Genomic DNA, 243,793 nt, shown 5'->3' with positions numbered 1-243,793 from the left:
CGTTGGCTGACAATTGTGTGCCGTTTGTATGCAAGACAAGTTCCTGGCACACGCCCTTCTGACAAAAGTCTGACGCTCTGTTGGCCAACAATTTATTTATTTATTTCAGTTACTTATATAGCGCTGTCTATTTACGCAGTACTTTACATATACATTGTACAGTCCCTACACTCAAGGAGCTTACATTCTAAGGTCCCTAACACACATTCATACATACTAGGGCCAATTTAGACAGGATCTGAATAACCTACCAGCATGTCTTTAGAGTGTGGGAGGAAACCGGAGTACCCGGAGGAAACCCACGCAGGCACAGGGAGAACATGCAAACTCCAGGCAGATGTGTCATGGTCGGGATTTGAACAATCTGATCGTGTGTAAGAGGGTTTAGTATCTGCAAAATCAGACTGCTGGGTTATACACTGCAGGGATCCACTAACCCAGCTCCAAGGAAATGGACAGTAGTCCTCTGCCTGTGAAGGATGGTGACTGGAGAATGCAGGATATCCTATCCTAGGACAGTCTCTGCAAAGCACAGTGTGCACAGTACCAGCCTGCACCCTCTAGCGGCCAACAGGCAGAACCACACCCCGTGCACAGTGAAGGGGGCGCTGGGGATGCCTCGTTGAACAGAACAGCGGCATTAGCTGTCAGTCAGCGAGCTGTTTTATGCGCTTGCGCAGTGTGCCTTGGCAGGACAGTTGTGCTGTCATAATGGCCAGCATTAGTATGGGACTATGCATGAAGAAGAGGCTGTAGCATTGAAGCGGCTTTCCTTTTCTAGTCCTTATGGATGCTCTGAGCAGCAGGAAGCACCTCTGCATTGTGACATCAGGATCCTTCGTGTTGTTTTGCTGCCAAGTAGCAGGACAGTGACCCTGCAGCATGCTGACCCAGCAGCGGGCACAGCGCACTGAGATCCCAGCTGCAGATTCTACGGGTGAGTGCCCACTGACACATGCTGATAGGTACCCCCCACCACCTGGCACTGCATGGGTTACAGGCACCGAGTAAGTGTCATTGAGGGGGTGACATCAGAAGCACCCTTTCCTTGCTGCACTAAACAATCGAGCTGTCATGGTGTAGAAGTTGCTTTAGGATTCCCCATCAGATTGGTAAACAAGGAAGGATGGAAGCTTGTTGGTGATGATGATGATGATGATGATGATGGGCACCTACAGGATCCCATATAACCCTTCTCACATTCATCTATTGGGATGATTGTATAATATATATTATATAATAGAGGAGATGATCACTAATCCCAGCATCTGCATAGTGTGTTCAGGGGAGAAAGTAGGAATATACATGGTGGTGTATAGAATGATAGTAATATATATATATATATATATATATATATATATATATATATAATCTAGATGTCTGCCAATACTGTGATGGCTGACTATTACTGATTATATTACTAATGAATGTATTTATGGACATGGTGTGTGTCAGGCAGGCAGTGATCTTTATGTTTAGCGGTGATCACATGACATGAAATAAATGGTTACATTTGTCCCCAGTGAAAAACCTATCAGTGTTTAGAATCAGAGATGATTGGTGTGTAGATGAGATGTGAGTCCATGTTTTTGTCGCAGATCAGGCTGTTAGGAATCCTCAGCGTATGATCCAGTCTCTTGTAAACACATCTAAAGTGTCAGCCTGTAAGGTAAGGCCCTCTTCTCCGCTGTCACATTGGGGCTGATTTACTAAAGGCAAATCCAATTTGCACTACAAGTGCAAAATACAAGTGCACTTGAAATTGCACTTGAAATTGCACTTGAAATTGCACTGAAAGTGCAGTTGCTGTAAATCCGAGGGGGGCATGCAAGGAAAACAGTATTTTAGCTTGCACATGATTGGATGATAAAATCAGCAGAGCTTTCCCTCATTTCAGATCTACCCCTCAGATTTACAGAGACTTCACTTCCAAGTGTACTTTCAGTGCAATTTCAAGTGCACTTTGCAATTGTAGTGCAAAGTGGATTTGCCTTTCGTAAATAACCCCCTCTATCTCTTCTTTCCTGGAGTTTGTAACTCACACTCCTGATTATTTTACTGAACGCTGAATGCGGGTTCGAAATTGTGCGAGTTAATTTCAAACCCGCATTTCAGCACGGGTTCATGTACAGATGTCTATTGAAATTGCCCCCAGAAGTCACCAAAAGTAGCGCAGGAACTACTTTTGGGAATCGGTGCGGCGATTGGACGATGCCGTCACCGGCAATAGGCTCCAATTTGGCATGCAATTTGAAATGTCAAATCGGCCCGGGGCTTAGGGCTCATGCACACTGCAGCTCAAAAAGCAGCTCCCATGGGCTTTTGAGCTTTTTTAAACTCTCATTTTTTCTGCCTGGAACCCCCCCTTCATGTTAGCCTATGTGTTCATGCACCTTATAGGCTTTTTTCAGTTTACAGGCATATGCTCTTACAGGCAGAAAAACACCCCACCAAACTCACATTTTTGAGAGGAATTTTCAAGTAGAAAAGACGACTAAGTGCCCAAAAAACATGTGAAAAAAGCACTAAAGAGTATGTAAAAGCTCAAAGAAGCTTGAAAACACAAAAAATAGGAAAAATGAAATAAGTGGAGAGTTTGTAAAAAAAAAAAAAAAAAAAAAACGCTTATGCTCAAAAAAGCTCTAAGGAGCTCAATAAAAATGTGCAAAAGAGACCAGAAAAGTACAAGTTCTTCAAGCTGAAATAAAAGGTCAAATGCCTGTAAAAGCAGCTTTTTGTTTTGAGCAAAAAAAAAAAAAATTGCGATAACGATTCTTAACGATTAATCGTGCAGCTCTAATACAGTTATACACTATATTGTCAAAGGTATTAGGACACCTGCCTTCACACACACATGAACCGTAGGGTACAATATTGAGTTGGCACACCCTTTGCAGCTATAACAGCTTCAACTCTTCTGGAAAGGCTGTGCACAAGGTTTAGGAGTGTGTTTATGGGAATGTTTGACCATTCTTCCAGAAGTGTATTTGTGAAGTTAGGCACTGATGTTGGACGGGAAGGCCTGACTCGCAGTCTCTGCTCACAAATGTGCTTCTGGAAGAATGGTCAAACATTCTCATAGACACACTCCTAAACTCAATTTTGAATCCTAACGACTAAGACTGGGATGCAATTAAAGTTAATGTGCGTATAAAGGCAGGCATCACAATACTTTTGACAATATAGTGTATTTTGAGAAAAAAGTGTAAAAGAGTGACAGCCATATTGTAAGTTTACCATTATTATATCTATTTTAGTAAAATTCATATAGTACAGGCTTTTGAAATGTAATGTTGCATTTTAGAAAATGTACACTAATAAACTAACAGCCCTTTATAGGTGTGTGTAAATGAAACAGGATAAGTCAGTCATCGGTGAGGACACGCTAAGGCCACTTAGTTTTCTTCTTATAAAAAATGTTTTTCCTGGCTCAGCATACAGCAGGGTCAACTTAAAAGCAGTATTAAACCCATAAGCAAACATTTTATTATATAGCAGCTTACCAGTCATTGGATGTGATGGCTGCATTGTTTTTTTTAGGCTTTCTTTCTTTAATGTGTTACTAAACATACAACAGTAAAATCAGTCTGTATATGCAGTAAAACGTGCTTGGTATACTCACTGTGGAACCTAAGGGGTTAATACTCTGCATTGTGTAAAAAGTCTGTTTGATCCTGTCTTCTCTGATCCTCCCCTTCTTCCACAGTCCCCAATCCATTTCCTGATAGTACAGAGCCTTGGCTTGGAGGCGTTCTGTACATGCTCAGTTTGATTTGTATTGCTAGAGGTTTTTTTTGGGAGGGTTCATGTGATCAGCACAGGGTCAATCAGCCTTGTTGAGGCAGAGGGTCAGGAGTCATGCAGCCTCATAGGACAGTCAAAGGAGAATGAAGTCTCATCCTAAAGCTTTAACCAGTGTTGGGCTGAACTCTGATAGAAGTCGCAAGACTGCTATATACTGCTAATTAGGTATATAAGGTATATTTAGCAGTTTATATTTACTAAAATAATTGCATTTCCATGTTCTGTGTACTGTTAGAGACCAGATATAGTAAATGCAGGGTCCTGGGTTTAGTAACACTGATTTTCACTTGGTGACCTTTACAGTGTTTAGACAAGCCACTTACCACTGACAGGCGTGCTTACAATGATCAGCTTTTATTTATGTAAAACCTTTATCCTAAAAGGGAAAAAACATCTGTGGCTGCTTACAAAGTATTGAGCAAGTAGTGGGACATTTTCTACCTTAATTCAGGAAATGCAGTAAGGTAAAAAATGTCTTAACCTTAGAACAACTTTAAATAATTTTAAAGTTAATAAAAGTCAAATTCTATTCCCAGACCAATATTGCAATTGAAGATGTAAGGATTTACTGACAAATGCCATAGTTACCCAACTAGGGTGATCTAGTGGTAATTTGTGTGAAAAAAAAAAATTATAAAAACTTCATATGGGTACAGTGTTGGATGGCTGCGCAATTGTCATTCAAAGAGTGACAGCGCTGGGCAGGAAGGGGATAAAGGTGCCCACTAGGCAAACGGTTAAATCTCCTCTTCTTCTCCATGCCTCTTATCAGTTTGGTTGCCCTTCTCTGCACTTTCTCTAGTTCTCTGATATTATTTTTGTGAACTGATGCTCAAAACTGAACTGCATATTCTAGATGAGGCCTTACAAATGATTTGTACAGGGGCGAAATTACTGTATGTCTATGGAGTCCATGCTTCTTTTAATAAATGAAAGTATTTTGCTAGCTTTAGAAACTACAGCTTGGCATTGCATGCTATTATAACATCTATGATCTACCAGAACACCCAGATCTTTCTCCACCACTGACTCCCCCAGCTGTTCTCCTAGTGTATATGTTGTGTGCATATGTTTAGCCACTTCAATACGTAAATAAGTAAATGTATGGCCTTGTACTGAAATGGTGATAGCGGGATCACGGTTGAGGCTACAACCATGTTCCTGGTATAATTTTTTTACAGAAGGCGATTCCCTACACCAGTCCTCAAGTACCCCCAACAGGCCATTTTTGCAGGTTTTCCTTTATCTTGCACAGGTGCTTTAAATCAGAAATTCTCAAAACATGGCCTGTTGGGGGTACCTGAGGACTGAGGTTGAGAACCACTGTAAAAGTAATCCTGCGCCTATACATCCTGTCACTTTCGGTTTCAGTTTGTTTGTTTACAAGCTGTTTCCAGCTTATGAAGCAGCAGATCAAAAATCTTGGTTTGCTCTGCTGCTTTGGAGGTCAAAGAACCTGTCTTGGCCCATGCTGTCAGAAAAAAAAAATTAAATTGCTAAACAATTACAAAAAAATTAAATAATTAAAGTCCCCCTGTGCTCACGCGCTAAGGTGAATGCGCGCAACGGTTCTGCATCGCGTATGTAAACAACACATGCATCACAATTGTGGGTTGTCAGAGTGAGAGCAATAATTCTAGGACCAGACCTCCTATGTAACGCTAAACTGGTAACCTGCAAAGACTTTTAAAGTGTTGCCTATGGATAATTTGATGCACTGTAGTTTGTCACTGTTTGGTATCCATTTACTCAGCATAACATCATCATTTATTTTTACCAGAAAATTGGGTATTATATTGTGTTTGTGTTCACTAAAATTAATTAAACTGTATTTTTTCCAAAAAAATTGTGTTTGAAAATTTGGAAAACTACTGTGTGACACAAAAAATTGCAACAAACACCATTTTATTCTCTAGGGCCTCTGCTTAAAAAATAAATAAATACAAATATATGTATATGTGTATATATATATATATATATATATATATATATATATATATATATATATATATATATATATATATATATATATATATGTGTGTGTGTAGATATATCTATCTATATATATATATATATATATATATATATATATAATTTTCTACCAAAAATGCTGATTTTTACATGTATGACACAGTTGTTGGAATTGGCCCAGTGGGCAAGTGTTTAAACCTCATTTGCCACAGTTGCCCAAATAAATAGTGCATTGAGGTCAGCTTGCAAGTTGGAGACATCCTGTAAGGACATAATTATACTGCATAGCTTGGTGTCATCTGCAAACACTGAAATTGTACTTTTAATCCCAGACCCTATATTATTTATAAATCCGGTAAAAAGTAAGGGTCACTGAACCTTGGGGCACACCACTAGTAACCTTAGACCATTTAGAACAGGCATCACTAAAGCCACTGTCCCATCCGGACAATTAAGGAGCCTTCCTTCTTCTTGGCCTCCGCCACTATTGTTCTCAAGGCAGTGCGGAGAGTGGGATAGCAATGAACAGACAGCGGGATGCACAGCTGCACTGGATGCAAGGGTGGGAGCTGCATGAGCTAAATTTCCAGGTCAACTAGCAGGTGATTGGTTGCTAGGATACCGGGTGATCCTAGCAACCAATCACCAGCTTGTTAATGTGAAAAGTTAACCCTGACAGCTCCCGCCCTCAATCCAATGCTGCTATGCCTCCTGCTCGCCTCTGTGTAAAGTAGAACATGGGCAAAGGGACATGGCTGTGAAAGGCGGGGGGCAGGGGGGTTGACATGCAGGGGGCAGTGATATATGTGTGTGTGTGAGGGGGCAGATGTGAAAGGTGAGCAGTGCTGTAGGGGGGGGGGGGGATATAAAGGGGAGTAGTGCTGTGGGGGGTCATGTGAAGGGAGCAGGTGGGAAGGGGAGATGTGATGTGATTTATAATTATTTGGGAAAATTCCTTTTCAAGTTTTGTGATCTTTCTTCATTTTTATAGTTTAGTTTATGGTTTCTATATTATAGTTTCCAACTATAGTAGTAGTTATTAAATATCACCAGCAGACAGCGCCATCTGTTTCAGAATGCTTTATAAAATTCGGGTGCACATTTGGTTAGTCAAACTATTACAGCGCTGAAAACTAAAAAAAGGCCTGGTAATAGGGGTATATACAGGCTCACCGCTCAAATGGTAAATTAAATCATACATCTTAGTGAGCTGACTCTACTTAGTACTGTTTAGCTGGTAACACCATTCATTACTACAACGTCAACCAGTTTACAATTCTGTTATTGGCAGTAGTGGGGAAAGCAAATGACAACCAAAACTTACAGTTAACCTCTTGCCACCAATGTAACACATATGTACAGTGGCAAAGAGGGTGGGCATTAATACCCACACTCTACACATATACATTCATGGGCAGCAAAGCCGTCTGCGCAGAGAACACACTTACTGCGCTTCCAGCACAGGGACCGAGGTATAAAAGACAGCTCTCGGTCTCTAATAATGATCTGGAGCTGGCAGGACTGGCTCCTGATCATGTGACCAATGTAACAGCCAATCATATGGCATAGCTCCCAACTATCCCTGATTTAGAGGGACTGTCCCTGATTTGGAACAAAAGTCCCTCTGTCCCTCTTTTCGTCTCATTTGTCCATCATTTTGGTCTGATCTCTATAGTTGTATATAAATGCACTATTTATCTTTCAGGAAGTGTTTCTCAATGTTAAACCTTTCATCCAATTTCTAAATCACTGCATTTGTAAATTACAAAAGCCAATATAAAGGAATAGTAGCGTTAAAAAAGCACTTGTGGCTTTAAAGCGGAGTTCCACCCAAAAGTGGAACTTCCGCTTTAAGTACTGCTTGCCCCCTTACTTGCCACATTTGGCATGTCATTTTTTTTGTGGGGGGGAATGGGTACCTACTTTAGAGAGGGACATCCCCTTCCACTTCCTTGTTCCGTCTTCAGGCCACCTAGGCGACTCCTCCTCTCCCCCTAGGCGGCCCCTCCCTCTAGGCAATCTTCTCGGACACGTCACAGGTCCCAGAAGATTGCCTGTCCACTCGAAGAGCGCAGAGCGACTTGCTCATGCACAATGCTTGCCCGGCAGTGAAGCCACAAGCTGTCACAGCCGGGTGCCCACAGTTGCTATAATGGCACCACTGAGAGGAGGGGGAGAGGAGCGAGGCTTCGGGCGCCCGCATCGCTGGACCGTGGGACAGGTGAGTGGCTGTTTATTAAAAGTCAGCAGCTACACTTTTTGTAGCTGCTGACTTTTAATAAATGAAAAAAAGTCTGGAACTCTGCTTTAACTAACCTTTTTATTTTTTTGATAATTCTCCTTTAAGGGGGTGTGGCAGGGGGTGTGTCCTGTGTCTACATACTTTTGCTAATAGGTGTCCCTCATTCCCATCTCAAAAAGCTGAGAGGTATGCATTGGTCATGTGATTGCGCAATCCTTCCCGCCCCTTGGGCATACAGACCCTGTTAAATAGACACCGGGCTGGGTGGACAGGGGTTTGGAACCTAAGAAAACCAATCCTGGGCTCAATTTGACAGCAGTTTTTCAATTCTGGTCTTTCTGTACCTTGAAAAAAATACAAATGCAAATAACTTTATGTTTGTTGCTGGTAATTTTTTTTTTTTGTGTTTGAAATTGAATCATACATATTTAGGCGGAAGTATAGATTGGTGGACACAAGGGTGTCCTGAATGCTTGTTATTGTGTTTCTGTCATGATTCTGATGCAGTGCTGCTGCGAGAACTGGTGTGTCTGGCTGATGTGATTAAAGGTTTTCCAAGCAGGAACAACACTCATTACACTTTCAGCTTGCGTACTCTTCCTGCCTACTACCATATATCATTTGTGGAAGAGCATGCAGTATGCCCTACATACTCTTCTAGAGTTCACCGCTAATACAGTCATGCTGTATTCATAAGAGCCAAATGCATTTTCTTCCTACAGGCGTTTACAAATACTTACATTTTAGTTTTCTTTTATATAGCCGTAGGAAAGCTAGTTATAATCTTTAAATAATTCCTTTACTTTGCTGTTTAGAGAAACAGACACCATCTCTTGTATTATGTCTGCAGCCTCTGACCATCTCTTGTTTACGTCCTATAGTCTCTGATCATCTCTAGTATTATATCTGCAGTTTCTGACCATTTCTTGTATCATGTCCGCAGCCTCTGACCATCTCTTGTATCATGTCCATAGTCTATGACCATCTTTTGTTTCTTGTCCGCAGCCTCTGCCCATCTCTTGTATTATGTCTGCAGTCTCTGACCATCTCTTGTATTATGTCCATAGTCTCTGACCATCCCTTGTATTATGTCTGCAGTCCCTGACCGTCTCCTGTGTTATGTCCATAGTCTCTGACCGTCTCCTGTATTATGTCCATAGTCTCTGACCGTCTCCTGTATTATGTCCATAGTCTCTGACCATCTCTTGTATCATGTTTGCAGTCCCTGACTATCTCTTGTATCATGTTTGCAGTCTCTGACCACCTCTTTTATAATGTCTGCAGTCTCTAACCATTTCTTGTATCATGCCCATAGTTTTTGACTATATAATGTTGTGCATCTGCTGTCTCAGACACTGAATATTCAATGAATTTTGAGTGGAGCCTTTTGATGATGTTGAGGGCCACACTTGAGGCCCCCCATATCAAGAAAGTTGATCACCACTAGCCAGGGCTGTACATCGGGAGTCGGCAAGCCATCGATTGTGATCTACCCATTGGCCGCAGGCAGCCGATGGGTAGATCGTGAACACTGCCCTGCTTCCCCCACAGCCTCCGCCGCTCGCAGAGGGGCAGACAACACTACAGCGGGGGAGGGGGGAGTGATGTGAGGGGGGGCAGAGGACACTGCTATGGGGGGCAGAGGAAACTACTTTGGGGGGGGAGGACACTGTTATGGGGGGGACAATGGACACTATTGTATGAGGGGGCAGAGGACACTACTGTTGGGGGGGGACAATACTACATGGGGGGACGGAGGGACAGAGGACACTAATGTGGGAGGGGGGCAGATTATATTACTGTGGTTGGGATGAATTGAATGGGGGCAGAGAACACTACCGTGGAGGTGTGGGGATGGGACAGGACACTACTGTGGGGGGGTGATGTGAAGAGGGGCAGAGGATACTAATGTGGGGGGGAGTGATGTGAAGGAGGGCAGAGGATCCTAAGTTTCTGGTATGTTACTGGACTGCTATTTAGGTCTCGGTTCATTGGTGGTTTGTCAGTTCTCGGGCCAATGTAGCAGTATGTTTGGAGGCCACCCTGCTGGGTGTGCTCAAGGAGCTTAATAACCTGGTTTATAGGGGGCCCAAGGCTTATGCTGAGCTCCAGCATCCATCTAGGATTACCCCTAGGGCGTGGGTCTCTGCCAAGAGGTGGTTTCTTAAACCTGGTCACTGGTCACCTTACAGCCGTCACACATTCAATCTATTCCAGATGCTCAACTGTGGGTGAAATTTGGCATCACAACACTTTGTGATATTATGCCAAGGGTTTTTTTATTTGACCTTCAGAGATCTTTCAGGTAAATTTAGGTTACCTAAATGGGTGTATTTTCGTTACCTTCAACTGTGACATGCTGCCCGGGCCCAGTTTCTGCAGTCCCTTGTGTTGGCCATGAATCCTATTGAGGAACGTTTGGCACAAGAATCCCAGACCAAGCCTTGTTCTTCTCTCTACCTGGCATTACTTAGCCTTGATTCCCCTAAGATGGAGAGGTTGTGGGAGGCTTGGAAGGTAGATATTTACTCTTTGGACAGAGAAGATTGGGAGGACTGTTTTAAAAATGTTTCTAAACTAGTTATTTCTTCGAGGGAACCTGTTACAAACTAAATTTTTGCATAGGGTCTAATACACTCACCAAAGATTGCACAGAATCTACCCTCAGAAAGATCCCACTTGTGTGCGTTCCCACTCAGATATTTGGTACATACTTCCACATGTTCTGGAGCTGTCCAAGGGTGGCGACGTTTTGGGCGAAGGTCTTTGAAGTTAATAATGTCCGCCTACAGCTATCCCTTCCCATGTCTCCAGAGTTGGCGCTGCTGGGGATACAGGATGATGAACAAATCCCTAATGCACTAAACTATTGATATTGTATCTTTTGTACTATGCTAAAAAGGCAATACTCTGAAAGGGGAATGCACCACCCCCCCAAACATTGGTTTCAAGGTAAAATTAAATTAATACTGTGTTGCCTATGTATAAGCTGAAATATAGTAATAGGAATTAAGACATTTGATAGGGACAGCGTAGTGGAGACATTCTTCCTTATGGTCTGATGCCTCTATATAACTGTTTTATCTGTCTGCATTGACTGTATGCCTATGACTTTGACAATTTTTTTGTACCTGTACCATGCCTATGTACTTAATAAACTACCATTCTGATCGTTAAAAAAAAAAAAGTACAAAACAATCAGTAGAGGAAGACACTGGCTGTGTATTTAGTAAGAATGGTGCTCACTGACAATATCTGCTTGCAACTACAGAGGTGGGCGGGTGAAATCTCCTGGAGGGGGAGGCCAGATGCATGGTGTGAGTTAATGTGGTCCGCTGCTGAAGTACTTCCTTATAACAGATTTCACTTCCCAAAGGACAAATATTGGGAAGTAATGGAGGAGTTTTCCATAGAACACACTGGAAGATGAGGTTAAGCCTGCTTTAGAATATATAGAAAGCCTTTTTATTTTTGCATCCGAGGTACAGTAAAGCAATTGTATACCTTTTTTTTTACATATTTTACCCACAGGTATAATAAGGCTTACCTGTAGGTAAAATTAGTATCTCCTAAACTACACGGTTTAGGAGATATTTACCCTGCATGCAGCCGCTCACATCAGCGGTGCATGCGCAGTGAAGGTCCAGCGTATCGTGCCGGACCTTGCCAGAACCGGGGACTCCCGCGAGCATGCGCGGGAGTGATGTTATCGCAGCTCCGGCCACTCATAGCGCTGGAGCCCTGAACCCGGAAGAAACGTTCAGGGGAAAATGTCAGCTCCCTCAGCGTTGACTGGGATGCGATGCAGGGGCTTCGTTCGAAGGTAAGTATTTCATAATGAGCTAGTATGTGGTGCATACTAGTTCATTATGCCTTTGCCTTACAGGTTTTTATTTTTCCGTTTTTGCGGGTATACAACCGCTTTACTGGTATAATGGTATATAGGAAAGCTGGAATTTGGGTGAACTTAGCCTTTAAAAGAGAAGTATGGCTTTAGAAAACAAAAATGAACAGTCATACTCGCCTAGATGGCTGCAGCACTGATCCAGCTGCAGCTGTCCTTCGCAATCTCTAAGACCAAAAACTGCTGATCACTAATTTCTCGTTTTTCAGCCCAAAGAGAACTGGTGATTGTCAGTCACTGGCTCTCTGCTCTGCCCCTCCAATTCTCACAGTAGAGCTGGGCTGTGGAGGGGGTAGAAGGGGCGGTCTCAGGCTTTCAGTGGCTTACTGGGAGGCTGAGCCACCTGCTAGTCCAGGCATCTGGGTGGATCCCGACCATATGGTTGGGATCTTTTCAGAGCCTGGACCGGCTCTGTGGCATCAGTCGACAGTGGGCTTTACCCACTGAAAATGGATCACAGGAGTGCAGAATGAACTGCACTCCTGTGATCCATATGAGAAGTACAGCCAAAATAGCTTTGGCTATACTTCTCCATTAAGTTTTTTAAATTCAATAAAGGACTCCACAAATCCAGACAAAGTGTGTTTCTTGTCTGCTGATAAACATTTGCTCAGTGTATTAATCAGTATTTTGCCCCTGAGTGTGGGTGGAGAGCAATCCACTCCCAAAATAACATGCTGCACCAGGCAGGTGTGGGGGGAAACTTTACTTTAGCATCTACACTTCCCCTCTTCTTCCTCATAAATGTTCCTAGCCAGGGTCATGTTGGGGGGAGGGGTACATGGCAACTCCTTAGGGCCTTAACTCCATATGGGCCCCCACTTTCTAACATTGTGGCTGCAGTACAGTGTGGTGGAAGGGTAGCTCACCCACTGTATCTCATCAGAGTGGCAGTGGGTGTCAGGCTGGAGTTCATTGAAGTTTAGCAAATGGCAATGTACGTTGTAGAAAAATAAAGTAAAGTGGGGAGCTCTCATACCCCTACCCCTATTTCTCCCAGCAGCTCCCCCATTTCCCAGTAAAACCCCTCCTCTCCCCTATTCAGCTTACCACCAGACCTCAGATACAGTGGCGCTCAGCAACATCAGAGTTAGTCCTCCAGTAAAATAAATGAAACTAAATCAAAGATGGCCTCAGAAGTCTACGGACACACACACACACAGCCTGGCCCGACAGTGCGCCCACATGTGTGCCCCCATGGCACATGGCTTGCTATGGGGGCACATGCTAGAAAGGCAGAGCAGACAGCGCCAGGGGGGACTCCAGAAGAGGAGGTAAAGAACCACTTTATTTTAAATTTTATTTACAACCACTTTAATTTAAAATTCTGCACCCAATTTTCTTAGCATATGTCTTAGGGCAATGGTTTATACTTTATTTTACTTTATATTTTAGAATACTGTTTCCATGTGTTTTGGAACAAGCGCTGTTCAATTAAGTTATTTTTAACAGAACAAGACCCAACTGTCTAACAGAAAAGTTCCACATAGTACAACTGGCAGAGCAAGTGTTACAATGGCAAAGTGTAGAGTGCAGTTTGCTATAGTTTATAAAATTTACACTAACCAGTTCCCAAAGTGGATGGGTGCTTACTGTTTGTCTGCTACCATGACCGTTCTGGCAGGTCAGCCTCTAAACTAGTGTGAAGAACTCAGCTGCTCTTCAGTTCCTCAGACCATGTTATGAGGAAACATAGACAAGATGGAAGTTACCCGCAAAATACTGTAGGCACTCACATTAACACAGATTAGAAAGCTTTGACACCGTGGACACTAGTTGGATCTTTGCCCTGTCTTCTCCATGTTCTGCTATGATTTCTTGCCTTTAAGTTGTAATTTTTCTTTAAATAGGACTGTTCTAACATGCTGTAGCATATGTATTCTGCACGCTTGCTTCTTATTATTTAGGTGCCTCTCCTTTCTTTAGTTTCACCAATCAGGTTTGAAGGAAAGCTTATGTGGCTGACAAATATAACACCGGATCTGAAATGATGATGTATAAGATAGCAGTAAGCACATTCTAGAGAGCTCTCATCTGTTCTAGCAGTTTGACTTGGCTCCCATTGTCCATTAGTGGCCTGTTGGTCAGTGGGCAGCATGGGAGGGGTGGAAGGAACCTCAGGGCAGAAGCATTTATTTGTTCCTCATTTGAATGGAATAGTAGGGGAGGGGGGAATTTGTTTTAAATATGTTTTAAATGTTGATTATGAGTAATCTTTGGTTAAACCTTTCTGTTAAAGCTTTGTCGACTCCCACTAGTAATGTGGAGAAACTTTGCAACTTTATAGCATGCAAAATTGGAGGGCACTGCATAGTAGAATCCTATTCTGTATTTTTGGTGTAATTCTCAGTTTTAGCGATAGGTGAATTTGCCTGGGTTCAATTCGCCAATAGTTTGGAGAATCTGCTTTAAAATTTGGTGAACTTGGACTTTGTGCCAAATCCTACTGAAGTCAATGAGGCTACCTCTTGTTAAATTCTGGTAATTTTTGGGTTGATAGGCAAACTATTGTTAGAAAAAGACCAAGGGGTGGCTGTAAAAGTTTTTTAAAAATACTTTCCTGGCACAAATGTGGCAGCATACTTATGGGTAAGCCCCACCTACTCTTACCCCATAGAACAAATCACACTATAAGTTTAAGCTCACTAGCCACTGGCATTTATTTTCTGTCCTCGCTGCTCACGGGATCTGATTTGAACCTTTTTTTTTTTTTTTACCTTTACAAGACTGATTACTGCTGGTCTGCTACCCAGGTTTTGCCCCTCTACTGGCTAAAGTGCCCTTTGTTCAGCTTCTAAATGTTGCTTTATGTGAGGTGCCTCGTTCTGGTGGTCATGGAGGTCCAGCACACGATTCTCTCACAGGGTGGCAGCTATGTATTAAAGGAGGTGAGCTAGGCATCTCCGGGCAGTACATCTTCCAGACATTGTTGTGCTTTCAGTTTGATTTGTGGAGCAATTTTAGGCTTAGCTTTCCTGGTAAATTTACAGATTCCCCCCCCCCCCTATTCTTCCAGCTGGGATACATTCCCTGGGCTAGGAATTTTCTGGTATTCAGCATGAGCTGCCTCAAACAAGATGGCCATGCGACTGGGACACAGTGTCACTTCCAGGAGGTGTGGCAGGATGTGGTCATTCTCTGGGCATTTCTTCTGGGTCAGGGAGGCTGCTGGTTGCTGGGGGAATTTGAGGCAACCTGTTGGGATACCCTGTTTTATTTGTAGCAGCATCCTAGTAACTAGGGGAATGTCTGGGTGTGGATTAGCACCTGATTCAGGTTAGTTTGTGGCTGCATGCTCTGGCAGGGGGTTTGGCTTTTGCTGATGTCATTATTCAAATTCCAGGAGCCACTTCTTACAGTTGTAAGCCACCTTACTGCAGCATTGATTCAGCATTGATTAATGCTTCCCTTGTAGCCATGTCATAGGTGGGTTTTATAGGTATGGGGTCTGTATCTAGGCATCTCATTGAAATAATTTCCTCACTTACTTGCTTTGTTTTATAGCTGCCTGCCTTGCCCTCTTTCCATGCTTCATCATGGTTGAATATGACACACAGAAAAGAAAGAGGGCGCACCAACCTAGTGCATTACCACTGATAAACTTTAATGCAGCATAAAAACAGTAAAAATTATACTCACAAACGAGCTAATAAAGATAGCTTTCGAAAGGGCGCAAAAGCGCTGTTTCTGTGGATCGACACCCCAGGACCTGTTGCCGAGAGGATCAGACCAGCGCAAATGGCTTCGGGGGGAGCACCCCTTTCTTCAGAGCCTAAGCGGGCAATGGTTGACCAACCATTGCCTGCTTAGGCTCTGAAGAAAGGGGTGCTGCACTAGGTGGTAATGCACTAGGTTGGTGCGACCTCTTTCTTTTCTGTTTTTTTAGCTTGAATACCCATTGTTCAAATGAGGGCTGCAAGACGCTAGGCATTACTTCTATAGGTGGCTGCACCTCATATCCAGTTCATGGACACCTGAGCGCAGGAGAGGTCTTTTTTTCTTGTGTTTGAATATGACACACACCACCCTACATCAAATAGAAAAGGGTTCACAGGTGCGTGCAAAAGAAGTGGTTCAGTGACTGACAACAGGTTTTTCTTTTGGTTGCAGCCCACATCAGCATCAGTGCTCCCCCAGGGGTTGTGAATTGTCACATCACGCCTCATGCAGACTATCTTCTTCAAGATCAAGGGAGCACTGCGGTACTCACCATTCTCGTCACCACAGCCATTCCAGTTCCCATAGTGGTCGCATGTGGGCATGTCGACAACCAGTGGTGCCACAGAAATTGATGTGCCCAGCCTATTTTTTGTGGAGGCATGACTGGGACCAGGACAAGGTGTAAGTAATTGCCCTATACAGACAGACTGTCCAGAAGTCTATTCAGGGTCTGTCTACTACCCAGGTGCCAGCTACAGAAGAACCCCCTCCAGATCCCTCCTCCCAAGCTTCCATTTCTCCAGCCCAGCCAAGGTAAGATACATTGGAGTCATTTGGGAAAGAGTGACAAGAATTGAGTGCTTGGATTTTGCACTTGTGCAACTATTCATCAAAAGAGTTAAGGGTCCTGTTAAATGGCAGGAATGTGTAACTATTCATCAAAAGAGTTAAGGGTCCTGTTAAATGGCATGAATGTGTGGAAGCACTTAAAAAGTCTTACAAAGTCTAGAAAATACTATCCACAGTTAAAGAGAAGTTCTTCTTTATTTACTTTTTTGGCGGAGACTAGGGAGCTTATGTTGGATGAATGGAGGAAGGTGGAGAAGAAACCATTGCTTGCTACCCATTTCCAACTAAAGGAAGAAGATACTCGCTCTCTAGAGAGCATGCCCCTGGTTGATGCATTACTCATGAGTTTAGCACCACATGTAAACTTCCTGCTAAATGACACAGTCTCATTTAGGGATTCCTTAGACACGCAGATAGACATAGAGCTAAAGCAGGTCTGACTGCAGGCAGTACACGCAAGGCAGCAATTTCTCTGACATAAGGCACCAAGGCGGTGAGAGTGTGGTCAGACAATATTAAAGCAGCCCTCAAAGCCAATTTTCCCAAAGAAAGATATTGTCAAGGCTGTGAAGGAACTAAAGTTGCCCATCAACTTCCTTGGAGGGGGCTAAAGAGTCTCTGTTATGCATTGAGGATCATTCTTTACTCAGTTACTGCTAGAAGAGCACCTTGGCTCAAGTGCTGGATACTGACCCGTCATCGAAGAGTAATTGGTGCAAAACTCCCTTTTGAAGAATCTGCACTTTTGTAAGCAATATAGATTCCGCCATAGCAAAGATCACTGGAGACAAATCAGAGCTTTGAAGATCCCTCAAACAGCGACAGTTCTTCGAAAGGTGGCGAACTGGTGACAGGTTCAGTGAGCCTAGGTCATAAAGACTGGGAAGAGAACCTAGGAAGAACTGGAGGGGCACATGGTAATCATTCACAAAGTTGTCAAAAGCCAAGGCAGTTTTCAGAGAAGCCATTTTGAGGATTTGGCCACTTAGGCTTGTGCAGTAGGGGCAAGATTGGAGTACATAGTAAGTCAGGTTGGAAAAAGACACAAGTTCATCTAGTTCAACCAAAAAAAAAATGCAATCCCATATACACAATCCTTTACCCACAGTTGATCCAGAGGAAGGCGAAAAACCCCAGCAAAGCATGCTCCAATTTGCTACAGCAGGGGAAAAAATCCTTCCTGATCCCCCAAGAGGCAGTCAGATTTTCCCTGGATCAACTTTACCTATAAATGTTAGTACCCAGTTATGTACATTTAGGAAAGAATCCAGGCCTTTTTTAACCACTTGCTTACTGGGCACTTAAACCCTCCTCCTGCTCAGACCAATTTTCAGCTTTTAGCGCTGTCGCACTTTGAATGACAATTGCGCGGTCATACAACACTGTACCCAAATGAAATTTTTATCATTTTTTTCCCCACAAATAGAGCTTTCTTTTGGTGGTATTTAATCACAGCTGGGATTTTTATTTTTTGCTAAACAAACAAAAAAAGATGGAAAATTTTGAAAAAAAAAATCATGTTTCATAGTTTGTTATAAAATTTTGCAAACAGGTAATTTTTCTCCTTCATTGATATGCACTGATGAGGCGGCACTGGTGGGCACTGATAGGCTGCACTGATGGGCATGGATAGGCACAGTTAAGGCGGCATTGATAGGAACAGTTAAGGCGGCACTGATAGGCACAGATAAGGCGGCACTGATGGGGACAGATAAGGCGGTACTGATGGGCACAGATAAGGCGGCACTGATGGCCACTGATGGGCACTGATGGGTGGCACGGATGGGTACCACTGATGGGGGGCACTGATGGGTGGCACTGATGGGCAGTGATGGGGGGCACTGATGGGCACTGGTAGGTGACATTGATGGACACTGATAGGTGGCACTGATGTGCAGCACTGTTGTTGTGGCACTGATTGTGGGCGTTGATGGGTGGCACTGTGGGCGCTGATGGGTGGCACTGTGGGCACTGATGAATGGCACTGTGGGCACTGATGGGTGGCACTGTGGGCACTGAGGACACTGATGGGTGATGCTGGTGGGCACTGGTAGGCGGCACTGCTGCCTATTGCTAGGTGTCACTGGCAGGGGGCACAGATGATCGCCGTGATCGTAACTGATGTCCCTCTCACGGCCGCCGGTGATCGGCTTTTTTTTCCTCCTCACGCTGTAAGCGCGAGGAGAAAAAGTAGCCGATTACCGGCTCTGTTTACATCACATGATCAGCTGTCATTGGCTAACAGCTGATCATGTGGTAAGGGGTCGGGACCGACCCCTTACTCCGATCTGTGATCAGGCGAGTCTCATAGACTCGCTGATCACCGAGCGCGCCGTGCGTGCCCTGTAGGGGGCACGCAGGCGCTCGTGCACGGGACGATGTCAATAGACGTAGTCCCGGCAGAGCAGGTCCGCGCTGTTGCCGTCATTCGGCAATAGCGCGGATCTGAATTGGTTAAAGCAATCTACTGAGCTGGCCTGGACCACCTCGAGGGAGTCTATTCCACATTTTCACAGCTCTTACTGTGAAGAAACCTTTCCGTATTTGTAGATGAAATATTTTTTCCTCTAGACGTAAAGAGTGCCCCCTTGTCCTCTGTGTTGACCATAAAGTAAATAATTCAAACACCAAGTTCACTATATGGACCACTTATGTATTTGTACCTGTTGATCATATCCCCCCTAATCTCCTCTTCTCAAGAGGGAATAGATTCAGTTCCTCTAATCTTCCCTCATAGCTGAGCTCCTTCATGCCTCTTGTAGATTTGTATAGGTCTGGTGGAGCATTTCCAGCATCCCTGGATCCTGAGAATGGTGTCACAGGGTCACCATTGGGAGCTCCTATTGTCCCCTCCCAACATCTATGTACCAACCAAGCTTCTAAAATTTAATCGGACACTACAAGCAATGATGAAGTATGTTAGAAACCATCTGTGTCAAAATACTGTTCACCCAGTTCCTCCCAAAGATGATTTCCAGGGTTTCTACTTACACCCTTCTTGCTAAGAAAAAAATGTCTTTCTGTGTAGAGTCTCTCCAGTTGATAGTACAGGTCATTCAACATTGTGATTGGCTCCTTTTAGTCGATCTCCGGGATGCTTCTTTGTACATCCCGATAGATCCACAGTTTCACAGGTTCACCATCTTCAAAATATGTTTTCAGTTTGTTGCCCTCCTGTTTGGCCTGCCAACATTGCCACGGACATATTTAAAGATGCCCCTTCCAGTTTTAGCCCTTCTTTGTCAATAGGGATTGCATATCTGCCATTACCTGGATAACATTTTTTGGTTGTTCACAGTTACCAGTGGCTTCTGGAAGTCAGGGATCTGTTGATTTGAACCCTGTTGTCACGGTCAGGGGTCAGGCATGGAGACCAGTAGCTATAGCAGTAGAGATGTTCCCACCAACCAGCTGGATACGTACAGAAGCAGGTCATTCTGGAGGATGACGCGGGCTGACCCCAGGTACGGAGTCTAAGCACTAATCGATGTTCACCAGAGCTCCTGATAGTGGAGAGGGGGTTTTCCATGTGTTTAGTACCAGGTCGCAGTCTGCAGGATCGCCCCACCAGATGGTGAGCAAACCAGGCCATGAACATTAAATGGCGATGCAAGTGCAAGAGGAGTTTTTGTGCATTTGATAAATGTGCAAAACTGCGTGATTTTATGCACGTTCACATAACGGCAAAGTGTGAATGCAGCCTTGCAGTGTCTGAGTACCAAGTAGGCTGCAAACTTACAGGCACATCACAGGATTTACCCTGCAAGAAACTTTAGACATTTTGCAGCTAATGTCCAGCTGCAGAGACATTGTGAGGCACATTTATAGTGCCTGAGTACCAGAATAGGCCACAAACTTTAAGGTACATCATAAGTGATAGCTGGCAAGAAAACATTCAAAATTTTATAGCGGAGGTTCAGCTACAAACACACTGTGTGGCACCTTTACAGAGATGGAAAACCGGAATAGGCCAGGGGAGTTGGCATGTATAATTTTTTTTGTGGTGGTTGGACACTTAAAAGTTTAGTCTGTAGCATCAGCAGCAGATGTTTTGTAGTCATTGGTTATCAATGACTAGTTTATATTAAAAAAAAAATTAAGCCAGTCCACACTGTCGGGACAGACAGATTCACCACTCGATAACTCGATAACTAAACCTCTTGCACTGAAGGCCCTCTTGGGGAGCACACGGGCAGCAGGGCAAGCCAGAATCTCCAGCACATACTGTGCAAGTTCCATCCACTGGTCCAGCCTGGACACCCAATAGTCAATGGGGTCCTGTTTTGCTTGCCTTGTTATTGCCCACCCCTCTGTTTCATTGCTTGGGGATGTCAAAGGGTCTATGAATATCTAGCCTGTGTTCTGTACTGTACGATTAAGATAAAAAGAATTTTGATATACCTATAAATTCCATAGCTTGAAGCACAGTACAGGACACAGTCCAGCCTTCCCTCTGTTCTTGTGTTTCTCTGCATTGCTTGGTAAAAAAACGGAGGACTTGCAGAATGGGGTAGTGTTATAGAAGTAGATCTAGGTGCATGCCTAGCAAAGCTTTTAGTAGTGTCCAGTCATCTGAAGGTAGCAGCCCATAACCAGGCTATAACCAGCATCTATGAATATCCAGCTTGTGTCCTTTCCTGTACTATACTCCAAGATATGAAATTTACAGGTAAGGCAAAATTCATCTTTACCTATTCCCACAATTAAAAAAACAAACTAACGTGAAAAAAAATATCTAAAAAATAACGACCAAACACATATTTACCGGCTTTTAACACTTATTATTTACAATATTATTAATGTCCCCAGAAGTAAATTCAGTGGATCTGTCATTAAGCCTCCCAATTACAGTGACCCATTGCTTTAGATCTGAACATGACAAAATCCTGACACTAAATGACTGCACTATAGATACAGCATACTGTTGATAGATACTGTTGATCAGGCATGATAAAAATTATGTGGGAAGTTGCTGTTAGGACCGAATCTGCCTGCTGGTGGCACTGTAGTTCTGCAATCATTTTAATAAATACAAAATGGATAAATACCTTTTCTCATCAGCAGTATATAGCAGTCTTATGACTTCTATCAGTTCCTAGTAAAGCTTGTAGGAGGAGTTTTCATTCTGTCCTGATCCTCCGTCTGGACATGTCTGGACAGTCAGTGCTGATTGGCCCTGTGCTGATCACATGCACTCTCCCAAGAAAAGAAAAAACTCCCTAGCAATACACACCAAACTGAGCATGTGCAGCCCGTCCCTTGGCTCTGTAAATATCAGGTTATTTTTTGGAGACTGTGAAAGAAAAGGAGGATCAGAGAGACATCAAACAGCCTTTATACACAATGCTAAGGATTAACCCCCTAGGTTCCACAGTGAGTATAGCAAGCATGCTTTACCGCATATACAGACTGATTTTACTGTTGTAGGTTTAGTAACACTTTAAGTTCCACCTTTGCTACTGCTCCTTGTCTTAGTGTTTTAGCTGCTCCTGCTTGTACCCTGTTTGTTGTGCTGCTGCCTGACTCTGTAGCCATATCACTTCAATTCATAAATTAGAAAACTTTTCCTGGTAGTTAACATTAAACGCATGCAACTCAGTAATTTGCGCCCTGAGAGGAGCCACAGCAGCTGCTACAACGACCTCTATGTTTTGGGCCAGATTATTCTGTCATGGTCTGGAGTCAAGCTCAAAGGCCAGTAGCTATAGTTGTGGAGCAGCACCTACTGATGAGCGGGACAGGTATACAAGCAGGTCATCCTGGCTGATGACACGGATTCCCCAGAGGTGCGGGGTCTAAGTGCTAACCGGTATTCACCAGAGCTCCTGATGGTGGAGATGGGGTTTGCTGCATGTTAGTACCAGGTCACGGTCCTCAGAATCACCCCACCAGGAGGTGAGCAAGCCGGGGTCCAGTAGCAGATAAGGAGGTAGGGATCAAGCAGCAGCGTAGTCAGTAAACAAGCTAAAGGTCAGTAACTAATGGTTGCAGGTTGGAGTTAAGCAGAATTGTAGTCGAGGAACAAGCCAAAGGTTGGTAAAGAATGGTAGCAAAGATACGGGTGGCAGCAGGTGAGACCAAAGCGAGATATTGCCTGGAGAGAGACAATATTCTGGCAAACAGGAAGTGCAGAGACATGGCTTAAACCAGGAACTTCATGGGAGGAGCAAAGAGTTCAAGGTTTACAACTGTCCAGCATTCCAGGTGGCTCAGCAAGAAAAGTCATTGTCAGACATAGCAGAGGTCCCAGGTTCAAGTCCAAGCCCTGACAGTTGCAGAAAAATTCCCAACAATATATTAGTGTGAGAAAGTGTCTTGAGTTATTGCAAACAGTGTGACGTATGCAGGGTAAATTGCACAAAGGTTTTTAGCTTGCAGGACCACAATCTAGGTGCCAGTAGACTGAGAGCAATTGACACTAGGTTGAGTTAGCTGCGCAGTTAACCTGTTTCACACCAAACAGCTGCCACCATGGGTTTTATAGGAAACACATACCATTCCCAATATCTACAATAACAATTATGACATTGAAGAAATGTCTGCAATACAATGTCATGACAGACTGGAATACTTCAGAGACTTAGGCTGGGTTCACACTGGTGCGACACGACAGCCGTCCTACTTTGGATCCGACTTTGCCCTGTGACATAAAGCCGGCATGTGTCCGACTTTCAATGAACGGGGATCCGACTTGGATCCCCGCCAATGCCCGGCATTGTTTGGTATTAGGGGGAACTCCGCGCCAAATTTTAAATAAAAAACCGGCATGGGTTCCCCCTCCAAGAGCCTACCAGGCCCTTGGGTCTGGTATGGACCTTGAGGGGAACCCCCTACGCCGAAAAAACGGCATGGGGGGTCGCCCCCAATCCATACCAGACCCTTATCCGAGCACGCAGCCCGGCCGGACAGGAATGGGGGTGGGGACGAGCGAGCGCCCCCCCCCTCCTGAACCGTACCAGGCCGCATGCCCTCAACATGGGGGGTGGTGCCTTGGGGGAGGGGGCGCGCTGCGGCCCCCCCACCCCAAAGCACCTTGTCCCCATGTTGATGAGGACAAGGGCCTCTTCCCGACAACCCTGGCCGTTGGTTGTCGGGGTCTGCGGGCGGGGGCTTATCGAAATCCGGGAGCCCCCTTTAATAAGGGGGCCCCCAGATCCCGGCCCCCCACCCTATGTGAATGAGTATGGGGTACATCGTACCCCTACCCATTCACCTAGGGAAAAAGTGTCAATTAAAAAAAAACACTACACAGATTTTTAAAGTAATTTATTAGACAGCTCCGGGGGTCTTCTTCCGACTTTGGGGGTCTCTCCGGTTCTTCTCCGCGCTCTCCGGGTCTTCTGCCGGGCTCCTCCGCTATTTTCTGCTCTTTTACTATAGCGGAGGAGCCCGGTCTGCTGCCTTCTTCTCTTCGGGGGTCTCTCCGGTTCTTCTCCGCGCTCTCCGGACGTTCTGCCGGGCTCCTCCGCTCTCTTCTGCTCTTTTGCCGCTCTTTTGCTATAGCGAAGGAGCCCGGTCTTCAATCTTCTGCCTTCTGCCTTCTGCTCTCTTCTCCTGATGTTGACACGACGCTCTCTGGGGCTGGAATGCACTCTGAGCGCTCCGCTCTGACTTATATAGGTGGTGACCACGCCCCCTTATGCCGTCACAGTCCCTGGGCATGCTGGGACTGTGACGGCATAAGGGGGCGTGGTCATCGGGTGATGACCACGCCCCCTAAAACGTCACAGTCCCAGCATGCCCAGGGACTGTGACGGCATAAGGGGGCGTGGTCACCACCTATATAAGTCAGAGCGGAGCGCTCAGAGTGCATTCCAGCCCCAGAGAGCGTCGTGTCAACATCAGGAGAAGAGAGCAGAAGGCAGAAGGCAGAAGATTGAAGACCGGGCTCCTTCGCTATAGCAAAAGAGCGGCAAAAGAGCAGAAGAGAGCGGAGGAGCCCGGCAGAAGGTCCGGAGAGCGCGGAGAAGAACCGGAGAGACCCCCGAAGAGAAGAAGGCAGCAGACCGGGCTCCTCCGCTATAGCAAAAGAGCAGAAAATAGCGGAGGAGCCCGGCAGAAGACCCGGAGAGCGCGGAGAAGAACCGGAGAGACCCCCGAAGTCGGAAGAAGACCCCCGGAGCTGTCTAATAAATTACTTTAAAAATCTGTGTAGTGTTTTTTTTTAATTGACACTTTTTCCCTAGGTGAATGGGTAGGGGTACGATGTACCCCATACTCATTCACATAGGGTGGGGGGCCGGGATCTGGGGGCCCCCTTATTAAAGGGGGCTCCCAGATTCCGATAAGCCCCCGCCCGCAGACCCCGACAACCAACGGCCAGGGTTGTCGGGAAGAGGCCCTTGTCCTCATCAACATGGGGACAAGGTGCTTTGGGGTGGGGGGGCCGCAGCGCGCCCCCTCCCCCAAGGCACCACCCCCCATGTTGAGGGCGTGCGGCCTGGTACGGTTCAGGAGGGGGGGGCGCTCGCTCGTCCCCACCCCCATTCCTGTCCGGCCGGGCTGCGTGCTCGGATAAGGGTCTGGTATGGATTGGGGGCGACCCCCCACGCCGTTTTTTCGGCGTAGGGGGTTCCCCTCAAGGTCCATACCAGACCCAAGGGCCTGGTATGCTCTTGGAGGGGGAACCCATGCCGGTTTTTTATTTAAAATTTGGCGCGGAGTTCCCCTTCAAGAACATCTGAGCACAAGTCGCGTGCCGAAGTCGGATCATGCAAGACGGCAATCCGACTTTGATCCGACTTCAATGATAGTCAATAGGCTGAAGTAGGATCAAAGTCGGACCAAAGTAGTACAGGGAGCATTTCTAAAGTCGGAACGACTTGTGTCGGACCAGTTAGGACGGCTCCCATAGGGAAACATTAAATTTCACACGTCATGCGACATGAGCTCCCAATGTCGGAGCGTTTGTCGGACCAGTGTGAACCCAGCCTCACAATATAGTAGCACTCTTCAAAGAGACACTGTATTCTTTAGGTTCTGGCTTAGTGCATTCTTTTTATTTTTAATGATTTTTAATGTCAATGGTGTGAACAAAGTATTCACAGAAAAAGGTATTGCAAAAGAAAAGAGACTATAACACAGATATAACAGAAAACAAAACAGGATCAAGAATAAAAATATTTACAAAGTCCTGAGTTTTTGGGTCCTGGAAAGGTTCAGTCAACAGGCGTAAAATGCATCTGTTCTGGTTCTCATAAAAAAGTCACTTGGCTGATATTCCTCGTTTAACATTAAAGGAGAGCGCCAGGCTGTTGATGTAGTCTCATTTTGAGAACCTTAATCTAGACACAGGGGTCTTCAAACTATGGCCCTCCAGTTTTTCAGGAACTACAATTCCCATCATGCCTAGTCATGTCTGTGAATGTCAAAGTTTTACAATGCCTCATGGGATGTGTAGTTATGCAACAGCTGGAGGGCCGTAGTTTGAAGATCCCTGATCTAGAGGGTGTCATTGACCGCTCCCCTCAACCCAATCACAAGGGTAAAGGGTGGGAGCTAGGAGTAGTTTATAGTGAATGGTATGACTTTTTCATTATTAGGGCAGCTTCACACTGCTCTACTGCGGTTTGGCCACAGCACAGGTGCAGCGCAGTATACCCGTGGATTTTGGGCACTCTATTAAACTGGTCATTTTAGGGATTTTTTAAAAGTGCAGCAAAAATCCCACATGCTGCATCTTTGGTGCGCTTTTAGAAAACACCAAATTTGCCTGAGCTAATACAATAACCATAACTGACCAATCAAGGGGTGTTATTGTTATCAGGGTCCTCCTTATGACAGCCATTAGCAGTTTACAACAAAAAATGAATGTTCTTTGAGGCTGTGCAGACTGTGGGTCAACAAGTGTTTATTCAACTTGAGCTGTTTAGGAAATTACTTGCCTAACTGCTTATTTAAGTACTATGGCCGGACGGGAGCAGCGACGCTGCAGGTGGACACACCCGTATGTCCTCCCACATCGCCTGCACATACATGCTCTCAACTTTGAGAAAGTCCTGTACGGATGCAACGCTTCAGTTGGAAGGAGCTCATGATGTCATCATGGTGGCCAGAGCCATGATGCCATTTAGGATCACTGACTTGTTAATCTGTGTATGTGCTTCTGTGTGAGCTGATATTAAAAAGAAATCCTGTGAGTGTACATATTTTTTTAGTATAACAAAGGTAAAGGATTTTACACTATGAAGTTTTTTTCTCTATTATGAGCTTTTGAGTCTAGATGAAAGACTGTGTGAGGACCCATTCATGCACAGTGGTGGTGTTTATTTTTAAGAAGATTGTGAAACACTGTGAAGATGTTTTAAATAGACCGTCAGATTTTTTTACTGGGACCTTGCACATTTGGGAGCACAATATATTTATTGATAAACATTTTAGATATACATTTTTTTGTATTTGAAATACTGGCTTTGGCATATGCAGTTGAATTTTATGACATGCGTTATGCACTGAAAAAAAATGTTTTTGTGGCGATTTCTTAGCTTATATTGATCAGTGAACATTACACTTTAGTATTTATTGCATATTTATTGTATTTGTATTTAGGAATGCTTCACTATTGTTTTTGTTTTATAATTTTTTTTTGTTATACATACTGTCACCAGTGTCCCTAATCACTGCCGTGCCAGTCACAGTGTCCCTGACCACTGCCACACCAGTCATATTGTCCCTGACCACTGTCAAACCAGTTACAGTGTCACTGACCACTGCCACACCAATCATATTGTCCCTAATCAATGCCACACCAGTTACAGTATCACTAATCACCACCATACCAGTTACAATGTCCCTTATCAATGCTACACCAGTCATATTGTCCCTGATCACCGCCACACCAGTTACAGTGTCCCGGATCACTGCCACACCATTCCCACTGCCCCTGATTACTGCCACATGAGTCATATTGTCCCCTAAGCACTGCCACACCAGTTAGTGTCACTGATCGCTGACACACCAGTTACAGTGTTCCAGATCACCGCCACACCTGTCCTAGTGTATCTGATCAACGCCACACCAGTCATAATGTTCCCTAGTCACTGTCACACCAATTACAGTGTCACTGATCACTGCCACACCAGTTAGTGTCCCTGAAAACCACTACACCAGATACAGTGTCCCTGATCATGGGACCGCAGGTGTCAGGCAGACCAGCAAACATGCATAATAATTAAAAAAACAGCCCAGTTTATTGGTTTAAAACAAATTATTTAAATAAAAACATAAACTTTATTCACATAATTTCTGCCCAGCCACTAAGATCCAAACTGACTCACTATTTAGTTTAACCATTTTTTTGCATATCTCCTTTAGTTGACTAAACTAAAGCAATCCACCACATAAACCAGCCGCGACGGGAGGGGGTTTAGGGAGGGGAAGGCCTTGTGACGTCTTCTCTCTGGCATATGGCCCAAAACCCTGTCATCTGGCACTTTAAATAAGCCCTGACTGACTTTTAGAATGTTCTGAAAGGTCCTATGACCTTAAGTGACCAATCCTATGACCTTCCAGAACCTTCACTTGTCCCATGACCTAAACTGACCAATAGAAACAGTCCTATTATAAAAAAAACCCTTAAATGTGTTTAACCACTTGAGCCCCGGACCATTATGCTGCCTAAGGACCAGAGGTCTTTTTCCAATTTGGCACTGCGTCGCTTTAACTGCTAATTGTGCGGTTATGCAATGCTGTAACCAAACGAAATTTGCGTCCTTTTCTTCCCACAAATAGAGCTTTCTTTTGATGGTATTTGATCACCTCTGCAGTTTTTATTTTTTGCGCTATAAACGGAAAAAGATCGAAAATTTTGAAAAAAAATTATATTTTCTACTTTTTGTTATAAAAAAATCCAATAAACTAAATTTTAGTCATACATTTAGGCCAAAATGTATTCGGCCACATGTCTTTGGTAAAAAAAATGTCAATAAGCATATATTTATTGGTTTGCGCAAAAGTTATAGCGTCTACAAACTAGGGTACATTTTCTGTAATTTACACAGCTTTTAGTTTATGACTGCCTATGTCATTTCTTGAGGTGCTAAAATGGCAGGGCAGTACAAAACCCCCCCAAATGACCCCATTTTGGAAAGTAGACACCCCAAGGAAATTGCTGAGAGGCATGTTGAACCCATTGAATATTTATTTTTTTTGTCCCAAGTGATTGAATAATGACAAAAAAAAAAAAAATATTTACAAAAAGTTGTCACTAAATGATATATTGCTCACACAGGCCATGGGCCTATGTGGAATTGCACCCCAAAATACATTCAGCTACTTCTCCTGCGTATGGGGATACCACATGTGTGGGACTTTTTGGGAGCCTAGCCGCGTACGGGGCCCTGAAAACCAATCACCGCCTTCAGGATTTCTAAGGGTGTAAATTTTTGATTTCACTCTTCACTGCCTATCACAGTTTCGGAGGCCATGGAATGCCCAGGTGGCACAAAACCCCCCCAAATGACCCAATTTTGGAAAGTAGACACCCCAAGCTATTTGCTGAGAGGCATGGTGAGTATTTTGCAGCTCTCATTTGTTTTTGAAAATGAAGAAAGACAAGAAAAAACTTTTTTTTTTTTCTTTTTTCAATTTTCAAAACTTTGTGACAAAAAGTGAGGTCTGCAAAATACTCACTATACCTCTCAGCAAATAGCTTTGGGTGTCTACTTTCCAAAATGGGGTCATTTGGGGGGGGTTTGTGCCACCTGGGCATTCCATGGCCTCCGAAACTGTGATAGGCAGTGAAGAGTGAAATCAAAAATTCACGCCCTTAGAAAGCCTGAAGGCGGTGCTTGGTTTTCGGGGTCCCGTACGCGGCTAGGCTCCCAAAAAGTCTCACACATGTGGTATCCCCGTACTCAGGAGAAGCAGCAGAATGTATTTTGGGGTGTAATTTCACATATTCCCATGGCATGTTTGAGCAATATATCATTTAGTGACAACCTTGTGCAAAAAAAAAAAAAAAAATTTGTCTCTTTCCCGCAACTTGTGTCGCAATATAAAATATTCCATGGACTCGACATGCCTCTCAGCAAATAGCTTGGGGTGTCTACTTTCCAAAATGGGGTCATTTGGGGGGGGTTTTGAACTGTCCTGGCATTTTATGCACAACATTTAGAAGCTTATGTCACACATCACCAACTCTTCTAACCACTTGAAGACAAAGCCCTTTCTGACACTCATTGTTTACATGAAAAAGTTATTTTTTTTTTTGCAAAAAAATTACTTTGAACTCCCAAACATTATATATTTTTTTAAAGCAAATGCCCTACAGATTAAAATGGTGGGTGTTTCATTTTTTTTTTTCACACAGTATTTGCGCAGCAATTTTTCAAACGCATTTTTTGGGGAAAAAACACACTTTTTTAAATTTTAATGCACTAAAACACACTATATTGCCCAAATGTTTGATGAAATAAAAAAGATGATCTTAGGCCGAGTACATGGATACCAAACATGACATGCTTTAAAATTGCGCACAAACGTGCAGTGGCAACAAAATAAATGCATTTTTAAAAGCCTTTAAAAGCCTTTACAGGTTACCACTTTAGATTTACAGAGGAGGTCTACTGCAAAAATTACTGCCCTCGATCTGACCTTCGCGGCGATACCTCACATGCATGGTGCAATTGCTGTTTACGTTTGACGACAGACCGCCGTTTGCGTTCGCCTTAGCGCGAGAGCAGGGGGCGACAGGGGTGCTTTTTTTTTTTTTCTTTATTATTTTTTTTCTTTTTTATCTTATTTTTAAACTGTTCCTTTCATTTTTTTTTTTTTTAATCATTTTTATTGTTATCTCGGGGAATGTAAATATCCCCTATGATAGCAATAGGTAGTGACAGGTACTCTTTTTTGAAAAAATTGGGGTCTATTAGACCCTAGATCTCTCCTCTGCCCTCAAAGCATCTGATGACACCAAGATCGGTGTGATAAAATGCTTTCCCAATTTCCCAATGGCGCTGTTTACATCCGGCGAAATCTAAGTCACTAAATGCTCGTAGCTTCCGGTTTCTTAGACCATAGAGATGTTTGGAGCCACTCTGGTCTCTGATCCGCTCTATGGTCAGCTGGCTGAATCACCGGCTGCATTCTCAGGTTCCCTGTTGAGACAGGAGAGCCAGAGAAAAACACGGAAGACGGTGGGGGGGGGGCATTCCCTCCCACGGCTTGTAAAAGCAGTCTAGAGGCTAATTAGCCACTAGGATTTCTTTTACATGAAAGCCGACCGCTGGCTGAAAAGAATGATACCAAGATGATACCTAAACCTGCAGGCATCATTCTGGTATAACCATTCAAAGTCGTGAATGGTGTACCTGAAGACAAAAAAATGGTTAACAATAAAGCACAGTAAACGGTAAAGTATAAAAAATTGCATACCTGAAAAGCAAACATGATAAAACATAATAACAATAAAACATTGCAGAATAGAATACAGTAAAAAAGAGCAGAACAAGAGAGAGAGAATAGAGAGAGAGAGAACAATAAAACGACAACTATTTTTTTTTATTTTATATATATATATTTTTTTTTTACACTTTTTTTGTAACTAACTTTTATAACGGTAACCGGTTCCAGGTTCGGGTCTCTCAAAATGCGATGGCATCTTGGGAGACCCTGTGAAAGTGTGTCCTAGTCTGTGCAATGCTGTACCCTACGCTAATACTCAACTAATGAATGGTAGCGTTCAAAACATTCACCAATGCAAAGACCAGGATTGTCAGGACAGGAGGGACAATAATAGCGGGTGTCACGCCTATATTCGTGCTTGCTGCAGACACGACATCTTTTTTGGGGGTTCGTTGGGTAGGGGTACTCGGGAGGACATAAAGAAAATGCCTCTCATGCAGCCGACTGCATTTGGTTGGGGATGTGAATGGGGGAAGTACGGGCGCTGCAGAAGCGGTGGGTTCCCAATTAGGATTGGCGAATGCAGCAGGAAGGGCACTATGGGCACGACGGGCCTGTGTTTGTCTTCTTGGTGGCAGCGGGACACTACTTGTGCTTGCCACCTCACCAGCTTGAACTGCACTTATGGGACTCGCCACGTCACCAAGTGTTACTGCAGTGCTGGTTTGACTACGACCGAGGTGTACTAGGCCGCTGGCGCTTGCCAGTTCAATAAAAAGCTACCAAAAAAACTGTTAGCGATCGCAGGGATCAGGCCTGACTCTGCGAACGCTGCAGTTATGCGTTTAGTGTTTTGTAAGTGACAGTGATCGATCGATACTGCACTTGGGTGGGCTGGGCCGGGCAGAGGGGCAAAATGCAGGTGCTAGCAGGTATCTGGGCTGATCCCGCTAACACTGCGTTTTTGGGAACCCTAAACTGCTGGGGACGCCAGTATAGATCTGATCGGATCAGATATTGATCCGTTCAGATACTATACCACTAAGGGAGGTGTACGGTGCGTGCGTGGGTGTTAGCGGTACTGGCGCTAATCTGACGCTGCTTGGGGCTGGTGCTTGCCAGTTCACCAAAATACTACCAAAAAAACTGTTAGCGATCGCAGGGATCAGGCCTGACTCTGCGAACGCTGCAGTTATGCATTTAGTGTTTTGTCAGTGATCGATCGATACTGCACTTGGGTGGGCTGGGCTGGGCCGGGCGGAGGGGCAAAACGCAGGTGCTAGCAGGTATCTGGGCTGATCCCGCTAACACTGCATTTTTGGGAACCCTAAACTGCTGGGGACGCTAGTATAGATCTGATCGGATCAGATATTGATCCGATCAGATACTATACCACTAAGGGAGCTGTACGGTGCGTGCGTGGGTGTTAGCGCTACTGGCGCTAACCTGACGCTGCCTGGGGCTGGTGCTTGCCAGTTCACCAAAATGCTACCAAAAAAACTGTTAGCGATCGCAGGGATCAGGCCTGACTCTGCGAACGCTGCAGTTATGCGTTTAGTGTTTTGTAAATGACAGTGATCGATCGATACTGCACTTGGGCTGGGCCGGGCGGAAGGGCAAAACGCAGGTGCTAGCAGGTATCAGGGCTGATCCCGCTAACACTGTGTTTTTGGGAACCCTAAACTGCTGGGGACCCTAGTATAGATCTGATCGGATCAGATATTGATCCGATCAGATACTATACCACTAAGGGAGGCGTATGCTGCGTGCTTGGGTGTTAGCGGTACTGGCGCTAATCTGACGCTGCCTGGGGCGACGCATATCACCGCCGGGCGATCAGGGGGCTAAACCTTTATTCGATAATAAACGTCGGGTGCCCTGACACTATAAAAAATAAACAAACTAACCAGCGTCACCCGTAACAGTTATACGGTGATCAGTGGTGAAAGGGTTAACTAGGGGGCAATCAAGGGGTTAAAACATTTATTCGGTAGTATATGGGGGTCCCTGACGCTATAAAACGCTGACGGCGAACCTAAATATTTACCTCACTAACTAGCGTCACCAGTGACACTAATACAGCGATCAGAAAAATGATCGCTTAGTGACACTGGTGACAGGGGGTGATCAAGGGGTTAAAACTTTATTAGGGGGGGTTAGGGGGGTATCCTAGACCTAAAGGGGGGTAATACTAACTGTCCCAACACTGTAACTGTCACAAACTGACACCAATGCAGTAATCAGAAAAAAAAAACTGCTGGTGTCAGTTTGTGACGGGGGGGGGGGGGGTGATTGGGGGGGATCGGGGGGCGATCGGGGTGTTTTGTGTGCCTGGCATGTTCTACTGTGTGTGTGTAGTGTTGTGCACTCACATACCTGTCTTCTCTCCTCGGGCCGGAACGGAAATTACCGAGCCCAGGAGAGATGACATCATTTCCTTTGCTGCTGTTTAGCATACAGCAGCAAAGGAATGTTCTCATTGGCCGGCGGCGATCGCGAGGGGGGGGCCACGAACGGATGGCCGCCCCCTCATCTCCGATCGCCGTGGGACAAAAGACGACCGCCTCGGGCACCGGGGGGGGGGGGTCCGATCGGACCCCCCACCCGCGGAAGGCAAATCACGTATATGTACGTGATTTTGCCTGTCCGTGCCACCTTGCCGACGTAAATCGGCGTGAGGCGGTCGTCAAGTGGTTAAACGCCGATGCCCTGGCCACATGAGGTAAAGGGGGGCCTAAAAAGGCTTCCTCCTTTTCCCCCACATGGGGCCACTGGTGTCAGGCAGACCAGCAAACATGCATAATAATAAGAACACCAAAACAGCAGAATTGGATCAAATGAGGCCATGGCCCGGTTTATTGGTTTAAAACAAAATATTTAAATAATAACATAAACTTTATTCACATCAATTAATTGAATCCATCAAAATACTCAGAAATAAAACAACTCTCAACCCAGCCACTAAGACTCGAGCTGACTCACCATTTAGTTAAACCATTTTCTTACATATCCCAATCGACAGGAGGGTTGGCATAACCAGCCCTCCTGTCCACACAACCTCCAAGCGCTGCCGACTCTATGCATAAAAATATCCAGTCCCACGTCTGATAAATGCACACCATGGTACCGATACATACCTTGAATACCTCCTTCAAGCTCGCAATGGCGAAACGAAATACCCAAATCTGGTACTAAAATTTTTTCTAATGCTCTATTAAGGCTGAGTTCACACTGGCATTAGGAGCAGGCATTTGAGAGGCGTTAAAAAGGCCCCTCAAACGCCTATGCACAAGATACAATAGACAGCACATAGAGCTGTTCACACTAAGCGTTAGCATCACTTCAAAATTGAAGCCTCATGTCGAGTCCATTCAAGTTTATGGTAACGCCTCGCAAATGCACTGGCAGGCAGTTGCGGAGCGGTTGCGGGGTGTTAAGAATTGTTCATTTACTGTAATGGAATAGGCATTTGTGGAGCAGTTTTAACGCTTGTCAAATGCTTGAAAACTGCCCATAGGGCATTTGGGGAGCATTTTTAACTCCTCATTAATGCTTGTAAAACGCCTGTCTAATGTCCATACTAAAGCTCATTGATGCCTGTCTATAAGAGCGTTTGTTGAGCGTTAGAAATTTAGTCAAGTGTGAACTAACTCTCTTACGTACTTTCACGAGTGGCCTGAATGTAACAGATTGCAACCATCTTAATCTTGGCACAATCTCAGCGAAAACTAGAACTGTATGTGGAGAGGTTAGTTTAAGAAACCAAAACGTATCCTTCATACTAGAAATTAACTCAAATGTCTTAATTTTCCCAATATCGTTTCCGCCAGTGGCAGCTGGTGTTTTTTTGTCTGGGGGGTGTGGCAAACAACCACCCACCCCCCGTGGCACCTCAACCCCCTCCCCCAAAGTCTGCCAGTCTATAGGCACTTACCCTATCGGCGGCAGGGATCGGCGGGCACATCGGGCAGGGGATCAGGCTTCGGCGGGCATCTGGCAGTGTCTCCTGTGTCCTCTTCTCTTCTGCGATCACAGTGGCTTCCGCAGCGCATCTCCTCCCCTCCTCCTAGGCATCCAAAAGGATCGCCTGACTTTTCAGCCAATCAGGAAACAGGTATCAGACCCGCGCTTCCTGATTGGCGGAGAGGCGATTCAGTGTTAGGAAAGCGAATATTCATTTGCTTTTCTAACACACCTGGGTGGGCTCTGAGCCCAATGCTCTGTGCTCTAAGTCCACCCTATTTTGAAGCCTATTATAGCCTATGACTCTAATCCGGTGCTTCAAAAAAACCCCCCCACCGCTGTAATTCATGCGCCTGGCATCCTGAAAGGGGATGAATGCATGAATAGGGGGTGGCCGCGGCAGCCATAGATAGATTCATGTTATTCATGAATCTATCCATTGACCATATAGGAGGTGGCGTGGATAGAGTATAACGTACCTGGTAGTAGAGCCTGATAGGACAAGGAAGGCCTATCTTACACCTCTGACTCGGGGTCTCTGATAGTGTGGACAGAAGGCGCAGGAGTGCAGAGTCACAAGAGTGCCAGGAAGTCATGCAAGCAACAGGGCTGATGTCCTTGCTGGGCTGGTGAAGTCGTCAGAAGGCTTCAGCAGGAAGACTGGCAGGTAGGCAGCTGGTGCAGGTGACAGCAGACAGGATAGCAGGGTCAGGCAGGCTGGGTCATATATGGGCTTGGAGAATCGGGTACAGGACACAGGCAGGTACATAGTCAGGAGGCAGGCCGAGTCTGGAACCAGATTAGTGGAACAGGAGCCAAAGGAGCAGACAGAAGATTGGTCACAGGATAAGCCGAGGTTGGTGCAGGTGGAGTTTCAAGGAATGGTCAAGGTAAGCCGGGTAGCTAACTGGAATCAGGATACAAGTTCACAGATAGCAGGATGCACAGAAGGCTGAAGACAAAGCAGCAGTGGATCTAAGCACTGGCTGGGTTTAAATAGTCTATTTGGCACCAGCATCAATCACAGGTGCGCGCAAGCATCGGCGCTCACGGGGATGCGCAATGGCTTGTGTTTGTGCGCAAGTTCGCGCATGCGCACTTTTATTCACCAATGCCCAATTCTTACGAGCAAAGGGAACCAGTGTTAGTTTGGGCCCAGGAGTTCTTCTAGAGGGATTAACTGCTGCTGGCATGTGTATCCTGACATAGAGGGAGCGGCACCCGTGCACCCTTAATGGACGGGCCTCCCCTGGTTCCCACCTAAGTGAACTATAAGTACATCTTGTGCCGGAAAAAAAAAGCGTAAAGTCTGCCTAACTCAAAAACGAAATCACTCCAGATCATACCCCAGCAAAAGATTGAGAGCAGGTTCTCTATTTTTCCGACGGAAAAAGTTCCTATCGGAAATTTCGATTGTCTGTAGCAATTCCAACGCGCAAAATTCCTACGCATGCTCGGAAACAATTTGACGCATGCTTGGAAGCATTGAACTTCATTTTCTTGGCTCGTCGTAGTGTTGTACGTCACCGCGTTCCTGACGGTCGAAAGTTCAGAGAACTTTTGTGTGACCGTATGTATGCAAGGCAAGCTTGAGCGGAATTCCGTCGGAAAAACCATCCAAGGTTTTTCTGACGGAAATTCTGATTGTGTGTACGGGGCAATAGGAATTAAAGCAACTCGGGTTTAGCAGAAGAAGTCTGAAGGACGATTTTATATCAGCCTTAGCCATTAAGGCATTTGGACCTAACATACACAGCTTTTGCAGATGCGTATGTAACTAACAAAGAATTTGGGTCTACAGGTGATACTCGAAAAATTAGAATATGGTGCAAAAGTTCATTTATTTCACTAAAGCAACTTAAAAGGTGAAACTAATATAAGAGATAGACTTATTACATGCAAAGCAAGATAGTTCAAGCTGTGATTTGTCATAATTGTGATGATTATGGCTTATAGCTCACAAAAACCCCAAATCCACAATCTCAGAAAGTTAGAATAGAGCTCGTCTGCAGAAGGAAGCATGAAGTGCTCCAAAATCTCCTGGTAGACGGCTGCGTTGACCCTGGACTTAATGAAGCACAGTGGACCAACACCAGCAGATGACATGGCTCCCCAAATCTTGCAGTGTGTGCCTCTCCATTCTCCATACTCTGGGTCCTTGGTTTCCAAATGAGATGCAAAATTTGCTCTGATCAGAAAAGAGGACTTTGGACCACTGAGCAACAGACCAGGGCTGTTTTTCTTTAGCCCAGGTAAGACACTTCTGACGTTGTTTGTTGTTCAGGAGTGGCTTGACAAGAGGAATACGACATTTGAAACCCATGTCCAGGATCCGTCTGTGTGTGCTGGCTCTTGATGCACTGATTCCATCCTCCGTCCACTTCTTGTGAAAGTCCCCAACACTTTTGAATGCCCTTTTCTTGACAATCCTCTCCAGGTTGCAGTCATCCCTGCTGCTTGTGCACCTTTTTCTTCCACGCTTTTTTCCTTCCACATAACTTTCTATTAATGTGCTTTGATACAGCACTTTGGGAACATCCAACTTCTTTTGCAATTACTTTTTGAGGCTTTCCCTCCTTATGGAGGGTGTCAATGATGGTTTTCTGCACAACTGTCAGGTCAGCAATCTTTCCCATGATTGTAATTCCTACTGAACCAGACCGAGAGACCATTTAAAGGCTCAGGAACCCTTTGCAGGTGTTATGGCTTAATTAGCTGATTAGAGTGGAACACTTTGAGCCTAGAATATTGCACCTTTTCACAATATTCTAATTTTCTGAGATTGTGGATTTGGGGTTTTCATGAGCTGTAAGCCATAATCATCACAATTATGACAAATCATGGCTTGAACTATCTTGCTTTGCATGTAATGAGTCTATCTCATATATTAGTTTCACCTTTTAAGTTGCATTAGTGAAATAAATTAACTTTTGCATGATATTCAAATTTTTCGAGTATCACCTGTTTTTGATCATTTAACCACTTGCCGACCGCCGCACGACTATATACGTCGGCAGAATGGCACGGGCAGGCAAAAGGACTTACATGTACGTCCTTGCCTGCCCGCGGGTGGGGGGTCCGATCGGACCCCCCCCCCGGTGCCTGCGGCGGTCGGCAAATGTCCCCCGGCGATCGGAGGTGAGGGGGAGGCCATCCATTCGTGGCCCCCCCCTCGCGATCGCTCCCAGCCAATGGGATCATTTCCCTGCCTCTGTATTGTACACAGAGGCAGAGGAAATGATGTCATCTCTCCTCGGCTCGGTATTTTCCGTTCCGGGCCGAGGAGAGAAGACTGAAATGTGAGTGCACAACACACACACACACAGTAGAACATGCCAGGCACACAAATCACCCCGATCCCCCCCCCGATCGCCCCCCGATCCCCCCCCAATCACCCCCCCCCCCCCCCTGTCACAAACTGACACCAGCAGGTTTTTTTTTTTTTTTTTTTTTTTTTTTCTGATTACTGTATTGGTGTCAGTTTGTGACAGTTAGTGTCAGGGCAGTGAGTGTTAGGCCCCCTGTAGGTCTAGGGTACCCCCCTAACCCCCCCTAATAAAGTTTTAACCCCTTGATCACCCCCCGTCACCAGTGTCGCTAAGCGATCATTTTTCTGATCGCTGTATTAGTGTCGCTGGTGACGCTAGTTAGTGAGGTAAATATTTAGGTTCGCCGTCAGCGTTTTATAGCGACAGGGACCCCCATATACTACCTAATAAATGTTTTAACCCCTTGATTGCCCCCTAGTTAACCCTTTCACCACTGATCACTGTATAACCGTTACGTGTGACGCTGGTTAGTTTGTTTATTTTTTATAGTGTCAGGGCACCCGCCGTTTATTACCGAATAAAGATTTAGCCCCCTGATCGCCCGGCGGTGATATGCGTCGCCCCAGGCAGCGTCAGATTAGCGCCAGTACTGCTAACACCCACGCACGCAGCATACGCCTCCCTTAGTGGTATAGTATCTGTACGGATCAATATCTGATCCGATCAGATCTATACTAGCGTCCCCAGCAGTTTAGGGTTCCCAAAAACACAGTGTTAGCGGGATCAGCCCAGATACCTGCTAGCACCTGCGTTTTGCCCCTCCGCCCGGCTCGGCCCAGCCCACCCAAGTGCAGTATCGATCGATCACGGTCACTTACAAAACACTAAACGCATAACTGCAGCGTTCGCAGAGTCAGGCCTGATCCCTGCGATCGCTAACAGTTTTTTTGGTAGCGTTTTGGTGAACTGGCAAGCACCAGCCCCAGGCAGCGTCAGGTTAGTGCCAGTAGCGCTAACACCCACGCACGCAGCATACACCTCCCTTAGTGGTATAGTATCTGAACTGATCAATATCTGATCCGATCAGATCTATACTAGCATCCCCAGCAGTTTAGGGTTCCCAAAAACGCAGTGTTAGTGGGATCAGCCCAGATACCTGCTAGCACCTGCGTTTTGTCCCTCCGCCCAGCCCACCCAAGTGCAGTATCGATCGATCACTGTCACTTACAAAACACTAAACGCATAACTGCAGCGTTCGCAGAGTCAGGCCTGATCCCTGCGATCGTTAACAGTTTTTTTGGTAGCGTTTTGGTGAACTGGCAAGCGCCAGCGGCCTAGTACACCCCGGTCGTAGTCAAACCAGCACTGCAGTAACACTTGGTGACGTGGCGAGTCCCATAAGTGCAGTTCAAGCTGGTGAGGTGGCAAGCACAAGTAGTGTCCCGCTGCCACCAAGAAGACAAACACAGGCCCGTCGTGCCCATAGTGCCCTTCCTGCTGCATTCGCCAATTCTAATTGGGAACCCACCGCTTCTGCAGCGCCCGTACTTCCCCCATTCACATCCCCAACCAAATGCAGTCGGCTGCATGAGAGGCATTTTTATGTCCTCCCGAGTACCCCTACCCAGCGAACCCCCCAAAAAAGATGTCGTGTCTGCAGTAAGCGCGGATATAGGCGTGACACCCGCTATTATTGTCCCTCCTGTCCTGACAATCCTGGTCTTTGCATTGGTGAATGTTTTGAACGCTACCATTCACTAGCTGAGTATTAGCGTAGGGTACAGCATTGCACAGACTAGGACACACTTTCACAGGGTCTCCCAAGATGCCATCGCATTTTGAGAGACCCGAACCTGGAACCGGTTACAGTTACAAAAGGTACAGTTACAAAAAAAGTGTAAAAAAAAAAAACACAAACAAAAATATAAAATAAAAAATAATAGTTGTCGTTTTATTGTTCTCTCTCTATTCTCTCTCTCTCTATTCTCTCTATTGTTCTGCTCTTTTTTACTGTATTCTATTCTGCAATGTTTTATTGTTATTATGTTTTATCATGTTTGCTTTTCAGGTATGCAGTTTTTTATACTTTACCGTTTACTGTGCTTTATTGTTAGCCATATTTTTGTCTTCAGGTACAGCATTCATGACTTTGAGTGGTTATACCAGAATGATGCTTGCAGGTTTAGGTATCATCTTGGTATCATTCTTTTCAGCCAGCGGTCGGCTTTCATGTAAAAGCAATCCTAGCGGCTAATTAGCCTCTAGACTGCTTTTACAAGCAGAGAGAATGCCCCCCCCCCCCCCCCCATCGTCTTCCGTGTTTTTCTCTGGCTCTCCTGTCTCAACAGGGAACCTGAGAATGCAGCCGGTGATTCAGCCAGCTGACCATAGAGCTGATCAGAGACGAGAGTGGCTCCAAACATCTCTATGGCCTAAGAAACCGGAAGCTACGAGCATTTTATGACTTAGATTTCGCCGGATGTAAATAGCGCCATTGGGAAATTGGGGAAGCATTTTATCACACCGATCTTGGTGTGGTCAGATGCTTTGAGGGCAGAGGAGAAATCTAGGGTCTAATAGACCCCAATTTTTTCAAAAAAGAGTACCTGTCACTACCTATTGCTATCATAGGAGATATTTACATTCCCTGAGATAACAGTAAAAATGATTAAAAAAAAAAAAAAATGAAAGGAACAGTTTTAAAATAAGATAAAAAAGCAAAAAAATAATAAAAAAAAAAAAAAAAAAAAAAAAAAAAGCACCCCTGTCCCCCCTGCTCTCGCGCTAAGGCGAACGCAAGCGTCGGTCTGGCGTCAAATGTAAACAGCAATTGCACCATGCATGTGAGGTATCACCGCGACGGTTAGATCGAGGGCAGTAATTTTAGCAGTAGACCTCCTCTGTAAATCTAAAGTGGTAACCTGTAAAGGCTTTTAAAGGCTTTTAAAAATGTATTTATTTTGTTGCCACTGCACGTTTGTGCGCAATTGTAAAGCATGTCATGTTTGGTATCCATGTACTCGGCCTAAGATCATCTTTTTTATTTCATCAAACATTTGGGCAATATAGTGTGTTTTAGTGCATTAAAATGTAAAAAAGTGTGTTTTTTCCCCAAAAAATGCGTTTGAAAAATCGCTGCGCAAATACTGTGTGAAAAAAAAAAATTAAACACCCACCATTTTAATCTGTAGGGCATTTGCTTTAAAAAAATATATAATGTGTGGGGGTTCAAAGTAATTTTCTTGCAAAAAAAAATAATTTTTTCATGTAATCAAAAAGTGTCAGAAAGGGCTTTGTCTTCAAGTGGTTAGAAGAGTGGGTGATGTGTGACATAAGCTTCTAAATGTTGTGCATAAAATGCCAGGACAGTTCAAACCCCCCCCCAAATGACCCCATTTTGGAAAGTAGACACCCCAAGCTATTTGCTGAGAGGCATGTCGAGTCCATGGAATATTTTATATTGTGACACAAGTTGCGGGAAAGAGACAAATTTTTTTTTTTTTTTTTGCACAAAGTTGTCACTAAATGATATATTGCTCAAACATGCCATGGGAATATGTGAAATTACACCCCAAAATACATTCTGTTGCTTCTCCTGAGTACGGGGATACCACATGTGTGGGACTTTTTGGGAGCCTAGCCGCGTATGGGACCCCGAAAACCAAGCACCGCCTTCAGGCTTTCTAAGGGCGTAAATTTTTGATTTCACTCTTCACTGCCTATCACAGTCTCGGAGGCCATGGAATGCCCAGGTGGCACAAACCCCCCCCCAAATGACCCCATTTTGGAAAGTAGACACCCCAAGCTATTTGATGAGAGGTATAGTGAGTATTTTGCAGACCTCACTTTTTGTCACAAAGTTTTGAAAATTAAAAAAAGAAAAAAAAAATTTTTTTTTTTGTCTTTCTTCATTTTCAAAAACAAATGAGAGCTGCAAAATACTCACCATGCCTCTCAGCAAATAGCTTGGGGTGTCTACTTTCCAAAATGGGGTCATTTGGGGGGGGTTTGTGCCACCTGGGCATTCCATGACCTCCGAAACTGTGATAGGCAGTGAAGAGTGAAATCAAAAAAATATACACCCTTAGAAATCCTGAAGGCGGTGATTGGTTTTCGGGGTCCCGTACGCGGCTAGGCTCCTAAAAAGTCCCACACATGTGGTATCCCCATACTCAGGAGAAGCAGCAGAATGTATTTTGGGGTGCAATTCCACATATGCCCATGACCTGTGTGAGCAATATATCATTTAGTGACAACTTTGTGCAAAAAAAAAAAAAATAAATAAATAAATTGTCACATTCCCGCAACTTGTGTCAAAATATAAAATATTCCATGGACTCAACATGCCTCTCAGCAAATAGCTTGGGGTGTCTACTTTCCAAAATGGGGTCATTTGGGGGGGGGTTGTGCCATCTGGGCATTTTATGGCCTTCAAAACTGTGATAGGTAGTGAGGAGTAAAATCAAAAATGTACGCCCTTAGAAATCCTGAAGGCAGTGATTGGTTTTCGGGGCCCCGTATGCGGCTAGGCTCCCAAAAAGTCCCACACATGTGGTATCCCCATACTCAGGAGAAGCAGCTAAATGTATTTTGGGGTGCAATTCCACATATGCCCATGGCCTGTGTGAGCAATATATCATTTAGTGACAACTTTTTGTAATTTTTTTTTTTTTTTTTTGTCATTATTCAATCACTTGGGACAAAAAAAATGAATATTCAATGGGCTCAACATGCCTCTCAGCAATTTCCTTGGGGTGTCTACTTTCCAAAATGGGGTCATTTGTGGGGGTTTTGTACTGCCCTGCCATTTTAGCACCTCAAGAAACGACATAGGCAGTCATAAATTAAAGGCTGTGTAAATTCCAGAAAATGTACCCTAGATTGTAGGCGCTATAACTTTTGCGCAAACCAATAAATATACACTTATTGACATTTTTTTTACCAAAGACATGTGGCCAAATACATTTTGGCCTAAATGTATGACTAAAATTGAGTTTATTGGATTTTTTTTAGAACAAAAAGTAGAAAATATCATTTTTTTTCAAAATTTTCGGTCTTTTTCCGTGTATAGCGCAAAAAATAAAAACGGCAGAGGTGATCAAATACCATCAAAAGAAAGCTCTATTTGTGGGAAGAAAAGGACGCAAATTTTGTTTGGTTACAGCATTGCATGACCGCGCAATTAGCAGTTAAAGCGACGCAGTGCCAATTTGTAAAAAGTGCTCTGGTCAGGAAGGGGGTAAATCCTTCCGGGGCTGAAGTGGTTAAAGAGTTGCCAAAAGGGAATGATAGGTGGTGAATAAGGTGAAATGCATTTGGCTCTTTCTTGGGAACTATGCCCAATGGGGATACGTGAAAGTTCATAAATGGGGGAGAATAAAACAGACCTTCAATTCTACCAGCAACCAATTCCTTAAAGAGGAACTGCAGTCTGCTCACATAATTTGTAATAAAAACACTGTTGCCATTCTGAAGCTTCCCTCCAACCACTTTGCATAATATTTTATATATATTGTGATTCTGTACTTGCCAGATATGCTGCAGAAATCTCCCTCCACTGAGTCTGGCTGCATCCTTTTTAACTGTGGGCAGCTGAAGCTGCTGCCTGTTCACTTCCTGGATTTACATAGACACACAGAGGCACACCTCCAGCTCTGCAGCCCTGCAGCTCTGATTAGCCCTCTTGTGACTCACCCCCCCTCCCTTCCTGGCAAACTCTCACGAGAGTGAGGGAGAGAGAGCTGTGCATGAAGTCATAAGCCTAGGCTTTTTACTAGACAAGAAACAGGAAGTGGGCTGTTTGAGGTATTTACTGGCAGAAAATAAATGTTTTACTATCCAAAGTTAAAACAACAAGGGCAGAAGATTTAATAGATGGAAAGATAAAAAAATGACTGAAGGTCCGCTTTAAGCAATTTATCCTTAATAATATTAGGAAGTTCTTTAACGGATTTCAAATGACTAACCATTGTACATCCTGAACCCTCAAAAGCTGGTAAAATTAAAACCATCCAAAAAACCTTCAGTTAGCAATGAAGCCATCTGTTGGTTTGGGTAAACTCGCAACTATGGGAGCATTCCTTGGATATTCACCGGTGTTGTTGCTTTTTTTTTTTAAATATGTTTATTGAGTTTTAAAACATTTAACAGAAAAAAACATACATTGGTCATGACAAGAGTTGACTTTGGTATGTACAGAAATATGATATAAGGCAAACAGTTAGAGCCCTTGCACACTGGGGCGGGGGGCGGCGTCGGCGGTAAAACGCCGCTATTATTAGCGGCGTTTTACCGTCGGTATGCGGCCGCTAGCGGGGCGGTTTTACCCCCCGCTAGCGGACGAGAAAGGGTTAAATACCACCGCAAAGCGCCTCTGCAGAGGCGCTTTGCCGGCGGTATAGCCGCGCCGTCCCATTGATTTCAATGGGCAGGAGTGGTAAAGGAGCGGTATAAACACCGCTCCTTCACCGCTCCGAAGATGCTGCTAGCAGGACTTTTTTTACCGTCCTGCCAGCGCATCGCTCCAGTGTGCAAGCCCTCGGGGCTTGCACACTGGAATGAAAGTATCGGCACTTTTGGGGCGGTTTGCAGGCGCTATTATTAGCGCAATAGCGCCTGCAAACCGCCCCAGTGTGCAAGGGCTCTTACATGAAATACAGCAGGGAGCTCAAGTTGTTGCTTTTTTTTTAATTGTCTTTCTGCACTGCTTGCAGCTTACAAAAGCATTTTGAAATTGGATGCAACCCAGAACAAAAAGCACATTTGTGCCTATACTTGGAAGAATTTAACCATTTACACTGGCTGTCGTTAAATGCAAAACTCAACCCTTTTTTACATACAGTTGTGCTCATAAGTTTACATACCCTGGCAGAATTTATGATTTCTTGGCCATTTTCAGAGAATATGAATGATAGCACAAAACTTTTCTTTCACTCATGGTTAGTGTTTAGCTGAAGCCATTTATTATCAATCAACTTACTCTTTTTAAATCATAATGACAACAGAAACTACCCAAAAGACCCTGATCAAAAGTTTACATACCCCAGTTCTTAATACCGTGTATTGCCCCCTTTAACATCAATGACAGCTTGAAGTCTTTTGTGGTATTTGTGGATGAGGCTCTTTATTTTCTCAGATGGTAAAGCTGCCCATTCCTCTTGGCAAAAAGCCTCCAGGTCCTGTAAATTCTTGGGCTGTCTTGCATGAACTGCACGTTTTGAGATCTCCCCAGAGTGGCTCAATGATATTGAGGTCAGGAGACTGAGATGGCTACTCCAGAACCTTCAATTTTTTCTGCTGTAGCCAATGACAGGTCGACTTGGCCTTGTGTTTTGGATCATTGTCATGTTGAAATGTCGAAGTACATCCCATGCGCAGCTTCCTGGTTGATGAATGCAAATGTTCCTCCAGTATTTTTTGATAACATACTGCATTCATCTTGCCATCAATTTTGACCAACTTTTCTGTGCCTTTGTAGCTCACACATCCCCAAAACATCAGTGATCCACCTCCGTGTTTCACAGTAGGAATGGCGTACCTTTCATCATAGGCCTTGTTGACTCCTCTCCAAATGAAGCGTTTATGGTTGTGGCCAAAAGCTGAATTTTGGTCTCATCACTCCAAATGACTTTGTGCCAGAAGGTTTGAGGCTTGTCTCTGTGCTGTTTGGCGTATTGTAAGCAGGATACTTTGTGGCATTTGTGTAGTAATGGCTTTCTTCTGGCAACATATTTTCTGAGAGTCCTGTATTTCACCTGAAGTTGTTTGTGGGTTTTTCTTTGCATCCCGAACAATTTTCCTGGCAGTTGTGGCTGAAATTTCAGTTGGTCTACCTGACCGTGGTTTGGTTTCAACAGAACCCCTCATTTTCCACTTCTTTATTAGAGTTTGAACACTGCTGATTGGCATTCTCAATTCCTTGGATATTTTTTTTATATCCCTTTCCTGTTTTATACAGTTCAACTACCTTTTACCGCAGATCCTTTGACAATTCTTTTGCTTTCCCCATGACTCAGAATCCAGAAATGTCAGTGCAGAACTGGATGAAAGATACAAGGGTCTGTCAGGCGTCCAGAAACTCATTGACCTTTTATATACACACACACTAATTACAAGCAAACAGATCACAGTTGAGGATGGTTACCTATAATAGCCATTCAGACCCCTTTGTGTAAACTTGTGTGAGTTGAGTTAAGTTGAGTTGCATCTTGATATACTGTAGCGCGGTCCTTTACCCCGTAGGGTCCCGACGTGCTTACAAACACATACTAGGGCCGATTTTATAGAGAGGATCTGATTAACCTACCAGCATGTCTTTGGAGTGTGGGAAAAAAACAGAGTATCCGGAGGAAACCCACGCAGGCACAGGGAGAACATGATTTAAAAAGAGTAAACACAGTTGATTGATAATAAATGGCTTCAGCCAAAAACTAACCATGAGTGAAAGAAAAGTTTTTGTGTTATCATTCATATTCTCTGAAAAATGGCCAAGAAATCATAAATTCTGCCAGGGTATGTAAACTTATGAGCACGACTGTACATCCCTTGAAGCATTTATATTAGTTATATTGATTTGATGAACAAAAGGCTGTTTTTGTGGCAAAAAAAAATCAATCAAAGGCTGACATCCTTGGAACCCCACTAAAGTGAAGGTTGAACCGCTAATTTCGGACGAAAAGCTTCATCATACGCTAACCATGAGAAACCACTAACATTTCTGTAAGCTTCAAGGATTATATCAATATGTTGAAACAGTGCTAAGCTCCCTTCCAGAAATGTCTCACACAATACACTTGCATAAATACAAAATGCTTGTAACCATGTATAAAAGGACTTTAGTATTGGTTTACGTTTGTCATTGTCAGCTTTATCATCTTTCTTGTCATACAGTATTTGTTAGAAAAATCCCTGGAAGGATGAAGTACCATACTTAAAAAGGAGTTCCACCCAGAAAAACATTTTTACATAGTCACTGTCCTTTCATAGTATTAATAAACATTTGGGGGGAAAAACATTTTTTTACTCACCAGAAACGCCCTGTTGCTATGTAGTGGCTCCCGTGAGTCATCATTTCCCAGGAGTCAGTGAGCAAAAATTGCGTTTCCCAACAGGAAATCATGCAATTTAACCACTTGCCGCCTGCCCACCGTCAAATGACGGCTGAGCGGTTCGGCTCTCCTTCTGGGTGGACGTTCTGGGGTTACTATGATATCGCTGGTTTACTAACCTGACAGCTTATTCTAAATAGGAAACCTTAATTTTATTTGCAATTATTAAAGATTTTAACTACCAGCAAGAGTAAGTCCTTACATTTAAAGAGCACCTGTCATTTCAGATCCATCATGGAAGCGCCTGTTAGCGGGTATCCACTCACCTTCTGCCGCCATGTCCCTCATCTTTTTGTGTCACTGACGCATCTCCAGCCGTCCCATTAACCACTTCAGCCCTGGAAGGTTTTACCCTCTTAATGACCAGAGCAGGGCACTGCGTCACTTTAACTGACAAATTGATAAACATTTCATTTGGGTACAGAGTTGCATGTCTGAGTAATGGTCATTGAAAGTGTGACAATTGGCCTAGACTACAAAAAAAAACTCTTGCGCACGGGTGTGTTGGCTAGGCAGTGCAAAGTTCAGAATGGACAATAACTTTCGGCCTTGCTGCCCTCCAGGATAGGGATATCCTAGTAGTCAAACGAAAAAACAGAAAAGAGAGAGTGCACCAGCCTTGTGCATTATCCTTTGGTACATTTATTCAAAAAAACACATAAAAACTACTCACAAAGGTAGAAAGAAAGGCCTGGACTGCAAGGGGGTGAAAGGGTCTGGACTTGAGGTGGTTAATAGTGCTTGCAGAGATAGCATCCATTTGTTAACCCCAGAGGATGTTTCATTATAGGCTCTAGACATGCACTCCTGGGCTTGTATGTTTTGGGAGGGGGTCACTGGCTGGCTACTGCATCTCACAAAAGTGAGTACACCCCTCACATCTTTGTAAATATTTTATTATATCTTTTCATGTGACAACACTGAAGAAATTATAGTTTGTTACAATGTAAAGTAGTGAGTGTACAGCTTGTATAACAGTGTAAATTTGCTGTGCCCTCAAAATAACTCAACACACAGCCATTAATGTCTAAACCGCTGGCAACAAAGTGAGTACACCGCTAAGTGAAAATGTCCAAATTGGGCTCAATGTGTCAATATTTTGTGTAGCCACCATTATTTTCCAGCACTGCCTTAACCCTCTTGGAGTTCACCAGAGCTTCACAGGTTGCCACTGGAATCCTCTTCCACTCCTCCATGACAACATCACGGAGCTGGTAGATGTTAGAGACCTTGCGCTCCTCCCCCTTCCGTTTGAGGATGCCCCACAGATGCTCAATGGGGTTTAGGTCTGAAGACATGCTTGGCCAGTCCATCACCTTTACCCTCAGCTTCTTTAGCAAGGCAGTGGTCATCTTGGAGGTGTGTCTGGGGTCATTATCATGTTGGAATACTGCCCTGCGGCCCAGTTTCATAAGGGAGGGGATCATGGCTGCTTCAGTATGTCAAAGTACATATTGGCATTCATAGTTCCCTCAATGAACTGTAGCTCCCCGGCCTGGTTGCCGCCATACACGCTTGACACCTTCAGAACCAAATAAGTTTATCTTGGCCTCATCAGACCACAGGACATGGTTCTTTTTGTAGAGCAACAATTCTAAGCCATCTTTATGTAGAGCAACAATTCTTTTTTTTCAAATCCTCAGACAGTTCTTTGCCATAAGGTGCCATGTTGAACTTCCAGTGACCAGTATGAGAGAGTGGGAGCGATAACACCAAATTTAACACACCTACTCCCCATTCACACCTGAGACCTTGTAACACTAACGAGTCACATGACACCGGGGAGGGAAAATGGCTAATTGGGCCCAATTTGGACATTTTCACTTAGGGTTGTACTCACGTTTGTTGCCAGCGGTTTAGACATTAATGGCTGTGTGTTGAGTTATTTTGAGGGGACATCAAATTACACTGTTATACAAGCTGTACACTCACTACTTTACATCGTAGCAGAGTGTCATTTCTTCAGTGTTGTCACATGAAAAGATATAATAAAATATTTACAAAAATCTGAGGGGTGTACTCACTTTCGTGAGATACTGTAAGTGAATATAATCTTGCTGTGTTTTTTTTTCTAAAAATTGTCACTACGTGCTTACGAATTTTAAAACGCCCAGTCTGGCTTCTGCTCACACAGATTTGGGGGTCCCACACCTCATTATTATCACACGCAGTACCTTAAACTATTACAACTATAGTTACAAGTCTGGTGATTTTCTTATTTTTTACATTTTCAGTGGAATTTAGGGCTTGCAGAACATATACGTTATCCTTGTAGGGTCATTTGTGCTTGTTTCTGCAGACATCATACCATCAAAAATATATTTAACAAGTTAAAACTCTCTAGGATATATCAAGTTAATATTACTTTATGCTTGTCACATTTACAAGCTTCACTAGGGCAAATATTGATGTGCACTTGTACAACCCAAAGTTTTGCATATGTTGGTGATGTATATAAAAGTTTGAAGAAACAGAAACAACCACTAATTCAGTTATGCTTTCATTTAGTCTTCTGCTGATCTACAGGCTTCATTAGTGGCCATAAAGCTGGTTGCAGGGGTTGAGGACACAAATCAGTGTGTACAAGATGGGCATGCAATTGTTCATTAGTTGACCTGTGCACTCATGCGATATAAGCAGATTAAGCCACTACTGATGCAATTATTACAGGAGCATAAACCATAAACCTCATGTGACCTCATGCGGCGGCGAGGGATATTAGTGTTCAACAGGTGCCATAATTACACTGATCTGTTACAGGTCATTCACGATCTAATTTTTTTTTTGAGGATGCTGGGAGATGGGTGGGCTTTATGTAGAAGCAGAATGGTATATTTCAACAAATGACAGTCTTTACTTGAAGGCCTCATTCATACAGGACGTAGAAAACGCCACTTTTACAGGCCTTTCAATTTTTGCCTCTATTCTCCCTTCTGTTAGCCTACGTCGCCATACACACATAGGCATTTACAGGCCTATTAGAAGAGGAGCATTTAGAGCAGGGATATGCAATTAGCGGACCTCCAGCTGTTGCAAAACTACAAGTCCCATCATGCCTCTGCCTCTGGGTGTCATGCTTGTGCTGTCAGAGTCTTGCTATGCCTCGTGGAACTTGTAGTTCTGCAACAGCTGGAGGTTCGCTAATTGCATATCCCTGATTTAGAGGCTAAAAATAAAACATCGCTTGAGTGTTCAGGATTTTTGGTAGAAAAAACACTGAATGCGCCTAAATGTGTGTAAACACTAGACACATCAAGTGTTTGAGAGGTTATTCATTTCAATGGCCAAAATGAATGAATGTTCTGGCCAATGGAATGAATGAACACCCAATCGCTTGACACGCCTAAACACGTTTGCAAAACGTGGCTTTAGGGATGTTTTTAACTTCCTTTTTCTTTCCCTGGAACAGGGAGAAAAAAAAAGTGTGCATAAGGCCTAAGGTTTTATTCTATCAATGGCTTTAAGCCGGCCATACATAGATCGAAATTTTGATCCATGTATGGGTAGGCTGATGCTCCTGGCTATAGCTGGCAACACTGATCATTGTCACTGATCACCTACTGGTTGAACAAAAAATAATGATCAATGCATGGGCTGCCTTAGTCTAGTGTGCCAGCCTCACAAATACAGAACACACTATTTTGCAGTAACCCACAGCAACCAGATTACATTTTCTTTAATCCTATCAATAAAAAAAAGGATCTATAGCTGATTAGCCAGTGGGTGACTGCACGTTTCTAATCATCATTGTTCTTTGTCCAGCTTTACTGAATAGTAGTAAAAATGCCATAGCGGGCAATATGTGCAACAGAGGAGTATGGAAGGTATAATGGTGGCCAGTATGTTCAGAAGAGAAGTGTGGAGGGTATGATGGCAGGCATTGTGTGCAGGAAAGGGTTGCAGCGGGTATGACAGCTGGCTGTATGCACAGCAAAGGTTACGATTGCAAGCAGTGTGCAGGGTAGGATTGTGGAGGGTATGACAGCTGGTATTCTACACCAATCGGTCATAACTTTATGACCACTGACAGGTAAAATGAATAACATTAATTATCTTGTTACAGTGGCATCTGAAAGTTGGTGGGATATATTAGGCAGGGGAAGCATGTAGCAAGTAGGATGTGGCCAGTCTCTGCAGAAGGGGCATGCAAAGGGCATGACAGCGAGCAGTATGTGAAGGTTAGGAATGCAGAGGGTATGACAGCAGGCAGTGTGTGCAAGAGAAGAGTGCAGAGGCTATGATGGCGAGCAATGTGTGTGTCCAGAAGAAGATTGTGGAGGCAATGACAGCTGGCCACATGGGCAGGAATGAGGAGGATATGACAATGGGCAGTTTGCATATCAGAGGTGTATGAAGGGTATTTATTACATTGGGCAGTACAGAAGAGGCATGCAGAGGGCTTGAGAGTGGGCAGTATGTGCAGAAGAAAAAAAATGTACATTTCATTTAATTCTTAATACTAATATTTGTATTTTTGTTTTTATTTTCAGTTTTATTTTTATTTTATTTTTTATTTATATATATATATATATATATATATATATATATATATATATATATATATATATATATATATATATATATATATATATATTTATTTATCATTTATTATTATTATTATTATTTTTATCAGTATACCCATTATTATATATCTTTCAGAGAATGTTTCTCATTATCATTATATCAATTATAACTTCCTGTCTTCCTTGTTTGTGTTTGTTCATGTCCCTGCCTATGTTCCCACCCAAGATAGTATAAGTTTACCTGTGTGTACACTTGCAGTCATTAGGTTGAAAAAGGAACTTACTAATGTTCCGAAATGCGTCCCTTACTGATGACTACATCCTGTTTATGCTTGCTCCCGTCTCTCACTGCTGACATCGCTGCCGGGATCTTTGTCCATCTTGAACTCGGTGTGTTTTTGGTACAGCACAGGACACAATTGTGAGAGTCTTTACATGCCAGGGACCCATCCGCCTTCAGGACCATTTGCATTATCAATGACTACACGCTTTTTAATTTGCCAGATTTTGTAAGTGTTTTTAATCTTGTTTGGGGAAATAAACAGCTACTAATTCTGCACTTAGAGGCGCCTCACTCTTTTGTCTTATTTTGGTTCAGAGTTTGCTCCTCTCCTCTGAGTGCAGCCCTCATTGTTGGATATATATATCATTGGACCCTTGCCTCTCTAGAGATACTGTCTGCTTGGTCCTCATGCTCAGAGTGCCCTTATACACTGTACCAATATGAGCAGAAGAAGAGTGGGTATGATGGTGGGCAGTGTGTGCAAAAGAGCAGTTTAGAGGGCATGAAAGTGGGCATTATGTGCAGGAAAGAAATGTGGAAGTATAACAAATGGGCAGTACCCTTTGAATCACAAACAGTGGTTGCACGATTAGCAAGAAAATCACAGACAAATATGGTCATAACCATACAGGAGAATGACAGGAGCAGGGAAGTGCACGCCATAATGCTTTTGGCACTGATTCCCAAAACTGTTTAACTGTAAAGCTGCAGCATGGGAGCCATGTACAAAAAAAATGGGCCCACTGAAATTAAAACAGGTTATTCAGGGACAATGGAAGTGGCAGAGAGTATGTCAGCAGCACTAAGAAGGTGTGTGAAGGTGGTGTGGAGCATTGGTTCTCAACCTCAGTCTTCAAGTACCCCCAACAGGCTATGTTTTCAGGTTTTCCTTTACTTTGGACAGCTGCATTAAATCAATATCAATGACATAGTATTGATAAGTTATTTTATCTAAGGGAAGTTCCCCCAAAACATGGCCCATTGGGGGTACTTGAGGACTGAGGTTGAGAACCACCGGTGTGGAGGACACTGCAACACGAAGAGTATATCAGTGGAATTGGAGATAATGGAGGTTGAAAAAGGGGACACCAAAATTAATAGCAGGAACTGTGTCATGGAGTCCAGGAACAATAGAGATGGCACTGGGGATGTAGGAGTTTGGAAAGGAAGTATATATTGAAGAATCTGATCATTCATAAAGGAACCAATAAACCCATGAATGATTTTTAGTCCACCAGACAAGCAGATTCATGGATATCAAGCAATTTCATATTCGTTCTCCATGGAGGAAGCTCTTGGTTTTCTGTATTAATATATACCCTGTCAGCAGCAATGAACAGAAAATTAACTTAAAGTGATTTTGCACAGAGTGCCCTGATCCTTCATTTCTGGAGTCCCCCATGGCGCTCCTGGCTCCTCCTCTTCTCGAGTACCCCCACGGGGAGCAGCTTTCCATGGGGGCACTCATGCGGGCACGCTCCCGAGTCCTGCTGCTGCGTCCATTGACACAGACAGCAGGACTCGGCCCCACCCCCGGCTTCCGTCTCACTGGATTTGATTGACAGCAGCGGAAGCCAATGGCTCCTGCTGCTATTAATCTATCTAATGATGACCCAAGACAGCGGCTGGAGCTGCTGTGCTCGTCCCCGTCGCTGGAACAATTGGGTTCAAGTAACAAAAAAGGGGGGTCTGGGGGGGGGGGTGCTGCAGCACAAAAGGTTTTTTACCTTAATGCATAGAATGCATTAAAGGGGTTGTAAAGGTAAAATTTTTTTTTTTTTTAAATAACAAACATGTTATACTTACCTTCACTGTGCAGCTCGTTCTGCACAGAGTGGCCCCGAACCTGGTCTTCTGGGGTCCCTCGGCGGCTGTTTCAGCTCCTCCCCGCAAGCATTAACCACCTTAATGCGAGCTCCCTCGCATGGTGGTTAGTGCTTGCGGGCGCGCTCCCGTGATACAGCCGGCGGCTATAGCCGCTCACTGTATCACTCGGCCCCGCCCCCCAGCGCGCCGTGTCATTGAATGTGATTGACAGCCATTGGCTCGCGCTGCTTCCAATCCATCCACTGTAGCCAATCAGCGGCCAGGGTGATCGGAGGAATAGATGTCGGGAACGAGAAGCTGACTTTCGAGGCGTCGGGTAAGTAAAACGGGGGGGCTGGGGGCGGCGGTATTGTCAGAAGTTTTTTCACCTTAATGCATAGAATGCATTAAGGTGAAAAAATTTTTACCTTTACAACCCCTTTAAGATGAAAAACCATGAGGGTTCACAACCCCTTCAACTGCGAGTAGTCCAATGACGTTTGTGTCATGAAACAGCCTTTTCCTGTGTTTGGCCACTGTAATACATAATGCGTTTGGCCACCATATGTATAGCAATTTTGCAGAAATTTGATGAGAACAAAAAAAATTGCAAGAAATTAAATGGCTTGCAGCAATCTGCCACCTGCTCTTTGAATCATTTATAGTATACCACAGATTGCATTTGGCAGGCACTACTGCTACCAAACATTCAAGTGAATAGGATCGTACTGCAACCCTAAGCCATACGTTTGACTTGCTGTTGTGGCACAATATTTCAATACAAAATACCCATTCAACTGCAAAAAAGGGGCCTTAAAGAGGTAGCAGTTTCACCTCCTAAAATACCTGACAGCTGATTCTCTACCTCCCTCTAAAAAGTGGTTAACCTAAGATTGCTTTTCAGAGGGGCAGTATAGAGTGCATCTGGTGTCAACCAGCCCTTAGAGAATTTGCCTTTGGAAAGATCCCCGCTTCCCATTGCATCTATGGAACAGGAAGTAAAAAAGAAACCATTCCTTCAGACAAAAAAGGCAGAAAAGGCAAAAGAAACCCCAAAACTTTACACTATAGTGGTTTCAAACTTTACCTACTGTATTAAAAAAAAAATCCTTTTAGATATTCTTTAATTCATTGTAACATACTTTGAATTAAATGGTGGTGGAAAGCTTTCAAAATTGCTCTAAAAAATTGACACTCATCTGCTATTTGCTTGTTTCAAGTCTGGTTTCAAGCAAAATAAATTAATTCTCCATGTACAAAGTTGATAAGATCACAGACATGCAAATGTGGGCTGTTATTTCAATGTTGTTGTGGCAACCTGTGATATTTTCTTCAGTCCCAAACACCTGCTGCAACCTAATACATGTCCGGGATGCTTCAGGAAGTTCCATGCATCTGAAAATATCTCAATAACATATTTATGCCATGAATCATCAGATGGTTGGTGCTATTACTTTTTGAAACCATTTTATTTTTTTATCAGAATGTTTATTGATTGTATATTTGCTGTATGAAAAAATAGAATGCACAAATACAAAAGATGTATACAAAGTGACAAAAACAAGCAATTCAAGAAAATCTATGCCCAAAGCATATACTTTCAGTTTATAATATCAGCACTGCAATAACAATATTAAAAAATTGTTCTTTTTGACAATCCAATATAAGCTTGCTTGAAACATTTCCTATTATGTTGTGAGAACTGCTGGTCATCGTTTTCCACAGTTTCCTGGTTTCTCAGCATGCTGTGCAGCTTCTTCTCTGCTGTTTCCTTTCAATTTCTAAGGACTGCATACTCCATGGTACCTTGTTGCCTGCAGGTCATGATTCCTATAGTTGTGTTACAATCATGAAGGTGCCCCTGATGACGTCTGATGAAACGTGTTGGGCGGAGTGGAATGACTTGGGGGAGAGAGAGAGGCAGAGATGCTGCAGGCTGTTGGCTGGTAACTCATCTGAGTGGTGCCTTTTGCCATAGATGCAGCGGAGCTCTTGCGGCCGGCAGTCAGGCAGCTCTCTTTGCTTTGTATATCTACTGCACACAAGTAAGTGTAACTTTTACTTTTTGTATTAAGACATTTTGGCAGTGAGCACTATAGTTTGTATTTTTCTTTGAGCTGACCGGCTTCTAGTTATTTTTGGTGCTGGCTAAGTTCATTACCCTTGTTGGTGATCTGTTTGGTGCTGAATCCCTAATTCTGTGAATATTCATCCATGACCATCAATCTGCCTTGGCTGTTGTCTTCATGCTAGCGTCACTTTTATAGCAAGGGTTAAGCAGAAAGGTGAAAGTACACCTAATGGGGATGGGATGAGCTTTTTTATCATCATAACAATAAAAGAAAGCTCTATTTGTGGGGAAAAAAGGATGCCAATTTTGTTTGGGTACAGCGTCGCACCACCGCGCAATTGTCAGTTAAAGTGACGCAGCGCCGTATTGCAAAAACTGGCCCGGCCAGGAAGGGGGTAAATTCCTCCGGGGCTGAAGTGGTTAAAATGCAAATCAATTTTTAACTTTTTTGAAATGCGTTTTTCTGGATATTTTTGATGTTATTCTGTCTCTCACTGTTAAAATAAACCTACCATTAAAATGATGTACTGATCATTTCTTTGTCAGTGGCCAAATGTACGAAATCAGCAAGGGATCAAATACTTTTTTCCCTCACTGTAGTTCTACTTCAAATAAACTAAAGCTTAAAAAAATGGTGTACCAGGGTAAATGGACTTGAGCATTTTAATCTGACTCACTTACATGGGCATTGCTGTGTTTACTAAATAACATTAGTAGCTCACTTTCTAGGTATAAAAAAAGGGAGAATGGCTAAACATGGTGCTCCAAGCTCTCTCCATACATTTGGTCATATGATTTCTGCTGAAGGGGATGATCAAAGTTCAGTTTGTATACAATTGGCAAAAAGCAAATGGTTGGCAGTGTAGCCCTTTTATTTGTGAGGTGTGTGTGCTTGTGGGGGGAGTGCTGTGTTATGAAAAATGGCCCACTCCAAACAAGATATTGGACTAAACCAACAGAATCAGAGTTTGATAATAAAGTTGGCAGTGCCTCCACCCAGGACAGGGCCTCTGTGAACAGAGGGGGATTCCCTTCTTTTTCTGGCTCTAGCCTATGCTGTTTATTGAGCCCTGAGCTAAAACTAGCTATAGAATCCAAGACCAGAATGGGTAGGGTTAACTAAAATAAAAAGAGCTGCATAAAAACTCTATTGTAATAAACAGGTTCACCTACTAATATACTGGAAGGTGACCACCACACACATGATAGCACAGACCTAGCTATCTGGCACTGTGCATGTGAGATAATAACAATAGGACAGAGCTACTCTGTCACTAGGATTCAGAAACACAAGAAGCTATGGGCAGCAGCAGTTAAACTATTAAACATAGGAGCACTTGCCTATTAATCCCTTCTGGTCTGGATTTAGTAGCAGCTTTTCCATAGACAGGGAATGTGGTCTCAGACATTCTCGTTCTCTCTACTTTCTCCCAACAACCAAGGGACAGGACGTGCATGCATAATATCTTTACTGGCATTTACAAATGCAGATAGTAGAGGACAGCAGATCCCTAAAGTAGTTTTCCAGCATTAAAAGTAATTTATGCCCTGAAAAATATTACCTCTCCTCAATACCTTTTTTAATGTTAAAGCAGTATTATCATTATTATTATTTCAGGTACTTATATAGCGCCGTCAATTTACGCAGAGCTTTACATATACATTGTACATTCACATCAGTCCCTACCCTCAAGGAGCTTACAATCTAAGGTCCCTAACTCACATTCATACATACTAAGGACAATTTAGACAGGATCCAATTAACCTACCAGCATGTCTTTGGACTGTGGGAGGAAACCAGAGTACCCGGAGGAAACCCACGCAGGCACAGGGAGAACATGCAAACGCCAGGCAGGTAGTGTCGTGGTTGGGATTTGAACCAGGGACCCTTCTTACTGCTAGGCGAAAGTGCTATCCACTACACCACTGCAGTATTCAACTCTTATGCTGCGTACACACGAACGGAAATGCCGCCAGCAAAACTCCGATGAGAGCATTTTGTCGGAAAATGCGACCGTGTGTATGCTCCATCGATCTTTTGCTGGCAGAATTCCAGCCAGCAACAGATTGGGGGCATGTTCTCTATTTTTCGGTCGGAAAAAGTTCCTATCCGAAAATGCGTTCGTCTGTATGCAATTTGGACGCGCAAAAAATTGCGCATGCTCGGAAACAATTTGACGCATGCTCGGAATCATTGAACTTCATTTTCTCGGCTCTTCGTAGTGTTGTACGTCACCGCGTACTTGACGGTCGAAAGTTCCGAGAACTTTTGTGTGACCGTGTGTATGCAAGGCGAGCTTGAGCAGAATTCTGTCGGAAAAACCAGCCAAGTTTTTTCTGACGGAAATTCTGATTGTGTGTATTATAGGTATTATAGTTTTTTAGAAAAAGTGAAACACCGCTCAAGGTGAGTCTTCACCTATCTCACTTCCATTGTTCACTAATGGGTGGCAGCCCTGTTCATAGCAGAGGTCATGATGTGAAGAAAGATCTGGTTGGTCGCACTTCCATAAAATCACCTTTATTGATTCATAATCCACATAGACAGTCCACCGGAGGGGATGTAGCCCACCAGCTAACACGTTTCACAATTTCACAATATTTTACCAATAAAGGTAGTTTTATGGAAGTGCGGCCAACCAGATCTTTCTTCACATCATCTCGTTTTTTAGTTTAACACATCGGGCACAATAAAATTAACATTTCCAGGTAAACTGTTTGTTAAAATTCTTATCCCAGCACTTGCAGTGTACAGCTTTCAATAATTCTCGCTTCTGCTCCCCCAGTGCTATTTTATTACACACATTACAAGATGTGCTTTAACTGTAGACTTTCAGCTTTAATTTGAGGGTATTTAAATCCGAATCAGGTGAACGGTGTAGGAATTACAACAGTTTGTATATGTGCCTCACACTTTTTAAGGGTCTACAGTTAAAGCACATCTTGTTCGTTTAATTTCAAATCCATTGTGGTGGTGTATAGAGCCAAAAAGATTAGAATTGTGTCGATGTCCCAATATTTATGGACCTGACTGTACATTTCATCTGTCAGCGGGGGAATCCAGCTGACAGATGACAGAACCGAACCTGAAGGTATCGGTTTCAGGTATCGGCGCATTTGCATGAGTATTGATATTGATGATGCTTCACAGTGCAGATGGACAATGACCCAAAGCATACTGCCAAAGCAACCAAGGAGTTTTTTAAGAGAAAAAAGTGGAATGTTATGCAATGGCCAAGTCAATCACCTGACCTGAATCCGATTGAGAATGCATTTCACTTGCTAAAGATAAAACTGAAGGGAAAATGCCCCAAGAACAAGTAGGAACTGAAGACAGTTGCAGTAGAGGCCTGTCAGAGCATCACCAGGGATGAAACCCAGTGTCTGGTGATGTCTATGCGTTCCAGACTTTAAGCTGTAATTGACTGCAAAGGATTTGCAACCAAGTATTAAAAAGTTAAAGTTTGATGGATGATTGTTAATCTGTCCCATTACTTTTGGTCCCTTAAAAAGTGGGAGGCACATATACAAACTGTTGTAATTCCTACACCGTTTACCTGATTTGGATGTAAATACCCTCAAATTAAAGCTGAAAGTCTGCAGTTAAAGCACATCTTGTTCGTTTCATTTCAAATCCATTGTTGTGGTGTATAGAACCCAAAAGATTAGAATTGTGTCGATGTCCCAATATTTATGGACCTGACTGTATACAAAGGAATGTAGGCAATCATCAGTTGTTAAGGAGCGGGGTCGCTGCGTCCTTAACAACCGATGACGTTTTTAGTTGTCAGTGGGATTTCCCATCCCTGCAGTGGACCCGCCTCTTCTCACGCTGGCCCTGCCCCCTCTCATGCCGGCCCCGCCCCTCCCAATTAGCTGCCTTTGTTGTGTCCTCCTTGGGGGCGGCTGCCAGGGGACTGATTTGCCTGGTGAGTAATGTGTCCTGCTTCCCCCTACCTCTGATGACTTTCCCTAGGTGTCTCAGCTGCTGCAGAACTTCTTGGAGGGGGGGAAGTCTGCTGGGTGTTGTAGTGCAGTGATTGGCAGCTGTGGGGTTCCCAAATACCCACCTCCCCCCTCCCTTCCTGCATTTCCCCTCCCTTCCTGTATAGACAAACAATAACCCCCTCCCCACCTCTCCATCCTAAACAATAACACCACTTCCTACCTCTCCATCCTAAACAATAACCCTCTCCCCACCTCTCCACCCTAAACAATAACACCCCTTTCGACCTCTCCATCCTAAACAATAACACCCCTCCCCACCTCTCCATCCTAAACAATAACACCCCTCCCCACCTCTCCATCCATATCGGCGAGTACTTGAGGAAAAGTATCGGTACTCGTACGCAGTCTTAAAAAACTGGTATCGGTGAAACCCTAGATTTAATATTACTTTAATAGATTTTGTTCTGAAAAAGATTGCACACCTAGCTTAGAGGACATTTTTTGACTCCGTGCCATTGTCTGTGGTATTGATCTTCTTTATTTTGAAAGACAATCGCGTTGCATTTCTCTCTTGAATAACAAGGAGGAAAATCTAATGTTAGACTTACTGCAGAAGAAACCTGTAAGAATAGACAGTCATTATAAAAGATCAGCTGTGGGGCATGACCGGAAGCTGCCCTGTATGGAAGCTTGAGCTCTTAGCTCTTCTTCAGCCCACAGCTCCGCAGCCTTTTAGGAGGATTTCTTCCCCTCGTTTATGGGTGGCGCCAGGAGAACCCACTCCTCCAAAGCCCGAGGATTGTCCCAGCCTCCTCCCAGCTCCTCTGCGACCTTCAGAGAGAACTTTTCGCCGCCTCCCATGCTACTCGGCGGGGCGGACAAGATGGCGCTGGCCGCCTCCACCTCCATGCGGTCTCTGCAGCTGCCAAGCTCCCAGTCTCCAACCCATCCACGGAGCCCACCCGACTCTACAGGGAGAACATCCGGGCTACAACCTCTGGCACCTGGTGCGGTGAGTCTACTTCCGCTCCATGCCTCTCAGACGGCGATGCCGCATGAGCTGCAGCACTCCCCACTAGGCCTCACAGCAGCCACAGACACGCAGTGCACCGAGGCAGTCCCACGTCTGCTGTGCACGGCCTCGGATCCGGGCCTATCTGCAGGGGGCCCTGACTCCCCAACCCCTTCTAAGAGCTCAGAAGATTTCCCCCCTCTGCCAGATCCTGCACATACTTGGGCCCCGGAACCCCTGCAGGCAGAGCAACATGGAGGACACACGCCTCAGCAGACATACTACCCTGCCCCTGCTCCCTCCAACCGCAGATGCAGTCTCACCCCAGAGACCCCAGATCTAATGAATGGGGGGCAGACCACAAAATTTCCTATGCCCAGGCAGCCAGCTCCCCGGCCTTGGCTCCTATGGAGGGGCAGACAAACAGGCCCCTCTCTCCACCAAAGCCCCCGGCATGGAATGACCCGCGGGACCCCCAGATGCAGCCCTGGGTGCAGGCCCAGAACATGGCCTCCCTACACCTACAGCAGCCTCCCTCTCCATCACACCTTTCACAGCACCAATAGGGGATGGACCCTCACCTCCAGCAGAACCCCCCCTGGCAAGTTTACTTCCAAGCCATACCAACTAAAGAGGACTTTAAGCTACATATTGAGGAGGTTAAATCTGCCTGCCGAGCTGAGATTCAAGTACTTCATGCTAACTTTAAACATCTTTCAGATAGAGTGGAGATGGCGGAGGAGGAAATACAAGAAACCAAACTGGCGGTGCAACGCACTCAACTACAAGGGGCTGACCATCGCATGATACTCAGAGACATGCAGCGCCACATGGAGTACCTGGACAATAGGGGACGCAGAAACAACATCCGTGTCAGGGGTCTGCCTGAATCGGAGGGCCCTGAAGATTTGCATGACATCCTGCAAACCCTATTCAACGACCTCCTGGCCGAACCCCCGAATAAACCCACCGAGATGAATCGGGCACACCGTGCCCTACGACCCAAGGGCCCGGCCCCTAGACCTTGTGATGTCATCTGCAGGGTCCACTCCTACCCGTTGAAAGAGGACATTATGCGTAAAGCCCGCACTATCAGGAAGGTGGTCTTTGGCAATGCACAGATTCAGCTGTACCTGGACCTCTCTTGGATCACCTTGCAGAAACGCAGACTCCTCCAACCCCTCCTCCTCTCGCTGCAGGAAAACGAAATAGTTTACAGTTGGGGTTTCCCTTTCAGCCTTACAGCCCGCCGGCAAGGACAGTCAGCTGTGCTATGCTATCCTGAGGACTTGGAAGCTTTCTGTGATACCATAGAGATACCTGTCCCCCATCTTCAGGAATGGAACTCGGTGGCCACACACCACCGCCACCACCCACGGTTTGGCAGAAGGTCCCCCCGGCCAAACGCTCCCGGGGCCAGCGCTCCACCCGCTGTGCTGCTAAACCTAAACATGGCTGACAGCCGCAAGCTTTCCTTCCTTGACAGCCATGGCTATTGCGTGTACATCCACTTACCTGACTCTCCTGACCCACCCATTAGCCTCATTTGCAATCCCCTTAGGCCTCCTGTCCGTTATCTGTTTTGTTTATTGGGCGCTTCCTACTGAAGACTTGAGAGTTGTTACCCTTCCGATCACTAGTTCCCCCATAGGTTCACCCTTCTAGAGTTCCTTTGTCACTCTACTGTAGATTTTGGTTACCGATCACATTTCTCTACGTCCCCCGACCTGGTTCTTTCTTTTGGGCCCTGATCAGGTGGACTTATTGGAATTTGACGAGCCCCGTGTGGCGCAGGCTACTCTGGGCTTAATTGCACTGTTCATTTTGTCTGCTATGTGTATAATTAACATGTCCCTCTCTTTTCCCTCTGTTCCTGCTCCCTCCTTCTCTCCCCCTATTCCCCTGGCTTGGCCTCTGTTCCTGGCAACCACCCGGACCTACTTTAGGTGGCAACCTCCCCACCTTGGCACCAATGCATCTCCGCGGCTGGATCAGATAAGTACCTTTAAATTTACACATACCCATAACCATGGCTAACCATGTCACTCAATGTCCACGGCTTAAACTCCAATAGGAAAAGACATCTTGCGCTAAGGGAGTTCAGGCATTCTGGGGCGGACATTATCCTGCTTCAGGAAACACAGTTTAACAAGGGGGACTCCTTTGCCTTCACTTCCAGACAATATCCTCAGGTGTACCAGGCGTTTAACCCCCCAAAAGCGGGCCGGAGTAGCTATCCTTTTCAAACGTGGTTACCCCTTCACGTGCTCTGAGTCCTTTGTTGACCCGCGGGGACACTACATTATCTTACGAGGTCAATGGCAAACGGCTAGGCTATCACTTTATACACCCTTTATGCCCCCAATACCCATCAGATTAACTCTCTAACTAAAGTGTTTGCTCGCCTATTCCAGACGACTAATGAATATTTGATTGTTGGCGGAGATTTCAACTTATCCCATTCAGTGGTGCTAGATCGCCATGTGTTGAACCCTACGGACTCGCAAACTCGAGCCTCCAGGGACTATATTCCGTCGTATCACTAGACGCTATGCCCTATTTGATGCCTGGCGGACCCTACGCCCCAGGGATAGGCAGTACACGTTCTGTTCCGCCCCTCACCACATGCACTTCCGCATTGACTACCTTTTTGTCAACAATGCCACACTCCGCGTCACCAGGGATGCCCAGATCCTCCTGATCTCCTGGTCTGACCACGCTCCTGTACTTATGACCTTGGAGCTAGGCGCCCCTAATCACAAACCATGCCATTGGCAGTTGAATAACTTCCTTCTCCAACACCTCCCCTCCAAAACAGAATTAGAGTCCACACTGAAACTCTATTTCCTTGAGAATGACACCCCCGATGTCTCCCCTTCCACTCTCTGGGAAGCTCACAAGGCGGTCCTCCGGGGGCGTTGTAAAGCGATCTCCTCGGCCATGAAAAAAGATGGCGAAAGCCTCTAAATTGCAAGCTGAAAGAGATCTCAGGGCCCTGGAGCTCCAGCTACAAACCTCCCCGTCCCTATCCCTTCTAAAAAAAATGTCTGCGCATGACACTTAGAGACCTTGCAATGGGCCAAGTGGAGAAGGCACTCCTCAGACTGAAGCAACTTTACTATGACAAGGGAAACAAGGCACACTCCCTGTTAGCACGTAAACTGTCCGCACGCTCCCACATGACTACCCCCCACCAAATTAAAAATCGGGACGGGCTGCCTTCTCTCTCACTCTCAAGACATAGCTCAAGCCTTTCAGAAGTTCTACATGGCTCTATACAGCGACCCTAAAATCCCACACGACCCTCCCTCCCCTGACCTGACCGATCGCCTGCACCAGTATCTGGAACGCAGTGGAATTCCCAAACTTCAGGCCTCGGACCTCCTTTCCCTTAATGCATCTATCACGGTTGAGGAACTGACGGCCACCATCAAGACCCTGCCTATGCATAAATCCCCTGGACTCCCTTATGAATATTACAAATCATTCCTCCCCATTCTCCTACCACATATGTGTAAACTGTTCAACACCTTTCTTCAGCTAACCCCTATTCCCTCAGACATGCACATGTCGTTTCTCACGTTGATCCCCAAACCCGATAAGGACCCATCTCTGTGCGCTAGCTATAGGCCGATAGCACTACTAAACTCTGACCTGAAAATCTTCACCAAGCTCCTCTTGATACGTCTAAAGCTGATACTGCCCTGCTTAATACATAAGGAACAGGTGGGCTTTGTCCCCCTCCGTCAAGCGGGGAACAACACAAGACGGGTCATCGACCTAATAGACAGAGACAGCCTGGAATCTCTAGCTCTTAGTCTATATGCGGAAAAGGCCTTTGATCGCCTTGGCTGGACCTTTCCTGTTCGCCACGTTGAGACACATGGGGTTCCAGGGCCCCTTACTACGAGCCATCCATCACTTATACACTAGTCCCAGGTTAAGACTGCTTTTGCTCTGTCCCCCACCTTTCCGACAGCGAATGGGACCCGCCAGGGGTGCCCACTCTCAACGTTACTGTTTGCGCTGTGTGTTGAGCCCCTGCCGGCATCCATTCATAGAAATCCAGATATCCCAAGGGTCCCGGTGCGGGGGAGGGAGTTTAAATTAGCACTTTTCGCAGACGATATACTCACTCTGACCCAGCCTAGGACCTCACTGCCCAACCTACAAGCTGAACTCGATCTCTAACTAAACTAAATAACTAAATCGGAGGCTCTCTCAATTAACATCCCAGCAGCAGAAGTGCAACAACTGCAGTAGTGCTTCCCCTACCACTGGAAGACATCAGCCCTGAAATATCTGGGGGTTCAGATTACTCCGTCTTATGCCACTCTATACCAGGCAAACTTTCCCCCCCTGTTCCTTTCCATAAGAGACCTTCTACACAAATGGAAGGTCCACCATATATCTCTCCTGGGGAGGATGGCCTCTGTGAAGATGACCATTCTCCCGAAACTCCTCTATTTCTTCCAGACACTGCCCATCCCAGTCCCATATGCAGACTTGAGAAGACTCCAGGCGGACTTGGTGCACTTTGTCTGGAACTATAGGAGACATAGAATACCCCGCTCAGTCCTGATGGTGTCTCGTTCCAACGGGGGGGCTGGCGTATCCTGACTTAATAAAATACTACCTGGTTTCCCCAATGGTCTTACAACAAGTGGTCAGAAATTGAGAAGATATGGCTCGCACCTACACACCCACATAGTTTGCTCTGGAATGCCCATCTCAGGTCGCTCTGCCGCAGACTATCCCGTGCACATAGACTTGGCTCAGAAAAGTCACTCTTGACCTCCTTCCTCTACAACCCCAGGATGCCTGCTGATCTCACGAATCAGATGTCTTCGCCCTGGGGGATGCGGAATTTATTCCATTTTGGCCACCTGGTGGATCCTAGATCACGCAAAATGCTCTCATTTACTGAACTCCAGAATAAATACGACTTTACTCGCCAGGTGTTTTATGGGTATTTGCAAATACGTCACTATGCTCAATTTTTCGCCCTGAATCTCCAATTCTCTGCGCCAACCTCCTTTGAGAACCTGGTGATGGAGGGATCCACATGCCGAGGTTTGATTTCTGACATATACCGGCTGCTAAACTCTTACTCTATACCCACTCAGGGTAAGCATGCATATATGCTTCGCTGGGAAAAAGTACTAGGAGAAGAAATCCCAGAGGCGACATGGCAGACGATCTGGTCTCAGGCAGCAAAAAGCTCTTTCTGCACACTCTACAAAGAGAATGCTTATAAAATCCTCTATTTTTGGTACCTGACACCAGATGTGCTCCACGCTATCTATCCCTCTAGCTCAGATAGTTGTTGGTGTTGTCAGGGAGACAAGGGGACCCTCTATCACATTTACTGGAGCTGCCCCAAGATAGTGCCTTTCTGGACGGAAACACAGCTTTTATTGTCCCGCCTTCTTGGAGTACAGGTTCCCAAGACCCGAAAATCATTCCTCTTAGGGGTTTCACCCCTGCAGATCCCCTAACACTCCAAAAAACTGCTTAGACATGTCCTAACAGCTGCGAGATGCCTGGTTGCCCTCCATTGGAAACGGCACTCCCCACCCACCCAGTCAGATTTGTATACTAGAATAAAAGATATAGAGCTCATGGAAAAAATGACAGCCAGATTACAGGACAGGCTGGAAATGCATGACAAGGTTTGGGAGGAGTGGCACCGGCGAGAGGATCAGCCCTGAGCAGTTGGTCGAGCCCCCCCACCCCCCCTTCCTCACCCCCCCAATCTCTTCCTCTTCTGTAGTTTTCTTTCCCCCTTCTTTCTAATTATTCTTTCAGTTTTTTTTCCTTTTTTTGGGTTCTACTGTGGCCCATAGCAGACCCTATTTGATATCTAGCAGCTTGCATATGGAGTCAGCAATGACCCCCTACTGTCTGTTTCACTGTTTACTGTTACTTGATATATACTGATTCTACTGCCTTTATAATGAAGTTTGTGTATTACAGTGTCAACTTCTTGTCTATTTACCTGCAAGTTATGATTAATACAAATTGTTATTTGAAAAAAAAGAAAAGGTCAGCTGGCTGTATCTTTGCTTTCTATTTTAGATTCTTGCATATTAATTCCCAAATATTGCTTTCTGTATGATATAGAAATACAAAAATCAAAATCAAAAATCAAATACAAAAAAAATCATGTTGAGTAACAGGAAAACTTTATGTACAGGATTGCATTGAGAAATGATCTTCACAAAAAAAACCAAAAACCTTTTGCTAAGCCCACCAGAGCTTAATCATAGGGTATAAAGCTCTGGTGAGCAAAGCAAAACATGTCAAGGGGCGTGGCTTTGGGGAGACTCATGGGCTGAGACCATTTTTAACTCTACACTAGGGCGGCTGGACGGGAGTGCGGCGCTTCTTTGATTTTAGGTAAGGAATCACCATCATGTAGCAGGGTGGTGCCTTGGCAGCCAGCACTGCCTCCGACAAGTGGAATCAGCACTCAAGTGGGTGACAGCACAGATATTGATGTGCTATCTGCAAATTTGGAAAAGAATAGGTTTAGCCTAGGGTAAGGTTCCTGAGGCGAAGGGAGAGATTATGGGAAGTCCTGTGAACCTCTTCTGGAGAACATTTGGCATTGGGGTAAGACCTTTGTGATCCAGCCTGTTATCTGAAGCAGCGCAGTTCTGCCAGCATAGAACCACCTCCGCCAGGCCAGCAGCCTTAAGGGTACCTGCCTGAAGAAGCAATCTTCCAGCACCTTGTCTTATGTAAGTCTCACATTACTGTACACGATGCCTTACTTTCCACAGTGCAACTTTGGGAAAGCAAACACATTGTTGTAACTGCTAACTATTCATTACAACAACAAGAAAATCAAAAGAAAATGTTGTTTTGCCTGTTCCCTTTAAGTCTTTACATTGGTGCCCAGTGTATGATGTTATATATGAGGAGCAAAATGGGCTTCAACCTTGAGTGTTCAGTACAGACTCTTTGCCAGCAGTGGCATTTACCAACACTTCATCATCCATAGAAGTAACCAGTCACCCAGAATCAGGAGAAATGCCCTCTGCAATCTAAGCTCTGTTGGAATGGTATCCTTCCCTGTTCCAGGCCTTGACCACAGAGGAGGAGCCCTTGCAGAATTCCACTGCAACAGAAACCCCAGGCCAAGAAAGGCCTGATCCTCCTGATGAGGATGAACATTGCCCTTATTCTCCAATTTTCATGTTGATGTTGGCCATTCACTGGATGTTGAGTCTTGCCTAGTTTGGCATGCCACTGAAGAATTTGTACCTGTCCAATACTCTGAACCGACAAGCGGAATCACCTCTGGCGCTGTGCAAAGAACTGACTTCTGGACACTAGGCAGCTATCTTGAGGGAGTTTGTGTTTTTAGAGGTGTAATTTTTTTATTTTTTTACACAAACAAACAACAAGTACACAGGTATACATTGGAGCGAACATCGCTCCGTTTTTAATGAAATACATTTATCTGGTATCCAGTCAGTAAACACAAAGCGACATGAAAATCATATTTCTTTTCTGCTTAGTTCAACTCATATGGAGTCCAGGGACATACATACAGTCAACCTAATCCAGGATTAAAGCCCTGTTCTATAGATCAAGGAGCAGGTGGTATGGTACAATCTGAGCTGACCCAAGAATCCCAAATCTTAGAAAAAAATTTTGGGCATCCTCTGGCCTCATATGTCAACTTATACAATAGGATGGCATGATTGACAATGGTGAGCCAAAAGGCTATAGTGAGTGAGGATGGAGATTTCCAGTGCATGGTTATTGATTTTTTTGCATAAAACAGTACTATGCGTTTAAGGGTTTGTACAATTTTAGATAGGATACATAGTAGATGAAGGACTAACAGGCATCGTAGGGGATTCCAGATATTGGGTATCTGAGCTATGGAGCCAATAAAGGCCTTGACCTCCGACCAGAACTTTCTAATTGGTGGACATTCCCACATTAAATGAAAAAACGTGCCATCAGCCATGCCACATCGAGAACACAGTGTGGAGGGTATTCTATGTAGTCTATAAAGTAAACAGGGTGTGAAGTAGGACCTTAATTTAAAAAGAGAACAAATCAGCGCAAATATGTAAATAAAGACACAGCAGCTGAACACCAGGGTCAAAAATCAAATCCCTAAAAAGCAATAAAAAACAGGTGGTGCAGCACTAAAATAGAAGCAGCGATATAAAGTCCATAAATAAATCAATCAGTCTGACCAATCATGTGTGATGTGACTTCATGCTGACATCTCAGTGACTTTCTGTGATCCCTCCACCAATGTAAAGGATGGCCTCTCACCTTAGAGCAGGGACCCTTTGATTATAGAGGGTCAGAAGTACTTTCCCTTACGGGTCATATGTGGTTGATGCACCGCAGATCCAGATCGGTCAAACAGCAGGACAAGGGCAAGCATATGGCAGCATAAAACACTCTCTCACAGTTGAGCTCCTTATTAATTTGGATCTCCTTCTCTGCAGTCTTTCCAGTTCCAGGACATCTTTTTCATTAACTACCTTCAAAACTGGTTACCATTACCTGGTTACCATTACCTGGAGACAGGTAATGGTAACCAGTTTTGAAGGTAGTTAAAGTGGATGTAAACCCGAAAATTATTTATTTTTTTTATTATCATACTGTAGAGTATAAGATTTCCTATCATTTGAGCCCAGTCTTGCCACACAGAGTTAATCCATCTCTGAGCAATCCTCTTTTATTGTTCAGTGAGATAAATCTTGACAAACTGAGAAAAACTTTGTCAAATCCTCCCCCTTGCTGTGAGTGACAGCCTAAGACACAGGCATTATTTTTTAAATTCCCTCCCCCACTCCTTTCTTCAGCAGCTCTGCAAGGATTGGCTGTTCCACACCTCAGCATGATTTGGCATGCTGAAGTCATGTGGTTACTTTCCTGTCTTTTCACTGGATGTTAGAGATCATAGAAGTTCAGCATAAGTTCAGTGTTAGAAATAAACAGGAGAAAATGCATATTGACAAGGGGAGTGTAGAGGTGGGCGGGGAGTCTATTGACATCACGACTCCACCCACTGAGCTCCAGACAACAGACCCACCCACAGAATATGCAGTTTTTCGGGTCTAATAACAGACAGAGGGGAGACATTTGACAGGTAAAGATACATGCAGGAGGCATGTATATCCTTATAGATAACCCCCATGGCAGTAGTTTAGAAAGGATGACATTGGGTTTACATCCACTTTAATGAAAAAGATGTCCTGGAACTGGAAAGACTGCAGAGAAGGAGATCCAAATTAATAAGGAGCTCAACTGTGAGAGAGTGTTTTATGCTGCCATATGCTTGCCCTTGTCCTGCTGATTGACTGATCTGGATCTGCGGTGCATCATCCACATATGACCCGTAAGGGAAAGTACTTCTGACCCTCTATAATCAAAGGGTCCCTGCTCTAAGGTAAGAGGCCATCCTTTACATTGGTGGAGGGATCACAGAAAGTCACTGAGATGTCAGCATGAAGTCACATCACACATGATTTGTCGGACTGATTGATTTATTTATGGACTTTATATCGCTGCTTCTATTTTAGCGCTGCACCACCTGGTTTTTATTTTTTAGTGAAGTAGGACCTGTACAACAGTTTGTTTTGGATCACCTTGTCACGGGATGAAATGACAGAGGAAACCGGGAGGGGAAGAACTTCCTGCCAGATATCCTCTGTCAGCTCCAGTATGTCAGAATGCCATTTATTTTCAGTGGTGCAAAGCCTGCAGGTTGTGGAGTAGAGATTTATAGTATGTATAGACAAGTTTGGTGTGAGAAGAATCAGTCAAACGTTTGAGCAGAGAAGGTTGGGTATCTATATTACGAAGACCAAACTGTGTTGCAGCAGTGTGACGTATCTGCAGGTATTGGAAATAGGCTGTGTGAGGGAGACCAAAGTCTCTATGAAATTCGAGGAGATGGAGTCTGTGTTTGATTGGACACAGAATTCTCCCAAGACTTGGGCAGCCATTTTAGATTTAGAGAAGCTATATATAGCCCCTTTCATGTCATTTTGGCACACCCACACAGTAGGGAATTTGTAGATATGGACAGACACCTGTTGAGGGAATGAATAAGCTTAGCTTAGGGAAAGGTTCCTAAGGAAAAAGGATATATTAGAGGCAGTCAAGTGAACCCCTCTGAGAAGTATTTGATGTTAGAGAAGGACCTTTGTGATTCAGCCTGTTATCTAATGCCGCACATATTGTGCGCTATTGGGAGTCCCGCCAGGCCACCAGTTATCAGCCTCAAGGGCAGGGCCGGACTGGGGCCCGACTTGAAATAAAAACCAGCCCTGGAAATAATTTCATACCAGCCCCATAGCATTATTATACCTACCCAACAGCATAACATCATTATTTTCTTGTTCATAACAGGGAAAACCATGCATTTTAAAGCACATTTGAAGAGTGTATTATATATAGATAAGACAGATATGAAAGCACATTCCAGTTAAACGTGGTGTAATATGGGGGATGTCTAGCTCAGTGGTGGATGCGTTTTCAGTGAGTTCACAGCCAATGGGAACTTCAGTTTAAGGGCTTTTATTGAAAGTAACAAAAATGAAGTTCATACACACATGGATTGCCCCCACAGGGGTTCTTCTCCAGCAGAAATACACTAAATGAAAAATTCCAATTTACCTGGCTCCTAAGGCTCACTCAGCCTTGGGCGTAGTACCTTGCTGCACAGGCCCACTCCTGGCCTCTAGATAGGGGTTCCCCTGACACTGCAGGCTTTCACACTCCTCCAAGACTCACAGTTCCCTCTGGTCCCCAGGACTCTCTCTTCCAGTTGTCTCAGCTATGGTCTCCCCGACTCTGTCAGCTGGTCCAACTCTCTCAGTCCACTGACCTGGAACCTCTCCCACATGAAGTGCCGCCTCAAGGTTATTGCCTGGGTTCTTAAATGGTAGCACACCTCCCTCCTGGCTGCAGCAACTGCTCCAACACCAACTCTCCTGAGCTATGCTCAGATCTGCCTTATAATGAGTGTGTGCACCTGGACACACACACAACCTGCAGAACTTTTCCAAAAGTTTCCAGCCCCAATCCAGATTTACAAAATCCAGAGAGAACTTAAAGCATAGTTTTCTCTGCTCACCAATCTTCTGCTGGAACTTCTCAAACTGCCACTTTGAGAGTCCTGTGCCCATTTTACACTCATTTTCACAGAGACAGGGGCTCTCACTCTCAGTGGTAAAAGTGGAGCAATCATCAAGGGGGACAGCTGGGACTCTGGGAATGTGGGGGGGACTCTGGTGACCAGAGACCACCTTCCGCAGAAAGAATACACTAAGGTAAGGGGGTGGGTGGGTTACTGATATAAGGGGGAACGTTTATATCAGTTCCCCCATACATTATTGTATTCACCCCCCCCTTACACTGGCCTGCCGGCGCTGTCACTGACCTCCTCTCAGGTGCACCTTGCAGGGCTCAGTCAGTCGGCTCCAGCTTGGTGACTCTTCTTTTCCTATAGTCTCCTCTCCACAGTCCACACAAGTCTGACTTCTCCCATGACCCCCATCCCGGCAGTGCTCCCACTCTTGACTCTCTCAGAGACTGCAGACATGATATAAGACAAGAGATGGTCAGAGGTTGCGGACATGATACAAGAGATAGAGGCTGCGGGCATAGTACAGGAGATGGTCAGAGGTCGCAGACATGATACAGGAGATGTCAAGATGTCAGAGGCTGCGGGCATGGTACAGGAGAAGTCAGAGGCTGCGGGCATGGTACAGGAGATGGTTAGAGTCTGAGGACATGATACTAAAGATGGTAAGAGAATGTAGACATGATACAGGAGATGGTCAGAGACTGCAGACATGGTGCAAGAGATGGTCAGAGACTGCGGACATGATACAGGAGATCAATGCAGCCTCACTAGTGCCCATCAAATGCAGTCTCACTGTGCCAGTCCATGCAGCCTCACTGCCCATCAATGCAGCCTCACTGTGCCCGTCAGTACAGCCTCACTGTGCCCATCATTGCAGCCTCACTGTGCCCATCATTGCAGCCTCACTGCACCCATAAATGCAGCCTTACTGTACCCATCAATGCAGCCTCACTGTGCCAATCATTGCAGCCTTACTGTGCCCATCATTGCAGCCTCACTGTGCCCATCAATGCAGCCTCACTGTGCCCACCATTGCAGCCTTACTGTGCAAATTATTGCAGCCTCACTGTACCCATCATTGCAGCCTCACCGTGCCCATCATTACAGCCTTACTGTGCTCATCATTGCAGTCTCACCGTGCCCATCATTGCAGCCTCACCATGCCCATCATTGCAGCCTCACCATGCCCATCATTACAGCCTTACTGTGCTCATCATTGCAGCCTCACCATGCCCATCATTGCAGCCTCACTGTGCCCATCAATGCAGCCTCACTGCCTATCAATGCAGCCTCACTGTGCCCATCGTTGCAGCTTCACTGTGCCCATCATTGCAGCCTCACTGTGCCCATCAATGCAGCCTCACTGTGCCCATCAGTGCAGCCTCACTGTGCCCACCATTGCAGCCTCACTGTGCCCACCATTGCAGCCTCACTGTGCCCATCATTGCAGCCTCACTGTGCCCACCATTGCAGCCTCACTGTGCCCATCATTGCAACCTTACTTTGTCCATCATTGCAGCCTCACTGTGCCCATCATTGCAGCCTCACTGTGCCCATCATTGCAGCCTCACTGTGCCCATCATAGCAGCTTTACTGTGCCCATCAATGCAGCCTTATTGTGCCCATCAATGTAGCCTCACTACACTGACTGCCCGTCCATGCAGCCTCACCAGTCAGTGCCTGGATTATGCACAGCGGGCATCTCCCGCTGTGTCACAGAGCTCAGTCTGAAATGTTCGGCCACGCTGTGACAAAAGCCCCCCCCTTCTCTTAGACCAGCTCATGTGATAGACAGAACACTGCGTCTATTACACAAGCTGGTCTAGGAGGAGGGCAGGACTTTTGTCACAGCGCGGCCAAACATTGCAGACTGAGCTCCGTGACACAGAGGTCTCCCGCTGTGTGTGTGACACGTAGACAAGAGGAGGGGGAGGAGGAGGGAGGGGGAGGGGAGCGCTGCAGCCACAGCTCAGCTCAGAGCAGCCCAAGGGCAGGCAGCCTACTGGGAAATGTCCCGATATCCCGGTAGGCCAGTCCGGCCCTGGGGTACCTGCATGAAGAAGCAATCTTCCAGCACCTTGCGATATGTGAATCTTGCACTATTGTACGGGGTCATGGCAGATGTGTATAAGTGCCTTACTGTTTATAGTGCATCTTTGGGAAAGCAGCTCTGTTTTGAAAATCCGAAAATGATTGGATTATGTCACTTATTCCTTCTGGAAGACATTCTCTTTTAATTTCTAGAAAGGGTTCCTACAAAGTTCTGGGGGTTTCTCCTACCACTATGTTTAACAAGATTTGACATACTGTCCTACAGGCCTATGCCATTAGAACATAAGGAACCTCCTTTTCCTACCACTGCTCAGCCTCCGTGGGCACGTCCAGGGCCTTCTGTCATCAAGCCCTGGTATCCCATGTTTGTAAGGCTGCGACTTAGTCTCCACATTACATTCTTTGTAAACCATGGGCAGGTGAGGATGTGCCTAGCACTATGTTTTTATTGAATTCTATATCTAATTGATCAATATTTGGGCACAGTTTACTTATAGAATTCCTTGTGGTTTGCCCAATTTATATTTATGCATAGACATATAGAAACACTTAAGTATTTTGTTAAATCAGCACCTTCAAATACTTGGTTTAAAATATATTTTGTTTTGCTGAACTCAGACAGTGTGCACTTTAAACTGATGATAAATTAAAATTAATCATCACTATTATAAACTGAATGTATAGCAAGTATTTTCGATGACTTAGTGATTAACTAAATGTAGAAATGTATATTTGTGCCAGATTTTATGCTGGCATAAAAGCTCTAATACATTACATTCGTATTTGATACATTAGCCGTGTTTAATTTTTATGGGAAAATTGAATACATGTTTAGGTATTCATTATATAATTTTTAAACCATTAAAGGTGTCCGAAATGAAAAATACTCTTGTTGCCCATAGCAATCAGTTAAGTTTTTGCACAAATATGATGTACAGTACAAAAGAGATCAGTGACATCTACCCCAACACATATAACTCACGTCTTTGTATCCATGTCTTCAATGAGATCTGGACTCCAACGCACTAATTACCCAGCCTCCGCACCCCAGTCAAGTGAATCATGCCTCTCCATTACACGCAGCGTTTCATCCCTCTTTATGCAGTGCTCCATGTCTCTCATTTATATGCATTGCCTAATGCCTTTATTACACGCAGTGCCTCATTTCTCTGTATTACATGCAGTGCTTCATAACACAGTGTTATTAGGTTGCAGTGATGATATTTGGAGCGCACAGGGTGCTTAGATCATACATCCTCACAGAGGGAGATCAAAATGAACAGGTTATTTTACTGGGTATGTATGGTAATGAAAATCTTCGTGCAAATGTCATATGGTTTTGGATTGCAAACTCTCAGGTATGGTAATGACATGTCTTGTGTGGCAATGTTGTGGTATTCTTGGTGTATCCTTTAGTTCAGTGGTTCTCAACCTCAGTCCTCAAGTACCCCCAACAGGCCATGTTTGCAGGTTTTCCTTTATCTTGCACAGGTGCTTTAAAGCAGAGTCAATGGCTTGGTATTTTGGACAGCTATTTTATCTAAGAGAAATTCCCAAAACATGGCCTGTTGGGGGTACTTGAGAACTGAGGTTGAAAACCACTGCTTTAGTGAACACCATTCATGTGTTGTGTTCTCCTTATAGTGGACACATGAAGAGAAACATTGAGAAGCTGAAAATATAAGTTTTTTTTGCTGTTCTTTAGATCTGAGCTTTGTTGGATATCCATATTTAGTTATAAAAGCTTCAGTACTCTTTTATGGACTTCGGAAGCCATGGCATGTTAGCGGTAAACAACCCATTAGATGTGGTGGCTGCTCCAGTTTTCTTTTGTTAAGCCTTGTACACACGATTGGATTTTCCGCAGACAAGACCTCAGACTTTTGTCCGAAGGCGTGTGCCTGGATTTTGTCTTGCATACAAACGGCAAGGAATTGTCGGCCAACAAACACGAACGTACTGACGTACTACGTGTTTTTTCAGCTCTTTAGCGCCACCCTTTGGGCTCCTTCTGCGAATTTCGTGTTAGTAGAAGTTTGGTGAGTGTTGATTTGTGATTTTCATTTTGCGCTTTTCATTTTGCGCTTTTCATTTAGTTTCTGAACGGCCGATCGTCAACCAGCCATGTTGCGGAGATAACGTGTTATTTATTATTTGCCTTGGAGTTATTGCTTTGACCCAAGTTCAGGCCAGGAACAGGTGGAGGTGGATTTCTTGGCCCAAAATTGGTTGCTTTATTAATCGTGACCAATTTTGTCATATGCCATTGCTGCGGGAGCTCCAGGAGAATAATCCGGATGATTTTCGGAATTATCTCTGGATGACTGACCCCTGCTTTCACTAACTATTGGCATTGCTGCCCCCCTATATTAAGAAGCAGGACACATGCATGAGGCTTTTATATTATTTTTTGGTTGAATAATGATTTGATTTGGTATATTTTCTATATTTTTGGATGCAAAGAATGCACTTTTTGGTTAAGTTCTATTGGCAGATAGCATGTCTAATTTTATTTGTTTTCTTTTTTTAATGCACAGTAAAAAAATTGTAGAGAATAATACTTGGCTATGTGTTTTACTTCAAATGACAATTTGGGAGTAGGCAGTTACATTTAAAAAAATACAATGTAAAATTGACAAGGAACACCAACATAGTTGTATCTTTGATCTTAAAAACTACAGGATAATGGTGTTGTGGTAACTTGCACCAAAAACAAAAAAACAAAAAAACAAGCATAATAATATTATTCTTGATATCACTAGAAAAAAAAAGCCTTTGAAAATTTGTTTGCAATAAATCCATCAGTATCACCAGCAAAGCAGCTTCATTATTATCCCATTAAAGAAGAAGAGAATGTCCGCTGCATTTCGAGATTTCATAATTTGCCACGTCAGGAAGGTTAATTCTCCATTACGAACGCTAGTTTACAAGACCGACCGCTTCCAGCTCGTCCTTGCTTCAGAGCATGCGTGTTTGTACTTTGGACTTTTGTCCGACGGACTTGTGTACACACGTTCGGAAAATCTGACAACAGACCGCTGTCCGCGTAAAATTTTAAAGCCTGCTATCCAACATTTGTCTGTGGAAAATCCAACAACAATTGTCCGATGGAGCATACAAACTGTCTGATTTTCCGCCAACAGCCTTTCATCACACATTTCCCATCGGAAAATCTGATTGTGTGCTTTAGACTTTTTTCCCTCTGTTTTTACCTGGTGATCTGGCCAGTAACACACCTCCTGTATTGGTGCCCCATACTAGATGAAGGAGCACAGGGGGCACCTTTGGACAACAGCATTGTCAGACTGGGGGAGGGGAGTGTTAGGTGTACTAGCAGATTTAAACACACTAACAAATCAAAGCCAAACTCCACTTTTTATAATCAGTTATAAACATTTTTTTTTTCCTTTTGGGATAAAAGTTTTATATAAATAAATAAATGCTGATCACTATAAGTACCCCTGCTAGTGTTAAATGATTTGTCTCACGTCAGACTTACTGGCAGGATCACCAGATGAAAATAAAAGAAAGAAAGTCTAAAAAAGAAAATGAATGCTGCCATCCCATGTAAGAATTGGTAAGGTGTGATATAATTAATGTTTGCTCTTGGGTTTAATACCACTTCAAGCTTTAAAGAGGTACTAGGGTTAATTTACTAATGGCAAACATGCCATTCACTCTGCAAGTGAACAGTAAACAAGGTAACACTCTGCTGATGTGCATAACCCACACATATAAAACAAAGGCCTGGTTCACACCACATTCGGTCCAGTGTGGTTTTTTTCTGCATCAGAATTGCAATGCAAAGTTCACACCATTGCAGTGCGTTCCAGTACAGTCAACAAAAGTAGAACATACTGCCTTTTCTCTGCAAGGAACTGCACTAGAATGCAGCAAAATGCATTAAAAACACACTGGAATGCATCAAAAATGCATAGGAACACATAACAGAAAACACCCTCCAGAAAACCTTAAAAAAAAAACAAGAGGGGAAAACACACTGGAATGCATTGAAAATGCAACAACTTGCACTGGAACGCATCAAAAACTCAACAAAAATGCGCATGCAGAAACACATCTGGAATGCATCTGGACTGTGTTTATGTGGTGTGAACTGGTCCTAAAAATGTGCAGCACTAAACGTGCTTAATAAACATAAAATTGCATCCAAGATAATTAACCATTTTTTTAGTGAATAACATATGTACAATATACATGAAGAAAACACAATTATTGATAATATATGTAATAATCTGTGACCAATTATAAAGTGCATTCATACCTGTTGTACATAAACATAATCTGTGTTAATCGTCCATACACATGGCAATGTGCGATCAATCTCGACTGGAGCAATCTGTGACCAAAAATGTCCACAAAATTCCTCACAATCACAAGTAGCCAACCACATATGTACCTTGAATATCCAAAGGTGTCACTTCCAGTAAATAGATCTGTGTACCTTAGAAGCATCAAACAGCAACAACACAACCAAGCCAAACTAGTGACCATCTAACATTAAATGGTCATAAGCGCTTGTGAGTCTAATACCTCCAACCCTGGCAGTACTCCAGTTTTTTCAATGGAAAGAACTTCAGTTAAAATGAGAACCTTGAATGGACTGAAAAATAGAACTTTCTTGTGTAAATCTGTGCAAGGAAGCTAATTGCTGGATCAGGAGAGTTACTGGCCAGCAGTCAAGATAAGAACTCACACTAAAGCCAGCCATATACGAGGATCAAAATGAGAGACCTACTCGGTACACAAGCTTGGGCTATTCAACAGAACTCATGATGCATGCTTTGGATAATGAGTGGTGTTACATATCTGGGTTTTACTATATATAAAGAGAAAAATGTAATCCCCATATGCACAACCTGGGCTGTGGCTGGGGATGAAAAAAATGCCTTTCCTTGATCTACATCCCACACTCTGTCACTCAGTATCCAGTTAGAGCAACTCTGTGGGCATTACAATTGCTATGATTGTAAAGTTGGGCCATGGGGAGCTGGGCATATCGCAACAGTCAGCCTTGTAATCAGATTTCTGCTTTTAGTAGTTTTCTAAGCTACACAAATGCACAGATGCATGTAGTATGTACCGTATTTTCCGGTGTATAAGGCGACCAGGCGTATAAGATGACCCCCTAATTCTACTGTATTTCTACAATTTTTGCCTATACTCACTGTATAGGACGACCCCCCTTCTGAGGCTTCATATTACCTATATTTCCTTCTTCCTAATGGAAGTTGGAGCCATACCGCACTAAACCAGTCATGGCAAGCGATATATTCCATTAATAAATACAAAGCCTGCTCAGATTGGCAGAGGCTGTAACATCATCAGCCCGCGCCTCTCTGACTCTCAAAGCCAATCTGTACTGTATGTAGCCTGCACAGATTGGCAGAGGTTGTTACTCCAATCTGAGCAGGCTCTGTATTCATTATTGGAATACATCGCTCGCCGGGATTTGCTCAGCGGTGTATACTGTATGTAGCCGAAGCTACATACAGTATTACCGCACATCCGGCGGGCTGACATACAGCCGACTGCATTTGATACCTGGCGTATAAGATGACCCCCACTTTTTGCCCATTTTTTTTAAGTGTAAAAGGTCGTCTTCTACACCTGAAAATACAGTATATACAGTATATAGAATTAAGTTCATTTGTTTGATTTTCTTTACAGGTTCCTTTAACCGAAGAAGGCGAAATTCCATATTTGTCACTGTGACCCTTTTTATAGTCTCCACCTTAATTTTAACGGTGGGTCTGGCAGCAACCACTAGAACAGAAAATGTCACGGTAGGAGGCTACTATCCGGGTGTAATTGTAAGTTCAAATACAAGATCATTTTTCATTTGGATATATTTTAAATATTTATACATTGTATGAATTCTGATATAATAGCTATTTCTCTTAGTAAAGGTGGTCTTAAAAGGCCACTAATTATACTTTACTGCATGTCTAAATTATTTACATTATAAATAAAGTCTGTAATCTTTAAATGATATCTGTTTCTAACTATATTGATGCTATTAACTGTATTATAGTAACTTGTTTACATGTGGCTATACAGTTGTCATCATGTCCTAAAATAGAACTTTGGCAGGGAAGCTTCATTTTCTAATGTGAACATTCTGAAACGGAATCTTCTCCGACCCCCAGCATAAGCATAGCAGCTAAGACTCTGCTAGGAGCTGTGCTTCCTGGTTCTGCTTCTCCATACAGTGGTTTGGTAAAATTGGCTAGTAAAGCCAACCTTATGTGAAAGTATTCTGAATAGAGGTCAACCGATATATCGGCCGATATTTGGTGTTTTTTACTTAATCGACATAAGCCGATTGTGCTGATAAAAAAGGCCGATATCAGTGTCAATACAAGTTGCCTGAAAACTTCTGTGAAGAGACTTCTCCCCTCCTCTGGGCAGCCTGCCAAATCTGATAAAAAGAACCTGAAGGATACAATGTTTACACTTATGAATGAACTGAGCTCTGTGTGTAGAAGCTCTCAGTTTAACCATTTAAAGACTAAATCTTTTCTGACATTTGTTGTTTACAAGTAAAAATCCTGTATTTTCTGCTAGAAAATCACTTAGAACCCCCAAACATTATATATATATATTTTTTTAGCAGAGACCCTAGGGAATAAAATAGCGGTTGTTGCAATATTTTATGTCACACGGTATTTGCGCAGCGGTCTTTCAAACGCAATATTTTTTGAAAAAATACACTAATAAATTAAAAAAAAACTAAGCAGTAAAGTTAGCCCATTTTTTTTATCCAAAAGTTTTGATTACCTGTTTTTGTGTATTTAATATTTAAGATATAGTTTTTTTTTTAGTTTTTTTTAATCTAAATTCTACATACAAGTGAACTGATTGGAGGTTTGTTTTGTTTAATAAATATTTAAATGTAAAGAATTTTCTGTATCATTTAAGGTTGCTTTCACACTGGAGCAGGCATGCGTTGACGGTAAAACGCTGCTAGTTTTAGCGGCGCTTTACCGTCATTTTAGCGGCGCTATTCGGCTGCTAGCAGGGCGCTTATAACCCAGCTAGCAGCCGAAGAAGGGGTTAAATGCGCCGCTGCCGAAACGCTTTGCAGGCGCTTCAGCAGCGGTGCGCATTCATTTCAATGGGCAGGAGTGGTGGAGGAGCGGTATACATCGCTCCAAAGATGCCGTTTGCAGGACTTTTTTTTAACATCCTGCCAGCGCATCGCCTCAGTGTGAAAGCACTCGGGATCTCACACTGAGACTGCAGGGGAGCCGTTTTACAGGCACTTTACAGGAGCTATTTTTAGCCCAAAAGCGCCTGAAAAACACCCCAGTGTGAAAGGGGTCTAACTGTTAGATTTTATGAGATGAAGGGAAAAAAAAAAAAAATCGGCTTAATATATCGGCCCAAAAAAATCGGTATCACATATCGGCCATCGGCCACCGCGATTTCTAAATATCGGCATCGGCCAGAGAAAAACCCATATCGGTCGACCTCTAATTCTGAACTGAATTTCTGGATTTGCTGGGATGATGTATATGTGGATGAATATTGCATGTTAGGTCTCATGCCAGGTTTCTACATCTTACATATAGCAAGTGTCCTAAATGAGCATACATAATCAAAAAGAAAATGTGAAGAGGAGAAAAAATGAGATTCTTTTGGTGCTTAGACTCTCAGGAATAACATTAGAAACACCAATACTGTTAAGAAATATTACATTTTATTAAGTACAAAACTGCTTGAAACCATAAAAGTAAGGCGTATCCACTTGCTAATTCTCTAAAAAGGATCTCACATTTCACAGATTAATATCCCATTATATAGTGGTATTATTTTCATACATACGGTACATCAGAAATAATCATTCACAAAAAGAATAATATAATGGCTGTGAGGGATGAAAGAGGAGATCCTATTGGCCCTGACATAGTTTGCGATATGTCAGACCTTCAGGAGACCTTTTTGGGCTAGACGAGTATAGAAACATCAATCAAAATGTACATTTTGATATTACAAATTGAAACATACCATGCCACCAATCATATAATCACATTAGATTGAGGATATAACATTAAAATCTTGTTGCATCTTAATCCAGGCCAAGGATGGATACTCCAGAGACTCAAAGAAACAAAAATAGTGAGGTGGAAAGCAAGGGAGTGCAGAGGGAAGAGCCACCTAAATAAAAATAGCACCATACAATTACTATGCAACATAAAACACACACACACACCACACACCACACACCACACACACACACACACACACACACACACATAGAATAAAATATATATATATATATATATATATATATATATATATATATATATATATATATATATATATATATATATATTATTAGCCCCGTATCTAAGTTACTCAAACTAACTGCCCATCCCCTAATAAATACAAAGGGGAGAAGGAGGGTTATAAAGCCTACCTGGTATTTAATCAAGTGTGCTTGGATAAAGAATTTGATACTGATGGAGTAGCTCAAAAAGAAATGACCTGGCTTCATTTTAAAGTCCCCTACAAAAAATCTAAATCAAATATAGCTACAAAATACCTTAAGGTAATCAATAACACCAATAATGTGGACATAAAAAGACCAGATCCAATAGTAATAAAAAAATATTTACCCCTTTTGGGTTCAAAATGGTTCCCCGTTCATGTATCCATGAGTGGCAGATAGACTACAGTGTTTATTCCTACACTTCCTCTAAATAGTGGTCCAAAGATGGCACAGGGAGGGGCCATCTTGAACTCAAATATTTTTTCATTACTGTTGGATCTGATCTTTTTATGAGAAGAGATATTACCTTTAAGGGCGCATGCTGATATGTTTTTATCAAACGCCGCTATTCAAGCACAAGTGCATGCATTTGTTTGACATGCAATCCAAATGCATGTCAAATTCAGTAAAACAGCCATGAACATAAGCTCTTAGATTCCTCAAAGAAGTGTTAGCTGCTTTCAATTTCTAGCACCTACCAAACACTGTAATTGCAGTTTTGGATGGATTGGCTCTTTTCACTGATTCATTGCTAAATCCCAAATCTTAGAGGAAGCAAGTTTGTACACTACTTAGGTGCCTTTGTTTTCATACGATTTTACCAATATATTATAAGTTTCTGCTTTTCTTCCTTTAGCTTGGATTTGGATCCATACTTGGAATCATTGGCTCCAATTTAATAGAGAATAAAAGACAGATGGTAAGTGAAAAAGGGAAAAAAAAAGAATGACAATCCTGTAGGTATTTTGCAGGGAAATGCGGTAAATATCAAATATTGTCAGAAAGTGTGTCTCTAGTACTGTCTATAGAAAAGTAGCTAGTGTGTGATATTGATGATACCATGTAATTTAGAGCAGTGGTTCCTAAGCCATATTCCAAAAACTACTAGCTGTACATTGTTTGTAGCTCTTTGCATAGGAATTGGGTAATAATTTTGCTTGTGATTCTAACTGGTTTTATTAAAGCAATAAAGATACAGTTTGCATATTCTATGTATATCTGTGGTGCTGTTCTTGAATACGTTTATATGCCAGGCAGTCTAAATCATAAATAAAATTAAATTACAACCTAAAACTGGACTTTGCAGTTTGGTACAACTAATCCCCATTTGGTAGCCACTACCCCATCTAAGAACTTAGGGAGAAAAAAAACTTAGATCCTGACTTCTGGTGTATTTGCCAAGTGAGGGTAATGTCACTGAGTGTTCTTGGGTTTATGGGAAAGGAAAGGATCCCAAATCTCATGAGAATTTGCTCCTGTTCTGTGTGGAGTCTCTATGAGGTTTTAATGCCTGTCTGTGTCTCTGTTGGAGATGAATTCACCACACTTCCTATGAGATGATAATAGTGTATTTTCTATAGGGCTTTTAAAAGGGACCTTCTCTAAGTACCTTACAAAAATAAATAAATAAATAATACACAAGAAAAGGAACAGTTAGTCTTGTCTATAGATGAAAGTTTTTAATTTTGTTTTGAGTTTTTGAGATTTTAAATAAGGTGACTCCCTGGTGTTTTTTGGGAGAGAATCTCAAAGTTCTGAGGCATAACAGGAGAAAGCCTTGCCTCCCATAGAGGGTAGTTGGGTTTTAGGGGCACACAGAAGTTAAGGTTACAAGGTGGGGGAGTAGGGTGATAACAGTTCAGATAGATTATGGGGTGTCATGTTGTGCAGAGCTCAATGGGCCACCATGAGGATTTTAAATTCAATGCGAAACCTGACAGGTAGCCAGTGCAAAGACTCCAGGATAAGGGTAATGTACACACGAGCGGACTTTCCGGCAGAAAAGGTCCGATGTAATCATTCCGTCTGGCATTCCAATCGTGTGTGGGCTTCATCGGACCTCTTCTTTCGAAAATTCTGTTGGACCTAGAAATAGAACATGTTTCAAATCTTTCCGACGCACTCAACCCCTATCGAGAAAACCGTTCGTCTGTATGCTAGTCCGACAGACCAAAAACGACGCAAGGGCAACTATTGGCTACTGGCTATTGAACTTCCTTTTTCTAGTCCCGTCGTACGTCATTGCGTTCTAAACGATCGGACTTTGGTGTGTCCGCTCTGAAGGAAAGTCCACTTGTGTGTACGCGGCATAATACAATCACTTGGGTAGTTTTTATGCTGCAGTTAAAAAGAAGAAAAAACAGCCCAAATAGAATCTCGTTCAGTATATAATAATTGAGGCCATGTGATCTTAACAGCTGACCAAGTGGAAACATGTAAATTCTAAAAAGTAATCCTGGCCATAAAGTGTAAATAAATGAATCTTCTGCTGCGGCTAATGTATTTTGGCATACTGCACTGCCAGCTGTCAAAAAACCCAAACATTGGATGCAGCCACTGTTTTTGAGAGGGCTCCTTCAACAAAAATCATTTGAAAGGTCAAAGTACTAACTGTGCAATAAACTTCAAACGTACAATGGCAAGAAAAAATATGTAAAGCCCTTGGATTGAACTGGTTTTCTACAGTAATTTGCCATAAAATGTGATCTGATCCTCATCTAATGCCCTGTACACACGACCGGTTTTGCCGTCGGAATAAACTCCGAAGGTTTCTCCGACGGAATTCTGCTCAAGCTGTCTTGCCTACACATGGTCAAAAGTCTGACCATCCAGAACGCGGTGACGTACAACACGTACGATGAGCCTAGAAAAAGGAAGTGCAGTAGCCAGTAGCCAATAGCTTCCGCCTCGTACTTGCTTCAGAGCATGCGTCCTTTTTGGTCCGTCGGAACAGCATACAGACGAGCGGGTTTCTCGATAGGGAATTGGCTCCGTCGGAAATACTTAGAACATGTTCCATTTCTAGGTTCGTCAGAATTTTCGAAAAAAAAGGCCGATGAGGCATACACACGATCGGAATAGACGATGAAAAGCTTCCGTCTGACTTTTTCTGTCGGTCATTCTGCTTGTGTGTACGCGGCATAAGTCTCAACAATAGACAAAGACAATGTTCTTAAGCTGATAACACAAACCATTCAAATTTTTCATTTCTTTATTGAACACGCCCATTAAACATTCACAGTGTTAGAGGAAAAAGTAAGTAAACCCATAGACTAATTACTTCAGCGAAAGCTAATTGGAGTCAATGTGTATTTTGAAGTCCCCATTGATAAGAATTCTCTTGAGGCATGTAAATGAAAGAAGATATGCAGACTCACCTAAGAAGGCTTCACAAGACTTGGGTGTTCAGTAAACAGTAAGAATAATATTTCTATATCTTTGTATTTACCACCCTGATGGACTTTTGATCCTATACTTTGGTCTATTTGTAGGGTTATCACTGTGTTATTTCTAAATATTTCATACCTTTTATGTTTTTTCTTTTGATGTTTATATCTTGTAGTTGAATCTTCAAGTATTTACCTGAGTTGTCTCATCCAATGCTGAGATATTGAATACCAGTCCATTCTTTTCACTTACTTGGCATATGGATGTGGTTATATCACTGCACAAGTAATCTCACCATTGTTGAATTTGTTTATGAGAGAGTTTGGGTGGGGTGGTTAATATCTCCCTATACACGTTTTTGGATCACCACTGGTGTATTTGACATACATTTGTGGAGGTTATCATCTCCGCAGTCACCTCACAATATCAAGATCATTATTTTCTGTACACACCTCAGGATTGTGCACTTTTATTTATGCAATATTGCTATCACTATTTCTAAATGACATCACTTTTAGCGCCACACTTTATTTATTTCTTCACATATTTACACGGGTCAGGTTGTTGTGTTGGCTGCTCTACTTTGTAGGAGTTGGCGCAAATTTTTTTATACACAGTAAGAATAATAGAAGAATAGGGAACAGAGAAATTGAAAACAGGGAATTTAAAAGAAGTGAGAGAGGTGTTAACAGTGCATTAGTGTTAGAGCAAACTGTAAATAACCCTGTTTCCTCCTCATCTGCTTGATAGACATGGGAGGTCAAACAACCCTTACCCCAGAGGGATAGGTTGCTTCAAAAAGGAGACCATCGGTTGTCTATGCCAGGTTTCTGTTAGGCACAGAGAGTCCAACCTTTTTTCTGAAATAAAGTCTGGTATTATTAGTGTTAGGAGTGTTCAGGTGCGCTGATCTGACCAGCCTTGGAAGGTTCAGGCCAAGTGGAGTTGCTTCCAGATGAGGCAGTAAAATTAGGCTTTTGAGGTCAGTGCAGGTGTGGGTTGGTTTTGTAGCCTTGTGACGATGTGCACGGATAGAGACTGCGCAGATATTTGAAGGCAGGAAATTGCAGTGGTTGCAGTGTGGTGTACCTGTACAGCAAATAGAAATCCATTCAGTGATTCAGGAAAATGAATCAAGAAGCAATTCAGCAGCAAGCTGGGGCAGATTCTCAAGTAGGGGGCAGTCACCAAGCAGAGCAACAATCCAGCAATTCCAGCAAAAAATCCTGCCTGACAAACATTTTGTTTTTTACATTTAATTCCTCTTTAATTTACCAAGTGCCTATAATAATTAGATCTGGATCATTTGGTAAAAAAATACTGCAGTGCTCAGTTTTTAAAAAAACTTTACCTATTTTTTATTTCAGAAAACGTACTATTACATCATAATGTGATTATATTTACTGTATCAGAATTATTTTGAACAAATGTTTACGTGATGTGGACAGGAATCCAGTGTAAAAAAAAACTAGCAGACATCAATAACCGAAGCACAGCTTATGAAATATTAAACCACGTTCTATTTTTGTTTAATGTGATTGGAAGTGGCCACTATCTTGATCAGAGGAAACTGTAGATAAAGAGCATAAGGTTGTTTGTCATTGTAGCTGGCACTATGCATATGATACACATACAGTACCTTGAAAAATTATGCATACCCCTTGAAATTTTGCACATTTTGTCATGTTACAACTAAAAATGTAAATGTATTTTATTGGAATTTTATGAGATAGACCAACAAAGTGGCACATAATTGTGAATTGGAAGGAAAATGATAAATGGTTTTCAATTTTTTTTACAAATACCTAAAAAGTGTGGCGTGCATGTGTATAACACATGAATATGCTTTGAGCTAAACCATTCCACTGTAGCTCTGGCTGTATGTTTAGGGTCGTTGTCCTGCTGGAAGGTGAACCTCCATCCCAGCTTCAAGTCTTTTGCAGACTCTAACAGGTTTTCTTTTAAGATTGCCCTGTATTTGGCTCCATCCATCTTCCCATCCACCCTGACCAGCTTCCCTGTCCCTGCTGAAGAAAAGCGTCCCCACAACATGATGCTGCCACCACCATGTTTCACGGTGGGGATGGTGTGTTCAGGGTGATGTGCAGTGTTAGTTTTCCGCTACACATATTGTTTTGATTTTAGGACAAAAAGTTCAATTTTGGTCCCATCTAAACAGAGCACTTTCTTCCACATGGCTTCTCGCAAACTGCAAACTGGACTTCTTATGGATGTCTTTCAACAATGGCTTTCTTCTTGTCACTCTTCCATAAAGGCCAGATTTGTGGAGTGAAAGACTAATAGTTGTCCTGTGGACAGATTCTCCCACCTGAGCTGTGGACCTCTGCAGCTCCTCCAGAGTTACCATGGGCCTCTTGGCTGCTTCTCTGATTAATGCTCTCCTTGCCCGGCCTGTCAGTTTAGGTGGATGGCCATGTCTTGGTAGGTTTGCAGTTGTGCCATACTCTTTCCATTTTCGAATGATGAATTGAACAGTTCTCCGTGAGATGTTCAAAGCTTGGGATATTTTTTTATAACCTAACCCTGCTTTAAACTTCCCAGCAATTTCATCCCTGACCTGTCTAGTGTGTTCCTTGGCCTTCATGATGCTTTTTGTTTACTAAGGTTCTCTAACAAATCCCTGAGGGCTTCACAGAACATGTTGCTTTGCACGCTGCAATTTTGTCGGTGGGGTGCCAGTTATAGGATCCACCCAGGGTGCCAAATGCCCTAGGTACGCCCCTGAGGGTCATGCTTTTCAGATATTTATTTATAAAAACAATTGAAAACCATTTATCATTTTCCTTCCACTTCACAATTATGTTTCAAGGGGTCTGAATACTTTTTCAAGGCATTGTATGTCATAAATATTACACAATATAAACACAAAACAAAGGTGAATTACGTAAAAGTGGCATCTAATAAAATGTAGGAAAAAAAAATCACTGCCTGTAAAGGAAGACTTTTAATACTGTATTTACCTATCCCACTGCCCACATCAACAATCTACATTTCTTCACATTCTTGAACTACTGCTCGAAGAATCTTCTGCATCCAGCTCACTTATGTTGGATTCCTGATCCTTGGCTGCACTGCATATTGTGGATTCAGATGTTACATAGAGGACACACAGTAAGAAATTAGCCAGCAGGTAAAACCACATTGCACAGTGAAGACAAGACATCCGATACACCCAGATGCAGAGGATTGTCCCGTAGGGTGGCGGACAAGTATATATTAAAAATCTTTATTCATTGTATGACATTTATTTTAGCTGGTGAGAAGATCACCTTAAAGTGGAACAGAGATTTTTTGTTTTAGGCAGTTTAGGAGTTGGGAAGGTTTAGAACATTTGTTTGTTTTTTAATTTTGTATGAAGTGAAGTTTCCCTTCATTACTTGTGTAATCAACAGGACAGGGAATCACTCTAGTGCACAGGTGTCAAACACAAGGCCTGTGGGCCGAATCCGGCCCTCCAGGCCATTTCCTGTGGCCCTCACACCTCTCCTGCAGCTGCAGGAGAGCTCCTGCCCTCCTCAGGTCCACCTCTAGACCCATACTTTTTGCTTTCAAGCAATGCATCCAGCAGCAGCATAAGGAAAGGGGTGCACTGGGATGTTAGGGAGAGTAGGGGACTCAACTTCTGATAGTGGGGTGGCTCTTGACATCTAATGTAAGGGGAGGGGATGCGCTGGATATCTAATCTTACAGATACAACTGGCCTTTTTGAGGACAATCATAATGCTGATGCGGCCCACAATGAAATTGAGTTTGACACCCCTGCTCTAGTGGGTAAAATTTGAAAAGTGACTCTAAGCCCCTGTTCACATTGGCACAATTTGAAATGTGATTTGAAAGGTGAAATCCCATGTCAAATCGGAGCCTATTGCCGGCAATAGGAACGTCCCAATCGGTGCGGTGCTGCGCCGATTTCCAAAAATAGTTCCTGCACTACTTTTGGTGACTTAGGGGTCGATTTTAATAGACATCTGTACATGAACACACACAGATGTCTTTCAAGTCACCCCCAAAGTCAGACTGAAATGTGGCTTTGAAATCGTGCGGGTTGATTTCAAAGCTATTTTCAGTGTGAACGAGGGCTAATGCTTTTTCACTGAGTGAAATACTAAACAAAGTTTTGGCTGGAGTCCTGCTAAAGTAATCACTGCTCAAGTGGATCTAATGTTCTTGATGCCAAGAATGGCTTGCCAAAATGACAAATCCTTTGGCAGGTAATACAGTAAACACATGTATTTCAACTGTGTAATTAACCGTTTGCCTAGACTCTTAAGTATCATTTAAAGCGGAGTTCCACCCAAATTTTGAACAATATCTGTATGTATTCTCTTCCTTGTCTAGATGCTGACATGCCGTTTAAAAAAATTTAAATCGCCGTAATTACCTTTTATTTTTCTATTCTTCTTTGCACTTCCTGGTTCTCCTCCCATGGGAGTAGGCGTGTTTCTAGCCTCTCCCAGACTCCTGGGAGCTAGTCTCAGGCTTCCCAGGATGTCACTGAGCATGTGCGGGAATGAGCGGTGAATGCTGGGAGCACAGCATTCACCACATCCAGGAAATAAATGCTTGTGGGCTTCAAATGCCCACAATGAAGATGGAAACCGCCTGCAGTGAATAATATAAGTTATTCTTTCCGACGAAATCTGACACAGGCGGACATATTACACACAATATGTGAGTATGTAATGCTGAGAAGAAAAGTTTGTGAATGAACTAAAAAAAAAAAAAACGATAGATAGGTGGACCCCCGCTTTAAATATTGAATAATATAAACTATCAAGTATTTTGTATAGTTTTAGTGAACCACAATCTAGTGTTTTTATCAAGATTTTTAGATATTCTTTTTTAACATATTATGTTACAACATATACAGTGCATCCGGAAAGTATTCACAGCGCTTCACTTTTTCCACATTTTGTTAAGGTCCCACAGGTAACAGTGCATGTCAGAGCACAAACCAAGCCATGAAGTCCAAAGAATTGTCTGTAGACCTCCGAGACAGGATTGTATCGAAGCACAGATCTGGGAAAGGCTACAGAAAAATGTCTGCAGCATTGGAGGTCCCAATGAGCACAGTGGCCTCCATGGAAAACGTTTGGAACCACCAGGACTCTTCCTAGAGTGGGCTGCCTGGCCAAACTGAGTGATTGGGGCAGAAGGGCCTTAGTCAGGGATGTGACCAAGAACCCGATGGTCACTCTGACAGAGCTCCAGCATTTCTCTGTGGGGAAAGGAGAACCTTCCAGAAAAACTACCATCTCTGCAGCACCGCACCAATCAGGCCTGTATGGTAGAGTGGCCAGACGGAAGCCACTCCTCAGTAAAAGGCACATGACAGCCCGACTGCAGTTTGCCAAAAGGCACCTGAAGAACTCTCAGACCATAGGAAACAAAATTCTCAGGTCTGACGAAATAGAGATTGAACTCTTTGGCCTATATGGCAAGCATCATGTCTGGAGGAAACCAGGCACCGTTCATCACCTGGCCAATGCTATCCCTACAATGAAGCATAGTGGTGGCCGGATCATGCTGTGGGGATGTTTTTCAGCCCAGGAACTGGGAGACTAGTCAGGATCGAGGGAAAGATGAATGCAGCAATGTACAGAGACATCCTTGATGAAAACTTGCTCCAGAGTGCTTTATACCTCAGACTGGGGCAAAGGTTCATCTTCCAACATGACAACAACCTTAAGCACACAGCCAAGATAACAAAGGAGTGGCTACAGGACAACTGTTTGAATATCCTTTAGTGGCCCAGCCAGAGCCCAGACTTGAACCCAATTGAACATCTCTGGAGAGATCTGAAAATGGCTGTGCACTGATACTCCCCAACCAACCTGATGGAGCTTGAGAGGTCCTGCAAAGAAGAATGGGAGAAACTGCCCAAAAATAGGTGTGCCAAGCTTGTAGCATCATACTCAAAAAGACTTGATGCTGTAATTGGTGCCAGGAGCTTCAACAAAGTATTGAGCAAAGGCTGTGAATACTTATATCAGCCCTCAAAAATTCCACTCGCCTGCTCGCATTTTGCAAGTGGATTTTGAGAGCGGGGGCTGCCTGGGAGTGAGGGGGGACAAGCACCGCTGGCCTGCGGGTGGTATGGGAGTCCTTCTCCCATTGCTCGCGGAGGGGAAGAGAGAGCCGGCTGGATGATCAGAGAGTGAGGGACATCACTAGCGGCTTTCATTTCAATAGCCGAGTGTTCCCCGCACTTGCTGTCACACACAGCCCCACCCCCTGGTCCCGGAGAATTTGGTAGACAGAGCACCCGTCTAGTCCCGGGACGAGTGACGTGTATCAAAGTTCTAAGGCCAGGGGGCGGGGCTGTACGGGACACCAAGCGGCGGGAACACGGCAATTGAAATCAAAGCTGTTCCAGCGATGTCCCTCGACGCTCTTATCATCCGGCTGGCAATGCGCTTCCTCTCCTCTGTTCCCCTGCATGATGGACACGGGTAGGCAGCATCGTGGACACAGGTAGGCTGCATTGGTGAACACGGGCAGCCTGCATTGGTGGACATGGGCAGGCTACATTGGTGGACACGGGCAGGCTGCATTGGTGGACACGGGCAGGCTGCATTGGTGGACACGGGTGAGGCTGCATTGTTGAACGTAGGCAGGCTGCATTGGTGAACACGGGCAGGCTGCATTGGTGGACACGGGCAGGCTGCATTGGTGGACACTGGCAGGCTGCATTGGTGGACACGGGCAGGCTGCATTGGTGGACACGGGCAGGCTGCATTGGTGGACACGGGCAGGCTGCATTGGTGAACACGGGCAGGCTGCATTGGTGTACACGGGCAGGCTGCATTGGTGTACACGGGCAGGCTGCATTGGTGGACATGGGCAGGCTGCATTGGTGGACACGGGTGAGGCTGCATTGGTGGACACGGGTGAGGCTGCATTGGTGGACACAGGTGAGGCTGCATTGGTGGACATGAGTGAGACTGCATTGGTGGACACAGGTGAGGCTGCATTGATTAGCACGGGTGAGGCTGCATTGTTGGGCACGGATAAAGTTGCTTAATTCTGCATAAAACATTTTAAGTGTCATTTCATGAGATAATATATGAGGGCGTGTTTGGGGGTGGAATTAGGGGCGGGGCAGGGTAGGGGTTGGGTGGGGCAACTGGTGGTGAGTAACCCTTGAGGCCTGGCTAGTAGCTCAGGACTTGAAATTTTTGAGCCCTGCTTATATATACACATTATTTTCTTATTTTTTTTTTTACTTTTAATAAATTTGCAAAGATTTCAAACAAACTTCTTTCACGTTGTCATTATGGAGTATTGTTTGTAGAAATTTGAGGAAAATAATGAATTAAATCTATTGTGGAATAAGACTGCAACATAACAAAATGTGGAAAAAGTTAAGTGCTGTGAATACTTTCCTGATGCACTATATTGAACTACTTGTTACAAAAGTAGCATTAGTGTGAGTTATAATTTGCATATTTAGAGTATGGGAAGCCTTAAAAAAAAAGATTATTACTTAGCTGTCTGATGAGTTAAGAGTTTTATATCTTCCATTGATATTGGTGTTGTTGCCTTTCAACACTTCCAAATGTGTTGAATAGTGTGTCCTCCACCTCACACTGTGGTCCCTCCCATGGGCTGCTGTCTCTTTACAGAACACAGAAGTGACAAAGCACCTGGCTATGCTGGTATCTCTTGAGAAAAAGGGAGCTTTCACTCAGGACTTGCTGGACAGGTAAGTATACAACATAGTTTTAGGAGACTTATGTTTCAGTTTAATCAGTGAGGTCACAGGGTCACTTTGGGACTGCCAGTGCTAACCCCCTCCTGAAGATGCTTAGTTGTTTGGCTAGTACACTAAATAACTGAGTTCAGTAAGGTCCCAGTGAAGCAATTTAACTTTCTTTTGTATCAGTGGGACAGGATGTGAATTAATCTCTTCAGAGAAGTAGTTAATAGAAAGTACAGGCCGGCAACTTCACAGCTTCTCCATAGAAAATATTTATTTGAGCATTACAGCATAAACTGTGTGCTCGGAGCTCCAGCTCTTTCTACGAGGCCTGTAGAAGGAGCTGAAGCTCCAAGCACGTAGCCTATGATATCCACACAGCCTTTCCCATTCAGCCTGGTCCTCTCTCGTTCCGGTGACATCACTTCCGGACGCCCGTGCCGTGTTCCAAGCTGCCTGTTGGTTTCTGTTTCCTGGTGGCCACAGGACGCTGAATACATCAACACCCATCCACCTGCACATCCTGGAGAGTGACATCTACACCCCCATGGACGCAGAAGGCCTATATCTTTTCTACCCTTGGACTTATGAGCCTGCAATCACTTCCATCCTGTAAGTGTCATTTACCTTGCGCTAATAAAAGCTTTTTAATCTCTGCACCCAGGTGGCACTTCCCCCTTTCTTTCCCTCTTTGTGTTCTGAATAGACAAGCTCTGTCCTGAGCTCCCCCTCCCAACACAAATTTATCTTGTGCTGTTTTTGGAAAACTTCTCAGAAGTGACGCATGCTGATAACAGAGGAAGGAAGCACCAGAGAGAAACAACACTGCAACAGAGCTTTAGAGAGAGATCAGTAAACACTACAGATATAAAGTATGTGCTTTGCTCAGATTCCATGACTGAGGTTTACAACCACTTTAAGCCTAAACATAATAGTAGAATTTCACCATATAAAAATAATCCTACCATATTTTGTATTAAAGGATATCTAAACCCATAAATGCAGTGTCCAAGTTATTTGCTTGCTTTTTTAAAATGTACAGTACTTTTTTCATTAAAAAGAAAAAACAAAAAAAAAAAAAACTATGTGTCTAATCCTTGTCTTTGGGTACCGATATAGTCCATCAATTCTACTTGTAACATTTTGTATGATGGTACCCCCTTAACAGTCAGTATTACCTTTATAAGCACTTAACACTCTACTTCTTCCTGTGAATGGAAATGGAAGCATAAAACAATGTTACATAGTTACATAGTAGGTGAGGTTGAAAAAAGACACAAGTCCATCAAGTCCAACCTATGTAAATGTTATGTTATTCTGTAAAGAACTAATCTCGTCTCCCTCCGTATAATAGAGATAAAGAGAGGAATACATGTTTAAAGTCTGTCCTCATCTAGATACAGTGGAGGAGTGAGCATAGTCATCCTAGCAAGTTTGAAAATCAAGGCAAATAATGCCTGAAAAACGAAAATCAATGTAGCCAACTCATCTAAGGACTGGTAAGCTACAATATACATTGTTGATTTTTGGGTTTAGATATACTTTAAATCTGTGATTAATATCTTTATATTTCTGCAAATGATTATCTATGTGCATGTTTCTATGATTAAACCATAATCTTTATATTTATTTGAACTATATCTCAGTAATAATGTCATTTATTATAAATTACTTCTGTTTACAGCTTGTTGCATCTATAGTTTTTATCAGTTTTGGAGTGATTGCGGCTTTTTGCTGTGCCATTGTGGATGGTGTTTTTGCTGCCAGACATCTAGTAAGTATTCTAAACCAAAACCTTTAGAGAGAATTTGTCACAAAGCCTAATACAGATGCAAGATAAATATGGAAGTGGCCTTTCTCTGATACTCAGGCAGACAGTCAACCTTCCCTGGAAGTGTTATGCATCCTAGGATTCTGAGAGTGGCTGCTTCCATCTGAGGCTTCTTCCACAGGTATTTTGATTTGTAACATGTTTCTCCAAGTATTTGTGCCCCAGCATTTCCTTAAAGTACACCTGTCACAAAAAATACAGAGGCAGGTGATGCTGATGTCTTTCTGAAAAATGTAGTATGTTGACTGCTATGATTATTATTATACACATCAGGAAAGTTAAACAAGGAGGAGTCCTTATCTGCTTAGTTATTTTGGATCTGGATCTTACTTGCCATAGAGCTGGATTTTTTAAAGAAAAAAAAAATGTTTACTGAGCTTAGTAAATGTGGTGAAGCTGTGTTCACTTCCATCATAAAAGGATAAGTAAAGCCAAAGCACGTTTGGCTTTACTTCTGTGGATCACAGGAGTGCAGTTTGTTCTGCACTCCTGTGACCTGTTTTCAGCAGACAGCGGGCTGAAGCCTGCTGTCAGCCGATGTCGCAGAGCCATCCCAGGCTGGGGAAAGATCGCAACCATATGGTTGGGATCCGCCCACATGCCTGGACCAGCACCCAGCTCAGCCTCTCAGCAAACCCCTGAGAGCCTGAGCCGGCTACTCCCGCCCCCTCTCCAACCACACAACGCCCCGGGGGCAGGGCAGAGAACCAGTGACTGATTGTCATCAAAGAAAAAAAAATCATAAAAGAAAAAAAAAAAGAAAAAAAATTTGCGCTGAACTAAATGTATAAGCAAGCAGCCAGCAAAAGTTCGTTGATATCAAACAAAAAGTCACAAAAAATATATTTGCGGCGCTAAAAACAGTCCAAAGAAGTCTGAAGAATGGGAGAAGTCCAATCACCAGATACAGTGCAGATGTAAAAAGGGCACTCGTCACCACGTGATAATGTAGTCTGCTTACCAGAGCGTATTAAGGATTAAGCATGTATGGATATTTTTCAATAGCATCCAGCAAATCCAGCTCCCTGGAACCCCTCGTCATCACAGACAGCAACCTCCGTGTAACTTCCTTCACAAATCTACACCTCCCAGTGATCGCATCAAAGATGGGGCTTTCCAATGTGTGGTCATCAAATTCCCGGGAAAAGAAATGAAGAACCCATAGTGAAGCCCGTAATGATAATAAAACAACTTTATTGTAGTCACAGTTAGAAGTTCAAGTTTGCATGCATCAGAAAAGGACAAACGGCTGCAGCATTCAGCGTGCTGGTGTCAACATGACACCAGCACGCTGAATGCTGTAGCCGTTTGTCCTTTTCTGATGCATGCAAACTTGAACTTCTAACTGTAAGTGACTACAATAAAGTTGTTTTATTACCATTACAGGCTTCACTATGGGTTCTTCATTTCTTTTCCCGGGAATTTGATGACCACACATTGGAAAGCCCCATCTTTGATGCGATCACTGGGAGGTGTAGATTTGTGAAGGAAGTTACACGGAGGTTGCTGTCTGTGGTGACGAGAGGTTCCAGGGAGCTGGATTTGCTGGATGCTATTGAAAAATATCCATACATGCTTAATTCTTAATACGCTCTGGTAAGCAGACTACATTATCACGTGGTGACAAGTGCCCTTTTTACATCTGCACTGTATCTGGTGATTGGACTTCTCCCATTCTTCAGACTTCAGTGACTGATTGTCACCAGCTCTCTTCTTAGGGAACCTTGAGAACTGAGTGATTAGCGGTGGTTGATCGCTCGGTTCTCAGTCTTAGAGCTGGCAGGAGACAGATGCAGCATCGGACCATTGCTACATCCACCTAGGTAAGTATGATTAAAAAAAAGAAAAAAAAACACATTCTCATACTTCTCTTTTAAGTCAAGTGTCAAAACAAAGAGTACATTTACATCCTGGTGAGATGTACCTCAATGGGGAATCCTATCTGTTAACATGTAATATAATTGTTACAATGTATTAAATGCAAACATGTGATCTACATCTGATCTACAATATATGTACCTTGTACAGATGATGGTCTTGTTGTTGTGAACCTGTAAGGACTTCTACCTTTTGTGCATCTTTCTCCCAATAAATACAGACTTAAAGGAGACCTTCAGTCATTTTTTCAACTTTCCATCTTCTGCCCTTGTTATTTTAACTTTGGATAGTAAAACATTTTTTTTCTGCCAGTAAATACCTTATACAGCCCACTTCCTGTTTCTTGTCTGGTAAAAAGTCTAGGCTTATGACATCATGCACAGCTCTCTCTCCCTCTCTCTTGTGAGAGTTTACCAGGAAGGAAGGGGAGATGAGTCATAAGAGGGCCAATCAGAGCTGGAGGTGTGCCTCTGTGTGGCTGTGTAAATCCAGGAAGTGACCAGGCAGCAGCTTCAGCTGCCCACAGTTAAAATGGATGCAGCCAGACTTAGTGGAAGGAGATTTCTGCAGCATATTTGGCAAGTACAGAATCACAATATATATAAAATATGCAAAGTGGTTGGAAGGAAGCTTCAGAATGGCAAATATGTTTTTATTACAAATTATCTGAGCAGACTGCAGTTCCTCTTTTAAAAAAAATATCTTCTGACCTGAATCTTTTTGGTCAAAGGGCTATAAAAAACCTATAGTCATGAAAGGGTTAAAAGGAAACTTCAGACATTAATGTGAAATGTGCCATCAGTGTGCTAACTGCTGCATTTGTTTTCCACAATGTGAACCAATTGCCTTTTCCATGTGTGAAAGGGAAATGATAGGAGTTAATAAAGCTAATTAGGTTTATAAACCTGTCTTTAAAGAAACACGGCTGATCTCATTAGAACATGCAAGTTGCTTGTAATTCATGTCAACCATCTTGCTGCAATCATTTAAAGCAGAATTAAACTCTGCAATTAAAAAAAAGGGCCCCCAGGAGCTGTTAGTCATATTTTGGTAGTTAGTTCCTCATATTAGCATATTATGACAGAATTACCTCTCAACTGATCTTCTCCAACGCTGGTCATCGGTACTCCCATCTTCTCCCTGTCTCTCTTCGGGGTTCAGGCACTTGATTATGTGGGCCACATTGACATCACTTCCCCACATCTGCACAGGATTTACATCATCGCAGCATGTAAATGTATGCTGAGCTGCGTATGTGTGGTTCTGTGTACTTTAAACGCTGACAGGCAGGGAGAAGCACTTATAACAGAAGAGACCAAAGAGCCATCTAGAGATAATTTAATAACATATCTCATTTTAGTGCTCAAGTTTATCCTGGAAGCAGTATTTAATGCCTTATAAATGGAATGTCCAGCACAGTTCTTATAACAAAACAGAACAGTGCTTAGCCATGCGATACTATCCTATATCTGCTTGTAGCTGGTAGGAAAGTTAAAGCAAAATGGCTACATTTTGTTCTTTCAGGCCAGGTTCACACTGGAACTGGCTGCGGATCGCACAGGAGCGCTGTGCGTCCCTGTTCCCCGTTCCAGGGACGAACCAGGGACGAATCTATGCCTGAATTCGGCTCCTGCTATGCGAATAGGATGCCGGGAAACCTGCATCTAATTCGCATAGGTGTGAACCCAGCCTCAGGCAGTGAAAAAACTTTCTGGATAAAGTGTGAAACTTGTGTGGAAAAAATAACTAGTTGATAAAACCTAACATTTTCTGATAAACAAAATTATATTCGCATGAGTTAATGTCATTTGTTATACCACCCATGGTGTGTGCTAAGTGATATCGCAGCTTTGGGCCATTCACACCAGAACGCCGCCATACAGGAAACCCGCGTTCCGTGCACTGCCCTTGCAATCTACAGCGGGTGTCAGTACAATATTAACATCACCCCAAACATAGTGAGTTTGTCTGCACCAGATCGCATGGTACTATGCGTTCCGGTTGCAGTGTGTTTAGAAAATTAGTGCAAGCACTACATTTGGTGCAGTGTGATTTCAGCCCATTTGAAATGAATGGGCTGAAATTGCCCTGCACAGAACTGCATGCAAATCGCACAGGAAAAAGCAGCGCGATCCTGTGTGATTCACATGCAGTTCCTAGTGTGAATGGGCCCTTAACCACTTCAGCCCTGGAAAATTTGGCTGCTGAATGACCAGGCCTTTTTGTGAGATTCGGCACTGCGTTGCTTTAACTGACAATTGCGCGGTCATGCGACGCCGCACCCAAACCAAATTGACGTCCTTTTTTTCCCACAAATAGAGCTTTCTTTTGGTGGTATTTGATCACCTCTGCAGTTTTTATCTTTTGCACTATAAACAAAAAAGGAGCGACAATTTTGAAAAAAAAAAAACACAATATTTTGTACTTTTTGCTATAATAAATATCCCCATTTTTTTTAAAAACTGATTTTTTCTCAGTTTAGGCCGATATGTATTCTTCTACATATTTTTGGTAAAAAAAACCCCGCAATAAGCGTATATTGATTGGTTTGTGCAAAAGTTATAGTGTCTACAAAATAGGGGATAGATTTATAGCATTTTTATTATTATTTATTTTTTTTACTAATAATTTTTATCGGGACTGCGACATTTTGGCGGACACATCAGACACATTTTTGGGACCATTGGCATTTATATAGCGATCAGTGCTATAAAAATGCAGTGATTACTATAAAAATGTCACTGGCAGGGAAGGGATTAACACTAGGGGATGATCAAGGGGTTAACTGTGTTCCCTGCTACGTATTTCTAACTGAAGGGGGAGGAAACTGACTAGAGGAAGTGACGGATCGTGGTTCCTAGCTATTAGGAACACACGATCTGTCATTCCTCACAGAGCAGAACAGGGATTTGTGTGTTTACACACACACTTCTGTGTTCTGCCTCTCGTGCCTGCGATCGCTCGTGGCCGTGTGCGCACTTGCTATTCCGATCCCATGAGTCGATGTATAGCTACGACGGCTCGCGCCGACCTGCCGCCGTAATATGACGGCGGCTGGTCAGCAAGCGGTTAAACTAGATTTCCTGCCTAACACTAAGTAGCCCTAAAATGTCCTCTCCCCTCCTCTATCTATGCTGACTAACCTGTGTAAAAAAAAAAAAATGTGTATACTTTCCTTTCTAAAAGAGGGGTCTATGGGACTTTATATGAGGAGATGACGTTGTCATCAACCTCCATCCCCATTAAAATATAAAAAGGAGAACAAGGAAGCAGGACTTTAAATAAAGTACGCGGAGGGTCAAGTGTTATGTGGAGTTAAAATTACCATACAGTATCTCACAAAAGTGAGTACACCCCTCACATTTTTGTAAATATTTTATTATATCTTTTCATGTGACAACACTGAAGAAATGACACTTTGCTACAATGTAAAGTAGTGAGTGTACAGCTTGTATAACAGTGTAAATTTGCTGTCCCCTCAAAATAACTCAACACACAGCCATTAATGTCTGAACCGCTGGCAACAAAATTGAGTACACCCCTAAGTGAAAATGGCCAAATTGGGCCAAATTAGCCATTTTACCTCCCTGGTGTCATGTGACTCATTAGTGTTAAAAGGTCTCAGGTGTGAATGGGGAGCAGGTGTGTTAAATTTGGTGTTATCTCTCTCACTCTCTCATACTGGTCACTGGAAGTGTAGTATGGCACCTCATGGCAAAGAACTCTCTGAGGATCTGAAAAAAAGAATTGTTGCTCTACATAAAGATGGCCTAGGCCAGTGATGGCGAACCTTGGCACCCCAGATGTTTTGGAACTACATTTCCCATGATGCTCTGGCACTCTGCAGTGTAGTGGAGCATCATGGGAAATGTAGTTCCAAAACATCTGGGGTGCCAAGATTCACCATCACTGGCCTAGGCAATAAGAAGATTGACAAGACCCTAAAACTGAGCTGCAGCACAGTGGCCAAGACCATACAGTGGTTTAACAGGACAGGTTCCACTCAGAAAAGGCCTCGCCATGGTTGACCAAAGAAGTTGAGTGCATATGCTCAGCATCATATTCAGAGGTTGTTTTTGGGAAATAGACGTATGAGTGCTGCCAGCATTGCTGCAGAGGTTGAAGGGTGGGGTGTTATCCTGTCAGTGCTCAGACCATACTCTGCACACTGCATCAAATTGGTCTGCATGGCTGTCATCCCAGAAGGAAGCCTCTTCTAAAGATGATGCACAAGAAAGCCCGCAAACAGTTTGCTGAAGACAAGCCGACTAAGGACATGGATTACTGGAACCATGTCCTGTGGTCTGATTGGTTCAGATGGTGTCAAGCATGTGTGGTGGCAACCAGGTGAGGAGTACAAAGACAAGAGTGTCTTGCCTACGGTCAAGCATGGTGGTGGGAGTGTCATGGTCTGGGGCTGCATGAGTGCTGCCGGCACTGGGGAGCGACAGTTCATTGAGGGAACCATGAATGCCAACATGTACTGTGACATACTGAAGCCAAGCATGATCCTCTCCCTTCAGAGACTGAGCCGCAGGGCAGTATTCCAATATGATAACGACCCCAAACACACCTCCAGGATGACCACTGCCTTGCTAAATAAGCTGAGGGTAAAGGTGATGGACTGGCCAAGCATGTCTCCAGACCTAAACCCTATTGAGCATCTGTGGGGCATCCACAAACGGAAGTTGGAGGAGAGCAAGGTCTCTAACATCCACCAGCTCCGTGATGTCATCATGGAGGAGTGGAAGAGGACTCCAGTGGCAACCTGTGAAGCTCTGATGAACTCCATGCCCAAGAGGGTTAAGGCAGTGCTGAAAAATAATGGTGGCCACACAGAATATTGACAATTTGGACATTTTCACTTAGGGGTGTACTCACTTTTGTTGCCAGCGGTTTAGACATCAATAGCTGTGTGTTGAGTTATTTTGAGGGGACAGCAAATTTACACTGTTATACAAGCTGTACACTCACTACTTTACATTGTAGCAAAGTGTCATTTCTTCAGTGTTGTCACATGAAAAGATAGAATAAAATATTTACAAAATTGTGAGGGGTGTACTCACTTTTGTGAGATAATGTATCTATAATATGTGTAAAAGAGTAGGACATTTGTCTCATAATAGTTCATATTCGATAGAAAATTGATATACTACACACATAATTAGATACCTGTATAGAGTAAAAAAAAAATTAAATGAAAAAAAATTTCATACATAAATACATAATTCATAAATAATCTAAAAAATGGATAGCACATGATACATATAGAAAAGCCCAAAATGTAATAGCAGATGATTGGAATATAATCAAATACATAATGCATGAACAGAATCTACAATGACGTGGTAGGATATAGTATACGATTTAAACACAGCATCTGTTAGCTCGACGCATTTCGTGATTTGATGTCACTCAGGAGAAAACGTGTACACGTGTAAGATATCTCTGTAATGATATATTATGCATTTCTAGTTGGTCTAATATAGTCACAAGTGTGAAAAATAAAAAAAGAAATAGCGGTAAAACACCCTATATAATACTTACAGGGTATCCATGTGCAATTGATACGGTACTGAGGGGCATGACTATCTCCACATGGGGAACATCTTTTCCGGGAGCTGAGATGGTATGTTAGGCAACAGACAGCCCAACAGGCAACCCTCCAAAGGATGGTCATGCATCAGGCTGTGATATATGGGTGAGCATGTGTGATCGCAAAAACCAAATTGGGGCTGTAGAAAGTAAATTAATATTTAAAATGTAAAAAGTGAGTGATGTGTATTAAATAACAATGTGTGAGATCCCTAGTAGGGAAAAGGGAAAATGGTGCATGAAAGTGTATGAAGTAGACCAAAGCAAAACAAGAGAATAGAAAAAAAAGAAAAAGTGAAAAATCACATGAAAATCCTGCAGTACCCCAAAGGGGGAAGGGTGAAAGAAAACAAAGAGGTGTGCAGTCTGGGTGATAGAGAGGAAATCACAGGGATAGTTAACTGGTGACATCGCAGATGCTCTGAGACATGATGTGTGAGGAGAAAAACCAGAGTGTGAACAAGACTTCCAAAGGGGGTATAAGTAACACCCAACACTCCCAGGGCCCTTCCCATACATAATCATTGATAAGAAACCAGCACTCATTGTTGCCTGGAAAAGTAAAGAGTATAGTGGATACAAAGTGAAAGTGAAACATACCACAAAAGGGAAAGAGAATAGAAAGGTGAAAAAATTGCATGAAGAACATGCAATTTCCCAAAAAGGGAGAAGGGTGAGGAAAAACCAAAAAGGTGTGCGAAAGGGAAAGGAGCTCCACAAAAGTGAACTGACAGGACCAGAAAGTAAAGAGTGGGATGGTGAAAAGCAGAAGGAATGATATGGGGGATGTGTTGCCTACTAACCAAGAGAGGTAGGCTGTGTATGGTGTCCAAAGGAAGGAGCAGAAGCCAAATGCTTGAACTACCCAAAGATGGAGGCTATATAGGCGCCGCTGCAGAAGACCCATCAACGTCACACTTATGCGAGCAAAGGGAAAGGGGGGTGCCATCACCAATGCGGAAGAGCCGCCTGGTGGTTTGGCGCCAAACCGAGTACCATAACGCTGAATGATCGCCGGCAAATGCAGTGCCACAGAGCTCGGTGCGGCCCGCCGGCATGAGAAGCTTGACGTCGACACGTAGTGTGCGCGCACCCAACCCCCGCTAGGGAAAGGGGGGAAGGGAACGCCCGCAGTGCGCTTCGCAGCTCCCGGACCAGAGGAAACCCAAGACTGGGACAACACAACCCACATCCAGACCGCTGCCAAAGCACACACAAAACCCAGAGGGATCCTATAGGGGGGTGGGATAAAAAAATGGTATATATAAAGGGCCATAAATATATTTTATTAATTATCATGGGAAAAAAATTAAAAATAAAATATAAAAATACAGCATGAAATAATTACAGAGCAGGAACATAATATTACATTAGGCAGCCCAAACACGTGTACTTCCATCCCTGATTAAATTTCTAAAAGTGGGGTCTATGGGACTTTCCCCTTTGGGGTACTGCATGATTTTCATGCGATTTTTTTTTTTTTTTCACTTTTTCTTTTCTCTTTATGTGATTTGGTCTACTTCATACACTTTCATGCACCATTTTCCCCTTTTCCCTACTAGAGATCTCACACACTGTTATTTAACACACATATCACTCACTTTTTTTATTTACTTTTTACAGCCCCAATTTGTTTTTTGCTCACCCATATATCACAGCCTGATGCATGACTGTCCTTTGGAGGGTTGCCTGTTGGGCTGTTTGTTGCCTAACAACATATCATCTCAGCTTCCGGAAAAGATGTTCCCCATGCGGGGATACTCAGGTCCCTCAGTACCGTATCAATTGCACATGGATACCCTGTAAGTATTATATGGGGTGTTTTACCCATATTTCTTTTTTATTTTTCATACTTGTGACTATATTAGACCAACTAGAAGTGCATAATATATCATTACAGAGATATCTTACACATGTACACGCTTTCTCCTGATGAGTGACATCAAGTCACGAAACGCATTGCGCTAACAGACGCCGCGTTTAAATCGTATACTGTATCCTACCACGTCATTGTGAATTCTGTTCATGCATTATGTATTTGATTATATTCCAATCATCTGCTATTAAATTTTGGGCTTTTATATATGTATCATGTGCTATCCATTTTTTGGATTATTTATGAATTATGTATTTATGTATGAAATAAAGTTTTTCATTAAATATTTTACTCTATGCAGGTATCTAATTCTGTGGGTAGTATATTAATTTTGTATCAAATATGAATTATTATGAGATGAGGTGGCACAATGGTGTAGTGGGGTAGCACTCTCACCCAAGACACTACCTGCCTGGAGTTTGCATGTTCTCCCTGTGCCTTTGTGGGTTTCCTCCGGGTACTCCGGTTATCTCCCACACTCCAAAGACATGCTGGTAGGTTAATTGGCTTCTGTCCAAAATTGGCCCTAGTATATGAATGTGACTATGTAACAAATGTCCTACGCTTTTACACATACAGTGGCTTGCGAAAGTATTCGGCCCCCTTGAACTTTTCAACCTTTTGCCACATTTCAGGCTTCAAACATAAAGATATAAAATTTTTGTTTTTTGTGAAGAATCACCAACAAGTGGGACACAATTGTGAAGTGGAACGAAATCTTTTGGATTTTTGAAACTTTTTTAACTAATAAAAAAATGAAAAGTGGGGCGTGCAAAATTATTCGGCCCCCTTGCGTTAATACTTTGTAGAGCCACCTTTTGCTGCGATTACAGCTGCAAGTCGCTTGGTGTATGTCTCTATCAGTTTTGCACATCGAGAGACTGAAATTCTTGCCCATTCTTCCTTGCAAAACAGCTCGAGCTCAGTGAGGTTGGATGGAGAGCGTTTGTGAACAGCAGTTTTCAGCTCTTTCCACATATTCTCGATTGGATTCAGGTCTGGACTTTGACTTGACCATTCTAACACCTGGATACGTTTATTTGTGAACCATTCCTTTGTAGATTTTGCTGTATGTTTGGGATCATTGTCTTGTTGGAAGATAAATCTCCGTCCCAGTTTCAGGTCTTTTGCAGACTCCAACAGGTTTTCACCCAGAATGGTCCTGTATTTGGCTGCATCCATCTTCCCCTCAGTTGTAACCATCTTCCCTGTCCCTGCTGAAGAAAAGCAGGCCCAAACCATGATGCTGCCACCACCATGTTTGACAGTGGGGATGATGTGTTGAGTGTGATGAGCTGTGTTGCTTTTACGCCAAACATATCGTTTTGCATTGTGGCCAAAAAGTTCGATTTTGGTTTCATCGGACCAGAGCACCTTCTTCCACATGTTTGGTGTGTCTCCCAGGTGGCTTGTGGCAAACTTTAGACAAGACTTTTTATGGATATCTTTGAGAAATGGCTTTCTTCTTGCCACTCTTCCATAAAGGCCAGATTTGTGCAGTGTACGACTGATTGTTGTCCTATGGACAGACTCTCCCACCTCAGCTGTAGTTCTCTGCAGTTCATCCAGAGTGATCATGGGCCTCTTGGCTGCATCTCTGATCAGTCTTCTCCTTGTCTGAGCTGAAAGTTTAGAGGGACAGCCAGGTCTTGGTAGATTTGCAGTGGTCTGATACTCCTTCCATTTCAAAATGATCGCTTGCACAGTGCTCCTTGGGATGTTTAAAGCTTGGGAAATCTTTTTGTATCCAAATCCGGCTTTAAACTTCTCCACAACAGTATTACGGACCTGCCTGGTGTGTTCCTTGGTCTTCATGATGCTCTCTGCGCTTTCAACAGAACCCTGAGACTATCACAGAGCAGGTGCATTTATACAGAGACTTGATTACACACAGGTGGATTCTATTTATCACCATCAGTCATTTAGGACAACATTGGATCATTCAGAGATCCTCGCTGAACTTCTGGAGTGAGTTTGCTGCACTGAAAGTAAAGGGGCCGAATAATTTTGCACGCACCGCTTTTCAGTTTTTTAATTGCTAAAAAAAATATCCAATAGATTTCGTTCCACTTCACAATTGTGTCCCACTTGTTGGTGATTCTTCACAAAAATTTAAAATTTTATATCTTTATGTTTGAAGCCTGAAATGTGGCAAAAGGTTGAAAAGTTCAAGGGGGCCTAATACTTTTGCAAGCCACTGTATTATAGATATGTTAATTTTAACTCCACACAACACTTGACCCTCCGCGTACTTCATTTAAAGTCCCACTTCCTTGTTCTCATTTGTATATGTGTATACTTACCTATTTTTAGCCCACTCCAGTCTGGTCTCGTGATCCCCTACCGGGGAGAGAGATTGCTAGGAAATATAGGAGACGTAACATCAACTATAGGCTCCCGTGTCCCAGCCATTGTTGGTGGTCCCTCTTCTCTCCTGCAGCTACCACTGACTGATACAGCCTGAAATTTGGTAAGTATACACATTTTTTTACACAAGTTAGTCGGCATTGGTAGCAGGACATTTCTGGGGAAGTTATGTGCACCAACCGTGTACAGAAGGCCTGCAGGTCGCCATAGAGCAATTTAACAGAAAATTACAGCGCTGTGTATTGAATAAAAAATAGTAATAAATGTAATTTCAATTACAACATGGCTTGTGTAGCCATTGTACTGTATATGCTATATTATTATTATTATTATTATTATTATTATTATTATCAAGCAAATTGTTTTTCTTGTTTTCTTCTGCATTAACCCTGTTGATGTACATAACAAAAGGCTGATGGTGATAGATGATCTTTTATCTTTTTTAACCTTATAAATGGTAATTATAAAATTGAAAGTATTCAGCCAAATGTGTTTTTTTTTTTCAATTTTTATTGATTTTTAAAAATTAAAGTGTATTTCTAGCAAAACTGTTATTCTTAGCTTTGGATAGTACTAGAAAGGGTTAGAACCCCTTTTGAGTTTTTTATTGATAGCTAGGGCTCTATCAGTGCAATTTCCCCACACCGCCTCTCTCAAGAAGTGAGAGTACACATACAACAGCAAGTTTGTGTACGTTTTCAAGAGCAACACGGGTAGAAATAAAAACACTTTTTTAAATTTATATAAAACTGCTGTCTGTCCAGCCATAGCTGAAAATTATTTTGGCTGGAATTTAATTTTAATACATGTTTTCATTTTCTGATTCCTGTGATAATTCACCCATAGCCTAAAACAATGTAGTATTTGGTGACACAATATTGTTAAAATAAATTAACTCCCAAGAATTGTTATAAAAATACATGAATGAAAAAAAATACATTTTTCATTTGAATTTTTATTTTCTAAAGGATCTTAGACCAATCTATGCAGGAAAATGTCGATACTTTAGCTCTTCAGATGAGGATCACTCCACTGATACCACTGAGGTAAGTTAGATGACATGACCTATACTTAGGGTTGCCACCTCATCCCTTTAAACCCAAACACATATTAATTACACAGGTTCTGTGGCTGATTAACCACTTCAATACAGGGCACTTATACACCCTTCCTGCCCAGACCAATTTTCAGCTTTCAGCGCTCTCACACTTTGAATGCCAATTACTCAGTCATGCAACACTGTACCCAAACAAAATTTTTATCAATTTTTTCACACAAATAGAGCTTTCTTTTGGTGGTATTTAATCACCACTGTTTTTTATTTTTTATTTTTTTGCGACATAAGTGAAATTAGAGTGAAAATTTTGAAAAAAAACACTTTTTTTAGTTTCTATGATAAAATTTTGCAAGTAAGTAATTTTTGTTCATAAATTTGGGCCAACATTTATACTGCTACATATCTTTGGTAAAAATAACCCAAATAAGTGTATATTATTTAAACTGTGTGAAGGGTTTAGAGCACTTTCACACTGAGGCGCTTTACAGGCGCTACAGCGCTAAAAATAGCACCTGCATAGCGCCTGTAAAGTGCCTCTCCTGTGTCTCCTTTCACACTGGAGCGGTGCACTTGCAGGGCGGTAAAAAAAAGCTGCATCTTTGCAGCACTATAGGAGTGGTGTATTCACCGCTCCTAAAGCGCCCCTTCTCATTGAAAACAATGGGGCAGCTGCCGCTGCGTTTTGCTGGCGGGTTTAAACCTTTTTAGGCATCTAGATGGGGTTAAAACCACCCCGCTAGCAGCCGAATAGCGTCACTAAAACTACGGTAAAGCGGCGCTAAATATAGCGCCACTTTACCGCCGATGCCCACAACTCCCCAGTCTGAAAGTAGCCTAATGCCCTGTACACACGGTCGGATTTTCCGTGTGATAGGACTTTGTTGTCGGAAATTCCGACCGTGTGTGGGCTCCATCACACATTTTCCATCGGAATTTCCGACACACAAAGTTTGAGAGCTTACTATAAAATTTTCCGACAACAAAATCCGTTGTCGGAAATTCCGATTGTGTGTACACAAATCCGACACACAAAGTGCCACGCATGCTCAGATTAAATTAAGAGACGAAAGCTATTGGCTACTGCCCCATTTATAGTCCCGACGCACGTGTTTTACGCCACCGCGTTCAGAACGATCGGATTTTCCGACAACTTTATGTGACCATGTGTATGCAAGACAAGTTTGAGCCAACATCAGTCGGAAATAATCCATGGATTTTGTTGTCTGAATGTCCGATCAATGTCTGACCGTGTGTACAGGGCATTAGAGTCTACAAGCTATGGTGCAAATCATTGAAAATTGATCACACCTGATGACGGCCTTTCTCATTTCTTGAGGCCCTGAAATGTCAGGAAAGTACAAATATCCCCCAAATGACCCCTTTTTGAAAAGTAGACAGTCCAAGGTATTTAGTAGGAGGCATGGCGAGTTTTTTGAAGTTTCCCACAATTCTATGGAAAATTAATAAATTATTATTATTATTATTTTTTTTTACACAAAATTGTCATAATAACAAGTTATTTCTCACACACAGCATATGCATACTTGCAATTGCACCCCAAAATACATTCTGCTACTCCTCCGGAGTATGGCGATACCACATGTGTGAGACTTTTTCACAGCCTGGCCACATACAGAGGCCTAATAAGCAGGGAGCATCATCAGGCGTTCTAGGAGCATAAATTACACATCTAATTTCCTAACAACCTATCACACTTTCGAAGGCGCTGGAGCACCAGGACAATGGAATTACCCACAAAATGACCACATTTTGGAAGCAAACACCCCAATGTATATTCTATGAGGCATACTGAGTCTTTTGAACGGTTCTTGTTTTTTCCAAAAGTCTTCAAAAAACGTGGAAAGAAGATGAAAATGTATTTTTTTTACACAAAGTGGTCAATTTATAAGATATATCTAACAAATAGCATGTACATAGCAAAAATTACACCCCAAAATACATTCTGCTACTCGTCCCGAGCATGGCGATACCACATGTGTGAGACTTTTACACAGTCTGGCCACATACAGAGGCCCAACATGCAGGGAGCACCGTTAGGCGTTCTAGGAGCATAAATTACACATAAAATTTCCTAACAACCTATTACATTTTTCAAGACCCTGGAGCACCAGGACAATGAAATTACCCACAAAATGACCCCATTTTGGAAAGCAAAAACCCCAACGTATATTCTATGAGGCATAATGAGTCTTTTAAACATGTCTTTTTTTTCCAAAAGTTTTTGGAAAACGTGGAAAGAAAATAAAAACCTATTTTTTTTTTTTTTTTTTACACAAAATTGTCAATTTATTAGATTTTTCTAACACATAACATGTACATAGCAAAAATTACCCCCAAAAGCACATTATGCTACTTCTCCTGAGTATGGCGATACAACATGTGGGAGACCTTTACACAGCTTGGCCACATAGAGAGGCCCAACATGCAGGGAGCACCATCAGGCGTTCTAGGAGCATGAATTACACATTTAGTTTCCGGACTACCTATCACACTTTTGAAGGTCCAGGAGCACCAGGACAATGGAAAAACCCACAAAATGACCCCAATTTGAAGGGGAAACACCCCAACGTATATTCTATGAGGCATGGACTGTATTCGGGTTATCTGATGGTGACAGGTACTCGGGTACTCTGATGGCGACAGTTACTCGGGTACTCTAGCGACAGGTATTCGGGTACTCTGATGGCGACAGCTATTCGGGTACTCTAATGGTGACAGGTACTCGGGTACTCTGATGGCGGCAGGTATTCGGGTACTCTGATGGTGACAGGTACTCAGGTACTCTGATGGTGACAGGTACTCGGGTACTCTGATGGCGACAGGTACTTGGGTACTCTGATGGCGCCAGGTACTTGGGCTGTGACAGGTATTCTGATGAGCTGTGACAGGTACTCTGGGGCTGGGGACAGGTACTCAGGCTGTGACAGGTACTCTGGGGCTGGTGACAGGTACTCGGGTTGTGACTGGTACTCTGATGGGCTGTGACAGGTCCTCTTTATTTGGGGGAGATGGGGCACTCTACTGTACATTTTCGTTCTAGATCTCCTCACACATTGCGGAGAAGAACCCAGAAATGGCACTACAGCCGTTTGTTGACATTTGTAACCGGCTGTGATTGGACGCAGCCGGTCATGTGGTAAAGAGCCAATTTGATTGGCTCTTTCCCCTGATCTGGGATGGGCTGTATCCGAGGGACATGCCTCATCGCCGAGAACCGGGGGACGTCATATGACGGCCATCCGGAGGAAGGAGATGTTCCTGCCGGTGTCATTTTACAATGGCCCAGTATGGAAGTGGTTAAGGTGCTAATTAAACGCATTTGGTGCCTTATCTGCAATACATTAGCCTCAGAACCTGTGTAATTCATATGTGTTCGGGTTTAAAAAGATGAGGTGGAAACCCTACCTATACTCCTCTTGATTACAACTTGTAAAATGTTGATCCATCACAGTTTAGTTTTTGATTTCCTCTCTCTCTCAGGTGATGTGCCAGATGCCAACTCGAGGATCTTGTTCGTTGAAAGTAAAAAGCAACACATGTTATTGCTGTGAGCTATATAATTGTGGGAGGTAAATGACTATGCCATGCCTTTTTTGGTGTATGTTTGCTGTCATATTAATATTAGTGATGGGTGACTTTTGGGGCTAAAAGGAAAACTTTGGGTAGCTGGGCACTGCAGTGGAGAAAAAAAGAGTGGGTAGCTGGGCACTGCAATTGAGGACATTTAAGAAAGCAACAGAAAACAAAATGTAAATACTGTGCAGCGAGAGAAGGTCCTTTGGAGGCAGATTTGAGGTTGACAAAGAAAAATGCCAATCATTTAAATTACATGCTTGGGAGATACCTTTAAGCTGTATGTGGTGTTACAGAACAGTATAATTTTCATGCACAGCATCAGCAGCACCATATTTTGTCATGACATATTTTGGATGTTTGGGTTTTTTAACTTTTACATAGGGGCGCATTGATTGGAAATTTTGGTACCGAAACCGAAAATGCACTTTGCCGAAAACCGAAACCGAAAATGAGTTTTAAAAAAATATATATTTTTATATATAATTGTATTATATTTGACTTTTTAATTAATATTATCAATTTAAATTAACATGAATTTATTGTTGGCCATTATTGGCACTTTTAGTCATGTCCACAGTCTCTAACCATCTCTTGTTTCATGTCCACAGTCTTTAACCATCTCCTGTATCATGTCCACAGTCTCTAACCATCTCTTGTATCAGGTCCACGGTCTCTAACCATCTCTTGTATCAGGTCCTCAGTCTCTAACCATTTCTTGTATCAGGTCCACAGTCTCTAACCATCTTTGTATCGTATCCACAGTCTCTAACCATCTCTTGTATCAGCAGCCTTTGCAGTGCATTTTAGATGCAGCCTACCAGTGCATGTTAGATGCAGCCTACCAATGCCTGTGGATGCAGCTTACCAGTGCCTGTCAGATTCAGCCTCTTACCAGTGCTGTGGATGCAGCCTCTCACCAGTGCCTGTGGATGCAGCCTACCTGTGCCCAGATCAGAGCGGCAATCTCCCGCTGTGTCAGGAAGCTGGAATTTATTTGCCTGGGCCGCAGTAACAATGTCTCGCCTCCTATGATCACATCTATCACAGGAGGCGGGATAGCCATCTATCACAGGAGGCGGGACATTGTTACTACGACCCAGGCAATTCAGCTCCCTGTCACAGGGAGGTCGCTACTCTGCAAGGAGAGGAGGAGGGAGGGGAGGACAGGACCGGGAGGACAGGACCTTGAGCCGCCAGGATGACACCCTGCAATGGGCAGCACCCGGCGGCGCGGCCACCGCTATTGCGCATGCGCAATTATCAGCATTTTTTTCTTTTGGCAATATGCCAAAAACACCATTTTCGGCCAAAGTGGTTCAGCCACCAAAATTTCGGTGCATCCTTACTTTTACATTTAGCTAAGCTTAAATAGCAGTACCTCAATCTGATTCTTTTCAGCTTGAAAGAAGAAAGGCTTTTTTAGTTAGTTTTCTGACACCTGATTTATTTTTTTATCAAGCAGTTATAGGCATAAACTGATCCATGGAAGAAGCAGCCACAACGGAGTGCAACACTGTAGTACCTTAAATGTTTATTAAACCCTCACACCCCCTCCCATTTCCGTATCCCCAAGAGAGAGAGACAAAGCACGTTTTGTCTTGCAATTAAAATTTTAAGTATTTTATCTGAGAAAGTAGGCACAAATAATTTATAGAGGCTGGACAATATGTATGTTAGCAGCTTTGTTAAGCTGCAATATTAGAAGCAGAGATGAAGCAGGTTTATTATGAAATTAGAATGTATTATCTGAGAGACAATGGCCACAAATATTATACAGTGACTGGATATTATGTAAGCAACTTGGTTTGGCCAAAATTTATGAGGAATAGATGAGGCAGGTTTTATTTTGAAATAACCGTTAAAGCGTATTATCCAAGAGACAATAGCAACAAATATTGTACAGTGGCTAGACAGTATGAAAGCAGCTTGGTTAGGCCATAACCTAAAGGGCTGAGACTGGGTTCAAATTGAAATATGAATTTGAGTGTATTAGCTGAGAGGCAGTGGCCTTATATATTGTACAGTGGCTAGATAGTATGTAAGTAGCTTGGTTAGGCCGCAATGTAGGCGGAGAAGACTAGGCAGATTTTATCTTAAAATACACATTAGAGTGTTTTTTATTTGAGAGACAAAAGCTACAAATATTGTGCAGTGGCTGGACAGTATGCAAGCAGCTTGGTTAGGCCACAATTTAAAGAACAAGGCAGGTTTTATCTTGAAAAACAAATTCTGAGAGATAATACCCACAAAAATTGTACCGTGGCTGAAAAGTATGTAAAAAGCTTGGCAAGGCTGCAATATAAGAGGGAGAAATGAGGCAGGCTTGAAATAAATATTAGCGTGTGATATTTGGCTGCAAACCTTTGAACACAAAACAAGATTTACCATGCAATATTAGAACTTTTGCAGCTTGGGTTGAGCTGCAGAAACAATATGTGGCAGCGTTACAGTGCTTGGGCATCAGAATAGATCACAGGCTTCAAGACTCAAAGCAGGATCCTGTAGCAAACATTAGAAATTTTGCAACTATGGTTGAGCTGTGGAAACATTGTGCAGCATCTTTACAGTGCTAGAGCACCAGAATAGGCTGTAAGTTTCAAGGCACCACACAGGATTTACCCTGGAGCAAACATTAGAAAGTTTTCAGCTGAGGTTGAGCTGAACAAACTTTGTGTGGCACCTTTGCAGTGCCTGGGTACCGAAATAGGTCACAAAGCAGAATTTACCCTGTAACAACCATTCAAATTTTTGCAACTGAGTTTGAGCAGGGAAAACATTGTGTGGCACCTTTCCAGGGCTGGAACTCCAGAACAGGATGCAGACTTCGAGGTGCAATGTAGCATTTACCCTACAGCAAACATTCAAAATTTTGCATTGTGGCTTAATGCTGGTTTTGCACAGTATATAAACAGCTTGGGAGGATGAGATGAGGCAGGTTTAAAGCGTTATTAAACTCAAAACCAAAAATGTAATATATTGCAGCTTACCAATCATTAGATGTGGTGGCTGCATTCGTTTTCTTTTTTTAGGCATTTTCCCCTCTGTTTTCACCCTTTGATCTGGTCAATAACACCTCCTTTACTCAAGTGCCCCCACTCTTGAGGAATGAGCATGGGGGCACCTTTGGACAGCAGCATTGTCAGTCTGGAGTGAGAGTAGTGTTAAATGTTCTAGCAGAATTACACTAATAAATCAAAGCCAAACCCCAGCTTACACTTTATAATCAGTTACAGCAAACAGTTTTTTTTCTTTTAGGATAAAGACTTTACATGAATAAAAACTGATCATTTTAAGCACCCCTGATAGTGTTAAATGTTTTGTCTCATCCCTGTAAACCGATACATCTGGAAGAGAGCTTGTTCTTTTGAAAAACAACAGACTTATTAGCTGGATCTGGATTGATGAAATTGAAAGAAAAAAAGCTTAAAAAAGTAAACTAATACAGCCATCTCATGTAAGAACTGATAAGCTGAAATATAATACATATTTGCATTTGACTTTAATACAACATTATTCTTCAAATAAACATGAAATTGTATGATTTGAAAGACAATAGTCATATATATTGTAGAGTGGGTTGACAGTATTTTAGGCTGTAATATTAGAGGGAGATATGTCAGGTTTTATCTTCAATAAACATTAGCGTATATTTCTGAGAGACAATAGCCACACATAATGTATGGATACATATACATGTATGGCTGGACAGTATGTAAGCAGCTTAGTTGGGGCACAATTGGGGGAAAGACAAGACAGGGTTTATCTTGATGCTGATACTGAGAGTAGTGCATAGTGACTGGACAGTAAGTAAATAGCTTGGTTAGGTCACAATATAAGAGGTAAAAATGAGGCAGGTTTTTAAAATAAACAGAGTGTATTAACTGAGAGATAATATCTACAAATATTGTTTAGTCACTAGACAGGTTAGGCAGCAATTTAGAAAGAAGGAGAGATGAGGCAGAGTTGGAGGCATGTAGATCATCGCAGGGGATCCTACAACCATCAGGAAATGTGACAACGATGTTCTTATGCAGCACCTGCTCAGAGCATCCCTTTTGGGCTCCTTCTAGGATGGTGGCTGACATTGACCATTTTATCCCTGTATTGAGGATCTAATTCCTACTTTATCGTAGCTCACCATTTTTGTTTGCCTTTTCAAAAGGTGCCAAAATGCTGCAAATCTAGTCTCTGCTGCATGGCCAATGTTGACTTCCATCATGTGGGGATGTCACAGATGAGGCAGTTGGCAGGCAGGTGATTTTGGTGGTTCACTTCTGCCAGGTGAGCCAGTTACAAAGAGCCAGAGTATGAGGTCAGTGAATAGGAGAGGAAGTACCGTATTTATCCGCATATAACACGCACAGGCGTATAACACGCACCTTCATTTTAGGAGGGAAGTTTCAGGAAAAAACTTAAATTTTAAATTAAGAATTTTGAAGCAAAATAAGGGTCATTGCCCATCAATGCAGCCTCACCATTGTCCATCTGCAGCCTGATCCATGCCATCTGCAGCCTCACAATTGCCCATCAATGCAACTTGATCAATGCCCATCTGCAGCCTCACAATTGCCCATCAATGCAGCTTGATCAATGCCCATCTGCAGCCTCACAATTGCCCATCAATGCAGCCTGATCAGTGCCCATCTACAGCCTCACAATTGCCCATCAAAGCAGCTTGATCAATGCCCATCTGCAGCCTCACCATTGCCATGAATGCAGCCTGATCAATACCCATCTGCAGCCTCACCTCAGATTACTGCTGCCTCGGAAGGGACAGGGAGAAGGGCAGGATGAGCGCCGTCTCTTGTTTACTCAGCGGCCTCTTTAATACAAAGTCCCGCCTCCTGGACCGGCTTCTATGATAGACAGAACAGTGGTCCAATGTCGCTGAGTAAACAGGAGAATCTCGCTGTATGTAATCTAACGGCATTCGTCCCACCCCCCTCCCCGTTCCCTCCTAGGGAGCCCAAATTGCAGTATCGGGGTATAACACGCACACAATATTTGCACCCGATTTTCAGGGTGAAGAGGTGTGTGTTATACGACAATAAATACAGTAACTGCACTGTCACCACTGGAAAATATATATTAGAGCAGCAACACCAGCTCCAGGGGTGTGGTCCATCCTGCATCCTTCATAGGCACCAGAAGATTGATCTAGCATGCTGTGAAGGATGTGTAGCATCCCTGCCCATGCTCACTGTGTGGTCCAGAGACACAGATACATTAGGTTCCACATATTGGCAGAGGGCAGGGATATCCTTCTGGTCAAAATAATGGCCTTCACCGTAATGTAGAACAGACAATAAAATCACAGAAGGGGCTGATTCCAGAAGCTGGAATCTAGCAGCTGCAAAGCCAGCAGTTCTGCCAAGCTGTCATTACACTGGGGATGGGGGTGATTTGGGTACATTTTTTTCTTTTGCTCCAACAGCTACATATGGGACAACTGCCATAGGAAGAATGCTGCTAGAGATAATGTAGTGGGTGTAGGAGAATTCTGCAAAGGGTCAAGGCTTCACTTGACCCTGCTCAGCATAGTAGAGAACAAGAAGGAAAAGTGCTGGCCTTTTGCTGCCAACTTGTCCCATTGAGGTACTGCTTCGATTGAGCTCTGTAGTACAGAATGATGTGTTGCCTCATGCAACGTGGTACTAAAATGGCTGGTACTTTTACCATGGCCCATATGCTGCAGGGACAGGCTGCAGATCACAACAGTGCCGTCGGCACCAGATATGTTAAAACATGCTTACACAGCAGAGTTCTGTGAACAAGCCCTGGGGATAGCAGTACCCAGTATTTGGGGGGCAGGGCTGCCAGATTGATTAGGATAGCTGCTCCCTCCATTCCTCCGCAAGCTGCCCCTGTCCCTGGACAAATTCCTATCTCATAGCTGACCTGTCTCCCCCCTCAGAACTTTCCTGAATTCCAGATATTTCCCACTTCATTATCTACCCCTTGCCCATTGCTGGAGCTCATTTTACAGTAAGCTCCAGCTGCTAGAACATCAATGCCGCTTGCTGCTCCCTGCCGATGTCCCCTGATTGCTATGTAGCTGAATCCTCCTTGCTTTCTGAAAATTGTTGGTCTTTTTTTGTTTATAGCACAAACAATAAAAAAAAACATAGAGGTGATCAAATACCAACAAAAGAAAGCTCTATTTGTTGGAAAAAAGGGCATAAATTTTATTTGGATACAGTGTCCGCGTAATTGTCAGTTAAAGTAACGCAGAGCTGTATTGCAAGAAATGGCCTGGTCATGAAGGGGGGTAAATCTTCTGGAGGTCAAGTGGTTAAAAAAGGTTGGTGTAACTGACATCATATCATAGGTAACCATTTTAATCTGCAGATGAATGGAACTGAGTAAATACAAAACAACAATAATCCTGAGCACCTGTTGGAAATGGCCTGGGATGCTGACTGACACCATGACTATATGTGGTCAATGACGTCACTCAGTTCCCTGATCACTGTGTACAAACAGAAATAGGCAAGGGAAGGAACTGTCTTGTAGCGCCAGTTTTTTCCCCAAATGTATTTTTTCCTGGAGTACATTCTACAGATGTGCCACTTCTTGTGCATGTTTAAAGCAGACCTTCAGTCATTTTTTCAACTTTCCATCTATTAAATCTTCTACCCTTGTTGTTTTAACTTTGGATAGTAAAACATTTTTTTCTGCCAGTAAATACCTTATACGGCCCACTTCCTGTTTCTTGTCTGCTAAAAAGCCTAGGCTTATGACTTCAAGCACAGCTCTCTCTCTCACTCTTGTGAGAGTTTGCCAGGAAGGGAGAGGGATGAGTCATAAGAGGGCCAATGAGAGCTGCGGGGCTGCAAAGCTGAAGTTGTGTGTGTAAATTCAGGAAGTGAACAGGCAGCAGCTTCAGCTGCCCACAGTCAAAATGGCTGCAGCCCGACTTAGTGGAGGGAGATTTCTGCAGCATATTTGGCAAGTACAGAATCACAATATATATAAAATAATATGCAAAGTGGATGTAGGGAAGCTTCAGAATGGCAAAGATGTTTTTATTACAAATTATGTGAGCAGACTGCAGTTCCTCTTTAAGGCATCACCAAAGCATTTAAAGTATTTGTGTATTTTTAATGTTGCCTTTTAAGCAGCATTAAAAGACCTGCTCTCTGCTGAATGAAATTTTCTTTTTGCATTTGTACATGGCCCCCATGGCAGTGTCCAGCAACTACCTGTGTCATTTTGTTTTATCAAAAGCTTGCCAATTGGCCTGTAAAAGAGACAAAAAAATTGCAAGATTTATCTCCCATTGACCTCAGTGGGGTTTGAGCGCTATGTTTGGGGGTTTGCGGATTTGCCACCGGGTTCCACAAATGTCCAGCGAACTGAACATTGCCCGGTTCGCTCATCCCTAGTATTGACCAGGCGTGCTGCCACTGAAGTGCATATCAAGGACATGGGTATGCTGTCTGGCAGGGATGACTAGATCACAAATCATGCCGGATAGAATTAAAAGAGTTCACACTGATGTGTGAGTTCTCCTTTCACTGTATGTTTGTATCCATATTGTTAAATCAAAATTATTTGCAGAATTGTAAAAAAGATTATAAATAGATATATTTAGATTATTTTCTCTTTTCCAAACTCTTCAGGGCTGGAGTAACAGGACTGTACTATGAGTATATGGATGTAAAAAGCTGCCAAGATGTTATACATCTTTACCACTTGCTCTGGTCAGTCACTATACTGAACATAGTGGGTTTATTCCTGGGTATTATAACAGCCGCAGTACTCGGAGGATTCAAAGACATGGTATGTAGATAACTTTTTTCTTTGCGCTACTAATTTCGAAATCACCAAGTGCCAAAATCCTGCAAAAGTACTGTTTGATGAAACTGATGTTTTTATGTAATGTTATCCCAATCTTGCCCTTCCTGATAGCCCTTTAACCATGTTTTAACACTGGGAGGTTGGGCGGACTTCCCGATGACTAGTTGGCTGTCACAGGGGTCACATGAGCGCCTGTCCCGCTGGTTAATAGAGACCGGATGCATGCTCTCTGCACAATCTTGGCTGCCATAGAAGCATATGAGTAGCGTGTGGCCTTTTAAGGCCCACCCTCCCTGCCTGCACACATATAGCATGCGTTACAGGATTGGCAAGAGGTTAAAGTGACTTGGTCTCTAAAATAATAACTACCAACAAAGTGCCCACTACACAAAAGAAGGTTCATACGTATCTCTCCTGCTGTCAGTGCCGCCAAGCTGCACTGTGTTGCAAAGAAACCACTGCTGAAGACTCTTTAGCATTCAGAAACATACTGGTATATCAGATGCCTGGCTCCCCCACTGCACTCAGTGTTTGATCTGCCAGCCCCTTCATTACTTCTATGTTCTGTAATGATGTATGGACTGTCAGGACGAACCACAGATCACAGTAAGGAATCAGGAATTAGACATTGCTGCGGGCTGCAATACAGCACAGACTGGAGGCACATGCAAGGTATAGGAAGTATGAACTCACTATGTTGTAAATGAGTATTCTACCAACAAGGTGATTTTAACTACTTCACCTCTTTGGACATACTACGTATGTCCAAAGGGTGAAAGGTTAGACTGACAAGTTGATGGCTGCAATAGTGAAAAAAGAAAAGTGAAAAAAGTGAAAGCAATCTGGCAGCTATATAGCGGCTGATCACTTTCACAGTGCGGGTAGCACACCCACTGGGACATTATCGGGCGCTTCCATATGGTGGTTGGGAGAAGACCAAAAAACATCTGTTCTTTGATCTCCTCCACTCAGAATGAAACTGGAAGTGACTATGATTTTGTTACTTCCAGTTTCAAAGCCAACATCCTCTGGCTGATTCAGCTAGAGAAGCATCTAACAGAGCAGATCTCTGGGGCAGGGAAAACATTGGGGTCTATTAGACCCCCAATGTCTCTATAAAGAGTACCTGTTGTCTGCCCAATGCTATCACATTGGGAGTTTGATAACCCCTTGTGATAGCAATAAAGTTAAATAAAAAATAAATTAAAAAAGTAAAAAAAATATTTAATTGTATTAAAAAAATCAAATGTATTTAAAAATAAATAAATAAACGTAATGCCCGCTGCCCTGCATGCACCCACAAACATGAGTGCAGGGTGCGCACGTATATGTGAACAACAGTCACACCAAAAATGCAAGTTATTGGTGTGAATGTCGGAGTGAGAGCTAATAATTCTAACACCAGAGTTGACAGTTAACTCTAAACTGATGAGCTGTAAAGGCTTTTAAACTATTGATTCAAAAATAGTGTTTCCTATGGAGATTTTTGGGTACAATTGCTTGTCATGTTATCACGGACGCATGTAATTTTAAGACTTGGCATGTTTGGTATCTATTTATTCTATGCAACCCCATCTTTATATTTTACCAAAAAAATAGGTATTATATTGTGTTTGTGTGTACTAAAATTAATTTAATTTAATTTTTTCCCTAAATATATGGGTTTGATAAACAGTTGCGCAAATATTTAGCAAGATAAAAAATTGCAACTACTATCTTTTTATTCTACAAGCCCTTTGCTTTCAGAAAACATATAATGTTCTGGGGATTTTAAATAATGGCCAACAATGCAGATTCTTACATGTGAGCAAAAAAATGAAAAAAATTCTCTAGTGCCAAATTGGTTTAAAGGGACTACCACCAAAGCACTTAGGTAAAAGGTAAGGGTAATGCACAAACATGCATTTCCTACCTGTACTAAGCATTCTTTATGCAGTCCAGTTTGTCTTTGCTAGGTAGATGTTTATTTTAGGTGCTTTATAATGGTGTATATGTTTCATATAATTCTACTCAAAAAATAAGTTGGCATTCTTCTCTATTGAAAGAATACTGACTAATAAATTGGATCCACTAATAAATTGGATCCACAATTCTCATCAATGAACCACATGTTGGGATCGTTGATTTAAATTATACTTTAGAAATTGTGACTTTGTTGTAAGTAGAAAAAAGATTGAGATCATTTTATATGCTTATAGTTACTTGGATGGTGTAACTAAACGTCCCACACTCCGCTTGAGTGCTTTTGTCATACACTGCTTCCTTTCAGTCTGAATATAGATATCAGATCTTCCAACCGCTTGCAACCACAAACTAGGCAGTACTCGTTTTGGCTGCTGACCATGAACTGTTTATTGAAACACAGAGATAAGACTCGGGATAATCCCCCCCTTTGCATTCAGGGCAGGATAGACTGTCCAATCAGCAGGGAGAGCTGTTAGAGGAATCCCCTCCCCCAGCAAATACACATACACATTCCATAATACCCAAGGCAGACAGACACAATAGAACTATTGAATACAGCCACACCCAAAACGACCCAGCAAAGAGTCCCCAACAGTATAAATATATACAACATTCCAGTGTGGTTGTACAGTAAGTCTGACTAGTACAGATCAGACTGGGGTTCTCGGTCACCCTGTGCCCCTAATCGACACAGGGTGACTTAGACATAGGAGGTGCATGGGGAGCTGAAGCAAGGGTTTCCCAACCTCTCCAAGGGATTCTGGGTTCCACAGGCCCCACAGTGACTACTGTCACAGATGGCCAATCCTGCAGCATCTTTTTTTTTAACACAAATTAGACAATTTAGAAGATATTGTGTTTGAAGATATTGAAGTGTTTTTTTTTTTTAATGACCTGGTATAAGAAATAATATAAACTTCTCTCTTCTTATAGAATCCTACTATTCCTGCCATTAGTTGTATTGTTGAGACCCCACGTCCTACAGTGCAATACAACACAAGACCACCAGTGCCGTCTTACAACACTTATTATCACAGCACTCCACACCTGCCACCTTATACTGCCTATGACTTACAGGTATGTTAAGACAACTATCTGCAACACAAGTATCCAGCTTAAATGAAAAATGGCCATTAAAATATTACTTTAGTCCTTTGGCCATATAAAAATAGACATACTGTATATTATGTAATAGGAAGCAGCAGGGGAATAAGCACAGAAAAAAGTTTAATGGGATGAAGGAGGTGCCAGTGCTATACGATGATTGATGGATTGGAGGTATAGAAAAAAGATAAAGTAAAAATTAGAGGAGAATTGAAAAATATGCATATAATGAACTTATTTATGAATGTCTTTACAGTAGAACTATTCATGAATCCTATACAGGGAACAACATGTTTCATATATGATTTATCTATTTATGGGCTCAATCACTGCTCCTTTACACTAAGCAGAGAGGGGGCTAGATATACAGTGCCTTGAAAAAGTATTCATACCCCTTAACATTTTCCACATTTTGTCATGTTGCAACCAAAAACGTACATGTATTTTATTGGGATTTTATGTGATAGACCAACACAAAGTGGCACATGATTGTGAAGTGCAAGGAAAATGATAAATGGTTTTCAAAATTTTTAATAAATAAATATCTGAAAAGTTTTTCAAGGCACTGTATTAGTTAGTAGGTTTGTAAATTTAACATGTTTGAAAAATAATATAACCTTAAAAGCTCTGTTTTTATTGATGCATAAATATATATGTATTTTTAATGCAAGCAGTTTAATACTTTAATTTGACATAGTGTCAGCCTTTTGCGGTCCCTTTAATACACAGCTTAGAGTGGGAGAGGAGTAAGCAGTACAGGGAGCCAATGTATGACAAGGAACATGCTGGTAGGAGGAGAAAGCAGGATGACAATGAAATGTTCTCATCTCTGTGATGGTTCTCTTTGACTGTCCAGTCATAGGCTGGTAGTAGGCCATGACAGCCTGTTCTCAGGGTAATTGAGTTGAATGAAACTAGCTGTCATTCAGTTTGGAAGACTGGGGACATCTAGTGGTGGAAAATAAGTACTGAAGGAGATCGTTCAGGATTTAAGGTGAGTATTGCAGAAAATTATGTTTTTTTAAAATTTGTTTCACTGGACAATTAAAGTGGTTGTAAACCTCAGAGAGGTGAGTCTATTCCAAATTCTTTCTAATATTGGTCCTGAAGTGGGGTGGATTCCTATGATTTTACCTTAAAGCAGTTGCATAATGCATAATAATTCCATATGATATACTTTTGGTTTCATAAGTTGAGTGTTTTGTTTCCGTTATGATACATTTAAGTTTACAGATGTTCTCCTGCAGAAATAGTGTTGCAAAATCAAAAGCAACAGACTGTTGTTGCATGGTCTGAATTTGCTGCCAGGCCTCCAATAAGTAATTTTTTTTTATACAAAGTTAATTTAGTCTGATAGAACATATATTTAAAATAGTAAGAAAATCTCCACCATTTATTTGTAAAGCATGGGATTTGGGCTATTGTTTTGATGTTTATACGTTTTTACACTAATGGCTTACATTCTTTTAATATAGGCATGCAATATTTGTTTTACAAAAAAAACAATAATGCAAAACAAGGCAAACTGTCTGTTTTTGAAACCTCAGAGAAAGCCATTTGATGAGCCCATGTTGAAGGTTAAAGCGCCACCTGCTTGCTCAAAAGGAGATTACAATATATTGTGATATTTCATATTTAAAAAGAAAACTATAGGCAAAAGCTTTTTTCATATTGGATAGAGTAAGGGAGGGTTATAACCCCTGTTTATTTATTTTTTGCCATCTGTGCCCCATTGGAGGGATTTACCTTCACTTCCTGTCCCACATCTAAAACAGGAAGTGAGAGGAAATCTCTGCAAATTAAGGGAATCCCATGGGGGATCACAACTTGCGTCCCCATTGGAAAGATTTCCCCTCTATTACTTTTCGGGGGACAACCCAAAATTTGGGATTTTATTTAATTTTCACTTTCAATACTAATGGTAAACAGGACAAATAGAGAGAGTGAATCTCCCTAATGGGGGCATAGACAGCAAAAAAAAAAGCTGACAGGTGTTGTAATCCCACTCCATCCAAAACTAAGGCTGGGTTCACACCTATGCGAATTGGATGCGGGTTCCTCACATCCAATTCGCATAGCAGGGGAATGTGACCGGCTCTCTGTGGAGCTGGTTCACATGTCTCCAGAAGCGGCTACGGAGCGCACTGCAGGGAACCGCTGTGCGTTTTTGCCTCCATTTCAGGGTCGAATTCAGGCAAAGATTCTGCCCTGATTCGTCCCTGAAACGGAGAACAGGGACGGACAGCGTTGCTGTGCGATACGCGGCCGGTTTAGGTGTCAACCGAGCCTAAAGAAAATGTTTTGTTTTTAGTTATACTTTAACTATAAAAAGTACCTTTATTTCTTTACTTTACCAAAATAAGGAAACAAAATATGTACATACCCACTTGACATTCTCTTTCAATCACTTATAAGCACAATATTTAAAGTGACTTTAAGCTCAAAAAGCAAACATGTCATATATTGCCACCTACCAATCTTTAGATATGGTGGCTGCATTCGTTTTCTTTTTTAGTATATTTTATCTTTCTTTTTCTTTCTATTTCATCTGGTAAACCAGCCAGTAACACACTTCCTGTTTTAAGGTGTCGGAAAGGTAGTAAAGCAGACACCTTTGGACAAGAGCATTGTCAGTATGGGGGAGGGTAGTGTTAAGCCAGGTAAACACTTATTGAAATTCAGGAACTGGATGAACATCAATCTGTGCGTAGCCCTCTCTTTTCATCAGAAGCTGGTCATTTGACTGCTTGGAGGGGGGGGGGGGGTGTTATCCCTGCTGTCAGAATACAATAGCGTAGCAGGGAGACCCCTGTGTTCCACATTGCTTGTGTGAATGCAGGAATCTGTGAGGTTTTTTTTTCTCGTTCGAATGAAAAAAGCTCAGTGTGCATACCTAACTATAGACTAGCAGATCAGAAGGACCACTAGACTAACAGACTGAAGTTGAACTCCAGCCAACAATTTGTAAGCAGTTACAGAAAACTATTTTTTGTTTGGATAAAAGTTTTACATAAATGAATAAAAGCTAACCATTGTAAGCACTCCTGTCAGTGGTAAATGGTTTGTCTCTTTAACTCAAGGGTGGGCAAATTGCAGCCCTCCAGCTGTTGTGGAACTAGAGGGGGTCCCCAGGTTACGAACAAGATAGGGACTATAGGTTTGTTCTTAAGTCGAATTTGTTTGCAAGTCGGAACAGTACCCTTCTTAAGTGCAAATCCAGTCTTTTTTTTATTTTTGTATAATTTTCTTATTTTTTAATTTTATTTTTCTTGTTCTTTACTTTTTTTTAATTACTTTTTTATTTTATTAATGTAATTATTACGGTATTTCTTATTATTTTTTTATTTTTATTTTATTTTTTTTATCAGTTTTTTTTCACTTAACTTTATTGCTATTACACAGGAGAAAACAATTCCCTGTGTGATAGCAATTGGAGGTGACAGGTAATCTTTATTGACCCTGTCACCTCCAAAACAGGAGTCCTAGCACTGTGCTAGATTTCCTGTCACAGCTGAGAGGGGAGGAGCACAGCTCTCCCCTCTCACTGTTTACATCGGCGGCAGGGACAGGAGACACAGCAGGGAGATGGATGGATGGTGAAAGCAGCAGTGTCTGCGATCCGCGTCCATGCAGGCCGGCCGCGGTGCACCTCCGCGGGCAGCGGCGCAGGAAAGACCGGGGATCTTGGAGGCTTCACTAGGTCGGACAAGGCTGCGGCCACGACGGGCAGTTTTAGTGGCCTGGCAGGCCACCGGACTGTACCAGACCTGTGGATGGGCAGGCAGGATGACGAGGGGGGCCCCTTAACTTCGCAGCCAGGCCAGGAACAGAGGAACGGCTCACTCCAGCAAGGAGAGGAAGATTCGGCCGGCAGTGACGTCACTTGGGCCTCGTTCGTAAGTAAGAGTCGTTCGCAATTCGGATGTTCGTTAAGTCGGGGACCCCCTGTACATGAGACATTGCAAGACTGACAGCCACAAGCAAGGCTTCCAGTGGCAGAGGCATGATGGCACTTGTAGTACCACAACAACTGGAGGGCCACAGTTTGCCCACCCCTCCTCTAAGGGAGGCCATAGATTAGGCAATTTTCTATTCTGTATCCACGGGTTACAGGAAAAAAAAAAAATCGCTTGATTCCCCCATGAACACTCACCACGGAGCTGTTGTGTTCTCCCAGCACAGGAGCAGGGAGCCATCCTTGACAGCAGAACAACATTATTGCCAGTGGCTATAGCCACTGGCAATAATCACATGCTAGAAATCCGACATGCTGGTTGTAACCAAGTCAATCGATGGATTGATTCGGGTACAATCAGCCTGCCCATAGATGGATCGAATCTCAGTGGGTTCCTGCTGAACCGGCCGAGATTCAAACCATCTGTAGCTGGCTTAACTGCTAGAATTAGCCTGGGTGAGGAAGGCACTGGATCCCTGGACAGGTAAGTGTCTGGTTATTAAAAGTTGGTGGCTACATGATTTGTAGCTGCTGACTTTTAATTTTTTTTTTCCAGAGTGCAGAAAAATAACAGACTTACTGGAGGTTCACCAGGTGAATATAAAGGAAAAAAGCCTAAAAAAACCAGTAATGCATTCACTAAATTGCAACCCACCACATCTAAAAATGTGTGAATTGCAATTTAATACATTTCTGTTTTTGGGTTTAGGAACATTCAAAATGCTTTGCCTTCTGCAGGTGCCAATATGTTGTTAACAGCACCCCAAATGCAGTACCATGCGATTTGGTGCAATGCATTTTTCAAAAGTAGTGCAGACACTACTTTTTGTGTGGTCGGGTGCGATTTGCAGCCCATTTAAATGAATTTCCTGCCAAATCAGACTGCAGGGGAAAACGCAGGAATGACGCTTATTGCGTTTCTGTGCGAATTAGGCAGTTGTTAAATTGATTTAAAAAAAAGTTAAATCCCATGCTCGCAATAGCCTAAAATCTCACTCTCACATGTAGTTGTGCCTTTAGTATACACCCATCAGTCACCGGATTCTGTATAGTAGTCCTAAGTAGGGTTTTTTATCTCTCTTTTTATTAAAGTCTCAGAGATTAAACTCACGTGGAATCCTTCAACTCTGAAAACTCTTGTTTGTTCTACAGCATTCCAATGTATTTCCAGCTTCTACACCTTCTGGCTTGTCAGATGATCCTAATTCAACATCGCAATCTGGTCCCAGCTTCATGTGGCCATCCAGTGCTCCACCACGCTATTCCCCACCTTATTTTCCACCAGATGAAAAGCCTCCACCGTACACTCCTTGAGCCTCACAAGTACAGGGGCCTTGTCTCCTTGTCGCAGAAATTTTAGGCCGAATGCCTGCCAAATAATATGAACTTTTATATCTTCATGGTATGCATTTAGGATACCTGTGTGGACTGGATGACAGATGTTGCGTATAATACATGTATATATGTGTGCAAGACACCTAAGGTACAACGATGACTATTTTCACTTCTGCCAAAATCAAAATGCACATGAACACCTTTATATAGATGTACTGAAATGGGAAAGATCATTGGATGGTGCATTTATTCCGTTGTTGCACTAGTGCTTCTTTTGTAGTGTGTGTACTTTATGTTAATCTGTGTAGTATTTCATGTTTCTTTGTCCTCCACTGGTTGGAAGCCAAGTGCATGGGAAACCATGCTGGCTCCAGTTGTCTGTGGCTTATGCTTCTCCCTTTCAATAAAAGCACCAGCAATGCAAAAGACAAAGTGGAAAAATTGGGGACATCCAAGCTTTAGTGTTCAATATTAATTGAGGAGTCCTCTGAATGTCATTTTTTTTTTCAACAAATGTTAATGTTATGTTAATATAAACACGAAAGACACTGTTTACATCAAAATCCAGGGAAACTATCACTATATTAAGGACTGAATTACTGGGAGTGTCTCATTTTATCATGCAACATTGGTGCCTCTCAACTGTATCATGAGTTAATAAAGAGATCACTATGTTAATTAAAAATAAAGTCTTAGGTGCAGAAGCACTTTGATCGCAACTTAAAGTCTTGCTGAACCTGTCTTTTCACTGTTAACAGTAATTGGGGGCCATGAATCAACTGTATGCATAGGGAAAGTGTTCTGGTCCTAACAAAATCCAGCCATTTTGGAGGTTTAAAAACGGCAAAGAAACCAATTAGTTGCATTGGACAGTCTATGGAATAAATAAACTCACATTTCTCTGCCAGAATTCTGTACTTTTGTAGCACTGCAACTGATTATTGAGGTTGTATGCACTTGCTTTACTTGTGGAAGAGAAATTGCTCCAAAGGCTCCAGACCTGTTGAAGACACCCTCCCTATACGATCTTGCAGGTACTGGCTCTGCTCAAATTAGGAAGGAAGGAAAAATCCTGGACGGCCGCACACGCTGAAGGCATCTTTATTGAAAGATTAAAATCCAAAAACGGTCATATCTGAAGCATAGAAAACAGGGAAAAACAGCTAATGCGTTTCACATCACAGACAGATGCTTAGTCATAGCTGACTAAGCTGACTATGACTAAGCATCTATTTGTGATGTGAAATGCATTAGCGGTTTTTCCCTGTTTTCTATGCTCCAGATATGACCGTTTTTGGATTTTAATCTTTCAATAAAGATGCCTTCAGCGGTGTGCGGCCCTCCAGGATTTTTCCTTCCTTCCACTTGCTTTACTTCTAGTGATTATTCCAGCTCTAACTAGTCAGATTTGCTCATTCTTGTGCATACAAAATATCATTGCATGCACTACAGTACAAGACTATAAGTGCCATTGTACAACACCAATTCCAAAAAAGTTGGGATGCTGCGTACAATCTACATAAAAACAGAATGCAATGATTCTCAGACAACACATATTTTATTCACAATAGATAATATAAAACATATTAGATGTTTCATGTTTAACGACCTCCCGCCCGCTGTAGACTAAAATGACGGTGGGTGGGACCCCCTCTCGTTCTGGGGCAACGTCATGTGACATCACTCCAGTGTTACCACTCTTTAACCATGTGATCGGCTGTGTCGAATCACAGCCGATCACATGTAAACACGGAAGTGCCGTTTTTTCGGTTCTCCTCGGCTCTCCTTGCCTTACACTGACAGAGAGTGACAGCCGATCAGTGGCATCTCCTCGCAGCAGAGCCTGTACAGGTAATCAGGGCACTGATGATCAGTGCCCTGATTATCAATGTAGCCCCAGCAGTGACACCAATTAGTGCCCATCAGTGACTCCAATCAATGCCCATCAGTGATGCCAGTCAGTTCTGCTTTTCAGTGCCGATCAATGCCACCTATCAGTGCAGAATATTAGTGCGCCCTCATCAGTGCCACCTAATCAGAGCCCATCACTGCAGCCTCATCAGCGCACATTCGTGAAGGACAAAAATTATTTATTTGCAAACTTTACTGAGAGAAACTAAGAAAAACGTTTTTTTTTTTTCCAAAATTTTTAGTCTTTTTTTGTTAGCAAAAAATAAAAAAAAAACAGCAATGATTAAATACCACCAAAAGAAAGCTCTATTTGTGGGAAGAAACTGATAAATATTTCATTTGGGTACAGCGTTGCATGACTGCAAAATTGTCAAAGTGTTTCAGCGCGAAAGCTGAAAATTGGCCTAGGCAGAAAGGGGGTGAAAGTGCCCTGTATTGAAGCAGTTAAATTGAGAAAATTAAGCCAAGAATACCAAGAAAAAAATAAGGTAGTTTTGAAATTGATGGCAATTTACACGTCTCCAAAAAGTTGTGACAGGGCAACAAAAATGGGCTACTAACATTGAAGAGGTAGAAGAACATTTTGCAACTAATCAGGTTAATTGGCAACAGGTCAGTAACATAACTGGGTATAAAAAGAGCATCTTAGAGAGTCAGAGTGTCTTAGAAGTAAGGATGGGCAGAGGTTCACCAATCTGAAAAAACCTACATCTAAAAATTGTAGAACAATTTCAGAATAATGTTCCTCAATGTAAATGGGAAAGACTTTAAATATATCATCATCTACAGCAGTGTTTCTCAACTCCAGTCCTCAAGGCGCTGCAACAGGTCTTGTTTTCAGGCTTTCCATTATTTTGCACAGGTGATTTGATCAGTTTCACTGCCTTAGTAATTACCACAGCTGTTTCATCTGAGGGAAATCCTGAAAACATGACCTGTTGGGGCGCCTTGAGGACTTAAGTTGAGAAACACTGATCTACAGTAATAATATCAAAAGATTCAGAGAATCTGGGGAAATCTCTGTGCGCAAGGGACAAGGCCAAAACGCAATATTGGATGCCCATGATTTTTGGGCCCTCAGATGGCACTGCATTAGAAACAGGCATGATTCTGTGATGGACATCACTGCATGGGCTCAGGGATACTTCCAAAAATCCCTGTCTGTGTACACAGTTCACCGTGCCATTCAAAAATGCAAGGTAAAGCTCTATCATGCAAAGTAGAAGCCACATCTGAACATAATCCATAATCAAGAAACACTGCAGTCTACTTTGGGGCAAAGGTCATTTAAAATGGTCTGTTGCAAAGTGGAAAACTGTTCTGAGGTCAAATACATTTTTAGCAACTGTGGGTGCCGGATCCTGCGGATTAAAGAGGAGAGGGACCTTCTGGCTTGTTATCAGCACTCAGTTCAAAAGCCTGCATTTTGTACATATGGGGGTGCATTAGTGTGTATAGAATGGGCAGCTTGCACATCTGGAAAGGCACCATCAACGCTGAAAGATATATAGCTCCCCACTGATGAAGTCCACACCCAGGATGCAACGCGTATGGCGTTAGGTGCTTGACAGCTGATGTCATCCCTGCGGCCATTCGCAGCTACATGGCGGTAAGCCATTGTATATGTTTGAGCGGATACCAGCTGCCACGGCTTGAGTGCCTTTTATAGGAGTGTAATATAATACATTTTAGAGGAAATAAAATGCTTTTAGACAGAGAGCATTAGATTCTGTATCTTCTGTTGCATATTACGACTCTCCTGTGAATATATCTATGAGGGGGAGAGTCGGGTAGAGAGAACAGAAGGCTAACCCGCTACATCGATCTGATTATATCCCTAAGGGGAACAGCTTGTTATGACTCACTGGTAAAACAGGAGTCATAACGTGAGGTGAGCGGCCAGTAAACACAGGTGGAGGATTGCACAGGCACTTTTATGTACAGTCTTTGCATCACATTATGTTAATACACAGAGGTGGAAGATGATCATTTATGGATTTTTTTTTAGAAATGACACTTTGCTACAATGTAAAGTAGTGAGTTTACAGCTTGTATAACAGTCCAAATTTACCGTCACCTCAAAATAACTCAACACGCAGCCATTAATGTCTAAACCGCTGGCAACAAAAGTGAGTATACCCTAAGTGAAAATGTCCAAATTGGGTCCAGTTAGCCATTTTCCCTCCCAGGTGTCATGTGACTCGTTAGTGTTACAAGGTTTCAAGTGTGAATGGGGAGCAGGTGTGTTAAATTTGGTGTTATCACTTTCACCCTCTCATACTGATCACTGAAAGTTAAACATGGCACCTCATGGCAAAGAACTCTCTGAGGATCTGATACAGCAGTTTAACAGGACAGGTTCCATTCAGAACAGGCCTCACCAAAGAGGCTGAGTGAGCGTGCTCAGCGTCATAAACAGAGGTTGTCTTTGGGAAATACATGTAAGAGTGCTGCCAGCATTGCTGCAGAGATTGAAGTTGTGGGGGGTCAGCCTGTCAGTGCATCAAATTGGTCTGCATTGCTGTCATCCCAGAAGGAAGCCTCTTCTAAAGATGATGCACAAGAAAGCCCCCAGTTTGCTGAAGACAAGCATACTAAGGGCATGGATTACTGGAACCTTGTCCTGTGGTCTTTACCAAGATAAACTTATTTGGTTCAGATGGTGTCAAACGTGTGTGGTGGCAACCAGGGGAGGAGTACAAAGACAAGTGTGTCTTGCCTACAGTCAAGTATGGTAGTGGGGGTGTCATGGTCTAGGGCTGCATGAGTGCTGCCGGCACTGGGGAGCTACAGTTCATTGAGGGAACCATGAATGCCAACATGTACTGTGACATACTGAAGCAGAGCATGATCCCCCTCCCTTCTGAGACTGGGCCGTAAAACAGTATTTCAACATAACAACCCCAAACATAACTGCAAGATGACCACTGCCTTTGCGAAAGAAGCTGAGGGTAAAGGTGATGAATTGGCCAAGCATGTCTCCAGACCTAAACCCTATTAAGCATCTGTGGGGCTTTCTCAAACAAAAGGTGGAGGAGCGCTAAGTCTCTAACATCGACCAGCTCCATGATGTCATGGACGAGTGGAAGAGGACTCCAGTGGCAACCTGTGAAGCTTTGGTGAACTCCATGCCCAAGAGTGTTAAAGCAGTGCTGGAAAATAATGGTGGCCACACAAAATTTTGACACTTTGGGCCCAAATTTGGACATTTTCACTTAGGGGTGTACTCACTTTTGTTGCCAGCAGTTTAGACATGAATGGCTGTGTGTTGCGTTATTTTGAGGGGACAGCAAATTTACACTGTTATACAAGCTGTACACTCACTAATTTACATTGTAGCAAAGTGGCATTTCTTCAGTGTTGGGTGTACTCACTTTTGTGAGATACCGTATATACAGTATGAGGTTTAATATTAGATCATTTGGCACTTGCACTTTATGTTTATTAATGGGTTGCGCTGCACTACTACAGAAGTTTATGAATGCTGAAAGATATATCCAGGTTTTACAGCAGCAAATGCTCCCATCCACACAAAGTTTTTTCTCCAGGGAAGGCTATGCATTTTTTATCAGGACAATGCTCAACCGCCAATTGCATCTATGACAACAGAATGGCTTCGTAGTAGAAGAGTCCAGGTGCTTAAATGGCTTTTACTGTAGTCCAGACCTACAACAAAGAAGACCCAGGACTGTTGAGCAGTTAGAATCCTTTATCAGGCAACAATGGGACAACATTCCACTCCCAAAACTCCAGCAACTGGTTAAGTTCTCAGTTACAGAATGTTGTTAAAAGAAGAGAGAATTCTACACTGTGGCAAACATGACCCAGTCACAGATTTTTTGAAACATGTTGCTGTCATCAATATCAAAATGTTCTTATTTTTTTCTTAAAATGTTCCATTTTCTTAGTTTAAACATAGTTACATAATAGGTGAGGTTGAAAAAAGACACAAGTCCGTCAAGTCCAACCTATGTGTGTGATTATATGTCAGTATTACATTATATGTCCGTGTATGTTGCGTTCATTCAGGTGCTTATCTAATAGTTTCTTGAAACTATCAATGACCCCCGCTGTGACCACCGCCTGTGGAAGGGAATTCCACATCCTTGCTGCTCTTACAGTAAAGGACCCTCTAAGTCGTTTAGGGTTAAACCTTTTTTCTTCTACTAATGAGTGGCCACGAGTCTTGTTAAACTCTCTTCTGCGAAAAAGTTTTCTTCCTATTGTGGGGTCACCAGTACGGTATTTGTATATTGAAATCATATCCCCTCTCAATCTTCTCTTCTCCAGAGAGAATAAGTTCAGTGCACACAACCTTTCCTCATAACTAATATCCTCCAGGCCCTTTATTAGCTTTGTTGCCCTTCTTTGTACTCGCTCCATTTCCAGTACATCCTTCCTGAGGACTGGTGCCCAGAACTGGACAGCATACTTCAGGTGCGGCCGGACCAGAGCTTGTAGAGCGGGAGAATTATCGTTTTATCTCTGGAGTTGATCCCCTTTTTAATGCATGCCAATATTCTGTTTTCTTTGTTAGCAGCAGCTTGGCATTGCATGCCATTGCTGAGCCTATCACCTACTAGGACCCCCAGGTCCTTTTCCATCTTAGATTTCCCCAGAGGTTCTTCCCCCAGTGTATAGATTGCATTCATATTTTTGCCACCCAAATGCATTATTTTACATTTTTCTACATTGAACCTCATTTGCCATGTAGTTGCCCACCCCATTAATTTGTTCAGATCTTTTTGCAAGGTTTCCACATCCTGTGGAGAAGTTATTGCCCTGCTTAGCTTAGTATCGTCCGCCAATACAGAGATTGAACTGTTTACCTTATCCTCGTTTATGAACAAATTAACCACTTCCCGCCCGCCATACGCCAAATGACGTCCTCGGCTTTGAGCGGGGATATCTGAGTGATGCCTGTAGCTACAGACATCATCCAGATATCGTCTTTTAGAGCTGGCGAATCTGCACAGCATAAGAATGATCATAGCGGCTGTTCCGCTGCTTGATCATTCTTACGGGAGGCGAGAGGGGACGTCCCTCCCCTCCCGCCGCCCTCCGGTGCTTTTACCGACTCACCGCTACGATCGGTGAGTCGGTCACAGGATCCGCCAGCCCCGGATGTTTAGCATAGAGATTTCCGGCGGACCAGATGGTCGCCGGAGTCTTTATGATCGTTCGGAGGCCGGGCGCGATGTTATGACATCACGCCCGGCCTCTGTATTAAAAAAAACAGCGCCGCTTCAGCTGGGAAGCGGTGATCTTTTTTTTTTTTCAGGCTTCTAAGCCTAGAGGTGAGATGTGGGGTCTTATTGACCCCACATCTCACTGTAAAGAGCTCCTGTCATGCTTATTCCTATTACAAGGGATGTTTACATTCCTTGTAATAGAAACAAAAGTGATCAAAACATTTTTTTTTTTTTAAAAAAAGTGTCAAGCTAAAATAAAAAAAGTAAAATTAACAATAAAAAAAAAAAAGTTTTTAAAGCGCCCCGTCCCCGTGAGCTCGCACGCAGAAGCGAACGCATACATAAGTCCCGCCCACATATGAAACCGGTGTTCAATTCACACATGTGAAGTGTCGCCGCGAACGTTAGAGCGAGAGCAATAATTTTGGCCCTAGACCTCCTCTGTAACTCAAAACATGTAACCAGTAAAAATGTTTAAAGCGTCGCCTAAGGGAATTTTTAAATAGCGAAGTTTGGCGCCATTCCACGAGCGTGTGCAATTTTGAAGCGTGACATGTTGGGTATCTATTTACTCGGCGTAACTTCATCTTTCACATTATGCTAAAACATTGGGCTAACTTTCTTGTTTTGTTTTTTTTGAAAGCCCAAAACTGTTTTTTTTCCCAAAAAAACGCATTCGAAAAATTGCTGCGCAAATACCTTGTTAGTTAAAAAGTTGCAATGACCGCCATTGTATTCTCTAGGGTCTCTGCTAAAAAAACATATATAATGTTTGGGGGTTTTATGTAATTTTCTAGCAAAAAAATTATGATTTTTACATGTAGGAGAGAAATGTCAGAATTGGCCTGGTAGGCAAGTGGTCAAATAGGATTGGTCCCAGCACAGAACCCTGGGGGATCCGACTACCCACCCCTGACCATTCCGTGTACTCACCATTTATCACCACCGTCTGAACTAGCCCTTGTAGCCAGTTTTCAATCCATGTACTCACCCTATGGTCTATGCCAACGGATCTTATTTTGTACAGTAAACGTTTATGGGGAACTGTGTCAAATGCTTTTGCAAAATTCAGATACACCACATGTACGGGCCTTCCTTTATCTAGCTGGCAACTCACCTCCTCATAGAAGGTTAATAGATTGGTTTGGCAAGAACGATTCTTCATGAATTCATGCTGATTACTGTTAATGATACCCTTCTCATTACTAAAATCTTGTATATAGTCCCTTATCATCCCCTACAAGATTTTACATACTACCGATGTTACGCTAACTGGTCTGTAATTCCCAGGGATGTATTTTGGGCCCTTTTTAAATATTGGTGCTACATTGGCTTTTCTCCAATCAGCTGGTACTATTCCAGTCAGCAGACTGTCAGTAAAAATTAGGAATAATGGTCTGGCAATTACTTTACAACATTGACCTCACTTGGGTCCAAAAAGGGTTGGGTGCAAGAACATTGCCAAAATAGATTAAAAAACAAGCCATTCCCATGACCACATCTCCAACATGTTCACAGCATTACCGGGCAATGAACATGCAACATCTTGGGCATTTTATATCAGAACATCAGACTTTAGAGGCAGACAACCACATTTTTCCCAGCATTTGAGAGGGATTGATCGGTTGAAGAATGCCTATTTTTGCATGTATCAGTGGGAATCATCAGTTAAAGGGTATTCCTCTTGAGGAAGTTTTTTAAAATTGAAATGCAGTTGATGAGGGTCTTGGTCACAGATATGTACAAATTTTGTGGACCTTTCAAGAGTAAGAGAGGACACTCTAGAATAGATGGACAGGTGGATGTAATCTTCAAAGGGCAGAGTTTGCAGGACACTAGATTGAGAAGATGGCGTTGGAGAATTGCAGTCTTGGCCCATGGCAACATATGACAAGCTATCAGAGCGTGCCAGGTTGTATAAGAAGTTAGTCAAGGGTGAGCAAAGTGAAGAGAGAAAATACCTTGAGATACATTTATTATTATTATTTATTATTATTTATTACATACAACTTAGACCAGTCATTGTCAGCTTATGAGCTAAAAGGGGACTAAAACATGGTCCCTTTTAGCTCAATGTTCAGTATATGGAATACTTGAGAGGACTGTCATAAACTGCAGACCTAATAGAGGAAATGTGGGCAAGCTACATTTTTGGCTGGGGATAAACTGAAGAAAACAATGTAAACTGTAAAATGGTTAGTAGAGGCTAGTAGAGATCAATGCTGTTGTCCTAATTATTGTTGCCACTGCAAACTGCTGAGGTCGGAGGGCCACACATAATATACCAAAGGGATGCATGCGGCCCTCAGTCCACACGTTGGGCACCAGGGCCTTAGACCATATCAGTGAGCAATGATGTGTGGAGTAAAGCTGCATAGATTATATTTTAGTCCAGCGGTTACGTGGGTATTGGGTGGACCATGAAATGATCTATCATAGGTGTGTAGCGTAATAATATATAATAAAATCTGGTGCACCCAATCCTCCAGATTTCAAAGATAGTAGAACTGTCATAAATAGTTTCTGCATAGACTGTAGTTTTACCATCGGGACAAGGCGTGTTTAGATAAGATACAATAATTTGGGCAGAACAGACATTTTAATGCTGAATTCCAGGAAGTAGACACTAGTAAAAAAAATTGTGATACACCACTTGTGACTGGTCCAAAAGTACCCCATTTACAGCCACACTCTGGTATCTATCCTTTAGCCAACTGCATATTTATTTTAGTACAAATACCTATATAGTGCCAACAATTATATATACATAAACAGTGGGTATAGAAAAGAATCAGTTTTTGTTTTATCCAGCTGTAATTAGTGCAATGTATAACTTTCGAATGAAAGACAACACCAATATGTCAAAAATAACAATAATGGTAATTCAAAAACAGAATCCCTAAGTTGGAAAAAGGATCACCCCCCTTCTAAAAATGACTTGTAAACTCAGTCAGGTATAGCTAATCACCTCCACAATGGCACACACAACCATTTGACTTTCAAGTGTGAAAGTGTGATCAGCTTTCATTTGGATGTTATGATGTGAATACAGCTGGATAAAACAAAAACTGTGTCTGTCTTAATTTCCAGCTGCAAAACAACAAAATGTTATTTTAAGGGGGTCGATTATTTACTATACCCAGTGTGTGTGTGTGTGTGTGTGTGTGTGTGTGTGTGTGTGTGTGTGTGTGTGTGTGTGTATATATATATATATATATATATATATATATATATATATATATATATATATATATTATAGTTAATTGTGCTCATAAGTTTACATAACAAAAGTTAAAGAAAGAGAAATTGCGAAAAGATAAAAAAGATTCCTGCTGCTGTGCACTATAACCCCGATATAAGGGCACAAAAAACAAAATAAAATATAGAGAGTGCAGCGCTGGACATGTGAAGTGAATAGTGAAATTTGATAAACCAATTATTAAAATGGTGAAAAAGGTTATTCAGAGTCAATATATCAAAATAGTGACATATATATATATATATATTGTAAATATTTTTTAGAACATAAACATATGAATTAAAATGAGTGAGAAAAACCCCTGTAAATAAAACTTATGACAACACATAAAAGTCCAAAACAGTGTATTTGATGCGATGTAGGTTTCAGGGATACATCTTCAATATTCAATGTTGCCCACCACCGAATAGATAAATAAAAGGCTTACCAGAAAGCCTGTGACCGCCCTTATTCAGGGGGGTCAAAACAAGCTTAGCAGATATGGGGGAACCACCACAGGAATACTCCAGGGGACACCGACAGACCGATCTATTAGGGCTCCTTGCCAGATAGCGAACCAGCCGACAACCGCTATAGATGCTCTCTCAGATCCTGTCCTCTCATGGGGCAAACTTGAAATTTCCACGGATCCGGTGCAAAAAGATGTAGTTTATAATGCCAAAAAGAAACAAAGAAACAATGCTCCGCTGGTGCAGATAACTTGGGTTTCTTTTATTGGCAAATTGCGGTATATAGCATTAAAAACCAAGAAAAATGAAGTAAAAACGAACAAGATAAAAAAACGACACTACCGCCGTTTATTTTAAAATCGTGCATGCGCGGTGCGTGCAATGTTGTGACCCTACGGCCGTTTTGTCACAACTGACGTCATCAGGGGTACGCACCGACGCACGCGCATGCGCATTAAATACACAAGCGTCAAAACAGAGGACGCTATGATTGGTTCACACAAGGCTATGCTTCATTTGGATAGGTACTGGAAAATTAACTACAGGGGATGATTACCATAAACATGGAGACTAATAAATCAAATAAGAAGAGGGATCGTCAGGCTGTTAAACTTCACCCCATGAAGATAACAGCCTACGAGCATTCCACCAGTGCCACCTAGTGACTTTTTAAGATATTACACCAAAGCTTAACAGCGGCATATATCCAGGCTGCTGTGTGAAAAAATAGTGAGTTTAGAGGTGGCATGAAAAATAAAAAATAAATATAAAACTATTAGCACATCATGGTTGTTATTTTAATGTCTGTAGACATTTATAGAATTGTAAAACTATATTAATTAATTATAAAACTAACAAAGCAACAAACCTCATGTGATAGAGGCAGCAACATAGGACGTCACTTCTAGTGCCATCTAGTGAGGTGTTAAAAAATTATACCAGTGTTAATGTTAGCCTTAATTCACACAATTAAATAAAATTAAATAAAAAATATATATGAAAAGAAAAGTTGGAAAAATTATATAATATATTAAGGAAAAAGGAACTGAAGCCTGTTAATGCCTGTTGTGAAATCAATAACATAGCCTGCTCCTTACATTAATTCTAAAATTACAATACATAAAAATAACCACCCCTGTTTAGGACCAGAGAAAGGTGGAAAAACTAAAATAGTATATGAAGGATATTCAATAGAAGTGTTTGAGATTCTTTAGGCTCCCTTCACCGCAAAGGGGCATATTCCTGCTATTCAATATTTATCGTTAGAAGTGCATTAGGTAATCAGGACATGATTGTCGTTAAGAGATATATCAGAGTGGCACATCAACTTCACCAACAACCTCATATATTCAGCTGTTGTTGATAAAACAGTTGATGTCCCACTCTATATTTAAACCATTGGGGGCATGGGAACCAAGCCTAAAAATCCAGTTGGTTTCTGATCTGGATATGGTTCGCTTCCCATTACTGCCTCGCCAGTGTGGGACATACTTTTCTATCCCTATAAAGGTAGTACCACTAGGGTCTCTGTTGTGCACTTCGTCATAGTGTCTAGAGACACTATGCTTATCGAACCCTTGTTTGATATTGGTGATATGCTCCCCTAACCTTACACTAAGTTTCCTGGTGGTTCGCCCCACGTATTCCAAACCACAAGGGCACCTAAGAAGGTACACCACACTCTTGGAGGCACATGTTATGAGAGAGTTAATAGGGTAAGTGACGCCTGTGCCTACTGATGTAAATTCTGTAAGCCTTCTTTGGCGTAATGCATTTACTCTACAGACCCTACATCTTCTACAGGGGGAGAAGCCCTTTAAATCACCAAAGAAAGTCGGACGCTGTGGTGGATCGGGAACATTTGGAGTGTGCCTCAAACTCGTGGCCCCCCTAAATAAGACACAAGGGTTGTTGGGCAATAAAGGGCCAAGGATACGGTTGTTTTTAATGACCGGCCAATGTCTTTTAATAATTCTCTTAATGGCCCAGTGTTGGCTGGAATAGGTGGTAAGAAAAGCCAAACTAAAGTCCTCCCCGTTGTTAACCTGGGGGGGTTTGTCCCTTAGAAGTTCTGTACGATCCCTATTTCCAACCTCCACGATCAAGGTATCCAACATAGTTGCCTCATAACCTTTGTCAAGAAATTTAGATTTTAAGGATGAGGCCTCTCTAAAGAACTCGTCCACATTTGAACAATTCCGCCTTAAGCGTAGAAATTGGCCCTTAGGGACAGCGGACAACCATGATTGATGACGGCAAGAGTTAAGGGGAATAAAACTATTCCTATCAGTGGATTTGAAGAAAGTAGATGTAGTGATTCTACCATCCACTATAGTTATCAATAGGTCTAGAAAGTGGATCTGTACTGAACTGGCCTCGTGAGTCAGGACTATGCCCCTGTCATTACCATTAAGGGAGAGGAGAAAGTTGGATAAAGACTCAGAGTCGCCGTCCCAGATAAACAGGACGTCGTCAATGAATCTTTTCCACATGACGAGTTGGGGGGGTTTATCACATAAAACCACGTCCTCCTCCCATTTGGCCATGAAGAGGTTGGCCATACTGGGAGCGAATTTCGCTCCCATGGCCACTCCCCTTGTTTGTAGGTAATGCACGTTATTATGCCAGAAATGATTATGTGCCATGGAGAACTCCAATAGCTCCATCACAAAATTACATTGTGTGGTGGAGATATTGGAGTCCCGATAGAGGAAGTGTCGCACCGCTTCATGACCCAATTGATGGGATATGGATGTATGAAGCGATGCGACATCCTTAGTCACTAGCATATATGTATCTTTCCAATCTATGCTACCCAATATGTTAAGGATGTGTTTAGTGTCCTTAAGGAAAGCGGGGGTGCCCATCACCAGTGGCTGTAGATAAAAATCAATATATTTACCAACACGTGAAGTGATAGAATCTATACCACTGATGATGGGCCTTCCCGGAGGGTTAACCAAAGTCTTGTGAATCTTTGGCAAGATGTACATGACTGGCAACCTAGGGGCCAGAGGAATAAGATGTTCTCTCTCTTTTTTGTTCAGAATCCCCATATTATACCCCTTGTCAATCAAACCTTTCAACTCCCGTTTAAAGCTGAGAGTTGGGTCAGATTGCAAGGGTAAATAGGTATCAGCATCAGAAAGGATCCTCTGCATCTCATTATTATAGGAGTCTTTGTCTAAGATGACAATAGCACCGCCTTTGTCGGCGGGGCGTATAATAATGTCTTTCCTCCTACATAAAGCCTCAATTCCAGTTTTAACCTCATATTCAGGTTGTGGGGGAAGATGGTAGTTGCGCTGTGATGAAGGGGGGGGGGGGGGAGGGAAGCTACAAAGATGACTAAAGTGGCAAAGTGAACTAAAAAAGCAGAAACGGGCCAATGCATGAATAGATCCTACATGCTAAAAGAACATGGTGGGGATGCAGTGCAGTGCAACGTAGCTGATCAACATGACATGTTGCGGGCAGACAAAGCCTAATATATAAAGGTAATCGTGAAACAGTGACTGCTTGAATATAGCAAAACAAAAATGCATATACCAACACAAATAGGGTGAATAATGACACAATGCAAAAAAAATATATATATATATAATGCAAGAAAAATATATGTGGGCTAGTGCCCCATTAGCAAAAACGTGCCAGATCCTGGTGAACTACAAGTGACAAATCCCTAGGACAAACATGAATATTAGTTCTATCATCCAGTCCAAAAAGCAAAAACACGTGATGAGAAACACAAAACAAGTCCAATCGTGAAGGGAGGGGGGATCTTCAGTGAGGACACCTCCGTGTTTGCAAGCCGCTTACCTTACAGCTGTAAGGTGTACAGCCTGTGTTGCAAATGACCCGCAGGTATAGACGTTCCGTGTATACAGGCAGTGACAATGATGAACATGCCAAGCGAAATATAAAAAATAAAAAGTATACAGCATGTAAAATAACTCTGCAACGACCACAGTGGAGGGGGGGCAAGACACACACAGGGGGAGGTTGCACTCACTTTCATGAAGTGAGTGTGGGCATCAATCCACGAGCGCCGAGCTCGTATGCCTCCAGGAGTGTCACCAATCTGGAATCTGTCCCCGTGCCTGGAAACTGGAATATGTCCCCGTGCCTCTCTCCTCAGTGTTCGTCAGGTAGAGTAGTGATGTACAGTGTGAGGGGGAAAGAGACGCACATAGCGTGATCCCATATAAAAGGTATATTTATTTAATAAAACAAGTCCAATCAACTTACATTTAAAACAATGCTGCAGTGTGTAGTAACTACGAGCGCCGAGCTCGTCTCCTGTTGTTTGTCTCAACAGGAGACGAGCTCGGCGCTCGTAGTTACTACACACTGCAGCATTGTTTTAAATGTAAGTTGATTGGACTTGTTTTATTAAATAAATATACCTTTTATATGGGATCACGCTATGTGCGTCTCTTTCCCCCTCACACTGTACATCACTACTCTACCTGACGAACACTGAGGAGAGAGGCACGGGGACATATTCCAGTTTCCAGGCACGGGGACAGATTCCAGATTGGTGACACTCCTGGAGGCATACGAGCTCGGCGCTCGTGGATTGATGCCCACACTCACTTCATGAAAGTGAGTGCAACCTCCCCCTGTGTGTGTCTTGCCCCCCCTCCACTGTGGTCGTTGCAGAGTTATTTTACATGCTGTATACTTTTTATTTTTTATATTTCGCTTGGCATGTTCATCATTGTCACTGCCTGTATACACGGAATGTCTACACCTGCGGGTCATTTGCAACACAGGCTGTACACCTTACAGCTGTAAGGTAAGCGGCTTGCAAACACGGAGGTGTCCTCACTGAAGATCCCCCCTCCCTTCACGATTGGACTTGTTTTGTGTTTCTCATCACGTGTTTTTGCTTTTTGGACTGGATGATAGAACTAATATTCATGTTTGTCCTAGGGATTTGTCACTTGTAGTTCACCAGGATCTGGCACGTTTTTGCTAATGGGGCACTAGCCCACATATATTTTTCTTGCATTATATATATATATATTTTTTTGCATTGTGTCATTATTCACCCTATTTGTGTTGGTATATGCATTTTTGTTTTGCTATATTCAAGCAGTCACCGTTTCACGATTACCTTTATATATTAGGCTTTGTCTGCCCGCAACATGTCATGTTGATCAGCTACGTTGCACTGCACTGCATCCCCACCATGTTCTTTTAGCATGTAGGATCTATTCATGCATTGGCCCGTTTCTGCTTTTTTAGTTCACTTTGCCACTTTAATCATCTTTGTAGCTTCCCTCCCCCCCCCTTCATCACAGCGCAACTACCATTTTCCCCCACTTTTGTCCCATTTGTCCTGCCTTGGATCAGTACTTAGGTGTTGCAGCAGTGTCCTTTTAGCATAGCACCCCCCCCCCCCCCCCGACAGAGCAGGAGTTTCCACTTTCACATCATATTCAGGTTGTACTGTTCTCATTCTTAGATTGGCTAAATCCTTCAGTACTAAATCCTTAAATATGGCGATATTCGGTGCTGAATTTCCAGGGGGGTTAAACAGTGAGGCATTCAACAAACCCGAATGCACCACTGTGGAAGCCTCTCTAGCAAGTTGTCTAGATGGATTGCTCAGAATATACCGTTTAATGTTGAGTTTACGTGTATATTTCTGCACATCTATAAATGTCTGGAATTTATTCAAATTCCGCGGTGGCACGAATTTTAAACCTTTATTCAAGGTAAAAAGTTCCTGTTTGGAGAGTTCTTTGGTACTTAAGTTTATAATCCCATTTTTATCTAAAGCCTCCTTCTTTTTGGGGTAAAGTTTCCTCCCCCCTCTGCACCCTCTCTTGCGTCGCCGTTTCGTTTGGTTCTTCCTCTGCCTGCCAATTTTCCAGTACCTATCCAAATGAAGCATAGCCTTGTGTGAACCAATCATAGCGTCCTCTGTTTTGACGCTTGTGTATTTAATGCGCATGCGCGTGCGTCGGTGCGTACCCCTGATGACGTCAGTTGTGACGAAACGGCCGTAGGGTCACAACATTGCACGCACCGCGCATGCGCGATTTTAAAATAAACGGCGGTAGTGTCGTTTTTTTATCTTGTTCGTTTTCACTTCATTTTTCTTGGTTTTTAATGCTATATACCGCAATTTGCCAATAAAAGAAACCCAAGTTATCTGCACCAGCGGAGCATTGTTTCTTTGTTTCTTTTTGGCATTATAAACTACATCTTTTTGCACCGGATCCGTGGAAATTTCAAGTTTGCCCCATGAGAGGACAGGATCTGAGAGAGCATCTATAGCGGTTGTCGGCTGGTTCGCTATCTGGCAAGGAGCCCTAACGCATCGGTCTGTCGGTGTCCCCTGGAGTATTCCTGTGGCAGTTCCCTCATATCTGCTAAGCTTGTTTTGACCCCCCCTGAATAAGGGCGGTCACAGGCTTTCTGGTAAGCCTTTTATTTATCTATTCGATGGTGGGCAACATTGAATATTGAAGATGTATCCCTGAAACCTACATAGCATCAAATACACTGTTTTGGACTTTTATGTGTTGTCATAAGTTTTATTTACAGGAGTTTTTCTCACTCATTTTAATTCATATGTTTACGTTCTAAAAAATATTTACAATATATATATATATATATATATATATATATATATAGGTCACTATTTTGATATATTGACTCTGAATAACCTTTTTCACCATTTTAATAATTGGTTTATCAAATTTCACTATTCACTTCACATGTCCAGCGCTGCACTCTCTATATTTTATTTCATAAGTTTACATACCCTGGCAGAATTTATAATTTCTTGGCCATTTTTCAGAGAATATGAATGATAACACAAAAACATTTCTTTCACTCATGATTAGTGTTTGGCTGAAGCCATTTATTATCAATCAACTGTGTTTACTCTTTTTAAATCATAATCACAACAGAAACTACCCAAATGACCCTGATCAAAAGTTTACATACCCTGGTGATTGGCCTGGCCTGACATCGTGCACACAAGTTGACACAAAGGGGTTTGAATAGTTATTAAAAGGTAACCATGCTCACCTGTGATCTGTTTGCTTGTAATTAGTGCGTGTGTATAAAAGGTCAACATGTTTCTGGACTCCTGACAGACACTTGCATCTTTCATCCAGTGCTGCACTGAGGTTTCTGGATTCTGAGTTATGGGGAAAGCAAAAGAATTGTCAAAGGATCTGCAGGAAAAGGTAGTTGAACTGTATAAAACAGGAAAGGGATACAAAAAAAATCCAAGGAATTGAGAATGCCAATCAGCAGTGTTCAAACGCTAATCAAGAAGTGGAAAATGAGGGGTTCTGTTGAAACCAAACCACGGTCAGGTAGACCAACTAAAGTTTCAGCCACAACTGCTAGGAAAATTGTTCAGGATGCAAAGAGAACCCCACAAATAACTTCAGGTGAAATACAGGACTCTCAGGCACTTGAAAAAAGATGAGCTGCGATGTTGAGTCGCCAGATTAAACCATTACTACGCAAATGGCAAAAAGTATCCCGCTTACAAAAACCCAAACAGCACAGGGACAAGCCTCAAACCTGGCACAAAGTCATTTGGAGTGATGAGACCAGAATCAAGCAATTTGGCCACAACCCTAAACACTACATTTGGAGAGGAGTTAACAAAGCCTATGATGAAAGGTACACCATTCCTACTGTGAAACACGGAGGTGGATCGTTGAAGTTTTGGGGATGTGTGAGCTACAAAGGCACAGGAAATTTGGTCAAAATTGATGGCAAGATGAATGCAGTATGTTCAATAAACACTGGAGGAACATTTGCATTCAACAGCCAGGAAGCTGCGCATGGGACGTACTTGAACATTCCAACATGACAATGATATAAAACAAGGCAAAGTCGACCTGTCATTGGCTACAGCAGAATAAAGTGAAGGTTCTGGAGTGCCCATCTCAGTCTTCTTACCTCAATATCATTGAGCCACTCTGGGGAGATCTCAAACGTGCAGTTCCTGCAAGACAGCCCAAGAATTTACAGGAATGGGAGGCTTTTTGCCAAGAGGACTGGGCAGCTTTACCATCTGAGATAATAAAGAGCCTCATCCACAAATACCACAAAAAACTTCAAGCTGTCATTGATGTTAAAGGGGCAATAAACGGTATTAAGAACTGGGGTATGTCAACTTCTTTTGATCAGGGTCATTTGGGTAGTTTCTGTTGTCATTATGATTTAAAAAGAGTAAACACAGTTGATTGATAATAATTGGCTTCAGCCAAACACTAACCATGAGTGAAATACATTTTTTTGTGTTATCATTCATATTCTCTGAAAATGGCCAAGAAATCATAGATTCTGCCTGGGTGTGTAAACTTATGAGCACAACTTTGTAAATGTAAAGTAGTGAGTGTACAGCTTGTATAACAGTGTAAATTTGCTGTCACCTCAAAATAACTCAACACACAGCCATTAACCACTTCAGCCCCAGAAGGTTTTACCCCCTTCCTGACCAGAGCACTTTTTATAATTTGGCACTGCACTGCTTTAACTGGTAATTGCGTGGTCATGCAATGCTGTACCCAAATGAAATTTGTGTCCTTTTTTTCCCACAAATAGAGCTTTCTTTTAGTGGTATTTGATCAATGCTGCAGTTTTTATTTTTTGCGATATAAACGAAAAAAGACCAAAATTTTGAAAAAAATGATATTTTCTAGTTTTTGTTATAAAAAAATACAATAAACTCAATTTTAGTCATACATTTAGGCCAAAAAGCAGTCAGCCACATGTCTTGGGTAAAAAAAATTCAATAGGTGTATATTCATTGGTTTGGGCAAAAGTTATAGTGTCTACAAACTAGGGTACATTTTCTGGAATTTACCCACCCAGCTTTTAGTTTATGACTGCCTATCTCATTTCTTGAGGTGCTAAAATGGCAGGGCAGTACAATGTACAAAGTAGACACCCCAAGGAATTTGCTGAGAGGCTTGTTGAGCACATTGAATATTTTATTTTTTTGTCATAAGTGATTGAAGAATGACAAAAAATAAATAAAAAATGTACACAAAGTTGCCACTGAAATTATATATTGCTCAAACATGCCATGGGCATATGTGAAATTACACTTCAAAATACATTCTGCTGCTTCTCCTGAGTACAGGGATACCACGTGTGGGACTTTTTGGCAATCTAGCCACGTACAGGACCCCGAAAACCAAGCACCGCCTTCAGGCTTTCTAAGGGCGTAAATTTTTTTTTTTCACTCCTCACTACCTATCACAATTTCGGAGGCCATAAAATGCCCAGATATCACCCTCCCCCCAAATGACTCCATTTTAGAAAGTAGACACCCCAAGCTATTTGCTGAGAGGCATGTTGAGTCCATGGAATATTTTATATTTTGCCACAAATTTCGGGAAAATGACAATAATGTTTTTTTTTTTTTCACAAAGTTGTCACTAAATGAAATATTCTCAAATATGCCATGGGAATATGTGAAATTACACCCCAAAATACATTCTGCTGCTTCTCCTGAGTACGGAGATACCACATATGTGGAACTTTTTGGCAGTCTACCGCGTACAGGACCCCAATAAACCAAGCACTGCCTTCAGTCCCACACATGTGCTATCCCTGTACTCAGGAGAAGCAGCAGAATGTATTTTAGGGTGCAATTTCACACATGCTCATGGCATGTTTGAGCAATATATCATTTAGTGACAACTTTGTGAAAAAAAAAATATTGTCATTTTCCTGAAACTTGTGACAAAATATAATATTCCATGGACTCAACATGCCTCTCAGCAAATAGCTTGGGGTGTCTACTTTCCAAAATGGGGTCATTTGGGGGGGGGGGGGGGGTTGTGCTATCTGGGCATTTCATGGCCTCCGAAACTGTGATAGGTAGTGAGGAGTAAAATCAAAAATTTACGCCCTTAGAAAGCCTGAAGCCGGTGATTGGATTTTGGGGTCCTGTTCGTGGCTAGGCTCCCAAAAAGTCTCACAATGTGGTATCCCCATACTCAGGAGAAGCAGCAGAATGTATTTTGGGGTGTAATTTCACATATGCCTATGGCATGTTTGAGCAATATATCATTTAGTGACAACTTTGTGAAAAAAAAAAAGTATTGTCATTTTCCCGAAACTTGTGGCAAAATATAAAATATTCCATGGACTCAACATGCCTATCAGCAAATAGCTTTGGGTGTCTACTTTCCTTATTTGAGGGGGTTTTGACCTGTCCTGGTATTTTATGCACAACATTAGAAGCTTATGCCACACATCACCCACTCTTCTAACCACTTGAAGACAAAGCCTTTCTGACACTCTTTGTTTACATGAAAAAGTATTTTTCTTTTGCTAGAAAATTACTTTGAACCCCCCAAACATTATATATTTTTTTAAATCAAAGGCCCTACAGATTAAAATGGTGGTGTTGCAATTTTTTTTCACACAGTATTGCACTGCGATTTTTCAAACACAATCTTTTGGGGAAAAAAACACGTTTTTGAATTTGAATGCTCTAAAACACGTTTGGTAAAATATAAAAGATGAGCTTATGCCAAGTACATACATACCAAATAAGACATGCTTTAAAATTGCGCACAACCGTGCAGTGGTGTCGAGCTACATATATTTTTAAAAGCCTTTACAGGTTTAAAAGCTTTTAAAGGCTAAGCCTTTACAGGTTACCATGTTAGGTTTACAGAGGAAGTCTACTGCCAAAATTACTGCCCTCCATCTGATGTTCGCGGTGAAACCTCACATGCATGGTGCTTGCGCGGGGTGCAGGGCTTTTTTTTTATAATTTATTTTGCTTTTTTATTTTATTTTTACATTGTTCCTTTCATTTTTTTTTATTTTTTTTTTTATAATTTTTATTGTTATCACAGGGAATGTAAATATCCCCTATGATAGCAATAGGTAGTGACAGGTACTCTTTTTAAAAAAAATTGGGGTCTATTAGACTCTAGATCTCTCCTCTGCCCTCAAAGCATCTGACCACACCAAGATTGGTGTGATAATATGCTTTCCCAATTTCCAAAAAGCGCTGTTTATATCCGGCGAAACCGAAGTCATGAAATGCTCATAGCTTTCGGTTTCTTAGGCCATAGAGATGATCGGAGCCATTCTGGTCTTCGATCAGCTCTATGGTCAGCTGGCGGAACCACCGGCTGCATTCTCAGGTTCCCTGGTGGGACAGGAGAGCCAGAGAAAACCATGGAAGACAGTGGGGGGGGGGGGAATGTTCCCTCCCACTGCTTGTAAAAGCAGTCTAGTGGCTAATTAGCTGTTAGGATTGCTTTTACATGAAAGCCGACCTCTGGCTGAAAAGAACGATACCAAGATGATACCTAAACCAAATGAAGAGTTTTCTCAAGAAATCTAAACCATTAAGACCCATGAATTCACTTACGGCATTTGAGAGGCAGTGTGTGCAGACATCAGAAGCTGGACATATGCTATCTCGAATGTATAAAATGATTCTAAGGGAACAAGAAAGGACACCCCCATACTTTATAAAAGAATGGGAGAGGGAGCTGGGCCAAGTCTGGACAGATAAACAAATTAATAGAATGATATCATTAACATTCACGACATCCATAAGCTCAAAAGTGCAAGAGATGGCATATAAGCACCTGGCAAGATGGTATAGGACACCAGTAAAACTAGCACAAATCACTTCAGCGTCTAGCGATAGGTGTTGGAGGGGTTGTGGACAGAGGGGAACGTTTCTTCATCTTTGGTGGACATGTCCAACAATTAAAACATTTTGGGAATCAGTGGCACCATGGATTAAGAAACTAACAGTGGATTCCTTGGAATTCGGGCCTGTGCAATATTTGTTTCATGGGAATTCCGGATCTGTCAAAAAGTATAGGGAAAGCATAACCCCACATTTATTAAACGCAGCAAAAAAACTGATCCCGAAGTACTGGAGGCGGGATCGGAGCCCGTCAGTCATGGAGTGGAGAAATGAGGTTAACATAATAAAGGAAGCGGAGAGGTGGGTTCATGTGGTTAAAAATCAAAAAGAGAAATTTGAAATTACATGGGCAAAATGGGAACAGTGCGCCAGGGAGATAATGGAAGAGGGAAACACCAATGGATAATGGAAGTAGAAATGGTATAGTCATTAAGAATTAAGAATTAAGAAATAAGAAATAAGCCCAGAAAGAGAAAGATAAATATTAACACTTCTCCAATGCCAATTAAGTAAAGGGGGTGGGGGGTAAGATAATGAGTGGATGTATGGTCTCATTTTCCGAGGGGTACTTTTTTTTTTTTTTGGTTCTTCCATTCACTCTGATTCCCCTAATTAACACTGAGTGGTGAGGGTGATGTGGGGTAGGGTGTTGTGTGGTTTGTTTTTGTTTTTGTTTTTTTTTTTTTTTGTTTTTTTAGGAACTACAATGATTTATGACACGAGTCAGAAGAAGGGGGAATTCACTTTATAATTTAGTTTCATCAGGTGTGTACATTGGGGGGGAAGAGTAGAGGTAAATTAATATTAAAGATAGGGGGGAGGGAAGAAGGGACAATTTATAATTATGGATAATAGTGATTTATGACACAAATTAAATAAAGGAGAAATTCACTTCATAAATTTAGTTAAGCACGTTTGGATATGGGAGGGAGGAGTTGGGTAAATTGATATTAAAGATGGGGGGGGGGAATCACAGAAGGGGGGTTTTTTGTTATTTTTTTTTTTTTTTTTTTATTCTCACATATGCACAAATAATATAATTATGAAAAATAGGGGTTTATGATATGAATTAGAACAGGGGGGAAAATTAATCTATAATCTCATTTAAGTATGAATACACAGGAGGTAGTACTGGAAGCAAATTACATTAAGGAGGGGGGTGGGGGGTAACACGGATAGTTCTATAGGGGAGGAAGAAGGAAGGAGGGGAAGAAGAGGGAGGAAGAGGGAGGAGGAGGGAGGAGGAGGGAGGGAAGAGGAAAAGAAAGAGAGAAAAGAAATTTTTTTTTTTTTTTTTTTTAAGAAAGGGAAAAGAAAGGGAGAGGGAAGAGAAAAGAAGGAAAAAGGGAGAGGGAAAACCTCGGTTAAATGGGATACATGGGGTAACTGGTGTTCTGTTATTGGGTTGAATGTAGGGGTATAGTATGTTGTATAAATGTAAATGTACTGTGTATTATATAAATGAATAAAATTTTGATTATTAAAAAAAGATGATACCTAAACCTGCAGGCATCATTCTGGTATAACCACTCAAAGTCCAACAACATACCAGTATGTTGCTGGTCCTTGTTGGGCATATATTGTAATGTTCTTTTTTTTCCATGCAGCCTGTGGGCTGAAGGAAAAAAGAAATTGATCGGTGGGTATGCCCTCCCTTAGAGCACCACCCACTTCTAACGATGGGCATACATGCACCATTTTTTTTTTTTAACTGTGGAGGTGAAATCACCTCCTACAGCGCTGGAGTCGTTGATTTACATATTGTGAGAGCAAACGCTGTTGCTCTCAAGATAAATAAATCAGTGCTGCAGCTGAATGGCGTACCTGAAAAGCAAACAATGGTAACAATAAAACACAGTAAACAGTAAAGTATAAAAAAAAAACATAGTAACAATAAAACATTGCAGTTAAAAAATACAGTAAAACAGAGCAGAACAATAGAGAGAGAGAACAATAGAGAGAGAATAAAACGACAACTATTTTTAGCTTTTTTATTTATTTTTTTTACACTTTTTTTGTAACTGTAACCGTTCCAGGTTTGGGCCTCTCAAAATGCGATGGCATCTTTGGAGACCCTGTGAAAGTGTGCCATAGACTATGCAGTGCTGTACCCTACGCTAATACTCCACTAGTGTGTGGTAGCGTTCGAAACATTCACTGATGCAAAGACCAGGTTGGCCAGTACAGGAGGGACAACAATAGCGGGTGTCACGCCTATATCCGCGCTTGCTACAGACACGACATCTTTGGGGTAATCGATTGGTAGGGGTAACAGGGACATACGGAAAATGCCTCCCATGCAGCCGGCTCACTGCATTTGGATTGGGAAGTTGGGCCACAGCACCGTCTGGAAACAGAAGGTATGTGATCTCCTCTTCCTAGAATTTAAGGAAGGATCCAGTTCATCCTGACGCTTTATATAGCACATAAGCGTTCAGCAGAGCCGATTGGAATAAGCATACAGACACTTTTTTGTACCAGTCTCTGGCCTTTATGGGCAATTAAGTACGGCGCGATCAACTGGTCGTTGAGGTCCACCCCTTCCATATTAAGGTTGTATTAGTGGACACAGAGGGGTTTCTCCACAACACCAGTTGTCGTAGGAATTTGGACTGGCATGTCTGCGTGAAGGGAGGACAGAAAGAAAACGTTCTGATTATCCCTCCACTTCACTGCGAGCAAATTATTACTCCTCAAGCAGACTCTCTCCCCCAGTCTATGACGGGAATCTACAAGCCGCTGGGGTGTCAAAACCCATGAACCAGACCGAGACAGAAGTACAGTAAAATCACACTTGTTTATTAATGAAAATAAAAAGGTAAATAGAGGAAGCATAGTCAAAGCATAGCCAGAGTCCAGTAACCAGATCGGGTAGTCAGCTAAGCCAGAGTTCAGTAACCAGATCGGGTAATTAGCCAAGCCAGAGTTCAATAACCAGATTGGGTAATCAGCCAGGCAAGAAGTCAGGGATCCAAGTAGAGGAACAGCAAGCAGGATAAGGAGCCAGAAGGGATGTCAGCAAAGCCAGTCTTTAAACAGAAACACAGGAGATGGTTTCTTGTGATGTGACCAAGGCGAAGGCGGGAATTAAGGGAGCTGGACGTCTTTAAGTAGGCGGGACTGACAAGCAGATCCACAACAGCTGGTTAACTGTGGAGAGAAAAGAGAGCTGGCAATTAGCCGACAGCTGAGCGGCCAGCTCAGAGAAGGAAGAGCTGAGCCAGCCCTGACATGGGTAAACCCTGGCGATTAGATCGCACAGTGCCACATGCACCAATTCCATGATCAAACAAGTTACTAAAAAGTGGCACGCTTGTGTAATAATTGTCCACGTACAAGTGGTACCCCTTTCTGAATAAGGGTGACACCAAGTCCCACACAATCTTACCAGCGCTCCCTATTTAGTTTGGGCAATTCTCTGGCTGCATGTGACTATCTTTTCCCTGGTAAACCATAAAACTATATGTATAGCCTGTTGCCCTGTCACAGAGCTTATACATCTTAACCCCATATCTGGCACACTTGCTAGGAAGATACTGTTTGAACGATAAGCGGCCAGAAAACTTAATCAGGGACTCATCAACGCAGACAACATGATTGGGAGTAAACAAGGCTGCAAACTGTTGGTTGAAGTGGTTTAAGAGGGGCCAAATTTTGTAGAGCCGATCGTATCCAGGGTCACCCCGAGGACGACAGAGTTCATTGTCATTAAAGTGCATGAACCGCAAGATCTGCTCGTATCGTGTCCTGGGTCAGTGGACCAATATGACTGCAACTCACTTTTTTTTTAGTTATGCCCATGAGGGATAGCCTCAGGAAGGTCTTAAATTCGGAATCCGTAATAGGTCTCCAATCTCTGGCAAGGGTCAACTGGGGATTAGCGGCGATGAATTGACCAGCATACAAATTGCTTTGGTCCACAATAAATCTATAGAGATCTTCCGTGAAAAACAGCGAATAAAAATCAAGTGATGTAAAATCAACCGCCTGAATTCTGGGTTGTCCAGTGAATGGGGGTACGGTTGCTGCAGAAGTGGTGGGCTCCCAATTCGGATTGGCAAAAACAGCAGGAAGGGCACTATGGGTTCGGCGAGCCTGTGTTTGTCTTCTTGGTGGCTGCGGGACACTACATGTGCTAGCCACCGCACCAGATTGAACTGCACTTATGGGACTCGCCACGTCACCAAGTGTTACTGCAGTGCTGGATGTACGACCAGGATGTACTAGGCTGCTGGTGCTTGCCAGTTCACCAGAAGGATGAGCAGCACTAGTACTGGCTCTCTGCTCCATACGAGAGCCCTGCGGTTCCTGCACCTCAACAAAAGAATGGGGTTGGGTACGCCTGACCTTAGCAGGGACCACTATTTTGTTGTCAAAGCTATCTGTCAGGGTGCCGCTCCTTTCTACCGGTTTGAATACTGAGCCTGAATCTGACAGATGGGTGACTTCCTCTTCATTCTCATCTGTCATGCTCAGAAACGTGTAGGCCTCTTCACCAGTGCACCTCCCATTGGACATTTTGGCCTCTAAATTTACTGGTACAACTAGTGAAACTCACAGACAAAAAGAGCACCTGATTGTCAGAACCTACTTCAATTGCTACCAAAAAAACTGTCAGCATTAGCTGGGATCAAGCGAATGCTGCAGTTATGTGTTTTGTTTTGTAAGTGACAGTAATCGATTGATACTGCACTTGGGTGGGCTGGGCGGAGGGGCTAAACGCAGGTGCTAGCAAGTGTCTGGGATGATCTCGCTAAGGCCGCCTTTTTGGGAACCCTAAACTACTGGGGACGCTAATATAGTTCTGATCAGATCAAAGATATTGATCCGTAAAGACACTATACTACTAAGGGAGGTGTATGGTGCATGCGTGGGTGTTAGTGCTACTGGCACTAATCTGACGCTGCCTGGGGATGACGCTGACCCTGACTGATGCTAAAACTGATGTCACCCGCTGGGTGATCAGGGGATTAAACCTTTATTGGGTAATATATGGCGGGTACCCTGATGCTATAAAAAAGCGAACTAACCAATGTCACCTGTAACACTAATACGGTGATCACTGGTGACAGGGGGGAAAGGGTTAACTAGGGGGCAATCAGGGGGTTAAAACGTTTATTAGGTAATATAATGGTGGTACCCTGACGCTATAAAAACCTGACGGTGAAACTAACTGGCTAACTAGCATCACCCATGACACTAATACAGTGATCAGAATATAGATATATACACTATACTGGTGACAGGGGGTGAAAAGGGTAACTGGGGGGCGATCAAGGGGTTAAACCTTTATTAGGGGGTTACCCAAGACCTACCTGGGCCTACTACTAACTGCCCTAACGCTGATAAGTGTCACAAATGACACCAGTACAGTGATCAGTGAAAAATCTGAAAACTGCACTTGGTGACACTGTGACAGGCAGTGAAGGGGTTAACTAAGGGGGCGATTGGGGGAGTGACAAGTGTGCCTACATGTACTGGTGTTAGTGTAGCATTGGTGCAACTTACAGTTAGATGTCCTCTCTCCTCGGAACCGAAAAGAGTTCCACGAGGGGAGATGACATCACTTCCCCTGCCTGTGTTTACACTTACAGGCAGGGGAAGCATTTCATTCGCCAGAACTGATCAGCCGGTCCAGGCCAGAAATTATTGGACGCGGGCGCGTCCTCCTTCCGGCGTGAGCGCGCCCTGTACATGTATGGGATTTCGTGTAGCGGTGCCATTGTGCCGCAGTATAAAGACGTGAGATGGTCAGCAACCGGTTAATGTCTAAACCGCTGGCAACAAAAGTAAGTACACCCCCTAGTGAAAATGTTTAAATTGGGCCCAAATATCCATTTTCCCTCCCCGGTGTCATGTGACTCATTAGTGTTACAAGGTCTCAGGTATGAATGGGGAGCAGGGGTGTTAATTTTGGTGTTATTGCTCTTACTCTTTTATACTGGTCACTGGATATTCAACATGGCACCTCATGGCAAAGAACTCTCTAAAGATCTGAAAAAAAAGAATTGTTGCTCTACATAAAGTTGGCCTAGGCTATAAGAAGATTGCCAAGACTGAAACTGAACTGACACACGGTGGCCAAGACCATACAGCGGTTTAACAGGACAGGTTCCATTCAGAACAGGCCTCGCCATGGTCAACTAAAGAAATTGAGTGCACGTGCTCAGTGTCATATACAGAAGTTATCTTTGGAAAATAGACATATGAGTGCTGCCAGCATTAGGGGTTGAAGGGGTGGGGTGGGGGGTCAGCCTGTCAGTGCTCAGACCATACGCCACACACTGCAATAAATTGGATGTCATCCCAGAAGGAAGCCTCTTCTAAAGATGATGCACAAGAAAGCCCATAAATAGTTTGCAGAAGACAAGCAAACCAAGGACATGGATTACTGGAACCATGTCCTGTGGTCTGATGAGACCAAGGTAAACTTATTTGGTTCAGATGGTGTCCAGCGTGTGTGACGGCAACCAGGTGAGGAGTACAAAGACAACTGTGTCTTGCCTAAACTCAAGCATGGTGGTGGGAGTGTCATGGTCTGGGGCTGCATGAGTGCTGCCAGCACTGGGGAGCTACAGTTCATTGAGGGAACCATGAATGCCAACATGTACTGTGACATACTGAAGCATAGCATGATCCCCTCCCTTCAGAGACTGGGCCACAGGGCAGTATTCCAACATGATAACGACCCCAAACACACCTCCAAGATGACCACTGCCTTGCTAAAGAAGCTGAGGGTAAAGGTAATGGACTGGCCAAGCTTGTCTCCAGCCCTAAACTCTATTGAGCATCTGTGGGTCATCCTCAAATGGAAGGTGGAGGAGCGCAAGGTCTCTAACATCCACCAGCTCTGTGATGTTGTCATGGAGGAGTGGAAGAGGACTCCAGTGGCAACCTGTGAAGCTCTGGTGAACTCCATGCCCAAGAGGGTTAAGGCAGTGCTGGAAAATAATGGTGGCCACACAAAATATTGACACTTTAGACATTTTCACTTAGGGGTGTACTCACTTTTGTTGCCAGCGGTTTAGACATTAATGGCTGTATGTTGAGTTCTTTTGAGGCTACAGCAAATTTACACTGTTATACAAGCTGTACACTCACTACTTTACATTGTAGCAAAGTGTTATTTCTTCAGTGTTGTCACATGAAAAGATTTAATAAAATATTTACAAAAATGTGAGGGGTGTACTCACTTTTGTGAGATACTGTATATAGTGCACATTTACAGTCCCTGCCCTGAAGGGGCTTACAATCTAAAAGGTTTCCAACTCCCATTAATGCATACACATAATAGGGCCAAATTAGACAGCAGCCAATTAACCTACCAACGTGTCCTTGGAGGGTGGGAGGAAACCCACGCACATGGGGAACATGTAAACTGCAGGTAGGAAATGCCGTGATTGGAATTCGAACCAACTACCCCAGTGCAGTCCTGATTTATGTACCTCATATTATCAACATACAGATCTCACCTCATATGCAGTAAAGTGCAATATTTTAAACCATTATTAAAAGATTGGGATTTGAACCAAGTACCCTAGTGTTACCAGGCAGAAGTACTAAACACTTAGCCACTTGGCTGCCCATAGCCATCCATTTCCTAGCTTGTACAGCTTTGTTATTAGATCATTATGTGGAACTGTATCAAATACTTTGCTAAAATCAGGCTATGTCTACAGCACTACCTTGGTCCAAAACATTAGTTATCTAGTCAAAAATTCAATCAGATTAGTCCAATATGATCTGCTCTCAGTAAAGCCATGCTGCTTTGGGTCTAGTAAGGTTTAGGTCAGGGATCTGCAATTAGCGGACCTCCAGCTGTTGCAAAACTAAAAGTCCCATTATGCCTCTGCCTCTGGGTGTCATGCCTGTGGCTGTCAAAGTCTTGCTATGCCTCATGGGATTTGTAGTTCTGCAACAGCTGGTGGTCCGCTAATTGCATATCCCTGGTTTAGGTGATCAATAATTCTTCTTTTCTGACAGACTCCATGGCAGCCTACGTATGGGTTAATCCCACCCCCTCATACCTCATAGGACCCCTCTCCCATAAATTTTTTTTCCGAGCCAGAGGCCGTGTTCCTTTTTTGTTCTCCTCCTAGGACCAAAGGTGAAGTCTTACCTTTTGAAGATATCTGCAATTCAGACCTGGCAGTTTACACGCGATGTTATGGATTCAGGTGGTTCCTCTGGAGTCCAGCAATCCCCAGCTATTAGCGGGGTGGATGCGGGCGATGAAGAGTTTACTAGCCTGGCCATTGGCAGGCAAGTGGCAATGTGGCCAGACGTCCTAGCTATTAGCCTTTCTTTTGAACGCCCTCCCGGTTCCAGGTCGGATCGCAGCCGCGCCGTGGTGGTAAAGTATATATACATTCTCATATGGCTGCAGTGTATATGTTGTTTGTCTTTCTGCTACTCTGGCTCCAGTCTTAGTCCATGGTGGCTGGAACGCATCTGCGCTAGTTTGCCGTTTTAGGGGCCCACTGGGCTTGTCTGCGCAGCCACAGGCTGCGAACCAAACCAAGGTTTGGTCCGCGCGTGCACAGTTCCAACAAGATGGCGGCGTAGGTCCCAGCGCAAGCGTGCTGCGGGGACGTCATCTTTAAATAGCTATCAAAACAGCTATTCCTTGGAATGGTCTGCGGGCTTATGCGGCGGCTTCCACGGGCACTTTTTTCCTGATACCAAGGTAAGTGCTTTGGCTGCAGGCTGATGTCACTCTCTCTCTCATATCCATTGATGGTTTCTTTTCAGTTACCAAGCTGCTTTGGCATGGATGTGTCACCACCCCCCTCTGGCTAACCCTTATGCTGCAGGTAGGGTTGGTTGTTCCTTTCTCCCTGTCTGGCTTGGGTTCATTCGACCAGGAGCTGTTAACCTTTTCCTTTCCTCTCAGCCCTTCTAGGTCTGAACACCAACATATGGCACGTGAAGATAAAGACCACCCTAGGTCACAATGCCATCATTCCTCTTCAAGTTCCAGACGCCACAGATCGCCCTCTAGATCTAAGTGCCACAGAGAAGAGCCTGAAGCCACATCTGGGCATCGCTCTCACCACCATTCCAGCTGCTCTGAAAGGAAAGTTTGCTGGGGATGTGGGGTTCAGGTCCCTGAGGGAAAAATCGCTCTGTGAGCCATGCTTTACCCCGGGCCGTGAGTGAAAGAGATGGTGGGGCCTAACAGGTGGAGTCACTGGTCAGACGGGTGGTCCAGGAATCCTTAAGTAAATTGGACTCTGGCCGTACCCACCACCCTTCTGTAGACATAGTATTAACCCCTTTGGGGGGACGATCTTGAAGCTTCGGGTCCCTCTCAACCAAGCCACTCTTCAGTTAAAGCCTCAGACAGTAAGGCGGAGGTGGATGACCCCTGGGCGAATTTTGATTTTTCCCTAGTACCACCGTTGGTCAAAGCAGTCAAGGAAGCTTTAAGGTGGGAAGAGCCAGTGGAAGCACCCTCCAAACAGAGGAAACATTTCAAACACCTCAAGAAAGAACACTCAAACTTCCCCTTTTTGCGTGAACTTGGCGAAATTATTACAGACAAATGGGGTGGCGTCGAGAGGAAGAATTCTTTGCTAACCAAAGTAGCAAAGATTTATCCCTTTTCAAAGTGAGGATGTGAAATATCTGGAGTCGGCTGCTCTCATTGACGCAGCTCTAATGAGATTGATGAGACACATCATGCTCCTACTGGAGGATACCGTATCCTTCAAGGATGGCCTGAAGAGGAAGATCGATAACGACCTCAAGCGGATTTATATCATAGCAGGTATGGCCTGTAAACCAGCCTTGGTCCTTGCAGCCCTGTCCAAAGCGATGGAGACCTGGATGGATGACGTGGATGCATCCTTAAGAAGCATCTCTGAAAAAGTGGCCAGGAGTTTACCTGTACATGAGCTGAAACTGGCGTCGGCCTTTCTGGGGGAAGCTTCCCTTGACATAATTCACCTGGTGGCACAGGTCGTGCTCTCATCTGTCATGGCTAAGCGTGCCTTGTGGCTACGCCCGTGGGTAGCTGACCTTGCCTCTAAGTAGGCGTGGTGCAGGAATCCCTTTGAGGTTTCCTCTGTCTTTGGGAACAAATTAGACAGTGTCATCACCCGTGCCACGGGGGGGGGGGGGGGGGGGGGGTGTCGGGATTCCTACCCCAGGATCGTCGCCTGCTAGGCCAGAAAAGAGTCCAGGCAAGGTTCGGATTGTGCGAGGGGCATTCGCCGCTATATGCCTGGCCGTGAGTTCTGGAAGACCTGAAAGAGAAACCAGCCATCAGGCCAAAAGTTTTCAAAGGGAGCATCTTCCGGCGGATGAGAAGCCTCTAAGGACTTTTGATGTTGGGCCAGCCCAGGCGGAGCAAGTCGGGGCTCGCTTACTCTGCTTTCAGCACTTCCGGGCAGCCTCGATCAAAGATTACTGGAAAGTCTCCTCAGGACATGCCTGGACATGCAGTCCACCCACACTCCGGTTTGTACCCACATCCTTGTCTCACTTGGAAGAGAAAAAGGAAGTCCTTCTGTCCTACGTGGACTCTCTAGTGGCTCAGGGCGTCGCCATACAAGTTCCAAACAGCGAAAGATTTCAAGGTGTCTACTCGCCCCTTATGGTTCTGGAGAAGAACGGCTCCTGGAGACCAGTTATAGATCTGACCCACTTGAATTATTTCATCAAGGAAGAAATTCAAAATGGAGACACTATTCACAATCTGTCAGGCAATTCAGCTAGGCGATTGGCTCGTGTCCATAGATCTGAAGGACGCCTACTTCCATGTCTCGATACCCGAAGAGTTCCAGAAATTTCTTCGCTTTGCCGTAGATCAAGTCCACCTTTAGTTTACCTGTCTCCCGTTCAGGCTTACGACATTGCCTCGTGTCTTTTCAAAATTTTTATTGGCTGTCGTGGCTCCGATCAGGATCAGAGGTATTCGTATGCATCATTATTTAGACGACCTGCTGTTACCATCTCGGGACAGGGAGCAGCTGCTAGTCCACAGATCTCAGGTCATCTCCACTCTACTCGAGTTCGGCTGGCTGTTGAACAGGGAGAAGAGCCACCTAGAACCTACACAGTCCCTGATATTCCTCAGGGCACAATTCAATACACTCAGGTACACCATCTCCTTGACTCTGGAGAAAGTTCAGGTGATTCGGGACAGAGTTCGTCTAGCAATGTCCTCCTCGCATCTCCAGGCCTCACAGTGCCTGAAGATCATTGGCACCGGCCACAACACCTACAGTGAAATGGGCACAGTGAAAAATGCGGCCCTTCCAGAAGGGCTTCCTCCAGTAGTGGAACTCAGGGTCACGAGATCATTCCATCCGAATAACCTCATCCATGCGGAAGAGCCTCCCTTGGTGGCTGCAGCAGAGGAACCTCCTCAAATTTCACTCCATTGCTCCTATCTCCTGGATTACAGTCACAACAGATGCCATCAACAGGAGCTGGGGGCTCACTGACTGACAGAAGTAGCCCAATGTAAATGGAGTGTTCCATTCCACGGGAAAGTCTTGAATGTTCTGGAACTCAGGGCAGCGCTCTGCAGGCCTTTCACCACTTAACGGTGGGAGCCTCAGTTCTCCTAAGACTGGACAACACAACAGCAGTCTCATACATCAAGAGGCAGGGAGGGACTCACAGTCTCTCCCTGCTGAAGGAAGTAGAGCCTATCATGACCTCGGCCAAAGTGAACTTGGCCAACCTAACAAGCTGTCTATCCCCCCCGGAGACCAGAACGTTCAGGCAGACTTTTTTAAGAAGGTATCTCTCCACACCAAAGTCTTCAAGTGGGTCCTGTACCAGGGACTTAACCTGGAGATAGATCTATGAGCTTCCCCATGCAACTTCAAGCTGGAGAGGTACTACTCGAGGTGTCGTTGTGCCTAGGCCTTCTGGATAGATGCCCTGACGGACCAGTGGAGATTTCACAGGGCCTACGCCTTTCCTCCAGTTCCTGTCAAGACTGAGGATGGAAGAAGCAGAGATAGTAGCAATAGTTCTGTACTGGCTGAACAGGCCATGGTTTTCCCTGTTTATACAGCTCAGCTTCCGGGACCCAGTTCCTCTGCCCTCCGGGCCGGATCTCCTATCTCAAGGGCCAACTCTACATCCATGTCCCAGCCCATCTGCACCTAATGGTTTGGTTCTTGAAAGGGGAAGGCTGGAGGCCATAGATTTTCCAATAAGGGCCATCTGCATGGCAAGGTCTACACCAAAGAATTTCGTAAAAATTTACAGATTACATTTCCACCACTGCAGGTTCTTGCAGTAATCCGAAAATACAGGATATCCTGGGCTTCCTACAATCAGGCCTGGATCTTTCCTTATGTCAGCTCCCTGCAGGTTCAAGCCTCTGCAATTTCTGCCTTCATGGGCGTATCCTGGGCTAGACACCCTCTTACTCGGCAGTTCTTCAGAGGAGCAATAAGGCTCAGACCTCAGAGAAAACCAAGATTTCCCAAATGGGATCTCAAGCTAGTCCTGGATTTTTCCTCAGGAAGAGAGATGGAACATGAAGAATGGTTCTCTATCAAGAGATTACTCTTCCAACATTCAGGTCAGCTGAAAACCCCAGTGTTCATCCTCTAGATCAGTGGTCATCAACCCTGTCCTCAGGGTCCACTAACAGGCCAGGTTTGCAAGATAACTCAGATGATATAATTTGCTGCTCAGTGATTGCAGTATTCTAGTCTCATCTCAGCAAGGTAATACATAAAACCTGGCCTGTTAGTGGGCCCTGAGGACAGGGTTGATGACCACTGCTAGATATTGGAGAAGCTCTGAGACAGTATCTAGAAGCCACAACTCCTTTTGGCCAGTCTGATCATTCTTTTTCATGGAAAAAAACAAGAGCTTGCGTGCCTCTTCCAGATCTATTGCAGCGTGGATTCTTTAGGCCATTCAGTGGGCCTATAAAGCTAAGGGCTAGATGCCTCCAGAGGCGGTGAACACTCATTCGACCAGAAGCGTTTCTGCTTCATGGGCAGCTTCCCAACGCATTACCCTAGAAGTGATTTGCAAGGTGGCCTTGTTGTCTTCAATTAGCATTGCGCACTACTGCGTAGAACTGGACTCTTTGTCTTCTGTTAACTTTGGTTTACATATCCTGTCTGTTGACAGTGCCAATTAAACCTTTTTTTTTGTCCAGCATTTGCCCACCCGGGTGTGTATGGCTAGTTATTTCCCATACGTAGGCTGCCATGGAGTCTGTCAGGAAAACTGAAAATTTCCTATCAAATACTTACTGTAATTTTCCTTTCCTCCATGGCAGCAGGAGTTCCTGCCCATTAGCTGGAGTAGGCTAAGTTACATAACATTGCCTCTGGCTTGGAACAAAGATTTATGGGAGAGGGGTCCTATGATGTATGAGGGTGCGGGAATAACCCATATGTAGGCTTCAATGGAGCCCATCAGGAAAGGAAAATTACAGTAAAGTAATTGATAGGAAATTTTTCATTTTTTAGGAGTGATTCCATTAACAGATGTTAAACTCATTGGTCGGTAATTGCCAGCTTGTACCTTGCTACCCTGCTTGTGGATAGGTACAATATTAGCTGTCTGCCAATCATTGCCATAACTTCTCCAGTTATCATTTGATGATATGGTTACTCTTAGAAGCATTCCCCTTTTCTTTTAGATTGATTTTTCCTGTTAGAAGACATTGGTCAAAAAGATCCATCAATGGTCCAATAACTCAACCTCAAAGTTCTCTTAGAACTTAGGGATGAATCCCATCAGGGCCCATTGCTGTACTAAAGTATAACTAAAGGCAAAGCTTTTTTAAAAGTTTTGGATAGAGTGGAGATGAATTAGAACACCTTTCAGTTTTCATTGTTGTCTGTGCCCCCTTCAGGGAGAATCACCCTCTCTATTTGACCTGTTTACCGTTATCATCAAAAGTGAAAGTAAAAGAAAATCCTAAATTTTGGGTTGACACCAGAACACTAATGTAGGGGAAATCTTCCAATGGGGACACTAGTTCTGGTGTCAACCAGGGATTTCCTCTCACTTACTGTTTTCGCTGTGGGACAGGAAGTGATAGGAAATCTCAAAAGAACATACAGTAGATGGCAAAAAAAATTTAAAATGACAGGGGTTAAACCCTTCTTCACTCTATGTTCGCTTGTTTCTCCGTTGCACTGTGACCCTACCTCTCACACTGAGTACGTTTGACTGCGGAGGGTCATGTGTACTCCATGCTAGGTATTACTTCTCGACATGTCTCTGGATAGCCGTGTGTATGCGCGTGCACCTGGCCCATGTTACCGTTGAGATATTGGACCATTCACCAAACTTTTCAAACACGCCTTGTATGTTTTGCATACTAGCATATGATAACATAAAGCTCCTGATGTCCATTTATTTTAAAAAAAATTAAGTTTAATACCGCTTTACCCTCCTATGGATTGGCAGGACAAGATGCTACGTACACCAGTATACCTTTAACCACTTCCCACCCAGCCTATTGTAATAATATGGTTGGGCAGGATCTTTGTTATCCCTGGGAAGTGCAGGAACGTACAGCGCTCAGTGTCGCATACAAGTATGCATTTGTTTGTTCATATATATTATGGTTCGAATATTTTTTATTGTTTCACATTTTTCTACATATTTAATATTCACATTAAGGGTATTGTGGCCACTGACATGCATCTTTTCTCACGCGATGTGGGACATGCATATGTTTGCCCATATATATTATCATTTGAATATTTTAATTGCTTCACATTTTTGTATATTTCTACATGTTTATTCACATTAAGTGTATTGTGGTTATTATTCACAGTTATTTATACGACATTTGAAGGAAGCGCACCCGTGTGTGTATATAGGTATTCCTTTACGGTTCTGTATTACAACTGTCAGTGTGCAGCATCCAGGGGTTCACTCGGCGCAAAAATACTTTTATGGATAACTATGTAACAGAGTGGTTTGAAGCTGAAAAGTTATTGTCGTGCTTTATCCCAGTTAATGCTCCAATCTCAATCTAGAAAATCCTCACAGATCAGTGGCATTTAAAGTTATTGTAGTTCGTTACTTTTATAGGGGAAAAAAAAAAAAAAAACGAAACATGTTATACTTACCTGCTCTGTTGCAGTGGATTTGCACAGAACAGCCTGGATCCTCCTCTTCTCGGGTCCCTCTTCTGTGATCCTGGCCCGTCCCTCCTGTTCAGTGCCCCCACAGCAAGCAGCTTGCTATGGGGGCACCCAAATCGAGTCACAGCTCCCCGCATCCATTCAGACACAGAGCCCCGACCCAGACCCCCCCTCACTCCTCTGATTGGCTAGCTGACTTTGATTGACAGCAGCGGCAGCCAAACGCGCCGCTATGTCTCAGCCAATCAGGAGGGATAATCTTGTACAGCTGAGACACTCGTGGACATTTACAAACCACTTTAAGACTTGTGACAATTATACATACACAAAACCTACACTTTTAGTTGAAAAGCTGGTAAAATATGTAGGCTATCACTAATGATGTTACTGTAAAATCCGAGCTGCTTGGTTATCCTATTGATCCCAATGGCCACAATGCCACAATAGTCAAACCTATAACATATGCACACAAGGAATTCTGACTTCACTTGGTGCATACTTGGTTTGGTTCAGTGGCTCAAAAGTAGTAAAGTCAGGGACAGCCATAAAACTAGAACTTATCAGGAATGGTAATGCTTACATCTCAGGGCAGATTTAGTCAAAAAGGATTAGAAATCCTATTCTGATCTCTGCTGTTCCTGTCTGAAACAAGCAGTACCTAATAGCAATACTGAGCTCCTCATGTTCCCTCCACAATACTTATCATTGACAATAGGGATGAGCCGAACACCCCCCTGTTCGGTTCGCACCAGAACAGGAAAAAAGTTTGTTCGAACACGCGAACACCGTTAAAGTCTATGGGACACAAACATGAATAATCAAAAGTGCTAATTTTAAAGGCTTATATGCAAGTTATTGTCATAAAAAGTGTTTGGGGACCTGGGTCCTGCCCCAGGGGACATGGATCAATGCAAAAAAAAGTTTTAAAAACGTCCGTTTTTTCAGGAGCAGTGATTTTAATAATGCTTAAAGTCAAACAATAAAAGTGTAATATCCCTTTAAATTTCGTAGCTGGGGGGTGTCTATAGTATGCCTGTAAAGGGGCGCATGTTTCCCGCGTTTAGAACAGTCTGACAGCAAAATGACATTTCGAAGGAAAAAACGAATTTAAAACTACTCGCGGCTATTACAATACACATAGAAGTTCATTGATAAAAACGGCATGGGAATTCCCCACAGGGAAACCCCGAACCAAAATTAAAAAAAAAAAAAAAAAATGACGTGGGAGTCCCCCTAAATTCCATACCAGGCCCTTCAGGTCTGGTATGGATATTAAGGGGAACCCCGGCCAAAATTTAAAAAAAAAACAGCGGGAGCCTCCCTCCATGCCAGCATGGATGCGGAGCGGCCCGGAGAAGAAAATGAAGAAGAGAAGAAGGAAGAAGAGAAGAAGATGAAGAGAAGAGCAGGAGCCTCACCCCATGCCATGGCCCGAGGAGAAGAAGATAGAAGACGCCGCGGGGGAGATGCTGGACGAGAACGCCGGAGGAAGAACCAGAAGAAGAAGATATAGGAAGATAGAAGAAAGAAGAAGCATTTAAATAAAGGAATTGTCAAAAACTGTCTCTTGTCATTTTTAACATTTTTGACAGTTTTTTAGTGAAATGGTAGGGGTAAGTACCCCCTTACCATTTCACACAGGGGGGGCCGGGATCTGGGGGTCCCCTTGTTAAAGGTGGCTTCCAGATTCCGATAAGCCCCCCCGCCCGCAGACCCCCACAACCACCGGCCAGGGTTGTGGGGATGAGGCCCTTGTCCTCATCAACATGGGGACAAGGTGTTTTGGGGGGCTACCCCAAAGCACCCTCCCAATGTTGAGGGCATGTGGCCTGGTACGGTTCAGGAGGGGGGGGCACACTCTCGTCCCCCTCTCTTTTCCTGTGGCCTGCCAGGTTGCGTGCTCGGATAAGGGTCTGGTATGGATTGTTGGGGGGGGGGCCCACGCCGTTTTTTTTTTTTTGGCGCGGGGTTCCCCTTAAAATCCATACCAGACCTGAAGGGTCTGGTATGGAATTTAGGGGGAACCCCACGTCATTTTTTTTTTAAATTTTGGCCGGGGTTCCCCTTAATATCCATACCAGACCTGAAGGGCCTGGTATGGAATTTAGGGGGACTCCCATGTCATTTTTTTTTTAAATTTTGGTTCGGGGTTCCCCTGTGGGGAATTCCCATGCCGTTTTTATCAATGAACTTCTATGTGTATTGTAGGCAATGCAATAGCCACGAGTAGTTTTAAATGGATTTTTTCCTTTGAAATGTCATTTTGCTGTCAGACTGTTCTAAACAGGGGAAACATGCGCCCCTTTACAGGCATACTATAGACACCCCCCAGCTATGAAATTTAAAGGGATATTACACTTTTATTGTTTGACTTTAAGCATTATTAAAATCACTGCTCCTGAAAAAACGGCCGTTTTTAAAACTTTTTTTTTGCATTGATCCATGTCCCCTGGGGCAGGACCCAGGTCCCCAAACACTTTTTATGACAATAACTTGCATATAAGCCTTTAAAATTAGCACTTTTGATTTCTCCCATAGACTTTTAAAGGGTGTTCCGCAGCATTGGAATTTCCCGCGAACACCCCAAATTGTTCGCTGTTCGGCGAAATTGCGAACAGCCAATGTTCGAGTCGAACATGAGTTCGACTCGAACTCGAAGCTCATCCCTAATTGACAATGCTAAGAAATCAGAGTGCCTGAGGGAGGTCATGTAATGCATGCAAGACTGTCTTTGGAAGTTAATGACCAACTGTACGCTTTTTAACCACTTCAATACAGAGCATTTTCACCCCCTTCCTGCCCAGGCCAATTATCAGTTTTCAGGGCTGTCGCATTTTAAATAATTGCACAGTCATGCAACACTGTACCCAAATGAAATTTCTATCATTTTTTTCCCCCACAAATAGAGCTTTCTTTTGGTGGCATTTGTGCACCTCTGCGGTTTTTATTTTTTGCGCTATAAACAAAAGAAGAGTGACAAGTTTGAAAAAAAACATAATATTTTTTACTTTTTGCTATAAAAAAAATATCCCGATTTAAAGAAAAAAAAAAAATTTCCTCAGTTTAGGCCAATATGTATTCTTCTACAGGTTTTTTTTTTTTTTTAGCAAAAATATCGCAATAAGCGTATATCAATTGGGTTGCGCAAGTTTCGGCGTCTACAAAATAGGGGATAGATTTATGGCATTTTTATTGTTTATTTTTTTTACTAGTAATGGCGGCAATCTGTGATTTTTATTGTGACTGTGATATTGCGTCAGACACTTTTGACACTATTTTGGGACCATTCACATTTATACAGCGATCAGTGCTATAAAAATGCATTGATTACTGTATAAACGTCACTGGCAGGAAAGGGGTTAACACTAGGAGGCGATCAAGGGGTTAAATTTGTTACCTAGGCAGTGATTATAACTGTAGGGGGAGGAGACCGATCAGTGTTCCTCTGTACTGGGAACACATGATCGGTCTCCTCTCACCTGACAGGACGCGGATCTGTGTGTTTACACACACAGATCCATGTCCCGGCTCTGTTACCGGCAATCGCAGGTGCCCAGCTCCCGAGTGACACTGCGGGTGCGCGCGCCCCGTAGACGGCCGGAAAGCCCAAGACGTCATATGACGCCCAACCAGGATGGGAGATCTTTCCTGCGAACGTCATTTGACTATGAGCGGGGTATGAAGCGGTTAATGTAATTGATCAATACAATTCTACAATGTAAATGAAACACTACGCGTCTCGGATTGAAAAAAAAAAAAAAAACGTTTATTTTGCCATAGAAAGCTCTAAAGTCTATAGGCTCAAGTAAAGGTTAGTGAAAAGCACACAACATTAAAAAGGAAAAAAAAAAGTTAAGTAAAAGCTGTACAAAGATAATATATACACAACAACATTATTGGTACAAATGAAACATTTCAGAATAAAAAGGACAAAAAGATGTACAACCCTATTTTTTAGACACATACAGCTGTTATTTGCATTCCAGGGTAACCAGTGACTACATGATGAGCAACCAGGCACCATGACACCATTTTATTTCTCTATACATAACAAGCATATTGGAATGCTATGCTGAAAAGCTTTGTGCCAAGACTGAATTTGTTTCAATGTGTTAGGCCTCTGGCAAAGTAAAAAAAAAAAAAAAGTAGGCATCAGCTGTACAATGGTTAACAGACTTGCAACTGAGCATCATTATTGTCTAGACAGTGATTAGCAGTATTTTTAACATTTAAATAATGAACATTCAATAACCAAAATAAATACTGCAGGTAGAGTTTTCATTATACAATATCATGCTCTTAGGTTTCATCAGCAGCTCATGAGTTAAAACTAAAAGCATTCATGGTGACTGTATAAGTAATCCTTCCAGAGACTGTTTCCCTCTTTGGGTAGTATGTGCTGCAATTGCCTACATCATTCTTTTTCCAAATATCCCAACACCACTAAAAGGACCAATAACTCGTTTACTGGCCTTATTCAAAAACAGATCTTATTCTTACCAATCTCATATGTGGGCAACTAAAACTGAGCATAGACTGAAAAATATATTATATATATATATATATATATATATATATGTTATCCCTGTTTATTTCCTGTTGGTACGGTCACTCCCTCATCTTATAAACAGAGTTGGTCCCAGGACATCAAAAGGACCAATAGGGATGGCTCTGGAGACGGTTACCTGTATTTCTGGAGTATGCATTGCTCATTGATATAGTATCAACTTTAAGGCAAAACTTTATTTCAATTTTAGACAGAGTGGAGAAGGATTTGAACACCTGTCATGTGTTTACTGCTATCCGTCTGGGAGATTTGCCCTCTCTATTTGTACTGGTGAACATTATCACTGAAAGTGGTTATCCAAACAGGAACAAAAGGGGAAATCATCCAAAGGGGACACTCATTCTGCTGACCCTAGGGACTACCAGGGATTTCCCTCACTTTCAGTTGTGAATGGAAGTCTACCTAATGGGACACAGAGGACAAAAAAAAAAAAAAAACATGTCAGGGGTTATAACCCTCCCTTACTCTATCCAAGATACAAAAAAAAAAAAAGCCAGTTCTACTTTAAGTGCAAATAGTAACCCTTAAGCAATCAGAATTCCCTGTGTCGAAGTCAGACCAGTACTATAGAGATTTTGATTCGTTTTATGAGGAAATGAACTTTAAAAGCAATTACAGGCAAAAAAAAAAAAAAACCCAGCAGTAACTTACTTACTCTATCAAACTAATAGTACAGGTGTGCTAAACGCTGAATATTTGGTACGTATCCCACTCATAGCTTGAGGGTTTGCCCCTTGAATATGTTGTGTAACCCCCCCCCCCTCCTCTCCTTAGCTTCTTGTATTACCAAATGCATTCTGACTTGCAAGGCAGCTTTGAAGCGGATTGGTGGCAGTTTGGAGATTCTTAGAACATCAAGCATTTCTGTATACGAAATTGCAAGAAGCCTACAGCGGGAGAGTCTGGTAATTTCTTTACTGCATTACAAATGGCGAGTAGAAAAGGGGTTTCTAGATAACCAAAGAGTCAGCAAAGGGTAGTGGGGTGAATTAGTGCACAACAGATATTATAAAGAATATGAGCAGGTAGGTTGTGTTTCTGGTATACATTTCAGCTGTTAAATTTCAATTGGTGTTGGCACCTTATAATACACACTTCATATTGATTAAAGTTCAGAAGTTTTATAAAGTTCACATTTTCCAGGAAATAGTCAATGGGCCCCAGTAGATGATATTAAAAAAGTGTACAGCTTTATATTATGGTCATATCCGTAAGGCTATATGAATCCATCCAGAAGCCTGGCTACAAAGCTCCCAGTTCGCAACCCTCACATCCTGGCTTGTTGCTAGGACATGAAAACCACTGGATGTTGACTCCCAGTATTACATACATTGGTTTTCACATCCTAGCAACAAGCCAGGACACACTTTTAGCCTTTACAACCACTAATGAACATTTTACAAATCTGCAGTTATTTTGTAATATCTACCAGGGCCCCTTGATTGCATAGGGGTATTTTCTGGAAAGGTGAACTTGGCCCTTAAGTCCGCTCAACAGGGTGAAAGTAAAAAAAATGTTTTTTTTTATTTAAATAGTTGATTCCAAAATATGCATGCACTCTAGACCAAGAAACCATTCAAACTATACAGTCTCGTTGCAACACAGCATTTGTAGATCTACTTGGATTATAATCAAAGCTATAGGTTTCTGATTTATGAAGGCAAACCTGTAAGACATCCCAAGAAGATTTAGCAGCCAGATTTTTGGTCACACAAACCGAGCTGTTAAAAAAGTCTTGTGAAAGACTGTAATGTGGCCTAAGTCAGTGACTTTTCAAAAACACTGTCAGCAGCTCTCCAATAACTACAAACTAGTAACCACTACTACTGAAACACACAAGGTCTGCTCATTTACAAATACAGCATTTCAGATTTTTAAAACTGCCAACAGCACGATAACTAAAAGGGACCAATATATCTTTTAGGATATGTATACAATATTTTTATTGAAATCTAAGGCATACTAAAAACAGAGGGGGATTTACTAAGACTGGAGCAGCTGTGCATGGCAACCAATCAGCTTCTAGCTTTCATTTTTAAAAGATTAAAGGGACACTAAACTCTGGACTGAAAAGAAAAAGGTCTATTGAAATATGTAATTTTAACTTTAACAAAGTACCTTCTAATGTGCTCAACCTCTTCCAAGTTGCTTTGTTTTTGCTGCAGTAATCTGACTACCTGTTAGAGGGCGGCGACATTTGCTCTCCATGGTCCCACACTATGTAGGAACATAGCCACCCTCTCTTGCTTGCTCCTGTGATGGACTAGGGACAATGGGATGTGTAGTGTGTATAGAGCAGTGCACGTGACCGCAACCAACATGCATTGCTTGTTCCAAACAAGAAGGGCGAAAAGGAGAGGTTCAAGAGTTTACAAAGTATGTTACAAGGAGGCAGAAAAACACAGTAAGAAACAACTTCATGAAAAATAGGTTACAGGGCTGTTACGTAGTGGATGTGTATGCATTAAGTTTGGAAAATAAGGATATCATTTAACGTCACTTGAACTGAACAAGCTGAAGTTAGAAGCCGATTAGTTACTATGCACAGCTCCTGTGCTCCAGGTTTAGTGAAATAATGCTTAACTGGAGTTTATTATAAAATCTCATTATAGTGTTGAAATGTGGAAAGCAAAATTTTACTTCCATATCTTTAAACTTGTCGACCCTTACCCTGATTTTTAGGATTTTTTTTTGTAATAGAGGAATTAAAGAGCCCTCATCCTTTTATTTTAACTTATACTCTTTTATATTGACGATTGTCCCTAACCTTTGTACAATGGCACTACCACACACACAATGTATGAACATACATTTTAACATATTCTTTTTTCAAAATATTTAAAGGCCAATTATATCAACCTACTTTTACTAAGCCATAAACGTCACCAGTATTTGGTGAACATTTTTAATGATCATTTACATCAACCTCTTTAAAAAAAAGGAATGCTGGACTATTTAAAAAAAAAAAGCATCAAGACTGGGGAGTCAGAGGTCTAGCCAGTGCAAAGTTGGGGGACCCAAAAAAAAAAAAAAAAAAAAAAAAAAAAAAAGAAGAAAGAAAACAGTTCTACGAAGAACAAAAACATAATGGGAACCTAGCACAATAAACCTGTATCCCATGTCTACATAAAAAAAATATATATATATAAAAATAATTTAGGTCTTTGTATTCCAGTGAAAAAAAATGTTTAACACTTATTAAGAACCACCAAGCTTAGACAGGAATTGGTCCGATATGAAAAGGCATCTTGTAACAATGTTGACAATAAACGTAGTTACATGAAATGGGGCCCTGCCATTTTCCACAGTTCAGGTTACCAGCACAGATTTTAAGACTGGTAAGCACTTACTGGTTTGCTTTAAATGACACTGAACCAGAAACCAACTTTTATAAAGTTATTTCAACCTGTTTATGGAAGGATGAGAAAAGAAGATTGGAAGGAGTCACCGGTTTAAGGTTACATACAAGTAGGCCTTTTGCTACAGTGGTTTTGATGTACTTACCAGGCCATCACCTTTTCAAATGCATAGCACTGTCTCTAAACAACTGCACCAGCATTAAGTAAATAAGGATCACAACAATGGGAACTTGCAAAATTACAATGGGGCACAGTTATATAACCATTACATGATGAAAACTAGTTATTTCTGCACTTTAATAAAATATACATATATTTTTCTTTTTAACAAGAGTGCAGTCCTACAGTAGAAATATGCACCTTGAATATACACGAAGGGACATATTTATAAAGCAGTGAATAAGACTTTCACTAAACACTTACTGGTGGTAAATCAATCACTGTCATTTAAAACATATGCACCATGAATAGTCACTTGCAGTGAATGACTGATTAAATTGCTTTATAAATTTGCCCCCAAGTACAGACACTGCCTAATGAGCTATATAAAAGCCCCCAATGTGGTGCTGAATGTAAAAAACAAACAAAAAAAACAAAAACAAACCTCGTTATAATTAAAAAAAATAAACAAACAGCAAACTATGCAGCAATTCAATGCCTACCCCGTATTTGTATAGATGTGTGGACAGCTCTTATTGACCAGACATTTCTTGAGAGAAATAAAGGTTAAGCATGTTCAAAATTGATCTAGAACAGAAGTCCAGTTAAGACACTTCTAATATTATTTTAGGGACATGATTAAAATATTAGTGTGTTTTCCGCTAAATAAGTCACTAAAACCCCAGTACTCATTTTTGTTTTTCTACTAATAAAATTCTGAAGTGGTGTGTCAAATTTCCTACCTCAGCAAAAGTAGATATATGTTTAATCTTGCTTACAACTGACAGGTTTCATAATGCCACTTGTTACTAAATCTATTAGACAAAACCAGGAAGTCTAAAGTATTGTTACCGATAGAATGTGGAAGGAGTTATCTCCTCCCAAGAGCAGAATCTAATATTAAGCGCATTCAGTCCAGATAAGCTCTTAAACCACTGACCTATGTATTTGTGTATGTGATTAGGAATATATTTCAATATGTACCTTAAGCTCACTGGAACTTTAATAGCGGAGTCAGAGAAATACCTAGATTTGTAGAGTGAGAGTTATGCAGCGATACAAAAAAGTTACAATTAATTAGCTACTATGAAAGATCCATAAGTATTAAGAGAATGTAAAACTGATTTTGAACCCTCAGTGGTCTGCCACAACCATTATTCTTCCTAGCTAAACAGAATTTTTTTTTATTGTACAGGATTGCTAAAAATCACACCAAATTGCCAACTGGATGAACTTTAAAGTGCAAACATACATACAGTATTCATAACCAATTGTCTAAACCGTTTGTAATTCCATACGGACTGGAAATGCCTCAATGGGCAAAATGCAACATGACATCAATGTAATAAAATACATGAATAGTTTTTGTTGCTTTTACATATATAGGAATAAATGGCAAAACGACTTCAAGGCTTCTTGCCAATTCCTGCTTCACTGGATGTTCAAGTAAGATGCCCTCACATACAGGTTGTAACACAATGAAAACTGAAAACAATGCATCTTTACAGGCTATAGCAACTGTATAGTTGAATCAGAAACTGATCATTACTTGTGATGTATCTAAAAGTCATGTACAATCCTATTAATGTGAATTCTAACTTCTGTAAGGTCTAATAAGATTCCGGTATAACAAATTCAAATTCAGTGCTACCATCAGACGTAGTTGGTTTAAACATGCTCTGGTTAGACTGCTGAAGGAATATATCATCCCAGTTCACAGGCTTTGGCCCATTGCTAGAGTGGTTCTCTTCAGAATCCGGTTGTGGCTTATCTGGGTCAATGTTATACACAATTCCACCATCACTGATGACAGGTACATTATTTTTATTATCACTTACGTATGCATACTGCCTTATCTGTAATGACTTACATGGATTCAAACGGTAAAGCTTTGCATCTCCAGCAGGGTCCAAACTATGAACTGATCTTATGTGCGAGGCCATGACCTGGTAGTTTATAAAAGAACCACCGCAAGTCAAGCATTGATATCTTCTCTCGCCTGTGTGGTGTATTTCATGCTTTGTACGGTATTCCGCAAGTGCAAAGACTCTCTCACAGTAGCGGCAGGGGTATTTTTTTTCCCATGAGTGAACGTTAAAATGTCTTCGCAAACTAGTAAGACAAACATACGATCTCTTGCACACAATGCAAATATAATAGACTCTCCCATCCACTATAAGCTCATAATGATCGTCATGTTTCAGTTTCATTTTTTTACTGTCTGGTGAGCCATCTTCACACAGATTAGATAAACCTTCTTCGGGGTCATCTTTAATGGGAATCACTATGTCATATGTATCTTCGCCAATATTTGCATAAACTTTGCAGCCTGTTGAAAGGCCCTCAATCTCCGAAGCTGTGTCTAATGTTATGATTTTCTTACCATCCATTATTCTACGAGGTTCAGAAGAATCTTTACTGCTCCCAGAAACAACATCTGCAATTTTAATTTTGAATTCTCCAGGCTTTGATGAAGATCCAGGGCTGACGGTAACCACCTGTTTCTTCTGCACCCCATCAAAGGATATATTTTTGTGTGTAATTGTTGGCTGGCCTACAGATATGACGGAAGAAGGAGGAGGAGATGAAATACAATCTGCATCCAAGATCAGCTCTGTTTTGGGATGAACAACACCAACTGGTTGCAGTTTTGGCAAGTTTTGATTAGCTGTAACTGGCTTCTCAGCTGGTGTAGGTACAGCTGAAGAAGATGGGGCATTGGAAGGAGGCTGGACTGGTGCAACAGCTGTGCCAGAGTTTTGCACAGGAGAGGTTGTAGTATTGCTAGTTGAACATGGATTTGGAGTTGGTGGATTTACACTTGTATCAGCAGGAGCAACAGGTGTTGTAACTTTTGGAACTGGAGCTGCTGGTTTTGGGGGAGGTTGGACTACAGGTTTAATATCTTGGGTAACCTGTTGCTGGACAGGTTCTGGAATAGGTTTCTTTACATCAGGTGCCTGTTCACTAGTAGCAGAAATCGGGGGTGTCACAGGTTCCTTTTTCTCTGGGGCACCTTTTTTTGGGGGTGCAAAAGTCTCAGAGCAAAAGATCACATCATCATCAGAATCGCCATCATTTGACTCAACATCGGAATTTGTTGATACAGTAAATGTTTCTGTAAGCATTGGCAATACAGAAACTCCAAGAGCTTTGGTCAATGCTGCACTAGTTGTGTTTTTTGTTGACTCGTGTGTTTTTTCATCAGTCTTTAACTGATCTGCATTACTGTCTTTGACTCCACCAGATATACTTTTTACTTGTGACAGAGGGATTCCAAGTTCTGCTATAAAAGGTACACCTAGCAATTTTCCAGACTTTATCAACTCTTCCAACATGTCGCTTTTAACGCGTACAATTTTGGCGCTGTAAATATAGTTAAGTATTTCTGCAAATATTTCAGCTCTGATAAAGTTCAGCTCCACAACTTGCCCAGCCACGGTGAAGAGTTGGTGGAAATAAGTACTGCATGCAGAAAGAATGTTCTTGTGAGCTCTAAATTTACGATCTTCTACAATAACTGTGACATCGCAGTACAAGCCCTGCAGCCGCTGGTCATTCAAAGCCTGGAGCAGACAACCAGAGTATTGGGTATCCGTGGCGGTTATCAGTTTTTTAAACTCCATGTCTGAAAGTAAATAAAAGGGTATATTGTTAGTACAAGATGAGATATTCCCAAAGATCTAGATACACCCTAAAGCTGAATTCCAGGTAAAATTAAAAGCCACCGTTGCAGTGGGACTCATTTTGTGTCTAGGGGTAACAAACAGTTTTACCTCACCCCCTGCTCCGACAGAAATCCCCACAGCTGTATGACTAGTCCCCTGAATCTACTTCTCTTTGCTGCTCCATCAGCTGTGGGCATTCAGGTGTCATCACGTACAAGGCAGAGCCAGCAGTACTGCACTGTAAGTGGAGACAACCAGGGCCTGCCAACAACACAAAGTAACAGGGAAAAAGAGTATAATGCCAGCTGCTGGGCTAGCAGGGATAAAATAAGTAAAGTTGCTGTTTCCACTAGATCAAAACAAGTGAAAAAAAAACTCTCTGTAGATATTCTTAAAATGTTCTCTCCCCCCTCCTTTAAAACTATCCTGTCCAAGTTGTATAAAAAAACATATGTGTACTTACTATCAATATGCTCAGGTCAAGTGATCCCAAAGCTCTGTGTAAGCGAGTGCTTGCCAACAGCTGTGAATTGGAGGAGCTGTGATGTCACCCAGAGGCTCCCATGGCCCAGCTATTGTTGGTCCTCCTTCCTCTCCCCTACAGCACTGATACAGGGGAGCCAGAGCTGCAGGATCATGTGACTGTCCCGAATAAAAAGGAGGTTAAGTACACTCATCTTTTTTTATACAGGTTAGGCGGGATAGGTAGGAGAAGGGGACAGCAATATTTTTAAGAACAGCTTTTCTGTCACTCTAACCCTTGCAGTGCCAGGGGAGCCCCACAGCGGGGGTAACTACTTTTTACCTAGAGTACAGCTTTAAAGGAAGGAGGTACAGACAATCTAATCTTACAGAATAAATGATCAGACAGAACACAGTCCCATGAAAACCTCATATATAGATTTCATATGACAACACTTAAGGTGACCCTATCATTAAAAAAAAAAAAAAAAAACTTGATATTAAATAGTGCCCCTGTGAGAAAGAGAATACTTACCTCTCACACTGCTTCCATTGCATAATGCAAGATCATTGTTAGCATTTCAGAAGACACTTCAGCAGATTTCAGAAATCACTTCAGTGTATGATTTCTGTGCAACAGAGTGGCATTCAGAGGACGAGAGGTTTTTCTTTAAAGGGGTACCAGTCTGACTGTCAGACTGGCCCCATACACTACCACTACTTTGTATTTAACCCTGTATTGTCCAGTATTTGTCTGTATCCCCACCAGCATCAAAACCTTGAAGGGGGAGTTGTGAGCTCCCAAAATGAGCTGTAATTACTTCCAGACCGCCCACTTTGTGTATATATATATATATATATATACACACACACACACACACACACACACACACATTATTATATTTATATATATATATATATATATATATATATATATACACACACACACATACATATACACACACACGTCATTCGTTTGACTTTAAATACCAGGGTTTTGGCAACCCTAGTAGTTTTTTTATACATCAGGCGACCTGGCGTCCGATAAAAAAGTGGTCCCAGCGGCGGATTCAGCACGGGATCACTTTTATAGGCGGCAGGAAAGCTGACTTTATGGTTTTCTTATTTCATTTAAAAAAAGCGTATTTTTTTTCCCCCAAAAGATTGCATTTGTAAGACCGCTGCGCAAATACGGTGTAACAAAGTAATGCAACAATCTCCATTTTATTCTCTAGGGACTCTTCTTAAAAAAAAAATAAATAAAAAAATTATATATGTTTGGTGGTTCCAAGTAATTTTTTAGCAAAAAATACTGAATTTAACTTGTAAACAAACGTTAGAAAAAGGCTTGGTCCTTAAGTAGTTAAAGCTGAACTCTGCACACAAAAATGTTAACGTGGTATTAGAGCTGCACGATTCTGGCCAAACGATTTTTTGCTTAGAATAAAGATCACAACTCTCTCACGATTCTTGCGGCATAAAATCTTTCACATTATACAAAAACAATTGGTCTAACTTTACTGGTTATTTTTTTTTTTAAATTCATTAAAGTAATTTTTTCCCCAAAAAATTGCATTTGAAAGACCGATGCGCAAATACAGTGTGACATAAAATATTGCAACAACCACCATTTTATTCTCTATGGTCTCTACTGAAAAAAAATATATATATAATGTTTGGTGTAAAGTAATTTTCTAGCAAAAAAATTGATTTGAACTTGAAACCAACAAATGTCAGAAAAGGTTTAGTGTTTAAGTGGTTAAACTTTCCTCACACACCAAAGTCTTTGACAAATTGTTACAATGTTTATACTTAGTTCCACTGCTAAAGAATTTTGTGATACTTGGCAGACTGCCCGATTTTTTTTCTTCCTTTCTTTTGACGGCTGTTGGCTTCAGCAAAGCAGAGAGAATTCTCTGCATAGAAAGATTCGGGAAATAAATTTTGTCAAGATCACAAGGGGGAAAAAAAAAAATCATGATAACGATTCTTGGCGATTAATCGGGCAGCTCTGCGTGGTATCAAGCTCAAATTTGGAAAAACTGCTGACAAGCAGGGTTTTCATAACAGAAGAGACCCTCCTAGCGACTGTTCTCTCATAAATGCCTCCCGCTCATCAGCGGTAATATGATCTGAGCCACCCTTGCGCAGCTGAGACGCATTTACGGCCCACCATATGTGTGGGAGTGGCATAATTACAGCCTGGCCATTCAAGCACCCGAAAAGATAGAACCTGGAAGGAAGTCTGGGTGAACATGAAAGCACCCAGGTCTGCCATAACGTCTTGTTTTTGCTTAAAGTTCATTCATACTTTTTTTTTTTAAAAAGACCCCAGCTGTCGCCTATGATGAGCCCAGCAGCTATGACAGAGAAGAGAGTACACACTTGCATGTGCGGCCCCGAAGAGCAGAATGGTGCTCCCTCCCCTGGCACTATAGTGTGCTGGTCTTGATAACTCAGGATGGATGCATCACAGAATGGATGCAGACAATTTTAAGAAGGCTTCTTTTCAATGCAGTTTTAGACTACATTATTTAAAGTGATTAAAAACCTATTTAAAAAAAAAAAAAAAAAAAAAACACAACTAAGTTATACTTCGCTGGTTTGTGCAGTGGTTTTGCACAGAGCAGCCCTGATCCTCCGCTCCAGGTTCCCCACCATCAGTCCTGGCTCCTCCTCTTCTCAGTGTGCCACCATAGGAAGCCACCTCCTATGGACTCCTGTGGGCCCGGTCCATTGACACAGACAGTGCAGCTTGGCCCCACTTCCCCATCACAGGATTTGTTTGACAGAAGCAGGAGCTAATAAGTCCTGCTGCTTTCAATCTGCCCTGTAAGGAGAGAGAGACGTTGCTCTTGAGCACAGTGCTGGATTAGGAATGGGCTCAGGCAAGTATAATGTCGGGGGCTGGGGAAGCTGCATATAGGTGCTTTAAATCAGAGTCAATGGCTTGGTATTTTGGACAGCTATTTTATCTAAGAGAAATTCCCAAAACATGGCCTGTTGGGGGTACTTGAGGACTGAGGTTGAGAACCACTGTTATACAGCACAGTGCTTGTGCTGTGTAATTTGGCCCCCTGTATCACTTGAAATACCTGGCTGACCCTGCCTGGCTATACCCTCCCCTCTGTAAACTGACAATGGTTTATCATGGCTGCTGAGCCCAGACACTGTGGTCAGTTTATGTGCCTCCGTCATCCGCAGCCTTGCTCTCCTGTGTCCTCCTCCCCCTTCCCCCCCCCCCCCCCGCCTGTCAGCTCTGTCCACTCCTGCTACTCTCATATCTATACTATGATCATGCCGTCCCCTCTGTTATATAAAGCTATGTGTCCCTGTGCTGCATAAAAATAACGCAGATTATACCTCATCTCAGAGAGTCTCCCGACACTCACGTGACTCCTCGGCTCCCTCTCCTCTCTGGCTGACGCCAGTGGTAGTGTTTGGCCCCACCCGCTATAAGCTGTCAGCCAGGCAGAGGAGAGAGCCGAGGAGTCACGTGAGCACCGGGAGACGTTCTGAGATAAGGTGTAATCTGGGGGGGGGGGGGGGGTTGGCGGGTGCATGAAGGGGCGCGACTCCCACGGGAGTCTATTCCCGGAAGTGGGTGCAAATACCTGTATTAGACGACAGGTAGCTGCACCCCCCTCCCCCTTGAAAGGTGTCAATTGTGGCACCGGAGGGGGGGAGGAATCGCATGAGCGGAAGTTCCACTTTTAGGTGGAATTCCGCTTTAGGGGTGACCCAATGGGGTTACCTCCATTTTATACAGGTTAACAATTAAGACCCCTTTCAAACAGTCAGAATGCAGTTTTGCCCAGCAGGGGATCTGTCCAGTGATCCCCTGCTAAGCTAAGGGGTCTGATAACAGGTTCATGTCCGCTCCACTTATGCAGAGCGGACACTGACACAGCCTGCTCTATATGCAGTCTATTTGCACTCGACTACCCTCCAATCCAATCAGACAAAAGGGAACGGATCCCCTTCTGTTTGTTTTTTTTTTTGCCGAATCAGAGGTGCTTGTGCCCACCCGACAGCCCATAGAGGGAAATAGAGGGTCCACCTGAAAAAAAAATGGACCCCTCGTGTGAAAGTGGTTTTACAGGTTTACTTTAAAGTAGAACTTCAGGCATGTATGAATGTATATGTAAACCCTCACTTTGTAAAATAACCCATCCAGTTTAAAGTAGAAATGAAAGGCAAAACGTGTGTGTATATAAAAATAAAAAAATAAAACACACATTATAAAATTACCCCACCCCCCCCCCCCCCCCTTTTTTTAAATAAATGATCACATAATCTCTGTTCTCAGCTGCATAGAGAACTCAGGGAGGAGAAACAGCGGGACACCGATCTTCCCAGTGAAAGACTGATCTTTGAAGAGAGCAGGTCGAGTTCCCAGAACAGCCAGAAAATTGACCATGCAGTGCTCCCATGTTTAATGTGGTCAGTTTTTGATAGGAAAGCAGGGGGACTAGCAAAATCACCAGGGATTTCACACAAAAGAAGCAATGTAAAAAACAGGATACTTTTTCATACAAGTACATGGTACAGCAGGCACATATCAAGAATATGAAGTGTTGGATTTACAAATTCTTTAAATGCCAATCACAGTGGTGTGAACTATTAATTAATCCATGATAAAAACAGTAGCATTCCCTCTTTTTATTGTATACTGGACATCAACATATCAACTCTATTAGATTAGCCATGTTCTCTCGTTTCTTTCCATTACACAGTTTTTAAAGCGAACCTTCAGTCATTTTTTTCAACTTTACTTCTATTAAATCTTCTGCCCATTGTTTTTTTTTAACTTTGGATAGTAAAACATTTTTTTTTTCTGCCAGTAAATACCTTATACAGCCCACTTCCTGTTTCTTGTCTGGCAAAAAGCCTAGGCTTACGACATCATGCACAGCTCTTAGGGTCGGTTCACACATGGGCAACACGACTTTAGCGCGACTTTGTACCGCGACTTCAGCGCGACTTTAGCGCGACTTCAGCGCGACTTCGGCAAATTACGAGGCGACTTGAAGTCGCCTCCATGACAGGCGACTTCGCCTGTGGCCAATCACCTCTCTGGGAGGGAGGGGGGAGGGAGGGGTTTTCTCTGCAAAGTCGCTTGAGAGATCCGACTTGCAGGCGACTTACATTGAGTTGAATGGGTACAAGTCGCCTACAAGTCGGATAGAAGTAGTACAGGAACCTTTTTTGAAGTCGGAGCGACTTCAGTAGTGTCAGTTAAGACGGTTCAATTCACTACAATTGTAATCTAAATGCAAAGCGACTTGGGGCGACTTGAGGGCGTACAAGTCGGATCCCAAGTCGCCCCAGTGTGAACCGAGCCTTACTTTTACTCTCGTGAGATCTTGCCAGGAAGGGAGGGGGATGAATCATAAGAGGGCCAATGAGAGATGCAGGGCTGCAGAGCTGGAGGTGTGCCTCTGTGTGATCGTGTAAATCCAGGAAGTGAACAGGCAGCAGCTTCAGCTGCCCACAGTTAAAATGATTGTAAAGTCAGGATTATAAAACAATGCCATCCCCTCTGTTTTATAGAGAGCTATAGCACTGTGTGTCCATTTTTTTTTTTAATTCTAATTGTAAGTACCTTATCTCACAGCAATAAACTTGTCAGTGTCTTTCCTCTGTTCAGTCTTCCCAATGTAAAGAATGCAAAGGGAGGGACTGAGATAACCCTCTGACATCAGCCGGCCAGCAGAGGAATGTCATGCGACCGCTATGAGATGAGGAATTTACGATTAGAGTTTTAAAAGAATGGACACCTAGTAGTAAAGATCTTGATAAAACAGAGGGGATGCAAGTTATTTTTCAAAGTTATTTCAAGTAACACGAATAAGCAGTAGTGGGAAGGGGCTGGAGGAGATCGCTCTCACACATAGGCATTGGAACTGACAGGCAGGAAGGGAGGGGGAGGGGCAGAGAGAAGACAGTGAGATGACAGAGGCTTGTAATCTGACCACGGTATCATGGATCAGGAGCCACGATTATCGTGGTCAGCAGAGACAGGGGGACACATGAACAGGCAGGATCAGCCAGGTATTTCACATCATAAAAAGGGACAAATGACATGGCACAAGCACTGTGCTATTTAACATGCTTTAAAGGGAACAGGATAGATTATATAATTTTATTTTTGGGGGGTTTACAAACACTTTAAAATGGTTGCAGCCAGACTCAGTAGAGGGAGATTTCTGCAGCATATTTGGCAAGTACAGAATCACAGTATATATGAAATAATATGCAAAGTGGTTGGAGGGAAGCTTCGGAATGGCAAAGATGTTTTTATTACAAATTATGTGAGCAGACTGCAGTTCCTCTTTAAACACAACCCATGTGGCTGAACAGCTGCAAACAGTACGAAAAGTTATAGTTTGAGCAAATGGGACATCATCACATCATACAAGCTTGAAAACAGTCTGAATAGCATAGCACTTAAAATATATATCATTTTAAATTATTTGATTTCTGCTATGTTTAAAGGTGTTGTAAAGGTATGTGTTTTTTCACCTTAAGGCCCCTTTCACACTGGGGCGGTGGGGGCGTCGGCGGTACAACAGCGCTATTTTTAGCGCTGCTGTACCGTCGTTCTTGTAGCGGTATTCGGCCGCTAGCGGTTCGGTTTTAACCCCCGCTGGCGGCCGAAAAAGGGTTAAATCCGCTCGTACAGCGCGGCTATAGCCACGGAATTACCGCGGTATAGCCGCGCTGTCCCATTGATTTCAATGGGCAGGAGCGGTGAATACACCGCTCCTTCCCCGCTCCAAAGAAGCGGCTCGCAGGACTTTTTTTACCGTCCTGCGAGCGCACCGCTTCAGTGTGACAGCCCTCGGGCTGTCACACTGAACAAACAGCGGAGGCTGTTTAGGGGCGGTTTTCAGGCGGTATTTTTAACGCAATACCGCTCCAGTGTGAAAGGGGCCTAATGCATCCTATGCATTAAGGTGAAAAAACACCTGGCAGTCACCGGCCCCCCCATTTTACTTAACTGAACCCCTTCATTCAGTCGGCAGGAACACGCTGGCTCCTTCTCCACGGACTCCCGGCTCTTGACTGGATAGATTGATAGCAGCGCAGCCATTGACTCCTGCTGCTGTCAATCAAATCCAATGACGCTGGGCCAAGTCTGGCATTCTTTGTCTATAGATGCAAATGCTAGACTCGGGAGCACGCCCGCAAGGTAACCCCCTCGGGGAATCGCTTCTCCGTGGGGGTTATCAGATTTGGGGAGGAGCCGCGAGAGCTGCCGGGGGACCCTAGAAGACTGTGTTCAGGGCCACTCCGTGCAAAACAAGCTGCACAGTGGTGGTAAGTATGACATGTTTATTATTGTAATAGGGAAAAAAAATAAAAATGTACTCTTACAATCACTTTAAGGCAGGTTTAATCACTAAAATTACACAAATGGCAAACTTTAGATGTTATAAGTCCTGTCTTAATGTTATTTTAAGGCTTGGCTTTTTTCTCTTCTTAAAATAACAAACGTGTTTTAATTACCCACTCTATACAATTGAGCAGCTCTGATCCTCTGCCGGCGCTCCACCTCTTCGCCGAGCACCCCTATAGCAAGCCACTTTCTATGGTGGCAATCGTGCATGCTTGCTCCTGACACACACACACAGAATGTGGCTCGGCCGTGCCCCCTACTACTCGTCACTGGCTCTGATTGACAGCAGTGGGAGCCAATGGCTCCTGCTGCTGTATTCAAGCCAATGAGGACCGACAGAGCCTTGGCTCAATTGCACATCGCTTGATCGAGATCAGATATGTTATTTAGGGGGCTGTGGGTGGAGCCGCATGCAGGTTTTCTTTTTTACCTTATTGCATTCATAAAACCTTCTGCCTTTACAACCTCTTCGACCCGAAGGAGATTTCCAAAGCTGAGTAGCTTGGGAGTAACCTGATTTCATTGTCCTCCAAAGAGACATTTTTCTATCTTTGGTTAATAAACATAAAAACTATAAAAGTAGAACCGATCCACAGTGACCAATTCGATTATTTAAAGAATAGATAAAACCTGATTGGCCAATTGATTCATCAAATTTTTAGGAATGTGTACTAGACTACCTTCATACCCTAAAACCCAACTCTTGGCAAAAATAAAACGTTTTCCCATGCAGTGGGACTGTGCCCACACTGCACAGGTCAACTGCTTGTCTTTGTCTAGGAGAATGGAGATATACTGACTCTCCAATCCTCCCCGCACAAGACAGGTCCTTGTGGCTCCTGCTCCCCCGGCAGTTTTGGGTGGTGGACTGATCCTGATGTCATCATGCCCATAGACCTGCTCTGGACATGAGGATGTCAGGAACATCTATCGATGGATCGTGGGGGAGCACTGTTTGAAGGTTGAGTGGAGAATTAGGTGAGTATAAGCCTTCTCCTACTATACATGCAAACGTAACCTGAATCCAGTGCAAAAAAAATGAGGAAAAAATTATAGCAAAGCTTCTGACAAACTGAAAAACCTAATTTTAAACCTACTTTTAATGCACTGGCTTTGGTTTATAAACTCCAATCTACAAAGACATTTGTACAAGCATTTACAATGCTTTCGTGAAAGCTTAGATTAGCTTTCTTATAACCTAAAGCACCCTCCAGTTTAAGGCTAAAAATAATAAATGCAAATTTTTATTGGAATATTGTCATTATATTTAAAGTGTAACCAAAGGCCTTTTTTTGATAGAGTGGAGAGGGATTAGAACACCTATTAGGTTTTTATTGCCGTCTGTGTGCCCCCGTTAATCTTACAACACAGGCCGAATGTCAGGCGACATCAGCCTATTCAATGAAAATCGGCAAATATTCAGCAAGTGTGTAGGGCAGCCAGTCGGATGTGCATTCTGGTAAATCAGCAGCCAACCGACTTCCGATCAGTGCTCTCAGCCAATGGCACCCCCCTGTCAGAACACAATAGAAAAGCAGGGGAAATCGCTGTACTAACATCAGATTGTTAGTAGCAGCTGTACAGTTGTAGGCGGAGGGGATGAGCCGAGGCATGTGAAAGGAGAATATCACACGAGAGGGCTGTTTTTTATGGCAGAATGGTCGTTTCTCAGGCCAGTTGTGTACAGATGGATGTGGTCATGTGATGTGTCAATACTTCGTTATCTAATGATGTGTTGTGAAAGATGTTCTAAGCCAATCAAATGTCTCCTTCCCGACTCAAGGGTCAGAATACAGAAGGACGCACTTCCTAAACTTGCGATGACAGCACTGTGCTCTCACTGTAACTTTCTTGCATGGTGTCATGCAACTCCAAGAGGCTTAAGCTAGTAATAGTTCTGGGTATGAGGACCTTTAAGATATTTGTCTTTTAATTGTGTATAAGTTTTTTTTGTTTTTTTATGTTACCCTGTAACAGGTGTTGTTCTTGGTCACAGGCCAACAAGGCCAACATTAACCTTTACCAACAAGCTGCTTATGCAGGTAAGGGACACCTGTAAACAAAAATAACCTGTTCAGCTATGGCCAATATTGAGTAATGCCCTTGCTATAGGTGTAAGCCATTTACGTACCTCATGAAGCCTGACTGGAAACCTCCCAAGATGTTGCTAAGAGAAGCCTAGTGTTACTGTTAACCTCCAAAGGAATGAGCTCCTTCTCCAATTCCAACCCCTCACTTGTGTTTTCTCTTCCCTGACACATAAGCTCTGAGTTCAGCATTTGGAAGCTCACTCCTGTGATGGTGAAGGTGAGCAGTAACACTAGGCCTCCCTTAGCAACGTCCTAAGACGCAGAAGCGAGACTCGTGAGCGCGCCCGCACGGGTGCCCCCCATGGAAAGTGTCTCTCCGTGGGGACACCCAATAAAGAGAAGGAGTGACGCTGGGGTACCCCAGGAGGAGAGGATTGGGGCTGCTCTGTGCAAAACCCTTGCACAGAGCAGGTAAGTATAACATGTTTGTTAATTTGAAAGAAAAAATAAACCTTTAAAAGAGAAGCATGGTTTTTTTATTTTTATTTTTACCCATCATACTTGCCTAGGTGGATGCAGCATCATAGCGATGCTGCATCTGTCCCCCGGTGCCTCTGCACTGAGAACCAAGCCATCGAACATCGCTGATGGCTCGGTTCTCACAGATCACCGAGCAGAGCGCTGCTGACTGTCAATGAGCAGCTCTCCTCTCTGTTCCTCCATGCTCACTGGAGCGGTGAGCTGTGGAGGGGGCGTGGAGCGGATGTCTCAGCAGCTTGCTGAGACAGGCATCAGTCCAGGCACCTGGCAGATCCAGACTTTATTGTCGTGATGACGCGGTGCCTGGACTGGTGATATCAGCAGAGAGCGGACTTCAAATCGCTCTCTGCTGAAAACAGGTCACAGAAATGCAATACAGATTGCACTCCTGTGACCCATAGGAGAAGCCCAACCAAACGACCTTAAGCTGGACTTCTCCTTTAACATTGGCCTTGCTGGCCTGCGACCAAGATCAACACCTGTTATGGGGTAACATTAAAAAAAAACAAAAAACCTTTATACACAATTAAAAGACAAATATCCCAAAGCTCCACATACCTAGAACTATTACTAGCTTAAGCCTCTTGAAGTGGCACGACACCATGCAAGAAAGTTACAGGGAGAGCGCATGTCATTACAAGTTTAGGAAGCGCGTCCTTCTGTATTCTGACCCTTGAGTTGGGAAGGAGATGTTTGGCTCAGGAGGACATCTTCCCCAACACATCATTAGATAAAGGAGTATTGACACATCACATGACCACATCCAGCTGTACACAACCGGCCATTCTGCCATCAGAGCAGCCTTCTCATTGTGTGATATTCCCCTTTCACACGCCTCGTCTCATCCCCTCCGCCTACAACTGCCTGGGGAGCCAACATTGCAGAGGAGCCATGATCACTGCAGTCAGACGCCTCTCCTACAATCCTGTGTGTGAGGGATGGATGGGGCATCATTATTATTCCTAGCAATGATGAGGGTGATGTGTGTGCCATGTGCTAACCCAGCTGTGTTGGAATATCTCAGGAGCCTGCTGGCCAACCTCACAGCTTGAGGACAACTTCTGGTATTTTCTTTTGTTATTATCAGCACATGTCACCTTAGCAATGAAAAGTATGTGCTGAGCTCATCAATCATCAGTGCTCCCCCTCCCCCTTCTAGTCATAGAAGCTGCCTGGTTGCCATGGGTTACAGCAGCTCCTGTGCAGAGGTCCATGGTGGCCTAGTGAGGAGACCCCCCCGAGCTCTAAGTCCCACCCTACACGGGGCAATGTATAAAGGAAAGGCCGCTCCCTGGCCCAGGCCTACACAGGCCGCTCAGGCACAGCACGGCCTGACAATAGAGAGCACACCGGACTCCCCACCAGCACCGCCGCACTAGGCCTCACAGGCCACCGTGTCACACAATCCACCCCTCCCGCCCCACACTGACACACACAGGGGGGCGCAGCACCCCCCCCACTAATCCCCCATTCAATATTATTTACCTGGTGTCCCCGGGCCCACCCGGCGCCTCGGCTTCAGCAGACAACGAGTGAACTCAAACTCCTCCTCCTCCCACGGCCGCCGACCGCCGCCGCAGGAAGAGGCGTTGGCCAGCAGAGGGCACTCAGGGGCGACACGCTTCTGCACGAAGGCTGAATGAGACGCTCGGAAAGGTTCGGCAATTTCCGTCCACGGAGGAGGCGGAGGAGGAAGTTCTCGCGATGAGGGGAGCTGTGCGCCAACTGTGTTCAAGTGTACCTGTCATGGGAGGACCATGGCGCCCCTTCTGGATGTCTTCCTCCATAGAAAGGGAGATGTTTGTGGAAAGCACATGTAGGTTTACATTTCACCACATAGAGCAGGGAGAAGCTGAAAACATGGGTGTACAATGCAAAGTGAATTGTGCTGCATTAAAAACAAAAACCTCATGCGGTGTGAATGGGCGAGCTGCCATTCCTGTGTCTTGTAGTGGAGCAGCTAATGTGTATTATCTAACGAGCCCGGCTATTCGTTGCCTCCATTGCACCTCAGTGTGGAGCTTCCTTTGTTTGCTGAGACACAGCACGATGCCGGAGAAAAAACAGAAAGGACAGAGCGCCCTCTTGTGTTCCATTATCAGAATGACCGTTCACTAGGTGATGATAGAAAGTTTTGTGATAAGTAATTTCCCTTCCCCGGAGATGATTGGGTTTTATTATTACACAAGGAAAGAAGGACAGCCTATCGGTGTGAACATTTCCAGAAAGTTTCAGATTCTGTAACATTTTTTAACCACTTCAGCCCCGGAAGATTCACCCCCCTTCATGACCAGGCCATTTTTTGTGATACGGCACTGCGTTACTTTAACTGGCAATTGCATGGTCATGCGAAACTGTAAACAAAATGTGTATGTTTTGGAGATAAGCTGCGGGGGGATTTTTAAGCCCCCGACCGGTGAGGCGGTGACCCGGTGTGTCAATACGGGTGATCGCTGCGCTCCAGGTCAGCGGGACTGGGTGGGGTAAGGAGGGGGTCCTGTGTAAGCTCACCTTACAGATTTTTCTGTAAAGGTGAATGTACCCTAAAGTGAATAACGCAACACCAAGTTTACTATATGGACCCCTTATGTATTTGTACATGTTGATCATATCCCCCTTTAAGGTCCGTACACATGATACGAAAATCGGAAGTCAAATTTTGTCCGACGAACAATCTGCCAATTTTTGGATCATTGGTATGGTGCTTTCGACAGCCGATTCTGTTTTATCGTCCGAGAAAAGCTGAATGTGCAGACTATGAAATTTTTGTTGTACGTGAACTCAACGTCCGATTTTCGTTTAGTTAGTACAGTTTCATCTGAAAAAAAGAGACTATGCGTACTCAGGAACGAAATAATACATATAAAACTATTCAACACATTACATTACTTCTGAAGTTGAATTCTGTCGTACGAGAATTTGGTGAGTAACATCTTCACTTTCGACATGAGACTAGCATGCAACAAAAAACGGACGAACGGTCGTCCCAAAATCTGATCGCGTGTACGAGGCTTTCATCTCCTCTTCTCAAGAGAGAATAAATTCAGTTCCTCTAATCTTTCCTCAAAGCTGAGCTCCTCCATGCCTATTATCAGTTTGGTTGCCCTTCTCTGCACTTTCTCCAGTTCCCCGATATCCTTTTTGAGAACTGGTGTGGTTAGCATCTGAGATGATAGAGGGAGGGAGAGAGAGATGGAGGGACAGCAGGCCCAAATCCTACACAGCAACAGAAATATGTGTATTCCAGAAAGTTTAACAATCAGTAGATAAAGATACTCCAAACACCTGGTGTTAGCGCATCAATCATCCCGGCACCATGGTTGTTATAGTGTCAGGATGATTGAAGCGCATTATTTCTATTATTACATTGTAATATAAAATGAAATCATTCAACTCACCATAATGCAGAATCAGTAGGAGCCCTGAGCGTGTCACCTGTCACGTAGCCTGCTATCAGGTGCCCCCAGCAGAGTCCACCCTTACATCAGGTGCCCCCAGCAGAGTCCACCCTTACATCAGGTGCCCCCAGCAGAGTCCCTCCTTACATCAGGTGCCCCCAGCAGAGTCCCTCTTTACATAAGGTGCCCCCAGCAACGGGGCCCTCTTAACATCTGTGTCCCCAACAGCAGAGTCCCTCCTTACATCAGTGTCCCCATCAGAAGCAGAGTCCTCCTTACATGTGTCCCCATCAGCAGCAGATTCCTCCTTACATGTGTCCCCATCAGCAGCAGAGTCCTCCTCACATGTGTCCCCATCAGCAGCAGAGTCCTCCTCACATGTGTCCCCGGCAGCACAGCCCTCCTTCATGTAGCATCTGTCTCTGTCCCCTTCAGCGGCAGCTAGTTCCCGGCTTTCTCTGTGTGTTCAGTGGAGAGGGGAGTGACGTCTAGTCTCACACTGAGAACAAAGCACCCCGGCCGTAGTGATACACTACGGGCACCGGGCGGAAGCTGTCCGGCGCAATTGACTGCGCCACAAAGCAGCTCCAAACCCCACAAATGAAGCTCCTCATCTGCAATCTCGTGATTGCATAGACGTGGCACTTCCCATAGTGCACTGTGTCCGCCACTGGGTTGTATGATCCTGGGATATGGAAGGTCCCTTTTGTGTGTGTGACACTTTAGAACGTTTACTATTAGAAATAAAACAATTCAGGTAGAACTCTATGTTATGCCATTTTCGATAAGGTGTATCTAGCAAAGAGGTTTGTACTTATCAATGGCCCAAAATTGTAATAAAGTGGGATTCTTATCATGATATTATGCAAAGCGTCTAGATATACAATGTTTTTTTTTATATCTGTTGCAGGTATTTTGGATATGTTCATGGATGCGTTTTCACATAGGTCTTTTGGTTCTTCCTACTTGCAAATTGCATGGACATTGGAGTACAAAAACTACTTTTTCAATACGGCAGGAAATAAAATCTCTAATACTATATTCTTTTCCTGTAGAAAATAAATTTTTCGTACTTTCTTCCATTCCTATTGGTATTATTGCATGCAAAACATCTCTTGCATGGGAAGAAGCCCTTTCCTTGAAAAAAAAAAATGTCCATTTCCTTTTATTATTGGGAGGGTCAGACACATTTTAGCCAAAATATCTTGTAAAGTGGGTGCTTTCATATACACGAATCTTGGTTGCTCAGGCAGTATCTTTTAGAGCTGTCTATCTGCCTTCAGTATAGAACAGTGTTTCTTAAATATTTTCTCCACCTGCTTATGCTGTATATTGTAATTTAATATAACAGGTAAATCAGAGATACTTCTTTCTTGTTTATCTTTGTCTTCAACCAGTAGTTCTTTATCCATATTAGAAACTTCTTTAATCTTCTCTGCTATGACTTGCTTTTAATATCCTTGTTGTAGAAGCCCCTGTCCAATCATGCTACCTTGTTCTTCAAAATCCCTGATCTTTGTGCAGTTCCTTTGCAGTCTTATAAACTGGCCCATTGGTATATTGATGAGCCATGGGGCAAAATAAGAGCTTTCAGCTGGAATATAGCTGTTGTAGTCTACAGATATGAAATACGTTTTGGTCACTAGCTTATTTTCTACTTCAGTAGTCAAACCCAGGAAGTGTATGGTCCTTTTATGGCCTTCACATGATATTTTTCTCATTGTCATTCAATTTCTCAAAGACTATAAGTAGATAATTAAAATAAGTAAAAAAAACATCTCTGAATCTTTTGTATAGTAGTAACTGTTTAGGTAGATTATGATAGACCACATTCTCTTCCCACTGCGTCATTAAAGGATTAGCGACACTCAGTGCAAACTTTACTCCCATTGCTATACCTCCTTATTTGCTTTTAAATACTTGAAATTGTGCCAAAAATAATTGTGTTCTAAGCTACAGTATCTCACAAAAGTGAGTACACCCCACACATTTTTGTAAATATTTTATTATATCTTTTCATGTGACAGCACTGAAGATATGACACTTTGCTACAATGTAAAGTAGCGAGTGTACAGCTTGTATAACAGTGTAAATTTGCTGCCCCCTCAAAATAACTCAACACACAGCCATTAATGTCCAAACAGCTGGCAACAAAAGTGAGTACACCCCTAAGTGAAAATATCCAAATTGGGTCCAATTAGCCATTTTCCCTCCCCGGTGGCATGTGACTCGTTAGTGTTACAAGGTCTCAGGTGTGAATAGGGAGCAGGTGTGCTAAATTTGGTGTTATCGCTCTCACTCTCTCATTCTGATCACTGGAAGTTCAACATTCCACCTCATGGCAAAGAACTCTCTGAGGATCTGAAAAAAAGAATTGTTGCTCTACATAAAGATAGCCTAGGCTATAAGAAGATTGCCAAGACCCTGAAACTGAGCTGCAGCATGGTGGCCAAGACCATACGGCAGTTTAACAGGACAGGTTCCCCTCAGAACAGGCCTCGGCATGGTCGAACAAAGAAGTTGAGTGTGCGTATTAAGCGTCATAGCCAGAGGTTGTCTTTGGGAAATAGACGTACGAGTGTGGCCAGCATTGCTGCAGAGGTTGAAGGGGTGGGGGGTCAGCCTGTCAGTGCTCAGACCATACGCCGCACACTGCAATGAAATTGGTCTGCATGGCTGTCATCCCAGAAGGAAGCCTCTTCACAAGAAAGCCCGCAAACAGTTTTCTGAAGACAAGCAGACTAAGGACATGGATTACTGGAACCATGACCTGTGGTCTGATGAGACCAAGATGAACATATTTGGTTGAGATGGTGTCAAGCGTGTGTGGCGGCCACCAGGTGAGGAGTACAAAGACAAGTGTGTCTTGCCTACAGTTATGCATGGTGGTGGGAGTATCATGGTCTGGGGCTGCATGAGTGCTGCTGCCACTGGGGAGCTACAGTTCATTGAGGGAACCATGAATGCCAACATGTACTGTGACATACTGAAGCAGAGCATGATCCCCTCCCTTCGGTGACTGGGCTGTAGGGCAGTATTCCAACATAAGGACCCCAAACACACCTCCAAGACGACCACTGCCTTGCTAAAGAATCTGAGGGTAAAGGTGATGGACTGACCAAGCATGTCTCCAGACCTAAACCCTATTGAGCATCTGTGGGGTATCCTCAAACGGAAGGTGGAGGAGCGCAAGGTCCCTAACATCCACCAGCTCTGTGATGTCGTCATGGAGGAGTGGAAGTGGCCTCCAGTGGCAACCTGTGCAGCTCTGGTGAACTCCATGCCCAAGAGGGTTAAGGCAGTGCTAGAAAATAATGGTGGCCACACAAAATATTGACACTTTGTCCCAATTTGGACATTTTCACTTAGGGGTGTACTCACTTTTGTTGCCAGCAGTTTAGACATTAATGGCTGTGTGTTGAGTTATTTTGAGGGGACAGCAAATTGACACTATTATACCATCTGTACACTCACTACTTTACATTGTAGCAAAGTGTCATTTCTTCAGTGTTGTCACATGAAAAGATATAATAAAATATTTACAAAAATGTGTGGGGTGTACTCACTTTTATCAGATACTATATATTCAGGACATTGTAATACATACTTTTTCTGCTTTGAGCCTAAATCACATAACGTTTTCATGGTCCATTTACAGGCTTCAAGGCTTCTGCATGATCGATTATAGCTTACAACGAAGAAACATCTGCTGTTTAACAGTATGATTTGTTTTCCTTCAAACTTCATACCCTTCAATATTTGTATGAGATGTTTTGTATCTCTGAGATAAGACTGTGTTTTTTGGACTATAGGTTGAAGGTACCAGTCAATGTACGCTCCAATCCTTGTGTTCACTGACTGTATACAATTAACAGTTGGTCTTCCTGGTGGATTGCTTCTATCTTTGTGTATTTTTGGTATCAAATAAATAATCTGTATTCTGCATACATCAGGAAGTAAATATCTTTCCTCCTTTTCATTCATTGTTTTCTTTTTGAGACCTTTTTTCACCAGTTTTTCCAGATCTTTTTTGTAACTTTCTGTAGGATTGCCTCCCAAAAACTCATGTAGTAATACCATCCAGTTTTTTTGCCATCTCCACGTTATAAACTTCTTTAGAAAGTACCACTATGCCCCATCCTTTATCAGCTGGTCTTATTACTATATTTTTCCTTTTTAATTTTTTTGAAATCTTTTATGACCATTCTATTAAAAAACTTCAATGTGTCCATTATAATGGACAAGGGGTTTAAATAGTGATATATTTTCAAAGTTCTATGCACAATGTCACTGGTCTCAATTCTTCTTCCTGTTAATTTCGGTATACTCATCATATATTTCTGTATATTTAACTTTCCAGTGTGTCTCTGTATGTTTATGTAGGTGTGAAATTTGTTCATATTTCTTTTTGGGACATACGGTACTTCAAATCTTTATCCAAAACCTGTTGTTCATCTTTGGTGAGTTTGACTCAACTGATGTTGAAAACACCCGCTTCTAATACTCTTATTCGTTACAACCCCTCTTTGGTTTGGACTTCCTCTTTGGCCTAACATCCTCTCTATTCTGACCATGTATTTCTCGTGTCTCCATGGGTCTAAAAAAGGCCTAGGAGACCTCTCGTTTTAGTCATCTCTGAGTGGATCAAATCTGTTGTATGTCGGTGTCAGACTCCATCCTTGATACCCGTAATTATTGTTCCTATGTCTATTCATAGGTTTAGTTCTGTTCCACTGATTTCTCCACTGCGGTCTTCTTGGAGATTTTTGCCAGGTCCTTTGGTTGCCTCTATTGTTCCACCATGGTTTCTGTGTTCTTTCCTCTGGGGTGTTAAAAATCTTGCTTCTTCTTCGGGAGTATTATCTGTTGATGAGGGATAACCTTTGTGTATTTCATTTGCCATTTAAATACCTGCTCCTGTTTGTAATCATTAGTATTTTTCAGGTATTTTTTTCTACTTTCTTTGTGTTACCTCTTGATCTTTCTCTTCAAGGACTCTATTTATTTGTGTAGTGAGTGCTGTAAATTTGGGTAGCTCCTTTAGAGGTTCCAACTTTTCTTTGTATTCAGATATCTGCTATTCTATCTTAGTCATTTTTCTATGTTTTCCTATGTTTAATACTCTTAATGAGGAATTTAAGGATCTCTAACCTTTTTTCATTAAAAAAATTGATACCGATCTTCTATAGAGTCTGTATCTACCATCATTGATGGGAACATCCCACCTTAATCTTCTAGGTACTATACCTCTATTGCGATTGCTATGAGTAATTAAATCCCACCATGCACTCACTTTATTCTCCCTGTAGGTGACCACATTTTCTAAAAGTGTCTTCTAAATCACCTATTTGTTTAGTATCATGGTGTGAAAAAATAAATTTAAACTAATGGTTCTGTTCTCAACAAATTTTAAATATGTCCATAACTGCTGCACAAGTATAAATGAGTAAATAAACAGAATAAAATATAATCAAAAACTCATGAGCTGCTATCAACGAGGTAAGTAGAAAAATGTGGAACCGCTGCAACCACTCACTAAGTGTACTCAATCACTAAAATGAACATAAAATTGTCTGAATATAGTGGTGCGCTGCTCCTTTAAATGCATTAAATACTAAACCTTCAGTATAACAACGTTATAATATAATACAGTATTTCTCAACCCTTTTTCAGTCAAGGCACCCCATGTGAAGACTAAACTAAAAGTTTTACACAATAAAACAACATCCACACACAAAGGACACCCAACGCTACAGGTGATTTATTCTTCCAAAGAAAATAAACCTTTGCATACTAGTATTCCAGTGTTTCTCTTCTCCCTCAATTTCTCTTCCTTACTCAGCTAATGTGACCCCCAGTGCTGATAGAGGGGGGCAGGGGAGTGTCAAACAATGATGCTGTGTAGGCGATCGATATCCTCGTTATCAACAGATGACGTCATTGGTTATTAGGACAAGATAGAAGGTTTAATGGTGCACAATTAAAACCTGTGGCTTTGTGTAACTAAAAGGCTAGCTTGATCCACCTGCTCGTTTGTATATAATTTTTGGGCAATTTGTAAGCATTTTTCCAAGGCACCCCTGAAGAAACATGAAGGCACTCTGGTTGAAAATGAAAAAGGCTGTTTCAATATAATATAACTTAAGCAAGTATACCTCTGAAGTAATGGAAGTGCTAACTCACAAATAAACACCCGTTGCAGCTATAACAGCTTTAACTCTTCTGGGACACAGGGTTTAGGAGCTCAGTGAAACACAGAACTATGGAGTACCCACCCACTCTACCTCTGCTCCCCCCTCCTCTGAGTTCTCTCAGCGTTCATCACGTTGTCCATCATAGAATGATCTAGTCTCTCAATGGTCCATAATCAGTGGGTAGGAGGCTTGCCCCTAGTCCTCTCTAAAAGCCCCTATCCTGGTTGGGTCTGTCACAGGTCCTTTTTTGGGGAGTAGCCTATTGATGGCCGCGTGAGGACGCTTTGAAGTGCTGTCTTCCATATCGCACCGGCTGTGATCTTTGCTTGTAGGGATTAAGTGGTGATCCTTTGCTTTTTTTTTTTTTTTTGTCGCCTGGTCGTTGTGCTTTTTTTTTTTTTTTTCCCCTATCAATATACCTTTAAGGCTTTGATATACCTTGCCCTCCTATGCTGGTTAGCCGCATTTATGCGCCAAGCCCTGGAAGTGGAGGTTCTCTTTTTCTTTCAATTAATTATTCTCCTACTGCCCCGTACACACGATCAGAAATTCCGCCAGCAAAAGTCGGACTTTTGCTGGCGGAATTTCTGCCAGCAAAAGATTGAGAGCAGGTTCTCTATTTTTCCAACGCAAAAAGTTCCTATTGGAAATTCTGATCGTCTGTAGCAATTCAGACGCACAAAATTCCTACGCATGCTTGGAAGCATTGAACTTCATTTTCTCGGCTCGTCGTAGTGTTGTACATCACCGCATTCTTGACGGTCGAAAATTCAGAGAACTTTTGTCTGACCGTGTGTATGCAAGGCAAACTTGAGCGGAATTCTGTTAGTAAAACCATCCAAGGTTTTTCAGATGGAAATTCCGATCGCGTGTACCCGGCATAAGATATTTATGTTTACGGCTCTTTCAATGGTGTCCATATTTAACTATGAGATTCGTCAGGAAGGCTCAGCTGTGATGCATGTGCTGAGGCATCCCAGCTTGATAGTGCTCTGATACTCAGTCCTAGAGACCTGAGCTGTTGTTTAGATCAGTTTCATTGTGGGCCTCTGCCATGGTATCTTAGTTGACTCGACTATTTTGAAACCGAGAGTAATACCCTGGGGGGGGGTCTGCCCTCTCCGCTTTTGAGCTTAATTGGCCCTTTCAGGGCAGCTGGTCTTGGGTTGCGGGGTCTGCTACCCTCTGTGGGGGGATATGCTCTATGATTTAAGAATCAGAAAGTGGGTATACTATACAAACATTGTTTTATTTGTATTTTCTTTTGTATGAATTGGGTGATTCCATAGTCAGGTTGGGACTATATGGCACATATAGTTTATATATAAAAGTCCTCCAAATATTAATTTGGAACGAATCGAACCGCACATGCAGTGGCGGAACTATAGGGGTAGCTGCAGTCGCACTAGCGACTGGGCCCTGCCATTCTGCCGCTGTGGGGGGGCCCAAGACCCGGCATCTCCCCCTGCATCTCTGGCTTGCCATTTAGAATGCAGTGGGGGGAGGTGGGAGGCAACGATCGGCAGCTCTATTGAGCCTGTGGGTGGTGGGATCTCCCTGGAGCTTCTAGTTCTCTCTTCCCGAGTGTCAGTGTATACAGCGGAGAGAAGAGGGGAGGTGCCTCTGACCCGGGCAGGTATCAGTTTCGCTTTCAGTGAGTCGCTCTGCTTGTACACTGCTGCTGATACGTGCCCGGGTCAGAGGACCCTCCACTCTACTGTATACACTCGGGAGAAGAACTACAAACCTCATGGAGATTCCCTGCCTGTGGACACCATAGAGGTGCCGATCGCCGCCTCCCACCTCCACCAGCCAGGTACATGGGGAACCTCTTGAAGGAGGGGGGGGTCAGCTGTCTGGGAACCCTGATGTATGGGGGGGGCTTTCTGGGGACATTAATGTAAGGAAGAGGCCCTCTGGGGACCCTGATGTAAGGAGGGGCTCTCTGGGGACCTTGATGTAAGGAGGGGCTCTCTGGGGACCCTAATGTATGGGGGGGCTCTCTGGGGATCCTGTTGTATGGGGGACTATCTGGGGACCCTAATGTATGGGGGGGCTCTCTGGGGACCCTGATGTATGGGGGGGCTTTCTGGGGACATTAATGTAAGGAAGGGGCCCTCTGGGGTCCCTGATGTAAGGAGGGGCTCTCTGGGGACCCTAATGTAAGGAAAGGGGTCTCTGGGGACCCTGATGTAAGGAAAGGGGTCTCTGGGGACCCTGATGTAAGGAGGGGCTCTCTGGGGACCCTGATGTATGGGGGGCTCTCTGGGGACCCTGATGTAAGGAAAGGGGTCTCTGGGGACCCTGATGTAAGGAAAGGGGTCTCTGGGGACCCTGGCGTAAGGAGGGGCTCTCTGGGGACCCTGATGTTAGGGGGGCTCTCTGGGGACCCTGATGTAAGGAAAGGGGTCTCTGGGGACCCTGGTGTAAGGGGGGGTCTCTGGGGACCCTGACGTAAGGAAGGGACTCTCTGGGGACCCTGATGTAGGGGGGCTCTCTGGGGACCCTGATGTAAGGGAGGCTCTCTGGGGACCCTAATGTAGGGGGGCTCTCTGGGAACCCTGATGTAAGTGGGGCTCTCTTGGGTACCCTGATGTAAGGGGGGATCCCTGGGGACGCTGATGTAAGGAGGGAGGCTCTCTGGGGACCCTAATATAGGGAGAGGCTCTCTAAGGACCCTGATGTAAGGGGAGGCTCTCTGGGAACCCTGATGTAAGGGGAGGATCTCTAGGGACCCTAATGTGGGGGGGGCTCTCTGGGGACCCTGATGTAAGGCGGGCTCCCTGGGGACCCTGATGTAAGGGGGGTTCTCTGGGGACCCTGATGTAAGGGGAGGCTCTCTGGGGACCCTGAAGTAAGGGGAGGATCTCTGGGGACCCTAATATAGGGAGAGGCTCTCTAGGGACCCTTATGTAAAGGTAAGCTTTCTAGGGACCCTAATGTAGGGGGAGGCTCTCTGGGGACCCTGATGTAAGGAGGGGCTCTCTGGGGACCTTGATGTTAAGGGGAGCTCTCTGGGAACCCTGATGTAATGAGGGGGGCTCTGGGGACCCTAATATAAGTAGGGAGGCTCTCTTGGGACCCTGATGTAAGGGAGGCTCTCTAGGGACCCTAATGTAGGGGGGGCTCTCTGGGGACCCTGATGTAAGGGGGGTTCTCTGGGGACCCTGATGTAAGGGGAGGCTCTCTGGGGACCCTGATGTAAGGGGAGGATCTCTGGGGACCATAATATAGGGGGAGGCTCTCTAAGGACCCTGATGTAAGGGGAGGCTCTCTGGGGACCCTGATGTAAGGGGGGGGGCTCTCTGGGGACCCTGATGTAAGGAGGGGCTCCCTGGGAACCCTGATGTAAGTGGGGCTCTCTGGGTACCCTGATGTAAGGGGGGGGATCCCTGGGGACCCTGATGTAAGGAGGGAGGCTCTCTGGTGACCCTAATATAGGGGGAGGCTCTCTAAGGACCCTGATGTAAGGGGGGACTCTCTGGGGACACTGATGTAGGTGGTGGATCCCTGGGGACCCTGATGTATGTGGGGGATAAGCATTCAGATATGTAACGATATATATATATATATATATATATATATATATATATATATATATACACATACACACACACACACACACACATATATATTATATACATGTGTATGCCCGCCAAAGTGTATGACTTTCCATACTTAGCTGCTATGGGCTCTAGCCCGAGATCTTTTGTAGACCTAGAAACGCCCCTGGTGGGGGCCCTTCAGGGTTTCTTGCACCAGGGCACTGAAGATTCTAGTTACGCCTCTGGGCACATGTCTACCCTGGACACAACAGCGCAACCAATTAAATGGGAGCCCTTAAAATGCTTTATTAGAGGGACCCTCATCTCAGAGAGCTCTTGTTTAAAAAATAACTCTTTGGATATTACAAAGCTTTTGCAGGAGATTTATATGCTAGGACGTTATCATTAACATATTCCGGAGGCTGTTTTATTCCAGCACGTGGAACGTAAATGTAAAAATCTTTATCAGTTACTAGATTAGGTGTACTTTCGGCACAAAGATTGTATTTGTAGAACAATGTATGAGTTTGGTAACTAGGCAAGAAGGCCACTATCTAGATAACTCCGCGTGAAATTTTGAAGTACTTATATTCCTAAACTCTGCTGTCCTAAAAGGGGTCTGGTCCATTTATCAGAAGATATCGCTTGTCTTTTCATGATTATTACTCAACTTAGCTTTCTGAATACATTTTGGCAAGGGCCCTCCCTAGCTTGGATCAGTCTACCGCTGATTCTTTGAATGTTCCTTTCACTGTTGAGGAAATCGCTCAAGCAATTAAGGCACTCCTGTTAGGTAAGAGTCCAGGCCCAGAAGGCTTTTCAAATGCTTTTTATAAATAATTTCAAGACTTCCTAGCCCCTATTTTGGATAGCACGTTTAATTCAATTTCTGATGTGTGCCCCTTTCCGCGTCATTCGTTGGACGCACATATCACCCCTTTCCCACGGATCAGAAAAACCCCATTCAATGCTCGAGTTACTGCCTGATTTCTTTAATCAGTGCTGACATTAAAATATACAGTGGGGGCAGAAAGTATTTAGACCCTCTTACATTTTTCACTCTTTGTTATATTGCAGCCATTTGCTAAAATCATTTACGTTCATTTTTTTCCTCATTAATGTACACACAGCACCCCATATTGACAGAAAAACACAGAATTGTTGACATTTTTGCAGATTTATTAAAAAAGAAAAACTGAAATATCACAAGTATTCAGACCCTTTGCTCAGTATTTAGTAGAAGCACCCTTTGGATCTAATACAGCCATGAGTCTTTTTGGGAAAGATGCAACAAGTTTTTCACACCTGGATTTGGCGATCCTTTGCCATTCCTCCTTGCAGATCCTCTCCAGTTCTGTCAAGTTGGATGGTAAACGTTGGTGGACAGCCATTTTTAGGTCTCTCCAGAGATGCTCAATTGGGCTTAAGTCAGGACTCTGGCTGGGCCATTCAAGAACAGTCACGGAGTTGTTGTGAAGCCACTCCTTCGTTATTTTAGCTGTGTGCTCAGGGTCATTGTCTTGTTGGAAGGTAAACCTTCGGCCCAGTCTGAGGTCCTGAGCACTCTGGAGAAGGTTTTTGTCCAGGATATCCCTGTACTTGGCCGCATTCATCTTTCCCTCGTCCTGTCCCTGCAGCTGAAAAACAGCCCCACAGCATGATGCTGCCACCACCATGCTTCACTGTTGGGACTGTATTGGACAGGTGATGAGCAGTGCCTGGTTTTCTCCACACATACCGCTTAGAATTAAGGTAAAAAAGTTCTATCTTGGTCTCATCAGACCAGAGAAACTTATTTCTCACCATCTTGGAGTCCTTCAGGTGTTTTTTTAGCAAACTCCATGCGGGCTTTCATGTGTCTTGCACTGAGGAGAGGCTTCCGTCGGGCCACTCTGCCATAAAGCCCCGACTGGTGGAGGGCTGCAGTGATGGTTGACTTTCTACAGCTTTCTCCCATCTCCCGACTGCATCTCTGGAGCTCAGCCACAGTGATCTTTGGGTTCTTCTTTACCTCTCTCACCAAGGCTCTTCTCCCCCGATAGCTCAGTTTGGCCGGGCGGCCAGCTCTAGGAAGGGTTCTGGTTGCCCCAAACATCTTCCATTTAAGGTTTATGGAGGCCACTGTGCTTTAAGGAACCTTAAGTGCAGCAGAAATTTTTTTGTAACCTTGGCCAGATCTGTGCCTTGCCACAATTCTGTCTCTGAGATCTTCAGGCAGTTCCTTTGACCTCATGATTCTCATTTGTTCTGACATGCACTGTCAGCTGTAACTGCCGGTTCACACAGGGGCAACAACGGCTTGCAGGCCGACTCACCGAGGCGACCTGCACACGACTTCAGCGGCGACTTGCAAAACAACTTCTTTATAGAAGTCAATGCAAGTCACCTGAAGTCGCCCCAAAAATAGTACAGGAACCTTTCTCTAAGTCGGAGCGACTTGCGTCGCTCCTATTGGAACGGTTCCGTAGTACAGAACGGGATGCGACTTGTCAGGCGGCTAAGTCGCCTGACAAGTCGCCCCTGTGTGAATTAGGGCTAAGGTCTTATATAGACAGGTGTGTGCCTTTCTTAATCAAGTCCAATCAGTATAATCAAACACAGCTGGACTCAAATGAAGGCGTAGAACCATCTCAAGGATGATCAGAAGAAATGGACAGCACCTGAGTTAAATATATGAGTGTCACAGCAAAGGGTCTGAATACTTAGGACCATGTGATATTTCAGATTTTCTTTTTTAATAAATCTGCAAAAATGTCAACAATTCTGTGTTTTTCTGTCAATATGGGGTGCTGTGTGTACATTAATGAGGAAAAAAAATTAACTTAAATGATTTTAGCAAATGGCTGCAATATAACAAAGTGAAAAATGTAAGGGGGGTCTGAATACTATCCGTCCCCACTGTATACTAAATTACTAGCAGACAGACTTACATAGTTACATAGTTAGTCAGGTTGAAAAAAGACACAAGTCCATCCAGTATAACCTTAAAAACAATAAATAAATAAAATAAAAAATATCGTACAATCCAATATACCCAATTTTATACCCTCAGTTGATCCAGAGGAAGGCAAAAAACCCCAGCAGAGCATGCTCCAATTTGCTACAGCAGGGGAAAAAAATCCTTCCTGATTCCCTAAGAGGCAATTGGATTTTCCCTGGATCAACTTTACCTATAAATGTTAGTACCCAGTTATATTATGTACATTTCGGAAAGTATCCAGGCCTTTCTTAAAGCAATCTACTGAGCTGGCCAGAACCACCTCTTGTGGGAGTCTATTCCACATTTTCACAGCTCTTACTGTGAAGAAACCTTTGCGTATTTGGAGATGAAATCTTTTTTCCTCTAGACGTAAAGAGTGCCCCTGTGTCCTCTGGGTTGACCGTAAAGAGAATAACTCAACACCAAGTTCACCATATGGACCCCTTATATATTTGAACATGTTAATCATATCCCCCCCTTATTCTCCTCTTCTCAAGAGTGAATAAATTCAGTTCCTCTAATCTTTCCTCATAGCTGAGCTCCTCCATGCCTCTTATCAGTTCGGTTGCCCTTCTCTGCACTTTCTCCAGTTCCCCGATATCCTTTTTGAGAACTGGTGACCAAAACTGAACTGCAAATTCCAGATGTGGTCTTACTAATGATTTGAACAGGGACAAAATTATATCTCTCTCTCTAGAGTCCATACCTCTCTTAATACAAGAAAGGACTTTGCTCGCTTTGGAAACCGCAGCTTGGCATTGCATGCTATTATTAAGCTTATGATCTACAAAAACCCCCAGATCTTTCTCCACCACGGATTCCCCCAGTTGTACTCCCCCTAGCATGTATGATGCATGCATATTCTTAGCCCCCAAGTGCATAAATTTACATTTCTCAACATTAAACCTCATCTGCCACATAGTGCCCAATTAGACATGTGCATTTAGGTCGGCTTGTAAATTGGAGACATCCTGTAAGGACGTTATTCCACTGCATAGCTTGGTGTCATCTGCAAAGACAGAAATGTTACTTTTGATCCCAGACCCAATATCAATTATAAAGATATTAAAAAGTAAGGGTCCCAGCACTGAACCTTGGGGTACACCACTGACAACCTTAGACCATTCAGAGTAAGAATCATTAACCACTACTACAAAGGGAGGCAGGGAGTAGGGAAGGCCGCATTTGGCTGCTTCTGTCGGCAGATATCCCAACCCCCCACTCACGGGGAAAAGCGCAGGGGGACTATTACGGTACTGAAGGTAGTTGGGTATTAATACAAGCAGGGTGAAGAGGAAAAAGGTAGTATGATAAAAACTGTATTTTAATAAGAAACAATTTAAAAAAATATATATATATTACAATAACACATACAGTTGTAGTTCAAGACAAAGGCAATATATACAACCATACGAATTGCATCCAGTAATAACAGAGGTTACAAATATGACTTGGATTCTCTACCGGTTTCGCAGTATTCACCGCTTCCTCAGGAGAGTAAAGTCTATAATGTAGCATAGAAAACATGTAATAAATATACAAGAATTCACAGATGCATGAAGATTTTTTGTGGTTGCAGCAAGATCATCAAAAAGTGCATTAAACAATTATGTACAAGTTAGATATAGAAAGGACAGGCTCACCCGTTCAGGAATTCTCTGTGGGGGGAACTGTGTCGAATGCTTTTGCAAAATCCAAGTATACCACGTCCACAGCCACCCCTCTGTCCAAGGTTTTACTTACCTGTTCATAAAAAGAAATCAGGTTTGTCTGACAACTTCTGTCTTTCATGAATCCATGCTGTCTGTTGTTTAAAATGTTTTTTTCCAGGAAGAACTCGTCTATGTGGTCTTTTATTAAACGCTCCAGTATCTTCCCGACTATAGAAGTTAAACTAACAGGTCTATAGTTACTTGGTAAAGACTTTGATCCCTTTTTAAATATAGGCACCACGTTCGCCCTGCGTCAATCCAGTGGTACTATCCCCATCATTAATGAGTCCCTAAAAATTAGATACAATGGCTTTGAAATTACAGAGCTCAATTCTTTTAGGATCCATGGGTGGATGCCATCAGGTCCAGGCGCTTCATCCACCTTTATTCTGTCTAAATAATTCTGGACCATATCACTTTTGAGCCATTGTGGATCATTCGGGGCTGTGTCACTACCACCCCCATTATGGACATGAGCTCCCCCATGCTCTTTTGTATACACAGAGCTGAAGAAAGTATTTAATAAATTTGCCTTCTCTTTGTCCCCAGTCACCCACTCTAGATTATTTTGTAAAGGGCCTACATGCTCAGACCTGGCCTTTTTACTGTTAAGTTGGTTATTTCTCTTATTGGTAATTTAGATCAAGTGGGCTTGTAAAGCATGGGACAATACAATCAAAATATTGCCCCTTATTTCAAATTGCTAGTCATGAAATGGCCCCCTCTGTCTTCTTTCACTTGTTACCAAAAAGGCATTTGATTGCCACGACTGGGCTTTTTTACAAGCAACACTGGAGCAAATAGGCCTGCCCTTGGATTTAATTGAAAAAATAATGGCCCTTTATTCTTGTCCAACAGCTCGTACTAAGGTGAAATGGTTTAATCTCTGGCCCGGTCCATATTTCTAATGAGACCTTCTAGGGATGCCCTCTCTCACCACTCCTATAATATATATATATATATATATATATACTGGCAACGAAGCACTCGGTAACCGCCCTGCATACTAATGACTCAATTTGTGGTACAGATGTTGCAGGTAAGCAATATACAATCATCCTATTTGTGGATGACCTTTTACGTCACATTACCAACCCATGAATAGCCTTTTTCCCTCACTTAAATAATGGAACTGGAACAAGTTTCATTAAAAAATACGCTTTTCACAGTTTTGTTTGATATTATATGTTTGAGAATGATTGCTGCTCATGCAGTCTAGAATTTGAACTTCTTTAAGACTTGTTTTACCAAAGTCAAAAAAAAAAGTTATGTTCAACACATAGATTTGGCTTCTTCTTTATGCTGAAAGGTACTATGTGCTCCTGTGCTCAAACCTCAATACACATATCTGGTTACTGCAATCTTGTCAAAGACCAACACACTTCTGCTATCATGGGACACACATGTCATTTAATGGTGTTCTATTTTGCTTTTAATCTATGCTCACATAATGTTCTGGAGAGAGGACTTTATTAATGGCTTCTGAAATTGAACACTGGCCTGATGATATTATGCAATGTAACGATATCGGCATTTTCTAATCACATAAAAAGATCAAGTGGAATATATAGGTCAGTCACTTGCTGCTCTATCTACATTAAAACAGCACAACTCTTTTTTTTAATTTCTCATGTTTTACTGTTTTTACCATTTCACAAAGAATGCATGAAGGATATTAATTAACAACATACACATTGCATGTCTTTAAAGCGGAGTTCCTCCCAAAAGTGGAAGCCCAGCTTATCTGCCCCCCCCCTCTGGTGCCACATTTGGCACCTTTCAGGGGAGGGGGGAACGGGTACCTGTTTTTGACAGGTACCCATCACCCACTTCCGGGGGACTGCGCTGCGGCGACCTTGGCCTCCTTCCTATGCCGTCGGACCAGTTAGAAAGTGCAGCATGCTTCGCGCATGCGCAGTAGGGAGCTGGCTGTGAAGCCAAAAGGCTTTACTGCCAGTTTCCCTTACCACGAATGGCGGCAGCAGCACCCGAGAGCTGATCGGAAAATTGGCTGGGGTGCCGACATCACAGGGTCGATGGACAGGTAATTGTCCTAATATTAAAAGTCAGCAGCTACAGTATTTGTAGCTGCTGACTTAATTTTGTGGTGGGGGGACGTTAACATCAGTTATTTAATGTTCTTTATTATACAATATATATACACCGATATTCTGCAAAACTACAATGATGCTGTAAAATTTGTATGTAGCAAGGTCTCCAGCCTTGTCCAGTCTAATGAGGACCTCCAAGGCCAAAGATAGCTGACATCCTTCAATATGTGGTGGGTTGTGGGGTATAGTGGATGCAAAGATGGTGAAAGTCATTGGGCGCTAGGCACTTCTTGGATGTAAAAGAGGTTTTATTTCTTTTGACAGTCCTTTTTGTATTTTTGGGGGAAAGAGGGTTAGGGCCAGGACACCCTTAAGTATTTGTAGATTCAATTTGGCAGACTCCGAGACTTCAATAGGAAGACAGCCGTGCAGGGAAAGGCCCCAGCAAGACGCCACTTCTGCACATACAGGGATGCTGTCTCCTATGGCAAGAGTCCTTTAACAGTTCCTAACTCAAACGTAACAGTTCTTTCAGCTCCATTACAACTGCCTCTTGTAGTTCTTCAACACTGAGCTCCTGGTCTCTCACTAGACCCACTGATGCACTGACTCTGAATCCCTTGAGCTCCTCCAAGGTTAGCGGTGGTATCTCCCTCAAGCGTCACCCACACTTCCCTGCTGGGTCCCTAGCTTGGCACTCCAGATACTTCTCAGGCTTTCCCCCCTGCTGACCGGCTTGGTCCCTGGCTTGACTCACAAGGCTGCTCTGCAAGCGTCACCTGCACTGGCTGGGTCCCTGACTTGATCACCGCCTGAAGTTTCCTGCTTCTCCACCGTGCCTGTTTGGTGAGAATATGGTTCCGGTAGTTTCTTCAGTTACTCACTGTGGACCCTGGTAAAGGTGGTTGGTCCCTTTGTGCAAGCCGCAGTCCCAACCCTGTGCTGCCCTCTTACTTCTGAATAGGCCTCACACAGCCTGGCAGCAGCCAGATGCCCCCGGAATAGGCCCAATCTCCGGCCTAGCAGCCCGGGGCGTACGACACACGTACACCCAGACAGCCGTCTGTGTGTACCAGGGCAGTGTGTACCGGGCTTAAACCTCAACTGCTGGTGGGTGCTGAGATAAATGAATTCCTGTGCGTATGTGCAAAAGTTATGCCGCGTACACACGGTCAGACTTTTTGGCTACAAAAGCCCGACGGACGCCGACGGACCAAGTCCGGCGGACAATCCGATCGTGTGTGGGCTTCCCCGGACTTTGAACTGACTTTTCCAGCCGCAAATCTGACGGACTTTAGATTTGGAGCATGCTTCAAATCTTTACGTCGTAACTCCGCCGGACCCAGAAATCCGCTCGTCTGTATGCTAGTTTGTCGGACAAAAAAACGACGCATGCTCAGAAGCAAAAACTAAACGGAAGCACTCTGTCTAGTAAAACTAGTGTTCGTATTGTAGGTAGCACATTCCTCACGCTGCAAATTCTGTGATCGTTGAATGTAGCGCATTTAATGTCTTCTTTAATAATGCTATAAGAACGAAGATGTTTTGCTGTTCCTATTCACACAGAGTTCTCCCAAACTGATTTCTAGATTCTTTTTCTCTTTGATCTCATGAATGATATAGTATTTTTTTTTAAAACCATATCTCCATACTAATACTAATTTTTTTTTGGGGAGTCATCTTTTATTTTAGATTTTATCCAGATTTTTTTTTATGATTATTGTCGAAATTATTTTATCTTTATCTAAATTTTTTTTGTTTTTGGGTTTTTAAAATTAACAAAGAGAACCATTTTTTTTTTGGTAGTTCTTAAATTGAACACAAATACATTTTTCTTTTCTTTTTTTTTTTTTTTATTTTGTTTGCTTTAAGTTAGCACAAAGAACCATTTTTTTTTTGTATTTGGATTTTTTCTTTGTATCTAAAGTTAACACAAAGAACCTTTTTAGGGTATGTATATTTTTTTTTTGTTTTTTTACCACTAGAACATTTTTTATTTTTTTTTGGTGTTTTTGCAACCTCAAGGAGATTGTTGCCCCTTGTTAATTTGACATTGTCTCTAAATCAATGATGTTAATTAAAACACATAAAGTCTTTTCATAAACTAAAATATCCATTTATTTATGGAAAAAAGAAAATAAAGAGGAAGTCAACTCTGGCAAAAGTCTGAAGACAAGAAAATTGGGATCTTGAGGAGTCAATATAAGAGGGAGCACAATCTGGTCCAGGAATCCCAGAGATCAACAGCAGCAGCAGATGATATAGATGTCCCCAAAATGTGCTACTACAACAGCCTGCGTCTTCTGTCAGACCAGACTGAACCCAGGTCATCACTTTCTTCTCTTCCCTGCAGCCTTCCCTCCACGCTGCCCTGCAGCCTTCCCTGCAGCCTTCCTTGGAGGCTGTGGCTCTGGTGGTTGAGTTGTGGCAGGAGGAGGAGGAGGGGGGCTGCCTCATTTATTTGTGTGTTGGCAGTTAGCTCGCCGTTCAGCCCCTTGTGTATCATTTCAGCAAACAGCTTTTCACAAATGAGGCGTTGGCCCCACTCCATTTGAAGCAGCCTGCTGGCTAAATAGCACCCATAGGCCTCTTCAGCTTCGGGGGGGCTCTTAAAAAAATTGGTGGCCTCTCGCATGAGGCGCAGGGATGCCTCCTGTGTCACTGTCCCCTTCCTGGCCCTTTTTGTAGGAAGGCGGAGGAGAGCCACTTGGAATTGGGTGAGGCTCCTACTGGGCCCAGCCACCTCCTGCCTGACACTGGGTCCGGCCTCCTCCAGGATGACACTGGGTCCTGCATCCTTCAGGATGACACTGGGTCCTGCATCCTTCAGGATGACACTGGGTCCTGCATCCTCCAGGATGACACTGGGTCCTGCCTCCTCCAGGATGACACTGGGTCCTGCCTCCTCCTGGATGACACTGGGTCCGGCCTCCTCCTGGCTGTCCCTGGGCCCGGCCTCCTCCTGCCTGCAACTTTCCCCACTTTCCTCCTGGCTGACCTCATCCTGTGTATAAAAAAGGGACATAGTTTTAGTTGTTTGTTTTTGGTTCATCAATGACACACAATTTGCTTCTCACGACTTGCAAATTCAATGTTAATACATCTATTAATAAAAGAGTCTAGAAATCAGACACCATATTTTTTTAAAGCTGGTGACAAACATATTTGGCCACTACTGTCAATTGATATGTATACATCATTTTTAGGCGAAAATTATTTTAATCAATTATAACATCTAGTTAACATCATTAATATTAGGACAGTAAATATTTTTGAAATTAATTCACCTGACTCCAGATGGTCACATCCGGTTCTTCCAGGATAGAAGACCCAGCTTGGTCCTCATCAGCCTCTGCTGGGGTGGAGGGAAGGGTGCATGGAAGAGTGCATGGAAGGGTGGAGGGAAGGGTGCAGGGAAGGGTTGAAAGTGATGCCCTGGCTTCAGTCTGGTCATCAAGAAAACGTAGTTTATTGTAGTACCACAGCCTGGGTACATATACATCATCTGCTGATGCTCCTGATCTCAGGGAATTCTGGATCTTGTTTTGCTCCCTCTTATACATGTTCCTCAAGATCCCAATTTTTGATAACAACATCTCCATCGTTGCTTCTGGGATGTACGTCTGGACAAATGTCAGAAGTCTCTCCAGCATTGACTTCCTTACATGCTTAAGATAATATTGAGGGTGTTTTGACCTCCCACAGATTTCTCATCTCTCTGTATTGATCGATAAAACCGACAGAAATTCAGGCTCCTTAAATTTTGCATTCATAATTTCTGTATAAGATAAAGACACAAGACAAAAAACACTTATGTTTCTGCTAAATCCTCATCATCTTATCCCAACATAGGCCTCATCAATCTGTCAAGCCATATAGGGTGCTTGCTACAAAGTTTTTAACAAATTAAAAAATGTAAAATTACCTTCGTTTTCTAGCGTCCCGGTGCACTATCATCTACGCACAGAACGTACGTACGACACAATACGTAAGAACGTTTTATACACTGCGCATGCGTCAAACTCCGCCTGCTTTGCCCGCCCCTGACGTTCTTTTTCTTTACGCATATTTTCAGCCCCTTGTCTTTACCAGAACGTACGTACAACACATGCGTAATACCTCTCTTTATACACTGCGCATGTGTGAAACTCCGCCTGCGTCACCCTCCCCTGACGTTCTATTTTAACTCATATTCTCCGCCCCTTGTCTCTACGCACAGAACGTACGTATGACACATGCGTAATACCTCTCTTTATAAACTGCGCATGTGTGAAACTCCCCCTGCGTCGCCCGCCCCCGACGTTCTAGTTTAACGAATATTCTCCACCTCTTGTCTCTACGCACAGAACGTACGTATGACACATGCGTAATACCTCTCTTTATACACTGCGCACGTGTGAAACTCTGCCTGCGTCACCCGCCCCTGACGTTCTAGTTTAATGAATATTCTACGCCCAGATATATCTATCTATCTATCTATCTATCTATCTATCTATCTATCTATCTATCTATCTATCTATCTAGATATGTCTTTAGAAATTGGAAAAATGTATTAAACTAGGAACTCTACACAAAAACAGACAATTTGTACACCACTTCACTACAATGTTTTAAGATTACTATGTACTAAAATATCTGTGTGCTAAGTATATATTTTTTTTAATTCACATAGGGGAGAAAAGACAAAATGAACCCAGTCCCCCCCAACCGCAACACCATACTTGGGAAATCAGCCCAAGCCCCACTAAGGATGTGGAGGAAAGAGAGGTGGCTGACATGGGCACCCCACCAGGTGAGTGTCTGACACACCAGCTTACGGTAATCTATGTTTGGCTGCATATTTTGTAAATAACATTTTCTACTCTATTTTAGGTGATCTGGTTGTGCTTGAATCAAGCAACAGCGCCACCCCCGAGGATGTTTCGGAAGTATGCGACATGAGCACCCCACCAGGTCAGTGTCTGAGCCACCAGCTTATGGTAAGGTAATCTATGTATGGCTGCATATTTCTAAACACATCTTTTTTTCATTCAATTTTAGGTCTGGGTGAACATTTTAGCACAGACAGTGCACAATGACTAATTGGTCAGATAATGGCCTGGAATGGGGAGATTGATTTAATGCGGAATCGGCTGGATCGGATGCAGTAGGAAATGAAGAACATGATCGATGTTTTGGGGAGAATCTAAATGCCCTTTTTCAACCAAATAAACATCGATCATGTTCTTCATTCCCTTGTTTGCTGACCCCATTCTGGGCCTTCTCTTTTCTGTTGTAAAAATTATATGTTTTCCCAAAACTAAAAAAAAAAAAAAAAAAAAATAGAGGCCTGTTTTTCTAAAATAAAAAAGCATAAAAAAAAGAGGCCTGTTTAAAAAAATAAATCAATAAAAAAAATAGAGGCCTGTTTAAAAAAAAAAAAAAATAAAACAAAAAAATAGAGGCCTGTTTGAAAAAAAAAAAAATAGAGGCCTGTTTTAAAAAAATAAAAAATAAAAAATAAAAAAGTGGCCTGTTTGTTAAAACAAAAAGAACATAAAATATTGTAAAAAAAAAAAAAAAGGACCTAATTCTATTGTTAAAAATTTCTAAATATAGATATATTTTGGACTATCAAAAATTTTTACAAAGCATAAGTGAATGTACACAGAATATTAAAAAATCTGTGTAGTAATTAAAAAAATGTGTGGTTTCTTCTTTCAATGCTCAGTATCAGTTGTTTAAAGTTAAAATAGTTGCTTACAGTGACAATGGTGCTTATTTAATAAATGAAAATACACTTGGCACTACAAGTGCTCTACGATAACCTAGGAGAAAGGCAAGCAATAAATATAATTCAAGATTTGATCAAGATTTTTTATTTCGACAAATTAAATATTCTGGGGCATTGCAATGGCCCCTCTACCCATAAAATATTCTACATATTGATCACGAACTTGACGGGCACTTTGGGGGGCCAAGTCAGTACGGACAGTACCCAGGCCCGTCAGATTGTCACTAATAATAAGTCCGGCCTCAGGCCCAACTGGCAAAATATAATTTGGGGAATGTTTGTTCAAAAAGTTGTGCAGGATGCAGCACGCTAAAATGATGTAATTAAGTTTGTATTCCGCAAGGTTTATCGATGTCTGAAACAGGCGGAACCGGCTGGCCAGAATCCCAAAAGCATTCTCAACAACTCTTCTCGCTCTGGCCAGCCGGAAATTAAAAACCCTCCTCTTTGGGGTGAGGGTCCTTTGGGGGAATGGCCTCATGAGGTGCTTGCTCAGAGCGAAGGCTTCATCTGCTATGAAGACAAAGGGGAGTCCTTCCACGTTATCCGCATCAGGTGGCAATCCCAGGCCACCACTCTGGAGACGCTGGTAGAACTCCGTCTATGCAAATACTCCTCCATCCGACATCCGGCCATTCTTCCCCACGTCCACATACAGAAAGTCATATTGTGCCGACACCACCGTCATTAAGACAATACTATGGAACCCCTTATAATTAAAATAGTATGACCCCGAATGGGGTGGTGGCACAATGTGGACATGTTTCCCATCCACAGCCCCTCCACAGTTGGGAAAGTTCCAACGGGTGGCAAAATGGGGTGCCACAGTCTGCCATTCCTGTGGCATTGAAGGAAACTGAGGAATCAAACAAGAAACCAAAAATCAGTAATTTTGAAAAGAACATTGCAAGAACATTACACTTAAAACAATATTGCCCAGCATCAGTATAACATTAAATAATTGAAATCTTCTTTACTAAATAATATGGAAAGGCACACTTATCAGATTGCTCACCCACTCTGATGGCACATTATTACATTTTAGGGGGTGGTGAAATTAGAAATTAAGTTTAAGGACACGCAGGGTTTGATTGACTAAAGGCTACAAGACTGTGCAGTTTGAAAAGTGCAGTTGTTGCACTCTGCAAGTGCAGTTGCTCCACAGTTTAGTAAATGAGGTAAGGTAAAAAGGCTTCATGTTGCAAGGAGTACCCAATCACATGCAAGGGCAATTAATCCAAACACTTTGTGGCTTGCACATGATTGGATGATGGAAATCAGCAGAGCTTCTGCTCATTTAGTAAAGCCCTGGATCAAATGCACTTGCAGAGTGCAAATGCATTTTGCAAAGTGCAACATATATTTGCTTTTTTAAAATCAACACTACAGAACATTATGGCAAATTATTAGGGGGGGGGGGGATTGGAAATCGAGTTAATGACACACACACTATTTTGATGGAGTTTAGGGGTGGGTAGGGGATTGGAAATCAAGTTAATGACACACACACTATTTGGATGGAGTTTGGGGGGGGGGGATTGGAAATCGAGTTAATGACACACACTCACTATTTGGATGGAGTTTAGGGGTGGGTAGGGGATTGGAAATCAAGTTAATGACACACACACTATTTGGATGGAGTTGGGGGGGGATTGGAAATCGAATTAATGACACACACACTATTTGGATGGAGTTTAGGGGGGGAGGGGATTGGAAATCAAGTTAATGACACACACACTATTTGGATGGAGTTTAGGGGGGGAGGGGATTGGAAATCAAGTTAATGACACACACATTATTTGGATGGAGTTTGGGGGGGGGGAGGGGATTGGAAATCGAGTTAATGACACACACACTATTTGGATGGAGTTTAGGGGGAGAATTGGAAATCAAGTTAATGACACACACACTATTTGGATGGAGTTTGGGGGGGGGGAGGGGATTGGAAATCAAGTTAATGACACACACACTATTTGGATGGAGTTTAGGGGGGGGAGGGGATTGGAAATCAAGTTAATGACACACACTATTTGGATGGAGTTTAGGGTAAAAAAACTACAATGCAGCTGACAAAATACATTCAAAGTGAGTAGACTAGGTGGATATGTGCCGAGCATTGCATGCTGGGGAGGTTAGTGAAGGCAAATATACATGCAGGACAAAAAAGAACATGAAAAAATTACAGCATGCATGAGGACAAAAAGGGGACATTCACACTATATTGCAATGGTGGTAAGTAGTGTTTGAGTTAAGAAATACATTACATTATCAAACATTAAATAAAATAACATGTGATGCTAATAAAGGATAAAATTCTTACCTTAATATACTCCTTCTGCAGGACCTGAATGATGGCAGAACAGGTCTCTGGGATAATGATCCCCAGAGCCTGGGGGGAGATGCCTGTCGAGAACTTAAGGTCCTGCAGGCTTCTCCCTGTCGTCAAGTACCGCAACATGGCAACTAGCCTCTGCTCCGGAGTGATGGCTTGCCTCATGCAGGTATCCTGCCTGCTGGGTGAGCAAAGCCACCAAACGGTCAAAAACGGGGTCCGTCATCCGGAGAAAGTTCCTGAAATCCTCAGGATTATTCTCACGGATCTCACGGAGCAATGGCATGTGACAGAATTGGTCACACTGGAGCAACCAATTCTTTGTCCATGAACTCCTCCTCGCCCTGTTCATGGACTCTACTAACACAAGATAAACACGAGAGTAGCAGAAGGAGCCCAAAGGGTGTCGTACGGGCTATTGAACTTCCGTTTTATAGTCTCGTCGGACTTGGTGTACGTCACCGCGTACTAGGCTGTCGGACTTTTGCGTGATCATATGTAGGCAAGTCCGTTCGTGAGAAAGTCCGCCAAAAGTCCGTCGAAAGTCTGTCGGACGGGCCGTCGGACTTTTATAGCCGAAAAGTCCGACCGTGTGTACGCGGCATTAGGCACGGTTCACACCTATGCGTTTTTGGTGCTTTTTGCAGAAACGCATTACAGTTCATTTAACATGGTCTCCTAAAGAACACGTCTATGCTTTTTTCAGCCGCCGCGTTTTTGGAAAGGGTCAGGGACTTTTTTAGTTCAATAGACTTCAGTAGAAAAGCTGCAGAAAAGCATGTAGTGTGTTTTTGCAGCAATTGTACTGTAATTTTGCAGCGATTTGCATTTTTTATCTGCCAAACAACAAATTGTCAAAAAAAAAAAAAATTGCAAAATGTAAATCGCATCAAAATCCTGGTACAATCGCGTGTGCAAAAATGCACAGCAAAAAGCACCACAGAAACGGATCAAAAGCAAACTGCATAGATGTGAACCAAGCCTTATATCATCTTGGCCAAGCCAATCAAGATGGTCCAAGATCCAGAACTTGAAAGAAGCTGATGAAAAGATTTAGGCAAGAACGATGTTGCATCACAGGAGGAGAGATGAGTATAGTACCCCCTTAGGCCTCATTCCTATGAGGCGGATCCTTTCAGCTCTGTCCGCCAGCTCAGCAGGAGATCTCTCCGTTGATCTCCGCTGAGCCGGAGGATGACAGGTCCGTCTCACTCACTGAGCGGGGAGGGGCCTGTCAGAGCACCGCCGATTCCTATGGAGGGATCGGATGAAAACGGACAGCATTTCCGTTTTCATCAGATCTCATCCGATCCACCAGGAGGGATGCAAACGTATCGCCATACGTCTGATTTTAGCAGATCAGATTGGATGTCAGCGGACATGGTAACCGATGACATCCGTCGCTCCATAGACCTGCATGGAGTGCCCGTTCAGGTCCACCTAAAAATTGACAGGCGGACCTGAACGGTCCGTTCATATGAAAGGGGATTAGGGTGTTAATGCATAGGTAATAAAAATTCTCATAGGCATAGGATGACAGTTGCTTAATCCAGCCATTTAAATTCTTATCTACAGAAGGTCCTTAATCTAGTGCTGCAGCCACTTCCTGCTACCCCCTCCCTGTGGCAAGGAGAAGTTCTCGGTGCAAGCTGTCACATTTTGAAATCAACGTGGCCATGCAGGACTCATTCGGGAGTCATTCATACACACAGCCCTGTGTATCTTAATGAACTACAAGCCCTGACATCCTTAGTCAGCTTGTAGTTCTCAATGAACTACCATGGCTCTGTGGAACGCTGTAGTAGTTCATTGAGTCTTACTGTCAAGGAGTATCGGCTTACCCGTACAAGATGTACAAGCAAGAAGATACACTGATAGTGTGCAGGCGACCTACATGGCGCCAGCGATCTGCTGATCGCTAGTGCAATGCTTTACAGGCTCCTAGTACAAAAAAAAAAAAAATGCACATTTTTTACCTGCAAAAAAATTGCCATACTTTTTGCTTTTTTAAAAAGTGAACTTATCCTTTAATCACTTTTTGAGAATGTTGGGTATGTTTAAAAAAAAGTACAAACGGGGAAGGTGTGTGTGTGTGGTGTTTGGGGGATATACCAACATCTTTGCTCCCATTTAATTTCCATTTGCTGCTCGTAAAATCACTGCTTACAATATCCTTATTGATTTTTACTCTCAAATGTAAGGACTGCATACTCACAAGATTGCTGTCTTGATGCACTTGCTGTAAGAAAGAGATTTAGAATGCAGCGAATGCACCTTTTTTTACTGACTGTTTTATTTCAATGTGGCATCAGAGCAGTTTGTTTAAATACAACTTTGTGCAAAAAAACTAAAAGTAGGCCCTGGCACTTATAAAGAAATAGTGAACAATTACCCACAATGTGATGAGTCAAAAAATATCAAACTCAATATACTGTAAAGTCCAACAATAATAAATAAAGAAGTCCCTGATCATCGTAATCCCGTAGAATCAAATATAAAGTGACAAATTCTTCTTTATACATAAAAAGTGCTCCCGCACATGCTCAGCTGAAATCTTGATGCACTTGCTGTAAGAAAGAGATTTAGAATACAGTAAATACACCTTTTTTTACTGCAAGTTTTATTTATATGGCATCAGAGCAGTTTGTGTGTATTTGGGTTCTTATGCACAGCTAGGTTAATTACAGCTTTGCCTTTTATACATGGCCACTGTTACAGGATAAAGGTATGGGTATACAAACCCTGTGCATATACACCAATACAGAAAACACAGCATTAATTTTTCCTGTATTTTCTGGATAATATAAGTCCAGATAAGAGATTATAATATCACAAAATCATATTAAAATGGTTGTTTCACTAGGATCCTGTAGATGGTAGCAACAACCAACAAAACCCAATGTCGCTTGTTTAACAGCAAATATTTTCCTGAGGCATAATGATTGTAGCCACATCAGTGCACTTGCAACAAAAAACTATACAGTATTATCCATGCTATGTTTTTTTAATTTTTAAATTTGCCCTAATGTTAACATTTTGAGAACAAGATTTTGGGAGAAACTGCTTGGACCTTAGAAAAGGAGGAACACCCCAAAAGCTTATCCTGAAAATGTTAATGTCAGTACAAATAAAAAATATTATCATTCAATTGTCTTTCCTGAGGCATTAGAGATTTTGACAGTGGTGGGTCGGTCGGTCGTCCATCCTCCTCCTAGGCCAATAGGATCGCTTCTCCTTTCACGACACGCTTCCTGATTGGCTGGCAGGAGAACCAGTGTGATGATAGCAAATATTCATTCGCTATTGTCACACAACTGGGTGGGCTCGGAGCGCAGTTCTCTGCGCCCCAAGCCCACCCTTTTTTGAAGCCTATTAGAGCCTCTGGCTCTAATCACGTGCTTCAAAAAAAATACACAACCCCCATTGGAATCCATGGTCCGGTGCCCTGTATGCATCCGGACGCATGGATGGAGGGGCTGCGCTGCTAAATATACTAGATGACATTAATTTTCTAAAGTTCACTTAGTTCTCTTGCGTTTGCATCAAATAATACACCATGTTCAGGGGAATATTAAAAAAATAGGAATTTCCATTGCACATGATTAGATATTTAATGTATACACATGGTTTACACCTTACAGTAAGTAAATCAACCCCAATGCAATGATACTTTAATGCAAAAGCCATTTGTTTTAAAACATAAGTTTGTGGGTGGGGTCTACTACCTTTCCTGTTGTGTGCTCTCATCAATGCCCGTGACCAGGTGGGGCCGAGTTCATGTGAAAGTCTACATTACTGTGTGCAGTAGTTATATGTACAGAGTCCCTCTGTAAAACATGTTGTCCCGTATTACTACATACCCTCCTTGTGTATGTTGCATTTAGGAGGGACACTGCTGAACCTGTGCCTTATCCACCAATCCAGCCTACTTCTGCCACATCAATCCCAGAGACAAAATGGGGTCCGGCCGCGGACCTTGTGCTTGCTCTCACTTACTCTTTCACTCTTCCATACCATGCGGCTAGGTTTGTGGCATATCTGTACCGTGGGTTCGGTCCCAGTTGCTGTTGGGGAACAAACTGATAGGGAGGGAGCCAGTTCACTGTCCCCATGCTACCAGAGAACCTGTCAACTTCACCAGGTATCACACTTATTGACCAGCTGCTGTGCATTCCCAATGGCAACTACTATCCTGCTCCAACTCTTCTGTCGAGTTAACCCTTTGTAGTGACCTTGCTTTCACACCCTGTGTGTGTGCTTACAGGCCCTGTTCTTCTGATGCGCCATGTACCGCCATGTACCACCATGCACCTCTTTGAATAACTTCAGACCAGGCTTGAAACCATTATGAAACTTTACTTAGCATTCAGCAACACAGTTCAACAGTACATAAAACAGAGTCCAGCCCTAACTAACTAATGCAGGCTACCCAGGTTCATACCTTCCAGAGAAGCAGTAGTAGTTCTTCCTTTGAAATCCCATGTGGAAGAGAGAAAGAGAGAGCTCTGAGCCCTCTCACGGTATTTATGAGGCTAGGCAGCAAAGGGCAGACCTCAAAAAACCTGGGAAAGTCTAGACACAGTTAACCCCTTTCCATCCTGGCCAGCCTGTAACCCACTATATGTATAAATAACAGTGCAGACAGGGCTGAAATATTCACAGGTATCCTGTCAACACCTGCTTACAAGTGCAGTATGGACAACTAAACTGCATCTCAAAATCCAGCGGCAGCTGGTGGGTGGGTTGGTCAGCAGGCATAGCGGGCGCACAGTGCGGGGACACCTTCTCTCCTCTGGCTGGGCAAACCAAACTGGGGCAACATCAGGTGTTTCTGTTGCCAGGAACTGGGACATGTGTGCAGCAAACTGTCCATTGACAGATGAACCCATGCAGTGTGATGTATCTCATAGGCAGTCTATGTTTGCTGCTGTTTCATGCGCTGCCGCGCCAAGTGTTGGAAAACTTATGTGCCAAATGACTGTTAATATTAAGCCTATTATGGCCTTGCTGAACTCTGGAAGTCTAGGGACTTTGGTTCAAACAGATGGTTGAAACTGTGAATTTTCATGCTAAAAAAATTGCTGTAATCTGTATACATGGGGATACCTGGGAGTATACTATAGCCACTGTTAACTTTAAAACTAACTTAGGTACAGTGACCCATCTGGTCGGACTTGTGCCCCACTTGGAGCATGAGGCCATCATTGGTAGAGACTTCACTACGTTTTGGGAACTGTGGGATCGTTCCGACTTGGTCACAGTAACTGACTCAGTGGAAGAGCCAGAACTCCTGGCCAGCACGACAATGTGGGTTCAAATGACTCCTCTCAGGGTTCCCAGGGTTTTCCTTTCTCGGTTTTGGCAGGAGAACTGGAAGAGCCTGAGGAGGTCCCCATAGCCAGTGAGGTGGACAGCCTTCTGCTGACCCTGAGGCTACATTAGAGTTTGCTGACCTTAATGTGCACATGGAAAACTTTGATACAGAGAAGAGAAAAGACCCTACCCTTGCCAGGGCCTGGGAATATGTAGTAGTGATTAATGATGTACCCGTCGAACCAGGGGACAGCAACAAGGATTTACTGTATCGTGTATATAAAAAGAATGATGAACTTGTTGAACAGTTGGTGATCCCTAAGGCATACAGATGGGTGGTGTTGGAACTTGCCCATGGGCACTTGCTAGGAGGTCATTTAGGGGTTGAGAAAACCACTGAAAGGGTGTTACGCAGGTTTTACTGGCCCGGAAAACAGAATGTCAGCCCCGCTACCCTGCTTACGACTTCCTTTAGTGCCCTTACCCATTATTGAAGTGCCCTTTCAGAGGATTGCCATGGACCTTGTTGGTCCACTCCCTAAGTCTGTCAAGGGTCATCAGCATATTCTTGTAATCATGGATTATGCTACCCATTATCCCAAAGCAGGTCCCTTACACACCGCATCTGCTAAGAACATTGCCAAAGAGCTGTTCATGGTGTTCAGTCGTGTTGGGATCCCTAAGGAGGTCCTTACAAACCAGGGCACCCCATTTATGTCACGAATAACTAGGAAGTTGTGCAGGTTATTTAAGATGATGCAGTTGCGAACCTCCATGTACCACCCTCAAACTGATGTCTTGGTTGAATGCTTCAATAAAACATTAAAGAGTATGTTAAAAAAGGTTATTGACAGGGATGGGAAAAACTGGGACTTCCCGATTCCATACTTGATGTTTGCCATGAGGGAGGTACCCCAGTCCTCTATGGGGTACTCTCCATTTGAGTTGCTTTATGGGAAGACACCCTTGGGGACTCTTAGACATAGCCAAGGAAACCTGAGAGAGAGAGCAGACACAACACAAAAGTGTCATTGAGCATATTGCTCAAATGCAGGACAGGATTGCAGCAATTATGCCTATGGTAAAAGAACAAATACTGCAGCCCAACAGAGAATATACAACAGGGGGGCCCAACTTTGTGTTTTCTCACCTAGTGACAGGGTCCTGGTGTTAGTTCCCACTATTGAAAGCAAGTTACTGGCTAAATGGCAGGATCCCTTCGATGTAATTGAAAGAGTTGGGGAGGTCAATTACAAAGTGTATCAACCAGGTAAAAGGAAGCCTGAACAGATATACCATATAAACTTGTTAAAACTCTGAAAGGATAGGATGGCATTGACTGCGAGGTCCATCCCTGTAATGCCTAGGGGTACTGAGCCCCCTCTGGTCCCTGAGGTCACGATTCCAGACACCTTGTCCTATTCCCAAAAACAGGAAGCTAGAGAGTTCCTGATAAGGAATAGAGTGAAATTTTCATAGTTACCTGATACAAATTCAGCATGATATTGCTACTGAACCTGGGGTTTGTGTCAAGCTCAAACCGTACCGAATTCCCAAAGCTAGAAGAAAGGACATCAGTGATGAAGTTAAAAGGATGTTGGAGTTAGATGTTATTGAGGAATCCAATAGTGACTGGTTTAACCCTATTGTGTTATGCCGTGTACACATGGGTGGACTTTTCGGCATCAAAGGTCCGACGGTCTTTCGGACGGACTTTCGACGAACTTTTGACGGACTTCCGACGGACTTTAGAATGAATGGACTTGCCTACACATGATCACACCAAAGTCCGATGGATTCGTATGTGATGACGTACGACTGGACTAAAATAAGGAAGTTCATAGCCAGTAGCCAATAGCTGCCCTAGCGTCGGTTTTCACCCATCGGACTAGCATACAGACGAACAGATTTTTCGACCGGACTCAAATCCATCGGAAAGATTTGAAACATGTTTTAAATCTAAAGTCCGTTTGATTTTCGATCGAAAAAGTCAGCTGCAGGTCCGATGAAGCCCACACACGGTCGGATTGTCCGACGGATTCGGACCAGTCTGGTCAAAAAGTCTACCCGTGTATACACGGCATATGTCCCAAAACTGGATGGCACTTGGAGGTTTTGTAATGACTTCAGAAAGCTTAATGCAGTGATAAAGTTTGACACGTACCCAATGCCCAGGGTAGACGAACTTATAGACCAACTTGGCAAGGCCTGCTATCTGACCACTTTTGACTTAACCAAAGGATATTGGCAACTACCCATGACTGGTAGCGCAAAAGAGAAGACTGCGATTGTAACCCCTTGCCAACAGTATGCAGCAGCCTATCTGGACAATATAGTAGTACATAGCACTGACTGGAAGTTTCACTTGCCCCGTGTCCAGGCTGTCCTTGATTCCCTCTTCAAATAAGGTTATACGGCAAATCAAAAAAAATGTGCCACTGGTTTAGAGGAAGCCAGGTATTTGGGCTACACTATTGGCGGTGGAGTAGAAGCCATCCAAGAGTGGCCACGTCCTGCAAACAAGAAGCAGATCAGGGCCTTTCTTGGGATTGCGGGGTATTATAGAAGGTTTATCCTGATTTTTTGCAACTATAGATGCCCCACTGATGAACCTTACGAAAGGGAAAGACTCAGTAATCGTGAAATGGTACCCAGTAGCAGAGGAGTCTTTCCAAGTCCTGAAGAAGGCTCTTTGTGCACAGCCTATGCTGTACTCCCCTGATTTCTCCAAAGATTTTTTGGTTCAGAAGGGTGCGTCTGATGTAGGCATCTGGGCAGTATTGTCGCAGGTACACAATGGGTAAGAACACCCTGTGATATACCTGAGAGAAAGCTCAACGAACATGAGAAAAAGCATGCAGTCACTGAAAAGGAATGTTTAGCCATAAAGTAGGCCTTGGATGCGCTAAGGTACTATCTGTTAGGGCGCCAGTTTGATTTAATACCTGACCATGTTCCCCTGGAATGGATGGCTCAAAAGAAGGAGACTAATAGATGGTTGAACCGGTGGTTTTTGGCTCTATAGGATTACTCCTTCACAGTAAAACACATGCCAGGTGCTGAGATGGGGAATGTAGATGCCCTGTCCCTTGTTCACTCCTGTTGTGTTCCAACCCTGGGGTTTAAACAAGGGGGGGATATGTAGCAGGGCATCGCAGAGAGAGCCGGGAAAAGTCGGGGTTCATACATCTCCCAGGCTCCTCTCATACAAGTTCAGGGATCTCTGATCCACGATCCAGTTTGGATTTTGGTCCTTTCCCCCAGGCTAATTTAAGCTCACCTGAGACAGGCATTCAGTGCTCTCTGCCTGGGAAACTCAGACAACACTGGTCTGTGAGAGCAAAAAGTTGGTTAAAGCTGCATATGTGGAAACTCACAAGCAGTAGGCTTACTCAGCCTGGTAGTTAGGGCCAGTGCTGAGACAAGGCCATTTGGTGCCCAGGGCGAAGATGACAAACTGCGCCTCCCCCCCCCCATTTTTAAGAAGGAATCAATGTCGTTTCAAAACAAGAATATACTTAAAATAATACAAATTAAATTAGGTTTAATGTGATAGAAACAGAATTCACTCACACATTTTAATTATATGTACAGTCAGGTCCAAAAAAATATTGGGACATTGACACAATTCTAATATTTTTGGCTCTATACACCACCACAATGGATTCCACCACTGGTCCACAGTGGGAGGATTCCCCCTTTCACCTGGAATGTGTAGATGGTGGAATTGGAACATTCTTTTTTCTTTATTCAACCTAATAGTTGAATAAAAAAAGTAATCAATGTATGGGCTGCCTAAGACCAGCCATAGATAGTTTAACCTCTTGACATCCACGCTATAGCCGAATGACGGCCACAGCGCGGACCCGAATTTCCGGGAGGCCGTCATATGACGGCCTCCCCTGTGCACGTGCCCTGCGCGTTCTGTGATCGCCAAGTCACTGAGACTCGGGTGATCACCGATCTGAGTAAGGGGCCTGTCCTGGCCCCTTACCATGTGATCAGCTGTCAGCCAATGACAGCTGATCACATGATCAAAACAAAAGCTCTGTGATCGTTTTTTTTTTCTCCTCACGCAGACAGCGCGAGGAGAAAAAAAAGCTGATCACCGGCTCATCTGCAAGGGACATCGGTCCCGAAGAGGAAGAGGCAATTATGCCTCATCTGCACCACCTGCCATTGCCACCTCAGAGTGCCCACCAGTGCCATCTATCAATGCCCATGAGTGCCACCTATCAATGCCCACAACTGCCACCTATCAATGGCACCTAGCAGTGCTGCCTATCAGTGTAACTGATCAGTGCCCATTATTGCCACCCATCAGTGACCATCACTGCCACCCATCAGTGCCCATCTGTGCCGCCTCATCAGCGTACATCAATGAAGGAGAAAAATTACCTGTTTTAAAATTTTATAAAAAAAATAATACATTTTTTTTTTTAAATTCGGTCTTTTTACATATTTTTAACAATAAATAAAAGCCACAGAGGTGATCAAATACCACCAAAAGAAAGCTTTATTTGTGGGGAAAAATGATAAAAATTTCATTGGGGTACAGTGTAGCATGACTGCATAATTATCATTCAAAGAATAAGAGCGCTGAAAGCTGAAAATTGGTCTGGATAGGAGGTGGGTTTAAGTGCCCAGTAAGCAAGTGGTTAAATCTCAGCTGTTTCAGAGAGAACTGGCTGAGATTTGAACCATTAAAGGGCAGGCTGAATGTACCAAGTTGAACAAATTGGGTACAACCAGCCCTGCTGGATTATCTTATGATTATCTCTAGCGGTTGCTATATCTGCTAGTGATAATCACTGTTTGTCAGGAGAATACAATTGCTCAGCAGAAGGGGATTCCATCGTCAGCACTGACTGTGCTGACAGGGGAATCATGCAAATTTCTTCCCTACAATCTGTGGTTGCTGGAAAGAAATGTGTACCATCTATTGCCAGTCTAACTGAAAGTGAAAGTTAGTGAATGTCTTGAAAGAACATGAGGGGGGAGACAGATGGGGGATGGAGATAAGGACAGTTCAGTGATCACTGTGTACTGCAGTGTACACAGTTGCACACTCACCCACATGTCCAGGCTGGAAGATCAGGCGTCTTTGGCACACAAAGGAATCTGCAGCTGCTGTTTTCATATTTCCCGCCCACACCTCCCGTCTATTCAGATACATGTGCACTCCAGGGATAGTGTGGATGGGGCGGAAATCACTGGAGGAGCAGAGGTGGAAGGAGGAGGAGAGCTGTATTCCTCCCTGATCTTCCGTCAGTGAGGGGGGAGGTGATGTGTTCGCTGGGCTGTGTAAGTGTCACATACACTACAGAGCTGCAGCCACCAGTCTCAGAATTTACAGACTGATTCTCCTGTCCTACGGATGGGAGAAATCAGTCTGTTTTTTCACGGTTACTGAGATAATGGGAGGCTTGTTCACCCCCCCCCCCCTCCAAGTCGCTCTCCTCGCTGTCAATGAGGATGCAGGGGGAGGGAGCAGATCAGGCGGCCGTGGCAATGCAAGCAGCTCTCCTATTATGCTCAGAGTCAGCGAGCAGAGGGAGGGGGAGAAATCCGAGCCCCTCTCATACCCTGCCCAGGGCACCCGCCCCTCTCGTCCACTCCTTGTACCGGCTCTGGTTAGGGCCTGTATTTTATAGAGTTAATTCCGAGACATGGCTATGGCTTTGTTTTGCTATTTTTGTTCTGTTTGTTTTCTGAAACACTGTACAGCACCTGTATATAAAAGACTTGTATATTGCACCAATAAACACCACACTGTTTGTCACTATCTCACTGGATTAGGTATCTGTGCCCGAAGACTGCTTATCCCAGGGAGCCTTGTATCTGCTACCTGTCCCCCAGCTTACAATCAATATATATATATATTTATATTTATAACTGCATATATATTTTATATTAAACTAATAACTTTCTCCATCAGACAGAGTTTTAACAGAGATCAGGTTTGTTTGAGGATGCTTCTCAAACGAATGCCTTGGTAACAAGTACACAGACTATCCTCAAACAATGGGAACTTTGATACTATTGTTGCATTTCAGTTGACAGTATTAGCAGTCTATTGTCTCTAGGGCTACAGTAAACAGGTAATATATAACCTATGGCCTGTATGATGGCAGACTGCCATCTTGAGGTAGAAATTGAGAGTGCCTTTCTAATTGAATGCTACAGAGATGTCTTTCTGTTAGTCGGTTGTTATGGTAAACAACCTGAGTTATATTAAGGTTGCCACTTGCCAGACATAAGCTGGACAAGACTCTCATCATGCCTTAAGACCAAGAGGACTTGCATCATGCCTTAAGACCAGAAGAAGGACAGTCTGTACCAAACCAAGGAGATACCTGATCTCCAGAAGAAGCCTGAGTCCTCGTTGTCAAAGGAGATCACGAACACACAGTAACCGGAGTTAAGTAATTTTTTAAGTGTATTTCTACTGTTACAGACCATACTTTCTGCTTATTTGCTAGGCATCTTGCTTGATATATCTGTCAGTCTTGATTTGTATTCCCAATATTGTAATAGTTTTGTATGTACAGCATTTTTGTTCAGTAAAAGCATATTTGTACACTGCAGAGGTCTCAGCTTCCTTGCTTATACCGCAAAGTAACCTTGCTAGATAGACGCAAGCAAAACAACCTCATCAGTCTTTTGGCCGCTCCTTTACTGTCCTTTCCATAGGTTGGAAAGGACAACACTATGGGGTTTATTTACAAAAGGCAAATCCACTTTGCACTGCAAGTGCACTTGAAAGTGAAAGTGCAGTCGCTCTAAATCTAAAGGGTAGATCTGAAATGAGTGGAAGCTCTGCTGATTTTTATCATCCAATCATGTGGAAGCTAAAATGCTGTTTTTTATTTTCCTTGCATGTCCCCCTCGGATCTACAGTGACTTTACTTCCAAGTGCACTTTCAGTGCACTTTCAGGTGCATTCGCATTGCAAAGTGGATTTTCCAAAAGTGGATTTTAACTTTTCTTCTACAGCTGCAGCAAAGTGGATTTTCCAAAAGTGGATTTTGACTTTTCTTCTACAGCTGCAACAAAGGAAAAGGTGTTATCCATTTGTATGGTGGGGCTGTGCATATCTGAAATATGTGTGGAGAGCAGTACACATCCTTTGGCAGGTAAAAGCTATTTTATGTATTTTATTTGTGTATTTACCCGTTTGCCTAGTGTTCAGTTTTTACTTTCTCTTCTAGCTCAGCCCTATTTTTACATTGTTTTACTTGTTGGGCAGTTTGTGAGAACGGGGGCCCTATGTATACAGAACTGAACTGACACAGCAATCGCTTTCTTTAAAAAGGTTCTCATGAAAAACAATGAATATCTGGCGCACAGCAAGTGGATGGTTTGAAACAAAATAAGTCATTGGTATTTGCATAGAATGTTAATTAATCCAGGATTAGGTATAAATTATTAAAGATGTTGGGTAGCAGCCACCCCTAGAGTGTGTCCAAAGAACTCTGTAAGAAATGACAGGAAGGGAGGGGGAGATGCACCAAAGTGTAGTATTAAAACATGAGTATTTATTACATGAGATTAAGAACACTTACAAGATGTAAGGTGTAACGAGCTCCTTGCTCGCTCGGTTCCACTCTCCCGACACTCCTCTGCAGCTATTGAATCGGATTGCAATGTCTGACGGTTCGGTCATCCAATGCTCCGGGACTAGAACTACAGCCCTGTGCCGTTCTAACCCAGTTGTGATAGCTCAGAACAAACACCAGGCAGGCTGTATGTAAGTTCAAACAGGAATCTCTCTTTATTGACAGGAATACAATCTTATTTATACAATAAAAGAGGAGGTGCAGACCTCCTGCTCATATTATTCTAACAATACAGCTGTAACCTAATTAACCTAATTAACATGAGCTAATTAACTAATCCCTTTAGACAGCGTAGATGACTCAGACATGACCTTTAGGCCAGACTGGCCGTCTTGTAGTTCAGAAAACACAATCAACAGAGACTCTTCTTCACAAAATAGCAGAGTTAATTAACACAAACAACAATGGGGATCTAATGACTCTTAGATCCCATAGTAGACTTATTTACAATACACATTTTAGCAGACAACAGACAGACAGGTGTTGGAATTTACATCAGCATCTCCTAACAGTATCTGTCCCAGCATTATGAATCAGCCACTATTTCTAATATGGCAAATCCAGGGTCCCCAGAGTCTGTGTGTCCTGGGGGACCAGGACCCGAATCCACAGTAGTACCACCTCAAGGGTCCCCAGGCATACAGCTCACAAAGAGCACCGTTCCCCCAAATGCAAGGGCCCACGATCGATCGGCAAGAGGCTAGCATACAGTCCCCTCCAAAAGTCTCTCTCCCGGCTAGGTCTGTCACATTTCTCCCCTTTCGGCAGGAGACTAACACAGGAGGAGACCCCAGACGGGTTGACTCCGAAGTTAGTCAGTAGTTCCAGTCCTCTAATGCCTGTACCCACACAGTACCCCAAACAAATTGTTCCAAACAGAGTATTACTCACCCAGCCAACCTCTGCCTCTCTCAGAGAACATATCTGCCGCTGGGGAGAGGCCTGGACTGGCCCTTCTCCCTGGAGTCCTTTCTGCCACTGGAGAGATAACAGGGTGTCTGGGCTCGCTCCGTCATGCTGTTCGGGATCTGGGCCGACTGCCCAGCATCCCTGGGGTATACAGGTGGAGACTGAAGTCCCATCCACCTTCACAGGAAATCCATCCTCTGTTAGTTGAGGGCAGAGTCCAGCAGTACTCGGCCCGGTTGCCAGCCCTTCTGCTGAAAACCCCACACCATCTGCTCCGACTAACTGTTGGGGAGGGACGACGAACACCTCCTCTCCCTTCTCCCCCTGTATCCTGATCTGCTGCTGGGAAGGGACCACCTCCTTCTCATCCAGAGCCTCCAGAATCGCCGCAGGTGTAGGGCAGAGATCTTGGACCCTCTGTCCGGTTGCCAGCGCTTCAGCTGGGGAAGTTCCTTGTAACTTCACAGATACTTCTGTTGGTGCTGGGCAGAGCACAGTGAAGTTTGACCCTAATAACAGCTCTTCTTCTGCTGGAGGCTCACCAGGTTGTTCTTCCTCAGCAGAAAAGTCTATCAAATCCCCTGTCTCTGCAACTGGTGTCTGGGGATAAAGGTTCACCATCTCCTCTCCGTGGAACCCAGAAGATGCTATCAGTGCTGGGCAGAGGTTAGTGAAGTTTGGCCCTAATAACAGCTCTTCTTCTGCTGGAGGCTCACCAGGTTGTTCTTCCTCAGCAGAAAAGTCTATCAAATCCCCTGTCTCTGCAACTGGTGTCTGGGGATAAAGGTTCACCATCTCCTCTCCGTGGAACCCAGAAGATGCTATCAGTGCTGGGCAGAGGTTAGCAGAGCTCTGCCCCGTTGTCAGCACTTCAGCTTTGGGGATAGCGATCTCCAGATTTTCCACTGCCGATTCTCTGGCATTCTGCTGGACAGGCACATTCCTCCATCCAAGATCATCCAATGCAGAAACAGGTTCATCAAGGTCAGTCAGCACTTGCTGCATCCGCCATAAGACCTCCGCCTCCATAGCTGCGGGGCAAAGCACACCTTTACTCTGCCACATTGTCAACTCTTCAGCCAGGATTTCAGAGTTGTCAACTGGTATTTCCTGATAGTCCCAGGCAAAGGGAGCACCACCCTGCTGCTGAGCAGAGTCTAACAGCTGTTTGTAGGCGATCTCCAGCTCCCATTCCTGAATGGCCAGAAACTCCAAATCTTCCTGTGCCCAGTGCACTTCTGAGACATTCAGTCTCCGCTCTCTGTGCTCCATTATTTCCTCCAAGCGCCACTCCCGATCACTCCCAAAGTCAGGGTCCCTGGACAGCCTCCAGTATAACAATCCCAGGCCATCGTAGTCAAAGCCTTCCGTGGGGCTGTCATCCGCTGTCCACGGGCACACTTGGGCTACATACCGCTGGAGGGCTCTGTAGCTCTTGTCCAACTGCATTTCTGCCCAGATCAGCCTGCTTAACTCGGCTGGCCACTCCTGGATCGGCTGTTCCCCCAAAAACAGCATTTGCACTTCATACTGCGACCAGAACCTCACATGGATGGAGGGGAGAACTTTTCCCTGGTATCGCTGCTCACGGGCTAGCGCTTCCTTCCAGAGTTCACAGCGGATAGAATCAAACCATCCTAGCAGGACCTGCTCTGATACTGGTCCTCTGTGCTGTATCTGCTACTCGCACAACCTCCTTCTGAATTCCTCATCCATGGTGGCTGGTATTTCTCCTCTCCTGCTATCCTGCTACCTTGGATCCAGGTGATGGTTTGGATGTGTTCACGGCAAGGAAGCACAATCCCACCATTCCCTCCACGGCTCTCAATTAAGTCTTTCAGCGTGGCTCTCCTGTAGGCTGGTTTGGAGTGTCCCAGTAACTGGGGAGCAAATCCCATGGCTACCAACCAATGTAACGAGCCCCTTGCTCGCTCGGTTCCACTCTCCCAACACTCCTCTGCAGCTATTGAATCAGATTGCAACCTCTGATGGTTCGGTCATCCAATGCTCCGGGACTAGAACTACAGCTCTGTGCCGTTCTAACCCAGTTGTGATAGCTCAGAACAAACACCAGGCAGGCTGTATGTAAGTTCAAACAGGAATCTCTCTTTATTGACAGGAATACAGTCTTATTTATACAATAAAAGAGGAGGTGCAGACCTCCTGCTCATATTACTCTAACAATACAGCTGTAACCTAATTAACCTAATTAACATGAGCTAATTAACTAATCCCTTTAGACAGCCTAGATGACTCAGACATGACCTTTAGGCCAGACTGGCCGTCTTGTAGTTCAGAAAACACAATCAACAGAGACTCTTCTTCACACAATAGCAGAGTTAATTAACACAAACAACAATGGGGATCTAATGACTCTTAGATCCCATAGTAGACTTATTTACAATACACATTTTAGCAGACAACAGACAGACAGGTGTTGGAATTTACATCAGCATCTCCTAACAGTATCTGTCCTAGCATTATGAATCAGCCACTATTTCTAATATGGCAAATCCAGGGTCCCCAGCATCTGTGTGTCCTTGGGGACCAGGACCCGAATCCACAGTAGTACCACCTCAAGGGTCCCCAGGCATACAGCTCACAAAGAGCACCGTTCCCCCAAATGCAAGGGCCAACGATCAATCGGCAAGAGGCTAGCATACAGTCCCCTCCAAAAGTCTCTCTCCCGGCTAGGTCTGTCACATAAGGCAATTCACACTTTTATAGAAGTGTCATCATCCCCATGGCTGCCGCTGTTCTACTGGTTCGTCAAGGGGTCCAGATGGCTGATGGTGTGGGAGCTGGGACGCCTGGCACGTCCAGGAAGTCAGTGCAACCCAGTGTGGACCGCACGGAAGAAAATTACGTCACCAGAGGAGTTGGCGACCCGGATTGTGATAGACGTGTGATGACTGTGCAGGCTTCATATTCGGAAGAAAACAGCTCCTTCTAACGGCCTGCTGTTCCAGGGAGGATTACAGCTTATATGCACACATGCGTGATGTCCGCAGCCGTGGGACTACAATGTCCAGAGGAGCCTGGACATTATTCTAAAAAATATTACATAGGAGCACTGTACATATTCTAATAAATACGTGAATAAATAAGCAGCCAAATCGCTATATTAAGAAAAAATGCAAACCCAAAAAGGAGGGGGGGGGGGGAGGGGGGAGGAACAAGGTACAATTATCATAACCAGCCTTACCAGCAATCAGACTGGGAATGAAACAACTAATAAATAATTGTAACATGATTATAAGCAATTATTATCGCCTCAACTACCCATACTTTCAGACCAACTGTTGATTGCTGATGTTGTTCCAGGAAATGTCTGGAAACGCTGTGTTTATTGCAACCTTCTTCAATGAAGTGTCTATGCTCACCGAATCATTTGCGAAGGGTTCAGATGGTTCTGCCTATATAGAATTGGCCACAAGGACAAGCCAGGCAGTATACAACATATTCACTGGAACAATTGTAGAATACTTTTATCGCATAGGTTTTACCTTTGCCAATAAAGCACTTTTGGCCATGCTGTTCGAACTGACTAGTCAGACATATTTTTTTCTGGCATTGGTACATGCCTACCAATGACATGTGTAAATCAATGATTCCCTATGAGAGCTGTCTTAACCGGTCCGACACAAGTCGGTCCGGCTTTGAAAAAGATTCCTGCACTACTTTGGTCCGACTTCAGTCCATTGAATATCATAGAAGTCAGATCAAAGTCAGATCTTTGTCCTAACCATGCAAAAACGACTTTGTGCGACTTTGATGTTCTGCGATTTAGTCATCGTGATGTAATTCCTTATCCTGCTTAGTTATTTCCCCTTCCTCTGTCCTATGTTGGTTAGCAAACATGTTGTCTATGCAATATGTTGGGTCAGCAGTCATTATGGCTGCTGTAGCAGCATTAATAGATGAAGAAGAAGAGTATAACCGGAGGAAGAGAAGGCATAGATTTTAGATCCATCCCATCATTGCCCAAAGGGAAGGGAGAGGCCAGTTTGGGGTCCTTTACAACGACCTCCGTGCTCATGAAGACTAATTCTTCAACTACACACAGATGTCAATTAGAAGGGGAGAACATTTTTTGAAGTCAACTTGCTAATGTTCCAAGATATATTTATGAAAACGTGTATATGCCTGGTCAGTATGACTCTTTTTCTAATTTTTAGCTTTGAATAGCTAGAAGTGTTAACTATAACCTGATCAAATTGTTAAAAAAATGGAACTAGATTTTTAAATGTTTTATTTTTACATGGTCAATGTAGATAATAGCCATACATTTTCTATTTACAGTTTTGATGAATTGTTTTCTAGCCATCTAGAGCATTTGGATATCCACATCATTCTTTCATCCTCTTTACATGAAGTGAAATAATACATACTAGCATGTTATTGTGGGTGTGATTGTTTTTACAATATTAATTTTCCCTCTACGTCACCAGTGTCTTTCGCCTGCTCCTCTTCTTCCTTCACTTCCCCAGGCACCTCCTTCCAAGCTCATTTTTTGATCCAATATAGAAGTAGCTTATTGTTAATATGTATCATTCTAATAAACTGTATTAACTGTTCCATTTGAGGTACCTGGCAACTGGACATTCCTTTGCAAGTTTGCATTTTGAATTTTTGGTTGGCAAAACTACTGTTAGCAATATTGACCACGCTACCTGCAGAGACATCTGGAATGTCCTTAGAGATCTTTCCTGAAGAAGCCCACTCACTAAGATTAGTGTAAGATATCGGAAGTTTTCTGGGACCGATGCAATTTCCTGAATTGTGTCGGGGCAATTGATGGAAAACATATGAGGGTAGTTATGCCCATCGGCAGTGGAACAAAATACTTTAACTACAAAAAATATTTTTCTTTTGTATTACTAGCAGTGGTTGATGCCAATTATTGTTTTAGCTATATAGACATAGGATCGTATGACAGCAGCTCAGACTCCAGCATTTTCCAAAGATCATCTTTTGGAAGAATGATGAGGGAAAATGGCCTGGACCTGCCACAGGACTGTCCGTTGCCAGGAACAAATGGGCCGCAAATGCCATTTGTGTATGTTGGGGATGAGGCTTTTGCTCTCAGTGAGCATCTATTAAGGCCTTATTCCAATAGGTGTCTGAGTGAAGAGAAGCGAATCTTCAATTACCGGTTAACGAGGGCAAGACGAGTGGTAGAATGTTCATTTGGCATTTTAGAGAACAAGTGCCGTTTGCTACATACACCTATGAATTTAAAACTTGAGAATGCAATATCTGCAGTAAAAGCAGCATGTGTGCTTCATAATTTTGTAAGAATTCATGATGGCTATCTTTTTGAAGATTCCCTCATGCACGATCTGGAAGGTGCACAATGGAGTGCCAGTAGGGGCACCACTAATGATGCCAATGTGCGTGAGGGATTCATGTTGTTTTTTATGTCTGCTGCTGGTTCTGTCCCCTGGCAGCAGGATGCCATTGCATAATGTATGTCATGCATTTTTTAGTTTATTATTATTTATATGTCTGTTATGTTTAATTGCATCCAAATGCAGAATAACAGGTCTTTAACACAAATGATAAAAATGGATAAGTATAAAACGCATAATGTAAACAGAATAATTTTTATTTTTCAAAATTTTGTGCAAGAATGCACCAAAAATAAAGTTTTTTTTGGAGTGAACTACACCATTTGTTGTTTATTTATTTTAAACAACCACAACAAAGAATAAAAAAAAACACATATATCAATTTGAACACCAAAATAAAAGTCATACAAAAAAAAATATAATCATAATCTTTTTTCACAGCAAAATCTTTGTGCAAGAAGGCAAAAAAAAAAAAAAAATTTCCATGAACTCAAACATTTTTGGGTTGATATTTTGGCAACCACAACAAAAAACAAAAATGAGTCTTAAGGTCTCAAAACAACAGCAAAAATAATATAAACTTTCAATTGCTGGTATGTTTAGGTTTCAGTGGTCCCGGAAACTGAACTATTGGTTGGTCCAGGGCAATCCACTGATGGTCCTGGGTAGTATTTCCTTTCAAGAAAAGGCGGAACCTAACTGGGTGTAGGCTGCCTAAGTTGGTAAGTGAGCGGGGGCCAAGGGTAGAGGTAGTGGGGGCAGGAATTGGATGCAACATGCGTGGCCTTGAGGGATTCAGCATATTACAATACTGGTCACAGTATGGCCGGTTTATTAGTGGAGCATACTGTGTACTTTGAAAGTGAGGGTATTGTTGATAAGGGTGATATTGGGGGGGGTTGCATATATGCTGAGGATGTTCTTGGCTCCTCATCCACAAAGGATTGAGCAGTTGACATCAAAGCCATCCAGAGTGCATATTTCTTTTCTCGGGGGACCTGTTTACATATGCCTAAAATTACAGTGAGAAATGCTGTGTCTTCACACTGGTTTTCAGTCATTTTAGTGGACATCTGACTGACTACATCTAAGATTTTATCCATGGGTTTCCCAGCCCTTGCACTTCCCCTTGAAGATCTTCGCAAAGGCCTAGAGACATTGCTAGGCCCTGGTTCTGCATCCTCCTCATTGATTGAGTTTGTTGCTGACCTTGATTCATCTACGAACAGTTCCTTGTCAACATTGTCTTGGAATTGTTCTTCCTCCTCCACAGCAGCAGCTTCCTCTGACTCATCTTCCGGGGGCAAACCCCATGTGCTGTCTTCCCAGCTTGCTTGGGTTCTGAAATACAAATAACATATTTTTAAAGTAAGCATTACAATTTGATATGTCAGATTCATAAAATATGCCTGCTGATAACTTACTCTCGCATTTCCAACACCGGTTTTAAAAAAATCAAGATCCCCGGCGTGGGCTTATGGGTCTAATCTTTTTGAGCCGGAATCACTCCTTTCTTCTTTTAATTTTCATAAGTACTGGTTGTAACAGTCTTTGAGACTTCTCCATCGAGTTTGTAACGAGTGCACTGCAAAATATAAAGACAATACCAAGTTCAAAAAATCATTCTTTATTAACTGCCCATAGGTCATTCATTTGCTAGGCTGCATAATTGATGTTGATGGTGGGAAAACAACCTGCAAGATATATTATCCATGACACCTGCATAATTTGGCATGTGCTGAAGGATGTCGACAGGACCATCATTAATATTGTTTGGACCATGAGCAAATATTATTTGGTGGCCCACAGACACACACACACAGATTTACTTTCCTGCAGCCACAGGTTGCAGGAAAGAAACTAGCTAAATTTAACCATCAACTCAGATAGTGTTGGCAGGGGATTCCTTCCTGCCAAACTATTGTGATCTCCCAGCAGGAGAAGCGGTCCCCACCAAGAAAACACAGTGCACATTGTTAACACACACCCTTTGGTTTCTGAATATTTAAATAGGTGCAAGCCGCAAAGTGCTAAGCAGCATATATCAATCACTTACTTTTTGTAGACTGTTCTGTACCTGATAAAGAGTCCCAGGTATCATAATATATGCGAGCCACTTCCAACCATGCTCTCTCCTTCTTTAGCTTTGTAACCTGGATCTCTGAGGTCATATATTGCTGGACGTTGTCCATCAAGCCGAATAATTTCTTCATTGTCATGAACTTGTCGCTTGTTCTTTCTAGCCCTAGGCCTGCTTCCTGCTGTCTTCCACACTCACGTACATCAATAAAGGAAGTGATGTACTTGGGAGGAGCAGAGATCATGTGCTTCCGTGGAAATCGCAACAAAGTCAGACATGTACATGCGACTGCATTGCGACTTAATTCCTTTCTATGGAGAACAAGTCGCATCGAAGACAGAACAAAGTAGTGCAAGAACCTCTTTTGGAGTCGCTGCGACTTGAGTTGCACCAATTAGAACAGGGACCATTGAAATACATGGTTTTTGACTTGTCATGCGACTTCACACATGCCGCAGTCGCACAACAACTCCCAGTAGTGGAAACAGAGCCTAAAAAACAGAGCCTAAAAGGAATCTATGTCACACTGGGATTGTTTTGATTGGTCAAAAGACAAGTCAGACTATCTCAAAGTTGGAGCAAAATCTTATCCTGTTCATTCAAGTCGGATAGAAGCAGGACCAAAATAGGACCGATGTTGCAGGGTAAAGTAGGATGACAGCCGTACCAGTGTGAACCCGGCCTTTAACTTGAAAGCTGATTGGTTACTATATACAGCTGCACCAGATTCTGTGTGCTGCAGTTTTAGGCTGAGTTCACACTGGTCCGACAAACGCTCCGACATTGGGAGCTCATGTCGTATGACGTGTAAAATTCAAACTTTCCCTATGGGAGCCGTACTAACTGGTCCGACACAAGTCGTTACGACTTTAGAAATGCTCCCTGTACTACTTTGGTCCGACTTTGATCCTACTTCAGCCCATTGACTATCATTGAAGTTGGATCAAAATCGGATCGCCGTCTCGCATGATCTGACTTCGGCATGCGACTTGTGCTCAGATGATCTTGAGGGGGAACTCTGCGCCAAATTTTAAACAAAAAAACGGCATGGGTTCCCCCTGCAAGAGCATACCAGGCCCTTGGGTCTGGTATGGACCTGAAGGGGAACCCCCCTACGCTGAACAAATGGCGTGGGGGTCCCACCAAATCCATAACAGACCCTTATCCGAGCATGCAGCCCGGCCGGTCAGGAATGGGGGTGGGGACCAACGAGCGCCCCCCCTCCTGAACCGTACCAGGCCGCATGCCCTCAACATGGGGGGGTGGGTGCTTTGGAGCAGGGGGGTGCCCTGCGCCCCCCACCCCAAAGCACCTTGTGCCCATGTTGATGAGGACAAGGGCCTCTTCCCGACAACCCTGGCCTTGGTTGTCGGGGTCTGCGGGCGGGGGGCTTATCGGAATCCGGGAGCCCCCTTTAATAAGGGGGCCCCCAGATCCCGGCCCCCCACCCTTTGTGAATGAGTATGGGGTACATCGTACCCCTACCCATTCACCTAGGGAAAAATGTGTCAATGAAAAAACACAGTACACAGGTTTTTAAAGTAATTTATTAGGCAGCTTCGGGGGTCTTCTTCCGACTTCGGGGGGTCTTCTTCCGACTTCGGGGGTCTCTCCGGCCCCTCCGCTATCTTCTGCAGCTCTTTTTCTAGCGGTGGCCCGGACTTCTGTCTTCTGCCCTTCTTCCCTCTTCTATTCTTCCGATGTTGACACGACACTCTCTCCAGCTGGAATGCTCTCTAAGCGCTCCGCAATGGACTTATATAGGCGGTGACCCCGCCCCTTATGAGGTCACTGTCCCGGGGCATGCTGGGACTGTGCTGTCATAAGGGGGCATGGTCAACATCACCCGGTGACCACGCCCCCTTATGACGGTACAGTCCCAGCATGCCCCAGGACAGTGACCTCATAAGGGGGAGGGGTCACCGCCTATATAAGTCCATTGCGGAGTGCTCAGAGAGTATTCCAGCTGGAGAGAGCGTCGTGTCAACGTCGGAAGAAGAGAAGAGGGAAGAAGGGCAGAAGGCAGAAGTCCGGGCCACCGCTAGGAAAAGAGCTGCAGAAGATAGCGGAGGAGCCGGCAGAAGATCAGGACACCGGGAGGAGATGCCGGAGAGACCCCCGAAGTCGGAAGAAGACCCCTGAAGCTGCCTAATAAATTACTTTAAAAACCTGTGTACTGTGTTTTTTCATTGACACATTTTTCCCTAGGTGAATGGGTAGGGGTACGATGTACCCCATACTCATCCACAAAGGGTGGGGGGCCGGGATCTGGGGGCCCCCTTATTAAAGGGGGCTCCCGGATTCCGATAAGCCCCCCGCCCACAGACCCCGACAACCAACAGCCAAGGTTGTCGGGAAGAGGCCCTTGTCCTCATCAACATGGGGACAAGGTGCTTTTGGGTGGGGGGGCCGCAAGGTGCTGGTCCCCACCCCCATTCCTGACGGGCCGGGCTGCATGCTCGGATAAGGGTCTGTTATGGATTTGGGGGGACCCCCACGCCATTTGTTCGGCGTAGGGGGGTTCCCCTTAAGGTCCATACCAGACCCAAGGGCCTGGTATGCTCTTGGAGGGGGGAACCCATGCCGTTTTTTTGTTTAGAATTTGCCGTGGAGTTCCCCTTCAAGATTCATACCAAACACAGTGCCTGGCATTGGCGGGGATCCAAGTCGGATCCCCGTTCATTGAAAGTCGGACGAATGCCGGCTTCATGTCGCGGGGCAAAGTCAGCTTCAAAGTAGGACAGCTGTTGTGTCGCACCAGTGTGAACCCAGCCTGAGTAAATCCCCACAGTGTATCTGCACAGTGTCTTGTAACCCAGCCCCCCACTCAGGAAGAAGGGATGCATGGTCACATGACAAAACAGTTTAACCTTGTGTCTATAACATTGTATGTTCTACTACTTTAAGTGGTTGTGATAAAGATTTGTATAATCAATGTGCATTTTTTTTATTACTAGTGTTTTATTTTAATTTTACAAAAAAAAAAAAAAGTATAATATCTATGGTACAGATGAATATAATCATTGTTAATGGTTGTGTTTGTATTGACAACGCAGAGTAAATATGGTGAAAGTCACAGGTATTCTAACAGTGGCTGTGATGTATAGGCATTCACCATTGATAAGTACAGAGACTATAGATTGAATCCTTGTGAAATTTTCAATTTTTTTTTACTGCAGGCAAAAGGCAACCCATTTCATAATACAGTTTGATATGTATGTTTATATTGGTTATTTGCATTTTGCTGTGTAGGTATACTAAAGGAACATACATACTGTACACTAAAGGATCTAAACGATACAGTATATATTTTAAATATTTTATTTCTACATTATGGTAGCTTATATAGCAATTTACATCATACTATATTTGCTTAGTTAACAGCTTATATTGATTCCAACTTTGACTCCTTAGAACTGTTTGTAATGTTCTGGTTGTCTTCAGTTGTGGCCACCAAATCATTGCTTTGTGTGCTTGATCGGGAACTACCCCGCACACTTATCAGCTTCTTGCATTGCATCCGTAGCTCTTTGTTCATGCAAAAGAGGATGATGGGATTGGTGAAAATTGGCAAATCAAACAAAAATTCTGTTGCAGTTTCCAAACAAATGTTCTTATCTGCAATTAGGGGCAAAGTTCCTCCTGGAAAAGCAAACAGGACAATAAACAAAAAGATTTTAGTCACATTTCAGTAAGTTTTTCATTCAAGGAAAATGGTTGTTTATCTGCTCTACTGATCCTAGACAAGCAACCTCTTCAGATTAGGTGTACGTTTATTAAACAGAGATAATTTATCTCAATTCAGTGTTCAGAGAAAAATCATCTCTGGCACCCTGTTTTTGAAGCAGAGAACATTTGTTTTCAGAAGCAGAACAGAGGAGAAGGGCTGCCTGTGATCACGTGAGATACCTGTGTGATTGCAGTGCAGCTGAATTTAAAAAGTTAAACCAAAGTTAAAAAGACCATGTAATTACATGAAAATAATAAGCACTAACCACTGGCGCCTTTTTTTTTTTGGCATTTTGGCACATTCTTTAGGTGGGTATTTTTTGCCCCTTTTTATAGCTCATTTTGACATTATTTACGCGCATTTTGGTGCTTTTCTAAACACACATTTTGGCACAGATTATTTTAACACGCATTTTGGTGTGGTTTGTAAACGCACATTTTGGCGCTTCTTATAGCACATATTTTGGCACTTTTTTAACATGCATTTTGATTTGGTTTTTATGCGTATTTGGGCAAACAGCACATTTGCTAGCCACTGTTTGGGTGCCATGGCACCGCACCGCAAGCATAACATGCATTTTACATGCATTTCTGGAAAGCACACAAAAACGCAGGTAAAAAATTAGACAAAAATACATGTTAAAAAGGCACCAAAATGCACATAAAAATGTGCTAAAATGCATTTTAAAAACATGCTAAAATGTGTGTTTAAAAAAGCAGCAAAATGTTTGTTAAAAGACTGCACCGAAATGCTTACAATTAAGGCCCAAAAAGCCAAATTGAACCTTTTTTGGGCATGGAGTGTTGTGCATTTTTTCAATGCGCATTTTGTGCAGCAAAATGCATGTCTGGTAACCGCATTTGGGGTGCCATTTTAGTGCAATTTGGAATTGCAGCAAGAATTGTGCAATTCTGCCAACAATGCTGCATTGCTCAAATGTGAATGGGTCCTAAAAGACAATACTTTATAACTATACTGTGTGTATATCAATCTTTAACCTCGTTGGTGCTTATATTAGGAAGAAAGAAGCCTTCTTCCTCACATCACAGCAGCTTCTCACCCAGATTCTCTACCTCTGGGCTGGAGAATCTGGGTCGGAGATATTTTACATAGATGGTCAGTGAGATCTTCAGAGCTCACCTTCATAAACCGGCCATGTCAGTGACAGAAGGGTGTGTCCTGTGATGAGAAGTGAAGAACATGCTCTCCACGCCTCATCTCAGCTTTATAAACTGGCTCACTTGAGGGATCAGCCGTGATCCTGAGGATCTCAGCTTTTCTCTCTTAAATAAACAGACACCTTAATTTCTTGACAGTGATGATCCTAATCTCTAGAACTGCAGTGCATGTATGTGTAATTCACCATCTTCACAGTAAAATTTTCAAACACAATGCACAAGAAATTTTCAAACCAATTAATGCAAATTGTAAAGTGTCCTTTATCACCAATTGTTTGCCAGTTTAAAAAAAACAACTTTATAAGAACCAGGCCCTAGCCTCACAGGTGTTTTTTCATTTTCTATTCATATTCAAATAATACATAAATGTAACACTTAGTATTTAACCCCTTCGCGCCTAAGGGTAAAACAAATCTAAATGACTAAGCACAATTTTGAAACTTTGACTTGTTAAACTGTACACCATCACAAACTACTTTGTGCATCCTGGTGAACTATACCTTGTTTATTTTTCAGGAGAAATGGTGCTCTCTTTTGATGGTAATGGATATGTCCTGATTTTTTATTTTTTTTATCAAAGGAAAACTGTCCCAAAATAGTAAAAAAAATATATTTTTTAAAAGTTTAGCTGTATATTTCTTGCTTCTATGATAACCTTCCACCAAAATTAAATCCTCCTGCTCTCGACGACTGCAGCGATACCACATATGTTTGTTAGTTGTTTTTTGTACCTTTCGTACAGCCCAAAAACAATATTACCCATTTTGCTTTTTTTTTATCCTACCTAAAACATACTGACACTGATACTAGAAAAAAACAAAAAACACTTTGACCCTGACCTAAACACTAAGACACCTTTCACTTCACACTGGGGCGCTTTGCAGGCGTTACAGCGCTAAAAATAGCACCTGCAAATCGCCCAGAAACAGCCGCTGCTGTGTCTCCAGTGTGAAACCCCTGAGGGTTTTCACACTGGAGCGGTGTGCTTGCAGGACGTTAAAAAAACTCCTGCAAGCGGCATCTTTGGAGCGGTGAAGGAGCAGTGTATACACTGCTCCTTCACCGCTCCTGCCCATTGAAATCAATGGGGCAGCACGGCTATACCGCCAGCAAAGTGCCACTGCAGCTGCGCTTTGCGGGTGGTTTTAACCCTTTTTCGGCCGCTAGCTGAATAGTGCCGCTAAAACGGCACTAAAAATAGCGCCGTTTTACTGCCATTGCCCGCACCGCCCCAGTGTGAAAGGGCATTGACCTAGATCAAACCTTGATCTAGGTATTTTTGTATTTTTTTTTTTTATTATTATTATTATTTTTTTCTCTGCAAGGAGAGATACTAAGTATCTCTCTCCTCCATTCACAGAGAAAGAAAACACAGGGGTGGCTTTCACAGCGACTGGTCACTGTGATAGCCAATCAGAGGCTATCACAGCGATCAGTGATACCTACATCCAGGTATGTATTAATTGAATACCTAAATCCGCACTGATATCAGCCATCTGTATTCTATACAGCAGTGCTCCCACTGGGAGGGGGAAGGCAGCACTAAGAGCCATTTAGAACTGCTCAATCAAATGTCTGGGGCAGGGTGGTGACCAAGTTTTAATGTTGAGAAACATTAGATCACAGACCTGGCTATGCTCTCGTGTTAATGTTGCCTGGATCACAAGACAAATTTAATTACAAATGCTTTAGCAGTAACATAATTATTATATATTTATTTCAAATGTTTGCCTGGAGTTTTGGTTTAAACATTTTTATGAATTACCAAGCAAATTGGGAAACAGCTGACATTTTCATGTTAAATTTTATAAGGCTCACATACAAACATATAACACGGTTATGCTTTCCTAAAAAATATAGCAAAACAGACAAATGGTTTTCTAATTATGTGTTGTGTCTTTGTTTACTTTCTCAACAATGTTCTTTTCAGGGGCTAGGGAATTGGGTAATTCTGTAGGGCACACCTATGGGAGAGTAAATCACTTTATACATTATTGGTTTGCCATCTGAATTCCCATTTGGGGACTTTATTAATAGAATGTTACTGTATTCTATTAATGTTGAAGTTGTAATCTGTCTACAGATCAGTATAAAGCTGTTCCGCGTGACAATGTTCTATGTTGCATAATATAAAGAAACGTGAAAAGGTTTAAATATATAATGCAGAGA

At 43.1% G+C, this 243,793-nt stretch overlaps 2 protein-coding genes across 4 annotated transcripts; one reads left to right on the top strand and one right to left on the bottom strand.

The window, feature by feature from the left end:
- The first annotated feature begins 640 nt into the window (after positions 1–640).
- On the top strand, positions 641–213,154 carry TMEM255A (transmembrane protein 255A). 3 transcript variants are annotated; one of them, XM_073599438.1, is made up of 11 exons: positions 641–937; positions 79,627–79,769; positions 83,088–83,150; positions 95,023–95,112; positions 107,854–107,931; positions 111,444–111,532; positions 119,162–119,321; positions 122,238–122,381; positions 212,012–212,131; positions 212,212–212,292; positions 212,380–212,874. In XM_073599438.1, exons 1-10 carry the CDS (start codon positions 883–885, stop codon positions 212,278–212,280), a joined length of 1,011 nt encoding a protein of 336 aa, XP_073455539.1. In that variant the 5' UTR covers positions 641–882; the 3' UTR covers positions 212,281–212,292; positions 212,380–212,874. The 3 variants fall into 3 exon arrangements, with proteins under 3 accessions (XP_073455539.1, XP_073455541.1, XP_073455540.1); XM_073599440.1 differs by lacking the exon at positions 95,023–95,112 and having other exon boundaries at positions 212,380–213,154; XM_073599439.1 differs by lacking the exons at positions 212,012–212,131; positions 212,212–212,292; positions 212,380–212,874 and adding an exon at positions 127,516–128,417 and having other exon boundaries at positions 643–937.
- ZBTB33 (zinc finger and BTB domain containing 33) lies at positions 170,433–189,127 on the bottom strand. Its single transcript, XM_073599437.1, has 2 exons — positions 188,945–189,127; positions 170,433–176,985 (listed from the first exon to the last, which is right to left on the bottom strand). The coding sequence occupies exon 2, from the start codon at positions 176,981–176,983 to the stop codon at positions 174,968–174,970; it is 2,016 nt and encodes a 671-aa protein (XP_073455538.1). The 5' UTR covers positions 176,984–176,985; positions 188,945–189,127; the 3' UTR covers positions 170,433–174,967.
- Positions 213,155–243,793: the final 30,639 nt, after the last annotated feature.

Source organism: Aquarana catesbeiana, linkage group LG09, assembly GCF_042186555.1.
Source record: "Aquarana catesbeiana isolate 2022-GZ linkage group LG09, ASM4218655v1, whole genome shotgun sequence".
NCBI lineage: Eukaryota > Metazoa > Chordata > Amphibia > Anura > Ranidae > Aquarana > Aquarana catesbeiana.
This window is presented reverse-complemented; position numbering and strand designations above follow the sequence as displayed.

Bases quoted from the DNA above. Each gene is read 5' to 3' on its own strand.
- TMEM255A (XM_073599438.1), top strand. From the start codon at position 883: ATGCTGACCCAGCAGCGGGCACAGCGCACTGAGATCCCAGCTGCAGAT. The intron at 95,113-107,853 runs GTAAGTATTCTA...TATTTTCTAAAG, and splicing joins TTTTTGCTGCCAGACATCTA to GATCTTAGACCAATCTATGC. The intron at 122,382-212,011 runs GTATGTTAAGAC...TAATTCACATAG, and splicing joins ATACTGCCTATGACTTACAG to GGGAGAAAAGACAAAATGAA.
- ZBTB33 (XM_073599437.1), bottom strand. From the start codon at position 176,983: ATGGAGTTTAAAAAACTGATAACCGCCACGGATACCCAATACTCTGGT.